Source organism: Oryctolagus cuniculus, chromosome 10 (genome assembly GCF_051225735.1).
Source record: "Oryctolagus cuniculus isolate XC-2025 breed Fujian yellow rabbit chromosome 10, ASM5122573v1, whole genome shotgun sequence".
Taxonomy (NCBI): Eukaryota; Metazoa; Chordata; class Mammalia; order Lagomorpha; family Leporidae; genus Oryctolagus; species Oryctolagus cuniculus.
In genome coordinates, this window is record NC_142876.1 from 104,676,714 (window position 1) to 104,917,795 (window position 241,082).

Below are 241,082 nucleotides of genomic sequence, written 5' to 3' on the forward strand. Positions count from 1 at the left end.
ACATATTTGGAATCAAGCAAGAGCATATGGAAAATATTCAGGATACAAGAATGCATCTGTACTGAACACGCAGAGACTTGTTTTCCCTGGCCATTATTCCTTAATGCAAGACAGCGACTTTTGCATTGTATTAGGCAGTGTAAGTTATCTAGAAGTGAACACAGTACTCGGGAGGGTCTGTGTAGGTCAGTTATGTGCAGATGCAATAGATGACTCGAACATCCTGGAAATCTGGTATCCAACCGAATCTTCCAATCAAGTCCCCCACCCATACCGCAGTGTGACTAGATAAGGGGACTTCAAAAGGTTTACTGCAAAAGCGAGTTAAAAGAATGAGTTTGTTCTGGTGCAAAAAAACCCTGTTTTTTCATAACAGGTGGAAAATACGTAGTATGAAGAAACCAGGCTTGGATTTCAACATGGTTTCGAAGCAGAACAAACTCATACTTTTAATTCCATTTTCCACGAGCTTTTTTTTTTTAGGATTTGTTTATTTGAAAGGCAAAGTGTGTGTGTGTGAGAGAGAGACAGAGAGACACAGAGACACAGAGAGAGAGAGAGAAAGAGAGAGAATCTTCCGTGCTCTGGTTCACTGCCCAATGGCGGCAGCTAGGGCTTGGTTAGGCAAAAGCCAGGAGCCTGGAATTCCACACAGGACTCCCACGTGGGTGCAGGGACCCAAGCACTTGGGGCGTCTTTTGCTGATTTTCCAGGTGCATCAGCAGGGAGCTGGATCGGAAGTGGAGCAGGCAGCCAGGCCTCCAACTTGGCCATCCACATGGGATGCCGGTGCCTCAAGCCGAGGCTTAACCCAGTGTGCCACAATGACGCAGGAACTTTCTGGAGGTCCCGGAATAAGCGGAGATCAGACCTGAGCACGAAATTAAGAGGATGTTGAAACAGAGCAACAGGGTCCGCTGCTGGAGGGCCCAGGGAGGTACCTTCAGCAGAGGCTCTGGGGCTGGCTCTCGGCAGGAAGCCGCCACCTCCGCTCAGGGGACGCAGGGCCCGCCAGGCCGCCGAGGTCCTGGACGGTGGACCCGGGTCAGCATCGCGGGTTTCAGCGGGGAAGTGACCGTGTGGGAAATGAAACCGCGTCACGGTCACCTCGGAGCCGGCGTAGGGAGCGCTGGGCCAGGCGGGGGCGCCCGGGAGTCAGGTTCCCCGTGAGGGCCCTCAGTCTCCCGAAAGTCAGAGGCCCACGACGGCGCTTTCAGAGGACGTGGGCGCCCACGCGCGCTCTGCGGGTCACACTGACACCTTGAGACTCTTCCTCCCTATGCCTCAGTCTCCTTGTCTAATTGGACTCTGGCCCAGCCGCAGGTGGCTCCCCGGATGTCCAGTCCTGCCCCTCGGGGAAGCTGGGGCAGTGGGTAGCCTTCCCTCCGGGGAAACTGAGGCACGGCGGGCCGAGGAGCCCCGTCGACCCTGCCCGACGGTTCCGCTCACGCAGACTCCCCCGGCCCGCCGGGGCCCGGCTGTCTCGGCGCGCGGGACCCCGCCCAGCGCTGCCAGGGGCGGGACCGGGCTGGGAGCCCGAGACGGGAAGGGAGGCCGCAGACCCAATCCCGTCCGGGACTCGCGGCCGAGGCAGCGGGGAACTCCCGCTCAGCCCCGGGCCAGGACGCGGGGCGGCCGCGCCGGGCACACCTCGGGGCTCCCCGGCCCCGGCCCGCCCGGGCGCAGGACGCGCGCCACGCTGCCACGGGCCCGGCCTACCCCGGGGCGCCCGCCCGCCCGCGCGACTCCGCCCCTCGGCCGCCCCTCGCCCCCGCCTCCCCGCGGCCGGGGACGTGAGCGACCGGCAGGCGAGCGGCGGGGACTGCTCCGGGCGCACTCACTTCCGCGTCCCGCCGCCCTCCGGCTGGCTCGTGCGCCGGGCCGCCGCCGCCATCGGACAATGGGCCGCCCGCTCCGGCTGTCGTGAACTTCCTGCCGCTGCCCGGGCCTCCGGTGGGCCCGCGCCGCGCCGAGGAAGCCGCGGGAACCCCAGCGCCCGGGACTGCCTGCACCGCCTGCCGCCGCGCCTTGGCCCCGGCTGTGCCTGGGGCCTCTGCGCTCTGCCGGCCGCCCCAGCCTGGCTGCCGCCTTGTTGGCGGTCTCCGGTTGCCTGCGGCGGATGTGATTTCTCTCTTCTTTCTCCTGTTTCTTTAACTTTTTTGATTTGGAAAAAAAGAAAAACTCTGAGCCGGCCGGGAACTGCTCAGCGCCAGCAGCTCCCCCCACGTGGACGACCCCGAAGGGGACAGGAGTTGGGAGCCAACTTGATCCCACTGGCCTGGAGACCTCAACCCCGGCTGGACGCACAGCCCTGGGGTCATGACCCCCACGCTGGGCAGGTGGCAGCCTTCACCTGTCCCGGACAGAACTTGAAGGCCGGCCCTTCCCCCAGCGGCTCTGCTGCGCCACGCACCCACACGGGGCACCTGGGCTAGGCCAGGACACCAGCCTGCGACATGGATAAGTACGGTGACCTGGGCCTGCAGGCCAGCAAGTTCATCGAGGACCTGAATATGTATGAGGCCTCCAAGGACGGGCTCTTCCGAGTGGACAAGGGTGCCAGCAACAACCCTGAGTTTGAGGAGACCCGCAGGGTGTTTGCCACCAAGATGGCCAAAATCCACCTCCAGCAGCAGCAGCAGCAGCAACAGCTTCAGGAGGAGACCCTGCCCAGGGGGGGCAGAGGCCCCGTCAACGGAGCCGCTGTGGGCAGCAGGCTGGTGGGCGATGGTGCTGCCAGGCCCCCTCTGGCAGCCTCCACCGGGGCAGCCACCATGGTTGCCGCCGGGCAGCCCCTGTACAGCCGCCAGGAGCAGAGGACCAGGCCCGGTGTCCAGGGCCCGAAACTGGGCAGCCAAGACTGTGGCTCCAGGGAGGGCCCTGCCAGTTTGGAGAGGTCTGCTCCCCAGCGGCCTGGTATCTGTGAAGATCCTTCCTGCCTCACTCACGGGGACTATTATGACAATCTCTCCCTGGCAAGCACCAAGTGGGGTGATGCTCCACCTGGGTCCTCCAGCATCAGCCTGGGTGCAGGGAGCGGGTGGCCTGGCCCCCAAGGGAGTGACCCGCCACTGCCCAAACCCTGTGGGGACCATCGCCTGTACCAGCCGCAGCCCTCCCTCGGCTCCAGCAGGCCCTTTGAGAGTGCCCTTGGTGGCCAGGATGCTGGCATCGGTAACCGCAGCAGTGAGAAGCCAGCAGGCCTTTGGTCCACGGCTTCCTCCCAGCGGGTGAGCCCTGGCCTGTCTTCTCCAGGCTTGGAGAACGGGGCCCCAGGCCTGGGACCCGCTCAGCCCAGGACCCCTCCTGTGTCAGCACCCCTGGCCCCAAACAGCTCTGGGCCAGGAGCTCTTCCGAGAACAGACTCGCGCCTGGGGAGTGAGATTTCAGGCGTGACGTCCAAACCCGCCATGGACCCTCAGCCCTGGTTCCAGGATGGGCCCAAGTCTTACCTTTCCACTCCTGCCCTGTCTTCCTTGCCAGCCAGCAAGGACAGTGCCCAGCTGGGTACTGTCCCCGGGCTGGGGCCTAAGCCTGGCTGTACAGACCTCGGCACGGCTGCCCAGCTCAGCCCCACCAGCCTTGCCCATCCGATAATGTCCACTCTGCCTGACTCGACTTCCAAAGAGGATCCCCTGGGGTGGTCCCCTGACAGTAGCCTGGGTCCTGAGCTCCCAGAGAGCTCCCCCAGGGTGAGGCTGCCCTGCCAGACCCTGGCCCCGGGACCCGAGCTCGGCCCATCGGCCGCCGAGTTAAAATTGGAAGCCCTCACCCAGCGCCTGGAGCGGGAGATGGATGCTCACCCGAAGGCCGATTACTTTGGTGAGTGAGAGGCTGGCGGAGTTACCAGCCGTGGGGCGATGGGGTTCCTTAACTGGGGGTCATGCTCCCCACCAGTGAGGCTGGAGGTCTCCTGAGTGGCTTGCCTCTTTTTGTTTTCCTCCTCCAGTTACTTTTGATTCAGAAACTTGAAAGCATCCTTGGGGTGAAAGCATGTTGGGGAGAAAGCTGGTCTTGGGGCTGGGGGTTGCCTAGGTGTGAAGAGTGAGGCCATGTGGATTGCTTCTGGCTGTTAATCAGGAAATGGAAACATTGTAACTTTGGATCTCAGGAGTTTCAGCTGTGCAGCTAGTGCCTCTCCCAGTGACAGGCTCATGGGGGAGTTGAGTGGGAGTGGCTTTCTCAGGGCAGATCCGCCCCCCCCCCCCCCCCCCGCAGGTTGTTTGTGGAGGGCTGGGCAGGTCTGGCTACTTGAGGACCAGTGGTGGGGGTGGGGGCTCCTGACTGCTGTGTGTGTGTGCACATGTGTGTATGTTTGTGCATATCTGTGCACATGCATGTTTGCATGTGTGTGCATTGTGTGTGTGGGTGCATCTGTGTGTGCGTGTCTGTGTGCTCACACATCCGTGTATGCGTGTGTGTGACTGCAGGTACTTGCTTACAGTTACCGTGAAAGATTGTTCTAGAGCAGTGGTTCTTAAAGTGTAGTCTCTGCACCAGCATCCTTTTGCCTGGGAAATGGTTGAAATAGAACCTCTTGGGCCCTTCCTTAGCTCTGGTTCTGCCAGCCAGCCCGGCGCGCGTGGCCGTGATGTGCAGGCTGGTTTGAGCCCAGCTGGAGCAGGCGCCTCCTAACAGCCCACAGCCCCGAGTACCAGGTTGCACCTACAGCTGTGGTTCAAAATGGGCTGGAAGGTGCCTCTTGCTGGCTCCACTCAAACTTGTACATTTTGTTTTATTTTTTAAAAAACGACAAGCTCTTGGAGACTGCTGGCTTCAGCCTTTTTTTCCCCTCTGCTTGGGCTTTGGAGGTGACCAGAATGTCACTGTGTCCTCCTACAGAGTCACGACTTAGCTGTCACACAGAAGTTAGCCAGAAAGACCGCTTGTTCTTAGAAGGGTCTAGAGGTGTCGTTTTTTTGCTTTAGAAAAGTATTAATTAATTTTATTTCATTTATTATTAATTAACTTATGTTGTTTGAAAGGCAGAGTGACAGGGAGAGGGAGCGATCTTCCATCTCCTGGTTCACTTCCCTGTTGGCCACAACTGTCTGATCTGGGCCAGGCTGAAGCTAGGAGCCAGGAAGTCCACCTTGGTCTCCTATGTGGGCGGCAGAAACCCAAGAACTTGGGCCATGGTTTCCTTCCTCGCAGGTACATAGTGGGAACCTGCCTGGCTTGGAGGTGGAGGCTGGCCTCTCTCCTGGGCACTCTGACGGGGGCTGTGGGCATCCCAGGCAGTGACAAGTAGTGACCCACTGTGCCACAGCACCAGCCCCAAAGTGACGTCTAGTGTTTGAGTTCAAGATCACTGAACAACAGAACAGCAGTTTTATTTCTTCAGGGGTGCGGGTTTCTGGTCTGGGTCCGAGCAGCCGCAGCGGTAGCTGGCCCCGTCCGTCACGTCTCTTTCTGAACGCCTGCCTTGGCCCTGCTGTGTTCTTAGGCTGTGGGAGATACACGGTGAACAGCACAGGCGGAACCCCCTGCTTTCCTGGGGCCAACAGTTGAGTAGAGAAGGCAGGAAATAGGCAGTGAGTGAGCAAACAGTGGAGAGAGAAATACAGTGGAGGCGGGACCAGAGGCGCAGGGCTGAGGTGGCCAGGGGACTCTGGGAGGCGTCGTCCCCAAGGCTGACAGCCCAGGAGCAGAGCGTGGAGGGCGAGCTGTGTGTGCTGCCGGGGCAGCATTGCTGGGTTTCCCGCCTGCCTGGGCACGGCTCTCGGAAGGCACTGCCCGGCCTTCTGTGTGTGCCACCGTGTGCCCAGCAGACGGGACCTTGGCCTTTGGTTTATCGTGCCCACCTTTCTCCTCTGTGCTGGACACCTGCTGGGTTTCCTGGATGGTTTGGTGTGCAGGGTGCCCCTGGATCCTCCCCTCTTGCAGGGGTGGAGGGGAAGGAGGGCAGGGGTGGGGGGGAGGCCCAGGAGAGGGCCGCCATGGCCCTGTCTCAGGCAGGTGAGAGCTGTGTTCTGGTAATAGCTGCCAACCATGTGGTGCCTGTGCTGTGCCTGGTGGTTAGGTTTGGTGCTCTGTGGGCATTGTTGTCATGAAACCCACACAGAGGCCTCCGAGATAGGTCCAGGGACATTCTGCTGCTTGTCATTGAGAAACTGAGGCCCAAGAGTGTGAGTGACTTGCTGAGGGTCACCAGCTTCCTCCTACTCCAACCCCGCACTGTGGCGCTGGGGGGTCTCCCCGGTCAGAGTGGCTGCCTTCTTTCTGCCTGATCCTCCAGGTTCAGCACCCCCTTCCCCCGCCCCAGGTGGCTTCAGGGGCCCCCAGCCCTTCTTCCCCCACACTCAGGATCCCGAACTCCTGTGTCCTGTGTGCCCTCTCTGGCTGCTGTCGGTGGGGCTGGGTGGTCACTGCCAAAGCTGCCCCAGCGGAGAGGGGGCTCCTCCAGACCTGTCAGGCCCTGGAGGGGGTAGGGAGGTGAGAATAAGTAAGTGCCAGGGTCTGCTTTGCCCAGTAGGTGGCCGGCTGTGCCCGTTTCCCGCCCACAGCAGGAGAGGAGGTGGTTGGCTGTCTTGCGTCTGCCTGTCTTTGGTGGACCATCCGGGGCTGTAGAAACAGTGGCTGACCTGCCTTAGCCCAGGCACCCGACGACAGGCACGGCTCTCCTGGGAACAGCTCTACCTGGACCAGCGGGCCGCATTTTACTGGCAGGACCCCTGGGAGAGGTGAGCAGTCCGGTGGGACGGGGCAGCGTCCTCCGGGCTCCCTCCCTGCTGACCGTCCTATAGAAGATGCCGCTGCTGGTCCTCATGACCCCTCACACACTGCTCATCTGACTCCATCCTGGAACTGTGTGGGGCTGGGTGGGGAAGTGGAGCATTTTGCACAGCTAAGGAAGCAACCTGGGTGGATCCTCTAACAGAGCGGCCCCTCCCGAGGTCCCGGACAGCTGTCTGTCCGCAGCCCTGAGGTCCCAGCTGACCACACGCCAGGCAGAAGTGGCAGAAGCACCTCCGCCATCTGGCTCTGTCCAGTATCTGTCCAGATTCTGGCAGACCGGATGTGGATTCCACCAAAACGCCTTCTGGAGACCTTGTGCCGTAATCTGGCCTGGTGGAAGACACGCAAGGTGCATTTCTGATCTTTCAGGCAGCTTTTGTGGATGACACCCCAGATGCTGACTCTGCCTGTCCAGCCCTGCAGGTGCACGTGCCCAGCCTGTGTGTGCATTTCCAGGAAGGCATGCGTGTTGAACGTTTTCCCGGCATGTAATGTGTAGATGTTCCACGTCCAGGCGGAACCATCAGCCAGGAAGGCCCCTTGGGCTGCCTTCCATTCGGCCTCACCTCCAGGGTTCTGACCTCTCGCCTGGAACGAGTCCGAGCGACTGTGTGATCAAAGGAACTTTGGAAACTGAGATTTTTGAAAACAACAGGTCTTGGGATGAGTGGTGACCACAGGGTGATCTGAATGAACAAGGCTGGCAAGTCCCGGGCGTCAGGGCAGGGCCAGCTCCCCTGCGGGACCCCCTCCGTGGCAGTGGTAGCTCCCTTGTGGGTGTGGTCAGTGGTCAGGGCTCAGACTGTGCTTGGTCCTCTGTGTTCCCTGAGGGGCTGTGACTTCATCCCATGCTTCAGGCCCTCCCCTGCCACCAGCCCTCTCTACGAGGGGGGAAGGGTGATGAGTCAACCCCCAGCCCTCATTCAGAGAGGTTCATGTCCTCACAGGCGGGTCACGTCCCCGCTGTGCCCTGGACGGTCAGGTCAGGCCCTCACCCTTCTCCCTCCCCGGGCTCCCGGACCATGCCTCTCCCTGCTGTTGGCTGTACCTGTCGAGTCCCTTCCCACATAGGTCCCTGCTGTCCCCAGCCTGGGTCCTTCAGGCCTGTGCAGTGCGGCCCTGTGTGCTGACCCCGCCAGAGTTTCCCACGGTGCCCGCCTGTCCCAGCACGCTCTCTCCCTGGGGTCCCCCTCCTTGGGGTGGGATGTTTCTGCACTGTGCCTCTGTGACCAGGAAAGAACGCCTTGTTTTTTCCATCCTGTCTTCCTGCTCTTTCCACGGAGAAGGCCAGGCAGGCAGCCTTCTGATTGGCCATTCTCGCCAGAGGCTTCAGGAAAGCGCTGTTTCTGTTGATTTGTGACTTCCATGTAGGGACACACTTGGGTGTCAGGGAGCCAGGTGGCCTGGGCGCCGTCCTGGCCTAAGGGCCTGGGCAGCGGGGGGTGGGCGGTGGCCTAGTGCCCCACCTGCTCCCAGAAACTTTGGTTTTGGTTACATTTTCAATGGCATGTGGCAGTCGGTTTTACTTGAGATAGTCAGGAAATGCTGTTTAAAGAGGACTCCCGACTCTCACATGCCTGCCACCTGCAGAAGTCGTAATCTGTAGCACAGCAGGTTGGGCTGCTGCCTGCAGTGGGGAAATCCCATGTGGGCACCAGTTCGAGTCCTGGCTGCCCCACTTCTGATCCAGCTGCCTCTCAATGCGCCTGGGAAAGCAGCGGAAGGTGGCCCAAATGCTTGGGTCCTGGTCCTCATGCTGGAGACCAAGAAGAAATTCCTGACTCCTGGCTTTGGTCTGGCCCAGCCCCAGCTTTTGAGCCCATTTGAGGGGTGAACCAGTGGATGGAAGGTCTCTCCCTCCTCTCTCTCTCTCTCTCTCTCTCTCTGTAATTCTGCCTTTCAAATAAATCTTTCATTCTTTAAAATCATGATCATCGTTAACATTTTCTATAGAAAGTTTATTGTACAAAGCAGTGGCAGAGCCGATTGGTAATGCAGAGTGTAGCGTGTGCTGAGGTCCTGGGGTCTCTGGCTAAATGCAGATCCATTGTCTGAGCTGGAGGCCCTTGCGCTCTGAAGGTTAGGGTGAGATTAGAAAAGGTGAGCCTGGCATGGCCAGCCGCCGGAGTTGCGTGGTCACCGGCCCGCGGGCCTTTGGAAGCTGTTCTCATTGACCTTGGCATCCTTGACAGGGGCACAGCTTTGTGGTGCTCACTGTCCTTGTTGGCTTTTTATCTGAACTTCAGAGACAGCCATCTCTCATCGCTGGTTCACTCCCCAAATGGTCACAGTGGCCGAGGTTGGCCCAGACTGAAGCCAGGAACCTGAAACTCAAAGTGGATATCCCATGAGGGAAGGCAGGGACCCAGCCACTTGAGCCTTTGCCGTGGCCTCCCAGGGGTGTGCATCGGCAGGAGCTGGAAGTGGGATTGAGCCAGGGCTTCATCCCAGGTGTCCAAAGTGGTGTCTTTATTTCCAGGCCAGATGCCCAACCCCTCCACGCCCTTGCTTTTGCCAGCATGTCCCTGATCTCCTCCATGGGCTCTGTGCTGCCCTGGGCATTGCTGGGCCTCAGGCTTGCTCCTCTGACACAGGACAGTGGCCCTCATGGCCCAGCGCTGTCTGGACCAGTCTTTTCTGTCTGTGTCCCTGTGCCCCACATCGTGTCGGCTAGTGGGGCAACGAAAGGGAGGGACAAAGTATATATATACATATATATATAAATAAAGCATATAAATATATATAAATATATACTTATATATATACTTTATATATATAATATATATAATCTCTCTCTCTCTCTCTATATATAAAAACCCACGATTTATTTATTTATTTGGAAGGCAGAGTTACAGAGATCTTCTGCTTACTGGTTCACTCCTCAAATGCCTGCAACACACAGGGCTGGGTCTGGCTGAAGCCAAGAGCCAGGAACTTCATCTGAGTCCCTGACGTGGCTTTCCCAGGCGCTTCAACAGGTTACCTGGATTGGAAGTGGAGCCACCAGGACTTGGCTAGGTGCCCTTATGGGATGCCCGTGTTGCAGGTGGCAGCTTAACCCGCTATGCCACAACCCCAGCCCCAAGGAGAAGGGTTTTTAGCAGGGGTTGTGGCTCCGAGATGGTTTGGCAAGACTTGTCAAGCGTTTAGCAGACTGCCAGATACTTTTCTAAGCACCCTAAGTGTGTTAACTCGTTAAGTCCTCCCAGTAACCCTGTTTCATTATTGCCATCTTACAGACAGGCAAACTGGAGGCACATAGACCCCAACTAACCTGGCCAGTATATTTATGAAATGGCTTTGCTGAGTCCGGCTACTGAGCTGGAGCCCTTGACCACTGTGCTGTGCCGCCTGTTGGCGCCAGGATGTGCTGTGGCTTCTTGACAAAGGGAACTTTAGGGCTCATGAGCTCAGAGCCGAGGCCTCCCCGCTGCCCTGTTGGAGCCAGGGCCCCAGTGGGAACCACAAAGAAGGCAAGGTGTGGGGGTCCCTGGGCTGGCCAGAGGAGCCGGACCCCACTGTGGTAAATCCAGGTGGCATGTGGGTTCCTCTTCTGTGCTGCCCAATGTGCGTTCCTCCCTGTAGGGCACTGATAGGCTGTGGAGGCTGAGCAGGCCAGGTCTGTGGGGTGCTTGTGTGTCACCCCTAGTGCTGTAGACTGGATAGGGTGTCCCAGCGCACACGTCTCTGGAGTGGCGGGGATGCCGCCTTCTGAGCATGGGCAGCAACCCCAGGCCACATGCAGAGGCTCTGATGGGGGTAGGGAACGTCTGAGTCTCGGGAAATTATTTGGTCCGGCCCTGCAACCACAGGTGGAACTGAAAAGTCAGAGCAGTCTACAGCAGGCCGATCGGTAAGCTGATAATTTCGTATGGCCTGCCTGCCAGTGATGGTAAAAATACCCACATGGCCCTCGGCAGATAAAGGGTTCCCCATACCTGCCTTGAAAATGGGGCAGAAGCCTCGCCTGAAGACAAAACGGGTCACCCGAGTCGCCAAAGGTGCGTCAAGGTGGGGCCGTGCCAGCCGGCAGGGGTTTATCTGTGCTCCAGGGTTTGCTTTTCCCTTTCCCCCTCCCAGGGAAGCTCCCGGACACGGGCACTCAGGGTCAGCCTGGAAGGCAGCGGACTTTCTGCTCAAGCCTCTCAAAGGGAGTGGGGATGATCCACAGCCAGGTTATTTTTAAGCTCTGGGAGCTGTGAGTGTAGACTTGGCCAAGTTCCTTCCTCATCTTTCTTGTGTGTGACTCATCTCTGGGTCCCAGGAGAGTGAGGACGGGTTACTCCCGGATACTGGAAGCTGCCAGGGAGGATATCAGAGGCCACGAGTTCCCTCCCCCTAAACATGTATTTATAACACGTAGAAAGTTCTGGAAGCTTCTCTGTCACTCAGAGGGGGGGAATGTCAGTTTAGCGTGGGTTGGCCCTGCCAGCCTGCTCTGGGAGGTGTGATGAGCAAGGTCCTTAGAGGATCTGATGGGCACAGCCCCTCTTAAAATGCAGGCTCTGAGTCAGGGGTGGACACGTGGCCCTGCAGGCCCTGGGCTGGACAGCACATGTAAGTCATTTCAGAAGATAGGTCAGAGGGTGTGTGTCCAGGGTGGTGAGTAAGAGGCTGCGTGGGCTGCCTGCGTCCCACAGCGGGGGGCCCGGGTTTGAGTCCCAGGCTCATTCCTGCTTCCAGCTTCCTGCTCATGTGCACCCAGGGACGTAGCCAGCAATGGTGCAAGCACTTATGTCCCTGCCGCTCAGCGTACGAGACCTGGATTGAGTTTTGGGCTCCTGGCTTCAGCCCAGCTCAGCCCTGGCCGTTGGAGGTATATGGGGAGTGAGCTAGAAAATAGATCTATTTCTCTCTTTCAAAAAAAACCAAAAAAACAAACAAAGAATAATAAAGAAGAAAAGTCAGTAGCAGTTTTGTCCTCTGTTGCCCACAGCCCCCTTCTGGCCATCACAGTGGCTTCCCTGTTCTCCTGAGCTGCTCGTCAGCTGGGTTTTTGGATTTCCTCTTGGCAGGGTGCAACACATTGTGGCCATGTTTGCTCACATGATGGTCAGGGCTGGCCTGAGGTTTTGCATCCGCTGAAATGTCCCGCCTGTCCCGCCTGTCCCCCCTCCTCACCCCACTTCGCACTGCTTCCCGCTGTTTGCTGAAAACTGTCTCTGCATCACAAAATGCGGGCAGCAGGCCTGGTGGTGCTTGATCTGGCTGTGCCGCTTTGGGCCCCTGGCTTCGCTCTTCTGCCCTTGGTTTCCTTCTGAGGACTGGATGTCCTGTGCTTATTTTAATTCTGTTTCCTTTCCCGTGCTGCAAGCCTCAGAGCTAGCTTGGGATTTGGAGCTGTTGGCTGGGAGAAAGCTCTTGGCCCTGAGGCTGATGGTGGCTGGGGCAGCCCCGTGTGTGTGTGTGTGTGTGTGTGTGTGCGCGCGTGTGCATCAGCTGCACTTGGAAGCTTTCCACGTGCTAGCAGCGAAGCCTGGGTGGGGAGGGTGTGAGAAACATGTGTGCAGTAACAAAGTTTGCTCAGAAGCGAGTGAGGTCACCCTGTGAGCGAGCCCACGTTCACTTAGTGTGTGTTTACTGCAGCTTGCCCTGGGCTGGGCTCTGTGTTGGCAGCAGGGGCGCCAGCTGGGTGAGACGGGGCTCCTATTCCTGGAGCACAAGGAGCCGCCCTGACACTTCTGTAGCTCTGCAGGGCTCCCCTTCCGGGGCTGGCGGGACCTAGCAGAGGAGCTCGTCCCTGGCAGTGCTGGCGGACTTGGCAGGAGTTGCACCGTGGAGTTGGAAGGCATGGGGTCTGAGGAGCGGGTCTGGGCTCCAGACTCTGAACTGGCTGCTGGCCACCTGCAGAGCCCTGCGGCTGATCTGAGGCCGGGTTCCTGAAGCCCTGGGGCAGGCAGACAGGGACTGCTGGAGCGAGATATCCCATTTGATGCTTTGCTCATCACTGCCTGCAAAAGCCAGGGCTGGGCCAGGCTGAAGATGGGAGCCCGGAGCTCCACCCGGCTCTCCCATGTGCATGGCCGGGACCCAGATACTTGAACCATCATCTGCTGTTCTCATTAGCAGGACACAGGACAGGGAGCTGAAGAGCTGGGTCTCCACTGGGCTCTCTGATGTAGGATGTGGGCTTCCCAAGCAGCAACATAACTGCTGCCCCAAACGCCCACCCTGCACGTGATTTCTGAAGGATGTGCCCCCGGGGGAGATTGATGAGGGCGTGGGGGGAGCTGGACAGAGGAGTGCAGGCATCACGGAAGATTGAGGGGGTCTCAGGCAAAGTCATGTGGGGCTGGCTCCTGCCTGATCCCATGGAGAGCTCTCGAGGCCCAGGCATCACGTGGCCTAGGCAGGTCGGACGGGAGTGGGAGATACAGTGGGGGTGCAGGTGGTGCTGTCAAGAGACGACATCCCATTGCGCCAAGTCAGGACTGGAGGAGCTGTGTGTGGGAGTGGGCTCTGGATCTGCCAGCCATGGGTCTGGTGTGACCGTGAGAGCCTGGGCAGCCTGTGCCACAGTCTCCCTATCAGTACCGCGTGCACATGGTGGCTCTCTCTCTCTCTCTCTCTCTCTCTCTCTCTCAGATGTATTTATTTGATTTATTTGAAAGGCAAAATGACTCAGAGAGGCAGAGGAAGCGTCTTCCATCTTCTGGTTCACATCCCCAGATGTCCACAGACAGGGTTATGAGCCAGGCTGAAGCCAGGAACCAGGAACTCCATCCAGATCTCCCATGTGGGTAGCAGGGGCCCAAGCACTTAAGCCATCATCTGCTGCTTGCCAGGCATGTTAGCAGGGAGCTGGATCAGAAGCAGAGGAGCCACGACTGGAATGGGCACTCGGATACGGGGTGTGGGCGTCTCGGGCGGCAGCCTCAGTCGCTGTGCCATAGCGCCCGCCCGCCGTGGTGGCTCTGGGGATGGAACCAGCTGATCCATGTCCAGGGAGCTGGTCGCACGCGGCAGCTGTTCAGCGCTTCCAGAGGCGGCTGGTCTGAGCAGAAATGGAGGCTTGGTATGGAAAAAAGAATGTAAGATGACTCATTAATATTTTTGTATCGGTGCTGCGTTGAAATGAGACTATTTGGGTATCTTGGGCTGAGTAAAATGCGGTGGTAAAGTGAGCCCCTCTTGTTCTGACTGTGCGAGCGTGTTGTCTTCCTGCTGGATGGGGTCGTGCCGCAGGAAGTGCCGACAACAGGGCATGGCACACGACGGTCATGGCTGTGCAGGCTTGTGTTGCCCTGTTCTCAGAAACACCAGAGCGCCGTACCGTGCTGCGCCTGAAAGCCTCGTCCCGTGGGCTTCAACGGAGGCTGTCATTTGGGGAAGGGAGATGGATTTCACGATTGTAGCCAATGATGCAGCCCCGTGCCTGCCGTGCTGTTAGGAAGGGGTGAGGCGTCCTGGGAGAGGAGGAAGCCCTCACATCTGCACAGGGGGCAGGGCGGGGCCGGTGGAGAGTGGCGTTGAGCCAGCTTTCCAGTGCCTCAGAAACGCGGTCAGTGTAGCCAGTCGGGGCAGAATATCCCCAGAGACAGCCCAGGCCCTGGAGGCCCTTAGAGAAGTGAAAGACAGCGCTTCCTGCCTGCTTGTTTGGGATTTGCTCATCCGGGGCCTTGGGCTCACAGGGTGCCTGTGCCCCACCCCTCTGTCAGGGTGTGGGCCTCCCTGGGGGCCTGTGGGCAGGGTGGCCCCGTTAGGGTGGTAGCTGCTGGGGAGCTGTTTGTCTGACCTTGCCTGCTCTCCCGGGATCAGCTCACACAGAGGCCCTTTGTCGCCAGCCGTGGAGGTCCATCTTAGAAGCTGGGAATGGACCCCTGCCCTGCCTGTGGCCATAGCTGCCAGCTCTCTGGGTTGCCCATGCCTGACGGTGGGCGGGTGGGCTGTGGGGAGAGGCAGTCCTGCCCGAGCTGACAGCCAGAGCAAGGAGGTGCGGGTGGGGGTGGGCAGGAGGGAAGGGCGATGCTGAGCAGACCTGCAGGCCTCGAACGCTGCGTGGGTGTTCGCGCGATCTGCAGTCTCCGAGCTGCGTGGTCGGGGCAGTCCCAGTGCCTTCGCTTGTTGGGTCTTTCCCCACCCAGCGCTGGGAGCCATGTGGTATCATTTCTACTGCATTCTGTGGCTCTGAGCACCCACAAGCCCTCACACACCCCCACTTCTTGATGGGAGAGTGTCTAGGAATTTGTGGTTGTGTTCTTAAAAGCTCAAGACGCACACAGCATTGTGTGATTTTGACACGTGCACGCACCCGCGTAAGCCTCGATCTTGTGAAGATGCAGAAAATTCCGTCCCCAGGGAGACCACTGCTCTGATGTGTCTGTTGGCTCGTTTTGCCTGTTCTGAAACTGTGTAAACGGCTTCGTACCGTGTTCATACGCGGGTGAGCCTCGTCACCCGTGGGTTCTGTGTCTGTGAGTCTGCCTGCTTGCTACAATCTCGCACCCGTGGGTGCATACTTGGAGCACTGTGGGCATCTTCCGAGGGCATGCAGGAAACAGCCATGAACGTGAGGCCCCCTGCCCCACCCCCTCCGCCCCCGCCCCGGCTGTGGTCAGACCAGGTGAGCCGCTCTGCCGCTCTGTCTCCTTTCAGTCTGGTGCGGTACACAGGTGTGCTCCTTGTGGTGTGTTTGGTGCTCTGCTTTAGGCATTTCTGTGGTTTTGGTTGGTGTTTCACTATTTAATGTGACCTCCAGCCTTTGCGCCGAGGGCTGCGATGGGCCTTACAGAGAATGTGGGTTTGTTGAGGGTTGAGCTCCAGTGCCCTTGGCTGAGGGCTTAATAAATCAAGGACACATGTTAAATAAGCACCTTTAAACAGAAACACATTAAAAAAAAAAGGAAGGGGGTATTTATTGAGGCTGGCGCTATGGTGCTGCAGGTTAAACAGCTTCCCGTAGTACTGGCATCCCATAGGGGCACTGGTTTAAGTTCTGGCTACTGCACTTCCTATCCAGCTCCCTGCTAATGCGCCTGGGAAAGCAGTGAAAGATGGCCCAAGTGCTTGGGTCCCTGCACTCACTTGGGAGCCTGGATGAAGCTCCTGGCTTCAGCCTGGCCCAGCTTTGGCTGATGTGGCCACTGGGGGAGTGAACCAGCAAATGGAAGATCTCTCTCTCTCTCTTTCCCTCTCTATAACTCTGATTTTTAAATAAATAAATAAATCTTCAAAACAAAACAAAAAGGGTATTTATTGATGAGCGATGGAAACCTTGTGGCAGAGGCTCTCAGAAAACCACGCGCGTGTGTCTGCGGGGAGTGAGACGGTTCATCAGGGCCCAGGTCCATGGGTGCTGTGGAGGGAAACACATTCGTCATCAGTGAGAGTTCCGTCAGACAACGCTGCTCTAGATTAGCATTTTTTAAAAAAGATTTTATTTATTTATTTGAGAGGTAGAGTTACAGACACTGAGAGGGAGAGACAGAGAGAAAGGTCTTCCATCCACTGGTTCACTGCTCAAATGGCCACAACAGCTGGAGCTGCGCTGATCCGAGGCCAGGAGCCAGGAGCTTCTTCTGGGTCTCCCATGCAGGTGCAGGGGCCCAAGCACTTGGGCCACCCTCCACTGCTTTCCCAGGCCACAGCAGAGAGCTGGACTGGAAGAGGAGCAGCCGGGACTAGAATTGGCGCCCATATGGGATGCCAGCACCACACCGCAGGTGGGGGATTAACCTACTGCGCCACAGCGCCGGCTGGTAGAATAGGATTTTGGAAAGTGATGCAGTGTTTATTCACCTCTGCATTGGAGTGTTTGTATGGTTTCCAGTTTTCCACATTTCAGCATCTTAATATTTTAATGAGTACCCTTGCACATTCTTTTCTAACATTTATTTATTTGAAAGAGTGACACAGTGAAGAGAGAGAGAGAGAATTCCTGGCTCCTGGCTCCTGGCTTTGGCCTGGCCCAGCTCTCCTGTTGCAGGCAGTAGGGAAGTGAATCAGTGGATGGAAGATCTCTCTCTTTCTTGCTCTCTCTGTCAAATAAATGAAGACAGGTAAACAATGAGAAAGAAAAGTTATCCAGAGTTAGGTTTCTAATTGACGGTGTACGGTGTACGAGAGCCCTTTCTCCTATACCTCAGGGATGCTGTTATTTTTGGTCTTGGCCAGCTGAGTTACCGGCAGGCGGCTTCACCTCTTGGCGTCTGGTGCCCAGGAAGGTGGGGCCTATTTTTGGTGTGCTGGTTGTCCGTGCTGTTCAGGTTAGCGTGGAGAATGCTCAGTGGCCTGTGTGGAGGGTGGGCATGAAGGAGAGCTGCGGCCCAGAGAAGAGCATGCCAGGGGCTGCGAGGGAAGCTGGCTGGGAGCCGAGGTGGGGTGCAGGGCTTGCTTGGGGATACCTTCCTTTCCTTACTTCTCCCGTTTTGGGGTGTGGGAATGCGGTGCTATGTGTGTGTTTGGCCCAGTGGTTAAGATACCACTTGGGACATCCACAACCCCTATCAGAGTGCCTGGGTTTGAGTCCCAGCTGTACTTCCAATTCTAGCTTCTCGCTGATGTACACCCTGGGAGGCAGCAGGCTCAAGTCATTGGGTCCCTGCTGGGCTCCTGGCTTTGGCCTGGACATCTGGGAAATTGAACAATAGATGAAAGATCTTTGTCTGTCTCCCTGTCTGTCTCTCTGTCCATCTGCCTTTCGAATTTTAAGGAAAATGCACCTGCAGGTGGTCTGGGAGGGTACGCTCAAGCCTGCAGTGATTGGGAAATTGTGTGCGAAGGTTCCTTTCCCACTGCAGTGAATGAGGCCCATGGCGGCTTGTGGGGCCGAGTGTGTGTTAGCAGCAGCTTTAGAGTGAAGCAAGTGGACTGGCGCAATGACCCCCACAGCCCAGAATGGCCGCAAGTACTTCCTTTTGTGGCTTGATGACAGCTTCACCCGTGGGCTCGAGATCTGCCGAGTATGTGGGAAGGGACAGGGGAGGAGAGGTCCGAGTGCCAGGGAGGAGGCAGTGTGCTATGTTTTGTCCACCTGCGTCCCTGGGCCGTCGCTGTGAGGGAGGATCGCCCAGGGAGCCGCAGTCTGGCCCCCAGCATGGCTGCTGTCTCCAGGGAGCTGTGCAGCCAGCCTGGAGCAGTGCTGCTGGGCCCTGTGTGGTACTCAGGAGTCCAGTGCCAGCAGCCCCTGGGGAGGTGTTTTTTTTTTTTTTTTTTGGACAGGCAGAGTTAGACAGTGAGAGAGAGACAGAGAGAAAGGTCTTCCTTCTGTTGGTTCATCCCCCAAATGGCAGCTACGGCTGATCCGAAGTCAGGAGCCAGGTGCCCCCTCCTGGTCTCCCATGCAGGTGCAGGGTCCAAGCACCTGGGCCATCCTCCACTGCACTCCTGGGCCACAGCAGAGAGCTGGACTGGAAGAGGAGCAACCAGAATAGAATCCAGCACCCCAACCGGGACTAGAACCCAGTGTGCTGGCGCTGCAGGTGGAGGATTAGCCCAGTAAGCCCAGTAAGCCCAGTTAGCCGTGGCGCTGGCCAAGATTTATTTTATTTATTTGAAAGGCAGAGTGACACAAGAAGAGAGAGAGAGAGATCTTTCAACTAGTGGTTGACTCTCCAGATGGCTACAACAGCCACGGCTGGGCCAGGCTTAAACTAGGAGCTTGGAACTCTATCCAGGTCTCCCACAGGTGTCCCAGCAGCCCAAGGACTTGGGCTGTCTTCTGCCGCTTTCCCAGGTACATTAGCTGGGAGCTGGATTGAAGTGGAGCAGCCAGGACTCCAACTGGTGCTCCGATACGGGATGCCAGCATCGCAGGCAGCGGCTTAATCTGTCACCAGAGAAGTCGTGGGGTTCTTGTCTTCACAAAAGGAAGAATTCAGGCATGAGACAGAGAGCAAAGTAGCAAGGTTTTATTGGGGACAGGGCCTCTGTCAGAACGGAAGGGATAGAGAGAGAGCACCCGGTCACTCAGACTGGGGGAGAGCAGGGTCACGGGGTTGAATGGAGAGAATACACCTGGACAGGCCAAGCCGGCGGCTCAGCGGAGAGCAGAGGGCTGACTCTCTGTCTTTGTGTAGACTGGGGCTTATAAAGGAAGAGGGGTTCAGCCCGTGAGGATTTTGTTGCCCCCTTGGGTCCTGAGGAGAGAATTCTCCTGGGAACTTTCTGGGGGGCAGGGCTGGGACCACGTGGCAGGTTGCCAGGGTCTGGGCAGGACTTCGAGATGCAGATGCTGGGCTTCTGTAGATGTCATTCTGCTCAGGCCCCTCCGCACACACGCAGGCTGATTTCCAGCTTCCTGCCTAACAGAGCCACTGCGCCACAAACCCACCTGCCCCTCCTGGGGCCTTTCTGTTAGCCTGCAGGGTGGCTAGGGAGGGGACTGTTACCCAGCTCTTCACCCCTCTTTCGGAACCTGTTGATGCCCGGAGCTACCCAGTGCCCAGGTCTGCAGGCTGCTACTGTCCGCAAGGAAGAGCCTTGGTCAAGGTGCACCAGGTGTATCTCATGGTGTGCTCCGGGCAGGTCCAGCCCCTGCCAGCACCCCCACAAACCTTTTTTCTTTTAAAGTATTTGGAATTGTTCATTTTTATTTATTTGAAAGGCAGAGGGAGACACACACACACAGAGAAGCCTTCCATTCACTGATTCAGCCTGAAGCCAGGAGCCCAGAACTCCATGTGGGTCTCCAGCACGGTTGGTAGGGACCCAATCACTTGGACCATCACCTGCTGCCTCTCAGGGTGAGCATCCGCAGAGGCTGGGACTGGAACCCAGGCGTGCTGATGCATATGTATTGCGCTGTTCCAAGCAGCATCTGTCTCTCTCTCTCTCTTTTTTTTAAAGATGTATTTATTGGGGCTGGCGCCGTGGCATAGCTGGTAAAGCCACTGCCTGCAGTGTGGGTATCCCATATGGGCACTGATTTGAGTCCTGGCTGCTCCATTTCCTATCCAGCTCTCTGCTATGGCCTGGGAAAACAGTAGAAGATGGCCCAAGTCCTTGGGCCCCTGCATCTGTGTGGGAGACCCGGAGGAAGCTCCTGGCTCCCGGCTTCAGATTGGCCCAGCTTTGGCCGTTGTGGCCATTTGGAGAGTGGACCAGTGGACGGAAGACCTCTCTCCTTCTCTGCCTCTGCCTCTCTGTAACTCTGACTTTCAAATAAATAAATATTTTTAAAAAAGAAAGAGATGTGTTTATTTATTTGAGAGACAGAGTTATAGACAGAGAGAGGGAGAGACAGAGAGAAGTCATTCATCCACTACTTCACTCCTCAAATGGCCACAATAATCAGAGCTGCACTGATCCAAAGCCAGGAGCCAGGAGCTTCCTGGGTCTCCCACGTGGGTGCAGGGGCCCGAGCACTTGGGCCATCTTCTTCTGCTTTCCCAGGCCATAGCAGAGAGCTGGATCTGAAGAGGAGCAGGTGGGATGTCAGTGCTGCAGGCTGAGGCTTAACCTACTAGGCCACAGTGCCACCACCGTAGCAAACTCCTGATCCTGCCCTCAAACCTTGACGAGGTGTCCTGATCCTTGCCTCAACCCCCTGTCCTGGCTGTGTCCCCCGTGGAACATCCAGGTGGGTGGTGGGGAACGGCTGTGTGAGGCCTCCCCCGCCCCCCAGGAGAGAAGCCTTGGTGGGAGCCGGGAAGGGGGACGAGGGCCACACTCGCTGCAGCCTCCTGGAGTCTTTGACTTAGTGCGTCTTCATCACAGCCGGTGCTGCTGTCATGGTCACTGCCAGGGTTAGCTGTGGACTCAGCTGAAGCCTGGGCAGGAAGGGGGCGGGAATTCTATGCTATTTCTCACGCCAAGGCTGCTTTGCTGGCCTGCTTGTTTGTAGAGCCTATGTCTGCACAGGAGGTCGGAAGGTGCTTGGACTTGTTTTTTGGGGTGTGTGGGAGACAGTTTGCAGTAGTGACTTGGAGTCACTTCCTGTGGAGCTCTGTCCTGGCCAGGCTGGGTTGTCTCTGCATTGAATCCATCGTACACTGGGTCTCTGGTTTCCAAAGAATCTTCCTGGAACCACAGGAGGGGGCCAGGACATTCCAGGAAGCAGAGCGGGCTCTGTCCCACCCCAAACCATAGTGGTTTCCCTTTTGTCTGTTACATATATTTGAGGTTCCACTGACACTTATTTTTAGAAAAGTATCTGCCCATTTAAACGGTTTGAAAACCACTGTTGTGCACAGAGAGTCAGGCCCGCCCGATTGAAAGTTACTGTGGAGGCAAAATGGCCGTGAGGATGGCGGTGTCGGCAGCCGTGGTAATGAAGCTTGTTCTCTCCCGGAAAGCTCCTGGAGGGGCCTGTGACATTGCATTGACCCCTTAACCCATGTCACATGGGGCCGGCGCTGTGACTCAGCCGGTTAGAGCCCCGGCCTGCAGCCCCAGCGTCCCCTATGGGCACCGGTTTCAGTCCGGCTGCTCCTCTTCTGATCCAGCTCCCTGCTGGTGCTCCCGGGACAGCAGCGGAGGATGGCCCAAGCGCTTCAGCCCCTGCGCCCACATGGGAGACCTGGAAGAAGCTCCTGGCTCCTGGCTTCAGATCAGCCCAGGTCTGGCCGTTGCGGCCATTTGGGGCGTGAAACAGCAGATAGAAGACCTCTCTGTCTTCCCTCTCTGTCTATAACTCTGCCTCTTAAATAAATGAATAAATAAATCATTTTAAAAAAGCGTGTCGCATTGGAGCAAATCACAATGTTATTTGTTTGCACTTGATGCCTGCTTTTTCTTCTCTGTCACGTGGAGAACTGTAAAGCATCTGACAGGGCCTACGTTGTGGTGTAGTGAGTTAAGCCACTGCCTGCAGTGCTGGCATCCCGCATGGGTGCTGGTTCGAGTCCTGGCTGCTCCACTTCCAGTCTAGCTCCCTGCTAATGTGCCTGGGAAAGCAGTGGAGGATGGCCCAGGTGCTTGGGACCCTGCACCCACATGGGAGACCCGGATGAAGCTCTGGGCTCCTGGCTTCAGTCTAAGCCCAGTCCTGGCCATTGTGGCCATCTGGGGAGTGAACTGATGGAAGATTTCTCTCCCTCCCCCTCCCCTCCTCTCCCTCTCCCTCTTCCTCCTCTTCCCCCCTCTTTCTCTCATTCCTTGTCTCTGTCTCTGTCACTCTGTTATTATTTGAAATAAATACATCAAAGGCAAATAAATAAATAAAAAGTGTTTTTCAGGATGCAGCATGGTACACTCTTGAATAACATTAGTTATTAGAGAGCAATGTGAGTTAAAAGCACCGTGAGATAGAGCTGCAGTGTTTTTGTACCCGGCAGAAGTGGTGGTGCTGAGAAGACCCTCCAAACCAAGTGCCGGAGACACTGGCACTCTAATGTACTGTGGTCTGGGATGGCAAGTGATAGAACTTCATCAGAACACAGTTGAATTCAATTTAAAAAATTAGTCATGCACCTACCATAAGACTGTCATGCCACTCGTAGGTCTTTACTGAAAAGAAAAATATGTCTGCACACTGTATGTAATTGTTGATAGTGGCTTTATTTGTAGTAGCCAAAGCTAGAAACAACTCATGTGTTGACAGGTGCATGGGTAAGCAGTGGAGTGCCCATGGCAATAAAAAAAGAATAAACTCTCGCTGCACGCAAGGACACGGAGGCGTCTCAAAATAATTATACTGAGTGAAAGAAACCAGATCGACACGAGTCCATGCTTCAGATTCCATTTGTATAAATGTTAGAAAACATGCACTAATCTGTGATGACAGAAAGCAGATCGTGGGTGCCTGCCTGAGGCGGGGCGGGAGGAGGGAGGGGGAGGGACTGAGAAGGGCGGGGGGGGGGGGCGCGCGGCGTCTCTGGGGGGTGGTGCATTTGTTCTCCAGCTTCCTGTGGCGGTGATTTCCCAGGTGTGTATGCCGGGTCAGAGCCTGGCAGGTTAAGTACGCGCGTGACAGTTACACCTGAGTGCAGCTCCGCTGGGCGCCATCACTCTGGCTGGAGTTCAGAGAATGCAAGTCGAGTCGCAGGGAGAAGATCCCTCTTCCCCTCGGGTTTGCGCCTGGGCTGTCCTGTGTGCTGACGGCTTCCTGTTTCCTCTGCTGGCACCGTCTCTTCAATCCTGTGGGTGCAGGACTTTTTTTTTTTTTTTTCTCATGGAGCCTATCTCCCTGAGCCCGGTGCACCAGGGGAGACGGGATGGATCACCAGCCTGCAGGTGCAGGGCCAGGGTGCTGCCTGGGCCTGGCTGAGGGACAGAGAAGGGTTTGGGAGAGGGAGTGAATGGGCTCCCTACCCATCTAAGGGTGGTCAGCTGCAGTGGCCTGGCTGAAGGGCAGGGGAACTGAGGGTCGCCTCTTTGTCTGGGAGGGGCCTTGTGGTTGGGCTCCCCGGCAGGAGGGGCTGCTGTGTGTGTGTGTGTGTGTGTGTGTGTGTGTTGAGGGGGCAGGGCCTAGGTGAGTGCTAGGGGGTCCAGGACAGAGCTGGGTCTAAATCCCTAGCAGGCCATGTGTTTGGGAGCCCCAGGTGGGAGTAGGGGGCCCTGGCGGTGGCAGGAGTATCCCCAGCTGCGAGTCAGGTGCAGATAGCAGAACCTTTCAGACAGAACCGGGGCTCCAATTCCGGTCTCAGACCTTCCAGCTGTGCAACCATCGGCACCTTCCTGGACAGGCCCATCCCAGAGCTTGGTGTTAGAGCGGGGACAGCGGCAGCCGGGGTCTGGCCGTGGCAGCCACCTTAGTCCCTACGTGATGAACTTCACATTGTTTGATTTTTCCCCCTTGCCTTTTCTGTGCACTTACCATGTGTCCCAAGGACGCCTTGTTTTCCTGCCGACTCGGCTTCTTATGGGGCCTTCCGTACCCGGGGACCCCACGGCTTCCAGCACACATGGCTTCCTTCCTCGCTTTGTGTCCACGCTCGCGGGTCCGAGTGGTGAGAAGGGTGTCAGAGGCGGACGGGCTCAGGCTCGGAACAGGGAGCGTGGCAGGGAGGCTAAAGCCCCCCCCACACCCCCCAGGAGGAAGCCAGAGGAGAGCGTTGCCGAGCAGGGTCCCGAGAGCCGGGAGGAAGGCCTGCATGGAGAGATAAAGTAGCAGGAAGTACGGGGAAGCCTGGGCCGTGCCGGGCGCGCGCCGGCAGACGCTGGCCATCCTGCAGTGCTTTAGGAGCGGGGTGGGAGGGGCTGTCCAGTTTTCTTTCCCAGACCCTGACCAGCTGGGGCCACGTCTTCACTCAAGCCAGCACCATTGCACCTGTTGGCCTCTGCTTTCTGGCCAGCTGTCTGGAGCCCGTCCTCTTTGCAGGCTTGTCCTGTGCACAGGGCTCCACCCTATACATGGTCTGCACTGCCGGACCTCCTGGCTCCTGGCTTCAGCCTGGCCTGGCCCAGCCCTGGCTCTTCTGGGGATTTGGGGAGTGAACCAGCAGATGGAAGATCTTTCTCTGTCTGGTCTGTCTCTGTCTCTTTGTCTTTTAAATAAAACAAAAAGAAACAAAAATTTGAGTTTTTTGTTTTGTTTTGTTTTGTGAGGAAAGGGTGAGACAGACAGCTGCTGAGCAGTGGCCATGGCGTAACTCAGAAGTGCTGGCCGCAGGGAAAGCTGTCAGGAGGCAGGTGCCGTGGGGTCCCCGGGTACGGAGCCTCGTCGCTGACGAGGACATCCACGTCCAGACCCCTCTGCTGTCCCTTTTCACAGATGGAGGAGCCCGACACAGAGTCGGAATCATCCATGTTGGTCGCACAGGCACTTTGTAGCCAAGGCAGATGCACCCTTTAGGACTCCCTGGTTGACAAAGCAGCCTCCACACACCCCCTCCCCCGGGGCTCCTGGGAACACGCAGAGCAGGTGGCCTTAACCTCCATGTCCTAATGAAGGTTTGGTGCTGGGAGGTGGCAAGGGGTGGGAGGCTCGAGGGTGGCTCCCTGCTGTTTTCGTTTCTGAGTCACCAGGTTGCCCTCAGAGCCAGATCGGTTGGGGAAAATGCCGTGGAGAAGGCCTGAGGGCTGGCATGGCCGGAAGGGCGGGATAGGGTGTCCCGGGCCGAGGCACAGTGGAGCTGTTGGGGGTGAGCGGCCTGGTTGGGAAGGGGCGGGGAAGAGCACCGGGTTTGCAGCCTGGGCCTCGGGACTTGGTGCTTTTTGTAAAGCGTGAGGATAATAAGCCCTGTTATAATTCTTATAATAATAAGAATTAGAGGGAGCAATTTCTCTGAGACCATGAGATGGACTTACTCGGCATATTAACTATTGTGGTGCAATTTCTTAGACTTTGTCTTATGAACGGGGAGGGTTTGGGGTCTCTGGGTGGGGGAGCAGGTGAGCTCTGGCAGGGCAGGGTGGGGCTGGGTGGTGCAGCCTGGTGGCTCTTTCTGCAGCTGGGGGGACTGCGCCTTGAGAGGCCGCTGGAGGGAGGGCAGGCGGGCAGAAAGACATTGCAAAGGAGTCATCCGCGGGACTTGGCGACAGGCCGATCGTGGGCAGGGAGTTGGGCCAATCGTGGGCAGGGAGTTACCTCGCTTCGTTCTGTTCCGGGGCTCTCTGCTGTCTGTTTCCACACACGGGCTCCCTCCCGACTCACGGTGTGTTCTTGCCTTGCAGGAGCCTGTGTGAAATGCAGCAAAGGGGTGTTTGGGGCCGGCCAGGCCTGCCAGGCCATGGGGAACCTCTACCACGACGCGTGCTTCACCTGTGCGGCCTGCAGTAAGTGTGGGAGCAGGTGTGGGTGTGGGGGAAGGAACACAGGGACCAGGAGCGGGCAGAGGGGGGAGGTCGGCTTTCCTGGAGGCACTTGGCCCACGACTCTCCAGGGACTCACAGAGAGACAGGATTTCTTTTTTTCTTTTCTTTTCTTTTCTTTTCTTTTCTTTTCTTTTCTTTTCTTTTCTTTTCTTTTCTTTTCTTTTCTTTTCTTTTCTTTTCCTTCTTTCTTTCCTTCTTTCTTTCCTTCTTTCTTTCTTTCTTTCTTTCTTTCCTTCCTTCCTTCCTTCCTTCCTTCCTTCCTTCCTTCCTTCTTTCCTTCTTTCCTTCTTTCCTTCTTTCCTTCTTTCCTTCTTTCTTCCTTTCTTTCTTCCTTTCTTTCTTCCTTCCTTTCTTTCTTCCTTCCTTTCTTTCTTCCTTCCTTTCTTTCTTCCTTTCTTTCTTCCTTTCTTTCTTCCTTTCTTTCTTCCTTCCTTCCTTCCTTCCTTCCTTCCTTCCTTCCTTCCTTCCTTCCTTCCTTCCTTCCTTCCTTCCTTCCTTCCTTCCTTTTGTTCGTTCTTTGACAGAGTGTAGCGCACTGCGCTGATCTGATGGCAGGAGCCAGGTGCTTCTCCTGGTATCCCATGGGGTGCAGGGCCCAAGCACCTGGCCCATCCTCCACTGCACTCCCTGGCCACAGCAGAGAGCTGGCCTGGAAGAGGGGCAACCGGGACAGAATCTGGCGCCTTGACCGGGACTAGAACCTGGTGTGCCAGTGCCGCAAGGCAGAAGATTAGCCTAGTGAGCCGCGGCGCTGGCCGACAGGATTTCTTAACAATAACTCGAGGCCCGGCAGGACGAGGTGGTATATCCTAGAGTACCACAGATCGCCGGGACTGTGCTGGTGCCTTAGCAGCTTCAAAGCCTTCCCTGGTAATGTCAGGTTTGTGATGCATAGCACGGGACCAGAAGAAGGGAGACCAACAGTGCTGGGCTTCGCCAGGGTCTGCCCCGTCGTCCCACCATGGGGACCACCCCAGAGGGGATCCAGCGGTCAGCTCCGCTGGGAACAGTCTTTGATTTGAAGGCTGCAGTGTGAGTGCGTGTGACATGTGTGTGCATGCATGCTTGCACATATGCACCCCACGTGTGCACTGCGCGTGTTGGTGGCTACCGACACACATCTGTGGGCATCCTCATACTCCGACACAGCGACTGTGATTAAAGCAGGAATCAGGAGACTGCACTGAGCTGACAGATGCTGCCCCCTGGAGGAAGCCATCACACGGGATGCCCATCGAGTCTGACGAAGTTATCAGCCATGCTTGTTTGCTGGTCTCTACCAGCGAAAAAAGAATGTTGAGGAACATTTCTGGAAACCGCACTTGATGTTCAGCTCTGTACCGAGGCCGGCGGCCCTTGGTGGAGAGGAATGACGCAGTGGAGTCCGAGGGCGGGCGAAAGGGTCTTTCTCACCATCAGATGCCCTGATTCCTCTTGCTGACTGCTCCTTGGAAGCATGTAGGGAGACTTTAAAAACCCAGCCCCAACCAGCAGAATTCCAAGAGTAGAATTTTTTTTCCTCCCTCCCTCCCTCCCTCCTTTCCTTCCGTTTATGTGAAAGGGAGGAGAGACAGAGACGGGAGGAGAGACAGAGACAGATCTTCCATCCACGCTTCACTCCCCACAACAGCAGGTGCTGGGCCAGGCTGACGCCAGGAGCCTGGAACTCCATTGGCATCTCCCACGTGGGTGCAGGGGCCCCAGCACTTGGGCCGTCTTCTGCTGCTCTCCCAGGCGTCTTAGCAGGGAGCTGGATTGGAAGTGGAGCGGCAGGGACTTGAAATGGTGGCCATATGAGATGCGGCGTCGCAGGCAGCTTGACCTGCTGCGCCACTGTGCTGGCTTCTGTAAGGCCACTCAATCTGTTCCTAAGGACCGCACTTTGATGGCCCAATCGCTCAGAGGCCCTGCCTCCTCCTGCTGCCACCGTGAAGGCTGGGATAGCTTTCTTTTGTTTGTTTGTTTCTTTTCTCCACTTTTCAAGGTTTTATTTAAACACAAAACGTGCACCCGCGCCATGCCTTTTCTTCACTGTGCAGCCTGGCATTGGGGTGAGGGACTCTGACGGGTGGCTGCGCTGCTCGCTCAGCGATGGCTTTGCGGCTCTCAGAGGAAACACCGTGAGCAGTCTCCCCAGCACTTCCAGCTCCTTGACGTTGTGGACTGGGAACTTCCGGAAGCCACTGGGCACCGTGTGCTTTGCTTTCCTGTTGCTCCCGTAACCCTCATTGGCATCAGGATCTGGCCCTTGAATCGTCACTGCACCCTGCTGCCAACACATCTGGGTTTGGCCAGTTACCCTTAACCTCCACATTGGTCTGACTCGTGTCAGCTGAGCTTCTTGGTCTTCCTTTTGATGATATTGGGCTTCATCTGAGGGCAGCCTCAATGCCAAGTAGAAGGTGCCACCTCCACAGGTAGCGCCAAGGAAGGGCAGGGGTTGGGATTTCAACATAGGAGTTTCAGGGGGTCACAAACGTTCAGTCAATGGGGGCCAGTGTTGTGGCGCAGCCGGTTAAGCCACGGCTTGCAATGCCAGCATTTCATATTGGAGTGCTGGTCCAAGTCTTGGCTACCCCACTTCCAGTCCAGCTTCCTGCTAATGCACCTGGGAAGGCAGTGGAAGGTGGCCCAGGTGTGTGGCCCCCTGCCGCTCACGGGGGAGACCTGGATGGAGTTGCAGTTCCTGGCTTCTGGCTTCAACCTGGACCAGCCCTAACTGTTGTGGCCATTTGGGGAGTGAACCAAAGGATAGAAGGTCAATCTTAGTTTGTCTGTCTGTCTGTCTCTGTCACTCTGCCTTTCAAATAACTAAGTTTAAAAAAAAAAAAAGTCACAGCACGCAGTCCATTGCTGATGAGGGCTGTGTGAATACCCTCTGGTCCTCTGGAGGATTGAGTTTGTTCTGCTTTGCATGGTGACAAGTAGAGACACCTCAGGAGGACAGAGGTGGCTTGCATTTTCGCTTGGTCGATTATTGAAGGGCCAGGTCTGTGGTCTGCCCCAACACATCACGCGCTACCTCCTGCCACAGCTGGACGGAATTTCTCTCCACTCCCATGGCCCCCATCACAGTGTTCCCTAGACACCCCTCTCCTCACTCACTTCATACGTTTACAGTCCATGCAGCCCAAATGCCTCCTCTTCCAGGAAGTCGTCCGTGTTCCCCCAGCAGGAAGGAATCTCTTCTCCATTATAGACTGTGATCTACAGTCTCTGCAGCTCTCGTGCCAGCAAACAGGTGCTAGAACTGAGTTGCTGAAGGAGGGAGGACCAGGGCTCAGTACAAAGTGAGCGCTGTGGCTCTGCTGTTTGCCAAGGGCACTGGCCCCACTCCTGTCATGTGAGGGCCCCACTTGCTCTTCAGTTGTGGGGCATTTGGGGTGTTGGGGCCCTGGGCGTGTGTGCAGAGGCAGCTCCTGATGAGCGCTGGGCGTCCTCTGCTTTGCTGAGTTGCCTCACTGCTGTCCTGGACCTCGATGTTGGACAGGGAGGCAGGCGCCCACACGCTGTTCCTGCCCTGCTCTGCAGTCTGTCTTTTTTTTTTTTTTTTTTTAAGATTTATTTATTTGAAAGGCAGAGATACAGAAGGAGAGGAGGAAAGAGCGAGATTTTCCGCCTGCTGGTTCACTCCCCAAATGGCCACAGTTCCATCTGTGGGTGGCAGGCGCCCAGGGACTCGGGCCATCTGCTGCTGCTTTCCCAGGTGCATCAGCAGGGAGCTGGGTCAGAAGTGGATTGGGTAGGGCTCACGTGCTGGTGTCAGCAGCTGCGCCGCAGGCCGGCTCCTCCGCCAGTCCTCGAGCGTCTGTGTGAACCTCAGCACAGACGTGGAAGAGAATTCCTCAGGGTCAACAACCCAGCCAGGGAACTGGTTCCAGAATTCAGGGCTCCCGGGCCTGGGCTCACCTCACACTTCTCCCTTGTTCTCATTCCCCTTCTGCTGATTTGTTTCCCTAGAGAAGCAAGCGAGAAGAAGGGAGTTTGGGGTAGGCACTGGGTCCAATGGTTAAGATACTGCATCCCACATTGACGTGCCTGGGTCCCAGTGCCCGATCGGCTCGTGACTCCAGGTTCCTGCTGCTGATGGCTCTCGTGGTCAGCTCCCTGCTACCCACAGGGAGACCTGGATTGAGCCCCAGGTTCCTGGCTTCAGCCTGGCCCAGCCCTGGATGTTGCAGGCCTTGGGGAGATGAACCAAAGGATGGGAGAACCCTGTCTCTCTGCCTTTCAGATAAATAAAACAGATAAGTAAAAATTAGGAGAAGGGTGTTTTCTTTGTTCATTGTCATATCTTAATTATCTACAGGGAGAGCCTGGTTAGTGTGTCTATTTCTGAGTACATGTGTGTGTTTTCTACTTTTCTGTTTCATTTATAATCTATACCCTAATGTAGTATTTAAAACTAGATTTTATATACATACACACAAATACACACACAAAGTCTTCAAAAAGTTCATGGAAATGCAGATTATAGAAAACTGAATTTCAAAGTTTTTTTTGCACCAAAATCAAGTTATCTTTTAATTCCATTTTCCGTGAACTTTTTGAAAAATCCTCATTTATCAAGTGATACGTGCATGCATACAGATGGATATCTGTAGGTGTACACGCATCCACTTGTTGGACTTGATTGTTGCCACGTTGAAACATGACGCCACAAGGCCCAACAGGCCACTGGTAGGTTCTGACTATTTGTTTACCTAGCGCTGTGGTCTGGGTGTTTGACCCTCTAAAACGCATGTTGAAGTGTAACCCCCAAAGCCATGTGTTATGGTATTTGGGGGTGGGGCCGTCGGGGGGTGGGGTAGCGGAGGCTCTGTGATGTTAGTGATGGTATGAGGAGAGGGCAGAGAGTTAGCACACTTGCTCCGTCTCAGCTCCTCCGGACTCTGCAGGTGCAAACCCTCGACCCCAGAGCTCCCTACTGTGGCCTGAATAAACCTTTATCCTTTGTATTCAGTTATAGCAGCAGCAAATGGTAACAAAATCAAGAGTGTGCCAGAGGTGCCAGCCTCCTGGGTCCTTGTCCCGACCAGTGACAGTGGGAGAGAGAGAGGGCTGCGTGGCAGAGTGTGAGACGTGGTGTGCCGGGAGGCAACCACAGACGGGGGAGCCGAGAGGCCTGCGCGTTCCCAGCTCGGGTCCGAGCCCCAGGCAGAAAGCTGCACAGGCGGGGTGGCCACCTGCTCCCCGGGAGACGGCCGTACAGCCCTTGTGTGCTGGAAGGCTGCAGGTGCTCCTCCGAGACCCAGACTTCGTCCACGTGGGTGCGCGCCAGCTCACCCAGGCACCACGGCAGGTCCCCCACCCGCTGGCCAGAAGCAGGGTGTTTGGTGCCTTTTGAGCTGTGAGAACAACACGACAACCACAGAGAAAAATTAAAGATAGAGGCGTGTCCTGTTAGCATCTCCACACAGCGAGTTTCTCTTCTTTGTTTTCCCTGTTTGGTTTTTTGGCCCAAATTTAGACACATTTTACAGAGTTGTGGTCATGGTAATAAACAGTATTGTACCCTTTTTGATTTACTGTTAGGTCATAAATTAATATTTTATTTATGGAAATGTTTGAAAGGCATAGAGGGAGAGGGAGAGGTTCCGTCCTCTGGTTTCTCCCCCGAATGGCCAGAAACGGCCGGGTCTGGATCAGACCAGAGCTGAGTCAGGCGCTCCATCCGGGTCCCCCAGCTGGGTGGCTCCTCCCCTGCCACCTCCCAGGTGCCCAGCAGCAGGAAGCTGGAGTTGGAAGTGGAGCCAGGACGTGTACACAGGCACTGTGGTGAGAGAGGCGGGCTCCCCGCCGCTGTGCTTGTGGGCCCCGAGCCAGTGCCAGCAGGGGTCTCTGTGCAAATCTTTTCCTCCCCTCTGCTGAGCCACATCCCTGCTGTTTGTGCCCAGAAGTAAGTGAGCAGTCAGGCATCTGTGTGGTCTGTTAAGTTCTCTGCTCTCTCGGCCTGGCTGTGGATGGGTGTGCTGTGGATCTCCCGTCTCGCCCCAGAGGCTCTGCCCACTCGGAGTGGCCATGCCCCAGCCGGACGCCCCCAGGAGGGAGGGAGGGAGGGAGGTCCATGGAGCTGCTGGCGGGCGGCGGTATGCCCATGTGTGTCAACTGGCTCCTAGGAGAAGCCGGCTCCCATCTATGGCTTGAGAGAGGCAGGAGCAGGAGGCAGGAAGACTTACAGAGTCAAATGGAGTTCCTCCCTTGCGGCTCCCAGTACAGACAGTGGGGCGAGGGGAGGTCAAGGTGCCCATAGCAGGCGTCTGTCCCTGCTGTAAAGACTGAGCTGGCGTCCTGGAGGCCAGGTGACACCTGCTGGCCGTGGCAGTGCTCATGGCTCCGTTCCTTTCCGGCCACGGGAGCTGAGCTGAGGTGTTAGTCCTGGTCGGGGCCTCCCGGGACCCCACGGCAGTCCTGGAGCTGGGTGCCTGGGCGGCAGCCACTCCCAGTGCGCGTGGACAGCACGGCCAGTGCGGGCTGAGCTCAGAGGAAGGCCCCGGTGCTGGGAGGTGCAAGGCAAGGCCGGTGTTCCCGAATGGGGGCTGGGCACGGAGCCGCCAGCCCCACCTTGGTGGGAGCGGTGGTGGTGGTGGGGACTGAGAACCCTTGCTGCGGTCACTTTGCAGACCCCTATGTCCACGCCTGGTACGGACAGTGGACGGTGCGTGGGCGTCACAGTGAGGCTGCGCCCCCTGGGTCACAGTGCAGGGACGTCACCTGGCCTTCTGTTACTTCCAGGTGAATAAAACAATCAGAACCAGGCGTTCCTAACGACTCAGTAAGGGCTGGGAGGCTGACTCACCAGGAAGGTCCCACGGTCAGGTGGGGGAGGGGTCCCGCCGGCTCCTTTGTTTTCCTTGGGAAGCCGTTTTACAGCCGCCTCTGAAACCCTCACCTTTCTTCCTGACTTTGTAAACAACCCGGTCGGCCCGGCCTCTGAAAGCGCTCAGGCTGTGGGAACTGCTGGCGCCTGGAACCCACGCGCCCACGGGTGTTCCCAGGTGGCTCACTGTGGGCTGCGCCTCTGACGGCAGTGTCTCCCTAGGTGCTCGTCCCTCAGTGCGTGTCTCGGTGCGGGTGGTGAGGGATAAGGCAGGGAGCTAGGTTTTAGGTCCAGTTGGAACCGCACCTCCTCCGTCTGCCCTGTGTGATCCTGTCTGCCTACCTGTCAGTTACATAACCTGTTTTGGGCTGTGTGTGTGTGTGTGTGTGTTCCTCACCTTTTGAATAAACCGTACCACTTGGTGCACTGTGTTTGTGCCTGTGTTTGGAATGCTTCTCTAGGCTGGAAAAGGCAAGGAGCCGGAACAGGGATTTGCACCCACCTCGCCCACAACACAGGGACTTCTCTGTGATTGGCACCCTCAACAGCCGGAGCAGGGCCAATCCAAAGCCAAGAGCCAAGAGCATCTTCCAGGTCTCCCATGTGGGTGCAGGGCCAAGCACTTGAACCATCTGCTGCTGCTTGCTGCTTTCCCAGGCGCATTAGCAGGGAGCTGCATCAGAAGTGGAGCAGCTGGAACTTGATCCGGCACCCACATGGGTCGTCAAAGGCTGAGGCTTAACGCTCTGCGCCACAGCACCGACCCCAAGGGGTATTTTCACCCCAGGCTCTTGTCATGCACAAAGATAAAGCATTCTAAGTGGGCACACAAGTAAGGTGCACATAGTGATAAAGTTTATTTAAAAGGTGAGGAAGGTGAGCATTCACACACACACACACACACACACACACACACGGGTGTGAGTTGCTCCACACAAATAGCTGTCAAGAGTGGGCAGTGGGCCAGAAGATTGGCCTGAAAGAATGGTTCAGGAGGAGGGGAGACAGAAAGAACACCTGGCAGTCTCTCCAGCCATAGCCTTTCTGTCCCAGTGGTTAGTCTTTTTTTTTTTTAGATTTATTTATTTATTTGAAAGGTGGAGTTACAGAGAGAGAAAGAGAGTGAAGAAAGAGAGGTCTTCCATCCGCTGGTTCACTCCCCAAATGGCCACAATGGCTGGAATTGTGCTGATCTGAAGCCAGGAGCCTCCTTTAGGTCTCCCACACAGGTGCAGGGCCCAGGCACTCAGGCCGTCCTCCACTGCGTTTCCCGGCCACAGCAGAGAGCTGGATTGGAAGTCGAGTAGCTGGGTCTCAACCCAGAGCCCATATGGGATGCTGGCACTGAAGGCAGTGGCCTTACCTGCTACGCCACAGTGCCGGCCTCTTCCCCCGGCCCCTTTTATTTTCTTTGAAAGTTGGAGTCACAGAGAGAGAGAGAGAGAGAGAGAGAGAGAGAGACAGGGAGAGAGCTCTCCCATCTGCTGGTTCACTCCCCAGATGGCTGCAGTGGCCAGGGTTAAGCCAGGCTAAAGCCAGGGCCAGGAGCCACAAGCTTCTTCTAGGTCTCCCATATGGTAGCAGGGGCCCAAGGACCTGAGCCATCTTCCACTACTTTTCCCAGGCCATTAGCAGGGTGCTGGATGGGAAGTGGAGCAGCCGGGACTCTAACCAGGGCCCATATGGATGCTGGCATCACAGGTGGCAGCTCTACCCACTACACCACAACACCGGCCCCGGTTGTTGGTTTTCTTAATGAGCTCAGGGCTGTGCCTCTCTAGGCGTGAAGACACCTGGGCGCTATGTCACCCCCACAAGTTCCACGTGGAGCTCAATATCCATATTTTCACGGCACCTTCTTAGGTCCTGGATGAAGAAGCCGGTGCATCCTGGGAAAGGGGGCTCCTGATTGACAAGGAGGATAGGATTCCACATGGGGGCTTGTGACTATCAGCTCAGCAGTCCTAAGCTAACTTCCTGCCTGTGTGTCCCACGGCACTTGGATGTGGTGTTAAATTCCCTTCGCTGGAAATGCATGCAGCGGGAAGGGGCGGGGCTCTCAGGGTGGGATCTTGCCTGGCTTCTGGGGTTGAGCCACCTCCTGACAGCCCAGACTGCGTGTTCAGCCAGCCTGGGGCTGTGAGAGCAGCACAGCACGGCCTGGGACTTGGAGCCGGGGAGGCAGGAATCGGTAGTGGGAGGCTCCTGGGGGAGGGCGGTGGCCCAGGGCTGTGGATGGAGCTGTGTTCCTCAGGACCTTTGACCCCTGCATTTCTGAGAGGCTGAGTCGTCCCAGTGTCTCTTGGTGACTGTGTGTGAGAAGAAGCTGCAGGTGAAGAATGTGGAAAGGGAAGAGGGGCGAGGGCGGGGGTGGGAAACAACTGAAGTAGGCTGCAGCTGGGCTCCGCTCAGGGCTCTGCTGAGTGCTCAGTGCTCAGTACTCAGTGAGTGCTGAGTACTCAGTGAGTGCTTAGTGCTCTGCTCAGTGCTCAGTGCCCTGCTGAGTGCTCTGTGCTCAGTGCTCAGTACTCAGTGAGTGCTCAGTGCTTAGTGCTCTGCTCAGTGCTCAGTGAGTGCTCAGTGCTTAGTGCTCTGCTCAGTGCTAGCAGTTTGCTGAGTGCCCTGCTCAATGCTCTGGGCTGTTCTCTGCAGCGTTCTCATCTCTGACACAGAGGATGGCATAGCCTGGGGTAGTGGGGCTGGGAACCAGAAGAGGGTGGGTTGTGAAACTGCAGGACAGGAAAAAAGACCTGCAAGTGTCCCCGGCGGGGACAGAGCTACTCGGCCGCTGGGGGCTGGACCACAGGGAGTGTCTGGTGAAGCCCAGACTGTTTAGAGACTGTTTCCAGCTTGGTTGAGTAACTTTGTGTCTGTTGAGTAATTGCTGCAATCAAGGCTTGGATTTGATCTTTCATTTTTCTTCCTTTTTTTTTTTTTTTTTTTTTTTTTACAGGCAGAGTTAGTGAGAGAGAGAGACAGAGAAAGGTCTTCCTTCCGTTGGTTCACCCCCCAATGGCTGCTATGGCTAGTGTGCTGCAGCCACGCGCTGCGCTAATCCGAAGCCAGGAGCCAGGTGCTTCCTCCTGGTCTCCCATGGGGTGCAGGGCCCAAGCACTTGGGCCATCCTCCACTGCACTCCCTGGCCACAGCAGAGAGCTGGACTGGAAGAGGGGCAACCGGGACAGAATCTGGCGCCCCAACCGGGACTAGAACCCGGTGTGCCGGCGCCGCAAGGCGGAGGATTAGCCTAGTGAGCTGCGGCGCCGGCCTATGTTTCATTTTTCTTCATCATTGGGTTTTAAAAGAAAAGAAGTTTGAGGGCTGGGAATCCAGACAGGCTGCAAACCCAGCCCCGTATCACGGGTGAGCTGGGATGGCAATCACCAGCAACAGGAGGGTGTGGGTCAGGGACGCAGTGGTGGGCGTGAGTGGACGCCAGATGCCGCAGAGGGGATCCTGGCAACAGGAACTCGTGCCAGATACCTACCCTGAGAGCGCGGTGCTGGGTCCCACCCTGGGTTCCCCAGTTTCGTCCTCGCTCTCCCAAGGACCCTGGAGGCGTCAGGTGAGGGGCGGAGGGCTCCTTCCTCTCTGGGAGGCTGCAAAGGCAGGGTTGGCCTGCAAGCCCGGGGCCCCCTCTTCCTGCCCCCTCCCTGCAGAGCCCAGGCTGGAGCCCTGTCACCTGAGCTGGGCCAGTTTGGTTAGGTTTCTTCCTGGTCCTTTGTCATCAGCACACCGTTTACGGGAGAGCCGATTCCCGACAAAGCCGTTTGAGGTTGGTCAGGCAGCGTTTCCTGCAAGCATTTGACGTGCACTTGGCTGGGTGCTAGAAATGAATTTTCGTGTTCTTTTAGTTTTATTAATTTAATAGGCGTAACTGGCCCAGGGGGCTGGTAGCCACTGCAGGTAGCACAGGTAGAAGTTACTCGCTGGGGCACTACGATAAAAACACACTCGCATGGTTGCTGAGTGTTGCTTTCTTTTCTTCTTCACTTTTTAAAAAGATTTATTAATTTATTTGAAAGGCATAGTTACAGAGAGAGACGGAGAGATAGAGAGAAAGAGAGATCTTCCATCTGCTGGTTCACTCCCTAATTGGCTACAATGGGCAGCGTGGGGCCAGGTGGAAGCCAGGAGCCAGGAACTTCCTCCAGGTCTCCCACGTGGGTGCAGGGGCCCAAGGACTTGGGCCATCTTCTGCTTTCCCAGATGCGTTAGCAGGAGCTGAATCAGAAGAGGAGCAGCCAGGATTTGAACCAACGCCCACATGAGATGCCAGCCCTGGGGCGGGGGCGGGGGGGGCTTAACCAGCTACCCCCCCAGTGTTGGCCCCTCACTTTCTTTTCTGAAGAACTCTCATGGCTGGGAAAGCCATGCACTTTGACTTTTCAGGGAGGTGTCTGAGAGACCTGCTCACTCATTCCCCAGTGCCCACAACACCTGGGCCAGTCCAAAGCCAGGAGCTGGGAACTCCATCTGGGCCTCCCACGTGGATGGCGGGGCCCAACTGCTGGAGCCATCATCCGCTGCCTTTTGGGTGCACGGTGACAGGAAGCGGGAATTGGGGGCAGGGCTGGGACTCGAACCCAGGCACTCAGACAGGGGGCTTGGGCATCCCAAGCTGTGTGTCAGCCACTGCTCTGGGTGCCCGCTTGGTAGTGAAGACTTGCGTCTGAGGACCGGATACTTCTGCAGGTAGGCTCTGGCTCGTTCTCTCTCTGGAGAGAAGGGAGCTTGGTGGGGGCTGCAGAAGTTGGGTTTTCTTTGCCGGAGTCACGGCTGACGTCTTGGTGACATCCCAGCTGCTGTCCCCCTCCCTCAGTTACGCTGGGTGTGCCAGGCCCCCTGCAGGCCCACAGGCAGTCTTCATTGTACCGCAGGAAAGGGGTGTTGGGAGGGGATTCAGAGTCTATACGTGCATCAGCTGTGTGTAAACCAGCGTTGTAGCAGGCACATGCAGGGCGGCTCTGGCTGCGGCCCGTCTGGGTGTGTTTAGTGTGCACGGCACCCGCTGCTTCTGGCTGGGGAGGAGTTCTCCCGGAACGTAGAGTTGTGTGTCACACGGACACCTCCAGCCCCGGCGTCGTCACTGTCCCGCGCTCGTTGTCCTGGGATGGTCTGGGTCCTCGCTCTGTGGTGGGAGCAGGAAAAAGGGGCATCAGGTGCAGATGTGGGTTCAGAGACAGGCCCGAGGCCCAGTCTCTCTCGGAGGTTCTCAAAGTGTGTCCCCTCCCCCCCAGGAGGCCCGGCACCATGAGCTTATTAGAAATGCGGATTCACAGGCCCCTGTTGAGAAGGAGACCCTCCGGGAATGGGAGCCAGCACTCTGTGGGACAGTGTGGTAAGGTCTGCGAGCCTTGGCCGGCCGGAGAGTCTGGTGCTCGCTCCCCCACCACTCCCTTTGTCTCCTGCGCATACACAGCTATAGCCACAGCCAAAGCCGGACCTCAGCGTCATGTCTGTGCCGTAAGAGGTGCGTGAGGACAGTGAAATTTGTCCCCGCGCAAGGAAGCAGAGCAGATGTGCGGTGTGATTGGAAACACCGAGAAACACATCTTTGTGTCCCCCACCCCCAGGTGGTAGTTAGGAGGCGGGGGCCTGTGACGGGTGACTCGGTCACATGTGCCCCCCCATGAGTGGGGGCTAGCGTCCTGATGACAAGAGGCGGCAGAGCTCTGGTGGAGACACCGCAGGGAGTTGGCTGGGCATAGACTAGGAAAGGGGCCCTTGGCAGCCCTGACCACAACCACCCCGTGACCCCCAGCTGCCAGCCTCCAGGCCCAGGAGGAGTGAGTGTCGGCTAAGCCACCGGGGTGTACTGTTTCCTCCAGCAGCCCACGCTGGCCAAGCTGTCACCCTTGGTCTGGGAGGTCTGAGGACAGACAAGGAGAGAGAGATGTGCTGGAGGGGTTTCAGATCCCAGCTCTCGCACCTGGAGCTCTGTGGCTGAGTTTGACCTCTGTAGCTTTCGTTTCCTGCATCAACAAAGTAGGGAGTAAACCGGCAGCGTGGTTTGCTGAGGGTCAGCCGCCTCCAGTGCAGGCTCAGGTTCCTGGGGGTGAAGCGTCCCAAGCCAGTCCACGGACCTGGTGAGCTCAGCCTGCCCAGCCGCCCTCGTCTGTCCTGGTCTTGGACGTGCATGGGCGCCACCCAGTGGCGGTGAGGACAGCTGCAGCCCGCCCTTAATTTCCAGGACAGCGCGGTGATTCTGGGCACTTCAGGTTAGCTGGTATCTTGTGTTGTCGGTCAGATCTGGAGGGATTCAGCCTGGGCAGCACCTTTTTTCTGCCTCTCTGCTTTTCAAGAGCAGGTTGCTTGCTGTTTCCTGCCTGGCCTCTCCTTCCCCAGGGCGTCCCCTCTCTCCAAAGATCCCCATTTTAGCCAATAAATGCGTGTCTTCCTCAGAGGGTTTCTTACAGAATTGCCCCAGGCTTGCGAGTGAGGTAGGATTTAAGTAAAGCACCTGGTGCAAAAGGAGTGAAAATTTTAAAGAGTGAAAATCCCTGTCTCCGGTCCCCTGGAGGGGAGGAGCTGGGTTCCTCCTGTAGGGGTGTATTCAGCAGGCACTAAATAATGTTCAGTGGCCTCCCGTGCAGTGGACACAGTGAGGACCTCGGAGTCAGACGGGCTGGGTCCCAGGTTTACTGCCTGGGTGAACCCCTGGGCGCCTCACTGTCCTCACTCAGGCAGTGAAGATGGGCGACGGTTACCTCTCAAGGGGCATGCATATATGGGGAGGAAAAGAGCCCTGGGAAGCTGAGTCGCCCGGGGTGTGTGTCCAGGCTGGTTCCCGTGTCCTGGCACCGCCCCCTGGGCCTGACTGTGTCCTGGCACTGCCCCCGGGCCTGACTGTGTCCTGGTACCACCCCCTGGGCCTGACTGCTATGGTCTCGCCGAGACCTGGTGTGGGGGGTGACCTTGAGGAGGATGTGACTGTGGGCTGCTCTGTGGAGGTGCAGGGAGGTGCAGGGGCACCCATGCGATGGTGACATGCGTGGCAATATTTTATCAAGATCTGCAAAATCTAAACCCAGGCCCTGACACGGTCGGCAGGTGTATTTTTTTCTTTTCCTTCCCACTTCTGAGAGAATAGAAACAAATATATTTGAATGTGGTGTTGTTTCTAAATTTGTTCCTTTTTTTTTTTTTTTTTTTTTGACCGGCAGAGTAGACAGTGAGAGAGAGAGACAGAGAGAAAGGTCTTCCTTTGCCGTTGGTTCACCCTCCAATGGCCGCCGTGGCCGGTGCACTGCGCTGATCCGATGGCAGGAGCCAGGTACTTCTCCTGGTCTCCCATGGGGTGCAGGGCCCAAGCACCTGGGCCATCCTCCACTGCACTCCCTGGCCACAGCAGAGAGCTGGACTGGAAGAGGGCAACTGGGACAGAATCTGGCACCCTGACCGGGACTAGAACCCGGTGTGCTGGCGCCGCAGGTGGAGGATTAGCCTAGTGAGCCACAGTGCCGGCTTTTTTAAGATTTATTTTAGGGCCGGCTCTGTGGCATAGTGGGTAAAGCCGCCACTTGCAGTGCCAGCATCATGGGAGCCAGTTCGAGTCTCGACCTGCTGCTCCACTTCCCATCCAGCTCTCTGCTATGGCCTGGGAAAGCAGTGGAAGATGGCCCAAGTCCTTGGTCCCTATATCCAGTGTTCCCTCCCCAAATGGCTGGGGTTAGGCTAATCAGGAGCCAGGAGCTAGGAGCCAGGAACTTCCTCTGGGTCTCCCATGCAGTGCGGAGGGCTCAGTGTTCCTGTGTGATGCCTGGGGTACAGGTGATCTGGCCCCTTACGGAAACAAAAAACTGGCTTCCTGGGCGAGAGCAGGATCTCCCTCAGCACTCTGGAGGGAGCCCTGTGCCGGGTCCTGTGGACTCTTGGCGCCCTCTAGTGGCCTAGATTAGCTGTAACTGCAGCCTGTGGGAGACCCAGGTGTTTCCACACCTGGCTGAACCTGGCCTTGGTGTGATGGCAATCGCACGGTGCATGGTGACCAGGTGGACTGTTGTGTCCTTGTCACCTTAATCCTGGGCAGCACGTCCCTGTCTCTGTGTCTTTCTCTGTAGCACTGGCTTTCTTCCTTTCTTTTTAATTTTTGAGATGAATTAGTTTATTTGAGAGTCAGAGTTACAGAGAGATAGGTCTTCCATCTGCCCAAATGTCCACAATGGCCAGGGCTGGGCCAGGGCAAAGCCAGGAGCCAGGAGCTTCAGGTCTCCCATGTGGGCAGCAGGGGCGCAAGGACTTCAGCCATCATCTGCTGCTTTCCCGGGAGCATTGGCAGGAAGCTGGCTCAGAAGTGGAGCAGTTGGGACAGGAACAGATGCTCGTATGGCATGAGGCTCTACAGGTGGCAGCTTAACCCACTGAGCTATGGCGCTGGCCCCTTGACTGTGCCTTTCAAGTAGGTGAAAATAATGTTTAAAAAATAACACTCTCATAATTGAATTATTTGCATGTTAGAGTTCAGCTTTTTTGTCCTATAGTGCAGGTGTTTTTATTCTTTGTTGGTGCCTGTGTAGTGTTTCAGCTAAGAGAGAGACTGTGTGTGTGTGTGTGTGCACACTGTAAACATTGTAGGACAGAACCATAGGAAGTAGCCCTATTTTCCTACCACCCAGAATCAGACATTTCCACGTTGTCATTTTGCTTCTGTCTTTTTTCTAAGGGGTATAATTATGGGTAACTTAGAGTTGTCCGGGTTCCCCTCCCACTCCATCCCTTTCTTCCTCAGGAGAGCTGCCACAGGCTTGTTCAAAAAGTCTCTGGGAAAATGGAATCTAAAGATAAGTTCATTTTGGTGCAAAGGATTTTTGAAATCCACACATAGTGTTTTTTTTTTTTTTTTAAGATTTATTTTTCATTTATTTGTAAGGCAGAGAGAGGAGGAGAGGTAGAGAGAAAGAGGTCTTCCATCTGCTGGTTCACTCCCCCAGTGGCCGAAGCTGTGCCAATCCAAAGCCCAGAGCCAGGAGCTTCTTCTGGGTCTCCCACATGGGTTCAGGGGCCCAAGGACTCGGGCCATCTTCTACTGCTTTCCCAGATCACAGCAGAGATCTGGATCGGAAGAGGAGCAGCCGGGACTAGAACTGGCGCCCACATGGGGTACCGGCCCTGCAGACAGGCTTAACCGAGTATGCACAGTGCTGGCCGCAGTGTTTTTCTTAAGACACATTTTCCGTGAGCTTTTTGAGGACCCCTGACATCATGAACTGAGCGTGCTCGCTGCGGTCCCAGTGTTGTTCTCCTGTCCCCACATAGACAACTGTCAGTTAAAGAAAGATCAGTACGGTGGTTATGTGAGTGAGCTGGAGCCCGCGTGAAAGCTGTCACATCCGTGGGTCTTTGCACAGTTTACTGAAGTCACCTGCCTGTATCCTTAGTTCAGCCAATAAGGATCCGTGTGGGCCTGGTGTGTCCATCCCGGCTGCTGTGGGGGGCTGCATCCGTTAGGCATCATTGCAGCTTCTTCCTCTCCTTGTCTGTCTTGTCTCCCGTGTTGCTGAGCGGTGCAGATGCGTCTGGCCTTCTGTAAGCAGCGTGGCCGTGCAGTGCAGGCCCCCTTGTGCCCATCCGGGAGAGCTCCCCAGGCAGCCTTCCTTGGTGTTGTGTGGATTTTCTTCATGTCCCAGTGCACACTCCTACACGTGTGCACAGCTGCTGTTGTCCTGCGCCTTCACCAAGACCGGCGGGTGTCGGATGTGGTAGTTTTGCCTGTCTGTAGGAGTGAGGTGGAATCTCATTGTGGTTTTCATTTGTGTTACTGTGAGTGCTGGTGGGCCTGAACATTTCTCATTATATCACAGGAATTAGGCTGGTATAACAACCCTGATGACGACTTGAGGTTTAACAGGTTTTCTTTTCTTTTTCAAGATTTAGTTTTATTTATTTGAAAGGTGGTTACGGAGAGAGCAGAGAGACAGATGTTCCATCCCAAATGGCCACAATGACTGGACTGGGCTGGGCCAGGCTGAAGCCAGGAGCCTAGAACTGCATCTTAGTCTCTCGCATGGGCTGCAGGATCCCAGGCACTCGGACCACCCTCCGCTGCTTTCCCAAGCGCATTAGCAGGCAGGTGGATTGGAAGTGGAACAGCCCGGACTCGATCTGGCGCGCATGCGGTTGCCAGCGTCAGGGGCGATAGCTCAGCCTGCTGCACCGCAGCGCCAGCCCCAGGTGTTCTTTCTTTGTGGTGCGTCTTCCTGCGCTTTGCTCACTTCCTCCCATTTGATTGTAATTGGTCCTTGATTTATTTTTTTATTTATTTTTTATTTTTTTATTTTTTACAGGCGGAGTGGATAGTGAGAGAGAGAGACAGAGAGAAAGGTCTTCCTTTGCCGTTGGTTCACCCTCCAATGGCCGCCGCGGCCGGCGCACTGTGGCCAGCGCATCGCGCTGATCTGAAGCTGGGGGCCAGGTGCTTCTGGTCTCCCATGCAGGTGCAGGGCCCAAGCACTTGGGCCATCCTCCACTGCACTCCCGGGCCACAGCAGAGAGCTGGCCTGGAAGAGGGGCAACTGGGACAGAATCCGGCGCCCCGACCGGGACTAGAACCCGGTGTGCCGGCGCCACAAGGCAGAGGATTAGCCTATTGAGCCACGGCGCCAGCCCCTTGATAGTTGTTTTTAAGATTTATGTATTTGAAAGACAGAGTTACAGAGAGGCAGAGAGAGAGAAAGGTCTTCCATCCACTGGTTCACTCCCCATATGTTCTAACGGCCAGAGCGGGGCCGATCTTCTACTGCTTTCCCAGGCCATAGCAGAGAGGTGGATTGGAAGTGGAGCAGCCGGGGCTTGAACTGGCACCCATATATGAAATGCTGCCACTGCAGGCGGTGGCATTACCCACTACGCCACAGCACCGACCCTGGTCCTTGATATTCTTAACTTCCACTTCCACATCCGTGGATTCAACCAGCTGTGGATCACAAATACTCGGGGAGAAAATGCAGTGTCTGTATGTGCAGACTTTTTTGCCTGGATATTTTTCCCTAAGCAATACAACATAACAGCTGAGTATGTTTATAATATATCAGCCGAGTACCTTCACGGTGCAACAGCCAAGCACCCTCACGGCGTGACGGCCGGGTGCCCTCACAGTGTGACGGCCGGGTGCCCTCCCAGTATGATGGCTGGGCTCCCTCATGGTGTAACAGTTGGGCACCTATCCGTTGCTCCTGGTGTTGGTCGTCTTCCGAGATTTAAAGCAGGGAGGAGGCTGTGGGTGTGCTGCTTGTCAGTCCATTGGCGTCTGATGGGAGGTGTCTGACCACCCATGGGCGTTGATGTCTGCCAGTGCCCCAGATGCTCAGGGAAGAGGGCGCTGGTCTGCTCTTACCGATTTGTTGCCATCCCTGGTGTATAGGGTCCTAAAGCCATGATCTTTGCATCCCGCTCATCCTCTCTCCCACGGCTGGCCTTTGCTTTTGATTCTTCAGCCCGACACTGCATTCTTCTAGACATGGCTGAGCCCTCTGCGTGCAAGGCTGACTTCAGATTACAGGTGCACCCGCAGGAGGTCTCCCAGCTTCCGCCCCGCACCAGCGTGAGCGTTGGGGAGACGGTGGGACGACACCGGGTCAGGCAGCAGCAGATGCTGTGACCAGCAAGGGTCTGGCCAGGGCTGGGGAAGGGCAGGGCCTGCAGACCCGTGAAGCGCTTTAGATCCCTTTGGCCTGACTCTGGCCCTTGGGGTCTGCAGCCAGGAGTGGTGCTGCCGCCTCTTCTGTCCCCTGGTACCCTCTCCTGCCTCCCCACTGAGGAGCAGCTGGGCTTTTTAGTTTTGAAAACCATATTTATTTATTTGAAGGGAAGTGAAAGAGAGAGAGAGAAAAGGGGAGAGAGAGAGAATGAATCAATCTTCCATCTGCTGATTCACTCTCCAACGGCTGTGGCAGCTGAGGCTGAGCCAGGCTGTAGCCAAGAGCCTGGTACTCCACCCAGGTCTCCCACCTGGGTGGCAGGGGTCCAAGCACTTGGACCATCCTCCAATGCCTCCAATGCTAGGCCGTTAGCAGGGAGCTGGATGGGAAGTGGAGCAGCCAGGACTTGAACCGGTGCAGTGTCGCAGGCAGCAGCTAAGCCTGCTGTGCCTCAACGCCGGCCCCAAGATAGAAAATCTGTAGAAGCCGTAATAGTTGCTGTTTTCTCCCCGTCTGGAGGGTTCTGCGGCTGCCACAGAATCTCGGTTTTTCTCGGCTCCCCCTGAGCTCCGCCGCGACCCCGTGGAGCCTCCCTCCGCCTGCCTCGTGCGCTTTGCCTGCGAGGGCGGTCCGTGTCTGTCCCTGGACTTGCTGGGTCTCTTGGGCACAGCTCGTGTTTGCGGCATTGCTGATTCCCCTCCCAGGTGGGGGGACCCTGGCTCCCAGGGGCTTGCAGCATTCCGTGGTGGGCATCCCCTGGAGTATGCTGGGTACGTGTGGGGCCTGGCACTGGAAATGTCCTCAGTTCTGTGACAGCTGCTATCGGGCGGGGCCAGAGCCTTGCGCAGAGGTGCACCTGCTTACCCTGACCTCCCAGCCCACTGAGTTTCCTGCAGGGCACAAAGGGATGATGTGAGTGTGTCCTTAGCCTTATGCAAGGTGACAGTGCATCCAGGAGTCGGTCGGAGTAATTTGAATTTGCCCCACTCCTGCCTGACCCTTGTAGATCAAGTGAAAACCAAAAATAGTATCTTTTCAAGAGGGTATGCTTTCTTTTTTAAACAAAAGATGTATTTATCTGAAAGGGAGGGAGAGAGAGAGAGAGAGAGGAGAGAGATGACTTTGATCCACTGGTTCACTCCCCAAATGGCTGCAACAGCCAGAACTGGGCACTGCTGAAGCCAGGCTCCAAGAACTCCATCTGGGTCTCCCACGTTGGGCACCAGTACTTGCTGCTTTCCAGTGTATTAACTGGAAGCCGGATCAGAAGTGGAGCAGCCGGGACTTGAACCAACGTTCTGATATGGGATGCCGGTGTCACAAGCGGTGGTTTAATCCAGTGCACCATGACACTTGCCATATGGTGGGTGTTTTCTACAGCTCAGATGAAAAACAGGATGGACAAGTAAAGTTAACCTCTTAGAGGACTCTCCCGGTTGGATGTCACAGGCATCCACTGCAGAGCGTGCCAGGGTGACAGTCCCCAGTGCCCCTGAGTGTCCCGTGTAGTCCCGTCACCTGGTGCCTTGCTGCCTGCCTTCCAAGCAGAGAGGAGGTAGGCGGGACGACTCCCCTGTCAGCCCCATCTCACCGAATAGCTCCCAGGGGACCCTGCCTCCTGGCCTCAGCCTGCCCGGCCCTGGAGGCCACGACGTGTCCCGGTCACCGGAAGCCGGTGACAGCTGGCTTTTTGTTGTTATCTGCAGGTTTTCTCTGCTGGAGGAAGGTTTTGTTAAACTGTGTGTTGACAGTTTTCTCATTACCCCGCTTTTGTGTTTCTCCCGCAGGCCGGAAGCTGAGAGGAAAAGCCTTTTATTTTGTCAATGGCAAAGTGTTTTGTGAGGAAGACTTTCTGGTGAGTGCGTCACCCGTGCCTGTAGTGCCCATCGTCCCCTGGTATGGCCAGAGAGCTGGGGGGGGTGCTTGGAGGGGCCCCGGCCTGCTCCACAGAGGCCCTGTCTCACCTTCTGTGGGTGTGGGCGGGTGTGTGTGTGCATGTGTGCTTGTACATATGCATGTGTGTGTACATATATGTGTGTAGTGTGTGTACAACACATGTGTGCATGCATGCACCCTTCCCAGTTGTGCCTCCTCTCCATCTCTTAACCACTGGCTTGGGAGCCCGGCTCGCTCCTCCTCCCCCTCCTCTCCCTCCTCCCCCTTCCTCCTCCTGCTTCGGATTGTTGTCCCTGGGAGTCCAGCCGTTGCCACTGACATTCTGTGCCAGTGACTCCCAGAGCTGAGCCCCAGCCCTACTGCACCTCTGAGGCCAGCCACTATCGCCCCGCTGCCCACGGGACGTGTCCCCTGGCCCCTCACATGCTGTGTGCCTGAAGCACAAAACAGCACCTTACTGGTGGCAGAACTGCATCCCAGGTCCGCCCTGGACACCCCCTCCCTGCCGTGGCTCCCGGCACACGGTTAGCAAGGAGCCCTTGTGTGCTCCTTTAGCCTCCGGCCCTCCCACACTGCCTGCACGAGGAGGCCTCACACCGTGCAGCCTTGGCCTGCCTGGTCCCAGCATCTGCAGGGTGTGAAGCATGCTTGCTTGGAAACTCCCTGAGGGCCAGGCCTTGCCTCTCCACAGTGGCCTGCAGAGCCTCGTACCGGCTTGCCTCGGCGGCTGCCATTGCCTCTGCCTGCCCTGTCTTCCCCACTTCCTCTGCCCAGGGCCCATCAGCAGCCTGTCTGTCTCTCCCCCCAACCCAGGCGTGGTGCCCCTACTCTGTGCTGCCTGCCTGCAGAGCATGGGGTCCTTGTCCATGTCTGTCTCCCCTGTTGAGTGTAAGCTCCTGGGGAGGGCAGAACGCGCCCTCCACCATGAGGTCTGCAGACCCCAACAGCATCCGGAGTTGGGGTGTGGTCCACATGGTTGAGGTGACCCCGTTGTCTCGGGGACAAGAATGTGAGACCCAGCTTCTTTGTTCGCCATGGAAGCCCTCTTCTCCCCACCTCCCCTTGGAGAAAAGCTCTGCTGGGTTTTCGTGGGAAGAGTTGATTCCTGGAGCAGACGCGCGAAGCCAGAGTGGCTCCAGAAACAAGGCAGTTCATTCCAGCAGTGCCTCGGGACTCCTTGTCTTCGGGTTCTGGCCCTGCCCCTTGCAAGGTTAGCTTCTGGCTTCAGCTTCTGTGTGGTGGCAAGGAGGTGGCGACACTCCAGGGTTTACGGTCGGTTCAGATCTGATGGGCAAGCGTGCCAGTGCAGGGCTGGCATTGTGGAACAGTGGGTTCAGCCGCTGCCTGCGACACCTGCATTCCATATGTGAGTACCTGGAATTGAGCCCTGCCTCTGGTTCCGATCTTTTACTGTTAATCCAGTGCTTTGGGTTCCTGCTACCCACATGGGAAACCTGGGTGGAGCTCCCGGCTCCCGGCTCTGTGCCGGCCCAGCCCCTGCTGTTGCAGGCATCTGGGGAGTGAATGAGCAGATGGAAGAGTTCTCTCGCTCTCCACCATTTTGTGTGTCAAAGAACAGGAAAAAGGGTGGGGTCGCGGGAAGCACCCATCCCTCTTTCAGAAGCCTCCAGATGGTTCTTGGAGTCTCATTGGCTCTCACTGAGTCGTTTGCTGCCTTATGGACAAACTCACTGGTGCTGGGGAAATGCAAGGCTCTGATTGGCCAGACCTGAGCCCAGTGCCCTGCCTTGGTACCCAGCATGGAGTCAGCCCAGAGGAATCATGGGAACCAGAGGTGGGGCTGGTGCGGTGAGATCCCCCGTGGAAATAATGAGCTGTGTCCCTTGGAATGGCTGCAGCATCCTCCAGCATATGGTGTAGGGTTGCAAAGTTTCTGTTGTCTTTTCTTTAATTTTTTAAAAAGACTTATTTATTTTACTTGAAAGTCAGAGTTATACAGAGAGAGGAGAGGCAGAGAGAGAAAGAGGTCTTTTATCTGCTGGTACACTCCCCAACTGGCCGCCATAGCTGGAGCTATGCTGATCTGAAGCCAGGAACCAGGAGCTTCTTCCAGGTCTCCCATGCGGGTGCAGGGGCCTAAGCACTTGGGCCATATTCTGCTTTTCCAGGCCATAGCAAAGAGCTGAATTGGAAGTGGAGCTGCTGGGACTCGAACCGGCGTCCATATGGGATGCCGGCACTGCAGGCGGCAGCCCCTTTATTTTCTTTCTATTCCATCTACTTTCTATTCCGTTTCCCTCATTAAGTTATGCTTGTAGTATTCAAGCTTGCAGTGTGTAGTATCTGTTTTCTGAAGACTTCCACACTGAAGACTTCATATATGTTTGTGTTTTGGTAAAGTAAAGTAAGGGTTTATCAAGTTTCTTTGAGACTAATGTAAAAAGCATTAGCTTTTTTTTTTTTTTAAAGATTTATTTATTTGGGAGCCGGCGCCGTGGCTCAATAGGCTAATCCTCCACCTTGCGGCGCCGGCACACCGGGTTCTAGTCCCGGTCGGGGCGCCGGATTCTGTCCCGGTTGCCCCTCTTCCAGGCCAGCTCTCTGCTATGGCCAGGGAGTGCAGTGGAGGATGGCCCAGGTGCTTGGGCCCTGCACCCCATGGGAGACCAGGAAAAGCACCTGGATCCTGGCTCCTGCCATCGGATCAGCGCGGTGCGCCGGCTGCAGCGGCGGCCATTGGAGGGTGAACCAACGGCAAAGGAAGACCTTTCTCTCTGTCTCTCTCTCTCACTGTCCACTCTACCTGTCAAAAATAAAAAAAAATAAAAAAAAAAAGATTTATTTATTTGAATCAGAGTTAGAGAGAGAGAAAGAGAGAGGGAGGGAGGGAGGGAGGAAAAGAAATCTGCTGGAACCAATCTGCTGGTTCACTCCTCAAATGGTTGCAATGACCAGGCTGGGCCAAAGCCAGGAGCCAGGAGCTTCTTCCAGGTCTCCCATGCAGGTGGCAGGAGCCCAAAGGCTTGGGCCATCTTTTACTGCTTTCCCAGGCCATAGCAGAGAGCTGTATTGGAAGTGGAGCAGCTGGGACTTGAACCAGCACCCATATGGGATGCCGGTACTGCAGGCAGTGGCTTTACCTACTCTGCCATGGCGATGGCCCCTTCATTACCTTTTTAAAATAGATTTAATTTATTTCTTGGAGTCCATCTGCCACTGCTTTCCCAGGTGCACGAGCAGGGAGCTGGATTGGAAGTGGAGCAGCAGGGACTCAAGCTCCTGTCTGGGACACTTGCATTGCAGGGGGTGGTCTAACCTGCTGCACAACAACACCGACTCCAGCATGAGACGTTTAACCAGAGAAGGACTTGAACTGAGTCTTGTCTTTGTGCCTTATGTGTCGTGTTGCCTTGAGAATGTCCTTAGCCTCTCTAGGTTTCCCTTGGCTTCCATCTAAGAAACTGGGATCATAAAAGGTGTCCGACAGAACTCTTTTAAGGATCAGGGTGGTGGTCAGACCCTTTGCCCTGTTTCCAATTCTGTAGGTCTGGGGTGGGGCCAAAAATTTGCATCTCGTGCAAGTTTTCTAGTGGTGCCAGGGAACCCCTCTTAGAGAACTGCTGTGATTACGGATAAAAGTTTCTCTATGGACAGTCTCCCCATGGAGCCAGGCGCTCTGGGAGTCCCAGACACGGTCATTGTTACGGCGAGTGGTGGTAGTGTCTGCATTGGCTCTCGTGGCTGAAGATGATCCGTGGCTCAGCACAGCATAGTGTTGTCCCCAGGGAAGTAGCAGAGGCCTGCTCAGGGTGACACATCTTTCAGAGAAATTGCCCGTAGCTCTCCAGATGGCGGGACCACGCTCTGGGTCTAACTTTGCTCTCTCTTCCCTCCGCAGTACTCGGGTTTCCAGCAGTCTGCTGACAGGTGCTTTCTCTGTGGACATCTGATCATGGACATGGTGAGTAGAATCCCCTGAGCAAGATTACAACATGTGGAGAGGAGCGGGCATTCAGGGAACACGTAAATATGGAGTTGAGCATGGTGCTTCTTGGCTCGTTAGAGCTGGTCCTGTTAAAAGAAGTCCCTCAGCAATGCAGTTCGCTCGCTTGAATAGAATCCACACTGTTAGCTTTCACTGGCGTTAGCATCTCTCACTGTCCCAACGGTGCGCGGTCCTGTTTCTGGGCTGTTCTCACCTCCTCTGGCCCCCCTGTCATTTCCTGTGATCCCTGTGGCATTCCCGGTGAGATGCCACAGTACAGCGAGGTGTTGCCAGGTTTCTGCTTCCTTGGAGTCCAGTGCAGGACGTCAGGTGAACATGGTTGCTTTCCACCCCTGTTCTGCCCAGCTTGGCCATTCCTAGGAAGTTTTGGGGGCTTAGTTCTGAGACAACAGAACAAGACCGATATGTTTCTACCCTTGCTTGTCTACTGGCTCTCCCCCGTTGTCTCTTTGGTGGGAATGAGTTTTCCTGGGTGGTCTGGGTTGTGAGGTCATTGAATACATGGACCAAGTTGTCCACCATTGGATCTGGCCTTTAAGGTTTCATGTACTTTTAAAGGAAAGATTTGATAGCATTCATTTAATTGGCAAGAATTAACTGTCCACTGATCCTAAACTCCATTCTGGAGAGGAGAATTGCTAATCGTTGCTAGTTTTTTACTCTTACCTTTTCCCTGAGAAATAACTCCTAGAACAAAGGGTGCAGGTCTTCAGGGTACAGCTGAATGCGTTTCCACCTGTGGGTACACCCACGTAACCAGCACCCGGGTCAGGATGCAGAACGCGTCCCAGAACCGCTGAGGTTGCTTCTTGCCTCTTCCCACTTCCCACGCAAGGCCTCCTGCAGAGGCACCCTGCATTCCAGCACCTGTTGCCACGGGTTAGTTTTGCTGGTTCTGGAACTTCATGGAAACAAATCATGGCACAGACTCCTCTGATGTGCCTCTTGTCACTTAGAAATACGTTTCTGAGATCCATCCGTGTTGTGGCCTATTTTGGCAGTTTATTTATTTATTTTTTTTAAGATTTATTTTATTTATTTGAAAGTCAGTGTTGGAGAGAGGGAGAGAGAGAGGGAGAGAGAGAGATCAATCTTCCATCTGCTAGTTCACTCCCCAAATGGCTGCAACAGCTGAGGTTGGGCCAGTATGAAGCCAGGAGGCAGGAGCTTCATCCATGTCTCTCATGTGGATGCAGGGTCCCAAGGACTTGGGCCATCCTCTGCTGCCTTCCCAGGCACATCAGTAGGGGGCTGGATTGGAAGTGGAGTAGCTGGGACTCGAACAGGCACCCATGTGGAATGTTAGCAATGCAGGCAGTGGCTCAGCACGTTGCACTACAACGCCGGCTCCTGATTTATTTTGATTGTTAAGTCAAATCCATGGTATGGATGTAGCACTGTCTGTTTTGCCATTTTCCTGTTGATGGAGATTTGGGTGGTGTCTGGGAGCTTTTCACGCATAAAGCTGCTGTGAACACTCTTGTGCGTGACTTTGATGGACATAAACTCTTATCTCTGCTGCTTATGGGCTAACTTTTATGAATCGGAGCCCTCCCCATTCATGAAGGGCACCTGCTGTCATCCAGCTCTGTGAGAGGGGTGTCCTCAGTAGGAACCAAGGCTCAGGGCTGGTGCTGTGGTATGGTGAGTTAAGCCACTGCCTGCAATGCTGGCATCCCGTATGGGTGCTGGTTCGAGTCCTGGCTGCTCCACTTCTGATCCAGCTCCCTGCTAATGTATCTGGAAAAGCAGCAGAAGATGGCCCAAGTGCTTGGGCCCCTGCACCCACATGGGAGACGCCGATGAAGCTCCTGGCTCCTGGCTTTGGCCTGGCCTGGCCCCAGCCATTGCAGCTGTTTGGGGGTGTGAACCAGTGGATGGAAGATACACAGGATCTCTGTCTCCCTCTCTCTCTGTGTAATTTCCGGTTTTCAAATAAATAAATAAATAAATAAATCTATCCAAGGGGGGGGAGAAACAAGGCTCTCTGGGAATGTGGCCCTCTACCCATTCTCCTGGGGAGGCAGACAAGAGCCCCAAATGCTCACGCTGGCCTTCCCCAGTGCCTGCTAGGTTCTGCACAGCTCCATTTCTTTAGCAGGATTTGTCCCGAATTTTAGTGTCCTGACAAACCCACTGTATGTGAGAGCAACTTTGTCCAAACTTAGGAGATGATTGTAGCCTGTCCTTAGTTCTGGTTGTCCTAGGGCTCCTTTGGTCCTCGGGGTATGACATTTAACTATTGCTACTTAACCTACCACCCCAGCTATTGAGGCCATCTGGGGGAATGAACCAGTGGATAGAAGGTCTCTCCCTCCCTGTCTTTCTCCCTCTTTGTCACTCTGTCTTTCTAATAAGTCAAGAAATAAAGCTGAAGAAGAAAAAACAAAAGAAAGTCACAGGGCGAGTCCTGATTCAGGGGGAGGGGAGATGTCCGTGTCTTGATGTGCGCGTCCATCTGTGCGGCAGGAAAGGAAGGAGCTGGTTTTTGGAGCACGTCGGCACCGTGTGGGACGATGAGAAGTTGCACCTGCAGTCTCGCAGGTCTTCCCTTGGACTTGGAAACTTTTAGTGAAGGTCTGTTTGGTAGCGATGCCCGCTTTAAAGACAGAACCTTAACTCCTGCCAAGAATTTCAACACTGCACAGAAAGATTCCTTTAGATGCCACTCTCGGGTCTCCCAAAGAACCCAGCTGTGCCTCTCCTCACACCACAAAAATGGCTAACACTGGTCAGAATGGTATCTGTTTCCAACCTGACTGTAGGTGCTGTGTGGGTTAAAGTAACGTAAGGATCTCTTTCTGCCAGGACAGCAGTCATCGGGGGACAATGAATTCCGACGTGCACACGGCCCAGTGGGCTTGGGCACGCTGGATGATTAGGCTCCTGTGTCGGCATCGCACTGCCGTTGAGCAGGGCCTCAGTGCTTGGGTGAAAACGGAGCTTGCTGAGGGCAGCTGGTGTAGCGCCCAGTCCTGACCTGCGGTGTCTGCAGCACGGCTGCGTCCACCCAAGGCTCCCGGTAGAAGGCGCTGGAGCAGCCATGCCGCCAGCCTCCCGTGCGCTTTCCTCTCTTGCACGTCTCCTTCCTTCAGCCCGTGGAAGGCTTTCTGTGTGGGTCCCAGCGCACAGCTGTTTGTGCACAGGTCATCGCAGAAATGATGTCCTGTCGAATCGGTGAAGGTGCTTCCAGCCACGGATCATATGAGAACACCGGATCATATATGTATTTATATATATATTTTTTGACAGGCAGAGTGGACAGTGAGAGACAGAGACAGAGAGAAAGGTCTTCCTTTTGCTGTTGGTTCACCCTCCAATGGCTGCCGTGGCCGGCGCACCGCGCTGATCCGATGGCAGGAGCCAGGTACTTATTCTGGTCTCCCATGGGGTGCAGGGCCCAAGCACCTGGGCCATCCTCCACTGCACTCCCGGGCCACAGCAGAGAGCTGGCCTGGAAGAGGGGCAACTGGGACAGAATCCAGCGCCCCGACCGGGACTAGAACCCGGTGTGCCAGCGCCACAGGTGGAGGATTAGCCTATTGAGCCGCAGCGCTGGCCCCGGCTGTTTTTAATCATAAGAGAACCCAGGCTCATTTGTAACTTGAACCAGTGAGTCTCAGACTTGAGCCTGCCCTGGAGTGAGCTTTACTGAAACACAGCTGCCCCAGCTTACCTCCAGGTTCAGGTTGCAGAGGTCGGGATGGGGTCTGGGAATGGGCATGTTTATCGAGTTCCCAGGGGACAGAGGGGGCGTGTTTCTGGTGAGTTAGCTGGTTCCTTGTTGGCATCATCAAGGATGTTCCTTCCGTCTCCTACCCCCTGTGTCTTGGTTCTGCCCAGGTTTCAGGATGGCTGCAGCCGTTCCAGGTGCCACACACAGGGCAGAGGACATGGAGAGGAAAGGGGGCCTGTGGAGGGTTCCATTCATGGTGTTTAAGAGGGAAAGCAGTGGGCTCTGCTTCCTCGTCTGGACTTGGGGTAGTCTTACTCTGCTTACCGTGTTCCGGAGGCAGAGCGGCGAGGAGGGGCTCCCGGGAGGCAGACGCTAAGAGCTTTGTTTCAGGCTCTGCCCTTTGCATCTGCGATTTCCTTTCATTTTCCCAAGAACTTGTTGCTTTCTCATCTGGGATGAGTCCTTTGGTGGCTCTGCTCAGCATCTTGTGAGTCTCCCTGGTGGGTTTTGGCCCCAGGATTTGCTTGGTCCTACCCTAGCATCTATAAAAGGGTTCTGTTTATTTATTTGTTTATTTGTGTATGTGTGTGTGTATTTGAAAGGCAGAAAGAGAGAGAGCTTCCTTCTGCTGGTTCACTCCCCAGATGACTGCAGCATCCAGGTTTGGGCCAGGCTGAAGCCAGGAGACAGGAACTCCGTCTGGGTCCTCCATGGGGGTGGCAGGGATCCAAGTACTGGAGCCATCACTGTTGCTTCCCTGGGCGTGTGTTAGCAGGAAGCTGGATCAGAAGCAGAGCAGGGACCCAAAACCTAGGTGCTCTGATGCGGGATGTGGGTGTCCCCGGGGACATCATCAGCACTGTGCCCAACAGCTGGGCCCTGGGGTGGATTACAGGAGAAGGGTCTCGTTTGATCTCCGTTTATACAGGCATACATTTGCCTTTCTCGCCCCACTGTCGATTGCTCATGGTCCAAGGGAAGCTCAGGGGTGCGTGTGTGCTGTGTGACTGCTCACGTGGTGGCTTCTCTTCCCTCCCACCGTCCCTTCCCTACAATCCCTGCTGAGTGCTGGCCTCTCCTGTGTTACACCCCAGATCCTGCAGGCCTTGGGGAAGTCCTACCACCCGGGCTGTTTCCGCTGCGTCGTCTGTAATGAGTGTTTGGACGGGGTGCCTTTCACTGTGGACTCGGAGAACAAGATCTACTGCGTCCGAGATTACCACAAGTAAGAGGGAGGGGAGCAGACAGGAGCTGCGCCCCCGGGCCGTGCTGATCCTGGCAGAGTGACCCCTGGACACCAGGATGCGTGTCTGCTGCTGGCTGCTCGCACCATTAGTGCCCCATCCAGCAAAGGCTCACTGGTTTCGAGGGATATGGCCGGGGCCTTAGGAGGTCAGTGATGCCACTGTGCAGAGAGGAACTGGCCAGGCTCAGGAGGAACCCAGGGCCCAGTAGCTCCAGTTTTACCTGACTTCCCAGGGTACCTGCAGCGTTGGTTTCCGCCATGCTTAGGTGCCTCAGCAGGATGGGAGTAAGCAAACAGGTTAGTCTTCAACCCCTGGAGAGTGGGAGGCAGCCAAGTGTCCTACAGCTGGGGAACCCTCCCGGAGCAATGCTGAGGCGTGTTCCCTGCAGCGAGCCAGGCTCCAGTCTTCATGCCATGGCTGGCGGGATGCAGAGTGATGGGTGGGAGGTGGCCAGCGGGGAAAGCTACGTGCGGGCTCCTGGGTCACATCTTGTTCTGGGCTTTGCCTCCCAGAATCCATGTGCATTTTCCTCCTCCTTTGCAGGGTTCTGGCCCCCAAGTGTGCAGCCTGCGGGCTCGCTATTCTTCCTCCCGAGGTAAGACGCCTTCTCAGACGTACTCCCGGGGCCTGAGTATCTCCTCGGCGTCCTTTACGAGGTCCGAGTCCTGTCCTTATCCCTCTGTCCTGGCCCAGCCTCCCAGCCCAGTGCCTTCCTGATCTTGAACCAGGTCACAGTCTTGCCTGACGCTCACTCCCAGCTTAGCACATGAGCGAAGACTGCTTCCTGTCCCACTCCCGTCTCATCAGCTAAGTCTGTTGTTTCTCCCGCAAGTGTCCATGTTCACCTCTGATTTATGGTCTTCTCCTGAGACCTCCCTTGCTTATTCTAGAACCTTCTTCCCTTCCCACCCCAAGGCCTGTGGTGCCTGAAGTGCCCCCTGACTGGCCTCTTATACCTGTTCTTGTTTTCCTTCGGTGCCAGGGCTCAGATGAGACCATCCGTGTGGTGTCCATGGACAGAGACTACCATGTGGAGTGTTACCACTGCGAGGTAGGCGCTCCTGGCCCAGCCCCCTGAGTCCACCTGGAGCCTGGGAGACAAGCGTGGCAGGCTGACTGGGGCGTGGAATGGCCCACGAGATTCTGGCAAGGGCCTGCCCTCCAGAGCTGCTGCAGGAAGTGCGGGGAGGCAGGGGAAGCTGCGGGGGCTGGAGGCCAGGGGCTGGGGAGGGGTCTTTGTTACTTTCTGCACGTCCATGCCTGCAAGTCCTGCAGCTCTCCTGGTCCTGGGTCCAATATTTAAGGCCCCTTCGTCAGGCAGGTGTGTGAGTTGGGGAAGAGGCATCCGCCTTCCCCAGCTTGTTGGCTGTTCTGTCTTCCAGGGCAGCCCTGGAAATCAGGAAGAAACTCCTCTTGTAACACACCTTTCGGCAGGGTGGGGTGGAGGCGGGTGGGCACCCACCGTTGAAAGACCCACTAGTGCACATGACTTGGGAGAGCTGGGGTTGCCCCCTTCAGCCCCTGTGCAGGGTGCCTGTGGAGTGTCAGCCACAGTTAAGTAGCTTCACCCACGGAAGGCAATGAGATTCATTTTGTGACCTTGAGGGTGACCTGTAGATGGCTCCCACTGCCAGCACAGAAGAAATAGGCAGGGATTCTTGCCAGTGCTGCCCCAGGGCCTGGGAGTAAAAGGTGGGGCCATTTCCTGAGCAGTGCTCTCCGTGTACCCAGACCAGCACCATCCTGTACAAATAGGAGAGCCACAGACCCAAGCCCTGTGGATTTTCTAATAGCTGCATTTAAAAGTTAAAAGAAACAGGTGCATCTATACATTTCCGCACCTAGTCTGTAGAAAATGCCCCCGAGATCCTTGTCTACCTAGGGTGCGTGTATACTGACGGCACCCGTGAGCGCCTCCCGTGGCGGACGGCCCTCCCTGGGCAGGAGCTGATTTCGGGGCCCTGACCCTCATGTCAGTCATGTCGTCTTTGTTCTGCAGGACTGTGGTGTGGAGCTCAATGATGAAGACGGGCACCGCTGCTACCCCCTGGAGGACCGCCTGTTCTGTCACTCCTGCCACGTCAAGCGGCTGGAGCCGGGCCCCCCGACCGCAGCCCTCCACCAGCACCACTTCTAGCCAGAGCTGCTCCCGGACCTCACAGCGGGGTTCTCTGCGGGGCTGTGACTTGCAGGGCCCCTGGAGGGGGATTTGGGTAGAGGAGGAAGAGGGCCAGGCAGGCAAGTTCGTGCGTGTGCACATTCGCCTTCCCTTTAACCAGTGAGGTGGCCGCCGTCTATCTGGTACCTGTGCCTTCCTCCACTGCCACACCCTCGTCAGGTCACTCAGGAAGAGGCCCTGACACACTCGGGACGTTGGACCCGAGATCGTGTCTGTGCCACTGGCGGAGCCTGCTGGCACCCTGGGAGCTGTTGATGCTCTCCCGAGAGAGCTTTGCAGTGTGTGTCCCGCTGCCCCTTGCGGTGACAGCTCGGTGGCCGACACCCTCAACCCTTACCCCCCCTAAGGAAAAACTGCACCCAGACACCACGTCCCACTCATACAATCTCCCCCACACAGAGACACATGTGTGCACGTGCACACGCCTACATATGCACGTGCACTCACACACTCACACACACACACGCTCGCACCTCCAGGCTCTTGTCCTCCCCAGAGCTTAGCACATCTGAGAAGGCTGCAGGTTTTAACCCCATTAGGACAAGAAGGAAGTGCTAACTTGGACTCACATCCCGAGAAGAACCTGCTGAGCAAGCCAAGCCCAGGATTGAAGCAAGTGAGGCGAGTTCCCCTCCTTCTCCACCTGCAGCACTCTGCCTGGGCATGGCCCCCCCGTCCTCGGTCCCCTGCAAGCAGCCGGGGCCCCCATGGAGACTGCCCTGGGAGAAGAACTTGGTGCAGGCACCAGGACTTTCTGCCCGCCTGTTAGCGCTGGTTTTTTTTTTTTTTTTTTCTCTCTTGGAGCTGTGACATTCGGTGACTTTGGAGCTGCTTCTGCAAAGCAAGTCTCAGGACCCCAGGAGGGGACAGCCCTTGCACCTGCTCCAGCTTACTTAACGATGGGGCTTTTGGGAAATGCTGTCCCTGTCACTGAGAAACAGCTCCTGCATAGGCAGGGAGAGGCTTTGTGGGTGACAGACCCCGAGCCGGCCCGGAAGGAAGGACGAGCCTCGGGAGAACCTGCTGGGTTCCTGGGAGGGCTTTGTCTCTGGCCCAGTTCTCGGCACAGGCACCGTTGTGTGAAGAAGAAACCAGAACCAGGTACACTGCTTTTTGTCTGTCCTGTTTCAGATCCTTTCCTTCCACTTCAGTCTTCCATACACAGAAAATACCTCACAGGTACAGCCTCACCAGGTCGCAGAGAGAGAAGGAATGGGACCATCGCGCTGGACTCCGCTGGCTTCCCAGCGGTCTGACTGCCGCTGGCCCGGTCACGTGATCGGAGCTGCCGGTCGCCTGGGGGTGGATCCAGTTGCCCTTCAGGGCCCTTGCTCTGGAAGCTGCAAGGGCTGGGTTTCAAGACAACCTCTGCCTGGGACAGGCAAAGTGGGCCCTGCAAGCCACACTCCTGAACCAGAGCTCAAGACTGACGGCTCTGTAATTCAAGCAGGAAGAGGACTAGCTGGCTCCTGTCCTTACAGCCTGTGGGGAGGGCCCCTGGCCTTGTTACAGGAAGGGCCTGGGGGCCTGAGTGAGAGGCCCGGGGGCTGGGCTGCCGGGCTCGGGGAGCTGAGCCCCTGTATGTGGACGCCGGCGTGGTGCTGCACCTGACTCCGCTCACAGGTCGTGTTCTGACTTACTGGGAAGCAGCCGTCGCCTGTAACACAGACTCAGCGCTTAGGACGGTTTTCTCCATCTTTGAGGAGCATGTTGTGTTGGAATCCCCTGGCCAGATGTCAGCTGAAGCAGCCATGAGCCTTCCTCACCTCCTCTTCACAGGCCCACGGACTGGGGGGCTGGGGAACTGAATCCTGAGCCAGGGCGTCACCTGGCTCAGCTTTGGCAGGGCCCGGGGGAGATGGAGCCGGCCTGTGTGTCTTCGCCTGCCCCTGCCAGCCCAGAGCACTGGCTATGCTGACACCTTCGCTCCAGAGTGCAGAAAACTGTTGGAGGTGCCGGCCGAAGGAGCAGGAATTCCTATGCAAATTGGGTAATCAGTCTAAATGTGTGCGACTGCTTCTTTAAATGACATGTTTTTGATGTGGCCTTGATTGAGGTGATCCAGGTGTGTCTGAACTTGGCCTTTTGTGTTATTTGACAAAAAACCATGAAGGAGAGTCCGTGCATCCTAGAAGTCTTGCTGGGGACCTCTCGGGTTCTTAGTCTCCCAGGAGAGCACACGGGTAGGAATCTCAGGTTCCTTCCTCGAACTCGGGCCCCTGCACGGAAGCTATGAGGAGGGGCTCTCCTGTTCTGTAAGTTATTAACCACACAGAACCGTAACGTAAAGGGGTTGTGCTTGTGGGCACCTAACAAGAAAATCTAAGAGCCCCGTAGAGCGGGATGAAGTTTTGTTTTTTTTTTAAAGTTAGAACAAGTAGCCCTTCCTGAGTGTCCTGGGTAACTTGGGTTTCAGAAGAGCGAGGAGGATGACGGCCTGACCCTAAGTCCCAAAGCCAGCCTCCACCCTCCTCCCTGTCCCGTTACCATCGTTTTGGTAAAGAGCAATTTGCTGTCTCTCCCCAGGGCCTGCACAGGACTCTTGGTTGTCTGTGGTTAGTGCTCAGGTGAACAGCCCTCTCACCCGAGTCGCTGTGGCGTCCTGGGTGGCTGGCGGGTAACAGGGCACCCCCAGGCACCCCCATCACCCTGATTCCGTGGACTTGAGTCGCACGTCCACAGTGAAAGCCAGCAGCGTTAGGAGTTGAGAGAGGAAAGGGAGCGGGTGGTGGCTGCCGGCGCCCCTGCAGAGGGGGTGTGCTTGACGGACCTGTCCAAAACCCTGCCTGCCGGGACCCACTTCCTTGTCTGGGCTCTCGTTTGTGCCAAGATCAGTCTCGTTTCCCAGCTAGTATTTGAAGTAACTTTAGAAGAAAAAAAATGAGTAAAGTATATAGAGTGTCTTTCAGATATGGGACGTCGCCGTGTAGTGTATGAAAGTTTAACCACGCAGGGGAGTTATTTTCCTTCATTGTCTCTTTTACCATAAAATTATCCAAAACTGTACTCTTCCTGTAAAATTATGCAAAGTATTCTGACAATAAAACTGCATCAATTGGTAGACTATTAAAGTGCTCTCCAACATAATGATAATGATGTTTCCTGGGCCTTTTGTGTGTGTAGAGAAAGCTTTGTATTGTTTATTGGGAGTTTTATTTTTATCTGTTTGAAAGGTAGAGTGACAGAAAGACTGCTAGACATAGACAGAAGCGATCTTCCCTCCGCTGGTTCATTTCCCCAAATGCTCTCAACAGCCAGGGCTGGGCCAGGCTGAAGCCGGGAGCTTGGAATGGAATCTGGGTCTCCTACGTGGGTGGACAGAGCCATCATCTGCTGCCCTCCAAGATGGGCATTAGCAGGAAGTGAGAAACTGGAAGGAAGCAGAGGAACTGGGACCCAAACCCAGGCCCTGCAGCATGGGAGGCCCACGGGCACCCTAACGGCCGCGCCACCTGCTCTGTTGTCTTAAAGTAACACTTGGGCGTTGAGCCTGCAGCGGGTCTGAGGTGTTGCCGTATCTGCAGGCTAGTAAAGGAACATTCCCTGCTTTCATGCATCCTGGCGGGAGTTAGGACTCCGAGACCAGCGACAGTTCATGACTCCCAGAAGCGGCAGCAGCCAGATCATCAGAACTTGCAATGGTTCCCTGAGCCCAGCACCTCCGGGGCTCCAGGAAGGAGGCCAGGTGGGAGCTTGTCTTCTATAATGGGCAGTAAGCCCGTCTGGCTTTTCCTCCAGAGACACGTGATCTCTGTCATTCACAGTGTTTTCTACACAGACGCCTTTTGAAAAGATAACCTGGAACTGGATCCGGAGGGGCCTGTGCTCACCAGATACACGGAACACTCCGGAGAGGCCTGGAAGAACTGTATTCCAGGAACCAGCAGTTGGCTTAACTGGCCGCTGAGTGGTGGTCATTTTATCTTTCCCTCTTGTGCAAGTTACTGTTCTGAGGTTACACCGAAGGGTCCCAGAGGCGATGCTGGCAGTGGCCGCACGCACAGAGGCGGGATTTGCCCAGTGCCGTGTTGCGAACCCCGGGGCTGGGTGGGGGGTGTAGTGGCCACTGTCATTCCCTGCCCCCTGGCTTGTGTAAGGCCTTGGGGCTGCCGGGTAGGATGCGTACAAGAAAGCTCAGAACGAGGGTGCTGGTTGCAGTGCCTTATGCCACAACAAAACATCTCTCTCTCTCTCTCTTTTTTTTAGATGACAGAGCAGCTGAACTAATTTTACAAATGGGATCCTGTTTTCTTAGGGTGGAAAACATGGTTGGGGTGGGGGGCGTTTGACACAGTGGTTCAGGTGCTGACTGTGCCCGACCCCAGAGTACCTGGGTTTCAGTCCTGCTCTGTTCCCAATTCTAGCTTCTTGCTAACGTATACCCTGCAAGGCAGCGGATGGTGGCTCAAGGAGTCGGGCTTTGCCACCCACCCGGGAGACACGAATTCAGTCCCAGGCTCCTGGGTGAGCCTGGCCCAGCCCTGGTTTCTATGGGCATTTAGGAGTTGAGCCAGGAGACGAGAGATCTCTGGCTCTTCATCTCTCTGCCTTGCAAATAGATAAATACATTTTAAAAATTTGTTTTTAATGTACTCAGGAAAAAGAAAGCCTCTGGTGCGCTGGTAAAGCAGCGTTCTGGGTAACAGCGTAGAAGCCCGACAGGCGCACTTGAAGAGCTCTGTGATGGGAATCCTCCTGCCAGGGCCAGGCTCCCAACCTGGCACCCTGGAGATGACCCCATCAGGAGCAGTCCAGAGTTGACCTCCGGCACAGGAGCCACTGGGGCTGATGCGGTGGACACACCTGGTTTGGCTCTGAGGGCCAGAATGAAGCAGTAGCGAGAGCCACAGCTGAGTCTGGGTGCTTACCGAATACCAGGTGTCACCCCTGTTTGTACAAGTGGCCCTGCACACAGGGAGTACTCTGTCCCCAGGGGAGCTAGGATCCCACACCAGGCCCGCCCAGAGCAGGCTGTCTCCACTCACACCCTCTCTGCCTGCCGGGAGACGTGGTGGGGCCCTAACTCGCCTTGCAGTAGATTACGTATTAACCCTACAGTCAAGACGAGAGTCATCTTGAAGCCACGAGGAGTTTACCACCACGCACTGTTGTGTCTGCATTGGTTTCCTGTAGCAGCTCTAGGAAACTGCCACACACTCGGCGCTGGAACAACAATCATCTCGGGGTCCCAGGGAAGGGAGTCCGCGGGCCATCAAGGTTGTCAGCCCAGGCACTAGGGGAACAGCCCCTTTACCCCTTTTCACAAAGGCGCCGCGCGGCTGTCACATCTCCTACCCTGCCCCCTCTCTGGAATCCTTTGTGCTTTACTTTGGGCTCATCCAGAGAATCCAGAATAATCCCCCGTTCTCATCCTCTAATCCCACCCGCAAAGCCCCTTTCTTACAGGGTGAGATGCTCACAGGTCTCAGGGATTAGGACGCGGACGGGTGGGGCACTATTTAGTCTACTGCAGATTCCGACAAACCTTTCTTTTTTGGGTGGAAATGAAAGAATATCCCTGGAGTTTCAGACACCTTTTCTGTTTTAAAGATTTATTTATTTCAAAGTCAGGATTACAGAAAGAGAAGAAGAGAGAAATCCGTCCACTGATTTGCCCAAATACAGGACTTAACCCAGTGCCTGGCATGACCTAACTGCTCGATAAATGTGACAGCTTTTAAGATTTAACTGATCTTTACATCAAATGATCAAAATAAATTACGCATAGAAGAAAGTAAATGGAGAAAACAAAATAATTTGAAAAACTCATATCTAATAGGAGAAAACAAAACATAAGTAAACTGAATATAAAAAAATTACTGTAGGTTTAAAAATGTTAAACAAGGAAAAGTAAATGATAAACTGGAAAAAAACTTCAATGTGTTTACATAGCAAAAGAATTAATATCCTTAATATATTAAGTTAAATTTGTAGAAAAAAGCCGAATACATCAGAAGAAACACATAAAGCAAAAAAAAAAAAGTGAAAGAAAGTTCCGTTATTCAATTATAAAAATTGCAAAGAAGTTATTTATATCTATATTATTTATATATATCTTTGCATATTTCTAGTGTTGTTTACTAGGCGTGGAATCAGTAGGAGTGTGTATTAACCTACTTTTTTGGAGGGCACTTATTTGAAAATAAACACCATAAGTCTTAAAAACGTGCATGAAATGAATCTTTTAAAATGTCCACGTGATCACAGAGATTGATAAGGCAGAAAGAATTCATCACAGCATCATTAAAAAAAAAAAAAAACCCTAGCAACCACCCACATTGCCAACCCAAAGCCGGAGGTGTCCAGTGCACCCCAAGAGGGTCCGAGGCCGGCGGAATTCGGGGGTCAGGTCCGCCCGCTCCGAGCCTCCGCGGACCCCAAAGGAGACGTGTCGTGGCATGCCACCTGAGGACTCCGGGTTCCAGGTGCAACTTAGAAACCCACGCGGTAAAGGACGCTTAATCCTCACATTGTAGTCACGATGGTTTCCCAAGAGGCCCCTAGACACGTCTCAACCCCGAATACGGGTTAAAGGAAAAAAAGCCACGCCGCGAGCCAGCCAGGAGTCGAACCTAGAATCTTCTGATCCGTAGTCAGACGCGTTATCCATTGCGCCACTGGCCCCGTGCTAGATGAGGGCTCACTGCGACGGCTGATCACCCCCTACACAGTTCCGACAGGCTTGCGACACCAACCCGGCCCCTGCGTTCCAGCCCTTGCGCCGGGCGTCATGGCGCAGGCCCACAGCTCCTGGGCGGAGTCCCGTCTCCCGTAAACGCGCCTCACCAATCCGCGGCGGCGACGTCACGGCGCTCTTTAGCGTGCTCCAATCCGCGGCGGCAACAGCGCCTTTCGCATTTCTTAGCAGGCGCACTAGTTTGTCCGCAGCCGCCTCCCGTTCGCTTCCGTTCTTTCTCGCAGGGGGCGGGGAAAGGGGTGGGACGAGGCCCGGCGCTGCGGCCGCCTAGCCCGGGTGACCGGTAGCGCTGTAGCCGAGGTGGCGGCACGGGGCGGGGCGGACAGAGAGAGGAGGAAGGCGGTGGTAGTGCAGGATGGCGGCGACGACCTACGAGCAGCTGAAGCTGTGAGTCCAGAGGGCCAAAGGCGGTTGACAGAAAGGGGTGGCGGGCGGGACGGCAGGTGCGGGGCCGCCGGCCTTGGGGAGGGGTCCCGAGTCCGGAGGCGGCGGGGCGGCTGCGGGAGCTGCTCGCACTCCCCGCCTCGGCTGGCCAGAGGCCCCGCCCGGGTCGCCACAGGGCTTTCTCCGCCCGGCTCGGCCTCGGCGCCCGCGGCAGGCGAGCGAAGCTGCAGGCTGGCCTCCGGCGAGCCGGGTCGGCGTTGTGATGCAGCCCCTTCAGGGCACGCATCTCCCCGGGGGTTTTTAATTTGTTTGCTTTATGCGTACGGTTTGCAGAAAAAAAAACACAAGCTTTCTCGTATTCAATGGGCCTGTCACAGCATTTAGAATCCACACACACGCAACAACAACGACAACAGCAAACCCATTTCTTGCTTCCAGTCTGGACATGGAAGCCTGCCTGACCAGTCTTTACAGGTGCAGAAAAATTTGGAAGTGCAGTCAGTACTCTCAAGGTCTGGGCGGAATTTCGTTTAAGTTGTATACAGCTGCGCCGCAGAGCAGGTTCTTAAGTCGATGTCGACAGCGAGAGGCTGCTGACCTTTCGCTGAAACCGAGTGCCTGAGGCTTTGAGAGCGAGGCTCCGGTTATTGGAGCGTTGGCTTGTCCTGTTGAAATAGCAACACATTGGTTTCCCGCCGTGTGAACCTTCGCCCAGCAGCTGCACTTGCCTTGAATGCTTTCCCTCTAGCCTGTTGGGAAGTCTGATGGCCGTAGCCCGGGGATGTCTTGGCAGCAGAATCAAATGGAATTTTAAGCACCTTGTTGGTCTCTATAGAAAGTGGAAATACCTTGGTACTGAGGCATAGGGATCCCATTTCCTCTGTGGGAAAATGAGGACAGCAGAATGTGGTCTGGAGCGCTTCCTGATGCTCCCCAGAACCGCAAGCCCGCTAATAACTTTCTGGAAGGTTCGGTGTGACCTGAGGGGACAGAATTGGGAGAGAGGTCACGAAATGGTGACCTCTCTGCCATCCACTGGTTCACCCCCTTTGTCCCTTCTGTTGTCTGCAGTTCTCTGGACACCCCAGCTGTGCACTTGGGCCAGTTGCCTCTGCGCGTGCCTTCCCTCTGCAGTTTGCCTTTGCAAGGTGATTGATCCGTTCCCCTTGTGGCTGGCAGAGTTGGCTACAGCTGGGCCAGTGTTCCCTGGGCTGTGCGCGATAGGTGCTGAAGGGTTGCATGTGATCTTTCAGCGGATCTCACGTGTGTTTAAGCGGGCTGGCGCCTCAGGTTACTGCAGAGGAGTGAGTTTTCTGGTTGGAGATGGAATAGGATGGAAAACTTGAGAAGTATGATGGTTGTTTTTGAGCTGCTTAGGTGCTAAAGTTCGCCACATCCCCAAAACAAAACCCTCTGCAGCCGTAAAAGAGAAGGGAATTTAAGTGGTTACAGTGGTGCCTGTGTGTGTGTGTGTGTGATATGGAAACTATAAATTTGAGTGAACACCATTAATCTAGGGTCATGAGAAAGTCATTTGCTGATTTGTCAGTCTGATTTCCCCTGGGGTGAGGGGTGGTGGGGTGGGGGTTAGTGCTTCTGTAGTGTGAAGCTGGAACTTAGTTTTTCTTTACCCACAGGCTTGTAAGTTGGAATCTGTGTTTTCATTCCTTCTTTTGGGCCTTCCTGCTCAGAGGCTGTTTGAGGTTTTAAATCGCCACCTCTGACTTACAAAGTCTCTTTTTTGGTTACATTTGGAAGTGGAGTTGGTTTCTGACCCACTTAAAAGTTGGTAGGACATGGTAACTGTTTAGTTATTCATTAGATGGAGAGACGTAGCTCTCTGGTCCGCTGATAACACTCCCGGAATGCCCAGAATGGCTGTGGCTAGACTGGGAGACTGGACAGAGTTCACATTTCCCACATGGGTGGCAGGAACCCAGTCACTGAGCCATCAGCACTGCCTGCAGGGTCTGCAGTAGCAGGAAGCTGGAGCTGGGACCCAGACCCAGGCACTCCCACGTGGGACAGGGATTTCTCAGCTAGGCTAATCGCTTGCCCCAGGAACCATTTTAAAAGCCTGCCTGGAGAGACCCAGCCTGTGGTACAGCAGGTTAGGCTGCCCTCATCCCATGTGCTGGGTTCGTGTTACACTTCTGATCCAGCTCCCTGTTAGTGCTCCTGGGAAAGCAGCAGCAGATGACCGAGTACTGGGCCCCCTACCACCCGTGTGGGAGACCCAGATGGAATTCAGGCTCCTGGCTTCTCCGCAAGGCCATTTGGGGAATGAACCTGTGGTTGGAGGATTGCCCCCTCCCCCTCCCCCTCCCCCTCCCCTTCCTCTTCCTGTAACTCTGCCTTTCAAATAAATAAGTAAATCTTAAACAGTGCCAGGAGTTGTGTTTCAAGAACCACCGGTGGGAGGAGGTGAGTGGACAGACACGGGGCATCCTGTATCAGTACTGGTTCAGGTCCTGTTTGCTTTGTTTCTGATCCTGCTAATGAGCTGGGAAAGCAATGGAAAATGGCCGAAGTGTGTGCACCTCTGCCACCTACATGGAAGACCCAGATGGAGCTTTGGCCTGGCCCAGCCCCTCCAGTGCAGCCATTTGGGAAGTGAACTAGTGGATGGAAGACCTCTATTTGTAGTCTTTGAAATAAAAAAAGAGCCATCCATCTGTATACAAGAGGTAGTTTGATTATTTTGTTACAAAAGTATTGCAGAGTGGGCATTTGGTGTAGCATTAAGATTAGGCTTCTTGGAATACTCGCAGCCCATATCCCAGTACCTGGATTGGAGTCCTCGCCTTGTTCCCAGATACACCTCCTGCTGCATGTGCATCCGCGTGAAAAATCCGAATCGAGTTTCTGGCTCCTGGCTTTGGCCTGGTTCAGCCCCAGCTGTTTGTCCTTCCATCTAAGTATTGCTGCGGGATTTATTTACAAGTTCGAGTGCTTGGGATTTTAAATAATAGCTCTGCATTTTGCCATATGTTTTCTCTAGTCCATGTCTGTCCTGCTAAAGTTCACCTTTTTTTTTTTTTTTTAAGATTTATTTATTTATTTGAAAGGCAGAGTTACACAGAGAGGTCTTCCATCCACTGGTTCACTCCCCAGTTGGCCGCAATGGCCGGAGCTGCACCGATCCAGAGCCAGGAACCAGGAGCTTCCTCCTGGTCTCCCACGTGGGTGCAGGGGCCCAAGGACTTGGGCCATCTTCTGCTTTCCCAGGCCATAGCAGAGAGCTGGTTCGGAAGTGGAGCAGCCAGGACTAGAACTGGTGCACATATGGGATGCCGGCGCTTCAGGCCAGGGCGTTAACCCGCTGCGCCACAGCGCCGGCCCCTAAAATTCACCTTCTTAATGTCCTGGTTTCATTCTCTATTTGGCTGCTCATAATTTCCAATTCTGTATTGACCTGTGAGATCAAGACCACATTTCTTAGCCATCCATATTCCAGCATCTTCATAATCTACCCCCCTAACTTCATGTTAAACATATGTTTTATTTCCCAATGTTTTTCCCCTACTGCCATACTTGGCTTACCTTCTTCTAGCTTCAAGCTTGGGTTTATTTTGATCCTTCTGTGAGAGTGCTTTCTTCCTCTTTGCATCTTTATATGCTAATCACATCCGTGGTGGAGCTGTAGAATATCCCCCGTTTTTTTAGTCAGAATAGACTTGGATTTAAATCTTAACCTTGATGCTTTCTTTGAATGGGCATGGTACTTAACCTCTCTAAGTTAGTTTCTCACATGTAAAATGAGAATTATTTGAGGTTTGAATGCGTGTAGATGAAGTCCCCAGGACGCTTCTCAGAGCCCTTCTCTGCAAAGCCGTTTCTTCCCGTACCTTTCCCCTTGCTGAGCTTCCCTAGCAGTCTTTAACGCCAAACACAAGGAAGTAACTCTCACAGGGATTGGTTACCAAATGTGCGTGTGATCTGCACATCTGTCTCTTAGGATTGCTTTCCCGAGGCTTTGCTGTGCGATGGACAGCAGGAGTGAAGGGGAGAATGAGCAGTGGCCACCTGGAAGGGATGGCATCGTTGTGTCTGTTTTGCGTTCACCAATCAGGTTGCCAAGGTTGAGAATGTGTTAGAAACCCTGTACGGTGATGCCATTCTCCAGTCCTCGGCCCCTGGTGCTCCTCCGTGAACCTTCCCAGTAAATGGAAAGAACTCTTCCCTGCGGACCACTGCCAGCGCTCAACATCAGCGCGATTTGGGGGTCAAAAAAGCAGCAGCTTAAGTAATCTCACGCACATTAGTTGTCTCCCCACTGCTTCTGTGAGGTCCTCGGCCAGTCAGGCCATTGATAGCTGACCTTGGAACACAGTGGAGAGTTTGGTGCTCTTTCCGTTACACTGTGTTATTCAGATTGCTTTTTTCCCCTCTTACCACTTTGCTCTTGCCTTAGTCTTTGGACATGTCATGTGCAGAATTGAGTTACTTACAACTGAAAATAGTTGGTGTGTCCATATAGAATTTTTAATATAGGAAACAGATTGTCAATATCAAGGTGTTTACAATTTAAAATCGATAATTTTTGGGGCCGGTGCTGTGGCGCAGTGGGTTAATGCCCTGACCTGAAGCGCCGGCATCCCCTATGGGCACCGGTTCGGGTCCCGGCTGCTCCTTGTCCAATCAAGCTCTCTACTGTGGCCTGGGAGAGCAGAAGATGGCCCAAGTTTTTGGGCCCCTGCACCTATGGGGGAGACTGGAGGAAGCTCCTGGCTTCAGACCAGCACAGCTCTAGCCATTGAGGCCAATTGGGGAGTGAACCATCAGATGGAAGACCTCTCTCTCTTTGCCTCTCCTTTCTCTGTGTGTTTAAAAAAAAAAAAAAACAAACTAAAATTGATACTTTTTAAACTTCCAGGCAGTACTTTTTTTTTTTTTTTTTAAGATTTATTTATTTACTTGAGAGACAAAGTTACAGACAGAGATACCGTCCATCCGCTGGTTCACTCCCCAAATGGCAGCAACAGCCAGTGCTGTGCTGATTTGAAGCCAGGAGCTTCTTCTGGGTCTGCCAGGAGGGTGCAGGGGCCCAAGCACTTGGGCCATCTTCCATTGCTCTCCCAGGCCATCAGCAGGGAGTGGAGCAGCCAGGACTGAAACCGGTGCCTGAATGGGATGCCGGTGCCACAGTAGGATGCTTAACCTACCGTGCCACAGCGTCGGCCCCCATTTCCATGGGCAGTTTCAAATATTCTATGTTGCAACTGCTTTTTGCTTTAAAATGATTTGTGTAAGCATAGACAATGTCAGGCAGTGATAAATTTGAAATTGCAAAACAATAAAAATAGAACTGTGTTATTGGAAACATTGAAAGCATTTTTTGGTTCCTTTTTTTCCTTTTTAAAAAGTCAGCTGAAACTAAGCGTGAGGCAGGGAATCCTTTTAGTACTGAATCAGGCTGCAGCTTGCCTCTGAAGAAATAGCATTTCTCGGTCAGGCAGTTGCCTTTCTTAAAGCGTCCCCTAATTGTGAGACCATTTGGGACAGATACAAGTCAGGCTACTTTCTGTTGAAGGCATATGGAATCTGTCCCATACAGTGAACAGAGCTTACCAACACAGGTGTCTGTGGCGGGCACCATGTGGGGCAGCTAAGAGTAGCCTCATGAATGTGGGCATAGGTGGTACAAGTGTGTGACTGAAACATTAGTTAGGTGTGCATTCAGCCTAGAGAGGTGGGTTAGTGCCAGGCTAAATGCATATTCCGGGGTACCGCCTTAGGCCACCTGAGTAAAAATCTCTGGACGTGGCGCCTGGGAATCTGCAGATTTGACCAGTAGTTCTGGTAGTTCTTCCATACTCTAAAAGGTACCTTAGGGCCGGGTACAGCTGAGCTAGGACCCACATGTGCTATAGAATGCCGCCTTTGGAGGCCTGGGGCTCTGGACAGTGTGGATTAGAATTGAAGAGTAGGTGGGGGCTAGACAGGGTCCTAGGAAGGAGTCTAGTTGTTGGAGCGGTTTTAGAGTGTGCAGGAAATAGGAAGTACTGGGACATCAGGGTTTTTGGGAAGAAGATGGAGTTGAAGTGAATTGGCTTCCTAGAGATACCAGCTAGTTTTGGGTTTGGGTCGTGCCGCTGATGGACCTAAGCTGTACAAGAGGCACTCAGAGGGGCCCGGTGAGGGAGACGCTGCTGGACCTTGAGGGGAGGATGAGTGAGCATCCTCAGATGTCAGCAGCCCAGAGCTTAGTGTGGGTCTCACGTGGGTGACAGGCAGTGCTGTATCCTGACACTCAGATGTGGCATATGGATTTATCAAACAGTGTTTGAACCGCTGTGCCAAATGCTCCCCATAATTTTTGAGTAAATTATGTTCTTGCTCTTGAAACAGTTTTATTACATGACAATCCCCATGTTCCTATACAAGTGGTAACTTTAAAAAAAAAAAAGGTTTATTGGAACTGGCACTGTGGCGCAGTAGGTTAATGCTCCACCTGTGGTGCTGGCATCCCATATGGGACTGGTTCTAGTCCTGGCTGTTCTCTTCTGATCCAGCTCTCTGCTATGGCCTGGGAAAGCAGTGAAAGATGACCCAGGTGCTTGGGCCCCTGCACCCGTGTGGGAAACCCCAAAGAAGCTCCTGACTCTGGATTGGCTCAGCCTCGACTGTTATGGCTGTTTAGAGACTGAACCAGCGAATGGAAAATCTTTCTCTGTCTCTGACTCTCACTGTCTGTAACTCTACCTCTCAAACAAATAAATAAAATCTTTTTAAGAGCCAGAGAGAGAAAGAGAGATCCTCCATCCGCTGGCTCACTCCCCAGATGGCTGCAACAGCTAGAGCTGGGCCATTCCGAAGCCAGGAACCAGGAGTTTCTTCTGGGTCTACCATGTGGGTGCAGGGGTCCAAGGACTAGAACCATCTTTTGCTGCTTTCCCAGGTGCATTAGCGGGGAGCTGGATCAGAAGTAGAGCAGCCAGAACTTGAACTGGTGTCCATATGGGATGCTGGCACTGCAGGAGGCGGCTTTATCTGGTACACCACAGCACCAGCCTCTTACTACTTTTTTAATTGTGGTAAAATACACCTAACAGGGTCGGGCAGGCAGCCTAGTGGTTGGGACACCTACATTCAACATTCGAATTCCTGGCTTCAATTTCTGGCTCCAGCTCCTGACTCCAGTTTCCTACAGTGCAGACCTTGGAAGGCAGTGCTGATGGCTCAAGTAGTTGGATTCCTGCTACTCGCCTCGGATATCTGGTTTGAATTCCTTGGTCCTGGCTTCAACCCTGGCACTTAATGGCATTTGGGTAGTGAACCAGCAGATAGGAATTCTCTCTCCCTGTCTGCTTCCCTGCCTCCCTCTCTCTCAAATGAACAAATAAATTTTTAACAACACATAAAATTTACTGTTTAACCGTTTTCAGTGGCATTAAGTGCATTCCATTGTGGTAAAGTCATTACTACCTTCCATCTCCCGTATTCTATCTTGCAAAACTAAAATTCTGTACCCAGTAAACAATTCTCGGTTTCTGCATCTCCTCAGTCCCTAGCAACCCCATTTTAATCTCTGTATGAATTTTACTATGTTAGGTGCCTTTATATACCCAGAATAATAGTGTTTTTCTTTTTGTGATGGTTGATGTCACTCAACATATTGTCTTCAGGTTCAACCATGCTGTGGCATGCATGTATTTCATTATATGTACAGTCATGTGTCCTTACTATGGAATAGAGTCCCAGTAATTGCAGTGTTAGAGGACTTCATCACTAGGCAAGCACTATGGAGTGTTCTTACGTAAATCTAGCTGTTACAGCCTACTGCACACCTGTGGTGTATGGCAGAACCCGTCATATATGCGGTCCAAGTGCTGATGTGTGGCCCATGAGGGCATATTCCACATTTTGCTGTTCCATTCATCGTTTAGATACTAAGGTTGCTTCCATTTCTTGGCTGCTGGGGCTGACGCTCCTGTGAATGTGGGTATACAGCCACCTGAAGCAAGGGCACGGAACCTGTCTTCTGCTGAGGGCCGCTGGGATATTTATAACATCATTCGCAAACCATACAAGATGATCACCTTAAAAAGTAGTCTGCTGTTGCTGTATTGAATTTTGAGTCCTGCTTGTGGTTGCCTTGTCAGGGTCCGACTAAATGACTTCACAGGCCTCAGACCGCCACAGGCCACCCCTGAGCTAAAGAGCTAGATACAACCCTCTAAGGAGACCTTGCTTTAAATGATTTTAAGTATATACTCAGAAGTGGAATTACTGGGTCATTTGGTAATTCTATTTTTAATGTTTGAGGAGTTGCCATGCTGTTTTTCTATAGCAGCTGCACCATTTTACATTCCCACAAGCAGAGCACCAGGGTTCTGATGTTTCCACATCTTTGCCGGTACTTACTGTCATCGTTTTCTTGATGATAGCTATTTTAATGGGTGTGAAGTTGGCAACTAATATTTTTGAGGAGGGTTAATTTGTCTCGTGTTTTGATGGGAGTTTGAACAGGTCAGTTACCTGAAGTATATAAATGTTACTAGGGAAAAAGTTTATTTTGGGACACTATAATAAGGTGACTATAAGAAGAAATGCATTTATAATAGCCAAAATCACCTTTGTTGAATTTACCTTTTAGTCCTGTGATTGCTTTTCTTTTTTATCCCATAGAGGGGCAGTAATCCTTAAAAACAAAATAGTTAACCAAATGAAAATAGTCAAAACACTAAGCAGTCATTATGTAAGTATTGTGTTTCTTTGATATGACATTCTCTTTTTATTTTTAAAGATTTATTTATTGATTTGAAAGTTAGAGTTACAGTGAGAGCTTCCATTCGCTGGTTCACTCCCCAGTTGACTGCAGTGGCTGGGGCTGGGCCAGGCTGAAATCAGGAGCCAGGAGTTAAGTGGAGCAGCTGGGACACGAACCGGGGCCCAGTAGGATGCCGGCATTGCAGATGGCTGCTTTTTCTCCAGGGCACAACTCCAGCCCCAATTCAGCTTTCTGAATATATGTGATTTTAACAGAAACCAGAACTCTAGGTTGATACTGTATCCCTTTGCCTTGAAAGGAACTTAGTAGTATTCTTACTCACTGGGAGTCACTAGCTGGCTGCATTGTGGCCACCTTGCCAGGAGGTGTTTATAGGACCAGCACCTTTTTCAGTACATGCTATTACTTTGAACTTGAAAGATCTGTTATCAGCAACATAGTTAATGACCAGCGAATCCTCTCCCATGGCATCTTCTTGTCTTCTAAAACCTAGTTCATAAAATAAGCAATATTGACAAAATTTTATGGAAATGAGAGATCTAACAGAAATTGAGGAGCTTTTTTTTTTCTTTTTTGCAATTGGAGAGGAATTTTGCATAGTTTTTGGTTATCTTTGAGTCTTTTGGTTGTATAAAGCACTTCAGTTTCCATGTGTTTATTGCCTTGAAAACTCAGTATGGCCTGTTGACTTTGATTAATCAAGTTTGGAAAAAACTCCAAGCAGGACATGGCTCAGATGTTTTGCCAACTTTCTAATCAGAACACGCTGCTCTCCTCTCTCTCTTCAAACCCAATTGAAAATTTGACCTGTCAAGATCTTTTCTTAGCTAAGAAAAAGAGAAACAGTGTTAAAAATACTGTTATTCTGTCACTGAGCCAAGGAAAACATTAGCTAAGGACCTTATTAAAAAAAAAAAAAACTTAATATAGGTGTTTGCTGACCAAACGTTATTGCCTAAGAAAAGTGATTGAACTTGTGCTGTCTGTCCTCGTGTGAGGAGCACCAAGGAGAATGCAGTAAGCGCAGAGTCCTTGTCTGCAGTCTGGAAAGTTTGGTAAAGAAGTCAAAGCGAAAATAAAGTTAAAAGCATGCGTGCGAAAATCACAACACTGAATATCTACTCGATTGCTTTTATTGTAAAGGTTAGAGAATTAAAGTTAGTTTCACTAGCTTTTGAAATGAACCCCAGAGAGCATAAAATTATGTGAGACAAAAGTGCTTGAGGTCGATGCTGAGGCTATAGTTAAAGGGTGTTGAGAAGTCAGAGGGAGCGGCCAAGGCAGTGTGAGGAGCTGGGATGACTCCCCGCTGTCAGGGTTAGTGGGGTGGGATTCTGAGTCATTATTTAGGATGACTGTCCTTAGATGTGTTGGTTAGCTGAAAGGTCAGGTGAGGGAGAACAGGAGATTGCACCAACCTCTGATATTAAGAGTCAGTGCTGGTGTTCTACAGCAGGTGGGCTGACCATAGTTCCTTATAACCCATTATACTCATGTTTCTTAATAAATAGAAGAGAGGAGCTCAAAGGCTCCAAACAAAGTAAGGAGAAGGAGAGGGACACACTACCCTGATTGGATAGGTATACATTGTATACATTGATTGAAATACCACCCTGTATCCTACAGATATGTATAGCTATTAAGTATTAAGCAGTTTTTAAAATTTTTTTTTAAAGATTTATTTTATCATATTTACTTGAAAGACAGTTACAGAGAGAGAGAGAAAGGGAAAGAGAGGTCCTCCATCCACTCGTTCACTCCCCAGATGACCAGAACAGACAGAGCTGAGCTGATCAGAAGCCATGAGCCAGGAACTTCTTCGAGGCCTCCTATGTAGGTGCGGGGCCCCATGGACTTGGGCCATCTTCCACTGCTCTCCTAGGCCATAGTACAGATCTGGATCGGAAGTGGAGCAACCAGGACTTGAACCGGTGCCCATATAGGATGCGGGCACTGCAGGCTGGGGCTTTAACCTGCTATGCCACAGCACTGGCCCCTAAAATTTTTTTTAAAGATTTATTTATTTATTTGAAAGTGTTACACAGAGGAGAGGCAGAGAGAGCGAGCGAGCGAGCTGGATTGGAAGTGGAGCAGCTGAGACTCAAACCAGCGCGCATATGGGATGCCAGCTCTGCAGGCTGGGGCTTTATGCACTACGCCACAGTGCCAGCTCCATTTCTTAAGCGTTTAAGGAGGTGGAAGTGCTAACTAACCTTGTTTGATCATCACACATTGAATACATGTATTGAATTATCACTGAACATCATAAATATTAAAAAATTAAAAAAGCATTTTGATTAGTTGGTATTCCTTTATATTTTCATTATTCTAATTCTTTGATTTGTTCTTATGTTCTTTCCTTCTTCAAAAGGCAGAGAGGTGAGAGGTAGAGAAATTTGCCTCCCACTGATTACTACCTGAGTGTACACAGCAGTGAGGGCTGGGCCAGCTGGGAACTGGGCGCTGAGAACTCCGGGTCTCTCCCGTGGTGACTGGTGACCCATTACGTGGGCCATCACTTGATGCCTCACAGGGTTTGAATTAACAGAAAAGTAGAGTTGGGAGCGGAAGCATAGCTGGAACTTGAACCTGGGACTCTGTGGAATGCGGACATCCCAAGGGACATCCTAACTCTGCACCAAGTGCCATCTCCTTTTTTGCTCCATTTCGTAAGCTTAGGGATGCTGTTTCCAGTGATATTATCAGAATAGCCTGATGGCAGCACTACCCTGGGGGTCTCATCAAGACCCCAAGCCCTCGGGCTGGAACACTTTAGTAATCCACAATTAATCCTATTTTGTATTCTATTATTTTAATACATTTTAAACTTTGAGACCCATACATATGTATGTATGTGGTTTAAAAGTAGACAGTACACAAAGCTCATAATTGAGTACCTCTGTATTCCCAGTTCCCATTGTCTTGGAGTTGTCTACTTTGAGCTTTTTAAGTAACTTCTGTTACTATAATACATATTTCTTTTTTTTTTTTTTAAGATTTATTTTTTTTGGAAGTCAGAGTTACAGAAAGGGAGAGGCAGAGACAGAAAGAGAGGTCTTCATCCACTGGTTCATTCCTCAAATGGCCTCAACAGGGTTGTGCCAGGCTGAAGCCAGGAGATTCTTCCAGGTCTCCTACATGGGTGCAGGGCCCAAGCACTTGGGCCATCTTCTGCTGCTTTCCCAGGTGCATGAGTAGGGAGCTGGATCAGAAGTGGAGCAGTCGGGACTTGAATCGATACCCATATGGAATGTCAGTGCTGCAGACAGTGGTTTAACAAGCTACACCACAGCACCAGTCCCTTTACCCCATATTTCTTTTTTATTTTTGATTTTTTTTAAAGATTTATTTTATTTATTTGAAAGAGTTACAGAGTGAAGTAGAGACAGAGAGGTCTTCTATCTGCTAGTTTACTCCCCAGATGGCTGCAGCCATTGGAGCTGTGCCGATCCGAAGCCAGGAGCTTCTTCTAGGTTTCACATGGGTGCAGGGTCCCAAGGACTTGGGCCATTTTCTACTGCTTTCCCAGGCCATAGCAGAGAGCTGGATCGGAAGAGGAGCAGCCAGGACTCAAACTAGCGCCTATATGGGATGTCGCAGCTTCAGGCCAGGGCTTTTAACCTGCTGTGCCACAGCGCAGGCCCCACTTCATATTTTTAAACGGCATGTTTTCACTGCTGTTTCCTGATTTTCCTCAGTTCTAGTCATTCCTGATTTCCTACTTGAGAAGATGAGGATTTGGGGGCCAGGATTATGCTGTCTGTGGCTCAGGCATCCCATATGGGCACTGGTTCAAGTCTCAGCTGTTCCACTTCCGAGAACTTGAGCTGTCTTCTACTGCTTTCCCAGGCAGATTATCAGGGAGCTGGGTCAGAAGAGGAGCAGTCAGAACTCGAACTGGCACTCCTATATGGGCTCTGGCATTGGAGACAGATCTTTCTCTTCCCCCTCTGTCACTTCCTCTAATTCTGTCTTTCAAGTAAATCTTTAAAGAAAAAAAAAAGTATAAATACTGCTTTTACAGTACTGTATGGACCAAAATATACCTGCTAAGTTATATACCAAAACTTGTACAATGAATGGAAGCAAGTGTCACTTTTCAGTTAATATATTTCATTCAAATAATGTTTTCATTACAGAAGTTTTACAGGTGAGATGTTTAAGTGCATTTATGTAGATGCTGGTAGTCTAAGAAGGGTGAGCTGTTGAGGGTAAGCAGTATGCATTTCTCTATTGGCTACTTAGCTATTTAGATGTAAGCTTTGTGTTTTGTTCACTGTATAAAAGAGTGGAAGAATTTTATTTCTGAGGTTGCATGTTGAATAATCATTTTATTAATAGTAACTTCAGTTACTGAAGAAGTAATATACCATTTATTGGTAGAAATCAGTTGTGGTAACTTTGTCCATGCCAGCGTTGCAGGCATAGTGGGTTTAGCCTGCAATGCCAGCGTCCTATGTGGGCACCTGTTCAAATCTTGCATGCTCCACTTCCAGTCCAGCTCTCTGCTCATGTGCCTGGGAAAGTGGCAGAAGATTGCCCGAGTGCTTGGGCCCCTGTAGTCCTGTGGGCGACTCAGATGAAGCTCTTGGCTTTGGTCTGGCCCATCCCCTGCTGTTGCCATCATTTGGGAAGTGAACCAGCAGATGGAAGATCTCTATCTTTATCTTTCTCTAACTATGCTTTTCAAATAAATACAATAAATCTTAAAAAAAAAAAAAAGAATGCAGGCTTCTGAGCAGTGTGAAAAAATGATACAAATGAAGTGAAGCCCCTGGACCAGCGTTTAGCCCTCCTCAGAGCTTGCCTGAAGCTTAATGTCAGGTTAAAGCAGCTGACGAGGAGCTGAGCTTGATCGAGAGGCCCAAGCAATGGAAGAGTAAGACTAGTTAACACCTAGCAGTCTGAGGTCATTTAGTAAAGCAGTAATAATAACACTTCCATTTCATGGCTTGCTGCGACTTCTTCTGCCTTTTTTTTTTTTTTTTTTTAATTTTATTTGAGAGGTAGAGTTACAGACAGTGAGAGCGAGAGACAGAGAGAAAGGTCTTCCCTCCATTGGTTCACTCCCCAAATGGCCGCAACAGCCGGAGCTATGCAGATCCAAAGCCAGGAGCCAGGTGCTTCTTCCTGGTCTCCCATGCGGGTGCAGGGCCCAAGGACTTGGGCCATCTTCTACTGCTTTCCCAGGCTGCAGCAGAGAGCTGGATTGGAAGAGTAGCAGGTGGGACTTGAACCGGTGCCCATATGGGATGCCAGTGCCACAGGTGGAGGAATAACCTGTGCCACAGCACTGGCCCCTTGTGGCTTTCTTCTTAGTGGTGATCATTTCACGTGTATTCTTTAATTTACAAGTTCACTAACCTATCAGTGATCTCTTTTCAAGAGCGAAAGCTGAGCCAGGAAGTTCAGGGGGTTGTCCAGGGACTCACTGGTGGTCCGCATCAGACTAGGTTTGTAAGAGTAAAACCTAAGGATTTTCTACCCCAGTTAGAATACTGGAGTTTGAAAATCCCATCCTTTGGTAGGCTGGCACAATTACTATTGAGTTTGAAATAGACGTTGTGAGTCCAGAAACATTGTTACTTAGATGTAGTTTAAGAAATAAGAAAAAGTTTCTCTCTTGTCTCTCTCTTTCTCTCACTGTCCATTCTGCCTGTGGGGAGCAACTGGGAGCAACTCGGACTAGACTAAGTTACTGGAATTAAGACTTATTCTATGCATCTGCTCTCCCACAATATGGCGCTGGGAGAGAAGAAAACAGCTTCTACACAGCTGCCTCCAGTTCAGCCAATAAACTGTAGGACTTGCTCCTGATTGGAGGAGAGCAGCGTACTCGGCGTGTGGGCAGCCGAGTTGGGATTGGCAGAGGAGGACTATAAAGGAGGAGAGAGACGGCATGCACCAGGAACATCTAAGAGGAACATCTATCTGAAGGAACACCTGTGCAGCCCCCGAGAGAGCCGGCCGGCGGTGTGCTGCTCCCCTGCGGAAGTGGGGAAAGTGGCCAGGGGGAACCGCCCTTCCACGGAGGTGGAAGGGACAGTAGCCAACCCGGGAAGAACCAGCAGCAAACCCGGGGAGGGCCGAGCAGACGAAAGAACAGCGCAGGGTCCTGTGTCGTTCCTCCACGAAGAGGGGGAGCGACACTGCCTGTCAAAAAAAAAAAAAAAAAAAAAAAGAAAGAAAAAGTGACAGTTGAATAAAATTTAGTGACTTTCTATTAATAATTTTTTTAAGTTTCATCACTTAGAACACTAGGTCTCTAAAAGTTCAGTTGAGCTAACGATCTCATTCCTTGCATCCGTGAAGAGAAGGTGTTTTTGTGTGTGGATGTGTTAAGGGTGTGTTCTTTCATTCTCCAGGGGACTTGAGCACTGTATGTTCTGTTGCCTCCATGCCATATTCCCGTGAATGTAGAGGCATCAAATCATAGTTGTATGAGTCCGAAGTCCAGCATGGCCTCAGCGTGTACTGGCAATTCTGTATGCTGGGCTGGATGCTCTGGGGAGGAATCGCCTTAGAAGCTCGCCCCGGTTGTTGGCCGAGTCTGCTTCCTCTCATCTGTCCTTGCTTATGGTCCCCACATCTCAGGAGCCATGGGCAGTTTGTCAAATCTTCCCCGGCGTTAAAATCTCTTTTCCGCTTTCTGCCTCATCCTTCTGATTTCTTAGTAGTCTTCTGCTTTAGGGGTTCATGTGGTCGCACTGGGCCCACCAGGACCATCCTGGATCGTCTGCCTGGATGGATCGTCTGCCTGGTTTTTTGTTTGTTTGTTTGTTTTTTTTTTTTTTTTTTTTTTTTTGACAGGCAGAGTGGACAGTGAGAGAGACAGACAGAGAGAAAGGTCTTCCTTTGCCGTTGGTTCACCCTCCAATGGCCGCCGCGGCCGGCGCGCTGCGGCCGGCGCACCGCGCTGATCCGATGGCAGGAGCCAGGAGCCAGGTGCTTTTCCTGGTCTCCCATGGGGTGCAGGGCCCAAGCACCTGGGCCATCCTCCACTGCACTCCCTGGCCACAGCAGAGGGCTGGCCTGGAAGAGGGGCAACCGGGACAGAATCCGGCGCCCCAACCGGGACTAGAACCCGGTGTGCCGGCGCCGCTAGGTGGAGGATTAGCCTAGTGAGCCGCGGCGCCGGCCCGTCTGCCTGTTTTATGGCCTGATGGTTAGTAACATTGAATCCATCTGCAAGGCAGTAGCTAGACTGGTGGGTGAATCAGGAGATGGGAATTTTGGGACATCTTCAACTCTGCTACCCACAATCACTTCTACAATAAAATTTAATTTTATAGCACATATTTCCCTCAGCCTTTTCACTTTGCAGAGAACAAACGATTCCTCGAGGTAGCAGGTAGTCACTGACATGCTGTCTTTTTTTTTTTTTTTAATTTTTTAATTTTTTAATTTTTTTGACAGGCAGAGTGGACAGTGAGAGAGAGAGACAGAGAGAAAGGTCTTCCTTTGCCGTTGGTTCACCCTCCAATGGCCGCCGCGGCCGGCGCGCTGCGGCCGGCGCACCGCGCTGATCCGATGGCAGGAGCCAGGTACTTTTCCTGGTCTCCCATGGGGTGCAGGGCCCAAGCACTTGGGCCATCCTCCACTGCACTCCCTGGCCACAGCAGAGAAGTGGCCTGGAAGAGGGGCAACCGGGACAGAATCCGGCGCCCCGACCGGGACTAGAACCCGGTGTGCCGGAGCCGCTAGGTGAAGGATTAGCCTAGTGAGCCGCGGCGCTGGCCAGACATGCTGTCTTTTTAAAGCTGATCCTATGTTAATCTTGTCTTTTGTACCAAAGGCTTTTAAAATTTTTGGTAGACTCAAATTTTTACAAATCAAGAAGGACATTCAGTCATAATTTCCTGGTCATTTTTTTTTTTGTTAGTCCAGAGCATTTCTCTTTGATAATTCAGAGCTGTTGGCTGTAGTCTGGATATTTCAGGTTGGTGCTTATGGTAAGAGGGAACTCTTGTGTCTTATTTTAAAGTCCAGCTTTTCCCTTGATCTGTTTATGTCATGCTTTGATTTGAAGAATGTGATATGTAAATGCACATTGGTAGAAAGTCCATACAGATACATCGAAGATAATTGTTTAGGGTTTTTAAGTGTTGAGCTTGTTGTTAAGAAGACAATTTTTGGGCCGGCGCCGCGGCTCACTAGGCTAATCCTCCACCTAGCGGCTCCGGCACACCGGGTTCTAGTCCCGGTTGGGGCGCCGGATTCTGTCCCGGTTGCCCCTCTTCCAGGCCAGCTCTCTGCTGTGGCCAGGGAGTGCAGTGGAGGAGGGCCCAGGTACTTGGTCCCTGCACCCCATGGGAGACCAGGAAAAGCACCTGGCTCCTGGCTCCTGCCATCGGATCAGCGCGGTGCGCCGGCCGCAGCGCGCCGGCCGTGGCGGCCATTGGAGGGTGAACCAACGGCAAAGGAAGACCTTTCTCTCTGTCTCTCTCTCTCACTGTCCACTCTGCCTGTAAAAAAAAAAAAAAAAAAAAAAAGACAATTTTTTTTTTTCACTCTGATTCTGGGTCTGAAATGTGAAGCATAGGTATTTTTACTGTTTGAAATAGAAGTTGGAATAATTATATCTAATTAGACATACTTCAAAAATTTTTTTTAAAGATTTATTTATTTATTTATTTGAAAGTCAGAGTTACACAGAGTGGAGGAGTGACAGAGAGAGGTCTTCCATCCGCTGGATCACTCCCCAATTGGCTGCAACGGCCAGCGCTACACCGATCTGAAGCCAGGAGCCAAGAGCTTCTTTGGGGTCTCCCACACGGGTGTAGGACTTGGGCCATCTTCTGCTTTCTTAGGCCATCTCAAAGAGCTGGATCGGAAGTGGAGCAGCTGGGTCTTGAATCCACGCCCATGTGGGATGCTGGCACTGCAGGCGGCGGCTTTAACCTGCTACGCCACAGCACTGGCCCCATATACTTCAAAAATTTTGTGGAAAGGGAAATTATATTTTGGTATGAAGTTTTGGATATCCATGTATATGAGGAAAAGTTCATGAAAAAATGTGTATTAGAAGAAAACTGTGCATGGATTTAAAAACTTTTTGCACCAAAATAAGCATATCTTTTCTTTAAAAAATATTTATTTGAAAGGCAGAGTTAGAGACAAGCAGAGAGAAAGAGGGAGAGAATTCTTCCATCTGCCAGTTCACTCCCTAAATAGCCGCAATGGCTGGAGCCGGACAGATCTGAAGCTAGGAGCTTCCTGGTCTCCCACATGAGTACAGGGGCCCAAGGACTTGTGCTATCTTCTACTGCTTCCCCAGGTCATAGCAGAGAGCTAGATTGGAAGTGGAAGAGCTGGGACTTGAACTGGTGCCCATATGGGATGCCAACACTGCAGACCACAGCTTTACCTGCTATGGCACATCGCTGGCCCCAATTAGGTTATCTTTTGATTCCATAGTCAATAAGTTTTTTGAAGTATTCTCATATGTAATAAAATTATATCAGTTTACAACAATATGATATGAAGAGTTACCAGACACCTGATATGTTTGTGTGTCCTAGTTCTCTGTTCAAATGGTATGTTTAAATTGAGAAATACTGGGACCAGTGCTGTGGCATAGTGGGCTAAACCTTCAGCTGCGATGCTGGCATCCCATATGGGCGCCGGTTCTAGTCCCGGCTGCTCCTCTTCTGATCCAGCTCTCTGCTGTGGCCTGGGAAAGCAGTAGAAGATGGGGCCCTGTACCTGTGTGGGAGAACCTGAAGAAACTCCTGGTTTCTCACTTCAGATCAGCTCAGCTCCAACCGTTACATCCATTTGGGGAGTGAACGAGCAGATGGAAGCCCTCTCTCTCGTTCTTTCCCTCTCACTCTCTGTAACTCTCTCAAATAAATAAATAAAATTAAAAACATTTTAAAAATTGAATACTTTGATTCCAGTATCAACCTGTCAAAATCAGATTGCTCAGGTAACTGTCCAGATGACAAAGACATCAATACCTTCTATATATTTTTTAAGGAATTATTTATTTTATTTGAAAGAATTACATAGAGGAGAAGCAGAGAGAAAGAAGTGGAGTAGCTGGGACTTGAACTGGCACCCATATGGGATGGCAGTGGCTATACCTGCTATGCCACAGCGCCGGCCCCTATATTATTTCTTTAAAGCATTAATTGAAAATCTTTCTGGGCCTGTTAGAAATATTTGCAACTTTTCTCCCTTTTCCTGTGTTAAAGACTGTTGCTTGATTATTGATTAAAAAGTTACCGTACCTATGAGTCAGCCCTTTATGAATGCGTGTTTAGTTCTCACTGTTCTGTGAGGTAGGCAGGGCAAACACTCTCCCTGTTGAATGCACCACAGAAGCCAAGAGCTGCTGTTATTTCATTTAATCCTTAAAATGATTGGTTATTCCTGCCCCACCTTTATTGTCTTCCTAGCATTTTCCGCTGTCTGAAATCGTTGAATGAGTTCCTTGTGGCGTGACTGTCTCTCCCAGTAGAATGTGAGCTCTGTAATCCAGAGACTTTGTGGTGCTGGTACCTGGAGTGTGCCTGGCACAGGGCAGATGCTCACAATGCAGCCAGTGTTACATTACCACAGTCAAGATGAGAGCTCCTATGGGTGGTTTTATCTGCAAATCTCTAGGCCTTTTTAGTATAACTACTTCTGATATAGTATACTTTTATAATTTGCTGAAATAGTGCTTTAGAGGCTTATGATGAGTTGTGTGGGGGCTGGGTTTTGATTTCCCATACAAATAGAACCAGTATGTGTTTGTTGATTGTGGTTCTGGAATATTGCTTTGGCATTGCCAGGAGTGGAACAGACTGTTACTGGTTTATGTAATACTAAAGCAGCATTGGTCATGGGTTGTTTTTTGTCAATACTATGATTGTTCTTTTAAAACTCATGTGAAGGGGCCAGTGCTGTGTGCAGTAGGTTAAGGCCTTGGCCTGCAGTGCCGGCATCCCATATGGGTGCAAGTTTGAGTCCTGACTGCTCCACTTCCCATCCAGCTCCCTGACAAGTCCTTGGGCCTCTGCACCCACATGGGAGACCCAGAAGAAGATCCGATCTCCTGGCTTCAGGTGGCCCAGCTGTGGCTCTTGTGGCCATCTGGGGAGTGAACCAGTGGATGAAAGACTGTCTCTCACACTCTGTTTCTCCCTCTCTCTGTAACTCTTTCAAATAAATTTAAAAAATAAAAATCACGTGAGGAGAAGCTTCTAGTTAATTCATGGATATCTTTTTAAAGAGAACTCAGTTTTGTAGAACACTTGAGGTGGGACAAGATGTTCAGTGGTATTACTGGCCGTTGTGTGAAAGCATTTCAAGTAGCCCTCTTGTGCTTAAGCCCCAGGGCACACAGTGTTACGTGGGCACATACACAGCTTTTGAGAGATTGATGGGTGTTGGCTATCAAAATGACATCTTAATTTGGAGACAGCACTTTCTTCAAAAACCTTTTATAATGAAGTCTCATTTTTCACATCTACTTTTTATTTATTGTATTTTAAAAGTTCCTAATAGAATATTTAAGAGGTAGAGAAACAGCCCTGTCTGCTGGTTCACTCCCCAAATGCCCACAACAGCCAGGGCTGGAGTTAGGAGCTAGGTTTCCCACATGGGTGACCAGAATCCAGTTACCTGAGCCATCACTGTTGGCCTCAAGGATCTGTATTAATGAGTCAGGAGCCAGAGCAGGGAATTAAACCTAGGCACTCCCATGTGGGATTCAGATATCTTAACCCTTAGGCTAAACACCTGCTCGTGGTTATTGGAAAGCAGAGTGACTGAGATTTTTCTGTGCACTGGTTCACTCCTCAAACACCTGCAACAACCAAGACTGGGTCAGGCTGAAGTCAGGAGTCTGGAACTCCGTCCGAGTCTCCTACGTGGTGAGCCGTCTTTGCTGCCTTGGCAGTCACTTTAGCAGGAAGCTTTGGATGTGGAGTAACCAGGATTTGAACCTCACCTTGATAAGGATGCGGGTATGTCATGTAGTGGCTTAACCCTAATGCCTGCCCTTACAAATTTTTTTTTTTGATATTCTATGTTATATTCATCACTTAGCCTACTCCCTCATGCTTATGTAATACCTAGCATGTGGTAGCTTTTCAGTAAATATATGGATTTAACTTGGAGTGCAGTTCATGCTTGCATCAGACACGGTCTGCAGATGTGCGTTGGAGTGTCCCCCCCACCCCTTTTTAAGGACTTCAGAGGAGAGGTAACCACCCTGTAATGAGAGAGAGAAGTTCTTTATATTTCTTCTGTTTTGTTTCAGGACCTCTCACTTGATTTTCTTTTTATAGCCTTATTGCAATTTAGTCAACATAAACTGCACATATTTGAAGTGTTTAGTTTGATATATTTTCACACATTTTATAGTCAGGAAACAATCATGAATATTAAAATAGAGAGTGGAATCCACATTGCCCTGGAAAATTTTCTTGTCCCTATAATCCCTCCTTTATCTCCATCTCTGCACATAGCTGGGATGCAGCCATTCTTCCTCTAGGTGGTAACTCAAGAGAAGTTAGTGCCTGTATCTGTCGGAAGACTTGCACAAGAATATTCATGTAATTGTATTCACAATAACCCTGAACTGGAAACAACCTGAGTATCTATCAACTAGGGAATGAGTAAACAGGTTGCGATATATCTGTGCAATGAAGTACTATTCAGACATGAAAAAGAATGAACCGGGGCCGGCACTGTGGTGTAGTGGGTAAAGCTGCTGCCTGCAGTGCCGGCATCCCATATGGGCACTGGTTCAAGTCCCAGCTGCTCAACTTTTTTTTTTTTTTTTTTTTTTTTGACAGGCAGAGTTAGAGAGAGAAAGGTCTTCCTTTTTCCGTTGGTTCACCCCCAAGTGGCAGCTGCGGCCGGCACGTTGCTGCCGGTGCACTGCACTGATCCGAGCAAGGAGCCAGGTACTTCCTCCTGGTCTCTCATGCGGGTGCAGGGCCCAGGGACCTCGGCCATCCTCCACTGCCTTACCGGGCCACAGCAGAGAGCTGGACTGGAAGAGGAGCAACCGACACAGAATCCAGCGCCCAAACTGGGACTAGAACCCGGGGTGCTGGCGCTGCAGGTGGAGGATTAGCCTAGTGAGCCGCGGTGCCGGCCTCCAGCTGCTCAGCTTCCAATCCAGCTCTGCTGTGGCCTGGGAAAGCAATAGAAGATGGTCCAAGTCCTTGAGCCCCTTTATTCGCGTGGGAGACCTGGAAGAAGCTCCTGGCTTCGGATGGGCACAGCTCCAGCCGTTGCAGCCATCTGGGGAGTGAATCAGTGGATAGAAGACTGATTATTTCTCTCTTCCTTTCTGCCTCTGTGCCTTTCAAATAAATAAATAAAATCTAAAAAAATAGAATAAACCATTATATTTAGTTTAATTGGAGATTCCCAGGTCTGAGGCAGATTTGCCTTCTTTGTTGTATGTTGCCTGATGGGATTTTCCTTTCCTTAGCATATTTCCCAAATGAAAGAATCTAGTCTAATGTTAGGAAGTTAGTTTACAGGGGGAGGGCATTGTGGGACAGCAGGTTTAGGTCACTCCAAGCACCCATTCCCCCAGTGATGTCAAATGTAAACCCTACTATAATTTTTATAATAAACAGGTTTTTAGAAGTCTTAGTTTGGCAGTACTTTATACTTTGTGTATCTGTGTGGGTGCACATTGTTGAAATCTTAGTATATACCAAGTTGATCTTCTGTATATAAAGATAATTGAAAATCTTGATGAAGAATGGAATGGGAGAGGAAGTGGGAGATGGGATGGTTGTGGGTGGGAGGGAGGTTATAGAGGGTAAAGCTGCTAAAATCCAAGAGTTGTACTTTCGAAATCTATATTTATTAAATAACAGTTTAAAGAAAAAAACCTTGCCATCACACTGACTCAGGTATTTATAGAGTAAATAAATGTTTACATAAGTCTTTTATTTAGAAAAAAAGCAAGAAGTCTTGTTTTGGTTTAATTATGTATGCTTTTCGATTTCTTCTTAGGCATATCACACCTGAGAAGTTCTATGTGGAAGCCTGTGATGATGGAGCAGGTGATGTGCTAACCATTGACCGCGTATCCACAGAAGTTACCCTTGCAGGTATTTCGTAGCCCAGTTTAAAAGTGTCTGAGAGCGAGTTCATACATTGCAGTAATTAAAATGAGAGCTGCTTAGAGGTATGTCAGTAAGTGTGCCTTCTTAGTGAAATTTTAAAGTTTTTGCTACATCATTTAGATTTTATGGATTCATTTAATGCTGTCTCCTGTTTATGAGAAGGTAAAATGATCTTGGAAGTTTTAAGTAGCAGTTTACTGTCTGTAAGGATTTAAAAATGTCATTATTTTATTTGCTCCCTTACTTGTGTCCTGACAAGATTGATTTAGATGTCTAAGCTCCTTTCTGGCTCTTAAAATTGAGGGTATTTGAGTGTGAAAGTTTTTGCTTTGCAGTATACAGAATGTCAACAGCTGTTTTTGTTTTGAAAATGTTAATGACTGTGAGGATAATTTCATAATTGAAAGAATAAAATATGTCATTGACTAAAACCTGTAAGCATTCTAGACAAAGGACATACCGAGCTTTTATGTACCTATCCAGTTATCTTTTAGTTTGCCTTTCTAAGGGTGTGAGGTTTTTGTTTATTTGTTTCAACTTATCTGAAGCACCGTTGATTTCTGAGTAGATTAACGTGAAATTAAGATTCCACATGATAGCACTTTTGGAATTTCTTATCATTTATTAAATTCCAGTTTTCCTCCAAGCTTTTATGTTTGCTTTTCTTAAAGTATAATATTTGAATAACTAGAGTTAGGCATTCACTGAATGTCTTCAGAATAAGTAAAGCAAAACATGAAACTATTTTCAGTAAAGTGTAGTAAAGTAGTAAAGTGTAAGGACAGTATGGCTAGAAACTTGTCATTGCCTTGGTTATCTGATTAGTCTGAGAAGTACCAGCTACAGTTTGCCCTCGATCAGACGGAAGTAGAGCTGTTTCAGTTTGACCATTTGGCCTTTGTTGTTCAGTGGCTGCTCTCCAGATAGTGATTAGCTTTAACAACGTTAGAACACATCTCCAATAGTTTAATCACATTATTTCTTTACACTATATTGATGCACCCTAGTGTTTTGCAAGAACTTTAGTGTGGCTGTGTTGTCCGTTACTTTTCACCTTTCAGTGACACTTAATTGTGGGTGGAGATTGCAGACCCATTGGAATAGACTGGAAAGCTAGAGATTGTGAATAGTTGGACTGTGAAGATAACAGCAGGCAGTCATCGCAGGCACCTGGTACAGTGCTGTGACCCAGAGTCGGTGGTGATGAGGGCCTGGCCTGCTGACAGTATCTTAGCCAATTTTGTTTCTTTTTTTTTTTTTTTAAGCTTTATTTATTTTATTTGAAAGTCAGAGTTACTCAGAGAGAAGGAAAGGCGGAGAGAGAGAGAGAGAGAGAGAGAGAGAGGTCTTCCATCCACTCGTTCACTCCCAATTGGCTGCAACGACCGGAGCTGTGCCGATCTGGAGCCAGGAGCCAGGAGCTTCCCCCAGGTCTTCCCACTCAGGTGCAGGGGCCCCAAGGACCTGGGCCATCTCCACTGCTTTCCCAGGCCACAGCAGAGAGCTGGATCTTAAGTGGAGCAGCTGGGACCTGAACCAGTGCCTACATGGGATGCTGGCACTGCAGGTGGCAGCTCCACCTACCCGTTGAGGCCATCTGGAGAGTGAACCAGCAGATGGAAGGCTTCCCTCTCTCTCTCTGCCTCTCCTCTCTCTGTGTAATTCTGACTTTCGAATAAATAAATAAATCTTAAAAAAAAAAAAACAGGGTTAAAGGCCTTTACCAACCAGGCAGTCAACCAAATGCTGCTGCAGGAATATGCTCAGTTCCCCACTCAGGATACAGTGGCTTGAGACATGGCCCCATGCCAGCAGAGTACCTCGTTGCCCCATGTCAGCAGGAACCAGCTCTAAAAGACAGATCATCATCCCTCTACCACTCCTGGACATTTGGGCCCATGTAATCCTACACAGTGCCTCCTTTATACAAAACAAAAGAGGGGAATGTGGGTTAAAAAAAAATGGTTAGATTTACAGCTATATTTCTAAAATAGGCTTCAGGAGGATAATAAGCTGTGACTGAAAGAAAAGTTTTTAGCAGGGCCAGTGCTGTGGCAGAGTGGGTAAAGCCATTGCCTGCAATGCCAGCATCCCATATGGGCGCTGGTTCAAGTCCTGGCTGCTCCACTTCCATCCAGCTCTCTGCTGTGGGCTCCTACACCTGCATGGGATTATCCGGAAGGTGCTCCTGGCTTCGGATCAGCGCAGCTCTGGCCATTGTGGCCAACTGGGGAGTGAACCAGTGGATGGAAGAGCTCTCTCTCTCTGCCTCTCCTCTCTCTGTGTAACTCTGACTTTCAAATAAATAAATCTTTAAAAAAAAAATAGAAAAAGTTTGTAGCTATGTAAATTTGAGAAATCTTGGGTTAAACAGGGGAGCAGCTTTCTTTAGTCCTCCAGAGCCTTTGTTCTAATATGCATTGTGACTCTATGAAAGAGAGAGGTAATTTGGAACACAGCAAAAATAAGGTGATTTGACAGTGGGACTCCCCATTCTCCTTTTGGGCATTATTTTCTAAACTAGATCTCTGCAAAATTTGTTTGTGAAACACATCAGTTTAAAGTTTTGTAATTGTGAAAAGAATCCTGTGATCTGAGGCTCTGTTTTATTAATAAGGGCATCACTGATAAAATCTGGGTTAGTGATGCGTGCCTGCATACCTGGATCAATTTCTGTTAGGCTCAGGAGGAAGCTTTTTCTCCTTCCTGCCTCCTTTCTCTGTCTCCATTTCCTAAATGGTTAAATGTACATAGGCAAGTCTTTGCACTGCGTTCTGTTTGCTAAAATCTTGGAGGCAGCCTTGTGGTTTAGTGGGTAAAGCCACTGCCTGCAATACCAGCATCCCATATGGGCACCGGTTCATGTCCTGGTTGCTCCATTTCCCATCCAGTTCCCTTCTAATGGCTTGGGGAAAGCAGCGGAAGATGACCCAAGTGTTTGGGCCCTTGTCAACCATGTGAGAGACCCAGATGAAGCGCCTGGCTCCTTGCCTGGGTCTGGCACAGCCGTGACTGTTGCAGCCATTTGGGGAGCTAACCAGCAGATAGATGGAAGGTCACTCTCTATCTTTCCCTCCCTCTGTAACTCTTTGAAATAAATCTTAAAAAAAAAAAAAAAAAAGATTAAAACATGTCTCCGACCCCTACTTCTGTTCACTTTCTAATTCTCTTAAAGGATAGGTACTTCATTTCTGACAAAAGGTTGAATAAATTTGGTTGAAAATTTGAAATTAAAAATAACCTACAGTTTACCTGATGAGGAAGCTGAAATATGTTAACTTGACCATATTCGCTTTATTAGAACAAAGCACGCATGTTGATTTTGTTGAAGTGACTATTGAACTTAAACTGAATTTCTGTTTCTGTTGGTGAACTTCTGTGTGACTTTTTTTTCATTTCTTCTTCTATTTGTTTTGTTTTAATTTCAAAGCCAAGAAAGATGTTCCTCCTTCTGCTGTTACAAGACCAATATTTGGTGTACTGGGCACAATTCATCTGGTGGCAGGTGAGAGAAAATGAGTAAAATGGCAAAGAAGGTAGTCAGATTGCCAATGTTAGAGTGTAAGATGAAGGTATAATTCATATCAGACCTTACTGATTAATTTCTAAAATACTCCCCAGGTGACTGCATTTTATTAGCCTACAGTTGTATTTTAAAAGAAAAAAAAGTTTTGCATTTGATTTCGTTTCAACTATAGTTGAAATCCCTAGTCAGGGAGACATTTTCCATAAATTCCATGAGTATTTAAATAAAAATTATAAAGCATTGTTGGACCTTCAACCCTATACTGACAGGACACAGTGCATGTTAGGGAAATAACTTGGTTCTGAGTAATTAAGATAGTGTTTTTTGTTTATCTGAACTTGATTTCATTGAACTTTTAGAAGTTCCTGCTGCCTCAGACACTGTGCTCAGTCTGCTAGAAAAGATGAAAGTCCCTTTGGCCGTTCAGCTCCGTCTGGTGAGGGAGGTAGTAGTACGCTCCCGCATTGCAGTGTGACAGTTCTAGGAGAGGGACGTACATGGAACACTTTCAGGAGAGCGCTGTGGGTAGTGTTGAACCTAAAAATTAATATAGGGGGAGGAGGTGGCCAGGATCAGGGTTGGTGTATTGTGCATGGGTTGTGATGACCCCTGGTTCCTAACCATCCGTCCTTGTGGAACTGCAGAAACCAGCTAGTTGTACTGTCCCACATGTGCTCTGCCAGTAAGTGTGCTAGGAAGGACAGTGGGGTGGTGGGGAGGACATTGCCCTGCAGTGGGCAGATCTCACGACCTAGCATGCCTTCAGCTACACTTGGGGAAGTTAGTAGCACAGGGCTGACAGGACAGAGAAAGTATTTTCCATCTGATTTCCATCTGCTGAGATGACTTCTTTGGTTATTAAAAACTTTTGTTTTTATCTCTTTGAACAAAAATTTTGACCTTTCAGTAGGAATTTTTCTAAACAGTAAGCTGGTATTTCTGTTCATAAATTGTAAAATTGCTTAAAAAAATGGGCTTTTTGAGTAGCACAATCTGCCAGCCTTTAACGCTGACACAATAAGAACTGCTATTTTTAACTTTAGAGTTGCTCTTTTATATTTATGTGTGTGGCTTTGCTTTTTGCAGGTAATTATCTTATTGTCATTACCAAAAAGACAAAAATAGGTGAATTTTTCAATCATGTAATCTGGAAAGCAACAGATTTTGATATCCTTTCTTATAAGAAGACAATGTTGCACTTAACTGATATTCAGGTAAGAACTAGAAGCAGTAAATTACAAAACCCATATGTACCATGGGGTGGAGGGTTGCAATGTACAAAGAATGTTTGATTTCTTTTAAGCTTAATTATTTAAGCAATTTATAGAGCAGAGTTGTTCTATCTACCTTTCCCCCTAGTCATAAAAAATTTGAAAAATTGTCCACATATTTTATTGCTCTTGTTTTTCTTAAGTAACTCAGTTCTTAAATTGGGAAATTTCATATAGAGAGGAAAGGAAAAACATAAAATGCACATGTACTCAACACTGAGGTTTAATTTTGTATCCTTTTTGTAGAAATAAGATACTAGATACCTTTGTGAAGTTCTATTCATATCATTCCATTCCGTCTTTCCCCAGAGAAAAGTTTTCTTCACTTTTACCACATGTGAATGTAAGTGTGTACGTGTATGTCCAGTGTGTATATATATTTTTTTCAGGCGGTCTAACATTTGCACAATTCCTATATGTGCATATTTCAGTTACCATGGGTTGCTTATTACCGCTTGCTCAGTGACACGGTTAGAATTTCAGTTACTGTGTATATTAGCTAAAGAATTAGCCCAGCAAAGATGAAAGTACGAATAAACAGGAAGTGACAACCCTAGCTGTCAATTTGAAATTGAACATAAATGGAGCATAGAAGCAGCTGACACTCTGACCATTCAAGACACTATAGACGTGCAGCCAGCGGTCTTGAGAAAGGTGACTTAGTGACAGTTAGGATGATGTGGCTGTGATGGGGAGGATGGAGGTGTCCCAGAGGTGATGATAAGTGCAGCATGCTTCATGTTAAAGTAGAATGGGGAAGAAAAGAGCAGAGCTGGGGCCCTGGTTTCTGCCAAGGGCTGTTTGGATGTTTGTAGCATCACCTGTGGGCCATACAAAGGTTTTTATTTGCCAATTAGCCTGGTATGGATGTACTGAATTTCAAGTTCAACTGAAGGGTCAGACGAAATAATTTCACAGGCCAGAAGTCCCCCTGTACCCCACGTACCTACATTTAGAGGAGTCCTTGGAGGAATTTTATAGCATTGATACTGCAAGGGAAAAAATTCAGAAACAGGTTCAGACATAGAAGGACGTGTAGCAGTTTACCAGTGATTGAAGAAATATTCTGTATCCTAAGTTATGAAACCAGAAGAACGCAAATTTTTCTTGATAAATTTTTACAAAGAAATAAGGTATTTTTAATTCTCAGTGTTCCCAATGTTTTAAATTACATTGAGCTAAATAAATGTTTTCCTATTTTTTAATTTCTCTATATGTTTGTAACTTAAAAGAATCATTTATTTTATTTGTGGCAGTTACAGAGAGAGAATCTTGATCTGCTGGTTCACTCCCTAAATGGCCACAGCAACAAAAACTGGCCCAGGCAAAGCTGGGAGCCAAGAACTCCATCTGAGTCTCCTGCATGAGTGTGGGGCCCAAGCTCTTGGGCCATTCTCTGTTGGTTTCCCATGTGCATTAGCAGGGAGTTGCATCGGATATGGAGCAGCCAGGTCTTGAACCAGCAGTCAGTATGGCATGCCAGTGTTGCATGCGCAGCTGAACCTGCTGTGCCACAACACCTGCCTACACAAACAGTTTTTTGAAAGGTCATGGAACAATCCTAGTTTTCTATTGTTTATTAAGGTAGTTGAAGATTAAGGTATTATTGTCTTTTTTTTCAGTTCCATTGCACCATGCACAGTGTAGACTGCATATTCAAACACTGTTTTTGCTATAAGTATCTGTGGCACTGCCAGGTTCTAGTTCTTGAAATTTAACTTTTTATGAGTATTTCATGTTTACACATTTACCCCTCTTGAGAATGATTGTTTTCCAAATGTAATTTTATTTACAGTGTTTGCATTTTAAAAATTTTGAGTTGTGTTTTTATGTTTTTGGTTTTTTTTTTTTTTTTTTGGACAGGCAAAGTGGACAGTGAGAGAGAGAGAGGTCTTCCTTTTGCCGTTGGTTCACCCTCCAATGGCTGCCGCGGCTGGCGCACTGCGGCCGGCGCACCGCGCTGATCCGAAGGCAGGAGCCAGGTGCTTCTCCTGGTCTCCCATGGGGTGCAGGACCCAGGCACTTGGGCCATCCTCTACTGCACTCCCTGGCCACAGCAGAGAAGTGGCCTGGAAGAGGGGCAACCGGGACAGAATCTGGCAGCCCGACTGGGACTAGAACCCGGTGTGCCGGTGCCGCAAGGCGGAGGATTAGCCTAGTGAGCCGCGGTGCTGGCTGTTTTTATGTTCTTGATTACAAAAATGTTATTGGAAGTTTAAAACATGTAGTTTATGATAAACATTTTAAAAAGTCATAGCACAGTCTTACTAATTAAATTTGTGAGATATACTTTTTATACTTTAGAATTTCTTTTTTGTTATATATCTCAAAGTATTCATTCTCTATAAGGCATGGTATTTTAAATAAAAGTGGTTATATTCATTTAATAGCCCACTAATACATTATCTTGGATAGTTTCTCCTTGATTACTATACTTTATTGTCAGGCCATGTAGATAATTTTAGCATTGCCTTTGTTAAAAAACAAAATGTCTGAGACCAATTTAAAAATCCTGTAGTATATGAATTTCTAGTATGTAGGTTAGCTTGGTAATCACTAAACACTACCAGACATTAACAGTTATTTTTTAAAACAAGAATAAGAACAGATGTCAATTTTGGTATTCACTGGAAAAACCAGTTAAAATTATTTAAAAATAAAGAGGAATATTTTTATTGTATTTTTCTTTCAAATCTTTGTTGTAAAGAAAAGAGTTCAATTTTATTTGGATCCAATGCAAACCAGTAAAGTTTCTTGAGAATGTAGATGATGTCCATCTCTTGTTCTTTACTCTCAGTGTTATGGGTCTCTTATGAATTTGTGTTTCACTTGTCAAATAAGGCTAACTGGCATAGCAAGGTTCCCGTGAAGATTAAAGACCTCCACGGGGAAGTGTCTGGCATGCAGTAACCTGAGGCGATGTTTTGTTAGAATAGCTCTTCAGAGTAAAAGTTGTGCAGGCCACCAAAGAGAAGGAGTACTGCCTAGTCCAGTCACTCTCCAAAGCCTTGTAGGAGTTACTGAGCATCCCCTCTGGGTCCAGAACAGTCCCAGGTCCTGGGCAAATGAGGAGTGTCCTGCTCGGGCCCAGTCCTGGTGCCAGTGGCACTGGCTTCGTTTTCATTCTTTTCTTAGGCTAACAGATCCCTGTTTAACTATGAGATAGTAAATGCTGATTTCCTCCTTTGTTTCCAGTTGCAAGATAATAAAACTTTCCTAGCAATGCTAAACCATGTCTTGAGTGTGGACGGGTTTTACTTTTCAACGACATACGATCTGACCCATACTTTGCAGCGCCTCTCCAACACTAGTCCAGAATTTCAAGAAATGAGTCTCTTGGAACGGGTAAGCTTGATCTTTGGTTATTTCTGCTTATTTTACTTTTCTTAAGGAATATGTCTGTTTTATCCCTAAAAAGTTGTATTGATATTTCTCAATCCTGGCTGAATTGAGGTCATGTATGAATCTTTAAAAACATACCATGGGGCTGGTGTTAGGGTGTAGTGGGTAAAGCCGCCACCTGTAATACTAGTATCCCATGTGGGTGCTGGTTTGTATCCTGGCTGCTCCACTTACAATCCAGCTCCTTGCTAATAGCATGGGAAAAGCAGCAGAAGATGGCCTAGGAGTTTGGGCCCCTGCTACTTGTGTGGGAGACCCAGGTGAAGCTCCTGGCTTTTGCCTCGCCCAGTGCTGGTTGTTGGCAGCCATCTGGGGAGTGAACTAGCAAGAGAAGATCTCTCTGTCTCTCCATCTCGAACTCTGACTTTCAAATAAATAGCTCTTTCAGAAAAAGAAAAACATAACATAATTCAGGTGTACATTACAATCCCAAATTGAGGGCCCTGGAATCGATCAATCAATCAATCAATCAATCTGTCTATCTGTCTATACACACACATACACAGCCAGGATTGGGAACCACTGTATATAAACATTTAGAAATCTCATGTAAAAACATAGGTACGTAATTAAAAACTTTTCACAATTTGTATTTTTGCATAAACAATAGCACACTGTCAAGTGTTAGCTTTGAGGTATAAAATCTTCAAACTCACCTTGCATTCATTTGTAATTTCTTAGATCCCAGTGCTCTGTAGTAATAGCAGTTCGATTAGTACCATAATTAGGTTTATAAAATTAATGTTCTTATTGATGATGTTCTGCACTGATGTTATAATTTTTGTAACTGGAAAGGAATTTATTGACTTAAGAACTGAGACTTGGAGATGTGGGATGGGTGGGCCATGGGGTTCAGTTGCTGTATTTTACAAAGAGAATTGATTGATTACTGACTTACTTAAATAGAGTTGTTGCAGGAGCCCTGCTTCTGTGTTTATAGTGTGGCCAACTCCATCTGGCAGCATTGTGGGGGAATGAGCAGGAAGGGCAAGGCCAAAACTCAAGGCCAGGGAAGCTGTTTCAGTAGTTGGGTTGGACCCAAGTGTTGGCCAAGGGTGATGGGAATAGAAATCAGAAAAGAGGATGGGATTTGAAGGAGATTTAGTCCTTGACAACTGATTAAATATACGGGAGAGAAAGACCCCGAGAGGACTCCCAGGTTTCTGTCTGGCAGGAGGTGGTGAGACAGAAGTACCTGGAAGAGGGACAGAACTGGGTGGAAAATACGGACCTTCAAGCACTGCTGAATGAAGTTTGGGCCAGTGTGGGACTGCATGTGTGACATTGGTCCCGTTAGCTTGCATCACCTGGTACTGTGGTCGTTGCCTTAGTGTGGGTGAGGAGACCCTGTGATGCTTGCACGGTGACAGACATGCCTAACACGACCGTATTCCGTCTGGAGCATGCCAGGGAAATCTGCTCCTAGCTGCCAGGCAGCCACTGATGGGTGCAGTCTGCTTGCTGGGGAAAGGCAGCTGGCGGGAGATACTTCATTGCCTTCTCCAACTTCTCGCAGGCAGACCAGCGGTTCGTGTGGAACGGACATCTTCTGCGAGAGCTGTCTGCTCAGCCAGAGGTAACGTGCATGGAATCACATCTGCTGTGTCATGAAGACTTAACTACACAGTGACTTAGCATAAAATGACTATTCACCAGGGATTGGGATAGATAATTCTGATTTCACTCTGTGTGGAACGTACACACTTGGATCAGGTCTACACTCGCTTGGTTGAAGAAACCTAATTCTTTTACTATGAGCTGCTGAAGGCACCTTAAGTAAAAATGCGTTGCTTTCTGCAAGAGAGAGAGAGCTAGAGTGGGTGTTGGTGGATGAGCAATAGAGAAGTGAGGGCCAGGACTAGGACCCCAGACAACTGGGGCTCTGCATGTGTCTTCCTGGGGCTGTGGCTTCCGTCAGCGACCTGGGAGAGATGTGTGCAGTACCCCTGCCTCTGTCAAATGAAGGCTGCAGAGGGAGGCCCTGCTAAGGAGATATAGATTAATCGACCTACAGAGGTCGATTGTGTAATTGGTTTATTTCTTGTCTGCTTTTTTTGGGGTGGGGAGTAGTTTGAGTTGCATACACTCAGCTTGGAATATCTTTTCCCGAGAGGGGTGGAGTTGTTACAGGTGGATTGGTAAGAGGGGAAGTAAGCATTCTGCAGCTTCGTGTAGGTTTATTAGTGTCCCCAGTCTGTGGGTATTCAAGCCTACACACTTGTCATGCATATTAAATGTCACATAACAGAAAGTTCTTTAAAACTAAAATTTACCTGTAGCCTGCTGCCTTGTTTATATCTTACTTTCTTATTTAATGATCTATTTATTTACTTATTTTTAAAGTGTATTGATTCTAATTGTACATCTTTATTTCAGGTCCATCGATTTGCTCTTCCAGTTTTACATGGCTGTATCCTTATATAACAGTATTCATTAGTTTCTATTTAAATTTTACTATAAGATTCAGAACAATTTTAAATACTACATAAGAACAATATTTCAGAAAGTTGTTAAGAAAAACAAGCTTATTGACATAAAATGTTAGAATACTGATTTAAATGACCATATTTTTCATAGAGAATGAACTCTTCAGGCTAAATTATTCTCTGCTTAAGATTTCTGGTGCTGGTGGTTTAAAGAGAAGGGATATGTGTACTGTATTTGACTTTATTTGATGTTATCTTGTATCAGTAAATTAGAATTATTTGAACTTGTCTGTCATGAAATAATCTTTCCTTAGTGATTACAAAAGTTAGACTCAGAAACTACATTGATCAGCAACTTAGGAGAAGTGCAATTAAATTTTTTGTTATTTTAAATAGCAGAAAAGTGAAAATAGAGTACAAAGAACAGTGCTTGGGGAAAATCGTAGTGCAAATGCAAAAATGCATAATATTTGTCTAATTGTCAGTTCCTTTAAAAAATCTCTTTGTCCGAGACAGCGTAATGGAAAGGGAGCAAGGTGAGCTGGTTCTTGAGTGTGCTGGTGCCAGCTGTCATCAGCACTGTGTCCTGCAGCAACCCGGGTGGCATCTTGTTAATCAGGTGCCCCCTCAGTAATCTTCCGATGCACAGTTGTGATGTATTCATTTATACGCTTTCATCAAATTATTACTGTTATACTTAGCACAATAATGGAGGAAATGTTTTCCACACTGGAGGAATAAAAATCAGAAAATAGCACTTATTTAGTCTGTTTTCCTGTTTGTTTTTCTTCCCTCCCTAAAGCTTTCTAAGTTTTCCTAAGGGCAAAATAAGAACAAACAGCTGTAGGAGTGCCCCAAGGCATTTGGGCCAACTGTGTGTGTGTGTGTGTGTGTGTGTGTGTGTTGTAAATGGAGAAATAGCTAGTGAGATTATAGAGCTGCTTTTTTAAAAAATGTAATTTATTTGAAAGAGTTAGGAGGAGAAAAATTCTCTGTCTGCTTGTTTACTCCCGGGTGGCTGCAACAGTTGGGCTTCTGTTTGCTGGTGATTTTTAGACACAGTTTACCTAGTTAGCCTTAAATTTAAAGCCGTAATGAGCTTTTGTTTAATGCTTTTTTTTTTTTTTTTTTTTTTGACAGGCAGAGTGGACAGTGAGAGAGAGACAGAGAGAAAGGTCTTCCTTTTGCCGTTGGTTCACCCTCCAATGGCCGCCGCGGCCGGCGCACCGCACTGATCCGATGGCAGGAGCCAGGTGCTTCTCCTGGTCTCCCATGGGGTGCAGGGCCCAAGCACTTGGGCCATCCTCCACTGCACTCCCGGGCCACAGCAGAGAACTGGCCTGGAAGAGGGGCAACTGGGACAGAATCCGGCGCCCCGACTGGGACTAGAACCCGGTGTGCCGGTGCCGCAAGGCGGAGGATTAGCCTAGTGAGCCGCGGCACCGGCCTGTTTAATGCATTTTATTGACTAGAAATGCTGTCCCACATTTCACACACACACACACACACACACACACGCACACACGGGCGTACATATAGAGAGAGCGCGAGCAGCAAGTACAAAAGGCCAAGGCAGGAGCTCAGTGACTGGAACAGAGTGTGTGGAAGAGGAAAAATGGGAGCTGTATTCATAGCAGTAGCTGGACCCAGGCTACTCAGGTCCTTATAGGCCACAAGAAGAACTGTAACTTTTACTTTAATGAGAGGCTGTTGGGAGAATTTGCAAAGAGGATTGACTGCATTCTGACTGTAGCGTAGAGAATAGGCCAAAGGCTAGCAAGGATGGATACAAGCAACAGGAGGGGTCACAGCCATTCAGGTGAGAGATGAGATTTTCTGAGACTGGGGTGGTTGCAGTAACGGTGGTGAGAAATATCCAGGTTCTAGATCCCTTTTGAAGACCAAACCAAGAGGATTTTCTGATTGATTATATGTGGAGTATGAAAGAGCAAAGTTCACTTGAGTGTGACTCTAAGTTTCCTGGCCAGAGTAAGTGGAAGGAAGTTATTCACTGAGATGGGGAAAGAGTCTGGAAGTGGAAGGGAGGCAGAAACATATCTGGAATTTTATTTGGACATGTTAAGCTTGAGATTTTTGTAGATTTCCAAATAAAGATATCAAAGGCAGTTGGATAAAAGAGACTGGAGTTAGGGAAGAAGTCTGTGCTGGAGACATAAATTTAAGAGGTCTCAAGAGTACAGATGACATTGAAAGCCATGAAGCTGGATGAGGTCATCCAGGAAGTAGTGTTTGTAGATAAGAGAAAAGGTCTGGAGAGAGAGCTCGTGCGATGACCTGAATCTGAGAAAATGGTAGAGCCGTGGACTGCAGGCCTCAGTGAGGGTGCAGGGTTTCTAAAGTGAGGGATCTGAAGTGAGTGAGCCAAAGGGGCAGGTTATAGGGTTATGCCAAGATCTAGAAGATGGAGAAATGAAGATGAACCAGTAAAGGCCAATAAGGAAGGGAAAGACCAACTAAATGAGAGGAATGTTCCAGAAGCAAGTGAAGATCAGGTGTCCAAGAGGCGGGTATGACCAGCTGCCATAATGCTGATTGGTTCAACATGATGACTTTGAGGAAGGAGATGAGGTGCCTGGAAATGCTGAGATAGGTTTTGGAGAAGGGGGAATTGGTGGAGGTTCACGCAGGTGTGATATCCGTGAGTGTGAGGGGACCTGGGGATCTGTGCACAGATAGAGGCCAGGTAAAGCTCTCATCCACCATCATGGGTGGAAAGCAGATGTGTGGGTGTGGGCACTGGTGGCTGTCCATGTGTGCTAGAAGCCTGTGGAGAGCTTAACCTTTTCACAGTGAAATATCAGGAAGTGATGTCTTGGACTGGAAGGGTGGTGAAGTGTTAGAGGTTGAGGACAGTGTGGGAGTGGATTGCCCTGGGAGTGACTCATTGATAGAAGACTAGAAGTAAATACATTCACATTGTTAAGTTATCTCAAAGTGATGTGACTCAGCCTCTGTGTTTTCCTCTTGGTCCCTCCGTGCTTTCTGGGTTGTCTAACACCCCCCCCCCCCCCTTATAGCCAGAGAAAATGATTCATTAAGCAGTCAGTCATATCCTCTGCTAGATTTAGCTTTAAGAGCAGGCTCATCTCTTACTCATCTTTGTGCTCTGACTCAACATGGGTAATTTGGGTGAGAAAATGAATAAATACTGCCTTGGAATCTTCCCTAGTGCTCTGGGTTTCAAAGGAGAGTGTATTGGGAGCACACAGGAGCCATTATTAAGTCGGATAGTGCCAGCTCACAGAGGGTTGAGTCACGCGCAGCTCATCTTGCGTCATTCGTCACTGTTGTGAAGATTACTCAGCATTCCCTTGAGAATTTGCCAGCACTTCTGTACATCAACCAGTATTTGCATGGCAGGAGGTATTTATAGAAATATTCACAGCTCCATGTTAGAGCACAGCCATGAACATCACAAGTTCTGTCAACAAAAGAATCAGGGTTTTATTTGTGTAAAATTCTTAGAAGTTGCACACAGCACTGAAGGAGGAGTGAACTTGGTCTTCATGCAGTGTAAGGATGAATCTTAGGAACTTTTAGAGGAAAAAAGGTAGTACATTTTTATGAAACTTGGAAGCAGTTGGGTGTTTATTAGTCATGGTTCCACATGTTGAAATTGAAAAGGAAAATGGAAATAGTTGGAAAGACAGTTGAATAGACTGAGGAAGGAACAGATAACTAGATTCAGGGTTTGGCATTGTTCTCGAGTTGGGTTGAGGATGCACAGATACTTAATTTATTATGCTGTTATGCTTTATAGTGGATCAAACTGTATTTAAAAATGCTACATGTGGGAAATACCATAGGGAAAATTCAGTAACAGAAAAAGGGGAGGCTATTGAAGGCATACAACAAACCTGTCCTCCTATCATAACCCTCACCAATCTGGTAACACATTAAAAAAGCAGGCAATGTCAAGTGCTAGTAATCCTAATTCAATCTGGCGTTTCCTCATAAGATCAGAAGATGAGTATATTCTGTCACCCAGCAGTACTGTGCCTTAGAGCCATTTCCATTGGTTCAAATACGGAGACATTTTTTGCAGCACTGTTCATCATTCCAAAAACTGGAAACACTGCACATGTTATTGAACAGAATGGATAAGTGAACTATAGGATCTTCATACAGTGGAAAGCTGGATAGTTGAAGTGGATGAGCCTCATGTCTGTGAACAAATAAAATGAGTCAAAAGAATACATACAGAATAATTCCTTTTATGTAAAAGAGTCAAACATTGTTCAGGCCAGACCGTTACTCTGGCCAGGATGGAAAGGCAAGCAAGGGAATGGTGACCCGAGTGGCTCTTGGTACCTCTTGGAGGGCGGTGATGGAGCCTGGTAGGAAGGAGCTCCGGATGCTTGGGAGATGCTGGTGGGTGCACGGGGGGTGGGGGGTTGTGCGTGACATAGTTATTATAATCAGGTGTGTTTCACAGAAAACCTGCTGCTTCAGCCATTTTTAAGTGTATAGTTCAGTGGTGTTAATGACATTCACAGTGGTGCAGTCAGCATTGCTACTTTTAAAAGGCTTCCATCACCCCAGTCAGAAATTTTGTACCCATCAGGCAGCAACTCTGCATATACAGATGTTTTTGAAAATATTTGTATACGTGATGCATTTTTCTACTTAGGACATCCTAAAGTGAAAGCAGTATTTAGGGTAACGGCTGGTGTGAGTTTCAGAGGCTTCTGCAACCCTTTAAATTGGGAGTGAGGTGGAAAGGTCAGCCCTTAGACTTTCCATGTCTGAAGACCCCATCAGGAGCTTCAGAAAGTTCATGGAAAATGCATACTGAGAGGAAAACTGCATGGATTTCCCAGATTTTTTTATACCAAAATAAGCTTGACTTCTAATTGAGTTTTTCATCAATTTTTCGGTGTACCCTGGACTGTGACACTGTTACTGAATGGTGATGAGTATCATATAACATATACTGTTACTTGTATTTAAGGAAACTATATTTTAAGAAAAGCTTTTAGGAGATGCCATTTTTCATGTTTAGGTTCATTTTTTTCTAGTTTCAAAGGAAAAGTAGAGCTAAAATTTTAGGTGATTTTTGGTGACTTGACAAAACTTCAGTATTAAAGATGACAGTTCTAAAGGCATATAAATATTCATGAAGGAACAAAAGGATTTGTATATTCTCCATTCTCGTTAAAGATAGTTCATTCCTGTTAGGGTAAATAGAGTCACGTTGAATCTGTAAATAGCACGTATGATTTCTATGTAATATTTTTCTTAATAGTTAAGTTATTACTATGCGTTCGTGTTCTATTAATGGAAAATACTTTGATTGGATTCTCATCTCGAGGAGGAGTTGTTTCAGAGCTGGTGTGCGCTATTATGTGAGAGGTGAGATTAATTTTTTCAGCACAATTCATTACCGGGCTTTACCTGTCAATAACGTTTTGTCTTATAGCAATGTGAATAATGTGTTTCGTTCTCATTACCGTCTAATAGCTTCACTAAGTAGTTATGTCCTGTTTCGTAGTAATAATCACGTAGGTCTCCTGTGCTTTATTCCAGCTACTGTAGGCTGCTGCTCACTGCTCTAAGAGGAATGGTGTATTTGTTGAATGCCTGACAGCACAGCTGAACTCTGTAAATTTCAGTAACCTAAACTCATATCAAGAAGTGTTTTCTTTAAATATTGTTGGTTTCGTTGTATTCATAGAGCTAGACCTCAGATTTTATGCCTTCCACCCTTCTAGAAACTGCTCATTCTCTAAGTTCTATACTACGTACGTGCTCATTTGTTCAAGCCAAGCTTTGAAAATTTGAAAAGTTGGCTTTCATTTCAAATGGAGTTTCTCCTTTGTTTTTTCTTCTTTAAACCACAATGTATCAGAATAAAGTCCCTGTTGCAGAGTTTATATTGATTTATCTCTCTCATTATAGATGAGAGTAGAGCTAGCACCTTCTTTGTAAGTAGATTTTCTTGAATGGAAACAGATTTTGTAATTAAAAATTTTACATAGGCAATGTATTTGCATATTTCAGATAACAAGAAGAGTAAATAGAAGCACATTTCCTGTTTCCAGCCTCACCTACTTGGTTCTTCCCCTCCCACCAGCGGATCAGATGCTAGTTTCTTGTCCGTCCTTCTGCATAATGTTTATGTTAATACAGGTGGACGTGCTTCTCCTTTTGTAGACAAGGTTATATCTTATGCACCTTGGTTTCTTTTTTTTAATTTAGTATAACTTGAAAATCTTTTCATAAATATATTGAGGCCTCCTCGCCCTCAAGTGCATATTGCTCCTTGTGAAGAAAAACAAGCATAGCCCATGACTCTGACAGTAATCTGAAAAAGTGCTGAGAAGTTCTGTCATTGCTGATGTGGCTCGATAATGTTGTCCCCTCCTGGTAATACATTAAGAAAAACAATACACACCTCCACGTGTTATATTTGAGAAACAGGTCAAATGGAAAGGACACTCAGAAATAGAGGGCCCGCATTGTGGCATAGTGGATTAAGCCACCGCCTGTGATGACAGAATCTCCTGTGGCTGCTGGTTGAGTCTGCTCCACTTCCAATCCAGCTCCCTGCTAATGTGCCTAGGAAAGCAGCAGAGCATGGCCCAAGTGCTTGGGCCCCTATATCCAGGTGGGAGACCTACGAAATGAACCAGTGAGTGGAAGATCTCCGTCTCTCCCTCTCTCTTTCAAATAAATAAATGAATCTCTTGTTTTTTAAAGTATTTGGGACAGATAGAAATGTTGATTTCTTTTGATTGGATTCAGTGAATAGCTTGAAAGTTATATTTACTTTACTTTTCTTATTAAAATAGGTTAAGTTCAAGTATATAATGGAGTTCTTCAGATATTTGAAAGAACTAATCAACATCAAGAGTTACGAACAGTTTTTTTTTTTTTTTTTTTTTTGACAGGCAGAGTGGACAGTGAGAGACAGAGAGAAAGGTCTTCCTTTTTGCCGTTGTTTCACCCTCCAATGGCCGCCGCGGCCGGTGCGCTGTGGCCGGCGCACTGCGCTGATCCGATGGCAGGAGCCAGGTGCTTCTCTTGGTCTCCCATGGGGTGCAGGGCCCAAGCACTTGGGCCATCCTCCACTGCACTCCCTGGCCACAGCAGAGAGCTGGCCTGGAAGAGGGGCAACCGGGACAGAATCCGGCGCCCCGACCGGGACTAGAACCCTGTGTGCTGGCGCCGCAAGGTGGAGGATTAGCCTAGTGAGCCGCGGCGCCGGCCTTTGTTTTGATTTTGATAATGAAAATCAATATAAGCATCTGCCAGAAACCATTTGCATTATTAAAACTAAATACTGCTAATGGATTGGGCCACATTTGCATTTAATATTGTTATTACTGAATCTGACCAGCTAAATTGATTGCTTATTTTTAAAGATTGATTTCTTTGAAGGGTAGTATGACAAGAAGAGACAGCTTCCATCCGTTGGTTTACTCCCCACATGCCCACAACAGCTGGGACTAGGCCAGACTGAAGAAAGGAGCCTAGAACTCCATCTGTGTCTCCCATGTGGGTTTCAGGATCTTCGCTGCTTTCTCTGACACATTTGCAAGGATCTGGATCAGAAGTGAGCAGCCAGAACTTGAACAGACACTCAAATGGGATGCTGGCCAGGCAGGCAGCAGTTTACCCGCTGCGCCATGCCAACCCGAAATTGGTAGTCTTTTTTTTTTTTTTTTTTTTTTTTTTGACAGGCAAAGTGAACAGTGAGAGAGAGAGAGAGAGAGAGAGAAAGGTCTTCCTTTTCCGTTGGTTCACCCTTCAATGGCCGCTGCGGCCAGTGCGCTGTGGCCGGCGCTCCGCGCTGATCCGAAGCCAGGAGCCAAGTGCTTCTCCTGGTCTCCCATGGGGTGCAGGGCCCAAGCACTTGGACCATCCTCAACTGCCCTCCCGGGCCACAGCAGAGAGCTGGCCTGGAAGAGGGGCAACCAGGACAGAATCCGGCGCCCCGACTGGGACTAGAACCCGGTGTGCTTGTGCCGCAAGTGGAGGATTAGCCTATTGAGCCGCAGCGCCGGCCTAAAGCTGGCTTTTTAAAAGATTTATTTATTTATCTGAAAGGCAGAGTTAACAGAGAGACAAAGGCAGAGAGAATGAGAGGTCTCCCATCTGCTGGTTCTCTTCCCAAACGGCTGCAAAGGCCGAACTCTCCCACGTGGGTGCAGGGGCCCAAGGACCTAGGCCATCTTTGACTGTTTCCCCAGGCCGTAGCAGAGAGCTGGATTGGAAGTGGAGCAGGCAGGACTTGAACCAGAGCCCATATGGGATGTTGGCACTACAGGCGGCAGCTTCACCCTCTACACCACAGCGCTGGTCTCTGAAATAGTATTTTTTTTTTTTTTAAATATAATCTGTGGACATGCTCTCAAGGGTCTTGGAGAGTAGAGTTTTGTTTTTTTTTTTAAAAGATAGGTCAAGTTTGAGAAACACTGTTTTTGAGGAATTTTTATGCATAAGTATATGTTAAATAATAACCAACTTTATCTGTTTATCAATAGGTCTTTACTTCCTTTTAAATGTACTTAGAGTGAGCTTCTATTCATTTTCTGGTGATGGATTGTGCCTTTGTTTGGAGTTTAGTTTTACAAGTACTTTTCTACTACTTTGAACTTGTTTAATTCTTTCCAAGTTAGCCTACAAGTGTGATTTTCTGATGTTTCTTATGTACTCAATATGTTTCCTAATTACTTTTAATTTAGGAATTGATTCTGAAGGCCACGCAGCTAACTTTGTAGAAACAGAACAGATTGTGCACTACAATGGGAGCAGGGCTTCGTTTGTGCAGGCAAGTGAACCTGTCTGTCAAGCAGCTGGCGAGCTGGCCTGTTCTGCTTGGACTGTGATTTTCTGTCCTGTTGGGATTTGCTGCTTCTTCCTTCTCCTTTTTTATAAAATAGTATTTTTGCCTACAGTGTGGAAAACCTTCACCCAAAAAGAGTGTTTTCTGTTGATCTCATGCTGATCTGCTGACATTTCTTACCCTAAAGCCCTAAAAGAAGAGTGGGTGGGATAGGAGGTGTGGGGGTTATGGCCTGTCTGTTGGTGGCGTGTGATTGACGTTAACCTGCCGTGTTCTTTCCTGTGAGAGCATTCCTGCCCTGTTGGCTCCTGGTGGAGTGTGGATCCTTGCTGCTCCAGAGCGTTAGTGGCTGAACACATTCGTAACCTTGATAAACATAAGCATTTCAGAATGAATGAAGTAGTTTCCTAATATCTTCATAATGCCAAGTTATATCATAGATGTTAACTTGTTAACTTTTACTTGGCGGATAAATTGATTTATTTTAGAATTTAGAGGAGATGTAGAACTGACACACAAGTGCTGTGTTAATTAAACCACAGAATGAAAAGTTCTGAGTGTATTCCCAAAGTAGGAACTTTAGGAGCAGGTACACATGAACTTCTTTCCAAATTGGTAGGTTGCTTTATTTTTTCCTTTGAAAAGTCATGTGTGTGTGTGTGTGTGTGTGTGTGTGTATCACCCCAATAATAATTAAGTTCAGAAAACGAAGTTCGTGTTTCTTTTCACATTTCTCTTCTCTTTTAGACTCGAGGATCAATACCTGTTTTCTGGTCCCAAAGACCAAACCTGAAGTACAAACCAATTCCACAGATCAACAAAGTAGCAAATCACGTGGGTACCCATGCCTTGTTCACTGAGTGAAAGTGCAAGTGCAGTCGTGTTTTAGATTGCCTGCAGCCCTGGATGCACTTCCCGTAGTCAGACTGGACATCGCTGAGGCCCTTTTCCTTGTTGCTGGTGCAGGTTGACCCTCTAATGCAGGGGTGGGGAGTGACTGACACATGGTGACCCTCTAACGCAGGGGTGGGGAGTGACTGACAGGGTGACCCTCTAATGCAGGGGTAGAGAGTGACTGACACAGGGGCTGTGTAAAACCTGCAGAATCGTCTGGTCTGGTCCTGCCAAGATGACTGCAAGCAGGACTTGAAATTCAACACAACTATAGCAGGCTATTTTTTTTTTTCAAAGATTTATTTGAAAGAGTGACAGACAGAGGTATCTTCCATCCATCTGCTAGTTCACTCTCCAGATGTCCACAACAGCTGGGGCTGGGCAGGGCTGAAGCAAGGAGTTTCACCCTGGTGTCCCATTTGGGTCCAGGGGCCCAAGCACTTGGGCCATCTTCCCCTGCTTTCCCAGGCACAGTAACATGAGTTGGATTGGAAGTGGAGCAGTTGGGACTTGAACCGGTGCTTATATGGGATGCCAATGTCACAGGCATTGGCTTTACCTGCTGTGGCATAACACCAGCCCTAGAAAGCTTGAACCGGTGCTTATATGGGATGCCAATGTCACAGGCGTTGGCTTTACCTGCTGTGGTATAACACCAGCCCTAGAAAGCACATTTTTGAGTTTGTGATTTTGTATGGCCACAGATGATGTTATAAATATCCAAGTAGTACTTGGTAGAAGAAAAGTTCCCCACCCCTGCAAGGATGCATGGATGGCGTGTTAGAGATGTGGAAAAACAGCCTGATTGGATAGTATGGCAAACACGGATTTGAGAAATCTCAGTAAGGTTTGAAACTTTGTGCTGGTTAAAGTGCTAATATTCTACTGAGGTTATACTCTTAATTAAATTGGTAGTACATGGGTCAGAGTACAGTGGGTCTAATTATCATGTGGTGTTTAGAATAACTACAAGTCATGATCCCCATCCTGCCATCATTCTCTTGAATATAGAAATAGGGCAGTTAAGGAGGCACTTTAAAGAAATTTTATAAATATTCCTATAATGTAATGTGATCGGTATTTATGTTTTTTTTGCTCCTCTAGATGGATGGTTTCCAAAGGCATTTTGACTCACAAGTAATTATTTATGGGAAACAAGTCATAATAAATCTGGTATGTTTTCTTCATCTTTCTTGGGAGAAAAATTTTATTTTTCACAAAACCGTATTTTATTTCAGTTATTTTTAAATGTGCAGTTCAGTGGTATTAAGTATTTTCCTAAGGTATCCAAATCGGTACTGTCCAGTTCTACAAATTTTCATATTAAACTGAAACTTTGTATCCATTAAGCAGTGACTTCTCACTCTGTAACCAGTCCCTATTAATTTTTTTCGGTATTTGTTTATTTGAAAAGCAGAGTGACAGAGAGATGATTCATTCCCAAAATGTCCAGAACAGCCAGACCAAGTGATTTTTATTTATATTTGAGCATTCCTGAGTACTTTTTTTTTTTTTTTTTTGGTAAACATTCACTTATTTACTTGAAAGTCCAGGTTAGAGAGAGGGAAGGACAGAAGAGAGATCTTCGACCTACTCGTATACTCTCCAGATGGCTGCAACGGCCAGCACTGGGCCAGGCCAAAGCTAGAGTCAGGAGCTTCATCCAGGTCTCCTACATAGCTGGCAGGGGCCCAAACACTTGGGCCATCTTCTGCTGCTTTTCTCAGGTCATCAGCAGAGAGCCGGATTGGAAGTAGAGCAGCCAGGACTTGAACCAGTGCCCATATGGAATGCCACCGGTGTTGAAGGTGGCAGCTTAATCCACAGTGCCACAACACTAGCCCTTCTTTTTCTTTAATTTTTGTTTGTTTGTTTTGTTTAGAAAGGTGGAGTTACAGAAAAGAAGAGACAGAAAAAGATCTTCATCTGCTGGTTCACTCCACAATTGGCCACAGTGGCCAAGGCTAGGCCAGTCGGAAGCTGGGAACCTGGGAGTCTATCTGGGTCTCCCACATGGGAGCACTTGGGCCCTCTTCCACTGCTTTCCAAGGCACATGAGCAGGGAGCTGAATTGAAAGTTGAACAGTCAGCCGGCGCCGCGGCTCACTGGGCTAATCCTTCTCCTGTGGCGCCGACACACCGGGTTCTAGTCCCGGTTGGGGCGCTGGATTCTGTCCCGGTTGCCCCTCTTCCAGGCCAGCTCTCTGCTGTGGCCTGGGAGCGCAGTGGAGGATGGCCCAAGTGCTTGGGCCCTGCACCCACCCGCATGGGAGACCAGGAGAAGCACCTGGCTCCTGGCTTCGCCGCGGCCATTGGAAGGTGAACCAACGGCAAAAGGAAGACCTTTCTCTCTCTCTGTCTCTCTCTCTCACTGTCTACTCTGCCTGTCCAAAAAAAAAAAAAATTGAGCAGTCAGCATCTTACAGGATGCTGGCATCGCAGTTGGCAGCTTGATCTGCTGTGCCACAGTGTTGGTCCCCTGAGTATTCCTTGTGGTTTTACTATAATGGAATTGTTTACCTTTATGAGTTTTCCATTGTTAGCATATGGAAATGCAGTTGCGTACTATGTGTTGATTTTGTGTGTCGTAAGTGTACTTCACCTGTTAGCTCTAACAGCACTTCTGTGGAAATTATAGAGTTTTCTCTATTGAAGACACGTCATTTGTGAACAGGAATAATGTCACTGCTTCTGTTCCAGTGTGGATCCCTCTTATTTCTCCCTCTTCCCTGATCGCTCTAGCTACATCTTCTGATGCTGTGTTGGTTAGAGGTAGTGAAAGGGCACTGCTCTGTAGTCGTCTTGCAGTGTCTAGTTCTGTTAGCAGCTCTTCTTCTCCCCATAGAAGAGAACAGGAAGCGCTCCCTCCTCTTCAGTTTTTTCGGAGAGTTGAGGGAGCAGTGGTGTTTGTCCTTTAAACTTTAGATAAAATTTGTTAATGAAGCTGTGTGGTCCAGGGCTTTCCACTGCTGATTGAGTCTCCTTCGTAGTTATTGATCTGTTTGGTTTTGCTATTTTTCATAATTGAGTTTTGGTATAGATTTTGTCTTTCTAGGAATTTGTTCTTATCTAGGAAATTCAGTTTGTTGGTGTGTAAGTGTTTCTAGTATTCTCTTAGAATCATTTTTATTTCCCAAAAATTGTTCATAATATCCTCACTATCGTTACTGATGCTAGTAATTTGAGTTTTCCTTCTTGGTCGTTCTAGATATCATGTAAGTCCAGTTTTTGGATTTTTTCAAAGGACTGACTTTATTTTCATTGATGTTCTCTGTTGTTCTGTTGTCTATTTTCCTTATCTCTGCTCAATTTTTTTTTCATTTCCTTCTTTCTACTAGCTTTAGCTTGTTACTTCTTTTTCTAGTTCTTAAGATGTAAAGTTAGGTTATCTATTTGAGATTTTCTTTTTTAATGTATGTTTTAACATAAATTTGCGTCTTAATACTGCTTTACTTTGACATACTATAGTTTGTCTAAAATATTTTCTGATTTTGTGATTTTTTTCCTTTGATTATTTAAGAACATGTTTGATTTCCACATATTTGTGACATTTTTAATTTTTATTTTTGCATCTGTTATTGATACCTAGCTTCTTCCTGTTGTGATCAGAAAATATATTTTAATTTCAGATTTTTTAATGTGTTGAAACTTAGGTTCTAGCCCACAGTATAGTTTGTAGTTTGCTGCTTCTCCCTTCAGTTCTGTCAGTGTTGCTTGATTGTATTTTCAGACTCTGCCAGTTTATTGCGTATATGTTGATATTTGTTAAATGTTCTTGGTGATTGGCGCTTTTCTCAATACAATGTTCTTTGTCTCTTATAACATTTTTTCACCTAGAGTATATTTTATCTGGTACTAGTTTGACTATCCCAGCTCTCTTTATATTACTATTTGCTTAGAATATCTTTTTTTCAACCTTTTACTATCAATCTATATGCGTCTGTAGGTTCAAAGTGAATATTTTGTAGGTCATACACAGATCATGTCTTTTACCAATCCTTGCAATATTTTTCTCTGGGTTGGAGAGTTAGTCCCTTTACATATAAGCTACTGGTAAGGGAGATTTACTTCTGTTTTGCACTTTGGTCTCTGTGTCTTACAGCATTAATTTCTCGTTTTTTCTTTTCTTTTCTTTCTTTCTTTCTTTTTTTTTTTTTTTTTTTTTTTTTTTTTTTTTTTTTTTTATGATAGGCAGAGTTAGTGAGAGAGAGACAGAGAGAAAGGTCTTCCTTCCGTTGGTTCACTCTCGGTGTGTGTTGGTTCATAACCTCTTGTAGCTTTTACAAGCAGTGTTCGGTTTTTCCCTTCTGTGTTGGGAGTTACACATGACAGAAATGAGCAGGTTAGGCCTTCAGGTTGGAACAGGTATACACAGTGCAAATAACCAGAGGATCTGCTTCCTCTGGTTCAGTGAGGGGAAAACTGAAAGCCCGGTTACTGACATTTAAGATTTAAGTTTGTTAGCACTCTGGGGAGAGGATGGTGAAAAGGTGAGTAAGAATGGCACAGAATTTGCTACGGTTTTGAAGGTGGCGTTTTCTTACTTGGACACTTGGTTGGTTACTATAAAATTTTGTTATTTTTTCCAGAGCTTCTACAAAGTTCATTCAGATAGCTTCTAGATTTTTTTTTTTAATGTTTCTGTGGGAGAATAACAACTTAAAGCTTCTTGTTTTTCCTGATGTTACTCTCTCACTTAAATAAACTGAAAACTTGGTGTTTTAAATATTTCACAGGTAAACCAGAAGGGCTCAGAGAAGCCGCTTGAGCAAACATTCGCGTCGATGGTGTCTTCCTTGGGAAGTGGCATGATCAGGTACCTCTCTGGAAGCCTTTGGCAAGTCTTTCAGGTCAGATGTGCAATTACATGTGTGGGGGGACTTCAAAAAGCTTGTGGAAACATGCAATTACGAGATAAAAATAAAATGTATAAGCTGTATTTCTTGACATCAGTCAGGTTCAACATACTTTTGTAAGTAACGATGCGAACCTTTTAGTCCATTCCTATCACTTCTGGGCCTTTCAGCTAAGACCAAGTGTAGCCCATTCCTGATGAGCTGAGAGTTCCGGGAATTTAGCCATGTCAATGCAGTCTTCTTGACATTGTTAAATAAAGAATAATGGGTGCTCTTTAAAGATGCTTCAAGATTAGGAAACAAAAAGAAGTCAGAAGGAGCCAAAGCAGGAAGTGGATTTGTACTGAATCCATCAAAACGGTCGCAAAGTGGGCTGCTTTGGCAGGAGACTGTGGTGGAGAAGGGCTCTCTGGGAAGGGTTTCCTGGGAGTCCTGCTAAACCTTGGGCTAGCTTTCTCAAAACACTGGAGTAACAAGCAGATGTCATCATTTTTTAGCCGTCCAGAAAATCAGCAAGCGAACTGCCTTGAACATCTCAGAAAACTGTTGCCATGACCTTGTCCTCGCCCAGTCCTCTTCTGCTTAGCCTGTCGACTTCCAGCTCCTGGTAGCCATGGCTTTGACTTGAGGATCCTACTAGTGAAGCCATGTTTCTTATCTTGATGCAGTTCATCCAAGAAAAGCTTCTGGATCTTACATGAAATTTCTGTGGAGAGCTCTGCTCTTGTCTGCAATGTAGGCCCCCTTGAGCAGCAAATTTGCTTCACTTTTTCAGTCCAAATTGTGTAAATTGAATAAGTTGATCTGTCTAGGTGTTAGCCATTGTTTCTGCTGTTAACTGTCGGTTCTCTTCAGTTAGGGCACAAGCAAGATTAATTTTTGCCTTGAAAATTCATGTAGATGATTTGCGGTCTCAGGCTTCATCTGCAGCATTGTCTTGTCCCCTCTTAAAATGAGTTACTCATTTGTACTCTGCTTTCTCTGGGGCATTGTCTCCACAAACATTTTGTAAAGCATCACTAATTTCACCATTTTTCTCCTTAAGCCTCACCATAAATTTGATGTATGTTCTTCAGTTTTAGTGGAATTCATGTCTCTCCGATGGGGCTCTCTTTTTTCCCCCTTCATACATATTTATTTGAGAGGCAGAGCGCTCCCTTCTCGTTCACTCCCCAAATGCCTACAGTGGTCCCTGGGGCCAGTGCCGGGAGCAGGAATTCAACCAAGGTCTCCCTGTGGGTAGCAGGGACCCAGCCACAAGAGCCATCCCTGCTGTCTGCATTAGCGGGAGGCTGGAATCGGGCTGGAGGTGGGCTGTGGAACCCAGATTTTCTGATATGGGAAATGAAGTCCTGACTGGCACCTTAACCATTAGGCCAAATGCCTGAGGGGTGCTTTGCAAACTGATGTCTGTCTTAGTGCCTCAAACTCGAGAGTATAACATCAAGTTAGTGGGAGAGTACTTTGGCCCCCAAATTTTTGAAGTGCATACATAATTTCTTATAAATACACATTTTCCATGACCCTTTTGAAGACCAAGTCTTATATACATAACTCACCAGACATACTAAACTTCAACTTGGATTTTTATAGTAGATGAGATTAAAGAATATTTTTTTACTGGCTTGAAATTTTCTCTGACAACATTTTTTTTTAAAGATTTATTTTATTTGAAAGGCAGGGTTACAGAGAAGCAGAGAGAGGGAGGGAGGGAGAGAGGTTTTCCATCCACTGGTTCACTTCCCAAATGGCTGCAATGGCTGGAGCTGTGCCAATCTGGAGCCAGGAGCTTCTTCCCAGTCTCCTGTGTGGTTGCAGGGGCCCAAGGACTTGGGCCATCTTCTACTGCCTTCCCAGGCCATAGCAGAGAGCTGGATCAGAAGTGGAGCAGCTGGGACTTGGACTGGCGCCCATATGGGATGCCAGCACTGCAGGTGGCATCTTTACCTGCTATGCTACAGAACTAGCACCTACACGCAAGTGTTATTTTTTTATTTTTATTTTTTGACAGGCAGAGTGGACAGTGAGAGAGAGAGACAGAGAGAAAGGTCTTCCTTTGCCGTTGGTTCACCCTCCAATGGCCGCCGCGGCCAGCGCGCTGCAGCCGGCGCACCGCGCTGATCCGATGGCAGGAGCCAGGAGCCGGGGGCTTTTCCTGGTCTCCCATGGGGTGCAGGGCCCAAGCACCTGGGCCATCCTCCACTGCACTCCCTGGCCACAGCAGAGAGCTGGCCTGGAAGAGGGGCAACTGGGACAGAATCCGGCGCCCCAACCGGGACTAGAACCCGGTGTGCCGGTGCCGCTAGGCGGAGGATTAACCTAGTGAGCCGCGGCGCCGGCCCTCAAGTGTTCTTAAAAAATAACTTATTGGGGCTGGCGCTGCGGCTCACTAGGCTAATCCTCCGCCTGCGGCGCCGGCACACCGGGTTCTAGTCCCATTCAGGGCACCGGATTCTGTTCTGGTTGCCCCTCTTCCAGGCCAGCTCTCTGCTGTGGCCCGGGAGGGCAGTGGAGGATGGCCCAAGTGCTTGGGCCCTGCACCCCATGGGAGACCAGGAGAAGCACCTGGCTCCTGCCTTCAGATCAGTGTGGTGTGCCGGCCGCGGCGGCCATTGGAGGGTGAACCAACAGCAAAAGGAAAACCTTTCTCTCTGTCTGTCTGTCTCACTGTCCACTCTGCCTGTCAAAAATAAATAAATAAATAAATAACTTACTGGGGCTGGCTGTGGCGCAGAAGGTTAAAGCCCTGGCCTGAAGTGCTGGCATCCCATATGGGTGCTGGTTCTAGTCCTGGCTGCTCCTCTTCTGATCCAGCTCTGCTGTGGCCTGGGAAAGCAGTGGCAGACGGCTCAAATCCTTGGGCCCCTGCACCCTCATGGGAAGCCTGGAAGAAGCTCCTGGCTCCTAGCTTCAGATCGGCACAACTCTGGCTGTTGCAGCCAGTTGGGGAGTGAACCAGCAGATGGAAGACCTCTCTGTCTGTCTCTACCTCTCTCTGTAACTCTGTCTTTCAAATACATAAGTTAACTTTTTTTTTTTTTTTAATTGAGAGGCGATAACCTGATGAGTTGCGGTACTCCTGCTGCCTCCCAGTAGGGGCTGCACCAGCAGGATGCTGGAGTCAGGCATGGAGCCAGGTATGAAAACCAGGCACTGGGCTATGGGATGTGAGTGTCTTAACTGACATCCTACCACTAGGCTGAACACCTGCCTCTGTGGTCTGGGTTGAATTTGTCTGACTGAAATCCTCTTGGCTTTGTGCCCCTGTGAGGCTTTGTGAAACTCCAGTCATCAGGTCATGATGGGAGTGTCTCGTGGTTGTGCGCTGTGTGCTCAGTGGTCCTCGGCACAAGAGCTGCAGCGGTTCCGCCTGTGCACTTCCGCTGTCCTGTGAGTCACCAGGCAGCAGCCGCAGACCGTGCAGCCTCGGGGGAAGCTGGGCATCCGCACACGGCGGCTGCCCCACGGGAAGGGGCAGAGTGGTGGCTCTGCCCGTGTGGAGCTCTCCGCCGCAGGCAGCTAGGAGGGCAACCGCTGGCCTAGTAGGTGAAAGTGGTCATGCACATTTGGAGAACATCTTTCCCCGGCCCCCCAAAAGTAGTGCTGTTTTATTTGGAGAGAAATTGTTTTAACCTGTAGAAAATTTGAAGCATGCACCAAGATTAATAATACAGTGAATCTTTGGAGAAGGAATTTTAGTGTCTGGTGCAGTTTGAAAGCTCTAGTGAATATAACAGGCACTCAGTCTACCCACTCTTGCCTCTTCTGCCTGCGGAATCTGCCCCACACACTTCACATGACACAGAAAAGGGATTCCTAAGCAGGATACGACTGAAAATCCTTTGGGCAATGTTCTCAGCTTATGTGTTCAGACATGAAACATCGGAATCTCTGGGTGTGAAGTCCAGCAGGTATCATGTATATACGTAAAGTTTGTTGGGGCTGGTGCTGTGGTGTAGCAGGTAAAGCCTGTATGGGTAAAGGTTGAGTCCTGGCTGCTCCACTTCAGATCCAGCTGCTTGGTAATGTACCTGGAAAAGCAGTGGAAGATGGCCCAAGTCCTTGGGCCCCTGCACCCAGCAGGAAACCCAGGTGAAGCTCCTGGCTTCAGCCTGGCCATTGTGGCCATATGGGGAGTGAACCATTAGATGGAAGATCTCTTTCTGCCTCTTCCTCTGCCTCTCCTTCTCTGTAACTCTGACTTTCAAATAAGTAAGTAGATCTTTAAAAAAAAAAAAAGTTTGTTGGCTCCTGTGTACACTCTGGTTAAGATTATCTGTCTACCAGGGTTTCCACAGATAGGATTTTTTTTTTTTTTTTTTTTTTTTTTTTTTTGACAGGCAGAGTGGACAGTGAGAGAGAGAGACAGAGAGAAAGGTCTTCCTTTGCCGTTGGTTCACCCTCCAATGGCCGTCGCGGCCGGCGCACCACGCTGATCTGATGGCAGGAGCCAGGTGCTTCTCCTGGTCTCCCATGGGGTGCAGGGCCCAAGCACTTGGGCCATCCTCCACTGCACTCCCTGGCCACAGCAGAGAGCTGGCCTGGAAGAGGGGCAACCAGGACAGAATCCGGCACTCCGACTGGGACTAGAACCCGATGTGCTGGCGCTGCAAGGCGGAGGATTAGCCTGTTGAGCCACGGTGCTGGCCACACAGATAGGCTTTGCCTGCAGAGTTCACTTAAGGAATCTGGATTTTTTGAAGCTAACTTTGAGAATTTGAGACATAAATTAGAGCCCAAAATTATGCTCTTTGTTTGGGGAATTTGGAGGCACCTGCTCCCAGAGTGGGAAACCCAGAGTAGCTATCATTTTCCCTTTAAGAGCTCTGAAGATCATCAGACAGAAGATCATAAGAAGTGTATTTAATTTTTTTTACTTAATATATGTATCTAATGGGTAAAAAGTGTGTTGACTTACTGAAGCCAAATAATAGATTTGTTTTCTTTAAGATACCTGTTGTAATAATTTGATTTTTAGTTTAGTTTTTCATTTTTAAGATTTATTTATTTGAAAGGTAGAGTTACAGAGAAGGAGACGCAGAGGCAGAGAGAATTCTTCGATCCACTGGTTCACTCCCCAAATGGCCACAGTGGCCAGGGCTTGGCCAGATCGGAGCCAGGAGCTTCTTCCAGGTCTCCTAAATAGGTGCAGGGGCCCAAGCACTTTGTCCATCTTTGGCTGCTTTCCCAGGTGCATTAGCAGGGAGGTGGATGGAAAGTGGAGCAGCCAGGACTAGAACCGGCGCCCATATGAGATGTTGGCACTGCAGGTGGCGGTTTAACCTGATAATGCCACAGCACCAGCGCCGCCCCCACCCCCAGCTTTTTAGTTTTGTAACCGCTTGTTACTAAGAAAATTAAATTAATGAGTTGGTAAATGGCTACAAAGAGAAAAGTCATATGATTGCACACTTTAAAAAAAAAAAATTTATTTGAAAGGCAGAGTCACAGAGAGGCACAGAGAGAGAGAGGGAGGTCTTCCATCTTCTGGTTCACTCCCCAGATGGCTACAGTGGCCGGAGCTACACTGATTCGAAGCCAGGAACTTGGAGCATCATTTGGGACTCCAACGTGGGTGCAGGGGCCCAAGGACTTGAGCCGTCTGCCACTGCTTTCCCAGGCCATAGCAGAGAGCTGGATCGGAAGTGGAGCATCCAGGACTTGAACCGGCGCCTATATGCCAGCACTGCAGGTGGCAGTTTTACCCACTACGCCACAGTACCAACCCCATGATTGCACTCTTGAGGAGTGATAAGGGAGTATGTTAGTGATAGAAACTTATTTTGGGGGGAACTGGATGAGAAAAAAATGAAATATACGAGGTCATATGTCTTTAAAGATTGCTTCCTAGAATTTGGAAAGAAATAGAACTGCTTGATTATTGGGTTAAGAATAATATATTTAGGCCGGTGCTGCGGCTCACTAAGCTAATCCTCTGCCTGCAGCACTGGCACCCCGGGTTCTAGTCCCTGTTGGGGCGCTGTTTCTGTCCCGGTTGCCCCTCTTCCAGGCCAGCTCTCTGCTGTGGCCCGGGAGTGCAGTGAAGGATGGCCCAGGTCCTTGGGCCCTGCACCCGCCTGGGAGACCAGGAGGAGGCACCTGGCTCCTGGCTTTGGATTGGTGCAGCGCGCCGGCCGCAACAGCCACTTGGGGAATGAACCAACAGAAAAAGGAAGACCTTTCTCTCAGTCTCTCTCTCTCTAACTCTGCCTGTCCAAAAAATAAAAAATAAAAAAAATATTTAAAATCACTTATCAAAATACAGATATGTAATTCATGGTTGGAAAATATAAATGTGATTTAGACCAATAATACATTTTTATGAATCCTTGTGCAGTGGAACTTAAGTTCTTTGGTGGGTTCCACCCCCCCTTAATTTCCTTTTACTCTGGTAGGAATGTAGAGATGTACTTCCTGAAACATTTTTAGGTGTACAGTGCAGTACTGGCTGTAGGGTACACTGTTGCCAGTAGATGTCTAGATGGTTGATGTTGCTTAACTGAAACTGAGTACCTGCTTCAGTTCTTCAGACATCCGGTGCCATTGCTTGGGGCAAGAGCATCACCTAAGTAACTGTCGTAGTGCCACTTTTATCAGAGCTGCTTTTGAAAACGCAGCTCGTTGTCTGCTCCTCCACTCCTTGTCTCCCACAGTCACCAGCCTGTCAGTTGGCTGAGCTCTGTCCTGCACTGATTTCTGAGAATACCATTTTCACCTGGGGTGACCTCTGAAGTGGCATGCTCAGGTTATCTGCCAGTTGCCCACACTCTGGATATCCCTTCTCTGAGCTGGAGCTGGGGAGTTTCACGGGAGCGAGACCTCATCTACACTGTGCAGCTGAGGGCTGATGCTTCTCAGTGCCCCTGCCTGATGACCCGTGCTGATCACTGAGCAGAGAGTTGGGCAGACATGGAATAGATGGGTTCTGCATGTATCCGCATGGTGCTCAGGCTCCTGGCACTCTTTCTTCCTCCCTTGACTTTTAGGAATTGGCTCATTTTTTTCCCCCTCTCAAGGAGCAGCTTAAATAGGGAAACTTTTATGTTAAATATCTTAGAACATTTATAATTGTCTCTTAAATACTATATATAATATCTGCATTATTCTGTATGTATATACGTATATAGAATATACATATATTTGGTAGACAAATAAGAAAGTTACCTCTGCCACAGGTGTATGTGATGTATAAATGGTGATAAAGGGCAGCAGGCTTTGTGCTAGGAAGGCCAGTAACTAACCACAGTGCTGACTGTGCTGTCTCTCTGCTTCTCATAACCCCTGGTACACAGCAGACACCCACCAGTCCTCCATGGACTGAGTTAAGGTTGGCCATTTTGAACATACGAACTGTGTTCTTTGCACATGAGAATAGAGAATCAACACGAGCTAGATGTTCAGCTGGCTGTGCTTTCACAGAGCACACCTCATCACTGCACTTGAGCCCGCGGCAGTATTTGCCTGGTCTTCTCCTGAGGCCCCCTGAAGATCGTGTGAAGATACGGGGGGGTGTGTGATGATTGTTAGGGTTGTTTTTCTTCTCTGATAGGAAGATGAGAAGGAGCGGGGGTTGTGTAGTGTGGGAAACCATAGTGAAGGAGGTGCCAGTGTTGCAAAGAAGTATGTATGCTTTGATGGGAAAACCAACTATGAAAATATCACTAATAGGAAAATGAGTCATCTCTGATCAGTTTTAAATGTGTTTTTTTGATAGATACATTGCTTTTGATTTCCATAAGGAATGTAAAAATATGAGATGGGATCGACTGAGTATTCTGTTGGACCAGGTAGCAGAAATGCAGGACGAATTAAGGTAAGCTCACTTCCTCGTGGTGGCAGGGAGGGTGTGTGTGTACCAGTCACATTCGTTACACGGTACCTGTCACTGTGTCATCAGTGCTTGTCCACACTGCTTTAGTATTTTTCTTGTTTTACTGAAAAGATGAGATGTGATGGTTTGCAAATGCTTCTATATTTTTAAAAAATGACTCAAAGCCAGATATTTTCATATTACAGGGCATCTTTCATTTATAGATCTTCACATAGTTGAACTTGGTTTCCTGCTGTTTCACATTCAGTTGTTTGCACTAACCATGTTGCAGGCATTTGTCATTAGCCTACTTAGTGTGGATAATGATAGTGTTGAGTGGCTTTTGTATCATAACATAGTTCTTACTAAATGTTTTGCTTCACATTGAGCATCTGGTCCATTTCCTTTTCTGCCTGTCATGCAAGGTTGTGCTGCAGTGAATCATTCTGAGTGTGAGAGTGTGTGTGTGTATTCTTCTGTTAAATTGTTAGTTCCCTTCCCACTCTTCAGAGTAGGATTAGTGAAATAAAAGGTCTGAATATCTTAGTGGTCCTTTCACCATTTGTGTGTTACATATTATTTATCATCCGTTTTCTATGAGGTTTTGTCATGAGCATAGCGGGAGCTTGCCCTCCATCGTTGGCCTGTTAGAGGAAACACTGGCTAGGCCTGGCAGTTGATGGGTTCATGCAGTAGTTGCCATTGTACTGGAATATAAGAAACAAGGGGGACTGGTGCCTCAGTCTGTCTCCATTGCCATATAGTCCTCCACAAGGACGGTAGAACATTCACCAGTGACTTGGAGAAGATCCACTGAGACATTTTTGCCTAGGGGACTTTTGGGAAAAGGGAAAGAAATCTGGGCTTTGGAGTCTGACATATCTTAGTTTGAATGTCAGTTTACCTCTTATTAGCCATGTGCCCCATGGGCCAGTTATCTTCTCCATTTGTAAAGTGGAGACATTAACGACCTCATAGACTTATAGTGTGATTTAAGAAGTAAGATTTATAAATTTTTTTAAGATTTACTTTATTTGAAAGAGTTAGGGAGAGACAGATCTTCCGTCTGTTGGTTCACTCCCCAGAGCTTAGTGAGGACAAAGCTAGGAGCCAGGAACTTCATCGAGGTCTCCCACATGGTTGGCAGGGGCTCAGGTACTTGGGCCATTTTCTGCTGCTTTTCCCAAGCGCATTAGCCAGCTGCTGGATCTGAAGTAGAGCAGCCAGGACTCAAGCCAGTGCCTGGATGGCATGCCAGTGGCACAGACAGCGACTTACCCAGTTGGCCAACCGCCAGCCCACATACATGCACTCATGTGCACATTTGTAAATGCCGGTTGTCAACGAGCCCTGCCAATTGTGCATGAGCCCATGTAGAAAAAAAATCAGCCACCTTTTTCTAAGCCTTTATTCCTGAGGTCACATTTAGCTATCAGCAAATATGTTGCATTTCCTTCCTCTGTTTGGCCTCTGGGGAATAATCTCCAGTTCTTATTATCTGACCTTCATCACATGCTGTGTTCCATCCACTCGGTACTTTATGTGCATTATGCCTTATCTTGAACCTTGGAATGGCTTGGTGGTGGCACTGTCACCTCCTTTTTGTGGATGAAAAAACTCAGTCCTTGAAAGTAACATGAAGTTACTAAAATGCTAAGACTGTGCTGCCAGTCTGTGACAACTCTGTGTTGTCAAATTTTTGAGTTTGTAGCATTATCTCAGGAGGTTGTTAGAAATAAGGCAAGCACAGCAACTGGTAACTAGTTGGCTCAGGGCAGACATGTGGGTGATTAAGAGAAGGGAGGCCAGCACCGCGGCTCACTAGGCTAATCCTTCGCCTGTGGCGCCGGCACACCGGGTTCTAGTCCCGTTCGGGGTGCCGGATTCTGTCCCGGTTGCTCCTCTTCCAGGCCAGCTCTCTGCTGTGGCCCGGGAGTGCAGTGGAGGATGGCCCAAGTGCTTGGGCCCTGCACCCCATGGGAGACCAGGAGAAGCACCTGGCTCCTGCCATCAGATCAGTGCGGTGTGCCAGCCGCGGCGGCCATTGGAGGGTGAACCAACGGCAAAAGGAAGACCTTTCTCTCTGTCTCTCTCTCTCACTGTCCACTCTGCCTGTCAAAATAAAATAGAATAAAATAACTTACTGAGGCCGGCTGTGGCACAGCAGATTAAAGCCCTGGCCTGAAGTGCTGGCATCCCATATGGGTGCTGGTTCTAGTCCCAGCTGCTCCTCTTCTAATCCAGCTCTCTGCTGTGGCCTCAGTCTCTCTCTCACTAACTCTGCCTTTCCAAAAAAAAAAAAAAAAAAAAGAGAGGGAAACATTTTTCAAATAATACCCTATTATACTTTACACATTTTATACTATTGGTGTATATCACTTGTTTGAAGAAATAAGAAATGTTTAAAATGTACAGTATCCACCCTCCTGCTTCAGAGATCCTGATTCAGTTCTCAAGGCCGTGAATCTCCGTTTTCAACAAACTCCACAGGGGAGCCTAATACAGATAGTGTAGGCATCATAAAAGGCTAATACAGAAGGGCAAAGTTGGAATAATTATGTCCAAATAAATCTCTTCTGGCCTTCTCTTCTGTAATACTCCCAAATCCTGGTTTCCCTGTCTCTTGGGTGAATCGACTACTCTACTGTTAGAGCTGTGTTTTGCGTAGGGAGCTGTTCTGCCATGGCCACTTAAACTTGTCTGTGGTCTAGAAGTGAAAGATGCCTGACCATGCATCGTGCGTGACCTTCAGCACATGTTAGTGAGGTCTCTGAAGTGAGAACCCCTGTCCCTCGTGGTTTTGGCCTACTGTGCTATGTGAGTGTTCATACAGCTGTGTTTCAGTTATTTTCTAGTGGACTCGGCCGGCAGGGTGGTGGCTAACCAGGAAGGCGTGTTCCGGAGCAATTGCATGGATTGTCTGGACAGGACCAACGTGATCCAGAGTTTGTTGGCTCGTCGCTCCCTTCAGGCCCAGCTTCAGGTGTGACGTCATTTTTTCTTATGTGGAAAAACGCAGCAGAAAATGACAGAAACTTGGTCTTTTAGAGCCAGTCTCAGCCCTAACCCGACTCTGTATTTTTGTGTTCTGCCATCATGGGTGTGCACGTTTCCCATAACCATGGTCAGTGTGTGTTTGTGTAGTTCTTACTTTTCCATTTTCCCTCAACATTTATGTAATCATAGTTTTTAATGATTACATTTCACTATGATTTACTAAGCCATTTAGGTTGTTCTGTCTTTGGCTTTTAAATAACATTATAGGAAACACATTTGTTTAGATTATTCACATGGATAATTTCCTTTGGATTAATCCCTAGACATGTATTACTGGGTTAAGAGAATAAATGTTAATTTCCAAGCGAGTCATACATAATTAGTTTACACTGGTGTCTGCAGTGAGTAAATCCATTTCTTTGAACTCTTGCCAGCAGTAAATATTTCCATTTGAACTTTCTTTTTTTTTAATCATTTTTTCCTAAGCTTTATTTATTTATTTATTTTTTATTTTTGGACAGGCAGAGTGGACAGTGAGAGAGAGAGACAGAGAGAAAGGTCTTCCTTTTGCCGTTGGTTCACCCTCCAATGGCCGCCGCGGCCAGTGCACTGCGGCTGGCGCACCGCGCTGATCCGATGGCAGGAGCCAGGTGCTTCTCCTGGTCTCCCATGGGGTGCAGGGCCCAAGCACTTGGGCCATCCTCCACTGCCCTCCCGGGCCACAGCAGAGAGCTGTGGGACAGAATCCGGACTAGAACCCGGTGTGCCAGCGCCGCAAGGCAGAGAATTAGCCTAGTGAGCCACAGCGCCGGCCTGAACTTTCTTTTTAATAGTATAAAGTAGTACCTCAAGATTGTCTTTGTTTGTATCTGTTTTACAACTTCTGGATAGAAGGTTTGTGACACAGCTTGCTTTACTGCTAAATTGTGCTTATGATAAAAATAGAAACAAAAATCATTTTCTGTTGATACTTAGAATTGAAAATATGTAGAACGTAGATTTCTGAATCACATTGGCATCTGCTGTGAGGGCCAAGCAAAATGCGTCCCAGATGGTGTCCTGCCCAGAGAATCAGTAAGCATTTATAAAGCTTTACCTGATGAGTTTGAGATACTTAGAAGGAAATTTTGGAGGCCAGATAGCTTCTTCCAGGCGGATTACTCATGAATCTCATAGTCAGTCCCACCAAAGGCATGACTTGGGGCCTGCAGCCTCTGGCTTGTGTTGTAACACGTCCTCGCCAGGCTCCTAGACGTACTCGAGAGTGTAGTTTTCAGGAGAAACTGTATTAGAAATGCTGTGCTGGCTTTTGTGATCTACATTTAACTATCTTATGTGCTAAGAAGAATTTTCTGAAATCTTACAAACCTGAAGAGGTTGTTTGGGAGCCTGTCCAGCAGCACTGCCAGCCACTATGGGACTCCAGTGGTACCATTCCCCTCCAGGAGGGCAGAATGTGTACCTAGCCAAGAGTCACCGAGGATGGCTCCTATGCCGTGACAGTGAGCTTTTCTGAGGTGCGGACAGTGAGGGGTCATCTGAGATGAGACTGGATGGTCTGAGACAAAGGCCAAGGCAGGGGCTCCTAACCTGTGGGCAGTGGGCAGGAGGAGTCCATATATAGGGTGCAGGGGTCCAACAACTCCTGAGATTATTTGCAGAGAGCCTTCATGTTCAGTTTGTGGGGAGGTTGATAGGAGATTCTCAAACATCTCTGGCATGGAGGTTAAGACTGAGGTGACTCCAGGGTGGGGACCTGAGGATGTTGAATGGTGAGGAGGGAGGATTGTGGGTGGGTGGGAAGCAGGAGGGGACAGCTCAGTCCCACAGCAGCTCTCACTGTCCCTCCTGCCCCTCTCCCTGAGTCTACTCCTGCCCTTGTCTCTGCCATGCAGGGCTCAAGGGCAAAGGCGCCTCAACGAGAGGCTGTTCAGTGGGCCCTGGGCCGGAGAGAGCTGTGGCATCCAGCCAGGAGCCAGTGGATAGGATGCGGGACTGTGTGGTTTTCTTCTGAGTTTTGTCTGCTGAAGTCCATGACACACATGTGGTGTGGTTCTCATTCTAGAGACTAGGCGTTTTGCATGTGGGACAAAAGCTTGAAGAACAACATGAATTTGAGAAGATTTACAAAAATGGTATGTATTTTATTTAATAGAGACAAAGCTGCTGGACATTTTATATTTAGAGCTTTGGTTGTCATTTTATCAGCTCTTTATGACTGTTTTTACAGCCTGGGCTGACAACGCAAATGCTTGTGCCAAACAGTATGCAGGAACTGGTGCCTTGAAGACTGACTTTACCAGGCAAGCCACGCTTTGACACAGCGTCCTACGTCAGTGCCCGCAGTCCTGGTGCTCCTTAGAGTCATGTGGCAGCTTCCAGGGAACAGCCACACACCAAACTGCTGGGGCCTCGTCAAGTCAGGATTGCTGGGGGATGAGGCCCAGGGGCTGGAGGGCTGGGAGCCTCCCTGAGGGATGCTGATGCACAGGGAGAGGGGAGCACGCGGTTCCCTGCTGCTTCTCAGACCTTCCTGTTCACCCGAATGGTCGCTCTCCCTGAGCAGGCCCGGCAGGCCTGGGTGCCACACCTCTAAGAGCGCCAGGTGCTGCTGGGTCTGCTCCTGGGGGAGAGGGAGGAGTTCAAAGGCTTTGAAATTGTTAGTAGTGTGACTGGGTCTTTTCCTGCTATCCTGCGTGAGTTCCCTGAAGAGGAGGAAGGTTTCTAGTCTCTGCTGTTCCGTGTCACTCACCTCAGGCTCTGTGTTTCTCCATAGTTCTTGTCTTTGCAACTGGACCTGAGTGTTGTTCTGTTCTCTGCCTACTTTGGTAACCCAAAAATTGTGCCTGTACTGAATATGTACAGACGGTTCTTTCCTTGTCCCTGAAAAACATGGTACAATGATTTATATAGCATTTATGTTGCATTTGGCATTATAAGTAATCCAAGATAATTTGAGGTACAGGAGAGGATGTGTGTAGGTTTTTAAAATGCAAATGCTTTATGTACCATTTTGTATAATGGACTGGAGCACCTGCAGATTTTGTTGTCTCCTTCAGGGTCCCACAACCAAACCCTGTGACACAGCTGTGTGTTTCGTTTTTTCTTGGACTTGCTGGTGACTTCCTTTGTGAAGTGTCTCTCTTTTCAGGGATAATTATTAAATCTTTTTTTTTTTTTCCAAAAATCTTTTTAACTCACCTATTTCCATACTATATATTTTTGACTATAAAACAGGGTGCGTATTTAGTATGCAAATCTGTATTTAAAACTTAACCTCTTTCAACCAGAACTGGGAAGAGAACTCAGTTGGGACTTATAATGGATGGCTGGAACTCACTCATACGATATTATAAGAACAACTTTTCGGATGGATTTAGACAAGTAAGTTTGCGCGTGGTGCTTTTTTGGCCATTAGATGGTTGTATCTTTGCATTGTTCCTTCAAAATGTGGTTACATCAAGTGTGGGGAATTACTGATTTCCTTCTTTGTGCTCTAGGATTCCATAGACTTATTTCTTGGGAACTATTCAGTGGATGAATTAGAATCTCACAGTCCTCTAAGTGTTCCAAGGGACTGGAAGTTCCTGGCTGTAAGAAACTTTTATTTTTTTCAAGTTACTAAAAGCTTTCCCTGAAAGAATACATGTTACTAACTCTCCTTGATTGGAAATAGGATTTCCTGTTGTAAATAAGCACCTAGGTACCCCCCAAATAGAAGTGGGCAGAGTGGGAGAAAACTCGGAGCCTATGTTTTCTTCTCCTCGCACCCTTCACACATCCCTTCAGTGTGGGAGTGCAGAAACCAAGGACACGTGGACGTGTTCTCACTTCAGAGGGCTCTAGGCCTCTTATGTTCAGGAAGTTACCGAACTGAACAACAACAAAAAAAACAAAACAGTATGTTTTTTACTTGTCTCCTTGTTGACCCCTCTTTTCCCCAGACTGTGCAAGAACCTTCTTGGGCTCCATTCCAGTGGGTAAAGTGCCCTGGGATGGCAGGGAGGCCTGGTGCCAAGGTTCTCATCTGGGCGGCCTCCTCCCACTCCGTACTCCTTGGTTGGCCTGCTTCCTCAGATCTTACACTTAACCCATCTGAGGACTTGGGCATTTGTGATTGAACCCTTAAATGCTGTTTTGTTGAAAAAATACTGAATATATTAGAGCATGCACAGCTGATTTCATAACCATTGGTGATCAATTCCTAAGTGATGGCGTCTCCTCCCATTATATTTTCCAGTTGCCTATTATCATGGTTGTTGCCTTTTCAATGTGCATTATCTGTTTGCTTATGGCTGGTAAGTCTGCTCTTATTTCATGTTCTTATTTATTTCTTAGACAGTTGAGCTTTTTTGTACTTCATTTTAAGTTTTTGAGCCTACTTAGTGCTTAATGTTTCCCTGTGTAATGTAATCAATAAAGTGGAGTGGATGTGACATGAAGAAAAAATACATACAGATTAGGACATTATTTGTCCTTACATAGTAGTTTGATCATTGTTTCTTTTATAATTAACATTTGGAAAGCATTTTTTCTTGTTATGAAAGCAATACACAGTAATTAAAATACCGTTAGACAAAGAGGAAGACAATATTTATCCTGCCTGCTAGAGATAAGCTACCCGCTGTTCATTTTTTTTTTTTTAAAGATTTCTTTACATATTTGGAAGGCAGAATTACAGAGAGGGAGAGGCAGGGGTGGGAGGGTGTCTTCCATCTGCTGATTCATTTCCCAAATGGCTACAACTGCCCGCACTGGGCTGGACTGAAGCCAGGAGTTTTTTCTGGGCCTCCTACATGGGTGCTGGAGCCCAAACACTTGGGCCAATGTCCACTGCTTTCCTGTGTGCAGTAGCAGGGAGCTGGATTGGAAGTGGAGCAGTTGGGACTCAAACTGGCACCCACATAGGATGCTGGCGTCATAGACAGTGGCTTGATCTGCTGTACCACAGTGCCAGCCCCCACTCTAAACATTTTGATGTTTAATTTTTCTAAGTGTGTGTGTGTGTGTGTGTGTGTATTTTCAAATGTGAGATACACGTTTTTTAATCAACTTTTTTCATGGAGCAATATGAATATGGTCCCATGGTCTTCATTTTTAATGGCTGCACAATATTCCATCTATGGACTTACCGCTTATTTAACCAGCCTCCTGTTCTTGGACATTACTTACTATGTATTGAGAGGAAAACAACCTACAAACTGGAGCTGACAAGATGCTTCCCATTTTCATTTCTTCTTGATATTTCCCTGTGTTCCTAAGTTAATAAGCATTTAAGACTAAAGTAAGAACGCAGTCCCCAGTAAACCGTATCTTGTGCTTTGTGGGTTAGAGTCCGGGACTTGTCGTGTTGAACCTTGAGGTGCAGTCCCCACGCTCTGTCCCGCATCCTCGGGTGGGTCAGCCTTCCTGGGGCTGAATTGCAGCACCTGAGCAGCACTCACAGGCTGCCCGCTCACTGCTCCCACGTTCTCCCTCGCAGAAGCCATCGCCCCTTAGCGGGGCACAGTGCTCTCTGTACCTCCCCCAGCACTTGGCTCTTGGAGCCCCACACACACCGAGGGATGGGTGTTTCGGAGGCAGGTGCCTCCGCTGTGCAGAGTCGGTGTGTGTGTCTGTTGTGTGCTAATGATCGGCCTGCTGGGTTGCCTTTTTCACTTGATCAGCAGCTTTTTGAAGGCAGAGACTGATGAGTCATTTTACCTTCTGTGGGATACAGTGAGCCCTCAGGTGTGTGTTGAATAAACTCTGGTTCTGCTGCCACCACCATCCCCGTCTCTTCCCCTGTCAGCCTCTTGGCAGGGGGCTGCTCCATGCGTGTTCCTCTGTTTCCCCCTCAGTGTTGAGTCAGCACTGTGGATGGTCACTACGTAGTGTGAAGGATGTTGGACTATTGAATGAGGGGATGGAGTCATATTATTTAGTTAGCAATTTTTTTCTGTAAAGAGCCAGATAGTAAATGTTTTTGTCTACAGATTGCTTGTGGTCTGTGTTGTGTACTCTTTTTGTTTTTACAACCCTTTATAAATAGGAAGCCATCCTTGGCGCACCGTGTAAGAACAGGGTGAGAGCACAGGAAGTGTCTGGTGCATGACTGCGGGTCCTGTGTTGACTGGCAGAACAGGACAGAAGCAGCCATGTGTGCTGAATCCTCCGAGATAGCGGCTGGTTTCGCTCATTCCCTAGATCCTGTGGCTTCTGCCTTTAAATACTGCCCAGTGGATAGCTTTTTCTGAGAACCATTGCACTACCAAATTAGGTAGTGTTACTGTTTTCTACTCTGCCCACAGTGACCTAAAGGACTTCTGGAGGGACTGGATAGTTAATGCTCAGAGCTCAGCCTGAGTGACATGGAGATTCTCTTGGGAGTGTCCCACAGAGTGCACTTAGAAGGCGCTGCCTTCCTTCTTTCACTAAGAATTTTAAAACTCAGAACTGTGAGGACTAACAGTTGCAGAAATTTGAGTGTGTTTTTGAGTAAAGATGTTGAATGCTGTGGATGGTAACATCTCATGTCAGTTAATTGTAAAATAATGACTTCAGTGGTGTTTGCATATGGTGGTGTCTGATGTCCAGCCCCTATTCATTTTTAGGAGAATGTAAAACAAAATGTGTCTCTGGTAGGAAGCAGTCTAGATGCTGTCTTGCTCTCTGCCTCTGCAGAGGAGGCCAGAACACTTGCAGAAGAGAAGCGACATGAAGCTCAAGCTGTTCAAGGAATGAAAAAATGGGTCTTTGCCTGCTGACTGCTGCCAGCCTTTGGCCACTCTAGGCTTAGACAAATGCTCATTAGCAGGGTTGTGCTAAATGGCACTGGGTTTTATTATATATGTTTGACTACATAACTGTTCTGAAACATGTGTAAAGTATTTGTGTGGATATTTTGATAGTAGCTCGTATCTGTCATAGAATTATGAATTTAACTATGTGTAGTTTCTTATAATACTAAAATATGACATATCAAGTGCAAATTACGATTTGTGTGGTATAAAATGAAATGCTGTAGTCCAGTGGTTCTCCACAGAGAGGTCTCTGGATGAGTTGCAGCAGCAGTATCCAGGGACCCATTGGACTGCTCATCTCCTGGGGCCTGGCAGCCAGCAGTGGTCGCTGTAAGCCGCGCAGAGGATTCTGGGCTGGCCAGTGTGGGAACTGCTGGTTGAACCATGGTTAGGAAGTTCTGCTGTTTGTCTTGTGCATGTGCTAAACAGCTGTTGATCCTGCCAGTCGATCTGGCATCAAGGAACCACTTCTATGTACTGACTTTGTTTTTCAATATCAACAGGTGACACTTGGACAGAAACACTGGCCTATGTGCTCTTCTGGGGAGTCGCAAGCATTGGGACATTTTTTATCATCCTTTACAATGGCAAGGATTTTGTTGATGCTCCCAGATTGGTCCAGAAAGAAAAGATAGACTGAATTTGTGTTTGTGGAAAGCGGCTCGGCTTGGAAGATTCCATGATGCAGAACTGGAGTCTTTACTGACCCGCTTTCCACGTCAGCCCGAGGTCTGGCTAAAGCCTTTATCCAGCATCACCTCCTGTGCACTGTGCAGGGTGATCATTTAGAGTTGTTCTGACGTTACTGCCTTGATGATCTCGTTACTTTGGGCGTGGTTATATTTATAATTTGAAGCAATGTTGTAATTAAAATATAACCTGAATTTAGCTCACAGAATGGAAGGAATCTACTCATTGTCAGTTTAATCAACTGTTGCAGAAATAAGTAATATATTTTAAAAATTTAGCTCTTTCATTATTTAAAATGGCAAAATTATTTTTCTAGCGTAGTTGTCACTGTTACCTGGCATACTTTCCCATGTATCTTTGGACTTTGCTTAAAAAGTTTAATAATAAGGTAACTGAGTGTGCTGATAAAATGTAAGCCCCTCACAGCCATCGAGTCACTGGACGTGACAGTCCATGACTTCACGAGGCTGAGGGAAAGAGACAGGGCTGGGCTCTGGACATTTCTGAAGGAGCGCCTCACGGCCACAGTGTGCTCAAGCTGCTGGGGGCACCAGCAGTCCAAGTCCCATGGAAGAGTTCAGATGTACTTTATCTTTTTTAAAAGGTGTAAATGAAATCAAAGAATGTAAAGTCTATCTCTTATGCTAAAGGTCCAAAGCCTTCTCATTGTAAGGATCTGCCCCAGTGTGGAAAATACCCTTGGCCGGTCAGCTGCGTCCTCCTGCACATTTTGGTTTCTTGGCAGGCATCCGAGAGGGTCTTGTGCTAGATCTGATCCTGCGCTTGGGGGCAGCAGCTGCTTTTCCACGCATGGTACCATCGATGCTTTTCACTCTGTCAGGGTTTTTGTTGGCTGTCAATAAGTGTGTCTAAAATTCAGTGCTTCCAGGTAGTTACTCCAATCAAGGACCAACTTCAACTCTTAATTTATGTGCAAAAGCAAACCTGAACAATATGCTTCAGAAGCTGTGCATAGTTCTCAGTGTAAGTCAGAGTGTAGAATCAAATTGTAATTATGAGGTTTAGATACTTAGAACTGTATGTAAGGTAGTATAATTACCACTATTTTGAAACAATTCAGTGAAACACTGCTGTAATGTTTCAGTGTTGTGCTTGAAAATATTTTTTTCTAATAGTGATGCTTTATGTTGTCCTTAAATATTTCTAAAAGCGCCTTCAACATGTTTTTTTCAACATTATCTTTTATAAACATTAATAAGAGTTGTTGCTTTTAGAAACTGTAAAGGAAATAATAGCTGGGAAAACCCTCTATAGCTTAAAATCAGTCATTAAGACTCACAATAGGGTAAGTCAATAGAGCCACCTATTCTTAACATGTAAATAAGCATAAATGGTTCCAAAGAGGGAATGTTGAAATGTAGTTATGTCTACTGTAATATTACTCAAATGCTACTGGGCATTTTCCATTAGGAACTTATGTAAGGAGCTGCACCCAAGACCAAATCTGAACAGCTGGTGTGGCTGCCCGGCGGGGAGTGCACTCCTGCCGGCGTGGTAGGTGGTGAGCTATGGATTGTAGACTCCGTGTCGATTTTATTTCTTAATTCATGTACTGTACATCCACACGCGAAAAATAAATGTCATTCTTTTCTAACTGTTGTTGATGTCATTCCTGTACTTCATCTCAAAAGGTAATTTTCAATATTTAAGCACTATGGAGTGATTATAGAAAAAGTAGTACGAGTCATTCAGTAGTTCTGAAATCCTGTTTTCCAGGTATCATCTCTTGAGATGCGGCATTTGTTAGTTATGGAGAAAACCAGGGAAACAGTAAAGCGTCATGTCTACGAAAAGGTGTCACCCACTTAGAAATTACAGTTTTTTTCTCAAAATGATACAGGCCTCAACCAGTAAGTGGGAAAACCTCGCTTATTAGAAAATGTTCTCTCTAGGCCACAGGGAGGGCTCGGTGAGTGTGAGGAAGAGCTGGTGAAAATACCTGGTGCCCAAGGCCCTGGCTGCTGTGGAGGCAGAATGGAAGTCCTGGCAAATGGCATCTGGACACAGACACACAAGGATATACTTATAGACATACACCTGTTTTAAAGGTATTTTTTTTTTATTTGAAAGGCAGAGTGACCATACTTCCATCTGCTGGCTCGCTCTTCAAGAACATGCTGAGGCCAGGAGTCAAGAACTCTGCCCAGGTCTCCCGCGTGGGTGACAGGAACCCAAGCACTTGGACCATCATCTGCTGCCTCCCAGGTGTGTGAGCAGGAAGCCGGCTCAGAAGCAGAGTCAGGACTCGTCCCCAGGCACTCCGATATGGGATACTGGCATCTGAATCAACAGCTGAGCCCCCTGGGACACAACGCCCACTCCAATTATGGTAAATCTTTAGAATACAAACTTTGCTTACTTATTCCAGTTTCTTAGTGAAAGAGTTTCAGCAAAATTTATTGAGAATTAGGTCTACTGTGCTCCCACCTAGGGATGGCAGGGGACGTGAGAGATGTATCAGTTGTCTATCTCTGTGTCACATATTATCCTGAAACTTAGTTGTTGAAAAAAAAATCCGTAAGTATTATTTCAGTTTCTGTACCTCAGCAATTTGGACATGGTTGAAGCTCTGTTCCCCGACCTCAGGGTCTCCCACAAAATTAGTCAAGATTCAACTGGGACAGGGTCCGCTTTTTTTTTTTTTTTTTTTTAAGACTTATTTATTTGAAAGTCAGAGTTAAGCAGAGGAGAGGCAGAGAGCGAGGTTTTCCATCTGCTGTTTCACTCCCCAGTTGACTGCAACGGCCAGAGCTGTGCCGGTCCGGAGCCAGGAGCTTCTTCTGGGTCTCCCACATGGGTGCAGGGGCCCAAGGACTTGAGCCATCTTCTACTACTTTCCCAGACCATAGCAGAGAGCTGGATTGGAAGAGGAGCAGCTGGGACTTGAACCGGTGCCCATATCAGATGCCAGCACTGTAGGTGGTGGCTTTACCCACTAAGCCACAGTGCCATCCCCAGGGTCCACTTTTTATTTATTTATTTAGTTATTTAGACAGGCAGAGTGGACAGTGAGAGAGACAGAGAGAAAGGTCTTCCTTTGCCGTTGGTTCACCCTCCAATGGCCGCTGCGGCGGTGCACCACGCTGATCCGATGGCAGGAGCCAGGTACTTATCCTGGTCTCCCATGGGGTGCAGGGCCCAAGCACTTGGGCCATCCTCCACTGCCCTCCCGGGCCACAGCAGAGAGCTGGCCTGGAAGAGGAGCAACCGGGACAGAATCCGGCGCCCTGACTGGGACTAGAACCCGGGGTGCCGGCACCACAAGGCAGAGGATTAGCTTAGTGAGCCGTGGCGCTGGCTCAGGGTCCACATTCACGTGCACTCTGCTTGTTGGCAGGGTTTAGTTCCCTCACAGGCTGTAATGTTTCAGTGTTGTGCTTGAAAATATTTTTTTCTAATAGTGATGCTTTATGTTGGACTGATTGTCTGCTGGCTGGAAGCACTTTCAGTTCCTTGCCCCATGGTCCTCTCCAGTGTGGCAGTTTGGGTCATCAAAGCCAGTCACAGAGTCTACTGGCCAAATGGGAGTGGCAGTGCTTAACAAGCTGACCTCGGAGTGTCGTGCCGTCACTAGTGCCTTGCTCTGCTAGAAGAAGTCCCAGGCTCCGGCTCGTTCAAGCAGAGGGGCTGCACAAGGGCCTCAGGGCCAGGCGGTGGAGATCTTTGGGTTTGCCTGCTGTGTTCAGAAGAATGCAAGAGTGAGTATGGAGGCAGTACTGGGGGGAAGTGGTTGGCTTCCTGGAGGAGGTGGGGCTTAGGCCAGGACCAGGGTGTTCTGGTCATGTAGTGCCATCTAACACCTCAGCCGCAAAGGGGAAGACACAGGGCAAGGAAGGATACAGATAGAGAATTGGGCCATGAATGCCCCATCCATGGCAGCTCCCAGAATCCCCTGTGCCTTTGCACAACTCAGGCTGCTACTGTTTGAGATAGGCAGCCAGGGCTTACAAAGAGATGACCATTAACTTTTTTTTCCCCTCTCCCACATTTGCATCTTCTTAGCTTAACATAGTACTCAGCCTTGATAACTTTATTATTTCTCTTGGTGGTATTGTGTATCTTCGAGCCTGCTTTTAAACTTCCTGTGGTTAACATTTATCCATGTTGAAGGTTATAGCTGGATCTGTTCTTCCTAACTTTTGTTTACAGATTTATTTGAAAGGCAGAGTTGAGGGTAAGTGGGGGAAAGAGCATCTGCCCACTGGTTCACTCCCTAGGTGGCCACAACAGCTGGGTAAGGCTAACACCTGGAGCCCCATCCCAGGTCTCCCACGTGGATGGCAGGGGCCCAAGCACTTGGACGATCATCTACTGCTTTGCCAGGCATATCAGCAGGAAGCTGGATTGCAAGTGAGCAATACGGTTGTTGCAGGCAGTCTTTTGCCTCCTCCTGTTATATTGTCCTGTTGAGTTACTGAAACTCCTTATATTTGGGAGAGCAGTTTTTTGTTGTGTACCACCAGTATCTTTTCCCACTTGGTACCTTGTCTTCATTTTCTTCTGTTTTTAAGGTTTATTTATTTGAAAGGCAGGGGTAGAAGCAGAGACCAAGAGAAAGATCTTGACTCTCCAGGTGGCCTCAGTGGCTGGAGCTGGACCAGTAGCTTGGATCTCCCTCCTGATTGCCCATTTCAGTTGGAGGGGCCTGAGTACCTAGGCCATCTCCTACTGCTTTCCTGGGTGCACCAGCAGAGAACTGGATTGGAAGTAGAGCAGCTGGGACTCAAATGAAAAATTCTGTAATTTCAGTGATAGTAAATTTGCTAGTGTTTTCTTAGCATGTGTTATGCTTGTATAAGACCATATCAGGGGGCCAGCGCCTGCAGTGCTAGCACTGGTTCGAGTCCTGGCTGCTCCACTTCTCATCCAGCTCTCTGCTGTGGCCTGGCAAAGCAGTAGAAGATGGCCCAAGACCTCGGGCTCCTGGCTTCGGATTGGCACAGCTCTGGCCATTGCAGCCGTCTGGGGAGTGAACCAGTGGATGGAATGCCTCACTCTACCTTTCAAATGAATAAAAATGAGCCTTTTTAAAAAAAAAAAAAAAAACACTAAATCTACAATAGGGTAGCAGATGTTAGAAGGAAAAGGTTGTAGTCACAATTAATGGACTTTGGGCTTTGGAGTGAGGTGAGGGTGTGTCCGTCTAGAGAGGTCAGATTAGGCTGTGATCTCAAAGGGCAGTGGCTTTTTTTATGCGGTCGTTTGTTGAAGAGTTGGCTGCAGTTTTGTCTGATGGAACGAAGAGGGAGAAGCTTCGACTGCCAAGTGACAACCCCCTGGGCAGGGCTGGTCTCAGCCTGAAGCTCCCGAGGCTGGGAGTGGACCGCTGCCTGCATGGCACGATCGCCCGTGGAAGCCCGGTGTTCCCTCCCCACGAAGGTGAGCCTGTGGCTGAGAAAGTGCTTGGATCTAAAGTGCCATCGCTGTCCCCGTTCTGGGGTGTTTGGGCTTTCTGTCCTGTTCCACCGACCTGGGTGTTTGCACTGCTGAGAATCGCTCCTCAGGAAGCCCTCGGTGCAGGGTGGCCTTGGCCCTGCCCTTGCTGGCCCTGCCCCTGCAGGGGCCCTGCCGAAGTACGTTCTCCTGCGTGTGTGTGGAGATGTGCGAGCTCTCCCCTGTGGCTGTGGTGAGAATTATGGGAAAACGCAGGATTAAACCGAATGCAGAGGACTGGTCCGAGGTTAGCGGACGGACGGCGCCAGCCAGCAGCGCCACACTCCAACCTGCAGAATCTTTTATTCGTAGGTCTTCGTGGAAGAGCAGTCTTCCATGGAATTCATCTGTGAGATGAGTATTGTGGCCTCAGAGATGAAAAGCCTGTTGCTTTGGATGGTCTCCCACATGAGCCAGTGGCAGTTCCCCAAGATCTTTGCATGGACATGTCCCTGTGCCACCTGCTGCAAGACGTGTGGCGTTTATGGCCACAAGTGAATGCCCTTAGAGGACCTGTCTGCTCTCCAGACTTCCCTTTTGAAATTGTTTAGTTTAATCCAAAGGTCCAGGTGCTAATTGTTCTCTCCCAGCCCCATCTTTGTAACTCTGCCTTTCAAATGTGAGTGATGTTTGAGAAGATGAAAATGCTAGTTTTCATTTGTTGGCACATTTGTACTGTACCCCATAAATACATGCAATTATTGTCATTAAGAAATACTCCATTATTGTAATGGTGGCATATAAATCTGATTTCTAACGCGAACATTAACAAAATGTTAAAGATTATATCTACAATATAATCGGCAGCTGAGCAGGGTGTACCTGGGAGCCGGAGCTCTGGGGGGCCCTGATCTCAGGACACGGGGGCTGTGTCTCCTCTCTTGAGGCGGCGCAGGACGAATGTCCCCAGGGCCACCAGGGGGACGCACATGGTGGAGGCGGCCACGAGCAGCCCGATGACAGCCAGAGCGTACGGGGGGTAGTCCCTGGTCACCAGCTGGCCCTGCAAGGGGGAACAGACATCAGCAGCAGGAAGTGCCCCAGCCCACAGGCACCCACGTAGGGGAGCCTGGGGTGGCGCCCACTGCGAGGCCTGCGCAGCCTGGGAGATGAGTGCCGCCAGCCAGCCAGCGGTGGAGCTGCTGCTCCGACACCCACAGATCAGCGCCTCCCATCAGAGGGACCTCGTAGGACCTCCAAAGGGGGACAGCAGCAGCCCTTGAAGAGAATGTACTTCCTGTGCTGCTGAGCATCTGTCAGATACTCCCGGGCTGTTTGCACGCTGTGATGGGTTCCCAGATTGGGAGAGATCTGGGGGCCTGGCCAGGGAGGGCAGGTACCTGGCTGGCGTCCCAAGCTTGGTACTGCAGGGTCCCCGCGAGGATGTAGTCACTCAGGTAGAAGATAAAGAGGCCAACCATGAGCAGCGGGCTCACGACTGCCCACAAGATCTTCCAGTACCAGCTGAGGGCGCGGCCGGTCATGGCCTGGAGTTCACGTTCAAACCTGGTGCAGAGGGGACAGGAAGTCCGGGTGACTCATGGTGCCGGTGCCAGGGCCGCTAGCCCGGCGTTCTGCTCAGGACGGTTCTGTTCAGCACCTGTGAGGATTGCACAGGGCTACAGGTTCCTCTCTGCCTGATGCCTTCTGCAAGGGCGTTTTGGGGTGGAATGGGGCAAGGGCAGCTGCAGGGATCCGTGGGAACAAGGTGGGATCTGGGTCAGGCCTGCCCTCTGTGCGAGACTGCTGTCCATCAGCAGCGGCTGCCTGTGACAGACGCGTTGTCTGCTGGGAACCAGAGCAGGGCTCCCCGGGGCACAGAGCAAGCCCACCTGGGTTACAAAAGGCTGGGGCCCAGCCTGCTGGAGCTGAGCTGGAGGAGCCGGAGCCTACAGCCTCCATCCCCATCCATCTCCCCGCACCCCCACACGCTCCTTCCATTCTTGGCACCAACTGCCACTAGCACAACAGTGCACAACAGCATGGGGCTTCCTGTGGATTCTGTAGATGAATCTCTCATCCTTCCAGTACCCACACGTGTAGTGTGAGAAGCTCTGCAGCTCTTACGGACACACTGGCCCAGAACCAGGATGGGCCTCCTGCCTCCAGGCCAGGGCCTTTGAAACTGCCTGGCAAGAGAGTGACTGTCCAGCTGCAACCACAGTCCCCTCCTAGCCTCGCACCGGGGTCAGGTTCTGAGCCGCCACGGCAATGCAGAGCGCACTGCCTGCTCAGGCCCACTGCTGATAGCACCCACAAAGTCGCGTGAAATTTCATGAACGCCAGGGGCGTGCACAAGGATACTGGCTGGATTGCGGGGGTCCTCTCATCCCTTCACCCCATTCCCACATGCCTGAATATAGCAAGGGGAGGAGCTACAGGAAAGGGGCAGCCCTGGTGCTGTGGGGTCTCCTCACCTCCTCAGCCCGTACACGTAGCACAAGGCGACCGCCTCCACCAGCACTATAAGCAGCAGGGACAACGTGGCTGCGTAGTCGTTGAAGATGTCAAACCAGTAGTTGCCGGACTCCAAGGTGAACACCAGGCCGATGGCACAGTTGATGAGGCACACCAGACCTGGGGGCACAAGACCACCCGCTCACCTGCCGCAGACCGCCTGGCCTCCTTACCCGGTTGACTGCGGGGTGGCAAGAGCAGACTCTTATGGGAACGTTGGCCAGCCATGGCGGGGCCGCCCTGACGGTGCAGGCCGTGGACGGGGTGGGGAGCAGAGGTGTCCCAGGAGTCACTGGTTCCAGTTCATGGCAGTGCCCAGCAGGCATCAAACTCAGCAGAGTGACCAGCAGGGGGTGCTATTCTCATGGGAATGGCGTCAGGCTGTGGGGCGGGGGCTGCTGTTCATCCCAACCCCTCAGCCCCAGGGCTCAGGGGAGCAGACGGGAACGAGGGGATCCCTTGAACCGTTTCCTGAGAGCTCTTGTGCCAGCCCAGGAGGGGAAGAGGGAGAAACCAGCGTTTACCAAGAGCCTACTCACCGTCCATTCCCCAGGTTGGGGGAGGGGACTCAGAGGCGTGGAGCCCCTCGCCCCTTCCCCCACAGCACACGCAGCAGACAGGAATCGAGCCCCTCAGCCTCCACTTCCTGCATCGGTATCCCCCTGACCCCTGGCTGCCGGCGCTGAGCCCCCATGGAATGTCTGTCCTGGCTCCCACCTGCCCTTTCCCCTGTGGCCCTGAGCCCTCTGCACCCTGAGGGGACCCGGCCTGTGTCATGCTGACGACAGAGACCAGACCCCAGAGGAGAGGGGACGGGCCCTACCCGCGTGGTCAGGGTGAGGGGCTGGAACCAGAGCGGGCGGTGGCAGAGAAGTCTCGTCACGGGGACGGACGGGGCTGGCCACGGCAGCCTGGGTGGATGGAGCTGACGGCAGGAGGGAGCCTGGGAGCGGCTTCATTGGCAGCAGCAGTTCCTTTGCTGACAACCCCAGTGCCCGGCAGGACGGATATAGGGACTGGCTTCCATCCTGCCACAGTGATTCTCAGGCAGGCAGCAGAGAGACCGCTCCTCCTCTATAACACATGGAACTCACCTAGACAGTCTGAGTGAACTCAGGAGACAGTAAGCACCACATGGTTTCACGTAGGGAAAGTTCTAGAACAGTACAGACAACCCTAACTGGTAAAGTCGGCATAGGGGTGGCCTCTGGGGTATCTACTGCTTGGGAAGGGATGCAGAGCAGCTCTCTGGGGTATGGGACTGACTCTTGACCCGAGTCAAGATGAAGCCAGATGGAAAACTCCTTGTGTTACAGGGCTGGTGCGGTGGTGCAGCGGGTTAAGCCACCATCAGCAGCACAGCATCCCAGAGACACTGGTTCAAGTCCAGGCTGCTCCACTTCTGATCCAGTTCTCTCCTAATGTGCCTGGGAAAGCAGCAAATGGCCCAAGTGCTTGGGCCCCTGCACCCACATGGGCGACCCAGATGAAGCTCCTGGATTTGGCCTTTCCTAGCCATGGCCATTGTGGCCATTTGGGGAGTGAACCAATGGATGGAAGATCTCTCTCAATTATTTATAACTCAATGGAGAATCACATGCATGGAGCGAGTCATGGGGCCAAGTCCCCTAATGGGGAGGAGCCGATGGCGGTTTCACGGGTGAGGTTGCTGCAGCCCTCGGCAGCCACCCTGCCAAGCACCTGATCCTGGACAAAACTCCTGCACCATCCCCGCCCCACAAGCAGCCCTCCCAGACCCCGCCTCCTGACCTGAGATGACCTCCCTGGGCAGGAGGCTGGAGATGAACTTGCTGTCGGTCAGAGGGGTGATGATGGCCATCGTGTTTCCCAGCATGCTCCCCACACCCAGCAACAGCATCATCAAGAAGTAGAGCACCGACCACAGCTGCGACACCTCCATGTTCTTGATGGCCTCCGTGTAGACGATGAAAGCCAGGCCTGTGCCCTGGACGGCCTGCGCACAGAGGGAAGACACCGGTTCCATGGCCAGGGATCCATGATGCACAGTCGCCTCACCCACAGCCTGGGCTATGCAGCCTGGGGGACCTCGGGCCAGGCTATGAGATGCCACATTCTCTGGCTGGGTCCACCCTCTGCAGGCCAGGTCCCCCAAGCTCAGAACTAAACAGGAAAGGAGGCCGTCAGGAGCTCAGGGAGCAAGCTCGGCAGGAACTTGAGTCTGCCTGGAACCAAGTTCCTCTCTCCGGCTCCAGTGCACACAAATGGTGGGTTAAATACAGTTTTTTAAAAGTTGGGACTGGTGCTGTGGTGTAGAGGTTAAGAGCTGCCTCCTGCAGTACAAGCATGGGTGCCAGTTCAAGTCCCAGCTGCTCCACTTCCAGTCTGGCTCTCTGCTGTGGCCTGGGAAAGCAGTAGAAGATGGCCCAAGTCCTTGGGCCCCTGCAGCTGTGTGGAAGATCTCGAAGAAGCTCCTGGCTTCAGATCAGCCCACCTCCAGGCACTGCGGCCATTTGGGGAGTGAACCGGTGGACAGAAGACCTCTATCTGCCTCTGCCTCTCAAACAAAATAAATATTTTTTTTTTTAAATAAAGCTTGGAAATTTTCTGCTTCCAGTGTCCTGACTGGGTGTTCTGACATCTGGGGGGCTGGAAACCGAGGAGGGATAGAGGGGCTACAGTAGCAGCAGCCAGCCTGGGGGACAGACCCCTGTATGGGCAGCACTGTGGTGGAAACACTGAACCATGCAAACCCAGCCTGAAAGGCGGATTCCCTGTGGGTGGGGGAGGCTCCTGCCTCCCAGCAGCAGAGCAGCCAAAGAAAATCCCGTCTGGGGAAAGCTCCTCAATTTTGGCCCACAGAACCCTGAGATTAAGATTAGGCAATGAATTTATAAACCCCAAGACAAGTCATCGCGAGGGCAGAGGCAGCAGGAATAAAAAAGACTCAGGGACCAGTGTGGCGCAGTGGGTTACGCCTCCACCAGCCGGGAGACTGACATCCATGTGAGCATCACTTCCGATCCGGCTCCCTGCAGATGCTCCTGGGGAAGCAGCACAGCTACTCCAAGTGCTTGGGCCCCTACACCCACCTGGGAGACACAGATAAAGTTGCAAAGGTAGAAATATCTAACAGGAAAGGATTGGGAAGCTGAGAAGTGACAGCACAGGGTAGGCGTTGTGGCACGGAGGTGAAATGCCGTGGGATCCTGTGTCACACGCTGGAGTGCCTAGGGCTGAGTCCTGCACACACTTCTGATCCAGACCCTGCCTGTGTGCACCCTGGAAGGCAGCAGATGATGGCTCCGGTACGTGAATCCCTGACACCCACGTCAGAGACCCACATGGAATTCCTGACTCCTGGCTGCTGCCTGGCCCAGCCCCACATTTTGCAGACATTTGGAGAGTAAACCTGCTGATAGAAGATTTTTTTTTTTTAAGATTTATTTCATCTCTTTGAAAGGCAGAGTTCGAGAAAGAGAAGTCTTTTATCTGCTGGTTCACTCCCCAGATGGCTGCAATGGCCAGAGCTGGGCCAGGCTGAGCCAGGAACTTCTTCCAGGTCTCCTACATGAGTGCAGGGGCCCAAGCACTTGGGCCATCTTCTACTGCTTTTCCAGGCTCATTAGCACGGAGCAGGATTGGAAGTGGAGCAGCCAGAACTTGACCTGGCACCCATATGGGATGCCAGCACTGCAGGCAGCAGATTGACTCACCATGCCATAGCGCCGGCCCCGTCCTCCTCTTTTAAGTAATAATATATACATCTATACCTAAAATACACTGTCATACAAAATAACAATAGTATTCGATCCACAGGTTTAAAAAGATAGAACTCAGGGACTGACACCGTGACACGGCAGCTTCAGCTGCTGCCTGCTACACTGGCATCCCATGTGGGCACCGATTCGAATCCAGGCTGCTCGACTTCTGATCGCGTGCCCTGCTGATGTGCGTGGGAAAGCAGAGCATGGCTCAGGTGCTTGGGTCCCTGCATCCACGTGGAGACCCGGATGCAGCTCCTGGCTCCGGTTGTGGCCATCTGGGGAGTGAACCAGCAGATGGAAGATCTCTGTCTCTCCCTCCCTAACTCTTTAAAATTAATAATTTTTTAAAAAAGGACTGGATAACAATATGTAAAAGAGGAGGGAGGTGATGAAAGCCTTCTAAAGGTCCCATGTGGGAGGGCCGTCGGGAGGCTGTCTGATTTCAGACTTTGGGAAATTAAATGTGCCTGGGAAAATGTCAAGAGGACAAACAAGTACCTGAATTTGAAGCATCAGAGAATAATGGGGGTGAGGAGAGACAGGGAGAGAAGGAGATAGCAAAGAAAATATGGGGGAGTGGGGAGTCTAAAGAACCTGGACCCCCTCATTCTAGGACACAGAGCCCAGCCCAGCGGTCAGCGAGGAAATCACCCAGGTGCCACAACTGCCAAGGAAGCTGAGCCGAGAAGACGGGGGAGGCAGGGAGACAATGGCTCTCCCGGCTCAGCTGAGCGGGATCGCGACGAAGCCAGTGCCGTGGGGACAGGGGCTCCGATGCCTGCCCCAGGAGGGACGGTCAGGCCAGCAGCCAGTGGCGGCAGGGAGCTAGGGCTAGTCAACCAGACGCCAGCATCGCCGCCTTCCCACAAGGTGATCTAGAACTCAGCCACCCATCAAACAGTGAAAAGGCAAAAATAACCACAGCCAACCAGAGCCAAGAGGTCTCCCTCATTCCTATTTTTTTTTTAAAAGATGGATTTTATTTATTTGAGAGGCAGAGTTATAGGGGCAGGGTGGGAGTAGAGAGAGAGATATTTCATCTACTAGTTCGTTCCTCAAATGGCTGCAAGAGCTGGGGCTGGGCCAGGCTGAAGCCAGGAGCCTAGAACTCCATCTGGCTCTCCCACATGGGTGCAGGGACCCACACACTTGAGCCATCTTCTGCTGCGTTCCCAGGTTTGTTGGCAGGGAGCTGGAGAGGAGTAGAACAGCTGGGACTTGAACCAGTGCCCATAAAAGATGCTGGTGTCACACAACAGATCCTTATCGCTAAACTGAAGTATTCTCTAAAAACACACTCGAGAAGAAATCTACAGAATTTATATTTATGTTAAATAGAAAAGAGGTAGAAATACACCCACAATCACTACCACTTCCCTGTAGAAAACTTAGTGAATAAAATTTTCAAAAATGAATGAGAAATCCAAAAAGCAAAAATGTTAACTGCAGGCAATATGGTAGTCTACATAGAAAATGGAAGCATATTGTAGACAAGAATTCAGAAGAGAATTCACCAGAGCTGCTAGATACACGATCAACATGCAAAAATCTTTAGCTTGCTTTTCCCACAAAAATATGCAGTGATTCAAAGGCACCAAGACACCCATCTCAAGAACAATAAAACAAGAAGCCTAAGCAAAGATTTGTCAAGATTTTCATCTATAAAACAAATTCAAGATCATAAAAATTCTGAGTGAATGCATGCTCCTGAAAAACAGTTACAATTCAAAGATACTAATTCTCCCCAAATCATATCATAAAATCAATGCAGCTCTAATTTAAGTCCCCTAAGGCATTTTTTTTCTTCTGCAGAACTCATTAAGCTGCTCCAAAATTAATGTGAAAAAGAAAGATCTCAGTATAGTGGAGATAATTCTGTATAAATATAAAAAGTGTTATTAAGTAGCAACAGTTTAGAAAACAAAATACCAAGAGAATATTAGTAAAGGAATAAATAAGTCATGGTATGTTGTGTGATGGGATAAAATGTGACACATAAATGAAAAATTACAATCTATAATGAGAAAAGTATTTTCCAGGTCACTTATATCCAATTAAAAACAGCCAACAAAAAATGTCATTCAAAAACATGAACATGGGTAATCATTGAAGAAAAAGCTCTCACCCCTGGGGAGCAGGAAAACCCAGGGCTGGCCATGAAGAGGGCTTTTACTGAAATTCTACTTTTTTTTTTTTTTTTTTTTTTTTTGACAGGCAGAGTGGACAGTGAGAGAGACAGAGAGAAAGGTCTTCCTTTGCCGTTGGTTCACCCTCCAATGGCCGCCGCGGCCGGCGCGCTGCGGCCGGCGCACCACGCTGATCCGATGGCAGGAGCCAGGAGCCAGGTGCTTTTCCTGGTCTCCCATGGGGTGCAGGGCCCAAGCACCTGGGCCATCCTCCACTGCACTCCCTGGCCACAGCAGAGGGCTGGCCTGGAAGAGGGGCAACCGGGACAGAATCCGGCGCCCCGACCGGGACTAGAACCCGGCGTGCCGGCGCCGCAAGGCGGAGGATTAGCCTAGTGAGCCGCGGCGCCAGCCCTGAAATTCTACTTTTAGATTAAAAAATCGCAGGGGCTGGTGCTGTGGCCCAGTAGGTTAATCCTCTGCCTGCAATACAAGCATACCATATGGGTGCCAGTTCAAATCCCAGCTGCTCCTTTTCAGATCCAGCTCTCTGCTAATGGCCTGGGAAGGCAGTGGAAGATGGGCCAAGTGCTTGGGCCCCTGTACCCACCTGGGAGATCCGGAAGTAGCTCCTGGCTCCTGAATTCAGATCCGCCCCACTGTGGCTGTTCTGGCCATTTGGGGACTGAACCAGCAGACTCAAGACCTCTCTTTCTCTGTCCCTCTCTGTCTCTCTAATTCTGCCTCTCAAATTTTTTTTTTTTTAAATCTGAACACAAAATGACAAATGTTTCTAAGTGTCCACTCGGAGTGGTGCGTCTGTGGGCGTTTGTCATACGCGCTGTTCTACGGGCCGGCAGCCTAGCACGGTGGGTGAGGTTGCCGCCTGCAGTGCCAGCATCCCCTCTCGGAGTGCTGGTTCCAGGCCTGGCTCCTCTCCTGCGGATCCGGAGAGCCTCTTGCTGAGGCCCCTGGAGAGGCAGCCGCAGGCGGCCCAGGTGCTAACCTCCCATGCAGTTTTTTCTGGGGACAGAGCTCTGGCTCCTGGCTTCAGCCCGGCCCATAGCTGGCCATTACGGACATCTGGGCAGTGAACCGATGGATGGAAGATACCTCTCTTTTCCATCTCTGTTTCTTCCTGTCACTCTGCCTTTCGAATAACTAAATTAATGTCTCAAAAAAAAAAAAAATGTTCTCAATAAGAGAAAAGGGCGGAAGGAGGGACACGGGTCCCACAGGCACCTGCTCAGGCAGAGGGCCGCCAGGGCTGTCCTCCGAGCGCCCCTGGACCTGCTGGTGCCTCCCCCGCCGCCCGCCGGCCCCACACAGGCTCCCGGTGCACAGAGGGAGGCGAGCCCAGCCGCCAGCCACCGGCTCCTCACCGTGTTCAGCTCCGACTCCAGGCTGCAGTTGCGGATTTGCGGGGCTATGGCGCTGTACTCGCTGGGGTAGGTGGACGCCAGGTAGCTCTTCACCTGCTCCAGGTTGTCGGCGGTCACGGAGCCATCCTCAAGGTCGAAGGAGTTGATCAGCAGCAGAATCACCCTGCAGGGCAGAGCGCGACACTGACCAGGGCCCGCCTGAGAGCCCCTTCCTGCGGGAGACCCAATGACCGCAACCCTTGTAGAAGGGTGGGCAATCCTTGGACACCTGGGAGGGGGCAGTGATGGCAGCAGGAGCTACAGCCGCGCAGCCCGGCTCTTGGAACCTCCGGACCAGCGCAGTCCCGTACAATTGCTGTGACAATGTGTACAACTGCTGCTACCTCAATGTCTGTCTGGTGCCCAGGGGCTGCGTTGAGGACTGAGCACTTGAATGTGGCTGTGCCACTGAGGGACTGAGTTAAATTATTTCAAATTAACACGTATTAGCACACCTGTCGGGCTGGCACTTGGGCTGTGGCTGCAGGCGGTGCATTCCTTAAGCTCCAGGCCTCAGCTGGAGGCGCCTTGGGAGCTCCAGTCCGCGGAATGCCCGGTGGTGCTCCCCGCTTCCAACACTGAACTGGGGGCAGCGGTCCCCTCCTCCTCCACTCCAAGTGCAGAGCGGCTCCCTGCGTGCTGGGGACAGACCTCCCAGTGGGGCTGGAGGGGGTGCTGTGGAGTGCACTGGCACTGGGTGCTGGCTCTTGCAGGCAATCAGCTGGCTCCCTTTGGTGCAGTGAAAGCCTGGGAGTCTGAACACACCAGGTGGCCCCAATACACCCATCCCCTCGCTGACAGCCCCCATAGGAGCTTCACTAACCCCACAGGACACCTGCCCCTCCCACAGCAATGGCTGAGCTCCCCGGCCCCACCCAGCACATGCCCTAGAACTCTCCACCTAATCCAGCCACACTCTGCTCACTGGGACTTGGAACTGGGCTCCCTGTGCTGTGCCTAAGGCACAGTATGATGCCACAGCTTGTCTGGATTGCCAGCCACGTTTTGGCACTCTGCCCAGGCCCATCCTCTCGAATTGACAGAAACAAGGGATCCCCTAGATGCATGAAAATCCACATCAGAATGCAAGAACTGAGCAGACAAGGTATGGACTCCCCCAAAAGGGCTCAAGAGTGCATTGATACTGGAATGTGAAGAAAGGGCGACGGACAGAATGCCACAATCAGAATTCAAAAGGGGGCCGGCGCTGTGGTGCAGCGGGTTACCGCCCTGGGCTGAAGCACCAGCATCCCATATGGGTGCCAGTTCTAGTCCCGGCTGCTCTTCTTCCAATCCAGCTCTCTGCTACGGCCTGGGAAAGCAGTGGAGGATGGCCCAAGTCCTTGGGCCCCTGCACCCGCATGGGAGACCTGGAGGAAGCACCTGGCTCCTGGCTTCAGATCAGCACAGCTCCGGCCATTGCAGCCAATTGGGGAGTGAACCAGTGGATGGGAGACCTCTCTCTCTGCCTCTCCTCTCTCTGTGTAACTCTTTCAAATAAATAAATCTTTAAAAAAATTAACAAGAGTGACTGTAAGGTTACTCATAGAAATGCGATGGAGTGCAGACAAACAGTTCAGTGTAGTTAGGGAATCAGTACATGACATGGATGAAAACTTCAGCTAAGGCAGAGATGAAAAACCAAATGGAAATATAATTAAGTACCCACTAAGTTAACTATAAAATCCAGTGGAAAGCCATAACAGACAAGTTGAGGAAGAAGAAAAAATATCTGATGTGGACAATAGGTCTTTTAAAATGTAACAGTAAAAAAGAAAAAAAAACTATTAAATAACAGAAAACTGTCCCAACTTGGACAAAGATGTGGATATCCAACTACAGGAAGCTCATAGAACCCCAAATAGGAATGATCAGAAAAGATCCTCACCGTAACACATTACAGACAAAATATAAAAGTAAAACATACAGTGAAGACCTAAAACTTGTAATACAGAAATTCCAAGTTACCACTTTTTTTTTTATTTGACAGATAAAGTTAGACAGTGAGAGAGAGACAGAGACAGAAAGGTCTTCCTTCCATTGGTTCATTCCCCTAATGGTTGCTAGGGCCGGTGCTGTGCTGATCTGAAGCCAGGATCGGGTGCTTCCTTCCAGTCTCCCATGCAGGTGCAGGGACCCAAGCACCTGGGCCATCCTCCGCTGCCCTTCTGGGCCACAGCAGAGAGCTGGACTGGAAGAGGAGCAACCGGGACTAGAACCCGGGGTGCCAGCACCACAGGCGGAGGATTAGCCAAGTGAGCCATGGCGCCGGCCCCCAAGTCACTTCTAAAGCAACTTCCCATCACACTGGTGGTAGATTTTTCCAAGAAACTCTATAGGCCAGGAGAGAACAGAGAGATACAATCCAAGTTCAAAAGAAAAAACTGCCAACCGGAATATTTTACCCAGCAAAGCCCTCACTTATAAATCAAAATGAAATAAAGACCTTCCCAGACAAGCAAAAATGCAAAGAATTCATCACTCCCTAGCCAGCCTTATAAACAATATCAAAGATGTACTATACAGACAAACAGAGATAGGCAATCAGCATCATGAAAGAATAAGAAGGTAGAAAATCTTTCAGAAAAAAAAGATTAAAAAAAATAAGAATCTTTATGGAAAAATGGTAGGACCAAGTAATTACTTATCAATAATAATCTTGAACATAGATGGACCAAATTCCCCAATTAAAAAATACAGACTGGCTGAAAGGATTGACAAAAAAAAAAATTATGTGCTGCCTATAAGAAACACACTTCCTCTATAAAGATAAACACAGACTGAAAGTGAACAAATGGAAGAAGATATTCCAAGCAAGTGGAAATAAAAAGTGAGGAGTAACTAAACTCTCATCAGACAAAATCAACTTTAAGATAAAAACCATTAAGAGAGACAAAGAAGATCACTACATAATGACCAACGGATGAATTCAAGAAGATGTGACTACTATAAATATATACGCAACTAAAGCTAGGGACTCCCAGTTTTGTAAAGCAATTTTTGATTGATTTATTTTTAGAAAGTCAGAGTTAAACACACACACACACAGAGAGAGAGGGAGGGAGGGAGGGAGGGAGGGAGGGATCTTCCATCTGCTGGCTCACTGCCCAAATGGCCACAAGGGCTGGGCCAGGCAAAAGCCAGGCTTTATCTGAGCCTCCCACATGGGTGCAGGGGCCCAAGCACTTAGGCCATCTTCTGCTGCTTTCCCAGGTGCTTTAGCAGGAAGCTGGATGGGAAGTGGAACTGCAAGGACTAGAACTGCTGCCCATATAGGATGCCAGCGTGACAGCTTAGCCAGCCATGCCAAAGTGCCCGCCCCATACAACAAATGTTAATGGATCTAAAGAGAGACAAGCTCAAATACAGCAGTACTGAGGGACTTCAAGCCCTGCTCTGCTCAATGGTCAGATTGCCCAGATGAAAGGTCAACAAAGAAACAACAGCGCTACTGTACTCTACAAAACGCACGGGCAGTGCTACAGAACATTTCCATCCCACAGCTGCAGAACACACATTCTGTTCATCAGCGCATGGAACAGTCTCTACGACAGACTCCATGCTAGGCCATGAAACAAGTCTCAACAAATTCACAGAATCAAAATCATACATGTGTCTTTTCAGACCACAATGGGGTGCAACTGGAAATAAGTAAAAGAAATTCTAGAAATCATGCAAATTCATAGAGACTGAACAGCACTCTCCTGAATAAACAGAAGTCATAGAAAAAAAAAAACCTAGGGAGAAATAAGAAAATTCCTTGAAATCAATGGAAATAAAAGCATAACAAATCAAAACTCAAGAGATGCAGCCAAAACAGTGGAAAGAGCCAAGTTTAGGTTCCAAGATGGCGGAGTAGAGAGGGAGGTTACTGCTCTAGCCCAGGAGAAGATAGTTTAAAAAGTGGAGAGAGTGTAGTCTCAGGCAAGAGTTAGGGAGAAAATGGCAGAGGAAACTCTACCAAAATTGGAGGGACACGGTGGACCCACATGGAGGGCGTGGGCACCCACAGCTCAGGACTCCAGCAGCTGAGAGCCTATGCACCAGTGTTGGAAAGTGAGGTGAGACCAGACCCCAGCAGGCCAAGCTGCAGGAAGAGTCGAGAGGGAACCTGGCTTGAAGCCCCATGGGGGATAGTGTGCCAGCCAAACTAGAGGAGGAAAAAAGGTACTGGATGGACACATTCTCTCTCCCCAATCACTTTACAATGGTGTCCTGTAACAAGCCAACAGATCGGGTGTCATTTTGGACATACATAACAGCTGCGCCAGCCAGCTCACGTCTGTGACCATAACAGCAACCAGCAGAGTGGACTCCTGACTCTGGTGGGGAAAACTAACTGGTGGCTAGGAGCTTGTGACTGTGTGAGGCTTCTGCATCAGGACTGTGAAAAAAACTGAGGGTGTAGGGAAGACTCATGGTGTGGCTGGGATTTTTTTTTTTAATTAATTTATTTGACAGGTAGAGTTACAGACAGTGAGAGAGACAAAGATAAAGATATTCCATCTGATGGCTCATCCCTCAAATGGCCTCAATGGAGCCATGCCAATCCAAAGCCAGGAGCCAGGTGCCTCTTCCTGGTCTCCCATGCAGGTGCAGGGGCCTAAGCACCTGGGCCATCCTCCACTGCCTTCCTGGGCCACAGCAGAGAGCTGGACTGGAAGAGGAGCAACTGGAACTAGAACCCAGTGCTCAAATGGGATGCTGGCGCCACAGGCAGAGGATTAACCAAGTGTGCTATGGTGCCAACCTGTGGCTAGGATTTTGAGCAGTCTCAGTGGGAGACTCCACAAGTTTGGGGGTTCCTGATTACCTAGTGAGAGACAATGCTGGGAAAACTGAACTTACACTGAGGACTGCACAGATCCTTTGTGTGGTCCTTGGGACAGAGCAGATAAATATTATATCCACTGGGGCTAGTGTTCAGGCACTGGCCTGCATTGAGGAAAGTAGCTCCGTTGAGCATAATAAATTTCCCTTCTGATTAAAAAAAGAGAGAGAGAGAAGATTTGCCATGAAAAACATGTGTGTGTCACGTTAGGCACGCCTTTAACCCTGGAGAACTGAAAGGGCTCTCTGGCCACACCCACTATAAGCCTCTAGATATTCACTGAAATAAGATAGTACATTATCTACAGAGTCATAGTACAAAGATAAAAGTACATAAAGAGATAAAAGCTGCCAGAAAAAAAAAAAAACCGCAGCAGCAGAAGACACCAACAAGTATCTCCACAAATACTGTACAACAAACACACCAATTCAAGACACAGGAATAAAGACAACATGACGTCTCCAAAAGAATACAACACTTCAATACTAGATTGTGAAGACGACGAGACAGAAGAAATGCGAGAAATGGAATTCAAAAAATTGATCATAAGATTACATAGAAGTATCAGAAGCAAATGCACAAACTACAGAAATTTGTGCAGGACATGAAAATTTCTCCCATGAAATTGAGATATTGAAGACAAATCAACATGAAATGAAGAATTCAGTAGAACAAATAAAAATGCAGTGGAGAGCCTCAATGACAGAATCAGTGAAGAAGAACAAAGAATATTGGACTTATAAGACAAAGCAAAGGAAATTACACAGTCAAATCAAAGACTAGAAGAGGAACTTAGAAACTTAAACACTGTTGGAAATCCACAGGACACTACAAAAAGACCCAATATATGGGTTTTAGAAGTTCCTGAAGGCATGAAAACAGAGAAGGGATCAGAAGGCCTTTTTAGTGAAATAACAGAAAACCTTCCTAATTTGGAGAAAGAAAGGGACATCCAAGTACAAGAAGCACAAAGAACTCTTAATAGACATGACCAGAAAAGATCCTCGCCACAACACATTGTAGTCAAACTCATCACAGTGAAACATAAAGACAAGATTCTAAAATGTGCACTAGAGAAATGCCAGATTACTCTCAGAGGATCTCTAATTAGACTCACAGCGGACTACTCAACAGAAACCCTACAGCCTAGGAGAGGATGGTGAGATATATTCCAAGTCTTAAGAGAAAAAAAAAAACTGTCATCCCAGAATATTATACCTTGCAAAGTTCTCATTTATGAATGAAGGTGAAATAAAGCCCTTCCATAACACAGAAACTGAAATAATTGTTGCCACCTGTCCAGCCTTGCAGAAGATGCTTGAAGATGTGTTGCACAAAGGAAACAGAGAAACATGGTCATCACTATGAAAGAAGGTAAAGCAAGAAAAGATCTCAGTAAACTGGCCTGCATTGAGGAAATCCAAAAGTAAAACATAGGAAGATTCTTGGAAAAATGTTAGGGCAAAGTCATTACTTATCAGTAGCCACCTTGAAAGTAAATGGCCTGAACTCCTCAGTTAAAAGACAGACTGGCTGAAGGAATTAAAAAAGAAAATCTATTTGCTGCCTACAAGAAACACATCTCACCAACAAAGATGCACACAGACTGAAAGTGAAAGGATGGAGAAAGATATTCCATGCCACAGAAACCAAAAAAGAGCTGGTGTAGCCATGTTAATATCAGACAAAACAGACTTCAACACTAAAACTGTTCAAAAAGACAAAGAGGGGCACTATATAATGATTAAGGGATCAATTCAACAGTAAGATATAACTATTATAAACATATATGCACCTAGTTACAGCGCACCTGGCAACTTAAAGGAAATGTTGAAGAACTTAAAGGGAGATTTAGATTCTAATACAATAGTATTGGAGGACTTCAATACTCTACTTTCAGCAGTGAACCGATCAACCAGACAGAAAATCAGCAAGGAAACAGTAGAGTTAATCAACACTACAGACCAAATGGATGTAACGGATATCTACAAAACTTTTCATCCTATAGTTGCAGAATACACATTCTTCTCAGCAGTGCATGGAACTTTCTCTAGGATTGACCACAGACTAGTTCATAAAGCAAAATTCAGAAAATTTAAAAAATAAATCAAAACCATACCATGCGTCTTCTTGGACCACAATGGAGTGAAACTGGAAATCAGTAACTCAGGAATCTCTAGAGTATATGCAAACACATGGAGACTCAACAACATGCTCCTGAATGAACAGTGGGTCATAGAAGAAATCAAAAGAGAAATCAAAGAATTTCTGGAAACACATGAAGACAACACAACATATCAAAACTTAAGAGATACAGCAAAAGCAGTGTTAAGAGGGAAGTTTATAACAATAGGTACCTACATCAAGAAACTGGAAAAGCACCAAAAAAGAGCTATCAATGCATCTCAAGGAACTAGAAACCAACAGCAAACCAAAACCAAAAGTAGTAGGAGAAAAAGAGTAATTGGGTCTGGCTCTGTGGCCTAGTGGGTTAAAGCCCTGGCCTGAAACACCAGTGTCCCATATGGACGGCTGTTGTGGCTAATTGGGGAGTGAACCATTGGGTGAAAGACCTCTTTCTCTCTCTTCCTGCCTCTCCTCTCTCTGTGTAACTCTGACTTTCAAATCAATAAATAAATCTTAACAAAAAAAATTTTAAAAAGGAGTAATTAAAATTAGGGAAGAAATCAACAAAATTGAATCCAGATAAACAATACCAAAGATCAGCCAAACGTTGAGCTGTTTTTTTTTTTAAATTGACGTACCACTGGCCCAACTAACCAAAAAACAGGAGAAAGAAGACCCAAATCAATAAAATCAGAGATGAAAAAGGGAATGTAACAATAGACACCACAGAAATAAAAAGAATCATCAGAAATAACTACGAAGAGCTGTATGCCAACAAACTGGGAAACCTAGAAGAAATGGGTAGACTCCTGGACACATACAACCTACTAAATTGAGCCATGAAGACATAGAAAACCTTAAAAAACCCATAACCAAGACAGAGATTGAATCAGTAATACAGACCCTCCCAACAAAGAAAAGCCCAGGACCAGATAGCTTTAATGCTGAATTCTGCCAGATATTGAAAGAACTCACTCCAATTCTTCTCAGGTTATTCAAAACAATTCAAAGAAAGGGAATCCTCCCAAATTCTTTCTATGAAGCCAGCATCACCTTAATTCCTAAATCTGAAAAAGATGCAGCAGAGAAAGAGAATTACAGACCAATTTCCCTGATGAACATATTTGCTAAAATCCTCAACAAAATTCTAGCCAATTGAATCCAACAACACATCAGAAAGACAATCTACCCAGAACAAGTGGGATTTACCTCTGGTATGCAGGGATGGTTCAACACTTGCAAAGCAATGTGCTAGACAATATATTAACAAACTGCTGAATTAAAACCATATGATTATCTCAATAGATACAGAGAAACACTTGATAAAATACAACACCCTTTCATGATGAAAACTCTAAGCAAATTGAGTATACAAGGAACATTCCTGAACACAATCAAGGCAATTTATGACAAACCCACAGCCAGCATCCTACTGAATGGGGAAAACTTGGAAGCATTCACACTGAGATCTGGTACCAAACAGGGATGCCCACTCCCACCATTGCTATTCAGTGTAGTCCTGGGAGTTTCAGCCAGAGCCATTAGGCAAGAAAAAGAAACCAAAGGGATACAAATTGGGAAGGAGGCAATCAAACTATCCCTATTTGCAGATTGTGGTGGAATGAGAAGGTCATGCCAAGATGGCCGCTGACAACATAAACTGCCTGGCAATAGGCTGTGATTGGATGGCTTAGGAAACCACACAACAACAGAGCCTGACAACAGGCTGTGATTGGATGGCTTCAGAAACTGCCTGGCAACACAGCCTGACTGGCAACAGGCTGTGATTGGATGGCTTTGGAAACTGCCTGGCAACAGGCTGTGATTGGTTAGGGCATAGACCACCCCTTGACTGGATTGGCTGCCTTGGCTATATAAGCTGCTGTAGCAACTGACATAAACCAGTCTGCAGGCTGCTTGCCTCAGGCCAGCTTTCACCCGACTCCCGGGGTCTGTGTGGTGACTCCGCGCCTCTTGCCCACCCCCACCCCCCGCTCCTCCTCTCAGGAATGAATCCACAGCAACAGCAGATGACATGATTCTATATATATGGGATCCAAAGGACTCCAAGAAAAGACTATTGGAACTCATAGAAGAGTTTGATATAGTAGCAGGATATAAAGTCAATACACAAAAAGCAACAGCTTTTGTTTACAGAGACAATGCCATGGCTGAGAAAGAACTTCTAAAATCAATCACATTCACAATAGCTACCAAAAAAATCAAGCACGTTGGAATAAATTTAACCAAGGATGTCAAAGATCTTTACGATGAGACTTACAAAACATTAAAGAAATAGAAGAAGATACAAAAAAAAAAGGAGAAATTTTCCATGTTCATGGACTGGAAGAATCTATCATCAAAACGTGCATCCTTCTGAAAGCAATTTACAGATTCAATGTTATACCAATGAAAATATCAGACACATTCTTCTCAGATATAGAAAAAATGATTCTGAAATTCATATGAAGACACAGGAGACCTCGAATAGCTGAAGCAATCTTATACAACAAAAACAAAGCCAGAGGCATCACAATATCATATTTCAAGACATACTATGGGGCCAGCACTGTGGTGTAGCAGGTAAAGATGACGCCTGCAGTGCTGGCATCCTATATTGCACTGGTTCTAGTCCTGGCTGCTCCACTTCCAATCCAGCTCTCTGCTATGACCTGAGAAAGCAGCAGAAGATGGCCCAAGTCTTTGGGCCCCTGCACCCTTATGGGAGACCTGGAGGAAGCTCTTGGCTTCAGATTGGTGCAGCTCTGGCTGTTGCAGCCAATCGGGGAGTGAACCAGTAGATGGAAGACACTCTCTCTCTCTCTCTCTCTCTCTCTCTCTCTCTGCCTCTCCTCTCTCTGTGTTTCTCTACTTTCAAATAAATAAATAAATCTTAAAAAAAAAGACACACTACAAGGCAGTTATAATCAAAACAGCCTGGTACTGCAACAAAAACAGATGGACAGACCAAAATGAAACAGAATAGAAATACTGGAAATCAATCCAAGTATCTACAGCCAACTTATATTTGACCAAGGAGCTAAAACCAATCCCTGGAGAAAGGAGAGTCTCTTCAACAAATGGTGCTGGGAAAATTGGATTTCCACATGCCTAAGTACAAAGAAAGACCCCTACCCTACACCTTACACAAAAATCCACTCAACATGGATTAAAGATCCAAATCTATGATTCGACACCATCAATTTATTAAAGACTATCAGAGAAACCCTGCAAGATATTGGCACAGGCAATGAGTTCCTGGAAAAGACACTAGAGGCACAGGCAAAGCCAAAATAAACAAATGGAATTATTTCAAATTGAGAAGTTTCTATACTGCAAAAATAAACAGTTTGGAAGTGAAGAGGCAAGCAGCAGAGTGGGAAAAATTATTTGCAAATTATGCAACTGATAAAGAATAAATAACCAGAATCTACAAAGAGATCAAGAAACTCCAGAACAACAAAACAAACAACCCAGTTAAGAGATGGGCCAAGGACTTAAACACACATTTTTCAAAAGAGAAAATCCAAATGGCCAACAACACTGAAAAAATATTCAGGATCACTAGCCGTCAGGGAAATGCAAATCAAAACCACAATGAGGTTTCACCTCACCCCAGTTAGAATGACTTTCATACAGCAAACAACAAATACCACATGCTGGCGAGGATGTGGGGGAAGAGGTACCCTTTTTACCACCTGTTGGTGGAAATGCAAACTGGTACAACACTGTGGAAAACAGTATCGAGATACCTCAGAAGTCTGAATATATTCCTACCATATGACCCAGACATCCCACTCCTTGGAATTTGCCCAGGGAAAATGAAGTCAGCAAATACAAGAGTTATGTGCACCTCTATGTTTAATGCAGCTCAATTCACAATAGCTAAGACATGGAATCACCTAAATGCCCATCAACGGAAGACTGGAAAAAGAAATTATGGGATATGTACTCTGTGGAACACTACACAATGGTAAGGAAAAAAAATCTGTTCATCTGCAAAAAAATGGATTAATCTGGAAAACATCATACTTAGTGAAATAAGCCAGTCCCAAAGGGACAAATACCATATGTTCTTGCTGATCTGTGACATCTAACAGAGCACCTAACAACCTGTAGAAGTGAAATTAACACTATGAGAAGCAATGATTGAACAGCCCTTGTCTTGACTGTCGAGGAACAGTTTATTATTATTATTTACTATTTTCTTTTTCTATTTAATACCATTGGTTGAACTCTTTACTTAACACATATTTATTCATGGGTGCTTAAACCCAATTGAAAATAGATCCTAATAAAAAGTAAGAGTGGTAATAAGAGAGGGAGGAGATGTACAGTTCAGCACAGATTCCCATGGACTTACCCCTAAGAGTAAAGCTAAAAACATGCCATAGAACCCCAAATCCCATTAAGCAGGTGGTACTAATGCCATCTTACAAGTTAAAGTGATCATATTAAGTGTGTAACTGATTATATAGATAGCATTAAGTGTCAAAGAGATCACATAAATAAGACCTTATCTGCTAATAATAATTGATAGAATTAAAAAGGAGAGAATGATACATCATGGGAAGCAGGCCACACAGCAGACTCATAGAATGACAAATGCCCTGAACAGCACTCTGACCTCAGAATCAGTCCTTAAGCATTTGGATCTGGCTGAAAAGCCCATAAGAACATTTCAGGCATGGAGAACCAAGACACTGTGGCAAAAAATGACCTACATGAAGGATCTCTGTGAGTGAGATCCCAGTGGAAAGAAGGTTGTACTTTTCTCTGAAGGGAGGAGAGAATTTCCACTTTGCTTAGGGCCCTGTCTAAATAGTGTTGGAGTCTGTGGACTCAAAAGGCTCCCATAGCCTTGGCAGCTCATGACAAGAGCCTTGGGAGATCACTGACATCATAAGTAAGAGTGTCAATTGCTAAATCAACAACAGGAGTCACTGTGCACTTACTCTTCATGTAGGATCTCTGTCCTTAATGAGTTGTACTATGAGAATTAATGGTAAAACTAGTCTTCAAGCCGGCGCCGTGGCTCACTAGGCTAATCCTCTGCCTTGCGGTGCCGGCACACCAGGTTCTAGTCCCGGTCGGGGTTCTGGATTCTGTCCTGGTTGCCCCTCTTCCAGGCCAGCTCTCTGCTGTGGCCCTGGTGTGCAGTGGAGGATGGCCCAAGTGCTTGGGCCCTGCACCCCACGGGAGACCAGGAGAAGCACCTGGCTCCTGCCTTTGGATCAGCGCGGTGTGCCGGCCGCAGCGCGCCGGCCACGGCGGCCATTGGAGGGTGAACCAATGGCAAAAGGAAGACCTTTCTCTCTGTCTCTCTCTCTCACTTTCCACTCTGCCTGTCAAAATAAATAAATAAATAAATAAAAAACTAGTCTTCAAACAGTACTTTATACTTTGTGTGTCTGTGTGGGTGCAAACTGTGGAAATCTGTACTTAGTATAGAGTTGGTCTTCTGTATATAAAGTTAATTAAAAATGAATCTTAATGACGAATGGAATGGGAGAGGGAGAAGGGGTGGGAGGGAGGGTATGGGGGGAAGAACTGCTATATTCCGAAAGCTGTACCTAAGAATTTGTATTCATTAAATAAAAGCTTTCTAAAGGAAAAAAAAGGAAAGTGTAGGATTCCAAGATAGCAGAATAGCAACAGGACGGTCTGATCACGTGAGGCAAAACTGTTATTTAAAAAAGCAGTCAGAGTAAACTCCAGATAAAGCTACAGGAGAGCGGTGGTGGGAAATCTGCCAGCCTAGTAGAGGTGGTCCAGATCCACGCCCCAAGAGCAAATACACAACAGAAGACCCACCCACTTGGATCCAGGGAGGAGGATGCCCACCCCAGCAAGCCAGGTGAGAGAAGACCCCTTGGGTCAATGGCGCTGCTGATAAAATGGGAGGGAGAGCTTAGGGAATGGCTTTTGGAGTTCCAAGAGAATCCCCTATGACAGCAGGTGACCAACTGTCCAGAGACAGGGAAAAAAAAAAAAAAAAAGCCAGCATGTCTCTCTCCCTCCCCACCACAGCAAAGACCTGCTGCCAGCAGGGGGAGAGCTGACACTACTTTTGGACACAGGCAGGGGGCAGCCACCCCAGCTCCTGTGCCAGTTGCCTGGCAACAGGAGGGGCGGGGAAGAGCCACCTGGGGAACTCTCCAACCCATCAGCATAACTTAGAAACCAGGGGGCTGCAGCCAGCGGGTACCTTGCATGCCTGCGAACCACAGATCTAACCAGAGAGAAAAAAATTCTACAAATGCCAAAAAATAAAGGCAAAAATTAAAAAAAAAAAAAAAAAAAAACCAAGAATAAGGAAGACACTATAAGCCCCCCAGAGGAACACTAGAACATTTCAACATTAGAATGTGAAGACGAAGAGATCGAGGAAATGCCAGAAATGGAATTCTAAAAACTAATCATTGAACTGCTCAGAAGCAGTCAAATTCATGAACTAAAGAAAACTATGTATGATAAGAATGAAAATTTTTCTCATTAAATTGAGATCTTAGAAATCAAAATGAAATACTAGAAACAAAGAACTCAATAGATCAAATAAAAATGCAATGGAAAGTCTTAACAGAGCTGGTGAGGCAAATGAAAGAATATCCAAGCTAGAAGACAAATCTGGAAATTTTATAGTCAGACCAAAAACAAGAAGAGGAAATTAGAAAACTAAAAAATCTCTGTTGAGAATCTCCAGGATACTATCAAACAACCCAATATATGAGTCTTAGGAGTTCCTGAAGACATGGAAAGAGAGAAAGGATTAGAAGGCCTTTTTAGTGAACTAACAACACAAAACCTTCCTAATTTGGAGCAAGAATGGGGCATCCAAGTAGAGGAAGCACACAGAATTCCTAACAGACATGACCAGAAAAGTTCTTTACCACAACACATAATAGTCAAACTCTTCACAGTGAAACATAAATAGAACATTCTTAAATGTGCACAAGAGAAACGCTGGATTACTTTCAGAGGATCTCCAATTAGACTCATAGTGGACTTCTCATCAGAAACCCTACAGGCTAGCAGATAATGGAGAGATATATTCTAAGTTTTAAGAGAAAAAATCTGTTAACCCAGAGTACTGTACCCTGAAAAGTTTTCATTTATGAATGAAGGTGAAAGAAAGACCTTCCATAACAAACAGAAATTGAAGGAATTCGTCATTGCCTGTCCAGCCCTACAAAAGATGCTTAAGGATACGCTACACACAGAAACACAGAAACATCACTATGAAAGAAGATGAAGGGGCTGGCGCCGCGGCTCACTAGGCTAATCCTCCGCCTTGCAGCACCAGCACACTGGGTTCTAGTCCCGGTCGGGGCGCCAGATTCTGTTCCGGTTGCCCCTCTTCCAGGCCAGCTCTCTGCTGTGGCCAGGGAGTGCAGTGGAGGATGGTCCAAGTACTTGGGCCCTGCACCCCATCGGAGACCAGGATAAGTACCTGGCTCCTGCCATCGGATTAGTGCATTGCGCCGGCCGCAGCGCGCCAGGTGTGGCAGCCATTGGAGGGTGAACCAACGGCAAAGGAAGACCTTTCTCTCTGTCTCTCTCTCTCACTGTCCACTCTGCCTGTAAAAAAAAAAAAAAAAAAAAAAAAAAAAAAAAAAAAAAAAAGAAGATGAAGGCAGAAAATCTCCCAGTAAAAATACAAAGGAAATCCAATGTAAACAATAGGAATATTTATGGAAAATGGCAGGGCAAAGTCGTTACTTATCAATAGTCACCCTGAAGGTAAATGGCCTCAACTCTCCCATTAAAAAACACAGACCAGCTGAATGGATTAAAAAAACACATCTGGCCAGTGCCGCAGCTCACTAGGCTAATCTTTCGCCTTGCGGCGCCGGCACACCAGGTTCTAGTCCCAGTCGGGGTGCCGGATTCTGTCCCGGTTGCCCCTCTTCCAGGCCAGCTCTCTGCTGTGGCCCGGGAGTGCAGTGGAGGATGGCCCAAGTACTTGGGCCCTACACCCATGGGAGACCAGGATAAGCACCTGGCTCCTGCCATCGGATCAGCATGGTGCGCCGGCCGCAGCGCGCCAGTTGCAGCGGCCATTGGAGGGTGAACCAACGGCAAAAGGAAGACCTTTCTCTTTCTCTCTGTCTCTCTCTCTCACTGGCCACTCTGCCAGTCAAAAAAAAAAAAAAAAAACACATCTATTTGCTGCCTACAAGAAACGCATCTTATCAGCAAAGATGCACACAGACTGAGAGTGAAAGGATGGAGAAAGATATTCCATGCCAACAGAAACCAAAAAAGAGCTGGTGTAGCCATGTTAATATCAGACAAAATAGACTTTAACATAAAAACTATTAAAAGAGACAATGAAGGGCACTGTGCAATGATTAAGGGATCAATTCCACAGGAAGAAGTGACTATTATAAATGTATATGCACCTAATTACAGGGCACCTGGCTATTTAAAAGAAATGTTAATGGATCTAAAGGGAGACATAGACTCCAGCACAATAGTAATGGGGGACTTCAATACTCCACTTCCAGCAATGGACAGATCAACCAGACAGATAATCATCAAGGAAACAACAGAGTTAATGGGCACTATGCACCAAATGGACCTAACAGATATCTACAGAACTTTCTATCTAATAGCCACAGAATACACATTCTTCTCACCAGTCCATGGAACTTTCTCTAGGATTGACCACATACTAGGCTATAAAGCAAGTTTCAGCAAATTCATAAAAATTGAAATCATACTATACATCTTCTCTGAAGCTGCAAAACAACAACTCAGGAATCTCTAGAACATATGCAAAAACATGGAGGTTGAACAACATGCTTCTAAATGAACAGTGGGTCATTAAAAAAAATCAAAGAATTTCTGGAAACAAATGAAGATGACAATGTAACAAATCAAAACTTACGGTATACATCAAAAGCAGTGTTAAGAAGAAAGTTTATAGCAATCGTTGCCTACATCAAGAATTTGGAAAGGCACCAAAGAAATGAGCTATTGACGCATCTCAAGGACCTAGAAAAACAATAGCAAGCCAAACCCAAAGCTAGTAGGAGCAAAGGAATAATTAGAGAAGAAATAAAACAAAAAATGCAAAATATCAGGAAATGAAGAGCTGGTTCTTTGAAAAAATAAAAAAAATTGACATCTCACTGGCCCAGCTGCAGGGCAAGAATCCCATATGGGTGTTGGCTCAAGTCCCAGTTACTCCACTTGTTATCCAGCTCTCTGCTATGGCCTGGGAAAGCAGTAGAAGATGGGGCAAGTCTTTGGGCCCCTGCACCCATGTGGGAGGCCTAGAACAAGTTCTTGGCTCCTGGCTTTGCATCGGCACAGTTCTGGCCATTGCAGCCATCTGAGGAGTGAACCAACAAATGGAAGACCGACCTCTCTATCTCTCTATGCCTCTGCCTCTCTGTAACTCTGCCTTTCAAATCAATAAATAAATCTTACAAACAACAAAAATAAGAAATGAAAAAGGAAATGTAACCAACACCACAGAAATAAGAATCATCATCAGAAATTAAGACAGAGAGCTGTATGCCAACAAACTGGAAAACCTAGAAGTAACGGATAGATTCCTAGACACATAATGTACCTAAACTGAGACATGAAGACACAGAAAACCTAAACAGACCCATAATCAAGACAGAAATTAAATCAGTAATAAAGACCCAACAACAGCAACAAAAAAGCCAAGGACCAGATGGCTTCACCGAATTCCTCCAGAAATTTAAGAAGAACTAACTCTAACTCTTCTCAAGCTATTCAAAACAACTGAAAGGGAAGGAATCCTCCCAAATTCTTTCTATGAAGCCAGCATCACCTTAATTTCAAAACTGAGAAGGATACAATAGAGAAAGTTAACTACAGACCAATTTCCCTGATGAACATAGATGCAAAAATCCTCAACAAAATTCTAGCCAATTGAATCCAACAACACATTAGAAAGATCATTCACCTGGACCAAGTGGGATTTATCCCTGGTATGCAGGGATGGTTCAACATTCACAAAACAACCAGCATGATACATCACATTAACAAATTGAAGAACAAAAACCATGTGATTTTGTCAAGAGATGCAGAGAAAGCACTTGATAAAAGACAACACCCTTTCCTGATGAAAATTCTAAGCAAACTGAGTAGAGAAGGAACATTCCTCAACAGAATCAAATCAATTTATGACAAACCCACAACCAGTGTTCAATTGAATGGGGCAAAGTTAGGAGCATTCCCACTGAGATTCGGTATCAGATACGGATGGCTGCTCTCACCACTGCTATTCAGTATAGTCCTGGATGTTTTAGCCAGAGACATTAGGCAAGAAAAGAAATCAAAGACATACAAACTGGGAAGGAGGAAGTCAAACTATCCCTATTTGCAGATGACATCATTCTATACATAGGGGATCCAAAATACTCCACCAAGAGACTATTGGAACTCATAGAAGAATTTGGAAAAAGGGCAGGATATAAAATCAACACATAAAAATCAACAGCCTTTGTATACGCAGACAATTCCACAGCTGAGAAAGAATTCCCAAGATCAACCCCACTCACAATTGCTACCAAAAAAATCAAATACCTTGGAATAAAGTTAACTAACCAAGGATGTCAAAGATCTCTACATTGAGAATTACAAGCCATTAATGAAAGAAATAGAAAATACAAAAAAAGGAAAAATCTTTGATGTTCACAAATTGCAAGAATCAGTATCATCAAAATGTCTTCCAAAGGCAATTTACAGATTCAACGCATTATCAATAAAATACCAAAGACATTCTTCTCAGATATAGAAAAAATAATGCTAAAATTCATATGCAAACACAGGAGACCTCAAATAGCTAAAGCAACATTTTACAACAAAAACGATGCCAGCATCATCACAATACTAGATTTCAAGACAGACTACAGGACAGTCACAATTAAAACAGCCTGGTACTGGTACAAAAGCAGATGGATAAATCAATGGAACATAATACAAACACCAGAAATCAATCCAAGCATCTACAACCAACTTATCTTTGACAATGGAGCTGGGACCAATCCCTGGAGCAAGGACAGTGTCTCCAACAAATGGTGCTGGGAAAACTGGATCTCCACATGCAGAAGTATGAAGCAAGACCCCTACCTTACACCTTACACAAAAAATGCACTCAAAATGGATTAAAGACAGAAATATATGACCCAATACCATCAAATTATTAGAGAACATTGAGGGAAACTCTGCAAGACATTGGCACAGACAGAGTTCTTGGAACAGACCCCAGAGGCACAGGCAATCAAAGCCAAAACTGAAAAATGGGATTATATCAAATTGAAAAGCTTCTATACTGCCAAAGAAACACTTAGCAAAGTAGGGAGACAATCAACAGAATGGGAGAAATTATTTGCAAACTATGCAACTGATCAAAGATTAATAACCAGGGGATGACACTGTGGCGCAGTGGGTTAAAGCCCCAACATGCAGCGCCGGCATTCCATATGGGTGCCGGTTTGAGTCCCAGCTGCTCCTCTTCCAATCCAGCTCTCTGCTATTTCCTGGGAATGCAGGAGAGCCTCTGCACCCACATGGGAGACCTGGAAAAAGCTCCTGGTTCCTGGCTTTGGATTGGCTCAGCTCTGGCCATTGCGGTCATCTGGGGGGTGAACCAGTGGGTGAAAGACCTCTCTCTCTCTCTCTCTGGCTCTACCTCTCTCTGTAACTCTTTTGAATAAATAAAAAATTTTTAAAAAAGATAATAACCAGAATATATAGAGATCAAGAAACTCAACAGCAAAACAAACTACCCAGTTGTTAAATGGGCAAAGGACTTAAACAGGCATTTTTCCAAAGAAATGGGTAACAGACACATGAAAAAAATGCTCAGGCTCACTAGCCATGAGAGAAATGCAAACCACAACCACAATGAAGTTTCACCTCACTCCCATTAGAATGGCTTTCATACAGAAATCAACAAACAACAGATGCTGGCGAGGATGTGGGGAAAAAGGTGTTCTAATCCCCAGTTGGTGGGAATGTAAACTGGTACAGCCACTGTGGAAGACAGTATGGAGATACCTCAGGTACCTGAATATAGACCTGCCACATGACAGCCATCCCACCCCTGCGAATTTATCCAAATGAAATGAAATCAGCATATGAAAGAATTATCTGTACCCCTATTTTAAAAAATATTTATTTATTTGAGAAACAGAGTTACAGACAGAGGAGAGACAGAGAGAGAAGTCTTCCTTCCATTGGTTCACTCCCCAAATGGCCGCAACAGCTGGAGCTGCACCAATCCGAAGCCAGGAACCAGGTGCTTCTTCCCAGTCTCCCACGTGGGTGCAGGAGCACAAGGAGTTGGACCATTTTCTACTGCTTTCCCAGGCCACAGCTGAGAGCTGGATTGGAAGAGGAGCAGCCTGGTCTCAAACTGGTGCCCATATGGGATGCCTGCGCCACAGGTGGAGGATTAACCTACTGTGCACCAGCCCCATGTACCCCTGTTTATTGCATCTCAATTCACAATAGCTAAGACATGGAATCAACTCAAATGTTTGTCAATTGAAACTGGATAAAGAAATTATGGGATATGTACACCAGGGAATATTACACAGTGTTAAAAAATGCCATCTGGAAATTCACAATAAAATGGATGAAACAGGAAAACACCATACTTAATGAAAGCAGCCGGTCCCAAAGGGACAAATACCATATGTTCTCCTTGACCTGTGATAACTAATAGAGCACCTAAAAGCCAATCTGTAGAAGTGAAATTGACACTCTGAGAAGCAATGACTTTGAACAGCCCTTGTCTTGACTGTTGAGAAAAAGTTTTTTTTTTTTTCATACCATCTGTTGAACTATTTACTCAACATGGAGATAATAATATGTGGATAAAGTTAATTGAAATAGATCTTAGTTAAAAATAAGAGTGGAAATAATGGAGGAGGAGAGGGGGATAGAAGGGTGGGCACAGTGAGAAGAGTCACCATGTTCCTTAAGCAGTAGTAGTGAAATGTATTAAGTTGTAACTACAAAACTGTACAGTTCTGCATCCATTCCTACAGGCTTACTTCTCAGAGTACAGTTTAAAAACTTGTCATGGGATCCCAAATCCCCTTAAGCTGGGTGTTTAAAAATAGCATTTTAAGGATTAAAGTGAGCATACTGATATAATTAAGTGTTAGGCTGATCATATAAAAAGGATTAAGTGTTCGGTAATAATAATAAATAGACTTAAAAGGAGGGGCTGGCGATTCGGGTTAAAGCTCCAGCATCCCATGTGGGCGCAGGTTTGAGTCCCAGTTGCTCCATTTCTGATCCAGCTCCCTAGTAATGTACCTGGGAAAGCAGTGGAGGATGGCCCAAGTCCTTGGGCCCCTACACCCACATGAGACCCCAGGAAGTAGCTCCTAGTTCCTGGCTTCAGATTGGCCCAGCTCCAGCTGTTTTGGCCAACTGGGGAGTGAACTACTGGATGGAAGACCTCTCTGTGTCTACTCCCATGTGAGAGACCTGGATGACGCTCCAGGCTCCTGGCTTTGACTTGGCACAGCCCAGCCATTGAGATCATTTGGGGTGTGAACCAGCGGTTGGCAGATTGATTGATGTGTGCATGTGCATGTACATACATGTCTCCCTGCTTCCTGGAACTCTGTCTTTCGAATAAATAATTTAAAAAAGAAGATCAGTGAAATGAAGAGGTAGTTTTTTGAAAAACTTATCAAGAAAAAATGTAGAAGACTCAAAAATCAGAGATGAAAAAGGCATATTACAACTGATAACACAGAAATACTAAGAATCAGGAGGAACTATTGTGAGTAACTACAGGCCAACAAACTGGAACATCTGGGAGCAATGGAAAGATTTCTGGACACATATAATTTACCAAACTGAGGCAGGCAGACACAGGAAACCAGATCGATCAGGCCAGTAATAGTCTCTCAACAAAGAAAAGCCCAGAAGAGATTGCTTCCCTGCTGAATTTTACCAAACTTTTAAGGAAGACTTAGTCCCAATTCTTCTCAAACTATTCAAGAAAAAGGAAAATTCATTCTATGAGGCCAGCATTACTTTCATTCTAAAAGATAGAAAAAAAAAAAACTCTATAGACCAATATCCTGGATGAACACAGATGCAAAAATCATCAATAAAATCTAGCAAACTGAAACCAACATTACATCAAAAATATTATCCACCCTGGGCAAACGGGATTTATCTCGGAGATGCAGGGATATTTCAACAAACACAAATTGATCAACGTGATACATCACATCAAAGAAAAAAAGGATAAAAACCATATGATGATTTCAATAGATGAAGAGAAAGCATTTGATAAAATACAAAATCCTTTCATTATTTTTTTTTTTATTTTTAGACAGGCAGAGTTAGACAGAGAGACAGAGAGAAAGGTCTTCCTTACGTTGGTTCACCCCACAAATGGCTGCTATGGCCGGTGCGCTGCGCTGATCTGAGGCCAGGAGCCAGGTGCTTCCTTCTGGTCTCCCTCCCATATGGGTGCAGGGCCCAAGCACTTGGGCCATCCTCCACTGTCTTTCTGGGCCACAGCAGAGAGCTGGCCTGGAAGAGGAGCAACCGGGACAGAATCTGGCACCCTGACCGGGACTAGAACCCAGGGTGCCAGTGCCACAGGCGGAGGATTAGCCTATTGAGCCACAGCACTTGCCAAAATATCCTTTCATTAGAAAAAAATTTTTGATTGGATATAGGAGACTATTTCAACACATCATATTGGATGGGAAAAAACTGGAAGCATTTCCATGAAGATCCAAAACCAGACAAGGATGTCCACTCTGACCACTATTTTTCAATATCGTCTGGAAATTTTAGCCAGAGCTATCAGGCCAGAACAAGAATCCAAACAGGATACAGATTGGAAATGCGGAAGTCCGATTCTCCCTGCTGGCAGATGATAGGGTTCTTTATAAAGGGGAACTGAAAGACTCCACTTAGAGACTATCAGAACTCTTCAGAGAATTCATTCAAGTTGCAGGATCTGAAATCACCACACAGAAGTCCATCCCATTCCTACACACCCACCATGATGCGCCCGCGCAGGAACTTGCTGGATTCACAAAAGCCACAAAAACTTCACCTTGGGAAGAATGTAGCCCAGGCTGTGAAAGAACCTGACAACGAAGGTCACAGAACATTAATGAAATAAATGCAGTCACGAAGAAAGGAAAAATTTTTCATGTTCATGGGTTGGAAGAAAATTACCAAAATGTTCATGGTACCCAGAGCAATATACAGATTCAGATTCAATACAGTCCCATCAAAATTCCAAGGACATTCTTCACAGAACTAGAAAAAATTTCAAAAATTCTTATGGAAACACCAAGACTCCAAATAGTCAAAGTATTCTTTTTTTTTTTTTTTTTTTTTTTTAAGGATTTAGTTCTTTGAAAGCTAGAGTCACAAACACACACACACACACACACACACACACACACACACACAGTTTCCAACCACTGGGTCACTCACCAAATGGCTGTGATAGGGCTGGGCAAGGCCAAAGCAGGAGCCTGGAACTCAATCCAGGACTTCTGCATGGGTGGCAGGGGCCCAAGCACATTAGCACAGAGCTAGATCAGAAGTGAAGCAGGTGAGACTTGAACCAATGCCCACATGGAATGACAATGTTGCAGGCCGTGGCTTAACCTGCTGTGCTACAATGCTGGCCCCAGAAATCTTAATAAAAACAAAGCAGGCCGGCGCCGCGGCTCAATAGGCTAATCCTCCGCCTAGCGGCGCCGGCACACCGGGTTCTAGTCCCGGTCGGGGCGCCAGATTCTGTCCCGGTTGCCCCTCTTCCAGGCCAGCCCTCTGCTGTGGCCAGGGAGTGCAGTGGAGGATGGCCCAGGTGCTTGGGCCCTGCACCCCATGGGAGACCAGGAAAAGCACCTGGCTCCTGGCTCCTGCCATCGGATCAGCGCGGTGCGCCGGCCGCAGCGCGCCGGCCGCGGCGGCCATTGGAGGGTGAACCAACGGCAAAGGAAGACCTTTCTCTCTGTCTCTCTCTCTCACTATCCACTCTGCCTGTCAAAAAATAAAATAAAAAAAAAAAAAAAAAAAAAAAAAAAAAAAACAAAGCAAGAGGTATCATGATACCAGATTTCAAGACATAATGCAGGGGGCTGGTGCTGCGGCGCAGCAGGTTAAAGCCCCGGCCTGCAGCGCCAGCATCCCATATGGGTGGCGGTTCGAGTCCTGACTGCTCTTCTTCCGATGCAGTTCTCTGCTATGGCCTGGGAAAGCAGCAGAAGATGTCTCAAGTCCTTGGGCCTTTGCACCCACGTGGGAGACTGGGAAGAAGCTCCTGGCTCCTGGCTTCAGATCGGCACAGCTCTGGCTGTGGCAGTCATTTGGGAAGTGAACCAGCAGATGGAAGACCTCTCTCTCGCTCTGGTTCTGCCTCTCTCTGTAACTCTGCCTTTCAGATAAATGAAATAAATCTTTAAAAAAAAGACATAATGCAGGGCTATTATAATCAAAACAGCATGCTACCATATAAAAATAGATTGTCCAATGGAACAAAATGGAAACAAAATGGAAATCCCAAAAACCAATCCATGCACCTACAACCAACCAATCTTTGATGAACGAGCTAGAATCCTGGAGAAAAGACAGTCCCTTCAACAAATGTTGGGAAAACTGGATTTCTAAATGCACAAGTCTGAAAATTGACCCATACGATACACCATATCCAAAAACCAACTCCAAGAATCAAAGTTTAAGACCTAAGTTATCAAACTACTAGAGGAAAACACAGGGGAAATGCTGCAAGACATTGGCCTAGGCATACTTTCTGGGTAAGACCCCAGAACTACTTGCAGTAAAAGCAAAAGTTGACAAAATGAGATTACATCAAGCTAAGAATCTTCTGCATAGCAAAGGAAGAATTAGCAAAGTGAAGAGACAACCAAAAGAATAGGAGACAATTTTTCCAAAATGCATTTGATAAAGGATTAACACGCAGAATATATAGGGACCTCAAGAAATTCAACAAGACAATTCAGTTAAGAAATGGGCAAACAAAAGGGACATTTTGAAAGGAGGACATTGAAATGCCAATAGACGCATGAAAACATGCTCAAGTTTATCAGCCACAGGGAAACACAAATGAAAACCACAATGAACTATCACCTCACTCCAGCTAGGATGACTGTAACCTTAAAATAAAAAAATAGCATACTTGCAAGCTTGTAGAGAAAGGGGTATGTTAACACACTGTTGGTAGGAATGCAAATTGTTATAACCATTATGGAAGACAGTATGGAGACTCCTCAGAAAACTACAATGCATCTACCATATAACCCAGCTATCCCACTCCTGGGACTACACCCAAACGAAATCAGCTAATTAAAGAGACACCGACACTCCCACATTTATGGCAGCCCAATTCACAAGAGCAAAGATGTGGAATTAACCTAGATGTCCATCAACTAATGAGTGTATCAACAAAATGTGGAGTATATACATGATGGAATAGTACTCAGCCATAAAAAAGAATCAAATCTGGACCTTTGCAACAAAATGGATGGAACTGGAAACCACTATGCTAAGTGAAATAAGCCAGACTCTGAAAGACAAACATCACATTTACTCTTATTTGTGGACTATACATAGCACACGTACACACACGCCCCTGCACTCAGCCCTGTGAGGCACACACTGACTTGCCGGAGCTCCTAGCTCCTAGCAGTGGCGCGAGCTTGGATCAAGGACTCTGGAACAGGTCTATTTCCCCTCCCATTAACTCTGGAGACCCGCCTCCTTCCTCCCCCCTTCCCCCCCGCAAGGCCCAGGCCTCCTGGGAAGGGCTGGGCTTACTTCTGCAAGCAGCTCTCGTAGTTGAAGGTGGCCTTGAAGCCGTAAATGGAGAAGGTGACAATGCTGGCAAATATGGAGGTGGAGCTGTTGACGAGGCAGACGATGATGGCGTGTTTCTGGCAGTTGTTGGAGGGCTCATTGTAGCTGGCAAAGGCGATCAGGCCACCGAACCCCAGCCCCAGGGAGAAGAAGATCTGTGTGGCTGCGTTGATCCAGGTCCTGGGGTTGGCCAGCTGCTCGATCTGCAAAGCCAGCAGGGACAGGGCTGACAGGCCTCACGTGGGAATCCAGACTCTGAGATCCCAGGGGAAGGAGGTCCAACAGAGGGAGGGACCAGCACCCCACAGCCAGCCGGCAATCCCCAGCACAGAACCACATAGCTCCCCCACTTCGGATCAGCTATGGTGGCCTAAAAGCAGGATGGTCATGTGGCTGCTGGTACAGGCCAGGTCTGGGTCAACCCCATACTGACACTGGTGTAGGGGGTGGATGAGCGGACACCTTGCAGAATGCTATTGTCATTTTGTTTCCAAATGAAGACTGTCTCTCTCCGCTAGTGCAACAGCGCCCCCTACTGATGACAGCACCGAGGGTGTTTCTGGCCAATGAGGGGTTGGGAAGGGATCCCAGCAAACACAGGAGGCAAAGGCGTGCACAGGCTCCAGTGGGCCATGGTGCCCAGCCCAGCTGACAGCACGGGAAGGACTTGGGGTGAGCTTTGGGCAGATGCCAGAAGGGAGGGGTCACAGTCAGGGGTCAGGGACGGGGTGCTGAAACACTGAAGACCCCCAGAACAGGGCTGGGGACCACCTGGCTGAGACGGGGACCCAGGCCCCTGGGGGACCCCAGCCTTTGCCGCAGCCTAGGGACTCACAGCACTACCCCTGGGTACAGCCTCCAGCTACCCTGCCCCTGCCCCTCTTCCCAGGCACCCCAGGAGGCAGCTGGATGCACCAAGCACACCGCCAAGCCCGCCCCCAGCCGCACCTTGGGAGTGAACATGTACTTCAGGCCGTTGGTGGCTCCGTGGAGCGTGAGGCCCCTGACCAGGTAGATGATGAGCACACAGTAGGGCAGCGACGCAGTAAAGTACACCACCTGCGGGCGTGAGGCGCACAGTCAGCCCCCTGTGGAGGTGGGGACCAGGGCGGGCCCCCGGGCATCACCTCCAGTTCTGGCTTCTCGGGCTGCGCCCCAGCTGCCCACAGCCGGACTCGGTGCTGGCGTTCTTGGTTGCACACAGGGTCGGATGTGGGGCTGGAGGGACGCGGCTGTCACACCTGTGAGCACCACAAGGAGAGCTCTCGTCCAGCAGAGAGGAGGCAAACAGGTACTGAGGCCTCCGTCCTTCCACCTCCCTTCAACTTGACCTGACTCTAGAAAGGACTGGAGACAGGACTGGAGATACCACTCACATCAACATTTTCAACGTGCTAAGAAATCACTATGCCAAGAAAACACAGTCTAAGTCGTGAGCCCAGTGTCTGTGCTAAGGCAGAGCTCTGAGCTCAAGTACTTGGGTCACTGCTATCCATGTGGGAGATCTAGTCCGACATCCTGGCTTCAGCCTAGCCCAGTTCTGGTCACTCAAGGCATCTGCAGAATCCAGTAGTAGTTCGAAGACTTCTCTCTCCCTCTCTTCTTCTCAAGAAAATACTAAGTGATTTTTCAAAAAGGATAGACATATCATGTCCTGACATGTCCTCGCGGAACACATCTGTGAATGAACTGGGAAAGCGACGGTCTCATTAAATATGCAAGTTGACAAAGACACAGCAACAACCTTGTACAGCTAAGTTCTCACGAGCACCACAGGTACCCTCCACCCCAGCAAGCTCCCGCTCCTGGAAGCCAACCCCTCGGGGCTGCCTGCAGCCAGGGGCACAGGCGCCTGCTTCCGGGCCCGCCCCCGCAGGGACGCCCCGCCCCCGCCCCACCCTGCCCCGCCCCCAAAGCGCCCCCGCCCACCTTGCCCGTGGACTCGGTGCCCCGCAGGATACATAGGTACACCAGCAGCCAGGCCAGGAGCAGGCAGAGCGCCGGCTCCCACTGCACGCCGCCGCTCTCCTGGATGGACGGCGAGATGTTGAGGGTCTTGCGGTACCAGAAGTACTGCGTGGACGACGCCTTCTCGCACTCCTCGTCGTAGCCCGTGCGGTTTGCGTTCAGGGGACACACGGACCACGGCAGGGGGTCCTGGGGGGCCAAAACAAGCGTGTTAGGGGGAGGCGGGGCTGAGGCCTGGGTCACCGGTCACCGTGGCAGTGTGTGGGTGGTGTGTGCGTGGTGTGTGCGTGGTGTGGGCCCCGCAGGGCAGGTGCGGGTCCCCGAAAGGCAGGACGACCGCGGATGGGAGCTCGCTCTCTCTGGCAGAAATATTTAATTTGTTTTCCTTTAATTAAAAGAAAAAAAAAAACGATAAAAGCAGCTTTTTTTAATTTTTTTTAAAACAAACCAAGCTGCTGGGGAAACTACTTGCCCCGTGTGTTCGCTGGCGCTCCTCAGACTGCTTGTAGGGGAAGCGACAGCCCCGAGGTGCAGCTCTGTGAGTGGGAGACCCAGGGGTCCCCCTCTCATCCTTGGAATCCCACCCTCCCTTTAGGACCTGGTGTCTGTGCCCGCTCCTTCCCGGGCTCACGTTCGGAAACATGAGCTGTAAGAGCTCCGTGTGTAGCAGCCATGTGCTCGTCCCTGGCGTCCACGTGGTGACAATCGCAAGGAACTGTACTACAATTGCTTACAGACAAGTAAACGCTCACCTAAATGAGGAAGTGCTAATAAACCGCTAATAGAGGAGTCCGTCTGCCAAGCCAGAAAGGAGCTAGTATGGGGGTAGGGGAGGGAACAAAGAAGTTGTAAAAACAAAACCAAATTTGCAGTGAGTAGAGCTAGAAACGCTTTATGGGGGGGGTGGTAAGAGTTTTGTGTGGCCGATGATGATTTTTATCTTAGCGTACAGCGACTGGATTGTTCCAGCCTGGAAGACAGAGACGGCACAGCGGTAGCAAGCAGGCTTAGCGAGAGCAGGTGGTTTGAAAGGACAAAGCTTGCAGAGAGAATTGCTGGGTTCAAGTTGGTTTGAATCAGGATGATAAGATTGAGTTTATAAAAACTGAACAAGAACACACTGATACAAACCCAGGGTCATTCTCGGTGTTTATACTAATAGGGTTTTCTTAAAATAGTGATGTGCCTGGAGCCAGGAAACAAAGGATGTAGGAAAATTAAGCGTCTTAACGTTCTTCTAAACCTCAGTTTACTCTCAGAGTCATCGAGGTGATCACTTGCTGTCTCTGGTTAATTCATTCTAGATGAGTGAATGTTATTTTTCAATGATGTGTGATCTTATTTGGGACAAGTGTTTTCAATTTTTGGACATCCTGGCTCCCTTGGTACCAAAGTTCCAAGTTCAGACTTTTGACTGGGAGATTTTCCAGGGCCACTGGAGATCCTCAAAGGATGGATCTCTCATCTTGTAGAGATGCAAACTAGTTAGTTTCTCGGGCTTCTTGGACCCAGTGGGAAGCATTGCCAAATAATACGGTGATGTAAAGTTTATTTCTGGGGCCGGCGCTGTGGTGCAGCGGGTTAATGCCCTGGCCTGGGGCACCAGCATTCCATATGGGCACCAGTTCAAGACACAGCTGCTCCACTTCTGATCCAGCTCTCAGATATGGCCTGGGAAGGAAATGGAGTATGTCCCAAGTCCTTGGGCCCCTGTACTCGTGTGGGAGACCCGGAAGAAGCTCTTGGCTCTTGGCTTCGGATCGGTGCAGATCGGTGCAGCTCTGGCTGTTGTGGCCAATTGGGGAGTGAACCATTGGGTGAAGGACCTCTCCCTCCTTCCCTGCTTCCCTCCCTCCCTCCCTCTCTGCCTCTCCTCTGTGTAACTCTTTCAAGTAAATAAATAAATCTTAAAAAAAAAAAAACCCTCACGTGCATTCCTTTGGGAAAAAATGTTATTTCTGTGACATAAATGTTCCAGAGATTGCCTAAAACTAATGAACACCTGATGGTTCTGGTGTGACACTGTAAGTTATCCTAAAAGTCGACATAGAAAAATAAATGTCCTTATCACCTGTACAACTCCCATCAACACTGTGACCATGACTATTTTAAGTCTTTTGTCACCCACAGTTTTCATCCCTAACATATTTGCTATCAGATTCATAAAAATGACTCCAACAGGTACTGTTAAACACAGTTTTTGGTAATTTGAAGATTCAGGGATGACATAACAATTTCTAGAACTATAATAAAGAAATGCACCAAGATAAAACAGAATGAGAATTAGTGACTTGACAATAAGCCAATTAAATGCATGGGGTTTTAGTTTTTTCTTTAATAAGTCTTTACTTAAATCTTTTTTCTGATTTTTACAAAACTCCTTAAAGTATCTCTGGTTTTCAGCATTGCTAAGGTATCCTTCTGCAAACCAAGGAGAAACATTTACTTTCTTTCCCCTACGATTCCCTTCAAATTCAAAAAACTAGTTCTGTGGGGCCAGCACTGTGACATACTAGGTTAATCCTCTGCCTGTGGCACCAGCATCCCATTTGGGCACCAGTTCAAGTCCCGGCTGCTCTACTTCCAATCCAGCTCTCTGCTATGGCCTGGGAAAGCAGTGGAGGATGGCCCAAGTCCTTGGGCCCTGGCACCCACATGGGAGACTTGGAAGAAGCTCCTGGCTCCTGGCTTCAGATTGGCGCAGCTCTGGCCCTTGTGGCCATATGGAGAATGAACCAGTAGATGGGAGACCTTGCTCTCTGTCTCTCCCTCTCTCTGTCTGTAACTCTACCTCTCAAATAAATAAAGCCTTAAAAAAAAACTCTCAGTATTTTTAGGGCCATGTGATCATTTCCACAAGTTCACTAAGAATATGCTCTTTAAGACCCAGCTGAAAACCCCACTGAGAACAGTACACAGCGTGTGCTGCTCCGATATTCCAAGCCTTGTGCTGACTAAACAAAATCATCAGACCCTCGGAGGTCCGGGAACCTCACTATATCCAGTGCCACTGGGAAAACACACCTACAGATTGCCTTGGTCTGGTTTCTCAAGCAGGTTAATACACAGTAAACCCCTTTTCTTCTTGCAATTATGCAAATAATGAAGCTGAGTCTAAATTTTACAAGTTTCTTTTTTTGATAGAAATTTCTATCATTTTTCCATGACTGTTGATGTACAATTTAATACTTTATCCCTTTTAGTACTTTCTGTTCTACTTAATACTATTGGTTGAACTCTGTAATTAACACACAATTATTCTTAGGTATTTAAATTTAACTGTGTGGGGAGCAACTCGGACTAGACTAAGTTACTGGAATTAAGACTTATTCTATGCATCTGCTCTCCCACAATATGGCGCTGGGAGAGGAGTAAACAGCTTCTACACAGCTGCCTCTCACCAACTTGACAAGCTGCAGGAGCTGCTCCTGATTGGAGGAGAGCAGTGTGCTCGGTGTGTGGGTAGCAGAGTTGGGATTGGTGGAAGAGGACTATAAAGGAGGAGAGAGACAACATGCACCAGGAACATCTAAGGGGAACATCCAAATAACATCTGAGCAGCCCCCGAGAGAGCTGGCTGGCGGTGTGCCGCTCCCCCGCGGAAGCGGGGAAAGTGGCAGGGGGAGCCGCCCCTCCACGGAGGTGGAGGGATCAGCAGCCAACCCGGGAAGGGCCGAGCAGACGAAAGAACAGCGCAGGGTCTAGTGTCATTCCTCTGCGAATGGGGTAGCGACAAACTGAAAAGTGGTCCCTGTTAAATATAAGAGTGGGAATAAGAGAGGAAGAGATGTACAACTTGGGACATGCTCAAGCTGACTTGCCCCAAATGGTGGAGTTAGAAATGTGCCAGGGGATTCCAATTCAATCCCATCAAGGTGGCATGTACCAATGCCATCTCACTAGTCCAAGTGATCAATTTCAGTTCACAATTGATCACACTGATAGGTCTAAGAGTCAAAGGGATCACATAAACAAGACTAGTGTCTGTTAATACTAACTAATAGAATTAAAAAGGGAGAGAACGATCCAACATGGGAAGTGGGATGGATACACAGCAGACTCATAAGTTGGCAGATGTCCTAAACAGCACTCTGGCCTCAGAATAAGCCCTTAAGGCATTCGGATCTGGCTCAAGAGCCCATGAGAGTATTTTAGGCATGGAAAGCCAAGACACTCTGGGAAAAAAAAAAAAAAAACTAAATGAAAGATTTCTGTGAGTGAGATGGACATTTATTCCAACCCACATCGCACACTAAAGGTAGTCAAAGTTCGGCCCCTCCTCCCCACCTCAATCCATCTTTCCACCTGACCAAAGACAGTCTGGTGCTGGTGACCGCCCTTGAACTTGACCTGAGCGGTTAGACTGCTGGACTTTGTAGGGTGCAGCCAGTAGAACCCTCTTTTGCTTAAGCTGCTGCTTTGATCTGGCTTCTCTTATGACTGCAGGAGCACAAATGATGTGTGCCCAACAATCAGGACCCAAGGCCAGGTGCAAAGAGAGGCTCTGAGCTGCAGGGAAGGATGAAAAATCAATTCTTGGCAGAGTTGGAGGCTTGGGGGGACGGCACCAACCCTGCTCCGCCGAGACCAGCCCGACGTGGATGGGTCTCGCCAGTATCTGGGTTCTATGGGCTCAGATTCAGAGCACTCGATGCACAGCCATCTCAGGTCCCGCTGCATTGAGTCCTGCATTTCACAGGCACAGAGTCAAGGTCCCGTTCCATCACCTGATGGGCCACAGCCGCTTTAACAGTGAGCAGCTGGAGCTCGGGCCTGGACATCTGGGCAGTGCATGGGACCAGTGCTAGGGCAACCTCTGTCTCCCTGGTCAGGCTCACTCCTCGGAATCTGAGAGTGGCTTCTAGCTCAGAGCCCGGCTGTTTGCACCTGACCGCCAACAGGTGCTCCCTGCCCATGAGTAGGAACAGACTGCACTGTCCAAGGGGTAGGGGGTCCGCAGGGTACAGGTTCGGAAGTGCTCTGGGGGAGTGGTGAGGGGGTTCTGGGCCCCCTCCATCCTCCCACCCCCACTGGCTCCCATGGATGCTATGGCCCTCGTCTTCCTCCCCTTCCTCTCTCCTGGCATGCAGGCTCTGGCTCACCTGGAAGGAGTGGAAGAGGTACCAGAAGGCCCAGGTGTTGATGACGTTGTAGTACATGGAGAGCAAGAAGGAGACCACCACGCTGGCGACGCCTGCAAGGAGGCACAGGGTGGCGCTTAGGACGACGACGCCCTCCCCACTCTGAGGCAGCAGTGGGGGCAGCCTGGGCAGGAGTGCCCAGGACATGCCTGCAGGGACCACAGAACCCCCCCCCCCCAGGTGTGTGTAGTGGGCGTTCCCATGCGCTGTAAGCACTTAGTCAAGCTTTTGCCTTGACCACCAACCTTGCCCTTGCTTTGAGGCTTGAGGCTGATGATTTTCAATGTCAATGCCAGGTAGGGTGCTAAGAATGTCTTTGTTGCTCACAGTAAAATTATCCCCATGGGACAGCAAAGCCTGAGGCACAGTTCACCCAGGCCCACCAGCTAATTATGGCAGTGCTAGGACTCCAACCTCACAGGAGAAGCCCCTGGTCACTGCCACATACCACGCTGCACTCCACGTGGGAGGTGCTCCCTCCTTGGGTCACCTGAGGTTGAGTCACTGGACCCAAACCTGCCCTGTGGCGGCAGAGAGCAGGGGCATGGGAGGGGACAGGCGTGGAGGGGATGGCGGCTGTCCTGCCCTAGCCTGCAAGGACCCAAGGGTGGAGCTGGGAGCACCGGCAGCAGGGCCCCCGGGGCTACTCTGAGCTGGTCCTCCACAGCCCTTAGGGTCTATGGTCCTCACTCCTCCCCCTCCCCCCTCCTCCCTCAAAGCAGCTTCCCCCCACCCCCACCACCACCGACCGCTCGTTGTTAAACAACACAAGTGTGCACACACGTGCTGCCTATCTTGTCCTGTAGCAGGTGCAGCCTGAGAAGCCGTGTGCCACGGTTTCAAGTTCAACAGTCTCCAGAACCCAGGTGTGAAAGGCTGCAAACACGCCCCCTGCCCCCGTCCACACTGCCTGGCACCCTCCTGGGCTCTCTCGGGGTGGGGGTGGGGTCCCAGGGTGGGAGGGGGCTGGAGAGGGCCCCACGTACCGACGCCGCTGAGGTAGGGGCTGATGGTCCTCCAGGCGCCGATGCTGCCCTGTCGCATGCGCTGCCCCACGGCCAGTTCCAGGTACAGGAGCGGCATCCCCTCCACCAGGAGCATGATGACGTAGGGGACCAGGAAGCTACCTGTGGGCGCCCAGAGCTGAGAGCCAGGCCATCGCCCACGCTGGCCTCCGTGCTGTCCTGTCCCAGCCCCCGTGCCACGCCCCCCGTCATCCAAGTTGCCTCGCCGCTGCTCCTGTCCCCCATCCTTTGACCTCTGCTCACCCATTTGCCTGCTGGTCCAGGGATAAGAGGCAGCCAGGTGAAAATCTTTACCCTCACCTCAGCTGCTCGAGTGCTCCAAAGCCCCTGCCGCCCAGCCCCACCGGCAGAACCCAGGCTGCTGAGAATCACAGACCTTTCAAACCCACTGCTCCCAAGGAGCCATCTACAGACAGCTGCCCTGGGTAGGGAGGAGCCGCGGAGTGGCAGTGGAGCTGCGACAACGTCCCGCAGGTTGGGAGACACGGGGTCTGTCGGCTGCTCCTCCTGGTGGGCTCCCCCCAGCAGCTGGCTCACTAGCAGTGGCCATGACACAGGCTAGTGGGATAAGGGGCAGGGCTTCTGATTCTAATGAAACCAGGTCCGCCCAGCTGCAGAGTTCAGAGCAGGCTGCAGAGGGCGCTGTTCCACAGGTGTGAAGGTTCACGAGGAGTGCGCTCAGGTGGGTGGGTGCCCAGTGTTGCCTGAAATGCCCTCACGGTCCATGCCCGCATGCCACCGCCCACTTTTCCCTCAAGCTCCTACCACCACACAGGGACCCTGGCGTCCCCCTTAGACACCGCAGAGCCATGTACTCGGGCAGGGAACCCTGAATGCACTAACTCAGGCGCTGTCCAGAGTTCTGCCGTCCCAGGCAAAGCCGTGAGACCCAGCCCACTTCTCCCTGCCCCTGCCGGTTATGTCGAGGGTTGTGGCTGGACTGGGACCTAGCAGAGCCCTGAGGCCACACCTCAGAGGAAAAGTCACTGTCACTCAGGGGGGCTGAGAGGTAGGTCCCACCCCCACTCCTAGGCTCCGCCTTCCAGCTGCTCCTCCTCCTGCCCACGTGGTGCCCAGGACACTCATCTTGGATGCTACTGTGGGGACCCCACTAGCTCTATTCCTTCTTGGCCAACAGAGGGTGTTCCTGCCCTTTACCAGGTTTCTGTCCCTGGACAAGGACACTGAGGCCATCAGGGGCTCCCACCTGTGACACAGCTGACAGCACAGGCTGTGTGCACAGAGCCTGCTCGGAGCTGCACTGTGACGCTCCGTGGTTACATGATAACTTCTATCATCAAGGTGTCAAACAGTAACCACGCTGGCCTGTGGAGGTGGCTGTGTCCCTGACAGGTCTGGCCAGCCTTCCCTCTGCCTGTGGGTCAGGTGCAGCTGCACAGCCTGGTGCCAAGGTGGGCGCTGGGGGGGGCTCCCACCCATCGATCATGAGTGATTGCTATCGCCCTTGCCAACCGTTCATGTAGACAGGGGCATTTGCCTGCAATCATTTTTCAACATATGACACCAGAACAACTGAGCCGCAGCCCATTTTTCGCATTTCATATGAAAACATCCCAACAGGGATCATAGACCAAATGCGCAAGCCAAAGGTGCAAAACTTAGAAGCAGGGGACAAAGTGTTTCTGGTGTGGGTTCCGGCGATGCTTTCTCTGCTACAACACCCATTAGCTGGGGACAAGAAGGTCCCACCTTGCCCTCCCACAGAGTCCGAGGGAGGGGCCCAGCGGTCTGACCTTGGGCACACGTGGGACGGTGGTGCCTGGTGCTCCAGGCTGGGTGGAACCAGGCAGGTCCTGGCACAGGGCCCCCCAGGTGCGCACTCACCTCCGCCGTACATCTGACACAAGTAGGGGAAGCGCCACATGTTGCCCAGGCCCACGGCGTAGGAGATGCAGGTGAATAGGAACTGCAGCGGGTTGGACCACAGCGGCCGCGCCTTCTCCATGGCCCCGGCCTCCACGCCGGGGGTTCCCACCTGGATGCTGCTCTCTCTGCCCCCCCACGCCCCAGGACGCTGACCTGGGCTTTCCGGGCTTCCCCAGGACTTAGGCTCCCCAGCCTCTGGCAGGGAGGCCAGATGGGACCTAGGGGGCTCCATCCCCGGAAGCCGCCACCTGCGAGGTGGGAAACGCCAGCTCTCTCTTCTGGAACCCAGGCCCCTCCCTCTCCTGCTGCCGCTCTGGTCTCCTGGGCCCTGGAATCTGCTCTCTGCCCCACCGGGGCCCTGGCTCCAGCTCTATCCATTTTCTTGGCGCCTCCCTCTCTGGCCTGGACCTACGGTTGGACACTTGCATGCATCTCCCTCCCACCCACCTTTGACCCCTGTTCCTTTCACTGCTTCTCAGCCCTGAGACACCCAAACACCAGGGTTTCTGGGCTCCCCAGGTTGCTGGTAGGGGCTTCTAGAAAAATCTGGTAGAGCTGCGTACTATTATATCTGGTGGAGATTAGTGAGGGGCCACTGCTCACTCCCCCTCCCTCCGCTCTGCAGAGCCCGCTGTGATGTGTGCTGTTGGCCGATTTCTCTGGTGTCAATTCTCCCTCTGTGGCCAGTGCCAAGCCACCCGTGGTGGCACCACAGGTGGCACTGGGGGAGAAACGCAGCGCACCCGATATCGCATTTCCACCTCCCAGCTTCAGGAGCTAGGGGATCCTCCAGAGCCAGTTAAGGTCAAGTGGAGCCAATAATTAGGAAGGGGTGAGGAGCGAGGAGTTAGCTGCTCATTCTTAATGCGGGCTGCATGTAACAAGCAGCTCAGACAATTCCTGAAACGCCACCTGTGGGCTCTAGGAGGCGCCACTGCACCAGGCAGTCTCCTTCGCTTTTGGTTCCACTTGCACGGAAAGCTACTGAATAAGGACGGGTTTGCTTGCACCCACTGAGGCTCAACTTTTGATGGGAACCCAGCAACCACAACCTCCTAAGACACAGCTGTTCGTTAATGCACCGGAACCCAGCAATGGGTGCTCCTTTTAATGAGATCTTTGCCACTGAGCTGCTAACCTCATTGTCCTCTCCGAAGCCACCAGTTCACCTTGAGGATATCAAACTTCTGGGCACGTTTCAGATGGGACAAACAGTGTCGGCACCGCCAAGTCCTGCACCTCTCTGCCTGCCCAGCAGGATGCGCGCCAGGAGAGCGGGAGGTCTCAGGAGCTGCCTTGTCACCAGTGTCCCCGAGGCCTTCCCCTGTCTGATCCAAATAGGGTCACATCGGGGCTGGCGTGGCGGTGCAGCAGTTCAGGCCACTTCCCGCGACCCTGGCATCCCATGTGAGTTCTGGTTTGGGTCCGGCTGCTCCACTGCTGATCCGGAAAAGCAGCAGAGTAGCCCAAGTGGTGGGGTCCCTGCTGCTCATGTGGGAGGCCTGGCCAGGTGCTGGCTGTTGGGGCCATCTGGGAGGGAACCAGAGGGTGGAAGATCTCTCTGTAGCTCTAACTCTCTCCTGATCCCTCTCTTGCTTACTCTCTCGCCCTCTCTCCCCCTGGCCTGTTAACTCCAGTGTTCAGTGTGTTTTGTGGTGTCCTTACACTGATGCCATGACTCAGATCCAGGCTCTCCCATGAACTTGGCGTCTGAGCTGCTTTGGGGTCCTGGATTTCTGCCAGTCAGAAAACACACCCCCGGGACTCCTTCCAGGTCACTGAATGCCCTGTGTTCTCCACACACACGTCGGCCTTTCAAATCCTCAGGTGAGACACAGATCAGGGAATTCTCTTACAGTGAACTTAACCACAGGACGTGGTTCACTCTGCTTCATCTCCCAGTCCTGGTACCAGGCACCACAACCTCCCACGGGCTACAGGCTATGGGCCTTTTGTCTTCACACAGGCTCTAGACCTCGGGCTCCAGTGGGTGCGTGGTTGAGGACCCCCACTCTTTATATCTGTACCCTCCCTGTCAGACGGCCGCGATGTTGGGGAGCCCGATAGCCACCAGTCCAACTGCATGGGTTGCCATGGAAACTTTTCTGTCCAACCCTCCTCTCAGTTGTCTCCTACCTGGACGGCCAGTCCACATTTGACCCTGACACCATTCAAGATCTTTATCACGTCTGTGAGCCTTCAGGAAAGTGGAAAAAAAAATCTCCTATGTCTAAGCTTTCTCCTATCTCAGCTCTAAACTTTCTCCGGTTCAAGTTCTCTTAACTTCCAAAGCTCTCACTCTCTTGGTTCCCGGCCCACCCAGGAATTCCAACCTTATCTCAGAACCACCCAGGCCTCGTCTTCTCCAACCCGCCTTCGCCCCTCCTCCTCCTGTTCTAACTTTGCCATAATAGCTCCCTAAGGAGGTTCACACCTCCCTTAGGATGTTCCCTATGTGAAGAGATAAGTTAGGCCTGGAGCTCATAACTGGGGAGGCCATAGAGCCACCTGATTATTATCAGGCCCCTCTGTCAGTTTCTATTTGCCTCTCAGTGGGAAAGCCTGCTCATGGTTTAGACAGCACCTTTCTTAGGTCCTCTAACAATGGCTGTGTCCTTTGTTCTAGACCCTGTCTAGCCCACTCGGGGCCTCATTCCTTTGTAATCATAGCCTCTACTCTTACATCACTGGCTCTTCTTCCAGCCAATGTGTATTGATGGTCTCCTCCCCAACCTAATGTTCTAGGATCAGAATTTTTCTACAGACAAACCCCGCCCACCCACAAGAGACGGGCGGCCTTTCTTGCAGTCTTGGTCGGGATCAGCTTCTCGGCCTGCCTCTCCTGAGCAGGCATCAGGAACAGCTTTGGGCCACAACGTGGTCTCCACCAACCGACTCCAAAACAACTCCCACAGTTTCAAGAGGAGGTCACCAGGTCCCCTGAGACCTCAGCTGACGCCATCTGAGGTCTCCAAAGCCAAATCACCTCACTAGCAGGTGTAGTACCACAGAAGAGACGGGCCTTAACCACGTTATTATGTTAGCCGATCAGGCTACGTAGAACCACATCCGTCTAACATCTAGGGTTCAGAGACCCCCTTGTTTCCTCTCCTCTGTTCAAGCGCTTACAGGAGGTGATAATGGAGCGAACCAAGGCCTTAACTAACCAGGCGGTCAACCAAGTGCTGCTACAGGGGCATACTCAGCTCCCTACCCAGACATTGCAGCTTTGAGACCTTGCCCCATGTCAGCAGGAAGTACTCTAAAAGACAGATCATCGTCCCTCCACCCCTCCTGGACTTTGGGGCTGCTGTAATCCCATACAACACTTGCTTTGTAAAAAAAAAATAAATAAATAAAAGGGAATATTAGTAAAATGGTGTGGTCTTATCTGTGGCGTCATCTATGCCCCAGAAGCCATCTTGGGCTCTGGGCCCCATGGCCACTTTGCCCAGTAAGCTCCAGTCCTAAGTTCCATGGCCCAAGCACAGGTGTCAGCTCCACCCCCCCTACACTAACGGGTTTTGCTTCTCCTACTTCCCTGCCCCAGGCAAAGGTATAACAGGACCTGCCTCCAGCACACGTGCCCTCTCTCCTGATCCCTCTCTCACTCACTCTCTCGCCCTCCACCTCTGGCCTGTCAGGCTTCCCCCACCCAACAATAAATCTTTTCCTTAAAACAATAACAAAAATAGGGTTCACAGGTCACTGTGAACAGCAGTCATTTAACCAGAGTGGCCATTAGAAGGCTTTAAAAGCAAATACACAAAACTGCTTAGTAGTAATCTTTAATTCTGCCTAGGTAATCAGTTTTTTTTTTTTTTTTTTTTTTTTTGCTCTTCACTCAAAAGGTGAACAGAAATCTTTTATGGTCTCTTATCAGCTAAGCTGTAATCCTGTTGATTTTTTTTTAAATCTATTTGCGAGAGAGGGACAGAGTTCCTATCCACTGGTTCATTGCCCAGACATCAGCAACAGGTGGGGCTGGGCTGAGCTAAAGCCAAGAGCCAGGAACTCCACCTGGGTCTCCCACATGGGTGGCAGGACTCCACGACGAGGGGTCGACCTGGTGCCACCTCGGGTGGGCGTTAGCAGGCAGCGGAATCAGGAGCTGGTTTGGGCTGGGCAGTCTGACATCGGGTCTTACCTGCGAGGCTGAGCATCATAGCGGACTCTGTTGAAAGCAGCGAGACCGGTGCGTAGGCTCTGAGCTCCCGGTGCCTAGCTGAGCCAATGCCTGTGCCGGGGGTGACCCAGTCAGGTCAGGCTTTTCCTACCTGAGGGCTCAGATGGAGGAAGAGGCCAGGAAGCCCGAGCCCACCCCCGGCAGCCATAACCGCCTGTGGCTCTTGCCGGAGACTCAGCCCCTGCATCTGCACCTGCGCCTGCGCGCTCTCCTGGCGTAAGGCACCCTTGGTGCAGCCCCAGACCCGAGAGGAGCCGCCCTCGGCTACTGGGAGGTGGGTGGGCTCTGTGGGTGACAGAGGACTGCGAGGGATGGTCAGGGGTGCCTTTCCTGTAGTAGGGACCGGCAGGGACATTTCCTCTCTGGTTTTCACCTGCAGACCACTAACTGGAGGGGCTGGGGCTTAAAGAAGAACACACCCAGGAGGAACGGGCCCCAGTGGAAGCTGACAAGTGGCAGGAAGCCCTGGGAGCAGCCGAGCAAGTGGTACCATCAGGTCTCCCAGGAGCCGGCCTGGGGAGGTGTTGATTTCCCAGAGAGGGCGATGTAGTGAGTGAGGTTGAGAGAGACAGAGCTTGGTCGGCTAAGAAGGTCCCATGTGAGAAGCAGGACCGAAAACCAAGAGAAAGCGAGGCCTTGAAGTTCCACGTTGAACATCAGCCTCCAAGGATGGTCAGATGGGTTGGCACAGGGCTAGAGCCGCGTGCAGAGAAGTGGTCTGTGAGAGGCTCCAGCCCACGCTGAGCCCCTGAAGGGAAACTGTATGCCTTCTCCAGTGCACACCCACGCATGCACGTGGCCTCATTTGCATACAAAGCCCAGAGACTCGCAGGGACCTCCTTGAAGGCTGTGGCCTCTTCAGATAGGGTAAGGGATACACCTGTACTTATTCTTTTCTTTTGAATTCACTTTTTCTCTTCAATACGTTTAAACATGAAACTTTATCTCTTTACCATATGTGTAAAATGAATGTTTTCTAATGCATTTGAAAATAAAAACATTAGGAATTTATAAACTTCTCTTTCCAAGGCTGCCTACAGTCACTACACAATGCCTCGGCAGTCTATAGCCCACTCTGGGTGCATAGAGTTTGCCCACCACACCACCAGCAGGGCCCTAGATCCCAAGGGTGCCTGTGTGGGACTGTGGCCAGCTTGCAGTGAGGTGCAAGTGGGTAGGCCCTGGGGTTCAGTTGCTGTGCTTTGCAAAGAGAATTGATTCAGCTACTGACTCATTTAAATAGAGGTGTTGCAGGAGCCCTGCTTCTGTGTCTGTAGTGTGAACGTGAGTACAGAGACCCTGTGATGCTTGCACGGTGACAAACATGCCTAACAACGACCGTATTCCGTCGGGAGCACGCCAGGGAAATCTGCTCCTAGCTGCCAGGCAGCCACTGATGGGTGCAGTCTGCTTGCTGGGGAAAGGCAGCTGGCGGGAGATACTTCATTGCCTTCTCCAACTTCTCGCAGGCAGACCAGCGGTTCGTGTGGAACGGTCATCTTCTGCGAGAGCTGTCTGCTCAGCCAGAGGTAACGTGCATGGAATCACATCCGCTGTGTCATGAAGACTTAACTGTACAGTGACTTAGCATAAAATGACTGTTCACCAGGGATTGGGATAGATAATTCTGATTTCACTCTGTGTGGAACGTACACACTTGGATCAGGTCTACACTCGCTTGGTTGAAGAAGCCTAATTCTTTTACTATGAGCTGCTGAAGGCACCTTAAGTAAAAATGCGTTGCTTTCTGCAAGAGAGAGAGAGCTAGAGTGGGTGTTGGTGGATGAGCAATAGAGAAGTGAGGGCCAGGGCTAGGACCCCAGACAACTGGGGCTCTGCATGTGTCTTCCTGGGGCTGTGGCTTCTATCAGCGACCTGGGAGAGATGTGTGCACTGTCCCTGCCTCTGTCCTCTGTTTAGTGAAATGAGGTTACGTAGAGGGAGGCCCCAGTAAGAAATCAATCCCGTGAGCCCTCCCGAACTGCGACTGAAATGAACAAAGAAGCAAAACTACCCGGAACAAAATCACACCTGTACTAAACACACACATGGGTTTTCTCGTCTTTATTCCGAAACAATCCAAAACCTGTGTCCCTAGCATTTACCTTCTACCAGGTATTACAGTAACTGAGATCAGTTAGGGTAGGTGGGAGGGTGTGCCGGGCTCTGTGCAAACACTCTTGCCACCTTAGCAAGGCTGTGAGAGCATCAGAGGGGGCCACGCGTGGTGAAGATGGGTTGTGTGTTGACTCTGGGAAGTGGGTTTGTCTGGTTGCTCTATTTCTTGTCATTTGCTAGTCTTGTTCGGAGAAGTAGTTTGTGGTGCAAACAGCAGGGTGGGGGGATCTTTGCCTGGGAGGAATGAAGAAGTTGCAGGCCAGGAATGAAACAGAGGTGAGCATTCTGCAATGCAGGTGCTCACTGTGTCCAAATCTGTGCCTGTGCAATGCAGATGACCGCAGCGGGTCATGTCACCTTAGAGACATTTCTGTAACAGGAAAAGGTGCCCTGCGCTTACTACTTTTCCATGTTTCTGTATTACCTCGTCATACCTGTGTGATACCATACTGCTTCTTTCACATATTTACTTTTGAGGTGCATTGATTATAAAGACATTGTCGTCTCCTTGTTTCAGTCCAGTGGTTTGCTCCTCCACAGTCCCATGCTGGGCTTCTCACCTGATATTACTCTTAGTGCACAGCGGGCTTTAGGGTTTATTCTCATGCACACTTAGAGATGGCTTCTAGAACCGCATGAGCAAAGTGTTTCAGAACAGGTAGAAATTGCTACCAACAAGAAAGGCAAACTCGTTGGCACAGAATCTTAGAACATGGATTGCAAGTGGCCAGTAACAACATGAGTTCTTCGAATTATTCTCTCTCTGTTCAAGGATTCTGGGGCTCCTGATTTAACGACAAAGACTATGTTTCCTCTGTTTTGCCTTTATCTGCTGTTCCTTTGTATCTGTAAATTTCAGGACAGCTTGAACCCGACAGTTGAGCGGCAGAGCTCTTGGGGGCTCCTGCGGTGATTTCCAGGTTCTTCTGCTCAGCGTCCTCCATGGCCACCGTCGGTTTTCCGGCATCAGATTGTGCCAGCCCCCACACCAAAGCTCAGCACAGTTGTTGCCCTTAAAAACATTCGAGCTTCCTACCCCAGCCTACATGGCCCCGCCTGCTCCTGCATGCACACCTCCTATCATGCTCCTTCCTATTCCCACCCCAGGGCCTTTGCACTTGCTGTTGGTTCTGCCTGGACTGACCCTTCCCTGGGAATTTGTATCATGAGCTCACCCTTATCTTTCAATTCCAGGTCACATAGCCCCTACTCGAATCTCCCTCCCCACAGTACATTAGCGCCCCTCTAAGGCCATCATCTGGGCCCATTCATTTCCTTCTTGGACACCATAAGTCCACATTCATCGCATTGACATGTTGTCTAGCGTTCTCTCTCTCCTCTCCCAGAATCTAAGTGTCATAGAAGCCGGCGTCGGCATCTGTTGGGTTTACAATCCTCCTGTTACCTCTCCAGGGGCTGCTTTGTAATTTGCAAATTGAGAAAGTTCAGGAAAGGCCAGTCCGTGAAACAACGTACAAAAACCCGATCCACTGCTTGACCCATTTTTGTCCTCAGTTGAGGTCCCAAGGTCGATTTGAATCAATGGTGGTCTCCCATGGCCCCGGCCAGAGAAATGCTGAGGACTGGGTAGGCTGCCCGGGACCCCCTCCAAAGCAGTGGGAAGATTCTGCAGTGACTCACAAGTGTCCCCTTCTGCTTTCAATCCGATAGATGGGAACGTGTTTTCCTGGCTGGTCCTGAAGCAGCTGTCTCCGTCCTCTCCTGCTGTAGGTAGCAGAGAAGCATGGGGGAGAAACCAGGGCGCTGAATATTGGGGTTCAACACAGCCCGGTCCATACGTTTGAAGGGACAGTCATCTTTTGATACTTGGATTTCTGGGGACACTGGGAGTGTGGATAAGATGACAACTCCAGACAGAAGACCTTGCTAATGCCTATTTTTGCTAAGTTTATAGCATGAAAAAAAAAGTTAAAAAAATGACATTGCTGGCTGATGTTACGATGTCTTCAGAAATGTCTGTAGAAAGATCCCCAAAGAAACTCTCTGCATGCCAAGACCTCAGTGAAGCACCGAATGTCAGAGCAGGGGACCTGGACCCACTGATGGCAGCAAAACAAAAAGACAAGGTGGCATGGTGGGCGGTGCCATCTCACACGGCCGGCGTGGCTTCTGTTACAAGATGCCCTGTTTGCATTGCGTATATTCTAAAAAACTATTTATCTGTACATAAAGTTGGTTGTAAGTGGTGTTTGTGGTTGTTGCTGTAAGAGTTGGCCATGCTGTGCAAACAACACGAAGTCAATGTTGAGCTCTCCTCCTCATAGGGGCTTCCAGAACTTTCCCCACTCCACAAAGACACCACGGGCCATGGAAGACACACCTTGAGGACCAGGCTCCTCATGGCAAACTTCAGTTGGGGCAACATTGGTAGAGGAGGGCAGGTCCTGGATCCAATGTGCAAGGGCTTAGATTCCACAAAGTTCCCACCCTGGGGTTTGCAAAGCTCTTCTCCGTCTGTGGCCAACAGTCCTGTTAGTCGGCAAGTGGAGAGGGGCAGCGAGGTGCTGCACGCTCACGGCGGGCAAAGGCAGCAGTACTGACCGCATGCTGACAAGAGGAGAGTATTTCACCCCGGGCACCTCAGCACTCCCGAAACCGATCCAAGCGCGGCTGCCTCTCCTTGGCGCAAACCCAGTGGCTTAGATTTGGTCCAAAAAATTAAATCAAATTTCTGCTCGCACCATGCATTCATTTTAGGATTTCCCTAGAATGAAACAAGGGAATCTCTTTAAGGCTGGCCCGATCAGACTGAGCCTGGGTCACAAGGAGGCAGCCGGACAGGACCTCCCGGGGCAGGTCCAGGGGAGAAAGGGCGGCTTCCTGAGGTGGGGAGGGGTGCTCTCCAGAGCAGGTGTCCTTTGTGTCCTTCCTCCACACCGTCCTCATCCTCCTGTGCAGCCCAGGAAGGTGACAGCTGTCTCCCCTTGGCTTCAGTGCCTGCGATGGCAGCCGAGCAGGGTGTTCCTGGGAGCCGGAGCTCTGGGGGGCCCTGATCTCAGGACGCGGGGGCTGTGTCTCCTCTCTTGAGGCAGCGCAGGATGAATGTCCCCAGGGCCACCAGGGGGACGCACATGGTGGAGGCGGCCACGAGCAGCCCGATGACAGCCAGAGCGTACGGTGGGTAGTCCCTGGTCACCAGCTGGCCCTGCAAGGGGGAACAGGCGTCAGCAGCAGGAAGCTGCCCCAGCCCACAGGCGCCCACGGAGGGGAGCAGGGTGCTGGGGGGAAGGGAGCCTGGGGTGGCGCCCACTGCGAGGCCCGCGCAGCCCTGGAGTTCCCAGCAGGGAGATGAGTCCTTCCCTCCAGCCAGCGGTGGAGCTGCTGCTCCAACACCCACAGATCAGCGCCTCATGTCAGAGGGGCCTTGTAGGACCCCCATATTGGGGGCAGTAGCAGCCCCTAACAAGAATGCAGCTGGAAGGCTCTGGGTGGTGCCGGGGAACAGTGCAGCCCAGACCACGTGGCTGAGCACACCTGGGCCAGGCTTCCAGGGAGGAAGCATCTGTCAAGCACTCACAGGGCTGCTCGCACGCTGCAACCAGTGACCGGTCCGCAGCATGGATCTAACCAAGGCTGTGCTTTCGGAAGTGAGGGGCCTGGCCAGGGAGGGCAGGTACCTGGGTGGCGTCCCAGGCTTGGTACCGCAGCGTCCCCGCCAGGATGTAGTCGCTCAGGTAGAAGAGAAAGAGGCTGATGATGAGCAGCGGGCTCACGACTGCCCACATGATCTTCCAGTACCAGCTGAGGGCGCGGCCGGTCATGGCCTGGAGGTCACGTTCAAACCTGGTGCGGAGGAAGTCCGGGTGGCCCCCGGTGCAGTGATCAGATCTGGTCTGTATTATGTCATGATGTTAAGGGATCCTGTTTCTACCAGATATTTTAAGCCTTCTTGACAGGCATTCAAAAATCAAAGTTCCAAATTCTTTGGACTTTGATATTTCCAGTTGGGCCTCTGGAAATATCAAAGAATATATGTCTCTCAGGGTGTTTGGATTACATGAAAGGTACTGTCAGGATATGAAGTGGTGCTAAACGTTAAGTTACGATAATCTAAAAAGCTACCGATACAAATGTCCAAAAGTGAAAAACTCTATGGATCTTGTGTGACCAGACATGATGGTTATCTTAATGAGAAAGGCCCAGAGGCCTAAAAGGGATAAATGATTTGTAAAATCCTACTGATGCTTTCAAAAACAATGTGTGGAGTAAGCAAGTGCCTCTTGTTTGTTAATGAGTTTATAACTTTAACCATGGCTATTTAAAGTCTTTTGTCATCCATAGTTTGTGTTCTCCTCCAAATACTAAAATTCAGATTTGCTGCTGATAAGGACTAAACATTGTTGCTCCTGTGTTTTACTCCGTCCTCCTGTAGGTTCTGAGGGACTTTCCCAGTGACTTGTACCATATTCTGTACTTTGGGACGGCCCTGCAAGGAGATGAAGCCAGTAATGCACTACAGGTTCCAACTGGGAGGAAGTGTGGTTCACTGAGGTTACTAAGAGCAGAAAGTAATGCAAATCAATTGGTAATTTTCAAAAGGTTAAAGATTTTTAGAAGCTATTACTGAAACAGCGTTATTGTTCTATCTTGTATGTTATGTTATACATGTGTACATACTATATGTCTACATAGGAAAGTTGAATAAGAGCTCTATTTTAATTGGCTTATAGATAAAAGATTGCTCATAAATTTAAACTGCTAAGTTAACTAAAGGTAGCTTTTGGTTCACATGACCTAGATGAATCTCTGTATCAGGTGTTTTAGGTGTTTATGCTAAGGTTGCTGATCCAACAAGTTACACTGTGTTAGATCTTTAAGAGATGTTTTTAAATACATGTATTCTGTAAATTTATGGAAGGCATTGGACCTTCTTGTGAGTGTTTTCACAAGTTGTTATTTAACAATTAAAATTGTTGCTAAGTTTTCATTTGATATTAAGTTACCGACAGTAAGAGAGCTGGGAAGGCTGACTTGTTCCCTGATTTCTCTCTTCTCTTCAAGGTGGGGAACTGGCTCTGTACTGAAAGACTCTCCGGGATGCACAGTTTGATCTTCAGGCCTTATAAAAGGGATGGATAACGTGTTTCTGTAATAATAGCACAGCCAGACTGAGAGCTTCAATCATGATTTCACAGCTACATTTACTTCCCAATAGGCACAGGAAACAGGCAAAACCTCCCTTTCAGACCATACAAAGGGAGAGAAAATTTTCAAGTGAGGACATAGCTTTGCTCATGGGCATTGTCCACCTCACAGAGAAACCACTACCAGAACATGCCTGTGGCTACAGACCTCTAGTTTAGGGCACCAAAGATAGGGATGGAGCACCCCCTGACTTGCATCCTCCTAAAGCTTTCCTCTGGTCTTCCAGAAGGAAGAGGAAGCCAGGCAGCAGAAGCGATACAGAGAGAGGCAGCAGCCCATGAATGGCTGCCTTGCACAGTGGTCTGCCCTCAAGGAGACCCAGCCGCCAGTCCACTGCAGTGGCTTTCGAGGCGGAAAGCCAGGGTTGCAGCAGAAGTCAGCTTGTGAGGAGCCCTGGCAGCCCTGCCAGCCGAGAGTTGGGTCACTGCAAACAGAGCTGACCTGCAGTCAAAGGGCGCCCAGGTCAGAGCCACACATCTTGTTGGCTCCAAGCTGAAGAGCCCTTCACTCGGCCCAGCTTCCAAAGTGACCACCGCTGCTGAGGGGACGGCCCAGTAGGGTCAGCAACACTGCAGGCAGAACTGTAGATTTCCTGTTGGAGATGCCACCTGCCGTCACCGGGCCAGCGCCCCTCCCAGGCCAGCTAGGTAATGGGAGTCACCAGGGTGTGCTCCCTAAGGAGGTTCACACCTCCCTTAGGATGTTCCCCATGTGAAGAGATAAGTTAGGCCTGGAGCTCATAACTGGGGAGGCCATAGAGCCCACCTGATTATTATCAGGCCCCTCTGTCAGTTTCTATTTGCCTCTCAGTGGGAAAGCCTGCTCATGGTTTAGACAGCACCTTTCTTAGGTCCTCTAACAATGGCTGTGTCCTTTGTTCTAGACCCTGTCTAGCCCACTCAGGGCCTCATTCCTTTGTAATCATAGCCTCCACTCTTACATCACTGGCTCTTCTTCCAGCCAATGTGTATTGATGGTCTTCTCCCCAACCTAATGTTCTATGATCAGAATTTTTCTACAGACAAACCCCCCCCGCCCCACCTGCAAGAGACGCGCGGCCTTTCTCCCAGTCTTGGTCGGGATCAGCTTCTCGGCCTGCCTCTCCTGAGCAGGCATCAGGAACAGCTTTGGGCCACAACGTTGTCTCCACCAACCAACTCCAAAAGCAACTCCAACAGTTACAAGCGGAGGTCACTAGGTCCCCTAAGACCTCAGCTGACGCCATCCGAGGTCTCCAAAGCCAAATCACCTCACTAGCAGGTGTAGTACCACAGAACAGATGGGCCTTCACAGTGTTGTTATTATGTTAACCAATCAGGCTACGTAGAACCACATCCATCAGATGTCCTCACCAGGGTCCAGAGAGCCCCTAGTTTCCTCTCCTCTAGAAAACCCTCTCATTACCTGGTTAATGCTACTCCTAGGACCATCAGCTGCTATTCTCACCCTGGCTTTTATACTACTGTGTCTGTTTAAGAGTTTACAGGAGGTGATAATGGAATGAACCAAGGCCTTCACCAACCAGGTGGTCAACCAAATGCTGCTACAGGGATATACTCAGCTCCCTACCCGGGAGACGGTGGCTTGAGACATCACCCCATGCCAGCAGAGGGTAACTCATTGTCCCCATGTCAGCAGGGAGTACTCTAAAAGACAGATCATCGTCCCTCCACCCCTCCTGGACTTTGGGGCTGCTGTAATCCCATACAACACCTGCTTTATAAAAAGCCAAAAGGGGGAATGTTAGTAACATGGTGCAGTGTCATCTGTGGCGCCATTTTAGGCTCTGGTACCTGTCACCATCTTGCATAGTAAGCTTCAGTCCTATGCCCAGCCTGATTTGCTGGAAGTCAGGTGACCAAATGGCCCACCCACAAGCGTCAGCTCCACCCCCTCCCTCACCCCCACAGGATGCACTGCCCCCACTTCCCTACCCAACAGGCCTGCTTCCCACACCCATGCTCTCTCTTGACCCTTCTACCCCTTTTCCCCCTCTCCCTCCAGCCTGTTGGGTTCCCCACCCCGCCCCCGACAATAAATCTTTCCTTTAACTCCGGTGTTTGGTGTGTTTTGCAGTGGCCTCACACACAAGGACATAGAGCAGAAAGCGCTGGGGTCCTCTTGCGCCTTCACTCCACCCCCACTTCCCTGCATAGAGCAAGAAGAGGAGCTGCAGGACCTACACAGAGCTGGTGCTGCCTCGTCACTAGATGGCGCTGTGCCCAGAGGCCATGGATGGGGGGAGGCCAGGTCTCAGGCCCCTCTTCCTCTCCCTCCTTCCTGACCACCTCCCCCCCACCCCCACCCCACCGCCGATGGGCTTGTCGCATCCCTCCAGGGGACCCCCAACACTTTCTCCCCCTAGACTGCCATTTCCCAGGTGACCAGCTGGTCTCACGTTATCAGGGACATTCAGGGGTCTGTGTTTCACCAGCCCTCCGGTGGTTTAGACACACACTCTGGTTTGGAAGTTGCTCTAGGCCACTCGCTGTGGCCCCATCACCCAAGGGAACGGAAAACATCCAGTGCTGCACGGTGCACCGGCAGTGAGAACCCAGCTACATTTGGAGTTGCCAGCTTTTCCAAGGTCTAAGTTCTCAGCCAGACCTTGATCAGGGTTCTTCAAAAAACACAGATGTTGGCAAGAGATAAGAGGAGTTGGTGCGTGCAGGCAGGGTTCCCTGACCCAGGAAGGTGTGGGTGTCCAGCAGGGCCAACTGGCACATGCCCCATGGTACAGAGTAGAAACCCAGCCAACAGAGAAGATTTCAGTTGGAAGCCAACAGAGAGTGGAAGAGAGGCTGAGAATTAGCTGAGATCGGAGGGTAAACTTGAACAAGCAATGAAGAAGGGCAATGCACATTGCAAGAGACTTTTCTTGCATTTTCCCCTTGCAGCGGGCAGGGGCTGGGGTCTCCTCACCTCCTCAGCCCGTACACATAGCACACGGAGATCGCCTCCACCAGCACTATGAGCAGCAGGGACAGTGTGGCTCCGTAGTCATTGAAGATGTCAAACCAGTAGTTGCCAGACTCCAAGGTGAACACCATGCCGATGGCACAGTTGATGAGGCACACAAGACCTGGGGGTGCAAGACCACCTGCTTACCTGTCTGTGGGGTGGCAGGAGCAGACTCTTCTGGGAATGTTGGCCAGCACATGGGTTGGGAGTCCTGTGTGGCGAGCAACCAGCAGGGAGCGCGGTTCTCATGGGAATGGCGCCAGGCTGTGGGGCGGGGGCTGCTGTTCATCCCAACCCCTCAGCCCCAGGGCTCAGGGGAGCAGACAGGAATGAGGGGATCCTATGAGCCATTTCCTGAGAGCTCTCGCACCAGCCCAGGAGGGGAAGAGGGAGAAACCAGCGTTTACCAAGAGCCTACTCACCGTGTATTCCACCCTTATGCCTCTGCACCCCAGGTTGGGGGAGGGGGACTCAGAGGCGTGGAGCCCCTCGCCCCTTCCCCCACAGCACATGCGGCAGACAGGAATCAAGCCCCTTGGCGTCCACTCCGGGCATCGGTGTCCCCCTGACCCCTGGCTGCCGGCGCTGAGCCCCCATGGAATGTCTGTCCTGGCTCCCACCTGCCCTTTCCCCTGTGGCCCTGAGCCCTCTGCACCCTGAGGGGACCCGGCCTGTGTCATGCTGACGACAGAGACCAGACCCCAGAGGAGAGGGGACGGGCCCTACCCGCGTGGTCAGGGTGAGGGGCTGGAACCAGAGCTGGCAGTGGCAGAGAAGTCTCGTCACGGGGATGGGGCTGGCCACGGCAGCCTGGGTGGATGGAGCTGACAGCAGGAGGGAGCCTGGGAGTGGTCTGTTTGGCAATGGCAACCCCAGTGCCTGGCAGGATGGAGGAAGGAAGAGTGGCAAGTCCCCCATAGCAGTTCTGACACAGGCGGTATGGGGGTGATGGCTCCTGCTCCCGGATCTCACCTAGAGATTGTCAACTGCAGGGTTTATTAACATGGCATTCAAGAACAGCACAGACAAACCTGAAATGTCAGAGGTGACTTCTAGAGGTGCCTATTGTCTGGGGAGGCGTGTAGGAAAGTTTTTCACCTTGACCTAAGAGGCAGTTACTTGGGAGGCTACAAGTCCACAATTAGTTGATGTGTACTTAAGAAACACATACTTTAGCATGGGTATACTTCAGTTAAGACAACGAGAAACCAAAGCAGGCGCTCTCCTAGCCTGGCGATCACCATTATTCTGGGGCGGGACGAGGTCGGAGGGGAGGTGGTCCCTTCCCCATCTCATGCCCTCAAGAAGGAAACCACACCAGGTGCGTCACCTGACCCAGGTCCCAGGTTTCCAGACGCAGACCTTGGCAGGTGAGGGTGCCACAGACCCCAGTGGCTCCGCCTGGACAAGCACAGGTCCCTGCCATGTCCAGTCCTCCCAGACTGACCCCGTCCCTCCCCCGGCTGGTCCGCTGACCTGAGATGGCCTCCCTGGGCAGGAGGCTGGAGATGAACTTGCTGTCGGTGAGAGGGGTGAGGATGGCTGCTGTGTTTCCCAGCATGCTCCCCACGCCCAACATGAGCAGCATGAAGAAGTAGAGCACCGACCACAGCTGCGACACCTCCATGTTCTTGATGGCCTCCGTGTAGACGATGAAAGCCAGGCCTGTGCCCTGGACGGCCTGCGCACAGAGGGAAGACACCGGTTCCATGGCCAGGGATCGAAGATGCACAGTCGCCTCACCCACAGCCTGGGCTATGCAGCCTGGGGGGACCCCAGGTCTGGCGATCAGCAGCTGCCTTTGGAGGGGGAGGCTGCCCTCTGCAGATCAGCCGTCCTGGGCCGAGCAGCCACAGCAGCCACAGGGCAATCCCAGGTGCAGCGTGAGTGGAGACCTGCCATTCAACCCGGAAGTCAGAGGTAAGTTCTGGGTGAAACGTAACACGGGAACGCTCGGAGGACGTCTGCCCCCAGTGTCCTGACTGTCTGGGTGTTCCAGGACCTTTGTGGCTCAGAACAGAGGAGGGATGCTGGTGCCAGAGTGGGCTGACGAAATGCCAAGCATCTGGCCTGGTGGGCAGCAGCGAACCAGCAGGGGCAGGGCAGCTCAGTGGTCAGTTCCCCGTGCAGGTAATGCTGTTGTGGTGACCCTGAGCTGGGCGAGCCAAGCCTGGAACTGCTGCTTCAAGACAGAGGGCCTGAGTGTGTCACAGGAGTCGTGGGTGGGTGATGCTCTCTACGCACCAGCAGGTAGGAGAAACAAAATAAACACTGCTGGGGTAAGCCCCCTACCGTGGATGCACGTGACTGCCAGGTTAAGCAAGGACCTCACAACCAGGGATAAAATCCCACAAGAAACTCAGAGGCAGCACGAATAAGAAATAAGATTCTGACCAGCCCTCCCCAGGGGCACCAGGTATCACAGTCAGATTTAGGATTGCTATGGACCGAGCTGCAACCCGCTCAGATTCCCACATTGGAAACCCTACTCCCCAACGCGACTGTGTCTGAGGTGGTCTCCACTACCTCCAGGAAGGTGAAATGAGATTGTAAAGGCAGGACCCTTTCCTTTCTTCCCTCCTTCCTTCCTTCCTCTTTTTTTTTTTTTTTTATTTGACAGACAGTGAGAGAGAGAGACAGAGAGAAAGGTCTTCCTTCCGTTGGTTCACCCCCCAAAGCCAGGCACAGGGGCTGAAGCACTTGGGCCATCTTCCACTGCCCTCCTGGGCCACAGCTGCTGGACCTTGATCTTGGGCCCGCAGGCCCCGGACCTGTGCTGGGGCATCTCTGTCGTTTCAGCGCCTGTCCATGTTACCTTGTCATGGCGGCCTCAGTGCACTGCTGTAAGAGGATGGGTTGGCACAAGGGCTCACCAACCCATCACTGGGGCAGGGCGGGGGGAGCCAGCCTGAGCTGCAGAAAATAAGGGGGCTCGCGGCCAGTGCTGTGGCATAGCAGGTGAACCATCACCTGCAGTGCCGGCATCCCATATGGGCACAGGTTCGAGTCCCAGCTGCTCCTCTTCCGATCCAGATCCCTGCTATGGCCTGGGAGAGCAGTAGAAGATGGCCCAAGTCCTTGGGCCCCTGCACCCACGTGGGAGACCCGGAGGAAGAGCCTGGCTCCTGGCTTTGGATCAGCCCAGGTCTGCCCATTGCAGCCATCTGGGGAGCGAACCAGCAGATGGAAGACCTTTCTTTCTGTCTCTTCTCTCTCTCTGTCTGTAACTCTGCCTTTCAAATAAATAAATGAATCTTTAAAAAAATGGGGGCCAAATATAGATATTTAACATACAAACAAAAACAGATTATTTCTTATCAAGAGATCTGTAGTGAAAGGAGGTATTTTAAGGGAGACAATCCAACAAAGAAGGCTGGGATGTGGGAAAGAATGGTGAGCAATCATGTCCTGTGAATGGATTTGAAAAACAGAACAGGATACTGACTGATGGAGCCGAGACAAAAAGCCCTGGACCCATGTTGACCTGTCTCCTACACACAGCAAGCAGGTCCCCATTTCTCCGCCCTGCTGACCAGCCCCGCCCTGCCTGGACTGCTGAGCGCACCACTGAGCTCTCCCCACTCCTCCCAAGCTCTTCCCCCAAGCACAGCAGCTCCGCCCCAGAGCCCAGCCTCAGCCCAAACCCCTCGCAGCTCACAGCCGTGACCTCACCAGACCTTTAGAGCTCACCCAAGCTCCCCTTCGCCACGTTGCACTGTGTAAACTGCTGCTCTGAAAGGGAAGGGGCTCCCTCTCTCTCTGCCAGGTGTTCACCTGGGGGTGAGCCCCCACCCAGCTTTATTCTTCTAAATAAACCTGCTCTGGCCTTGGCTTCATACTCTGTCCCCTGTGTGGGGGACCCAGAGGAAGCTCCTGGCTCCTGGCTTCAGATCAGTACAGCCCTCACCACTGCAGCTATTTGGGGAGTGAACCAATGGAGGGAAGATCTCTCCGTCTCTGTCTGTCTCTACCTCTTTTTCTGTAACTCTACCTTTCAAATAAAAAAATATTTAAGAAAATAATAATATGGTCCTATACATCTTATCAAAGACTTGCCAAGATTTTCATTTGGAAAATTCATTGAAGTTTATAGAAGACCACGTTGACATCCAATTAAACACTGCTCACAAAGAATGCTACTTGTAAACAGGAATGGCACTTCATATGTAGGTAGTAAAGCTCTTGCCACACAAAGGGGGCTTTGCCTTCCTCCCTGAAACTTTTTCTTTCACATTAAATAAAACAAAAACAAAAACAAATCTGAGCCCAAAGTGAAAAATGTGACAGAAGTGACAAATGGTCCATATGTGCGTGTTTGTCACATTGTTCTCCATTCTTCCTGTACTTTCTAAACTTAAGAGAAGGGCAGAAGAAGAGACACGGGTCCCACAGGCACCTGACCGGGCAGAGGGCCACCAGGGCTGTCCTCCGAGCGCCCTGGACCTGCTGGTGCCTCCCCCACCGCCCGCCGGCCCCACACAGGCTCCCAGTGCACAGAGGCGAGCCCAGCCACCAGCCGCCGGCTCCTCACCGTGTTCAGCTCCGACTCCAGGCTGCAGTTGTGGATTTGCGGGGCTATGGCACTGTACTCGCTGGGGTAGGTGGACGCCAGGTAGCTCTTCACCTGCTCCAGGTTGTCGGCGGTCACGGAGCCATCCTCAAGGTCGAAGGAGTTGATCAGCAGCAGAATCACCCTGCAGGGCAGAGCGCGACACTGACCAGGGCCCGCCTGAGAGCCCCTTCCTGCAGGGAGACCCGATGACCACGACCCTTGTAGAGGCGGGGGAGATCCTTGGACACTTAGGAGGCGGTGGTGATGGCAAGCAGGAGCTACAGCCGCGCAGCCCGGCTCTTGGAACCTCCGGACCAGTGCAGTCCTCTACAATTGCTGTGACAAGGGCCAGCCTCCTGCTGCCACAGGTTAAGCTGCTGCCTCCTCACTGACATCCCCTATTGCAGCACTGGTTTGAGTCCCGGCTGCTCCTCTTCCTATCCAGCTCCCTGCTGATGCGCCTGGGAAAGCAGCAGAGGATGGCCCAAGTGCTTGGGCCCCTGCACCCACGTGGGAGACTCAGATGGCGTTCCAGGCTCCTGGCTTCAGCCTGGCCCAGCCCTGGCCATTGCAACCATTTGGGGAGAGAACCAGGAGATGGAAGACCTCTGTCACTCATCTCTTAGAGATTTTTAAAATCTTAAAAAACACACACACAAATTTTGGTGACCTTGGAACGTTCTGTCTTGATGTCTGGTGCCCAATAGCCATGTGTGGGGCCTGAACACTTGCCACAGAGGGTCCCAGTTAAATTACTTTAATGTCTTTTGTTTGTTTGTTTGTTTGTTTGTTTGACAGGCAGAGTTAGACAGTGAGAGAGAGAGACATAGAGAAAGGTCTTCCTTTTCCATTGGTTTACCACTATGGCCGGTGTGCTGCGGCCGGCGCGCTGCACGATCCGAAGCCAGGAGCCAAATGCTTCCTCCTGGTCTCCCATGCGGGTGCAGGGCCCAAGCACTTGGGCCATCATCCACTGCATTCCCGGGCCACAGCAGAGAGCTGGACTGGAAGAGGAGCAACCGGGACAGAATCCAGCACTCTGACTAGGACTAGAACCCAGGGTGCTGGTGCTGCAGGCGGAGGATTAGCCTAGTGAGCCACGGTGCCAGCCAAATTACTTTAATTTCAAATGTAGAATTATTTGAATGTAGGTGAGCTTTTTAAATTCAAAATAATTCACCTGGGTTCACATTAGAATTTGAAAAAAGCCTCTTGTGTCCAGTGGATCACGCTCTGGCTCCCGGGAAGGGCCACAGCGGGTTCTGTGAGCTCCAGGCCTCAGCTGGAGATGCCTTGGGAACTCAGTCTTGTTTGTAGAAGGCCCTGTGGTGCTCAGGGCCTTGAACACGTGCGCCTGTCCTTGGCCCTGGATGTGATCATGGACCTGCCCAGGTCATGGACCTGCCCAAGGCCACTTTCTGTGACCCTGGATCAGGGACTCCAGCAGGTGCTCTTGACTTCCTGGCCCCGCCTCCCCACCCAAGGCCCAGGTCAAGTGGAAGGGAGGGTGAAGGGCAGAGGCCTCACTTACTTCTGCAAGCAGCTCTCGTAGTTGAAGGTGGCCTTGAAGCCGTAGATGGAGAAGGTGACGATGCTGGCGAATATGGAAGTGGAGCTGTTGATGAGGGAGACGATGATGGCGTGTTTCTGGCAGTTGTTGGAGGGCTCGTTGTAGCTGGCGAAGGCGATCAGGCTGCCGAACCCCAGCCCCAGGGAGAAGAAGATCTGTGTGGCCGCGTTGATCCAGGTCCTGGGGTTGGCCAGCTGCTCGATCTGCAAAGCCAGCAGGGACAGGGCTGACAGGCCCGGGGTTCACTACGAGTGGGACATGGAGTAGATGGAGGTAGAAGTTGGGTTTGGATGAATCTAGTGTGGACGTCTGGGGGCATTTGCAATGGGAACACACTTTGGGGGATGTTACAGCCATGTTGTTTCCAGGGGTAGAGTTGCTAAGTGAAGAATGTGTCTCTGGGGCTGGTGCTGTAGTGCAGCTGGTAAAGCCGCCACCTGCGGCACCAGCATCCCATTTGGACACCTGTTAGTGTCCCGGCTGCTCCACTTCCAATCCAGCTCCCTGCTAATGGTCTAAGAAAAGCAATGGCAGATGACCTAAGTGTTTGGTCCCCCTTGTGGGAGACCTGGATGAAGCTCCTAGTTCTAGGCTTCCGCCTGGTCAAGCCCTGGCTTTTGTGGCTATCTGGGGAGTGAAGCAGTGGATGGAAGATCTCTCCACAAATGAGCACGCCCACTGGAGAGTGATGGGAGAGGGATCGTAGCAAACCCAGGAGACAAAGGCGAGCATGGACTCGAGTGGGTTGCTGATGGGCCCAGGTTGGTGTGGAAGGGACTTGGGGTTTACTTCACACGGAGGCCAGAAGGGAGCGGGGGGCAGCAGTTAGAGTTCAGGGAGGGTAGGACAGGGTGCTGGGAGGAACACTGAAGACCCCAGAACAGGGCTTGGGACCACCTGGCTGAGACGGGGACCCAGGCCCCTGGGGGACCCCAGCCTTTGCCGCAGCCTAGGGACTCACAGCACCATCCCTGGGTACAGCCTCCAGCTACCCTGCCCCTGCCCCTCTTCCCAGGCACCCCAGGAGGCAGCTGGATGCACCAAGCACACCGCCAAGCCCGCCCCCAGCCGCACCTTGGGAGTGAACATGTACTTCAGGCCGTTGGTGGCTCCGTGGAGCGTGAGGCCCCTGACCAGGTAGATGATGAGCACACAGTAGGGCAGCGACGCAGTGAAGTACACCACCTGCGGGCGTGAGGCGCACAGTCAGCCCCCTGTGGAGGTGGGGACCAGGGCGGCCCCTGGGCATCAACTCCAGTGCTGGCTTCTCGGGCTGCGCCCCAGCTGCCCACAGCCGGACTCGGTGCTGGCGTTCTTGGTTACACACAGGGTCGGATGTGGGGCTGGAGGGACGCGGCTGTCACACCTGTGAGCACCACAAGCAGAGCTCTCGTCCAGCAGAGGGGGCGCAAACAGGTACTGAGGTCTCCGCCCCTCAACCTCCCTTCAACTTGACCTGACTCAAGAAAGGACTGGAGGAAGCCCACAAAAATATACCAGCATGAACATTTTCACCGTCATAAATCACTTTGCAAAAAAAGTACAAGCAATGTAGTAAGGAGTCCAAAGGAAAGATAGCCCACAGGAGGGGTGTGAGTCTCTACCCTGTTTCTGTGCCAGATCCAGTGGTGAGCTTCCTAGTGGCCTGAGCAAAGAAGGAAATGTGATAACATCCACGATTCATGTTGTCTCTTTGGGGAAAAACAAAACAAAACAAAAAAAGGAATAGGGAAGGAGAGGTTTTTCCAGGAATGGGATAGGACAGAAGCTTGGCCAGGAGTGCTCATAGAGGATCCGCAGTGACTTGTGCAGGTGCCCCGCAATGAATACACTGGGAAGATGCAAGATCTGATTTACGTGGCAACCCCCAGGAAATGCGTCACTTCCCAGGGCTGGAAAACTGTACGTAAGGGGAGCCTTCGTCAACCCCCTCTTCTGTCCGTACTGACAAACACCCCAGGTTCAACGACGTCTCTGTATCTTTGGAGCCCAGGGTTCCTCTGGCAGTAGCCTCTCTTATCTATATTAAGTCATTCTAACTTTTACTAAGCCTGGAACGAGAGACCTTCACGTGAGCTTGGGCACACCCAGGAGTGTTTTTTTGTTTTTGTTTTTGTTTTTTTCCTTTTACTACAAATCAACTCCTAAGCAGGTATTTCAAAATGCTCATGGAAATGCAACTAAAAAGAAGGTTAGGGCAAGGGAGCATCTGGCCTTGTCTTGAAGCCACCAGTTGGGATGCCCACATCCCATCCGGGAGTGTGTGAGGTGAGGTCTGGTTTTGCGCCCTGCTCCAGTTTCCTGCTAGTGTACACCCTGGGGGGCAACAGGGAATGGCTGCATTCGCTGAGACCCTGCCACCCACTTGGAAGACCTGGGTTGAGTTTCTGTCTCAGAGCTTCGGACTGTTGCAGCACTGGACACTGTGGATATTTGGGAACCGAACTAGCAGGTGGGAGCTACGTCTCTGTACATCTGAAATAAATAAATAAATAAATAAATAAAAATTTAAAAAGTAGATCATTTTAGTGCACAAAATAAAGTTATCCATGCACATGAAAGATCTTCAAAAAGTTCGTGGAAAATGCCTATTAGGTCAAAACTACACATGGATTTCAAAAATCGGCTTACCAAAGTCATCTTCCTAATCTTATCTTTCACAAGCCTTATGGCATGTAGGGGAAAGACATGATTTGTGATCAAGGTCCAAGTCCTCTTGAGTTACACAGCTGGTGACTCAAGACATGATGTGGCTCCAGCTTCCCGGGGCATCTCCAAGGTGACGACAGTGCCACTCTACCCTCTCACCTTGCGGATGGCCCTGTAGAGGGTGGCTGTGACTTCAGGAGAGAACTAAGTGCACCCAGGATTATCAGACGACAAATCAGATACAAGTGGAGTTGAAGATGGGGAAGGCCAGGGCATCCGGCCAAGGATCTGCAGGAACTGAGGAGGAGTGGGGAGTGGGCCCGGGGCCGAGACATGTGGGGGGCACTGAGGGAAAGCCCCTGGAGTTTCCTCTCTTCCCCTGAGGTGGGCAAGTTCCCCAGGGGCCTCTGGAGTCCTGACAAGGTGGCTCCCCCCACATACGCACACACAACCAAGTGGGCAGGACTCCTGGACACGAGCTTCCCACCTCTGACCCACCCACAACCATTCCCGGAGGAGAAACAGGAGATTCCCCCAGAGAGCCTTTAACACAAATCGTGCCCCATAACTAGAGCTGTGGAGGCACAGAGAGGTAGGTGGCGAGAATAAACAAGCTTTGACAGAGACTGGGCACACCAGCAAGCCATCGGTCTCCAAGCTTCCAGAGGCTGCCCTCAGATCTCTTGGTTCACACTCATAATAACCTGGCCAAAAGAAATTCTAAACACACTGCTTCTGAGCCAGGCAGCATCGGCCACACTCCACCATGGGGCTGAGAGGGTCCTGCGAGGTCTGATCTCTCCCTGTGCTGGTGAGCCCCCTGCTCAGCTGTGGAAAGGGGTCCCGGGAGCTAGGACGCTGGGTTGTGGTGGAGGAGCAGTGGTTTGAGCACTTCCGACAGAGCTAAGAGTTCAACAGTTCGCAGGCACACCCGCAGCTCAACTACTGATCCGAGTGACAGCTGCGGATGACCTGCGGAGCTGAACTGCTGAGCCCAGCTGTTGGCACAGATCCACCCGGCAGAACTGGATGACACACCGCGGTGTCTGAACAAATGAGCTGCCTTCGTTCCCTAGCTCATCTCCCTTGTGTCCTGAGACTCAGCCCATCCCTCCCTCTGGGTCAAACTCACCCCACACTGATCACAAGTCTTGACAAGCAAGCTGTCATTCAGGACCCCCTTGGGACTGAAGCGATCAAACCAGCCACCGTCTCGCAAACCTCACAGCCTCAGATTGCGAGCTCCTACATGGCAACCCTAATAAATGCCCCCAAAACGTAATCCCTCTAGGTCCTCATCCAAGTTGATTTTCTCCTGGTTGAATGCGTCTTGGAAGACAAAATACAATACCCTACACAGCCTGATACTGGGGCTGTCACACGATCCCACCACGCGGCTGTTATTTTGTTCAAGATGCCTCAGGAAAACACGAGTGTACTGCGACGGCTGGTGCCAGCCCTGGGCAGCGTGGCTGATCTCTATGAGGGTGGCCGTGTCTCAGGCAAGGCTCGCTGGGGGAGGGGATTTGTGCCCAGGTTGGAGCAGGGTGGCAGCGACAGAAACCTTCCCTGCAGTCCCTGTCCTCCGCATAGAGCCGGGTCCAGGGATGCATCTGGAAGAACAGGCTCCATAGGGGTCACAGAAGGCACTTGGAGCACAGGGTCCAAGCCCGGTTGCCCATGACAATCATCCGGGAGCCCGCGCACGTGCCCCGCTCGGTGGCTCCCTAGACGCACAATCGCAGCCCCCTGGGGAAGGGCAGAGGGGGCCAGTGTTTGAAGCTTCGCTGGCTAAGATCACGGTGCACACAGCGGAGGGGTGCCCCAGGCCCACGGACAGCTGCTCAGAGTCTTACAGGCGGGAACTCTGGCCTGGTTGCTCAAAGGGTCTGGATTTGGGGCTGGCTGGGATAGAAACGCTCATCTTAGGAAGCGAGAGTCCTGAACACCACATTTAGAGCTGCGACTGGAGCCGCCTCTGGTCATCTGCAGGATCACGGGTCACAGGTGCAATGCTGCTGCTTGCGGCACCGCTGGCGCCTCCTACCCCAGCAAGCTCCGCCCCTCGGCCGCCAGGAGCCAACCAGGGGCACAGGTGTCCGCTTTCAGGCCCGCCCCCGCGAGGATCGCCACGCCCCTGCCCCGCCCCCAAAGCGCCCCGCCCACCTTGCCCGTGGACTCGGTGCCCCGCAGGATGCACAGGTACACCAGCAGCCAGGCCAGGAGCAGGCAGAGCGCCGGCTCCCACTGCACGCCGCCGCTCTCCTGGATGGACGGCGAGATGTTGAGGGTCTTGCGGTACCAGAAGTACTGCGTGGACGACGCCTTCTCGCACTCCTCGTCGTAGCCCGTGCGGTTTGCGTTCAGGGGGCACACGGACCACGGCAGGGGGTCCTGGGGGGCCAAAACAAGCGTGTTAGGGGGAGGCGGGGCTGAGGCCCGGGTCACCGGTCGCTGAGGGGACCCGGAGGACAGGGTTCCCTGTGGTAGAGACGGATCCCAGCCATCATCAAGGGCATGGGAGCGCAAGGCAGGGGCTCCGGGGAGGCGCCTTTCCTTCCTTGCTTAATCCACAGGTCTGCAGAGGACCACGGAGCTCTGTTGTGGGTGAAAAGGACTGGCCATCCAAGGGACAATGGCACCTTCATTTACCATGGGGGCACTCTGACCCTCAGCGTGGGCAACACTGACCCAGAATGGTCAGGACCTGGTGAGCGGACTGGTTTTTTGTTTGTTTTGTTCAAGTCCAACCAGAGAAGGCCAAACACGCCCCCTAACTAATCATACAGCGCAGGCTGCCTCTCATTAGTCCCACTCCTGCTTCCCCAAGCCACACACTCCCCCACCCCCGCAACAGAGCCCCTTCCTTGGGATCAGTGCTGTTGTGCGGTGCCCAACCAACTCAACCATCCATGCAGCCCTGCACAGAGGACAGGAACAGTGCCCAGGCTTCAGAGTAAGAGGTGCTGTCCTCTTGCCCCCTGGAGGACTGGGGAGAGGCAGAGTCTCTGCTGGTGTTCATGGAAACTCAAGGTTGAGCCAGGATCAGAGGCTGTAGCCAAGCTCAGGGAGAGAGCCTTCCAGTCAGGGATGTGTGCGACAGGCAGCCAGAGTGGGGTGTGGACGTAGCACTTCCAAGTGTAGATGCCACATCAAAACTACTGGAGTCATACCAAACACTCCGTGGGGCCCCCAAAGACTCCGGGCTATGCCCAAGCACTCCAGATGCCCACTGATTAGGGTCAGCCCATAATTGGGCTTGAATATCCAACCCTGGGGCAGGACTGAACCTCAAGATGCTGACAAAGCGGGAAAGAGTAAGCTGGCAGCCTGGGCCCCTCCTCCTCTCTTCCCAGCTGGGAAGAAGGGGAGATGGAGGAGGTCGTGGGAAGGCAAGCAGGTGCAGTGGGGAGTGGGGCCCCTGAGAACGAAAAGGCAGGAGCTGAGGATGAGAAATGATGAAGAGTGGAAAGTTCTGGTCTTGGATGCGAAGAGTGGAGGCAGAGTTCTCTCTTCTCTACCATTTCCAGCCCTTGCATACTTTCTGTGGCTATCATCAGGAATGAATTGCTTTAATTATTACTATGTTTTAATTTGAGAGGCAGAGTAACAGAGACACAGAGAGAGCTTCCTTCCACTAGCTCAATACCCAAATGCCTGCAACAGCCAGAGCCGGGAACTGGGAACCCAGAAGATGGCCCAAGTGCTTGGGCCTGGCTACCCAAGTAGGAGACCCAGACATAGGTCCTGGCTTTGGCCTGACCCAGCCTTGGCTGTTGCAGTCATTTGGGGAGTGAACCAGCGGATGAAAGATCTGTGTCTCTCCCAATCTCTCTATTGCTCTAGCTTGTGAATAAATAAATCTTAAAAAAAAAAAAAAAGCAAGCTATTGGTGGGGTCCCCAGAACTATGCACACAAGCATGTACACACTCATGCACCTGCTCAATCTGGGTTACCAACAAGGGCTCCATGGGGCCAGGGCTCAGCGCCCTCTGCTCAGCCTGGGGTGCTAGGCTTGCCTCACCCTTCCCACTGCTCCCCTGAGGCTGTAGCCCTCATGCATCCCCCCTGGCCCTAGCTGGGCAGCCCTGTGCTGCCCCTGTCTCTGGTGCCCATTCTTGCTCTGGCGTGGGCTCTGACTCACCTGGAAGGAGTGGAAGAGGTACCAGAAGGACCAGGCATTGATGACGTTGTAGTACATGGAGAGGAAGAAGGAGACCACCACGCTGGCGACGCCTGCAAGGAGGCACAGGGGTGGCGATCAGGCGTGCAGGGACAAGATGGCCGCAGCCCACCCAGTGTGCCCTCCTGGGACTGCCCTAGGGCCAGGGCCTCCCTTCACCAGGTCTGTATGTGGTCAGTATGACCAGGCAGCTGTCGGTACTCAGTATACTTGTTTCTCTTCCCCTAACCTCACTGCCATCTTCTGAGACATGAGGCTCATGAGGTTATCTTTAAGACCTCAATGCCAGGTGCTGTGCTAAGCACGTCATGTATCTTTGGTGCACACAACAGAATCATTCCCATTTCACAGAGGAGGAAACTGAGGCCCAGAGCATGTCTAAGACCACCAGATAGTAAGTGGCAGAGCCAGGGTTCAAACCTCATAGAGTGAGCCCTTGGTCACTGCCATGTGCTACCCGTGTAGCCTATGTGACAAGGGCTCTCACCTTGACTCATCTGAGGTTGAATAACTGGGGACAAACCCTGACATCTGGTGGCAGGGAGCAGTGGTGTGGGAGGGGTGAGCGCTGTCCGACCTGGTCCAGCCTACATGGAACCCAGGGTGGGACTGGGAGCAGAGGAAGGGACGCCATCAGGGCAACTGTCCCCACCTCCTCTGAGCCCACCCGCTGGGACAGAACTGGCCACGTGGGAGTGTTTACACAACAGGTGTCAGCAAAGGCTACCGACCAGTGCGGTTCCTCCCCCAACGCAGTCCCAGAGCTGACCGCCAAATGGCTACCTGCACTCCCAGGTTGGCACTAACATCCGGTGTCTTTGCTATTTTGCAGCAAATGCTGCCTCTGGGAAGCCCTCTGAGATTATCTGCTCAGGCAGATTCTAAACCTCACACTTCCATGCAAAAATTCAGAGCTGTCACGAACAGCAGGCTGTGTGAGTCCAGAGCTGACCCGTGAGGTCACAGGACACCTGTCTTCTGTAGGTAAGAGCAGGTGGCATCTGGCTGACACCCCGCTGCCCTGCCTGCTTCCCGTGTGGGTCCCTGGGCTTGATGGGTGCAGGGAGGTGGGGAAGAAGACCCTTTCCCTGCCAATCACGTGCGCCACGCTTCTGCTCACAGGAGATGGTCTCCCCCCAGCTGCTCACGGTCAGGAAGAGGCAGTGAGTGTGGGTATCACAGGCCAGCCCAGGGCACACAGCAGTGCTCGCGCCCCTGTGGGCTGCAAACACGCCCCCCGCCCCCAGCCCACGCTGCCCGGCACCCTCCTGGGCTCTCTCTGGAGGGTCCCACGGTGGGAGGGGGCTGGAGAGGGCCCCACGTACCGACGCCGCTGAGGTAGGGGCTGATGGTCCTCCAGGCGCCGATGCTGCCCTGTCGCATGCGCTGCCCCACGGCCAGTTCCAGGTACAGGAGCGGCATCCCCTCCACCAGGAGCATGATGACGTAGGGGACCAGGAAGCTACCTGTGGGCGCCCAGAGCTGAGAGCCAGGCCATCGCCTCTGTGCTGTCCTGTTGCCAGCCCCCGTGCCACGCCCTCTGTCACCCGACTTCCCTCTCCACCGCTCCTCCCACCTCCTCTCCATCCCTCTCCCCTTCCTCCTGCAGTCTTCCCACCTTCCCACCATGTCCCTGCCCCAGCTGCTGGCTCCTTGGCAGTGGCCCTGACACAGGCTAGTGGGATAAGGGGCAGGGCTTCTGATTCTAATGAAACTCGGTCTGCCCAGCTGCAGAGTTCAGGGTGGGCTGCAGAGGGCGCTGTTCTACAGGTGTGAAGGTTCACTAGGAGCTGGGTGCGCTCCCTTGGGTGCTCAGTGTCACTTTTAATGCCTCCACCATCCATGCCCGCGTGTGACCACCCAGTTTTCCTTCCAGCTCCTGCCACCACACAGGGACCCTGGCGTCCCCCTCAGACACCACAGAGCTGTGCACTCGGGCAGGGAACCCCGAATGCACTAACTCAGGTGCTGTCCAGAGTTCTGCCATCCCAGGCAAAGCCGTGAGACCCAGCCTGCTTCCCCCCATCCCTGCTGGGTTAGGCCAAGGGTTGTGGCTGGACAGAGACCCAGCAGAGCTCTTGGAGGGAAAGTCACTGTCACTCAGGGGGAGCTGAGAAAGGTGGGCACCATGCCCTACTCCAAGCTCTGCATCATTCACATACATACACAATCCAGGGAAAATTTCTGTGAAATCATGCCTTTTTTTTTTTTTTTTTTTGACAGGCAGAGTGGACAGTGAGAGAGAGAGAGACAGAGAGAAAGGTCTTCCTTTGCCGTTGGTTCACCCTCCAGTGGCCGCCGCGGCCGGCGTGCTGCGGCTGGCGCGTCGCGCTAATCCAAAGCCAGGAGCCAGGTACTTCTCCTGGTCTCCCATGGGGTGCAGGGCCCAAGCACTTGGGCCATCCTCCACTGCACTCCCTGGCCACAGCAGAGAGCTGGCCTGGAAGAGGGGCAACCGGGACAGAATCCGGCACCCTGATCAGGACTAGAACCCGATGTGCTGGCGCTGCAGGCAGAGGATTAGCCTATCCTATTGAGCCGCAGCGCTGGCTGAAATCATGCTTTCAATGAGCAGCACTTCAACAATAGGCCATCCATATATACATAACAGAAGGTTCAATCTGTATCTTACATTTTACACCCAAGAAGCCCCTTATACTGCATCATAGACCTATGTGTACCACCAAGAAACTGGGGAAAATCTTTCTGTAATTGGGTTAGGCAAAGATTTCTTAGCTACACCATCCAAAGCACAGTCTATGGAAGCAGATGGGCAGAAATTGGACGCCACTGCTTCTGCTCTGTGAGGGGCACTGCTCAGAGCTCACTCCCTACACACCGAGAGACACAAAGTCGCACAACGTGAATCTGAGAAGATCTTTGTACCAAGAATACACAAGGATTCTCAACACTCAGTAAGCAAAGAACCCCTTCAAAAATTAAACAAAAATCAGCCCAGAATTTCACCAAGGAACATGCGCCTTATAACCTAAGTTCCTGCTGTAACAGAGTCCCTGAGACTGGATCACTTATAAAAACAGAAAGATCTTGGCTCCGAGTTCTGATGCCTGGGAGTCCAGGAACATAGTGCCGGCTTCTGGTGAGGGGCTTGGTCCTGTGTCATCCCACAAAGGCGGCAGGACGGCTGGAGAGGCCCAGAGGGAGCCAAACGCGCTTCTACAACAAACACACTGCAGGGAGACCAACACGGACGCACCTTCATGGTCCAGCCACCTCTTCCAGGGGCTTCCCTTTTAGCCCTGCTGCACTGGGGATTAGGTTTCCAACACACGAAGCTTTGTGCAACACGTTCTAGACACACAGTGAGCAGAGCATGAAGAGACGCCCAGCAGACTAAGCCACTGTGAAGGTGCAAATTCAAACCACAACGAGATGCCATCCACTAGAAGGCCTAAGATTCAAACACACCCGCACTCACGCCAAGGACAGGAGAGGACGTGGGGAGTCTCACACGTTGCCGGCAGGAATGCAAAGTGGCACGGCTGGATTGGGAAGCAGTCTGGTGGTTCCTTGGAAGATGAGGCACACGTTTGTCATGGGATCCAGCAGGTGGCATTGACACCAGAGAAATGGAAACCTAGGTTCATACAAAAACCTGCCTACAAATATGCATAGAAGCTCCATCCACAGTTGCTCTAAGCTGGGAAAAACCCAATCACCCTCCAATGGGTAAATGAACAAAGAACGTGGTACACCACACAATGGAAAATTATTCAGCCAATCAATGGAACATCTGAAACTCCCGACAACAACATGCATGAATCACAGATGTATTGGGCTAAGTGAATCACACCAGACTCAAAAGGATACACACTGGGTGATCCCACGTGTACGATGCTTCAGAAAAGGCAAAATACAGAAAAAGCAAACAGGTCTCTGGCAGCCAGAGGCAGGGCAGTGGGGAGGGACTTCCTTCCAGGGACATGGCTGTAGTGGTGGCAACACAACCAACCGTATATGTGAGTATTTGTCAAATTCAAAGAATATAGCTTAATAAAACAAAAGCTTGTCTTGTAATCAGTTTGAAAACAAGGCTGCTGGGGTGGGCGTTGGGTGCAGCAGCTAAGTCGCTTCTCCACAGGGTCATAACCCACATCAGAGGGCCTGGGTTCGAGGCCCAGCTCTGCTCTTGCTTCCAGTTTCCTGCACCTTAGGAAGTGGTAGGTGACAGCCTGAGTGACTGGGTCCCTGCCACTCATGTACGAGACCTGGATTGAATTCTGGGCTTCTGGTTTCTGCCTGGTCCATCCCTGGCCTTTTTTTTTTTAAAGATGTATTTATTTATTTATTTGAAAGACTGAGTTACAGAGAGAGGCAGATGCATGGGGGTGTGTGTGTGTGGGGAGAGAGAGAGAGAGAGATCTTCTATTCACTGGTTCACTCCCCAAATGGCAATGACCAGGGCTGGGCCAGGCTAGAGCCAGAAGCCAGGAGCTTCATCCAGGTCTCCCATGTGGCTGCAGGGGCCCAAGGACTCGGGCCATCCTCCACTGCTTTCCCAGGCACATTAGCAGGGAGCAGGATCTGAAGTGGAGCAACCAGGACTCGAACCAGTGCCCCTAGGGGATGCCGACACTGCAAACTGCAGCTTTACCTGCTAAGCCACAGTACCAGCACACTCCTCCACTCCTCCCCTTTTTTGTTAATGTTTATATATTTGAAAGTCACAGTTACAGAGAGAGGGGGAGAGACAGAGAGATCTTCCACGCGCTGGTTCACTCCCCAGATCATTCCAACAATCAGGGCTGGGCCAGAGTTCCCATGTGGGTGGCAGAGGCTGTAACACTCAGACCCTCTTCCACTGCTTTTCTCAGGCAATTAGCAGGGAGCTGGATGAGAAGTGGAGCAGCCTGGACATGCACCAACGCCCATATGGGATGCCAGCATTGTAGGCGGCAGCTTTACCTGCTACGCCACAGCACTGGCTCCCACCTCTGGCAATTGAAGGGATCCCAACCAGCAGATGGGAGACCTGTGTGTGTGTGTGTGTGTGTGTGTGTCTGCTTTTCAAAACAGGTAAAACTTTAAAGAAACCAAGTGTACTAACCCTTTTCCCAGTGTCCACGCTCCTTGGATGTATACATTCTGAGGCTGGCTGGACACAAGGAGTTCTGGGTGTGAGAGAGGCAGATGGGGGCCTGCAATGGGCTTCCGGATAGGGCATCCTTGGTAGACTATGGCAGCCACATGCTTCTTCCCATGCAGAGCTGGAGTCTATTTGCCCACGCTGTCAATCGGCACTGGCCGTCTGTGGTCCAGCGAAACGTGGCCAAAAGGACACCATGTGGTGCCAGAGCCCAGGCCTCAGAGCACCTCGCAGCTTCACCTACGTGCTCTGGAACGTGGCCCTGGGACTCCCAGGTCCCCGCGTCAGCAGACGAGAGGCCCTGCGAGGGGAGAACCAGGGGCCCAGCTACCTCCAGGAATGAGACCACGTGCAAGAAATCAGGGGCCCCATTGGCCAGAGGGAAGCCATCCATTGGTGCTGCTTTAAAGCCATGCGGCTCTTTCTTTTCCTACCTCTCAGTACTTGTTCAGACATTCCCTAAAAAACAAACACCTTCCCTGGGATCTCCGGATGCCGGTGCCATCAGCAACATCAGGAAGCTGGCACGGACACAACACTCGTATTTCACCTGCAGGTGCTGCTGGCCTTCTGCCAACTATCCCCCGTGAGGTCCTTTTCCTGGTCTAGGGTCCAGCTCACAAACCCACGGGGCCTCTCGCTGTCACGTCTCTGTCATGTCCTTTGATCCGGGGTGGCCCCTCGGACTCTTTCCTCACCTCGACACTTTGGGAGAGTACCAGCAGGTGCCTCTGTGGAATGTCCCTGCCGCTGGGAATTGGCAGAGACACTGAAGTAATCCTGCGCCCTTGTCCAGAGGCCAGGGATGCCAACTCGTCCTGCTGGTGAACTTTGCTCACCTGGTTAAGGCAGTGGCTGTCCGTTTCTTCTGCCCTAAGTCACCACTGTCCCCTGGAAATGATTAAGTCCCTGGTGGGAGGTATTTTGAGACTAGAGAAATACTCCAAGGGCACTTCAAAAAGTCTGTGGGAAATGGCATGAAAAGTGTACCTTAGTTCAAAGAAAAAGATGTTGAAATCCATGCATCTCAGGGTCTTCAACAAGCACATGGAAATTGTGGGTCATGAAAAACTCTGCATGGATTTCCAACAGCTTTTTTTTTTTTTTTTTGCAACAGTGGAGGGTGGGAGGTCAGTGGCTTGGGGTGGGAGACAAAAGCCCCTGTTCCCCAGGGCCTCAGAGGCCAAAGCGGGGTGGTGGGGGACATTTGCGGGTTTTATTGGGGAGCAGGGAAATAAGGAAGAGCCAAAGAGGTTTTGTCCTCCCAGCCTGGCTGGGCTCTGTGCCCTGCCTTGTCGTTCCCTCCACTGGGAACACATTTCCTCTTTTCTTAGTTCTCTGCCCAAACCTGACTTCCTCAGAGGGTCTCCCTGTCTGCCCTGCCTAAAACAGCCCCAGGTCCCACTGACCCCTTGCCCTGCCTGGCTTGCCTTACCTGGGTGAAAAATGCGGTCACTGTGTGTTTCTTTGGTGTCTGTATTCCCAGTGGTGTGGAAACTCGCTCCCCATGCTGCTCAGAACAGCACCAGGCAGGGGGCTGGAGCCCAGTGCATCTTCCATACACATCACTCCCCAGGGGCACCCCTCCAGATCACTCAGAACTCAGCTGGGGCTCCCCTGTGGCCCCACAGCCGCTGCTGTTGAAGCACTTGGCTTTCCACAAAGTATCTACTGCCTCTCCCACCCTAGCCCCAAGCAGTGAGCTCCTGGAGCACAGGGATGGGTCCACCTGCCTCCCAGGTGATCGCTAATTTCCAACAAAGAGCCTGGCCCAGAGTGGTGGAGCATGATTGAATGTTTTTTGAATGACTTCCTAATGGTAAAATGGTTCTGCCAAGGTGGTTCTAGTTGAGTGGGTGGGCCAAGAGACTACTGATGGGGAATCATGATAGAAACTTCTGGGAAAGTTCCCTGTGATGCTAAAAACAGTTCCTTTAAAAACTCCATATAAAATGACTTTAAATGCTGACTGTACTTGGAGTCTGTATTAGATGACATGTACATCGGGCGGCTCCATATCAGCTTACACCTCCCTCAGAAAGGATAAGCAACCAGAAAGAAGCCTTTGGACCTATCTCTAACACTTTATAGACTGAAACAAAGAACCAGTCTAGGGTTAGCATAACAGGTAAAGCCATGGCCTATGATGCCAGCATCCCTTATGGGTGTTGGTTTGGGTCCAGGCTGCTTCACTTCCAATCCAGCTTCCTGCTAATGTGATTGGGCAAGCAGCAGAGGATGGTCCAAGTGCTTGGGCCCCTGCCACCCATGTGGGAGACTCGGCAGAAGCTCCTGGCTTTGGACCAGCCCAGCTCCAGTTGTTGTGGCCATTTGGGGAGTGAGCCAACAGATGGAAGATCTCTCTTTGTCTCTCCCTCTCTCTCTCTGTAACTGTGACTTTCAAATAAATAAATCTTTTTTTTTTTTTTTCCAAGACCAGTCTAAGGCATCAGAGCAAATGTCTTCCCCGAAATAGATTGACTTTGAGAAAGAGAAGAAAGTCAAGAGGACTCTGTGTTTATGGAACAGCACTAGGCAATGAAGAAGACCAGCTACAAGGAATGAAGATTTTATGAAAAACAGGTGGCCGAACTCAATACTCCTTAGAGGCAATAAATGAAGTAAGAAACATGTTTAGGGGCTGGTGCTGTGGCATAGTGGGTAAAGCCGCTGCCTCCAGTGCCAGCATCCCATATGGGTGCTGGTTGGAGTCCCGGTTGTTCCACTTTCAATCCAGCTCTCTGCTATGACCTGGGAAAGCAGTGTAATATGGCCCACGTGCTTGGGCCCCTGCACCTGCGTAGGAGACCCGGAAGAAGCTCCTGCCTCCTGGCCTCAGATTGGTGCAGCTCTGACCATTGTGACCATCTGAGGAGTGAACCAGCGGATGGAAGACCTCTCTCTCTCTCCATGCCTCTCCTTCTCTCTTTGTGTAACTCTTTCAAATAAATAAATAAATAAATCTTTAAAAAAAAAAAAGAAAAAGAAAAGCAACATGTTAACCAGAGCTCAGCAGAAAAGAATAAAGAGACAGAGATTCTAAGAATCAAGAAGGGAGGCCTGTGTGATGGCACAGGGTTAAGCTACTACTTACATTGCCAACATGCCATATTGGAGCATGGGCTCAAACCTCAGCCAGTCCACCTCTAATCAAGCTCCCTGCTACCATGCGTGGGAAGCAGTGGAACATGACTTGAGCTCGTGGGCCCCTGCACCCAAGTGGGAGACCTGGATTGAGTTTCTGGCTCCTGGCTTAGGCCTTGGCCCAGACCTGGCTGTTGTGGCCATTTGAGGAGTGAACCAGCAGATAGAAGGTCCTGCTCTCTTTGTATCTCTGTTGTTCTGCCTTTCAAATAAATAAATAAATCTTCAATAGAAGAAATGATCACATGGTTAAGAGCAGGAGATTTAAAAAGAACCAAGAATGAACATGGCTACCAGCCTCAGTATTTATCTGTAGAACCAAGGAAGAGAGAACACTACAGACACAACAGCTGGAACACACACAGTGACAAAACCTAAGACATTTTCCTGGACATGTATAATAAAAGGGCTCCCAAATACAGTCTAAAGCTGATGAAAACATATCTAATACCTTGACATGTAGCTCCAGTTTTTGGAAAATAAGCTATCACATAATATCACATACTATCTTAGGCATCTAAGGTACCCAACAACAGATAAACAATAAAATCAGCTGCAGTATTCTCCTATACAGAACTGAAAATCCAGGGCTGGCACTGTGGCGCAGTGGGTTAATGCCTTGGTCTGAAGCACCCGCATCCCATATGGGTGCTGGTTCTAGTCCCACTGCTCCTCTTCCCATCCAGCTCTCTGCTATGACCTGGGAAAGCAGTGTAATATGGCCCAAGTCCTTGGGCCCCTGCACCTGCATGGGAGACCCGGAAGAAGCTCCTGGCTCCTGGCCTCGGATCGGCACAGCTCCAGCTGTTGCGGCCATTTGGGCAGTGAACCAGTGGAAGGAAGACCTCTCTCTCTCTCTCTCTCTCTGTAACTCTGACTTTCAAAACAAACAAACAAACAAAAAAACACAAAAACTGAAAATCCAAAAGAAAGAGCGAAGTATATATAGATTTTCATTATGCTACCAAAAACAAAGTGTTATCAGAAATTCTCTGAACATGAGCCACAGCCAACCAATGTTAGGTCAAAAAATCCGAATCAACTACGGACTTGTTTTAAAGGACTAACAAGTGGTAAATAAACAACAACAACAAAAACCAGAATTAGGCCTCGAATAATACTATTAATGTAATGGTGAAAATACTACAAATGGAAAATACATCTCATGAATTAGAAGAAACAAGATTAATAGTAAAATATTCATCCTGCGTCCAAAATCAAAAATTATATCAATAAAACTTGTTATGTGGAGTGGGTTGAGGAAGGGGACAAGAGTAGAAATTTTCTGATTTTTGTAGGGTGATAGCTTTTGATCCTGATAATTAGGAAAAGTAAGTACTTATTTTCAGAAGTTTAAACTAACTACTAGAAGAAAAATAAGACCTATCTTCTAAATCATTTGTGGGAGTAGAAGCAAAAAAAAAATACTTAATTTTTAAAAGCAAGACAGCCAATGGCCTATAAAGTCTGGTTCTAATTTGTTAAAGCAAATCTGTTAACAATAATTACCTGAGTGGTGGACTTTTGGGGCGATTTTGTATGTTATTCTTTCTGTATCTTCCAGAACCTCTACCCTGAACATGGATTATATATATAACCTGCACATAAAATTATTCTAGAACATGCTGTTATTTTTCTCTTTGTTACAGCCAGTACCTCATCTGCTTGTAAAATCCAAGAATCTAACGAGAAGAAAAAAATTCCTTTCTGTTTGAAATTCCTCCTCGCAAGCCATCGGATCACGCTGGGTCTCCTCTGAGGCCCACAGAGATGGATGGACCAGAGCCAGCACCTCTGGGCGTCCAAGCGCCATCTCTCCCTTCTCTGCACCGCCCTGTCCTCTGAGAAACCACCCGGAGTGTGGTGCGCATGCGCTGCATCTCGGGCGCACGGCGCGCGATCCCAGTGGATGCTGAAATCCCAAGTCCAGGGCTGCACTCTGAGCACCACTGCTGTCCTCCACGGGACAGCCCCAAGTCCCCCCACCTTGGCCTTTCTGAGAATATTCCTATCTGGAGTCAAAACCGGACAATATGTAGCAAGCAAAAAGCCAAGGCACAGGTGAAATCAAGGTCCTCCTTCCTCTCTGTGCCCCGCTGTGGTCCAAAGCTTCCATGATGCCTCGCCTTTGCTTTGCCCAGCCCTGCCAGCAGCAGCATCACTTCACCCGCTGCCCGACCCATCCCTGGCCTCCATCCTGGCCATCTCTGTAACCCACAGCTCGGACCACGCCTGAGCCTTGGATGCGGCTGTCACTCCGGACCAGCCAGCTCCCTCTCCCACGGCGCCCCAGCCCTGCCCGCATCCTGTTCAGCCTTTGCCCTGCGCTGCTGCCCCTTCTGCACACACGGTCCCCTCTGCCTGCGGTGTTTTTCCCTCTAACTCTGCCTGGTGAGCTTTGGTCGTCAGGCAAGGCTGATTCAACGCTGCCATCGCGGGGAGCTTTCGGATAGTTTCCTGGATAGTTTCAGCAAGGCTTCCGAGCAGCCGTTTGTCCAAGCTCTTGCTGCCCGGTGCAGAAGGGGTGTGTGCCCTCCCTCCCTTGGGGAGTCACAGCTCCCAGCACAGTCCCTGGCTTGTTACAAGACTCACTGACTTAAAGCAAGTGCCTGGAAGGTTCACAGTGTTTATTTTAGCAAGACACTTTATTTTAAAGATTTGTTTATTTATTTGAAAGAGTTACACAGAGAGAAAGAGAGAGAAATCTCACATCCGCTGGTTCACTCCCCAGATGGCCACAACAGCCAGAGCTGTGCCTATGCAAAGCCAGGAGCCAGGAGTTTCTTCTGGGTCTCCCATGTGGGTGCAGGGGCCAAAGCACTTGGACCATCCTCCACTGCTTTCCCAGGCACATTAGCAGAGAACTGGATCAGAAGTGGAGTGGCCAGGACCTGAACAGGTGCCCAGAGGGGATGCCAACATTGCAGGGAGTGGCTTTATTGGCTATGCCACAACGGTGGCCCCAACAGTATTGATTTTTAAATTGTCCTCTGTGCCTTCCTGTTATTAATAGGACTAAGATTAGGGTTCACTACTGGGCAGCACAGAATTCCCTGGGGAGCTTTAAAACATCTGCTGTTCGAGCCACACTGAGACGAGCCCAGTTGGGATTTCTGGGGTTGGGACACAGGCACTGGTGCTGGAGACTGGGCCACCCGTGCATGGACACTGCATTCTTGACTGGTTGCTTCCCCTCCTCATCGAGTGGGGTGACGCAATCAGACCCCACGATGCACTGAACGGGACGGACAGCCTCCCTGGGGAGCCCAAGGAGGGCTGCACGGAAGAGGAGGCCTTTAGTTTTGGGACAGAGGACCATAGACATTGCCGGGGCTACTCTGGGCACAGCAGAGACACTGGACCGGAAGGGACAGGGACAATTACAGAAGGACACATGGCACATACATAGGCCCTTGGCCAGGGCTCCTCCAATGTCAAGGTGAAGCTGGGGCTGAGATTCGAATCAGAACCATGGAAGGAAGCACCCTGGCTGGGGATACTGGGAGAAGACCTGGACAAAGGAGGTAGCTGCCCTCAATCTGCCTTTGTCAGACTCAACGCACCGGTTCCAGGGCAGGAAGCCCGGGCCTGGACACCAAAGGGGCTCCAGCCCTGCCCCAGAAGCCACCTGTTCTTGTCTGAATTGGTTTCCCATGCGTCATTGAGGGGGACAGGATCGCGCACAGGAGTCCCATGCAGACAAAACAATGCTTGCAGAAAATGCTCCACCCCGTGCCCGGCTCACATCAGGACCGGACAGAGCGGCTGCTGCCAGCACCGAGTTGAGACCCAGGCCTCTCAAGGCCCCTGGCACTGGCATTTCCTGACTGCCGGGGTCCAGCATCTCAAGCTCACTTTGGCAACTGTATGTGGGTGGCACTTTCCAACCTCTGAAACCCGGGTTCTGTCCACCTCGGGGTCCGTACAAACAGCCTGAGCCAGAGCCTGAGAGGTCCCACACGTGATGCACCTTGCAGGTGGACACTGCGGTCCTGTTTACCTGTCCATTCCTGTGCTGATGGGGCTGGGTGCTGGCCTGAGAGCTGCGGCTTGCACGGCTCTTGGCTCCAGTGGTTCTGGGACTGGCGCAGACCAGGTCACAGAAGCCAGATGTGTCCATCTTTCCCCAACCCCACATTCTGGGACAATCCAGCAGCGGTCTGAAACCTGCCACAGGGGGAGTATTCACACTGATGACCAGCAAATGCTGCAAACTAAGGTGTTCCCCTCCCCTGCCCGTCCCACACTGGGGTTTGTTGGACAGGCAGAACCCCACCCTCCCCTGGCAGACCTGTAGTTTACCCTGATGTGAGGTTACAGTGCAAGATGTGGGGCAGCAGAGAGGACTGGAAGAGCTGGCTTCCGGTCCCAGACAGGAGCCGGTGCTTTGAGGGGGATGGGGACACGCAGGCTGTGAGTGTCGCCGTCCCACTGTGTAATCAGGTGCTCCCTGAGGTCACTTGTTTTACTGTTCCAAAATCACACAGAAGAAAATAAAGGAAAACAAACCACCCAACTCCTCCCTCCAGCCACACCATTGTGCTCAGCTGCCCGTGCAGAGTAAATTGCGGGTGCATTTGTTCTTCACACTGGGGACAGGGACATTCACGCTCCCTGCTTTCTTCCCAGCCAGTGCCCTTGACTTTCACGTGGTCCCCAGGGCCCTGCTGACTTTTTCACAAGGCAATTCTGTGGGTTCCTTCTGCTGCCTCCGTGTCTCTGGCCCAGGTGGCCAGAGTTGTGCAGAGCGGATCAGTGCCTAGGCCATAATCTTCAGCATTAACATTCCTCGTGCTGGGCCTGGCCCCAAGAGCAGGCAGGAAACAAACCCCCCAGTCACTCCGGAGTCCGCACCAGCACTTAATCCACTTGATTCTGGCAAGTATTTTGGCAGAGCCGAGCTCTGTGGTTTGCAAACAAGCCCTTTGTCTGCTGGGGTGCACACGTGGGTGTTCTCCCAGTCCAGGCAGCAGCCCAGGTGGAGGAAATGTCTGGGCAGGGTCGAGGCAGAGAGGCAGTGGTGCCGGGACACACACCTGTTCCTGAGAGTCAGGGGAGGGGCAGGGAGCACCAGGGAGTGAGATGGAGATACTGCGCAGGTGCAGGCAGTCAAGTGCCTTCTGTCCCAGGATGAACTGTTTGATCTTTCGATTGCCTAGGATGGTGCCATCCACCTGACCTATAGCCATACCTGTCCCCGATCCCTGCCACTCAATGTACCTTTGCAGTCAGCCAGCCAAAGCAGCCTCTGAACCACGCACCTGGAAGGTTTCTTTTTCCTGGATACGGAAGGTTTTGAGGTTCCCTAGCAACTCCGTGGCTAGCAGTATATTCTGTTTCAGAACGACTCAGCCCCACCTGGGCCCGCCTGCAGGTGGCTCAGGTAATGATGTTGCTACAAACAAGGTATCAAAGAGTCAGGTGACTCTGAGCTCGCCTGGCCAGATGGTTGGGCAACCAGTACCTGGGATAAAGGTGTCATGGGAAGGTGTGCTGAGCCCAGAGGGATGCTTTCAAGACTCAGTCACAGAGCTGTTACAGCCCAGCGCCCGACAGCACACAGCCTGAGCTTTAGTTACAGCGCATTTCTGCATTGCAAATAAGAAAAGGAGAATTAAGAATGCATTATTTAAGAAAACTTCAGATTAACCTTTGCTTGAGCTGTTACTGGGCAGGTGGGGGTGAGGGGAGGAGGGTGAGAGCTTGGTCCTCAAATGCAAGTCGAACTTTGTCAATACTTTGCTCCAACATCTACCATGTCCCTGATGGTGGAGAAACCACGCTGGTTGTACAAGACATGTTCACACACAAAGGTACACAACAATCAGCCAGCGGCAACCGCTGTTACCACTGGATTTCTTCCAATGCTTTTCTTTGCAGATTTTTAACCTGCACAGCTTTGAATCTGAAGTTGTACTATGTAGCACCGCCTTGCATGCCACTTCCCCTCCCTCTGCATCCGAGAGAGAGAGAGAAAGAGAGAGAGAGAGAGAGAGAGAGACTCCCACGCCTCCACCTGCAGGGCGGCAAAGCACCCCACTACACACAGGCTCTGAGCCCACTGAGGCCACCCCCTCTCAGCCGAGGTCTTAGGCAGTTTCCAGTGATCTGCTCTGAATAAAAGCCAGTGACCATCTTTGTTTTTTGCCTTCTGCCACAACACTGATGATTTAGCTAAAATACTAGAAATCGAACAACTGAGACTTTTTTTTTTTTTTAAATGCTAAGACTTGAATTCCTGTGGCCACACGGCCTTCCAAAAAGATACCTGGCCTTCATGGAGGTGGGTGGCATGTAACACCCACTCCCAGCTCTCCGCAAGCTAAGGGCGTACCGGTGAGGGTGAGGGTGCAATGGGGCCTCCGAGAAAAATTCCTGTTATCACACAGACACACACTGATTGGCCTCTCCTGCCTTCTGCAGGCACAAACCAGACCAGCTCTCTTTACTAACGGATCAAGAAACGGCTCAGGATCCCTTTAACTTGAGTTTCAGCCCACACTGCTTGGGGATTTAAGTCCAGGATCTGAAAGTTGCATAACGACGTTGAGCTGAAGGAGACAATCTCCGACTCACTTTTCACAGGTCAGCGTCAAGTTTACTCACTTCAAAGTCTGATCATTGCCACCTCGCCTCCCAAGGGAGAAAAACCGTGGCCCCGCGCCTCCGGACGCGCTCCAGGCGACAGCCCGGCAAGCTGGGGCGTGGGGCGGGGGCTTGGCCGCCCGAGGATGAGCAGCGGAGGCGGGCTTGGGTAGGGCTCCGGCTCCGGGTCCGGACGTCCTGGGAGCGGTTCCGGACCCCGTGGCTTTGCGCGGATGCCTGAGCTCGGCGAGCCTCGCTGTGCCGGTCTGCGACCTGGGCGCGATTCCCAGCGCGCACCGCCCGGCGCCTGGAGGTTACGCGACTCGGAGCCCGGGCGCGCACTCACCTCCGCCGTACATCTGGCACAAATAGGGGAAGCGCCACACATTGCCCAGGCCCACGGCGTAGGAGATGCAGGCGAACACGAACTGCAGCGGGTTCGACCACAGCGGTCGCGCCTTCTCCATGGCCCCAGCTCGGCGCGCTCGGCTCCCGCTCGGGCGCCCCCGTAGTGGTGTTGGTGCGCGGCCGCCAGGCGCACCTTCCCGTCCCGGCCTTGAATGGTCCCGCACCGCCGCCGCTGCCGCACACCCGCTTTTTAATCGCTAATCTCATTAACCGCGCGCCCGGCGAAGGGGCGAGGCTGGTAAATGGATGATGGCGAGCCCCACCCTCCTGGCCGCCGCCGCCAGGAAGGCGCTCGAGATCGCGGCCCACCCGCTGTCGTCCGCACGGCCTCGGCGGGGCCGGTGGTTTATGGAGGGCCCGCTTGGCGCCTCGCGTCGTTTGGGGACGTGGCTGTGACCCCCAGCGACATCCCCCGCTCTCCCGGAGCTGACAAGCAAACCAGGCTGCTCTTTGACCTACGGGGAGGACAATTTCGAGAGGTTCAGCCTGGCCCTTGGATGAGCGCAGGAGAATCCACCGAGGCAGGGCGGAAGGGCAGCGGTGGTCCGGGAAGGCTTCCCGCAGGAGACGTTTTGTCCAGAGATCGGAAGGACCTCACCCCTGTCCCTGCAGAGGAGAGCGAATCAGACACCTATTTCCCTGCATCCGCCCAATAGCTGGACCCTAGGCGTGGGAACCAGGGCAGTGCAGGACTCCCCTGCTGGGCCAGTGATTTCTAATGCATTCTGCCCTGTTGGGAGCCAGGGCTCCTCCTATTCCTACCAGTCCCACAAGGTGCTTTGGTGGAAAGTGGTCGCATAACACCTAAACCAAATGCAGGATCTGGCGTGGTGTCCCTAGGCTGCCACCAACAGAGCTGTGTGGCCTTGGACAAGTCACTCTGCCTGCCTGAGCTTCTGTTGCCTCTAATGGGAACAAACACCTGCTCCCCCCAAGGAGAAGGCTCCCCAGAGAAGTGAGGGCTGGACTTGCTGTGGGGCACATAGTAAGTGCTCAGTAAAGCGGTTGTGGCTATTGCGAGTCCCTGCCAGGGTGCGTGAAGGAATGGGTAACACATTAAAGAAGTTAATATTAACGACACCTTGGGACAGTGCCTGCTATGGTAGTAAGAGATAAGAAAATGCTAAATAAAGAAGTCAGGCGAGGTTAAAAGCAGAGTTGTTAGTGGGAATTGAACTTGAAGCCTGGACGCAGGTGCCACCATGGCGGTGGGGTGGGTGGGGGAGAGGTTCCTGAAGTTCCTGCCTGGCTGGTGGCAGAGGAGAGGGGAGGGTGGGGTGAGGCGGGAGGAGGCGGCGCCCTCAGATACACTCCCTGTTTCGGAACTTCCTACCAGGAATCTACCAGGTTCCTACCAGGAAACTCCTACCAGACTCTCCTAGCCGGAGAGAAGCCCACAGCAAGCAGGAAAAGCTATTTTGACATCTAAGCTTCAGATTCCCAGCAGTGCTTCCCTCCCTACCCTTGGCCTCCCACGAAAGGGAGCAGTGCCCTCTGGCTCCTGGCACCTAGGCTGGTTTTGCCTGCTTGACCTTTGCAAAAATGGAGTCACCGGGGTATGCGTGTGTGCTGGCACCTGACTGGCCTCATTTGCTTGCAGCTCTGGGCAGGAATCACTCTGGGCTTGTTCTTTGTCACTGCTGTGTAGTACTCTACGGCATGGATATACTCCAGCCGAAAACTGATGGATGCTTGTGTCGTCTCCAGCTGTGGGCTAGCATGAATAGAGCTAAGGAACATTCTAGCACAGGACATTCTAGAACATGTGAATGCACTCGTGGCTGGGGGCTTCTGTTCAGCTTAGTGTAGGTATTGCCAAAGTGTTTTTCCATGATGCTACCAGTTTATATTCCCACTGTCATTCTGTTTTTTTTTTTATTTTTATTTATTTATTTTTTTTTGACAGGCAGAGTGGACAGTGAGAGAGAGAGACAGAGAGAAAGGTCTTCCTTTTGCCATTGGTTCACCCTCCAATGGCCGGCGCGGCCGGCGCGCTGTGGCCAGCGCACCGCGCTGATCCGATGGCAGGAGCCAGGAGCCAGGTGCTTTTCCTGGTCTCCCATGGGGTGCAGGGCCCAAGCACCTGGGCCATCCTCCACTGCACTCCCTGGCCACAGCAGAGGGCTGGCCTGGAAGAGGGGCAACCGGGACAGAATCCGGCGCCCCGACCGGGACTAGAACCCGGTGTGCTGGCGCCGCTGTCATTCTGTTTTTAAGTTTTGACCCAGGCTGGTGGCTGTGTCATTTCCCTGGTACCAATAAGGCTGCACAGCCTTCCACATGCTAATGCTACCTGTGTTTTTCGTATTCCGCATTTCTTCCCTCCACCTGTGGCTACCTTTTTTTTTTTTTTTTAATATTATTTGAAGGTTTATTTATTTACTTGAAAGACAGGTTAGAGAGAGAGAGACAGAGAAAGAGAGATCTTCCATCTGCTGGTTCCTTCTGCAAACGGGTTGGGCCAGGCTGAAGCCAAGAGCCTGGAATTCAACCCTGGTCTCCCACAGGGAGCCATCCTCTAGTGCTTTCCCAGACTCATTAGCAGGAAGCCGGATCGGAAGCAGAGAAGCTGGAACTAGAACTGGCACTCCTATGGGACACTGGCCTCATAGGCAGTGGCTTAACCCTCTGTGCCACAACACGGGCCTCTGTGGCTACCTTTTGATTCTATCCATGGTGTTTCTCTTCTGTTAAAGAAGAGAAGTTCTTAATTTTAACCAAGTTCAAGTTCTCAACCTTTCTCTTTAGTATTCTCTTTTTTTTTCTTATGTCTTGTTTAAGGAGCGTTCCCTTATCCACTATACTATTCAGATAGTCCTGAAAATCTGGGTTAAAAATAAGTCTCAAAGATCTGTAGATAGGGCTACCTCCCCCTCCAATCCCTGCCTTTGACAAAGGACTTTAATTCTCCTAGCAATGGCAGTGCCCAGAGTCCAGCATTTCCTTGTGCTGGTTCCCTGAGCCCCAGTTTAGGAGACAGAGTAGGAGAGACTGACAGAGAGACCCTACTCGCTGTTCCCCACTCCCACCACAAATGCCCACAATTGCAGGAGAAGGGGGGCAAATCCTGGAGCTGGGGACCCAATTCCAGGTCTCCCACGTGGGTGGCAGGAGCCCAGCCACTTGGGCCATCACTGCTGGAATCAGAAGCCACAGCCAGGCATGGAACAGCCACTGCACAGCTGTTCCAACCTCCAGCCTACCTGCTCGCCCCAAGGCTGGCTCTTCAGTGTGGCTGAGCTGTTGTGAGAGTAGGCGGGCTGCATTTGTTCGGTTGATCCTGACTGTACAGTGACTGAAACTCGGGAGAGATGTCTGGGACGCTTGCTTGTCACCTTGCCCATGAGGCCCTGAGTTGGTTTGATGGAGCAAGGCCTCTCTGTCACTGCCAGCACCTCCCTCCATTCCCATTGCCACATTGCCTGGGAGCCTGGCCAGGGGTGTGGCCCTGTGGGGGTGGGGGTTATCTAGGACCAGCACAGGAGAACAGGGAGAATGGGCAGATAACCACATAAAGGGTTCAGGGAATGCAAATGCTGAAGCCTGTTTGATAGCTCTAATCTGACAAGGCCAGCTGCCCTCCTGCTGGGGCAGCCCGAGTGGAGGGGAAGAGCCTGGGAAGGGGGTGGGGTGGGGGCGGTTCCTTGGGGAGAGCGCAGGCACAGGGTGGAGATTAGTGAGGGGCCACTGCTCGCTCTCCCGCTCTCTGCAGAGCCCGCTGTGATTTGTGCTGTTGGCCGATTTCTCTGGTGTCAATTCTCCCTCTGTGGCCGGTGCCAAGCCGCCCGGGGTGGCACCGCAGGTGGCGCTGGGGAGAAACGCGCCGCCGCAGTGCACCTGATACCGCGTTTCCACCTCCCAGCTTCAGGAGCCAGCAGAACCTTCAGAGCCAGTTAAGGTCAAGTGGAGCCAATAATTAGGAAGGAGTGAGGAGCGAGGAGTTAGCCGCTCATTCTTAATACGGGCTGCATGTAACAAGCAGCTCAGAAAATTCCTGAAATCCACCAGTGGCCTCTGGAGGAACCACTGCTGGGAGGCAGCGGGTCTGAGCGGGCTGAGCCGCCTGCAGCGTCTGATGCCCCAGGTCAGTGAGGGTTCATGTTCAGCAGAGCCCACCTGAGTGCTCCCAGGAGGCCTCCCCCAGGGAGGAGCCTGCTGTGCCTGCCTCAGCTTGGGGCGAGGCCGCTGTGCCCTGAGGGTCACGAGGCCAGCACACCTGAGGGTGCTCATGCCCGCAGCGGCTGTCAAGATGGGGCCGCCCTCACTCAGTGGTATGTGGGGCCCCGGGGCCGCGCCTGGGTGCAGATTCTTACCATGCCAAATGCCAAGGTCGCCAGCTCCCTGCACCCTGCTCATCCTCGTGGGTCCACCATGGCTGCCAGTGCCCCACAAGGTAAAGTCCAAACCCCTCAGTGCGGGTTCTGAGGCCCTGGAGGAATTTGACCCCTACACACCTGGCTCCCAGGAGCCAGTCTTCTTCGTGGAAGAAGTCACCTTCACGGAAATGCTGTGCATTTTTATTCTGGGCAGCTATTGGCTCCTTCTCCCCACCCAATCCCGACAGCCCCATCCGCTCTGCTCCACCCTGATAATTTTATTTATTTGAACTGCAGAGAGAGGGAGGGAGAATGAGGGAGATCTCCCATCTGCTTGTTCACTTGCCAAATGCCCACAGCAACCAGGGCTCGGCCTGGCCAAAGCCAGGAACTCAACCCAACCTCTCCTATGGTGGCAGGCACCCAGCACCCAGGTTCTTGGTCCACCATGTGCTGCCTTCCTGGTGTGCATTCGCAGGGAGCTGGAATTTGAAGTGGAGCTGGGGCTTGAACTCAGGCACTCCAACATGAGATGCAGACATCCCAAGCTGCATGTTAACCACTGAGCTAACCACCCCTACCCCCATGTTACACTTTTGAAGGAGCCCCAGGCCCTGCCCCCAGCCCCAAGCAGGAGAGATCACTCCCTCTTCCCTGCCCCAGGCCCTTGGGGGAGCCTGGGGGAGCCCTTGAGTTGGGCTCCGTGTAAGTGCCTGTGTGAGGATCTAAGGCACATGTGTGTGCATGGATGGGTATGTGCACGTGTGTACATGTGTGTGCATGTCTGTACTCTTGAGGAGGTGAGGGTCTCCCATCACTTTCTCCTGAGACCTGGGACCCTCTTTGCTGCTGAAGTGGGGCTTCAGGCCTCAGAGCTGCACAGCACCCCCCCAACGGCTGCTCCACAAGCCTCAGGGTGCCCAAGGACCCCCTGGGGTTTTTGTTAAAATGCAGACCCTGGCTCAGTGGCTCCAGGACAGAGACGGTGGGTCCAGCAGTTTATCCCAAGTTCCCAGGAGGTGCCAGGGCTGCTGACCCAAGGACTTAATCTCAGACCCAAATGAGCAGTGCTGCCTGTACTCTGGCACACTTGCCATTTTTGCTGTGTTTGTCAACCTCAAGGACAGTTTTATTGTTTTGCTTTAAATTCACCTTTTCATTTAAATACACTTAACAATGTAACTCTATCACCACCATCCATGTAAAGCTAGTGTTTTGCTAAGGCATTTTAAGAAACATTGTCAAATAATATGATTTTAACAGAGTCTCCTGCTGATGGCTCAAGGACCTTGTGTGCTCCGAGTGATAGATGCCCGTTGGGCCCCAGGCAGCTCACCCACCAACTGTGCGCACATCTAGGTTGTACCCGGGGCTTGGACAGGGGGTGGTGAGAACCCAGCCAGGGTGCTCCCACTCTGCTGTCTTTCTCTATTGTGTTTCCGTGTGCAATTTCATTTGGTCAAAGAGTTAAGGTGCTGATAAACTGCCAGCCCCTCCCAAGCTACTTTGGCTTTAGAGGAAGGGACCGGGGTTGGCTGTCCAGTGTGGCAGCCCCTGGCCACGTGTGCTTCCTGGCCTTTCAGTGAATGAAGGTGAACTATCCTCGGTCACACTAGCCACGTTCCAGGAGCACAAGAGCCACATGGGGCTCGTGGGTGTTACATGGGACGGTGCAAATCTAGAGCATTGCCATCACGGCAGAGAGGTCCACTGGACGGGCCTGGCCTGTGGGATAGGGGAGGGGTACTGGTCTCATTCCTGCCACAGGGCTTCAGCTCTCTGGGCCTGGACTGCGGCAGCTGCTTGGGTTAAAGGAGCGACCTTGTGTGCTCCTGTTTTGTTCCCAGAAGAGGGATAATGGGGCAGCTCTTGCTTCTCTACACCCCCCTACCACACCCCAGGACGCTGACCTGGGCACTGGGGGCTTCTCCAGGACTGAGGCTCCCCAGCTTCTGGCAGGGAGGCAGGATGGGCCCTAGGGGGCTCCATCCCCAGAAGCCGCCATCTGCGAGGTGGGAAACGCCAGCTCTCTCTTCCGGAACCCAGGCCCCTGCCTCTCCTGCTGCCGCTCTGGCCTCCTGGGCCCTGGAATCTGCTCTCTGCCCCACCGGGGCCCTGGCTCCAGCCCTGCCTGTTTTCCCAGTGCCTTGCTCTCTGGCCTGGACCTACGGTTGGACACGTGCATGCATCTCCCTCCCACCTACCTTTGCTGCACGCCCACCCCCACTTTCACTGCTTCTCAGCCTTGAGACACCCAAACACCAGGGCTTCTGGGCTCCCCAAACTGCTGGCAGGGGCTGCTGGCAAAATCTGTCCAAGCTGCAGTTTGCATTTGCAGCAGACACAGGCTGTGGGGCCTCAGCGGGGCTGGCTGCTTGCCCCTCTTTTGTCATCCATCTCTGGCTGAGCTGCTGTCTTGGGGTCCCGGGCCAGGGTCCCAGATCTTTTCTGGGTGCCTCAAACCTTTCTTCCCATACCTCTTGTTTGACTTGCCACTTAACAAGAATCATGAGGACCCCCCAGAGAGCTGAGGAGGGCTCCCTTCTGGCTGAGTCTCTGCCTGAAATTCTCTCTCCCTTCCGGCTGCCCTGGGCAGCAGCTCGAGGTCCTTCCTGGGCCTTCTGCGCCTCTCCCACCAGTCTCCTCCCTCCCTGGCACCGCTCTCCTTCCCGTCTTCCTTCCTTTCTCTCCTACCTGCTCCTTAAAAGGAAACCACTACACTGCTAGTGCCTCCCTCGCTTTTCTGTGTGTCCCTAGCACTTGCACACAAAATCTCTAAACACGGTAGTTTTACCCGTATTTGAACTTGACATCATGGAAACAGACTGTAGCTGTCCAGTGTCTTGCTACGCAGTGTGTTTGTTTCCTGTTGTGACGTTTCGCCCAAGTCGGTGTTGTAGCTATAGCTTCGCTTTCTGCTTCTCTGTTGGAGGCTCTGTATGATTACAACTGCACATTCCCCTCTTGACAGTTGACGGACATTGGGATAATTTAGTTTTCGTCTGTAACGAATGCGGCTAGGAGCGTGCTGCTACGTGAGTTCCAGAAAACATAAGCAAGCACTTCTTTGGATTAAAAGGCTGAATGCAGCGTGAGTGTGTTTTAAGTGCTTGTAGATGATTGCTCCGGTGGTTGTGTTAGTTTGCATGTGCCCGCGCATGCACACGTGCACATGCATCGGCTTCCCTGGCAGGCTGAGAGTTCTGCTTGTTTTACGTTCTGCCACAGCCTGAAGGTAGCAGGAAGGAAGAAGAAAACAAGTCATTCAAAATGCAGGTCAAGAAGGAGCACAAACAAATATAGGGAACAGGTCTACATGTGTCAGTAATTACAATAAATATAAATGGATTAATTGGACCATATGAAAGACAAAGATTGGGGCCAGCAGTGTGGAGTGGTGGGTAAAGCCGCCCCCTTGCAGTGCCAGTATACCATGTGGGAGCCGGTTCGTGTTCCAGCTGCTCCACCTCCAATCCAGCTCTCCACTAATGGCCTGGGAAAAGCAGGGGCAAGATGGCCCAAAGAGTTGGGCCCATGCACCCATGTGTGAAACCTGGATGAAGCTGCTGGCTCCTGGCTTTGTTTGGCCTGGCGCAGCCTCGGCTGTTAGAGCCGTCTGGAGAGTGAACCAGCATATGGAAGATTTGTCTCTCTTCTCTCTCCCTCTCTCTGTAACTCTGCCTCTCAAATTAATCTTTTTTAAAAAATAGTTTATGTCTTTATTTGAGAGGCAGAGTTACAGAGAGAGGGGTCTTGTGTCCACTGGTTCACTTCCCAAATTGCTCCAATGGCCACAGCTGGGCGGATTTGAAGCTAGGAACCAGGAGCTTCCTCCTGGCCTCCCACACGAGTGCATGGGTTCAAGCACTTGGGCCATCTTCTACTGCTTTCCCAAGCCATAGCAGAGAGCTGGACTGGAAGAGGAGCAGCCAGGACACAAATCAGTGCCCATATGGGATGCTGGCACCACAGGTGGAGGCTTAGCCTACTATGCGATTTGTAAGAGATAGACCAAATAACAGATCACAAAAAGATGTATAGTAAAATTATGAAAATCCTATCAAAAAAAAAAAAACCCTAGGGATAGCTATATTACATCAGACATAACATACTTGAAACCAAAAAATGTCATTAGTGATGGAAAGGGCAAATACCACCAGAAATATATAACATTTTCTAAAAGAATACAATCTACAATAAATAGCTTCAAAAATCAGAAGAAAAACCAGGTAGAACTACAAGAAGAAATTGGCATATGTACCATCACCATACGGATGTCCATACTCCTTTTCCTATTACTGATAGATAAAGCTGAAAATGAACAGGCAATGAACTGACAGTCCAGATGCTGAGAACAGGAACCAAACAGAGCTGCTAGAAAGGCAAAACGCAGTAATAGAAGTGGAAAGCCCAGTGAGCTAAAACAGACACACAGACCAGCGGGAGAGAGCAGACCTAGAAGGAAACCCATGCATCTGCAGCCAGTCTTGGACAAAGGTGCTAAGGACAACATCCATGAAAAGAGCATGTTCACTAAATGGTGCTGGGGAAATCCAATGTCCACCTGCAGAAGAATAAAATTAGGTGCAAAAATATCAACTCCAGATGAATGCAAGACCAAAATGTATGACTTGAAATCCTGAAGCTTCTAAAGTCAGCACAGAGGAAATGCTTCCAGACACTGGAGAGGCAGTTTTTGGTTCTGACCCCCAAAACGCAGGAAACAGAAGTAAAAATAAGCAAATAAAATTTCATCAAACTAAAGAGATTCTGCACAGCAAAGGAATAGATCATGAATGAAGAGATAATCTACAGAACGGGAGACGGGGCCGGTGCTGTGGCACAGTGGGTTAACGCTCTGGCCCTCAGTGCCCGCATCCCATGTGGGTGCCAGTTTGAGTCTTGGCTGCTCCACTTCCAATCCAGCTCTCTGCTTTGAGATGACCCTAATTGTGGGGAGCAATCCGGACTAGACTAAGTTACTCGAATTAGGACTTATTCTATGCATCTATATGGCGCTGGGAGAGAAGTAAACAGCTTCCGCACAGCTGCCTCCAGTTCAACTAATAAACTGTAGGACTTGCTCCTGATTGGAGGAGAGCAGCGTACTCGGCGTGTGGGCAGCCGAGTTGGGATTGGCGGAGGAGGACTATAAAGGAGGAGAGAGACGGCATGCACCAGGAACATCTATGGGGAACATCTAAGGGAACCCGTGCAGCCCCCGAGACGAGCCGGCCGGCGGTGTGCCGCTCCCCTGCGGAAGTGGGGAATGTGGCCAGGGGGAACTGCCCTTCCACGGAGGTGGAAGGGATAGTAGCCAACCCGGGAAGAACCAGCAGCAAACCCGGGGAGGGCCGAGCAGACGAAAGAACAGCGCAGGGTCCTGTGTCGTTCCTCCACGAAGAGGGGGAGCGACATAATGGTGCCGTGACTCGGATATGAAGCCTAGGCAGGGTTTAGTGTCGTTCCTCCATGAAGAGGGGGAGCGACACCTAATCTTTGTTCTCCTGCACCCAGGTGGGAGACCTAGGAGAAGCTCCTGGCTCCTGGCCGTTGAAGCCATCTGGGGAGTGAACCAGCGGTTGGAAGACCTCCACCCCCCACCCCCGTCTGCCTCTGCCTTTGTAACTCTGCCTTTCAAATAAATAAATACATCTTAAAAAAGCAAAACATTAGAAGGTAGAGCTGAGATCTTGGACTACAAGATCTGCATCTTGTATCTGTAGGGATAAGAACTACAGTCTTCCAAGGAGACGAACAATATTAGACTTTGGGAAAAGAGGCAAAGCAGGAATTTCTGGGAGTTGTACCCACGTGCCTTTTATAGCTCCCCAGGGTCCAGCCAGGGTCGTCCGTGGCCTCTGGCTGCTGAGAGCAGAGTTGTTTTAGGACGGTTCCCCACCTTTCTGTTTCCATCACACTGTGGGCCTGCAGGGACCGGGCTCATTGCTGGGAGTGCTGAAATCCACGTGCAGGCTCTGTTTGCCCAGCGCCTGCAGAGAATGCATTTGGCTGAGTACAGCCTTGTTTTATGTCCTTTGGCAATTAACTGTATTTGTGCTGAGCAGCATTGTGGAAGATGAAAGAATGGGTGACCTTTCTGGGTTTACTTTTTATGTTTGCCAGTTGGGGCACAGTACGGACCCTTCCTGGATGCCTGGCACACGGAACTGGAGGCAGAGCGCACCCACGATGGTGAGGGACTCCTGCCCCACACCGAGGCACTGGGCTGGTTCTGCTCTTGCCGTGAGAAACAATGGAAAGTTCTGGGGCATTGCTGACTTCACTGGCAGGCTCACAATGAGAGAGAAGGAGAGGAAGTCGAAAGCTTGGGAGCAAAGAAGCCTTCGTCTAAAGGTTGATGGCAAAGGCTCCAACCATTGCACTTGGGGTTGGCCTTGGCCAGCACATTCTGCCACTGCAGAGGGAGATCCTTAAAAAGTAAACATAGCAGGCAGAGTCATCTTGTCTCAATGTCCCCTCTAGGGGACAGTGGTGCCAAGCGGGCCACCTGGACGATGGCCTGTGACTTGCTGCTTGTGTCACTGAGTGGAGGAAGCACTGCCAAGTGGGCAGCCATTAGTGGGGCCTGCGAGGAACTCATGGGCATCTCTCAGGTCAGAAAGAACGGACGCCGAAGTGGGCTTGTTTGGCTTCTCACCATGCCCACTCGGCTCAGCGCCTGCGTTGGGGGTAAGACAGCTACGTGCTGGGAAGACAACAGCCCGGGGAGCAGCGCGGAGCCATGCGGACTGCTTTTTTTTTTTTTTTTTTTTGTGGATCTTGGCAGGATTGACCCCTTTGCTGCAAATATTTTTTTTTCCTGAGAAACAAGCAGTCAAGACCAACTAGAAGCACAGTGTGGTGGGGAACAACAGACAGAGCCCAGGGCAAATATTCACACGGGTCAGAGGATACCGCGGGCTGGGCCGTCTCAGTTCGTGGCCCCCCACGACCCGCCCTGAGTCCTGCTGGGCTGTGCGGTGCTTGTTCTTTATTTCACAACAGGAGAAGCCCCCTCACGACCCGTGCTGTTGCCCAGGCTCAGCAGTTCTAACTGCCTTTGATTTCTCTGACCCCCTCCACCGAGTCTCAAAAAAACACGGTCTATGCACAGGCCACGGTGGCATCAGCAGGGAGCTCATGAGACAAGCAGGCTCTCAGGCCCAGCCCAGACCTCTTGAACCAGCACCTGCAGTGTGAGATGACCGCCCCCCAGCCATGCTGGGGGTGGGGGGACGTGTAGGCCTGGAAGAACGTCAGGATCTAGGGAGCTCTGAAACCCAAGGGCACATGTCCCAGTGAAAACTGTCCCTGGCAGAGGAAGCTTCTGGAAGCTGCCATGGCGGCTGGCGGGATGGGGGAGGGGCCCCACACCACGGCACTGCCACCCATCTCATGCACGTGTGCACATCTGCCCCCTGCTGAGCCCCCCTCCGTCCTCCATCATCCCCGGCTTGCCTTGTTGGTGGTCCTCTTCCACTTGCTCTTTTCCACTGCTTAAATGTCTTCTGTACAATACATGGTCAAGGGGGCTGGTGTTATGGTGCAGCCGGGTCCTGCTGCTGCCCGCGACGCTGGCTTCCTGTATCAGAGCACTGGTTCGAGTCCCTGCTTCTCTGCTTCCCATCCAGCTCCCTGCCAATGCGCCTGGGAAAGCAGTGGAAGATGACCCAGGTTCTTGGGGCCCTGCCGCCCATGTGGGCGCCCTGGATGGAGTTCCACTGTCTTAGTGTCTGCCTGACCCAGCCCTACCTGTTTTGGCTCTCTGTTGCCCCATCAGTCTGTATTTCAAATAAATTAAAGAAAAAAAGTAAAACACATGGTCAGTTGGTCAGTGGGGGAAACTCTTTTGAAAACCTTTTTCCTTTTTTTTTTTTTATTTGAAAGGCAGGGAGCGTGAGCACTCCTAATGACTGGTTTACTCCGCAAATGCCCACAGCAGCTGTGGTTGGGCCAGACCAAAAATGGGAGCTCGGGACCCAGTTTGGGTCTCCGATGTGGGTGGCAGGGATCTGAGTCCTCGATCTGTCATCTGTTCCTCCCAGGCCTCTCCCCTTTCTCACTCGGAGAGCACCAGAGTCCCACCTCCTTAGAACCGGTATCTCCTCGGTTTTCTTTAGGATTTGACATCCTGGCCCTGCGCCCCGGGCTGGTTTTGCCCAGCTTGGAAGTTCACACAGATGAAATCATGATGAGGGTCTTTTCCATGTCTGCCTCGTTTAGCATCCTGTCTGTGGGTCACACCCATGTTGTGTGTAGCCGTGATGCGCGCGTTTGCGTGGTAACTGGCAGTCCGTGTTATGAATATAACAGGTGAGGGTGTGCAATAGAACAGGATTTGTGTGAACCAGTCTGCTGGACCTTGTGGACATTGAGCACAGCGTGTGGCCCATCTCCATATACTCTGTGTGCTTAAAAAGGAGGTGGATGCTGGGGTGGGGGGAAGTGGTACTTTATATAGTACTCCAAACTTGCTAGTATCTAACAACGCAGTGTTATTAACTTCTGTATCTTGTCTGATTTGTGTTGTCTGCTTGTTCAATCAATCATTGAACGAAGTGATAAACCTTCCACTATTGATGGTGGGGTTTGTCCACCCCCTTTTAGTTGTGCAAATTTTACATTTGTGCTAACCATGTGTAAGGAACTAACAGCTCTCCACACCCTAGCAACCCCAGCGAGCAATGTGGGAAAAGACGGTCGCTGAGACTTGTAATAGTGATGTTGAGCCATTGGGAAAAGATGAAATGATGTTTATCACTCATTGCTTAAGAGGGCAGGAACTTGGGTTCTGTATTGAAGATACTTCTAGTGGCTGATTTTAGAGAAGTTTTGTCATTTATATGGAAAAGCTTTCAAGTTGGGAAATCGTAGGCAATATCCAAAGTTTCTTACGACTCCAGCTGTGCTTGGGAAGGAAGCGTAAAGTCAAGTTCGCCCATGCTTGGGCTGAGCACACACAATGGGCCTGATACTTTGAGTCACAAAGACGGGGGTGGTGCAGGTACTCGGTCCTGAGGTATTCCTTTGTCCAGAGCTGTCACTATTTCAAGGCAGCTGTGGCTTGGCCATGAGAGCAGACTGGGTTGCAAAGGCAAGGTGGGGTTTGTCGTTTCTTCCAGGTTCAGCAGGCCCTAGTATGAATGAGTATGGAGTATTTCGAGCTTGCAGCTGTTGGCCGCATTTGCACTTTTTTTGAAGCTGATGCCCCACCCACATCCCCCTAGTCTCACCTCCCACTGTCTCTTCACCCGAGCTCTTGCTTGACCACACGCATGTTCTCAGTCCACAGCTGCAGGTGCTGGGAGTGACCATGCCAGGAGTTACGCTCATCCTATGTACGAGGGATTGGAGGGGACGTTCCCAGCTTCCTCACCCATCTATGGGACGGGGTGTGCAGGCTCACAGAAGTCACCTGCTCCTTAATGCACCCTCGGTCCGCATTCTCTCCTTTCCCTCCTGGCCTACTTCCTGGGATTGTCTGCAAAATAAGCTACTTAAACCAGAATCCTCCTGCTTGGGCGGAGCCTAACTGAAAGTAGTTAGTGTCATAAATGGCCCTGGAAAGCAGACCCTTGAGAGGAGATCCTGCACACAGGGCTGAAAACACGATTCCGTGGCTGTTAGTAAGCTGTGGTCACAAACCCTGAACACAACTGGATCGGTCACCAGAACCCCCATCAAGGGTGGGCTGGGATGAAGGAAGAGAAAGACAGGCTCTGATTAATGAAACTATCAGCCCGGCAGATGCCCAATTAGAAGCCCTCCCCCGCCCCCCGCACTGTAAGAGACCCGCCTCTCTGTGCAGAATGTGTTGAGAATCAAGCCCAAGATTGGATTATAAGGGTGGCCCCGATGGGGAGAACAGCCAATTCACATGCCTGGGAAATCTTTTCAAGTCCATAATTGGGAGAAAAACAGGACTCTGGGATTCAGGATGGGCTAGAACACTCCAGATGCTCCTGGGCCCTTGGGCCTGGTACACACTGGTGGCTCCCTCCCCCCAGAGGAGAGTGGCCTTGGATCAGAATTCGTTCACAGGCCTCTCGCGAGAGAAGACTGGCAAGATGACGTGGGTGTGCTCCCCAAGTTCTTTCACTCGCTACTTCTAAATCCGTAAATGGTGTGGAGTATCACGTGACCTCTGCAGAGAAACACTGACCTGCTTTGCAAGCAAAGGGGTTGTCCCCCAATACAGCAGAAGACACTGGACTGGAAGGACCTAGAAGTACACGCGTGGGCATGGGTCTTGAGGATGCTGGCCCAGGGCGGGTAGAACAGAGGCGGATAAGGAAGAGGTCGTTGATACAAGGAGCAACTTCTGCAGCTCAGGGCTTGTCCCCTTGGCAAGGACACGTGGCGCCTGCGATGGTTTGAACAAGGTTTGCCCCCTCCAGAACTCGTGTTGAAATTTGATGCTTGGTGTAATGGTGTTGAGAGATAGTGGGGCCTTTAAGAGGTGAGTATGTCATTATGGGATTAAGGCCTTTCTTTCTGGGAGAGGGTGTGTTCTCGGAACAGTGCATTTTGGAAAAGGTGAGGCCTTCTTCCTGTGGTCTGTCCTCCATGTGCCTGCCTCCCCTCCCACTTTCTACCAGGAGGTGAAGCAGCATGGGGCCCCCACCACAGGCAGCCCCCCCAGTCTTGGGCTTCCCAGGCTCAAGAACCATGATCCAAAATATTCCTCTTCTCCTTACAAATTGCCCAGGCCCAGGCATTCCCTTGCAGCAACAGAAAACAGCCCAGGGCAGAAAGCTGGTGCCAAAAGGTAGGGCTGTTGTCATGGTAATACCTGGTCGTGTGGAACTGGCCTTGGAACTGGGCAACGGGCACATGTTGGAAGAGTTGAGAGGATGCTATCAATGGAGCATGAAGGGATGTTCTGGTGAGAGCTCAGAAGACAACACCAGGTGAAGTCTGGGATGCCTTTGAGATGGCTTCAGTGGTCATGACCAGAAAGCTGACAGAAATGTGCACAGCATCACCATTCTGATGGGCTTGCAGATGGGAATGAGCAGTGTCTTACTGTGCACCAACGTAAAGGCCAGCCTGGCTGTACAGTTGCGGGTAACTGCATGCCCTCGGGCTCTGTGGAAGGGCGAACCTGAGAAGGATGAACGAGGATCCTGGCGGAAGACGTTTCTAGGAAAAATACAGAGTGACTGACGCGGTCACTTCTGGCCACTTGCAGTGAGATTTGGGAGCAAAGGAATGATTCACGGCAGGATTTATGGTAAGAAGAGGAGCAGGGCGTGAAAGTCTGTAGAGGTCATAGCCTGGCTCTGTAAAAGGTAAGAAGGCAGCAAGAGGGTGGCCAGGGACTGTCAGCACAAGCAGAAGGCAGCCAGGTACTAAGCATGAAGCTCCAGCAACTCCAGGTGTGGCCTCACCTGCTACTCTGAGAGGTACAAGTAAGATGCCTTAGCGGTGCCCCAGCCATGTGATGCCATTTCTGCAGGTATGCGGGATGCAAGAGCCACAGAAGCATGGTGGGCTCCTGCTGGATTCCAGAGGCTACACTGAACTTCCTGGGAGCCCGCAGAGGGCGCTGCCACAGAAGGTCCGCCAGGACAGTGCCTAGTGGAGCCATGGGAACGAGGTGCCACCAGGATCCCACGATTGTCAAGCCACTGGCAGGGAGCTGTGCTAGTGTGGGAAAGCCACAGGCACCGGTGTGCAACCCCAGAGAGCCACCACATAGGCTTAGCCCAGTGAAGTCACAGAAGTGGAGCTGCCCTGTGTGTTAGGGCCCAACCCCCCAGTGTGCCCAGTAGGTGGCAGGTGGAATGAAAGGTTATCCTCCAGCTTTTTTTTTTTTTATTTATTTGAAAGGTAGAGATACAGATAGAGAAGACTGACCTTTGACCTGTTGGTTCACTCCCCAGATGGCCACAATGGCCAGGGCTGGACCAGGCTGAAGCCAGGAGTCAGGAGCTTCTTCTGGGTCTCCCATGTGGATGCAGGGGCCCTAACACTTGGGCCATCCTCTGCTGCTTTTCCCAGGCACATTAGCAGGGAGCTGGATTGGAAGTGGAGCAGCTGGGACTCCAACCAGCACCTGAATGGGATGCCAACACTGCATGTGGAGGCTTAGCCTTCTACGCCACAGCGTCAGGTTCTATGCTGGAGCCTAAAGATTTAACGTCTGTCCTCTTGGGCTTGCTTGCTTGGGGCCTACTCCTCCTTTTTGGAATGGGAATGTGTATCCCATGCCTATCCCATCATTGCATCTTGGAAATAGCTTGTTTGGGTTTTATAGGCTCACAGCTGGGAGTAGGCCTTGAATGTCATGTGAGACTTTGGACTTCCAAGTTGTTGCTGGGAAAAGTTAAGACTTTTGGAAATACTGGGATAGGATGGTTGTTTTTTTTTTTTTTCATGGTAAGAAGGATGTGGGCTTAAGGGGCCAGAGGCAGAATGCTATGGGTTGTCCCTCTGAGATCCACGTTGAAATTTGATTCCCAGTGTGGTGGTGTTGAGAGGTGGTGGGTTCTTCAAGAGATGATTATTGTTGAGAGAGACTGAAGCCTGGATGTGGGTTGGTTCTGGAGAGCAGGCTGCTACACGACGAGGCCATGTCTTATGTTTTGTGTATTCTGTTGTGTGCCAACTTCCCTTCCACCTGGCTTTGGGCTTCTTGCCTCTAGAACCGTGAGTCAGAATAAACCTTTTTTCGGGGCTGGTGCTGTGGCATAGCAGGTTACGCTGCCACTTACAGCACTGGCATCCCACGTGGGCATCAGTGCGAACCCCAGCTGCTAACGAACCTGGGAAAGCAGTGGAAGATGTTTAGGTCCCTGCCACCCATTTGGGAGACCCACAAGCAGCTGTTGCGGCCATTTGAGGAGTGTACCAGCAGATGTAAGATCTCTCTAACTCAGCTATTCAAATTAACTAAATAAATCTTAAAATAAAAATAAGCCTTTTTTTTTTTTTTTTTTTTTGACAGGCAGAGTGGACAGTGAGAGAGAGAGACAGACAGAAAGGTCTTCCTTTGGTTCACCCTCCAATGGCTGCTGTGGCCGGCGCACCGTGCTGATCCAAAGCCAGGAGCCAGGTGCTTCTCCTGGTCCCCCATGTGGATGCAGGGCCCAAGGACCTGGGCCATCCTCCACTGCACTCCCGGGCCACAGCAAACAGCTGGACTGGAAGAGGAGCAACCGGGACAGAATCTGGCGCCGCGACCGAGACTAGAACCCGGGGTGCCGGCGCCGCAGGCGGAGGATTAGCCTAGTGAGCCGCGGTGCCGGCCCTGCCTCCTTTCTTTATAATTACCGAGTCTCAGATATCTGCTAAAGCACCAGGAATTGGACTAAGACGCAGCCAGTGCTGAGTTCGCCTGCACTGTCGTCCCCTTTGGCTTTCTGCCTCATTGTCTGGGGGAATTCTCTGATTTTGAGGCTGAACGTGATCCACACATGGGACAGGCTGGACGTGACTCGGCATTAACGCCTCGGACTGATCTTCAACCAGGGAGGGAGGCAAAGTGGTGGATGACAACCCCAGAATTCACAGATGTTTTCCCGGCAGTGTCTCAGAGGGTCCCCAGCAGGATGGCTCCTGGTGCTCACAGTCTGCCCAGTTCCTCAGTCTCTCACAGAATTCCCTGGAACCACTTTCCAATCAACTCCCTGCACCAAATCCTTATCAGGGCCCAGTGGGACTCTTCAACAAAGCTCCAAGCAGGGTGTCGTCTGGCAGCTCGCTGCAATCCTGAGCTGACGATGTGCTGTCTGCCATGTCGGAGACGCGAGGCCTCCCTCGAGAGCCCTCAGACCAGGCATCCCACTGCACTCGTCTCTTGTTTCCGAGGCACAGGCTATTACCTTTCTAAAGTAGGATGTTTTCCCTCGGGAAATATTCAGTGTTGATAACTGTTTGGTTTAAATACTTTTGTCTACTACCATACTATGAACTACTGTTTTGCT

The 241,082-nt window shown here is 50.5% G+C and overlaps 4 protein-coding genes, 2 long non-coding RNA genes and 1 other non-coding gene across 21 annotated transcripts; 3 read left to right on the forward strand and 4 right to left on the reverse strand.

Moving 5' to 3' along the window:
• The first annotated feature begins 1,673 nt into the window (after window positions 1-1,673).
• Window positions 1,674-59,891, forward strand: LIMD1 (LIM domain containing 1). Its single transcript, XM_002713396.6, has 8 exons — window positions 1,674-3,822; window positions 25,234-25,335; window positions 45,621-45,688; window positions 49,589-49,651; window positions 54,467-54,597; window positions 55,163-55,214; window positions 55,602-55,670; window positions 56,619-59,891. The coding sequence occupies exons 1-8, from the start codon at window positions 2,457-2,459 to the stop codon at window positions 56,754-56,756; spliced, it is 1,989 nt and encodes a 662-aa protein (XP_002713442.3). The 5' UTR covers window positions 1,674-2,456; the 3' UTR covers window positions 56,757-59,891.
• Window positions 22,158-24,596, reverse strand: LOC103349203 (uncharacterized). Its single transcript, XR_517425.5, has 2 exons — window positions 23,435-24,596; window positions 22,158-22,755 (listed from the first exon to the last, which is right to left on the reverse strand). It is a non-coding gene; the product is annotated as an uncharacterized LOC103349203 (long non-coding RNA).
• Window positions 59,892-63,349: 3,458 nt separating the features above from the next.
• TRNAR-ACG (transfer RNA arginine (anticodon ACG)) lies at window positions 63,350-63,422 on the reverse strand. Its single transcript has one exon. It is a non-coding gene; the product is annotated as a tRNA-Arg (tRNA).
• A 228-nt stretch (window positions 63,423-63,650) lies between these two features.
• Window positions 63,651-131,777, forward strand: SACM1L (SAC1 like phosphatidylinositide phosphatase). 2 transcript variants are annotated; one of them, XM_008260486.5, is made up of 20 exons: window positions 63,651-63,882; window positions 86,585-86,682; window positions 90,128-90,202; window positions 91,310-91,437; window positions 94,690-94,839; window positions 96,413-96,472; window positions 97,273-97,306; window positions 102,594-102,695; window positions 106,031-106,116; window positions 106,879-106,965; window positions 108,130-108,198; window positions 111,762-111,841; window positions 119,596-119,694; window positions 122,536-122,674; window positions 124,754-124,823; window positions 124,919-124,991; window positions 125,979-126,072; window positions 126,189-126,281; window positions 126,929-126,986; window positions 129,974-131,777. In XM_008260486.5, the coding sequence occupies exons 1-20, from the start codon at window positions 63,851-63,853 to the stop codon at window positions 130,108-130,110; spliced, it is 1,764 nt and encodes a 587-aa protein (XP_008258708.1). In that variant the 5' UTR covers window positions 63,651-63,850; the 3' UTR covers window positions 130,111-131,777. The 2 variants fall into 2 exon arrangements, with proteins under 2 accessions (XP_008258708.1, XP_051707663.1); XM_051851703.3 differs by lacking the exon at window positions 91,310-91,437 and having other exon boundaries at window positions 63,724-63,882.
• A 1,035-nt stretch (window positions 131,778-132,812) lies between these two features.
• Window positions 132,813-184,485, reverse strand: SLC6A20 (solute carrier family 6 member 20). Of its 10 annotated transcripts, none has more exons than XM_089305574.1 (12): window positions 180,164-181,009; window positions 178,280-178,420; window positions 177,255-177,346; window positions 172,114-172,341; window positions 171,133-171,243; window positions 170,146-170,387; window positions 145,326-145,488; window positions 139,842-140,046; window positions 138,032-138,191; window positions 136,955-137,120; window positions 136,437-136,617; window positions 132,813-133,037 (listed from the first exon to the last, which is right to left on the reverse strand). In XM_089305574.1, exons 1-11 carry the CDS (start codon window positions 180,435-180,437, stop codon window positions 136,468-136,470), a joined length of 1,932 nt encoding a protein of 643 aa, XP_089161700.1. In that variant the 5' UTR covers window positions 180,438-181,009; the 3' UTR covers window positions 132,813-133,037; window positions 136,437-136,467. The 10 variants fall into 10 exon arrangements, with proteins under 10 accessions (XP_089161700.1, XP_051707661.3, XP_089161702.1 ...); XM_051851701.3 differs by having other exon boundaries at window positions 132,813-133,857; XM_089305576.1 differs by lacking the exon at window positions 180,164-181,009 and adding an exon at window positions 184,353-184,485 and having other exon boundaries at window positions 132,813-136,617.
• Window positions 181,474-187,504, forward strand: LOC149124385 (uncharacterized). 3 transcript variants are annotated; one of them, XR_016214334.1, is made up of 3 exons: window positions 181,474-181,612; window positions 185,861-185,920; window positions 187,369-187,504. It is a non-coding gene; the product is annotated as an uncharacterized LOC149124385 (long non-coding RNA). The 3 variants fall into 3 exon arrangements; XR_016214333.1 differs by lacking the exon at window positions 181,474-181,612 and adding an exon at window positions 184,535-184,665; XR_016214335.1 differs by lacking the exon at window positions 181,474-181,612 and adding an exon at window positions 184,685-185,258.
• Window positions 186,441-223,413, reverse strand: LOC100346971 (sodium- and chloride-dependent transporter XTRP3). Of its 3 annotated transcripts, none has more exons than XM_051851702.3 (11): window positions 222,774-223,413; window positions 208,917-209,057; window positions 207,553-207,644; window positions 205,574-205,801; window positions 201,833-201,943; window positions 200,720-200,961; window positions 199,168-199,330; window positions 196,113-196,317; window positions 194,598-194,757; window positions 190,148-190,313; window positions 186,441-189,675 (listed from the first exon to the last, which is right to left on the reverse strand). In XM_051851702.3, exons 1-11 carry the CDS (start codon window positions 222,892-222,894, stop codon window positions 189,526-189,528), a joined length of 1,779 nt encoding a protein of 592 aa, XP_051707662.1. In that variant the 5' UTR covers window positions 222,895-223,413; the 3' UTR covers window positions 186,441-189,525. The 3 variants fall into 3 exon arrangements, with proteins under 3 accessions (XP_051707662.1, XP_089161708.1, XP_089161709.1); XM_089305582.1 differs by lacking the exon at window positions 222,774-223,413 and adding an exon at window positions 222,449-222,745; XM_089305583.1 differs by lacking the exon at window positions 222,774-223,413 and adding an exon at window positions 214,134-214,407.
• Window positions 223,414-241,082: the final 17,669 nt, after the last annotated feature.

Coding starts and splice junctions, on each gene's coding strand:
- SACM1L (XM_008260486.5), top strand. CDS start 63,851: ATGGCGGCGACGACCTACGAGCAGCTGAAGCT. Junction 108,199..111,761: donor AACAAGTCATAATAAATCTG/GTATGTTTTCTT, acceptor AATATTTCACAG/GTAAACCAGAAGGGCTCAGA. Junction 126,073..126,188: donor TTTCGGATGGATTTAGACAA/GTAAGTTTGCGC, acceptor TTTGTGCTCTAG/GATTCCATAGACTTATTTCT.
- LOC100346971 (XM_051851702.3), bottom strand. CDS start 222,894: ATGGAGAAGGCGCGACCGCTGTGGTCGAACCCGCTGCAGTTCGTGTTC. Junction 194,758..196,112: donor GCCCAGGGAGGCCATCTCAG/GTCAGCGGACCA, acceptor TTGCACCCCCAG/GTCTTGTGTGCCTCATCAAC. Junction 190,314..194,597: donor TATGTGTACGGGCTGAGGAG/GTGAGGAGACCC, acceptor CCTCCGCACCAG/GTTTGAACGTGACCTCCAGG.
- SLC6A20 (XM_089305574.1), bottom strand. CDS start 180,437: ATGGAGCCCCCTAGGTCCCATCTGGCCTCCCTGCCAGAGGCTGGGGAG. Junction 177,347..178,279: donor CCCCTACCTCAGCGGCGTCG/GTACGTGGGGCC, acceptor GCCTCCTTGCAG/GCGTCGCCAGCGTGGTGGTC. Junction 172,342..177,254: donor ACCTCTTCCACTCCTTCCAG/GTGAGCCAGAGC, acceptor TTGGCCCCCCAG/GACCCCCTGCCGTGGTCCGT.
- LIMD1 (XM_002713396.6), top strand. CDS start 2,457: ATGGATAAGTACGGTGACCTGGGCCTGCAGGCCAGCAAGTTCATCGAG. Junction 49,652..54,466: donor GACATCTGATCATGGACATG/GTGAGTAGAATC, acceptor GTTACACCCCAG/ATCCTGCAGGCCTTGGGGAA. Junction 54,598..55,162: donor TGCGTCCGAGATTACCACAA/GTAAGAGGGAGG, acceptor CCTCCTTTGCAG/GGTTCTGGCCCCCAAGTGTG.